The sequence below is a fragment of the Enoplosus armatus genome, chromosome 6 (assembly GCF_043641665.1).
Source record: "Enoplosus armatus isolate fEnoArm2 chromosome 6, fEnoArm2.hap1, whole genome shotgun sequence".
Lineage (NCBI taxonomy): Eukaryota > Metazoa > Chordata > Actinopteri > Centrarchiformes > Enoplosidae > Enoplosus > Enoplosus armatus.
In genome coordinates, this window is record NC_092185.1 from 24,957,244 (window position 1) to 25,208,428 (window position 251,185).

The following is a 251,185-nucleotide window of genomic DNA, read 5'->3' on the forward strand; positions in this document are numbered from 1 at the left end:
GAGACAGGTAACTACACGGGCTGGACAAACACAAAGGGCCTTTGTTTGTTTTAAAAGCAGCACTGTTAAGGCGCTTTGCACGCTTTGTGAATCGCGTGGGCCCATTTTGGAGATCCGTTTTTGCATTTTTTGGGGGGGGGGGGGGGGGGTTCCGATATTTCTTGCGCGTACCGGAGAGCCCATGTGAATTCACTCCGTTTGAATCCGCATCGCTTTGAGCCGAACTTACACATCGTGCCAGTGTCCCCCGAAGGCCTGATCCGGTCCCGCCAGGAGACTGTTGGATCAACGATGACGCTTCCGACACAGGGGGAGGAGAGGCCTGTTGTGTGTCACTGAGGCAGGGTGTTTGTTAATGTTATGGATCTACAATGGGGGGGGGGGGGTTCTTAGCCAGAAAACTGCAAAGGTTCGCTTCTAGCTTGGTGTACTTAAATCAGCCACACTTGACTGGCTAACTGTAAATCTGCTTCCTGCAGTACCCCCATTTCTTTGTTTGTTTACAGCCCCCCCCCCCCCCCCCCCCCCCCATACACTCAATGACTAGTGTTTTGACTGGAGTCGGTTTGACAATGAATAAGAATCAAAGCATTTAGTCCGAAGTGGAATGTTAATTCATGTTGATTTACGTCTTCAGAGCCGGATGGACTCCTGTTAGCAGTTAGTATTCAGATTTCTGTTGTTGATATTGATCCGTCCTCCACATCTACTACTCCCCCCCCCCCCCCCCCCGAGGTGCGTTGTACGACACCACGTTGTTGAGGTGTACTCTTTACAGGTTTTTCAAACTTTCAAATTGAGAAACTGCACTAATCGTTATTTTTACATTAGCAACGGATCGAATGGCTTTGCGTACGTGAAAGGGCTCGCGCGTAGAGACAAAGCCCCCCCCCCCCCCCCCGATAATAAGGCCGGCCCCCTCACTTTACACAGAGGGCTTTAGCGTCTTTCAAGAACTGAGCGTTTAAAGGACTTCCACGGCTCGAAGACAACAGCTCACCGCAGAATGCTACAATGTCCAACGTTGCCGCCTGACATTTTGAAGTCTTTGTGACCCCGTCGTGACGTCATATTTTGAGGGGGCTTGCTGTGCTCCGAGTGTCTGCCTGAGACATGTGGAACAGAGTGTTCACTGAGTACACGGTGTTCTCTCAGTGTGTGTGCGCAGAAATGTTTATGTGTTTTCCCCGCAGACAGAGTGTTTTATTGCGTTAATCAATATCTGTTCAGCCCTGTAGTGTTGAAAAAGGAGAGTTAAATGGAACACTGCCCTCCTCTAACAGCGTGCAACAGCAGTGTCATGGGCATTCTGAGAATAGAACAGTTTTTAGAACAGAACCCTTTTCTTCCTTAACTCTCTCTGTTGCCCATGTTGACATCAGCAGCAATGAAACGGGGGGGGGGGGGGGGGGGTAATATGAATCACCACTCCAAATCCGCATTGCCACATAAGGTTGTCTGGTGTTGTTTGTAGATAACCAGCACTCGACCTTTGTCAGCTCAGTGCCCGTGGTAAAATGACAAAATGAAAACACACTGGATTGGTTTCAGGGCTGCAGATAGCTTTTCACGTCACTTCCTTTTAGGGGTGTTTTTGTCCCATTTACCGCAAATCTCAAGCAACAAGTGTTTCCCATTCATTTCAGCGTCGGAGAACATCGTGACTGTTCCTCGAGGTTCCATTGCGCAGCGCAGACCCTTCAAATCCGCCCGCTCTTTCCTGCTGCATCACCTACGCGACAGGAATGCGGCGTGATAATATCGTATATATCGTGTAACATTCTGTGTTATGCCGCCCAAGCCTGTGCAAGTTCATTTTGATACTGATCTGAAGCGAATGGAGAGCAGTGGCCGCCCAGAAGGGGACAAAACACATTCATTGAAAAGAAAAAAAAATGGAATGCTTTGATTTGAAAGATGATTGATGAACTGTAATGATTAACAGTAATGATTAACAGTAATGATTAACTGTAATGTTAAGTCTATGACTTTTAGTGTTCCAAAGCAGTTGTTCCCAACCCTAGGGTTCAGGGGTCATGAGATAATTAATGGACTTTATTAATGAGCTTTAAGTCTTAAGACTTAAGTCTTAAAACTTAGCGGGCAATATTATTGAATTATTATTTTGGTTGAAATAACTCATTTTGACCATTGCATGCCACTAACAATATCTAATTGAAGGGCTCCTTTAAGGAAATGTGTGTCCGTGAGCACCGGCCCCCTTTATGTTTAGTCTTAGACCAGGCCTGAATCAAACAGCCAATCAGGGTTAGCTAGCACATAACTGGCCAATCACATCGACTCCACCTTCTGGATTGGAGTGTGAAACAAGAACAATTGGAAACGAGGGATCGGAACACAGAACCACTGATTACCCTGATTGGTTGTTTGATTCAGACCTGGTCCCGGTTTTTAAAAGACTAAATACAAAGGGGGGCGGGTGCTCAGGAGCCCTTCAATTAGATTAGTGACATGCAATGGTCAAAATTAGTCACTTCAACCGAAATTATAATTCAGTAATATTGCCTACTGTAGCATTAAATCTGTCTTTTGGGGGGGTGGGGGGGGTGGGGGGGTTTGGACTTTCTTCTAAACTTTACTGTTTTGTAAAATGTTGATTCGTTTTACCTCCTCTGAAACAACCTTTGGTGGAACTATTCACATCTCACAGACATTATGCAACCTGTGACAAGGGGCTGCAAGTAGAGACTGAATCGTTTTAAGGGGGGGGGTGGTGGGGGGCGTCACAGGCCAAGCACGCACGAACATCAATATGGTCATTTTTTTGCACTGATTCTGGTACTGAAGAGTGACAAAATAACTTCCACCAACGATTGTAGTTCCTGCGCTGTGATGCTTCAGCCGCGGCGGGACAGATTTCCAGGACAAACAGTCCAAGCTGAGAGGAACACACCGAGAGAGAACAACATAATGTGTTTTTTGTTTTCTTTGTTGTTTTTTTCCCATGTGGAATTAATCAAATGTTTTGGAAAACACTGATTTCATGAAGTGCCTGAACAGTTAACATGCGTCCCTATGCAATGTGAAAGATATGAAACACTTAACTGCAGTGTTTAACCACATGTGCTTTTTTTTAAAAAATGTTGTAGTTTGTGTGAGAGCCAGTCGACAATGTCGGTGCCTTACAGAGGGTTCAGCTGGCAGACTCTGCCAGTTTGTCTTCTCAAGATGATTAATGAAGCAGAAACTATATGGTACTAATGACTGCAATAAATATCTACCGGTAACCTCTGGCTGTTTTTACTCTGTCGCTTTCAACTGAACACTGGTTATAAACCGGGCTTCACGATGCTTGCGAGAAAAGATGAACACTGAGGATTTCCTCAGCAGTACATTCTTTGTGTTTGGGCGCCATCTGTTGGCCGAGTCTAGTAAATTGGAATATTTATTGTACGTCTGCTCTGAACAGAAAGAGAAATGTACATTAAAATGGCGTTTTTTACTTGCCACACTGTTTGCACAGTGTCATCTGAGGTTTCTCTGAATGTCCCTCTTCACGGAAATCAACTTTTTTCAAACTTAATTTAAGTAGATTTACATATTTATGGCCATTATCCTAAAAGAGTGCTTACATATGTTATACTGCCTATTATTAGTCAATGTATGTTCTTCCATATACTATACTACATAGACCATCTTTTCTACATACATACAGATTTATGAAGGCACACCTCCATCTTTTAGACATGTAACTGAGGGTAATATAGTATAAGGGAGGGATATTTATAATCTCATAAATATCTAAAAAATACTTACTGTATATAAATAAATACGCACAAGCGATTGTGGAATACAAAAGTACTGTACTGAAGTACAATTTTGAGGTACATGCGTCTTCAGTATTTCTATGGGATGCTACTTTATACTTCTACTTCACCACATTCCAAAAAGTGATAGTAGTGACTTTACTCAGCCACTCAGATTAAGATCTAAAGTCATAAAAATGCCCAAAACAACAATTATGAGTTGGCCTATGTACTGTTTTATACTACAGTTGTGTGATTAGTATGCATTTACTGCAGATGTGAAACTCTTGACAGTGTCATGAAAGCATGACTCCATACACTGACACAACTTTTTTTTAATACTTCTGTAAGATTCAAGGGTTTATGTGTCACATACTCATATTTCTCAATATGTGCAGTGAAATGCCAGGGTGGCAAGTTACTGTGTAATACAGTATACAATACATCTCCCCCAACCAATCACAATCCAGCATTTTCGGTGGCCATGGTATAATATATGATATGATGATGAATATATGATGACCAAAATATCTGATGTTTCTGTAATGGTTAATCCACCAGTATGTGCAAGCCAAGCTCTTTAATCAAAATGATCTCTTTAATGCTGAAATATAATAATTGTTGTTATCCATGAATTCTCAAATTTAAATTTGCACATTACAATTTTTTGATTGAGATGCCAGATTACAGTTATTTACTCGCATTCCTGAACAGAAACATTTGTTTTAGTGGTTGCAAGAAGGACTATTTAGTTGTTCCAGTTTGTTATTTGCCTAATAAATAACAACACAATTTTTAGTTTGAAACAAGTTTTTGACAGATTTCTAAAATATTTGTGTTTTCTCATTTTTATGACAGGTGGTCTAATACATTTGTTAAGCGCTGTATATATATATATATATAACTACAACTGATGCACCTGTTGATAATGAGACTGAGGAGCTGATGGTATAATAACAGAACTAAAAGGGCTTTATAAGACAACAGGAGTGGTAGCTGTCTCCATTTGTAAGAATGTGGCCATGAAAGGTTTATGTTTGTTTTTACAGGTGTAGAATAAAGTTACAGAAAATGTAATGAGAGCAAATTTTTCCGGAAAGTGATGCATGTGTAATGTGACATTTGACAAACTGAATAATATCAGCAATTCTCATGTTGGGATGCATACACATACAATTGCAAGTGGACATTTCTTCATGTTGTCACGCATGTCTGCGTATTGATTTAGTAATTGTTGGACGGCGTATGTGATGAAGAGAAAAATGATTTTAAAAAAAAAAAGTAATAATTTAGATTTCAATATATGTGCAGTAGTTTCTCACTGTAGCAGGTGCCTTTTGGCGTGGTGCTGCAGAAAACTGCAACCGCTGCAACAAGAGAAGTCAAACAGGAAACCGGGCTATATTGCCTTCAAAATAAAAGCCAGGTTTGACAGGTCCTTGAAGGATTAAAGACACATTCCATGAGATGTCTTAGACTTTTGACTTAGAGAGACATGAGATGTACAAAGCAGTGTGAAACATTCAACGTGAAAAATTCAGTCGATCACAGCGTTAATGCTGAGCCATAGCTTCATATGCGAACGTAATGCATGCACAGGGAATGAAGGGGAGAGCAACTGTGACTAATGGTTAATATGGCAATTCACGTGTATGAACAGAGTGGCCTTTTTTTTCTTTTTAACCTCCTAAGACCCAAGCTCTATCTTAATTTCTCTTTGCTATTTGGGCTTATTGGGACCTGATAAGTATAAAAACTAAGCATCATCAGTTGACATGATGTAGTTCCACATACGGGGACAATTTTGAATTTCCATAGAAGCAGAATTAAGTATTATGGTATAACCCAAAATGTGATGTCCACGCATGTGGATGCCAGGTCTTAGGAGGTTAAGTTAAGGTGCGTCACTCGTGTGCTGTATGTTATCTCATTGAGCTCACCCTTCTGATGTAATTGGTTTAAAAAAAAAAACCCCAAACCAATTGATCCCAGGTGAAAGACCAAAGCTGGACAAATATAGTCATAATACAGTGTGCATTTAGATCCCCCCACCACTTTCCAAATCAATCCTACACTCTTGGATGTGGCATCTGTGATGGCGTAACATTTGTGAAGCTTAGATTTGGGTTCATAGCTCGTCGCCATCTTGGCTGTTGGGGTTAGGGGAGAAAGCCTTGATGGAGTTGGGGTGCGACAAGTAAACAACCTGCCAGTTGGCATTAGATGTTGCTAGGAGATTTGGGATGTCGGTTGTGCTGCAAAAATAACTTTTTAAAGGACTACGGCGCTCATTAAATTGCATTCTTTATGTAATTTGCCAACCGCTTCCCAAAGCATATACCATAAGCTTCCAGCAGTGAAGATCAATTTTCAGAGACTTAAACCTCGCTTGACATAAGTAATCTATCATAGTTTGCCCACATTTCCTTTGTAGGGATCACTTTGAAAAATTGCCTGGGCGGTGCATTCAAGGACACCCCAACATCCAGGATTGGACATTTCATATACCCGAAAAAAATACGCCATGAAGAGAAACAATTTTTATATCACTAAGACCCTTGCTGACAGCTTGAAATCTCAGAGTGTCGTTCAATTCACAGACAATACAATTAAGGAGGTGGGCAATCAATCTAAGATCTTGCGGTATACTTTGAAAAATGGTCAACAGTAATGTAAAACAAATGTGAAGTCAATGAGCTAAAATATGCAAAACCACTGACTTAGTTGGTCGCTTAAAATGTCTATAATATGGCATAAAGCAACTTATACCAGTGTTTTTATTATTATTATTATAATTATTATTATTATTATTATACATAGAGAGCAAATATCAAGTCCAAAATCACCAGTAATGTGTTGGGAAACATGATGTGAAATGTTGCCTTCAAGGTGCACACTTGTGGTGACCAAAGTATAACTGATCCGGAAATATGAACTGTTTATATGAATTATTCGGTAAGTATGGCGGGACATGATGTCAGCTGTTTGAAATGTACTGTTCAAACACACTTTATTTTGAAATGCGCTCGGAAGTTCCACTTTCCTGTGTGTAATTGACACTGCGAGGAGAGAAGAGAGAAGCGGGATGCCTGCAGTCAAACACTCATCTCCCACTTCCCAGGTTCCTGTAATACACTGAGAATACAATATGTCATCACATAGTTAGGAGCGATTCGTAAAGTTAAACATTTCCAACAACCCCCCCCCCCCCCCCCCCCCACCCGGATAATGCGACAGCCAGGAGAACTGTTTCTTCCTCTGCCTCCTCTTGATTGACAGCTTCCCGCAGGTCTCTCTTTTGCCGATACGGCAACAAGCTAAGTCAAGTCAACAGGAGTTAGCCAGAGCCCGATCGGAAGCGCAGTGACTCTACTTTCGAAATAAAAGCGCGACGAGGTCAACTGAAACCTGTCTCCTGAGGTGTGGAGATGCGAGACCACTGAAACAGCAATTAAATGCGCCTCGTGTAAGAATCATAAATATGACTAGCGTGGCTACCAGTGACATTGCTACCTAAACAGTCTTCTGATGTTGGGCTCAAGTAGTTGGGAGTTCAATGCCTTGCTCAAGAGCACGTAAATAGTAGCTGGAGGGAAAACATTCACGATCTGCGCCATGTGCTAAATAAAACAGTAACTTTCTATATATCCCAAACCAAAACCGAACAAACACATTTCCACTTTTTGCTCAACATGTTGATCACAATGGTTTTATTTTTGAAAACGCGGACCGGAAGTGCTTCGTTCAGTGTGGCCACTTTGACGGTGTCGCGGTAACGAGGTGCAGCTGCGGTAGTTGAGGAGCGGTGGACGTCAAGCAGAGGACAGGAGACCGGGCCGAACAAGAGACAGCGGACAGCATAAATGGCCTCGGTGCCAACGGAGTGAAGGATGGGCTCCACGGTATCGCAGCCATGGCCAGATCCACCAACAGAAGCGCCGAGGACGGGGACTCGCGGGTAACCGCCCCCACGGACCGCGGAGAGGCGCGGGACCTGGCCGAGCCCCGGGAACTGTCTCTGGAGGAGGTGCTGAAGTCCTACGAGCAGCCCATCAACGAGGAGCAGGCATGGGCGGTGTGCTACCAGTGCTGCAGCGGGGTGAGGGTGCCCCGCCCGCCGGCCGGGAGAGTCAGCCGGGTGAAGGACCCGTCCTCCATCCTCCTGCACAGGGACGGAACCGTGTCGTTACAGCAGGAGCCCCAACACAACGGTAGGACAGCTGCTCCCGTTGATGCCCCAACTTCCCCCCCTGCCCTGTCGCTTGTTTGCAATAGCCCCGACACGAAACTCCCATGTGAAAGAGTACATTCTAACAGTGTGTCCACGCTGTGCAAAGTAAGTTAGCGCTTACAGTTTGACATAGCATTGTGTTTTGAATATTAGCAGCCACTCTTCAATTCGGCGTAAACTTTCGTCCACTTATCAGCACTCTGTTTCGGTAAAATTTCGACTTTTCCAGCTGCTCCGACTGATTCCCGCTGTCTTCTCCCAGTGAACGACTCCGCGGCTGGAGGCAACTAAACAGTGCGAACCTTCTTTTTTTTTATCAATGTTAGACATTTTACTGAACTATATCGTGCTTGGCTGACCGTATCGGCGCGGAATTTAAGAGTGTCTACCAGAGGTTCATAAAAACATATTGAATCGTGTTGTATTTAGCAGGACCCCTGAACTAAACACAATGCCACCTGAAATTACCCGATTTTCATACGGAGTTTGGTACGCCGGAACATCCTGTTCAGAAACGACGTAAAAACAACATAATATTCCTGCTTAGTCGACCTTCCACTAGATTATTTGATGATTATGCAGAGCATTGGACTGCCCTCACACAAATGCACACTGTATTTTGATTCGGGCTACAAAGTAGGTATTTTGTCGCACTCGGGATGCCAACAAGGATGACTTGTATTATGCCGGTAAATGATTAATTATTCATAGAGCGCAGCTTCACCCGAGCATCCCCTCTTGCAAAGACTGTTTTGGAGACTTCAAAGGGTGGATGGAAGCCTAAAGGATTTTGCGCAGCCTTCTAGTTGTCCCCCCCCCACAGATTTTAGCCTGCACCTGCATAATATCCTACTGCGTGTGAAGTGTTTATGTCCTCACTGCGTTCAGGTCCCGAGAAACCTGTTCCAGGAGTCTGACTACTTCAGGCCAAACTTAATGTAAAAAAAGAAGGTTTTATTTGAGAGCCACTTTACAGGAAATCAAATAAACCTCACAGCACTTGTTTTTAAATAAAGTCTCAACTTCTACCCGCAGTCTTGGGCAGTGACTGCCACATTACTTCCAGAAACTGATGTTTTATTCAAGTGCTGCTTTGTAGCGTATTGCACTGAATATACTGAAAGTCTCACAAAGCCTCTCAAAGGTCTGAAGTCATATTCTGTACTGCTTGCGTGCCACCTTTTGCCCTAAAGCAACATGCAGCCAGACCCCTGCCAAAGAGGCCAGATAAGGCCTAATAAATGTTAATATCCCACATGAGTTTAGTTGATTTTAATACTCCGACACACACTGTCTGCAAGGTGAAGAGGCCAAAGGTGGCGACCCGGCTCTCAGCTCTCACTGAGGAGACGTTTAGCTCTCACTAACAGAGTTGTTGATCCTCCCTGGCCCGTGTTGGTTTGCGCTCTGCTGATCCATAAGTAAACACAGTCCATTATGGAAGCAGTGGTGTAAATCCCTTAACCGGCGTGAAGCGAGCCTACTATAGTCAGTCTCTCCTCATTATTAATGCAGCTAGTCAGCTAGAGGGCCATTTGTATACTTTAAGTGGCCCAAAAGCCGTCCGAAAACACAGAGGTCCAAGCTTCGTTATTAATGTAGACTATTTTTATTGATTTCTTTTTTATTGACCACTTGAATTGATATTTGTGCAAAGTTAGGGTCACCGTATACCTACCACTGGGCCTAATTTCCCATAGATTAAAGTATAGCTTACAACTACTACACCTTCAAATGTCAATGGCAAACACAAAGTTTATTATGCAACATCAAAATTGTGTCTCAACATAAACTCATAAAAGTAGATCCGTTAGATCTAGTTTTTCTACAGGCGATATTGAGAACTGCCCTTTGGGGGCCACCATGTTGACTCAGCAATGCTGTTGAAATATTGCTCATATTTTTCCTGGTTTCTTTTTAAAAAAAACAACAACCCAAAACGTCTATATACAGAAATGCAGCTCATGATTAAGAGGCATACCATGTACGGTGATACTGATCGGGGGACCTTTGTTGCATGTCACCTCTCTACTGTTCATCTCCAAATAAAGGCTTAAAAAGCCCCCCCAAAAAAACACGCAGGTCACAACTACCGAACCGCTGCACCCTCGGACATAAAAGTAGATTAAAAAGGTAAAAAATAAATAAAATAAAACTCTGCCAAAATAACAACAACAAAAAAGTAAACGTCACCGCATGCTGAGATATATTGCATCACCATTTAGACGTTTACATAACGGCCGTAGGGGCTAAAATTGAATGTTGCTCAGTCCAATTAAACAGGCACACTCAGCGGGGCACTGAAATCAACATGCAGTCAGTGAAGGCAAACTTGTGCATGTTTGTGTGTGTGTGTGTGGGGGGGGGGGGGGGGCACTTCTTGACCTTGGACCCAATAGTTGAGAAAAGAACCACACACACATTTAGCAGCTGTTCAGGAGCTTTCAATCACGCCACTTAACCTTCATGACCAGATGGTCAAACTTTGATTGTTAGTAAACGCTACCTACATTTACAGTAGTTAACCAGTCGATTCACCTGACCCGTGAGCCAATCAAAAGCTGGTAAAATATTGCAAGGAAGCACCTGGAGTTGGTATATATATATATTTTTAAAATTTCTGTCAATCCCACGAGAAACAAGTGAGCTGCGGAGGTTCATCTCTAAACTCTCTAAAATTTTCTCAGGATATCCTGAGAAGATGTGCGTCGTTTCCTTGGAGAAACGCCTTCATGGACTCGGCATCACTGCATTACAGTTTCCCAACGTTTTTCTCCAGATATTCTTATAATCATTCATACATTAAAATACATAAAAAGAAAAAGAAAAAGAAAAGCTAATATAATATACCACAGAGCCTCGATTCTTTCTCTCAAAGCTGGTGACAAGAAAATGATTCCAGGACATATTGGTAATGGTAACTAGGCCTGGGGTCTTGTTCAAATGTGTTTTTAAATTTATCATAATACCCAAGATTCAGTCCCGATGCCTTTTTACTGCTTTTCAGTCATAGAAGAACCCCAAGTTGTCAAATATGAATGGGTATCCAAACAAAAGCAGCTGTGATAGAACTCTGCCTGAATAAAATAGTTCAAATTCGGAACCAAGGAACTATCTGATCAGTGGAATATTACACATCTGTCGAGACATTCAGTCAGCTTGAGCTTCGCAGCCAGCACCGGATGGAAACGCAATACTGTCTTTGACGTTTTGTCCCGCCTCATCGCAAGTGCCGCACTGTCCTCATGTGATTAATAAATGTATGACTAAGTGGGTCTAATGGAAGATTTTGTGTCTTAAATCTGATCGTGCTCGCTGCAGCTGCAGTGCCCCACATTTCGGCGTGCCCTAGGTCTGACTGCGTTGACACGGTGCGAGGTGCTGAAAAGCTCCCGATTTGTCATCTGTTCAACTTTGGATATTCCCCCCCCCCCCCCCCCCCCCCCGCTGGGCTGCGTCACACATCTGCAAACAAGCCTCCGGTTCGAGACGCAGCTCCTTACGGGTTTCACTTTGAATTGTGAAGGCTGAGGTACAACAGCGATTGACCGAGTGCAGGCGAGGCCAGCAGGAAGTCAAAGTCCAGACACACGTCGCCCCTGTCAGATAAACACCTTGCATCACCCAAATGTCCACTGCTTCTTTTTTTGTTTTTTTTTCCCTGAGACGAAAGACAAAAAGCAGTTTTTCAGCTCGCTGACCGCGCATCGATGAAATACGAGACTCCTGAAAATTAGATTTGCAAGCTTTCCCCCCGTCACAGCATCACTCTGCTCTTCAGGAGATCATGCCAAACCACCTCCAAATATATAAATACAGACTATATTTATTGTTTTAGTGACTTATGTTACCCCTTGATTATTGCACTCCTGCTATAAATGCACTCATTTAAAAAAAGGTGCAAAGGTCAAGTGTTACACCCTGCTATACCTGACATGAGCACTTGAGCGATAAAGGTCACTTCAGGTGACAACTGTAAATGAAAATGCTCTGTCTCTGCTTTTCCATTTCTTCTTATTTCTTTCCCAAATCTTTTCCAAAATGTTTTGATTTGTCCAACACCAAATGCCTCCGTGACGAATGGCATTCCCATCAGCCTCGGCTGTGCTCGTGCTTCATCACCGAGAAGCACAGCAGCAGGCGTCATTTCTGTTTTCGTACCTATCAAATGTAACGCGGTGCATTGTGGAGTTGTTCGTCAGCATTTCAGCCTCACATAGTCGCAAGCATGGCTGTGGACCCGTTGTCCTGTTGTCCCCTTGTTTGTAATGTAGCCACTGGGACCAGCCTTCCCATTCTCCGAACCGGGTTATTGTGTTTTCTGAAAAATCTAAGCTCGAGGGCTCTTGGAGGTGTTCTTCGATGCAGGTGCCTCTCCTCCTCTTTTGTGTCTCCTGATCCCTAACTGTGGGAAACTGGCGCAGGTATCGCTACGCATTATTTGAACCCGCCTGACAGGTTTGCGGGGGGGGGGGGGGGGGTTCATGTTATCGTCTCGCTCCTGTGGGGAGGGCATCATAATGGAGAGTTTTCCTCGCCCCTCCCTCCGTGTCACTCTCTCGCTGCCTTTTGGTTGCACACTGAAGCAGCGTCTGCGTTCACACGGGGGAACAGAGTGACATGTCCCGCTCTCAGCACTTTGTTGTTGACAGGGGAGGATGCTGTGGCAGGCTGACCCCCCCCCCACTTACCCCCCCCCCCCCCCCCCACTTCCACACCTACACTCCCCATTTCTCATCTCTCTCTCTTGCTTTATCTCTCACTCCTTTCATCTCTCCCTCCCTCTCTCTCCCTCTCTCTCTCTCTCTCTCTCCCTCTCTCTCTCTCTCTCTCCCTCCCTCTCCCTCTCTCTGTCTGTCTTTGTCTCTGTCTCCTGCCTCCCTTGTCCGTCCATTCTCCTGTTTCTCTGCAGTGAGAGCTGCTGACCGAGGGGTTTCAGGCCTCTCGGGTGTCATTACTGACATCTGAGCTGGGAGAAAGAGCTTTCTTTACTCTCTCTCACACACACACTCACACACACACACACACACACACACAGGCACGCCAAACATGGCATAATGCGTGGCCAAGTTATGACTGTGGGTATGTGAGTAACACATTTGATTTAATGAGTAGAAGATTGAAAACAGGCTGACTTCGTTTTTTTTAAAATTATTGCTATGAAGTTCACGGCAGGACTGTCAGCGGCACGAATACTGTGTGTTTCTTCTCGGAAGCATCCCTGATTTATGTCCAAAGTGATTAATCCGATTCAACACGAAACACAAATCTCTCTTCTTTTTTTTTTAAGAACCGCAGAGAGTGCCAGCTGTGAGTTAAAAGCTTTCTTTTGGAAAGACAATCATGAAAATCAGAGAAGCCGAAACCATGAAGTACTTCCCGCGTTGTCTCTTCTCTGCCATTGCGATTTCCCCCCCCCCAAACGCTCACATTCATATGAAACTGATAAATCAGTGCCTCAAGAACTTACAGCGAAAGATGCAATTAAAATAAGGATTAAAGTTTTAAAGGCGTCGTGAAAATATGTGAGCAAATTCTATCATATGGCAGCAAAACCTGGGGCTCACCAATTAAAGACGAAAAATGGGACACTAACCCCACTGCCTAGTAAAAATGACAAATAGTACAATTACATTTTAAAACCATTGGTCAAGGCTCACACCATTACTCCGCATTCATAGCATGAGAAAATCAACTTCTACTGGCACAAAAAAAACCCCACTGAAACCATTTATGCGAGACCTGTTCAATATCCCACCGCAGAAGAATTTTGGTTGGACAAAGAAGAATTCTGCGCCCAGTTAAACAGGAGTGAAGACAGACGTTCATTTTCTTACTGAACTCCCAAAATATCAAAAATACAGTGAGAAAAATAATAATAATGTAAAAAATCATGTGGCAGAACAGCGAAGGGAATCTTTTTTTTTTTACATTTTATATATATATATATATACTGTAATACATAGGCATTTCCTTCTCGGAGTATTTCACATTTAAGCTATTAGGAACATGTTTTCAATCTTCATAATATGTATTATTGACTTTTTAGATCAAAATGTCATGCCAAAAAAAAAGCTGAATCTTTTCAGAGGGTTCAAGTTCTATAACCTAATATTCACAATTTTTGAAGTCCTCAGAGGTGTTTTTCTGTGCTGCTTGGAACGTCTCAGGCCCTAACTGGTCGTGTGTCTCCTCTCTGTCTCTCTCTCTCTTCAGATGACACTGACGGACCTCCTCTTCCGCCTGCTACAGAGCGTCAGGTGAGAAAGAAAGAAGAGAGGCACGAACAACTTCGCGGTTGTGAATAATTAAAGGGGAAAAACAATGCATTTCATTGTAGAGCTGACTTAAGGTGTCAGGTATTACAAGACCTTTATTTGCCACAATGAGTTTTCCAGGTGACATAAACTACATTTTGCACGTTATAAATTTCAATGAACCCTTATTTTCCAACGTGGAACAGTGTTATGGAATAAAATCTTTGAATAATGTAAATGTCATGCTAATTTAAAAGATATTTTTTCTTAGTTATCTCTCATGTAATGCTTACTGTTGAGGGTGAGAGGTGGCGTCGCATAAATGTCTTCAACACCAATCACACAAACTTATTATGGGAAATGTTAGTGGTAAAGGTCAACCTATTTACTCCTCATCCATCCCTCCAGCTGGTCCACTCGCTGGGCGTGGCCATCTACCGAGCTCTGGACTGGGGGCTGGACGAGAGCGAGGAGCGGGAGCTCAGCCCGCAGCTGGAGCGCCTCATCGAGCGCATGGCCGGGGGGGACCAGGGCCGGGAGGGCGACAGCACCGCCGGGAACGGCGCAACGGATGAGGGCTACAGTGGCCAGGAAGAGGAGGAGGAGGAGGAGGAGGAGGAGGAGGAAGGAGCGATAAAGCCGGTGTGCACGTTCCGCCAGGTGATGGCGTTGTGCGCGTCCAGGCTGGCCAACCCGAGCCTTGTTCCAGAGCACTACCAGGCCGTCTGCAGGGCTCTGTTTGTAGAGACTCTGGAGCTGCAGACCTTCCTCATCAAGATCAGAGATGCTAAGGAGGTAGGTTGAGTCCGGTTGTCGTGTCGACGTTAACACTCCTGTTTGCATGCCTTCCAGTGCTCAAACTCAGACCACTCAGTTGTGTCACTGCAGTCGCTTCCCCCTTTTTGGACTGTTCATGTAAAACACAGACGGTAGGCACCGTGTCATGTGGCGGAGGGATATCCAGGTGTGGCACAGAAAGTCCAGTAGAGAGTCATAGTTTGAGTAAAATGCATGCTGTTCAGGGAAGTGTCCTTCAACAATGCACCTAAGGTTTGAATGCTCCACAGTAATTCGGTTATTTGTTCCGTTATCACTTGGGTTAAACTGACAACAAACATGTTAGGCCCGAAACCGATCATTTGACTTTGACTATTTTGAATTCTGCATTGTTTACATGCTTGTTTACAGACTGTCTGATCATCTGTCTGCTCCTGGTTGGGCGCCTATTGTTATTTTTTTTTTTTAGCAACGTCGCCGCATCCCAAGATCTCAGAAAGCCACAGTTTGCAGTTAAAACAAACCCACACGTTAGCCAAAACTTACTCGGAAGAGAAACCCAAGTAAAATGACTAAATGTATTAATTTATTTAAGAGTATTAACAGTAAAATTACTCAAACTGTAAACATCCATCGCAGTTCCTGCTTCAAATTTGACCCACTCTACTTGCCGTAGGCGTGTGTGTGTACATGGTTTTCCACATGGATTATAGTTGACATTTCGGGTCTGACTAGTTTTTTTTAAATTCAATTTAAAAAAAAGACATATTTTGGGGGGCGGGGCATTTTTTTGCCTTTATTGGATAGTGACAGCGATGAATGACATGCAGCAAAGGGCCCAGGACGGAATGGAAGCCGGGCCCTTTGCTGCAAGGACTCAGCCCGGAGAGCTACCAGGGCACCAGGTCAAAACCACTACGTGCAGAATTCTGACTTTGGTGCCCCCAGGTCGTAGTAGCAATGCGCGGTCGGGCGTAACGTCTTTGAAGCAGTTGTTTTTGCTGTGCAGATGCTGAAGAAGATCACGACGGAGGAAGCCGTGGAAGACCGGTCTACGGCTGAGCTGGACGCACTGAAACACAGAGACTGGGTGAGACACGGGCGAGGGCGCAGCGTGACAGGGAGGACAATACAACAGTGTATTCAGTTTGAGTGCTGTCGTGTTGACGCGCACAGATGTGTGTGTGTGTGTGTGTGTGTGTGTGTGTGTGTGTGTGTTGTTGTTGTCGTTTCCATCCCAGGCACGTCTGTGGGTGCAGCTGATGAAAGAGCTCAGGCAGGGAGTGAAGCTGAAGAAGGTGCAGGAGCAGCCGTTCAACCTGCTGCCCACCGAGTTCAGCCTGACCCCCTTCGAGATGCTGATGCAGGACATACGAGCTCGCAAGTTCCAGCTGCGCAAAGTCATGGTGAGACACGAGACTGAGTTTAAAAAAAAAAAATAAAAATCTGATAATGACGATGTGAAAGCAGTTGAAATGTCAAAGTCCATGCCGGGAAAGGAGTTGGCAGGTGATTTGTTACACTGCCGGGTGAAGAGGAAGAGATGAAAGCAGCTGACGTGTCGGTTGAACTATGAGCAGCGAAAGCAATTCATATTACATTTCACAGGAAAAACGGGGGATAGTGAACGTGTGTGAGCTGTGAGGTGTCAGTTGAGGTAGTTTTAACATTCGGTTGAAGTGTTAGTTGACTTGTTGAAATGTCAGTAGAGCTACACCCAACCCATCCCAGATCTTTCTTCTCTGAAAACATAATCTTAGGTTTTCATCATCACTTGTTCAAATGGGGCAGGAGGACTCGGAGGGCAGACAGGAGTGAGGCTGTGACTCCTGTTTGTCACTTAAAGACCTTTTTCCAGGCAGTCCGCTGCACCATATACTGTAAGAACAATGTAACGTAGCACACACGGGGGCAGTCACCTTGAGGCCTTCCCCGCGGGCTGATATGTAATTCAGCCTCCGAACACAAATATTAATGAAGGCTGCTCTCTCAGCCTTCTGTTGTTCTGGCTGCACTGGAACCCCCCCCCCCCCCCCAGCTCTGCAGCTCCCCTCAGCTCTGGGGAGCACTTTAGCGTATTTCAGCTCTTTGTTTTGGTTGGCAACCCGGCTGGTGAACGTGGTGAAGTGGTGGAATCTCAATAATGCAGCTGCAACGTTCTGACTACGTACCTGTTCCTCACTGTTGACCCAGTGCTACAGTCGGTGCGGTGTTTCTTGTCTTACCCAGGTGGGTGGTGACATCCCTACCAGAGTGAAGAGAAACGCCCACGAGTTGATCCTGGACTTCATCAGATCAAGACCTCCGCTTAAACCAGTGAGTGGGTTTTGCCCCGTAATTCGAGTTCACCGCCGCAGTGTCAAGTGTGCAATCATTTCTCGCCGTTTACAGTAAACCTGAGCACTGTGTGTCCTACAGAAGCCGCAGAGGATGCTGTGTGCAATAAAAGTGAACGTTTTGCCCGTAAATGTAGCTTAATGAGGTTAATGTGACGGTCGGCCGCCTTGGTCTTGAGCCCACTTGTCCCCCCTAACTAAACTCCAGTGTAACATGAACTGTAGCGTCAGCCTGGGCCATTGTTAGCCAGCTAGCTAACTAACCAGGTCAGCTAACAGCTAGCCAGAAACTATAAATGCAACTACGGTATGAGCCCCTAACAATAGCTTCTACTTGATACTATAATTCATTGATTGATACATTATTGTGCTAACTTACATTTATATATATCTAGCTTAGACTGATACGTTGCTAACATTAGCTTCTCCCTGATATGTGTATCCATTGCTAATAGAGCTACGTTACTGATGCCAGCATGTTCTATTATTACATACATCAACTCCAGCCTCTAGCTGATAACTGCATGCATTACTAATACTCCCAGCCTTGATACATGTATTAGCTTCTAATGCATATTATAACACATATACTGTATAAAAAAATACACACTTAGAGATTTGTTTTAAATCAATTTGTTCACTCAGAATAACCTCTGTTATATATCTACTATGTATGTACGCACACATTTTGGCCTTGACTGCACCGAGGGAAGCAAAATTCAAATTCCCCCCCCCCCCCTCTTAGTTATCCCCGTTTGGTTTCTCAGAAGCACGGTTCTAAGTTCTAACTACTTGTCCACATCAGGTTTCAGAGCGCAGCCTCCCCCCTCCTCCCCCGCAGCAGCAGTCCCTCCATGACCGGGTCCTGGCTGAGATCAAGCAGGAGAGAAAGCTCAAGCCTGTGGTCCCGTCCAGCTCCAGACGTAAGGGGACAGTTTTTAAATTGTTTTTTTTATTTACCCCACCATAACAAAATGAACACTAAACACAAAGCATCATGCATATACTACTTTATATTAATACTAATAATACATGGACGGCATCATACTTTAAGCGCCTTCGTGTTTGTAGGTAAAGTCATTCCTGTGACTCCTGCGCTCCCGCTGTGCTGTCCAGATAGTAAATGTTCTGACACTCTGTGCGGGCCGTACAGTGCGTAGCGAGAGAATCTTTCCATATAGAGCTACAGTACATGTGGAGGTGGCATTGCATTTCATAAATATTGACCGGCTATTTACAGATGAAGGTCATTCAGTGTGTGTGTGTGTGTGTGTGTGTGGAGGGGGGTGGGGGGGGGGCTGAGCAGAGATACACATCATCTAAACAACACCGAACACGCGACACACTGTAATAACTGTAATTTGAGGAATCCGATGTCTGGAAACGAATAATTTTGCAATATTGTGATTGCATAGTGAATTCAGTTATTTGCACTTTTAAGATACTTTTCATGGGAACGTACAGTGTGCTGCATCCTTGTCAGTAGTGAGAGTTTGGAATTAATACCAAAAACAAATGAAGCTGTCGGTTGAATTCATTGTTAGAATCAATTCCAGGGCTGGTTATGACCCCCCCCCCGGCGTCATTTACTAGAATGATAAAAGATGCATTTATTGACCTGGAAAATGTATCTGTCTCTCTTGCTACCAAATGCAATGTTCGCTAGCTTTGCCTGTTGGATGTTTTGGTGACGTTGTGGGCCCTAAAACCGAAACAGTAAGCTGAATAGACGGCAAAATAATTAGGTAGAGCTGAGTGTAACTGCCCATTTTCTCTGGGTTTGTCACTATGACCACGACCAATTGCTGAGAAGATACGCAACTCGAGCCATTGTCAACATAAAAATATCAACGAGCGCAGCTTTAAGTTCTGTCTGTACCGGAAGAAGAGCTGCCTCCTTCTGCTTTTGTGCTGTAAAGCAATACAGCAAATGTTTCTCCAAATATGACTCATTGGCTCACACTGACATTACATGCAGTGGAAAAGCTCGGTGTTGCTTTGGAAACGCGGTCCACCATTGTTGGTTTACCGTAATTACACACGTCTCAAAATGATTGTAGTATTGAGTTATTGACGCTAAAACGTCACATGTCAGAATCGCAGCCCTCTGACCTCTCAGCGCTCCTGACTTGACTCGTTCCCTGACTCGTGCCTCCGGTTTCTCTTCCCCCAGCGTTTGGCTCTCTGCCCTGCCTGGCTCAGACCTGTCCTTGTGACGTCAAATCCACGTCGTGCATCGACCTGTCCGTGTCGGAGCCCGGGCCCAGGCCGCCGTCCCGCCCTCGCATCCTCCTGAAGGCTCCGACTCTGGCCGAGATGGAGGAGATGAACATATCCGAGGTGAGGCCAGGCAGGAGCTCATGCACGGAGATATTCGGAGGGGGGACTGGAATCACTGGGCTGAGATCGCATGAAACAGAATAGAAACAAGGATTGGACTTGTTTTGATACGTCAACTATGAAAACCTGACAATGTGTTTCTCCCTCAGACTTCCAGCGTTTTAAAAAAAATATCCACACCGGCCCAAAGGGGGAGCTAGCTGTAGGTCAAACTTATCTTCTGCAGCATCCAGAGGGAAAGACATGTTTGCTGTTTCCTTTTCAGTGCCTTCTGTTCTCTTATTTTTAACCTCAGATTCACATTCATATTCTTTTTCTCAGTTTTATGCACTGTAAGTAAGCCAGATTTAGGCTATAAAAAGAGGAAGGAATTAAGCCTGTGGTCTACGGAGCACTAGGAAGCCTCTGTCCAGCAGCGCAGGCAGTTAATACATGCGATAATATCCCGCCTGCCACTGCAAAATGAACCACTTTAAAGCAGATTAGAGTTTAAGTTCCTCAAACATTTCTCTTGAGGAGGAGCGGCTGCAGCTCAATTTGCGGCGCACAATCGAACTGATGCGCGCTTACAATCTGAGCCGACGTCCTTTTCAGTACCGTGTTCCAGTCAGCATGTGTGTGTTTTTGAATTCACTGCAATTAAAAATAAAGCCAACAGCGACGTCTCCTCAGAGCGAGGAACGTTTCGTCTCGTTTGTTCTCTCAAAACAGGCACCCAGAAATCAATCTGAAGGTATTTAAGCGATATTTTCATGGTTTAGCGACTGAATTTTAGAAGATGCCAATTATTGTATTTTATTACTACAAACAAATTACTTTCCTGGGGTCCTTTGATACTTACTTAAGTTATTTAATGTCATTTTACAGATTGTACACTGATTTCCAGTACTTGCTGTCTTGCTTTTTCAATAGCAGTGGTTTTGTGCGTTTTTGTTTCATTATTTTATTCCGCATATATGTTTCAAATGTGCTACTTTACTTTATTGTGAATTGATGTGATCTGTGCTTGATGTCCTGAGCAAGCAGTTCCTTAACCAGACTTGACTTAGTTGGCTCTATAAAACTGGTTTAGTTTGAAACAGGCTTTTCACAGACTAACAGACTAACCTTTCCAAGCTCAGCCTAACCACAGTGTATGTGGTGTGTTCTCATTCTGTGTCGCCTTCTGTCCTTCGCCTTTTCTTTATTTTCCCCTCCTTCATGTTGCCCCCTCACTTCCCTTTTTCTCTTCCTCCCTCTCCTACTCCTACCCCTCCCCGCAAGGAGGAGGAGTCCCCAGACAACGGTGAGCTGAGGAGGGCAGAGAGCTCCCCCACACCCCTGAAAAGAGACCGCTCCTTCTCGGAGCACGACCTGGCCTTGCTCCGCGGCGAGATCTTTCCTTCCCTCTCCGAGTCGGCCCAGCTGGGCGGAGCGGTCAGGCTGAGGGGGGAGAGGCCTCGGTCCAGGACGCTGACTGGCGCGGGGCCGCTTCCTAATCACAGAGGTCAGTATGCAAACGTACACACGAAGATTACCTCTATCTCTATCATAGCTGCTCATGGAATTTCTGAAATTTCACAGAATTTAGAGATTTCCAGCATGCCAAATAGGGAATATCAACACTATTGATAATGGAGTCTATTTGCTTCACACATTCATTTGATAGTGGTCTTTGACTCCTCTACCAAGGCTCCAAATTCATTCAAATGAGTTATTCTAGAAAATGTTAGAAGTCTGGATAAAGACAAAAAAAATGACAATCAAGCTGATTTTTGGAGAACTTTATACCTACGTTGTGGGAATATTATGGCTTAGAATAAATAAGTTAGTCAGTTTTATTTTGTAAGGATTGAGAGAAGCATCATCTCATTTTCAAGGGGGGGGGCCCCACTAATGATCACTGAGCGAGTCACCCTAATTTACCACTAGTAGAGTTATGGCCATTTATAAGTATTGTGTTGCCATAGCAACGCTTGTAGGCGACTACTCACTGGCTCACGGTGAAATTCACAATGGAATATGACAGTTGTACACCAAACAGGCCTCGCGTAAAGCATTTGGCTGTGAAAATGCGGGGGAGAGTAGGGAAAATTTGCAGAAGGAGTGCTGCTGAACATCTGTTCAGGCGCAAACAGGCTTGGCCTATATACAGACTGAAGTACTGTTTGTGTTGGCCCAAGGTAGTGGTTCCCAAACTGGGGGGGGCATCATAATTAGACTCACCAAAATGTCTGCTGTGAAGACGACCCATGAATGATTCATTTGGGAACAATAAAGAAACATGAGTGCTCTGATTCAGCGAGACTAGATTCAGGTATGCATGATATTGTTCAAAAAGCAAAACATGTTTAGTGCATGTGGACGGTATACAAAATAAAAACTGGTGATGCTCAACAGGCAAACATGTCAATCAGCGTACCCCGCCACTTGCCTAGCGTCAACAGCCTCCCATGACCCTCTAATGACAAGCGGTTATAGATAGTGGATGGATAGATGTTCTGTTATTAATGTTACTAGTTCCCCAATATTGTTGACAGAAATGCTATCACTTCATGCATTGAGGAGGGGGCATACAGGTTTTTCAACTTCTTAAGGGAGGGGGGCATGATAGAAAGGTTTTAGAACTTTTTTTTTTGAGTCAGTTATATTACAGCTCAATGCAGTTGATGAATCCCAACCAAACACTGCCGCAGCTCATTTCATTGGTTAGATGCTCCTGTTTGGCTGAAGGGAAGATAATTAATGAGCTGCTGTAAGTGTTTGCTTCCAGACTCTCGGCCCTCTGTGGCGGCGCTTGCTGCAGTTTTAATTCTCCTCCCACAGAAGGAGACACAGCACCAGTCTTACCACAGTGCAGTCTGTGGTTCCCACAGTCTGTATAGTTATCCTTATTTATAGATTAATGAACTGGAGATTTTTTTTTTTACATATAATTTAGCCATAAACTGACATCAAGCCCCCCACAAACGGTTAAACTGTGAGCACTTAGATCATCGATGCAGCGGCCACCAGTCTAAACACCCTGTTTAAAGTTTCCAGCTCCTCTGCCTTGAGGCCTGGAAGGAAAGCAGTTGTGCATGAACTAGAAAGTCATGGCAAAAAACCCAACAACCACTTACTAAAAAAAAAACAAAAAAACGTATCTTCAATGCTAAAAATGAAACACAAGCCCCTTCCAGACCCCTCGTAACTATAGAATTAAATTGAAATTAAAATGTGTTTTTTTTTTTTTAAGGGTTTTATTTCAACCTTCACGGCAATGAATTATTCACTTCTTTTGGAGACATTATGTCCCCGCTGCTCCCAATCCATCCTCAGTCATGCCTCAAGCGCCAGCCTCACTGAAATAAGAGCTGAACGACGGGTCAGTCCGCCGTGGCGAAGTCCTCACAGCCCCCGCTGACAGGGAGTTGACCGGGATGACGTCTGAGTGTAGTGTTGTGATGGATTCCAATCAAATGTGATGTGCTGATGAAGGAGGGCAGCAGCTAATGGGTTTGAGATGCCTGTTGCACGTAAGCTACAGGGAGGATGACATCCGCTCGATGGCCGTGTGTTTGCACGCCACGAGCCTTAGACCAGGCCGAACACTAGCCAGATGGAGATGTATTTGTTGATGTAGTACGTGACTCTGCCAACAGGGGACTCTCCAGCCTTAACTGTGTGAATGTGAGGATGTAAGCCTGTAAGCCCCGGCTGTCATCGGGCAGCTGATCCAAATTATATGTACTGATGATGTTTTCCCGGGCCTGTTCCAGCCCTTCCTCTCCGCATGTTTACTCTCCTTTTAGAGCCAAATTGACACCTTCCATTTGCAGAATCGAAGGAGGCAACCAGTGTGTGGTTTCGTTGTTTTTTTTTACCACCCTTCCCACCATCGGTTAACTCAGCCCCTTCTGAGCTCCTCTTTTAGACCAGCCGCTGAGCAGACCCCTCACTGTGATCTAAGTTACAGGATGTAGCAGCACGGGCTGAATCGCTCCGCTGAAATCAGATTAATAATACACGAGAGTCGATCGACAAACACTCTGAAGGGCTGAGATCTGAGACGGGCTGAATGAAAGAAGCTGATGTGTAATTCATGGACTTCTTAGACTGGGATTTGTGGCTGTCCTCATTTGATTCGGCCGTTTTTGTTTCCCCTGATAAACTGTACTGTGCTGTCACTTTTCATCCATTTCCCCCGCCCCAGCTTCCTTCCCAGTTCACGGCTGGGTGCTGCCCTCTCCGGCCCGCCTGTCCCTGAGTTCAGTCGACGAGACCACCGAGGGATCAGAAACGACGTCCGGCTCCGGCTCCAGAGGGGCGGACGAGCACCAGTGGATGGTGAGTTGGAATCGCGGTCGGCATCAGAATTGGAGCTCTGCTTCATGTGAATTCTCCAGTGGTCCCACTGGCAATGAAAATGCTCTGCAAAGTATCCATCCTATCGAGTCCGCTTTATCCATTATTGAGTCCTTGAAATGGAATTTTCTTGAAACAAATCTGCCCATAAAAATGATCTGGAAATGAGCGCCAGTATCTTTTCAGAAGAATATGACGGAAAGTTTTTGAAAGAAGTCGAGAGTCGATATCTCCCCACAAGGTCCATTTGGTAGCTGTTTGTTCATCTTACATGATCTTTATCAGCAGTCCAGTTGTCATGGAACTGTCCATTCTATTTTTCTGAGCCCCTTTAGGGACTTCTCGTCCATGTTGGTTCAAAGTTCATTTTTGATCCTGCAATTCCAACTGGGCAAACTACATCTGCTGACGGAGATCATGTGATCTGATCAAAAGCTCCGCAACAGCTTAACTAAATGGTGAAAATGTGTCAACCTGATCTCAAATAGTCACCCTCCTTTTTAGCTGTGTTTTGGTCTCCACCGACTCCTGGGGGAGATATCTGGCCATTAAGCTGCTAAAGGTTCGGGCAGATAGCGTAAAGTGGCTAATTTTTTGCTGAAAACAGCTGCCTGGTACAGCTGGAGACGCTGATGAGAGCAGTGAGAACCAAAACAACAAGATGAAAGACGCTAAAATGCTCAGTAGAGCCGATGGGACCTGCAGCATCCAACACCGTTCATAGTACACTTTGATTTGATCAGTCGTTAATATGAAAACATTCATTGGCGCAGCTTTATTGGTAATTATCGTCAGTTCTAACTCAAAGGCTCCTAAAGCGAATTGTAGCCTCAGTCTCCCGTCCTTAGCTGACAGGAGTGGCACCCGGTGTGGTCTTCTGCTGCTGCAGCCCACCTGCTTCAAGGTTCGGTACCTTGGTTGCAACGAGTGGTTATTTGAGTCACTGCTGCCTTTCTGTCATCTCGAACCAGTCTGGCCGTTCTCCTCTGACCTCCGGCATGACCGCGCCACTTTCAAAGTCACTTAAATCACCTTTCTTCCCCGTTCTGATGCTCGGTTTGAACTTCAGCGGGTCGTCTTGACCGTGTCTACATGCCTGAAGGCACTGAGTTGCTGCCGCGTGATTGGCTGATTAGATATTTGCGTTAACGAGCAGATGAACAGGTGTACCTAAGGAAGCGGCCGGTGAGTGTAGACTACACATAATGCAACAGAGTGGACTGTTGAGCGTTCTTCATGTAAGAAATGAGCGGCCTCCTCTCCTCTGCTGTCGGTTGTTTTCAGGAGGAGTTCAGCCACCCCGTGGAGAGTCTGGCCTTAACAGTGGATGAGGTCATCAACGTGCGCCGAGTGCTGGTCAAAGCAGAGATGGAGAAGTATCTTCAGAGCAAAGAGCTCTACAATAACCTGAAGAGAGGCAAGGTAATGGAGTGGAGCCCCCCCCCCCCCCCCCCCCCCGTTGCTGTTTACTCTGCAGTGAATGGACTCAGTGACTGTGTGTGTGTGTGTGTGTGTGTTGCTCTCAGGTTTGCTGCTGCTGCAAAGTGAAATTCCCTCTCTTCTCGTGGCCGTCCACCTGCTTACTGTGTAAAAGGTATCAAAGACAACTTTAATCTCACGCGCCGCATTTATCTTTAAATGCTGTTTGATGTTTGTTCCAGGGGCCGCAGCCAAGATTCTAGGCAACACTGAGGTCTCCCCAAAGCAACCCCCCCCCCACACACACACACACACACACACACACACCATCACCACCACCACCATTCATATTTTATTTCATTTGTATATTTTCTGGTAAATGTGATTTCACCACATGAGGGTCTACAGTACATGTGCCTCTGTACTGCCAAAACAATGCATTCGCTGCCTTTAAAAGTAGTCAAATTGAAATATAATATTGAAATATTTCTTCTATTCTTCTTTTTTTTTTTTTTTTAAATATATATCTAAACTCCTTTAAACAGTCGTCATGAATTCATACATATTCACTAAAGGGACATTACAGGTTAATTACAGTTTATTGCAACGTGTGTGTTTGTTTCTCTTACAGATCTGTCTGCGGCTCCTGCAGCGCAAAGGTAGGTTCACAGTCAGCATAGTATGTGTTAAGTAATGGCTTATTTGGCTATGTGTTGCTTTGTAAAACAATACCAAGGGTTGATTGAGACGGCACATTGTGCCACTTGCTGACATATTATTTCAGTTTGTGGCTGACGCTTCTGTTGATGTCAATTGTCCTGTTGTTCTCTTGCTGGTTTGGATTTGTTGCCTCAGCCCCAGGCCGTGTTGGATGTGTGGTTCTGTGCTCTGTAGGTTTGAGATTTTGTGTGTGTGTGTTTGTTTTTTTTGTGATTCTAAATGATGTGTGTAGTGCTGTTGTTTGTTTGTTTGTTTGTTGGGGTGCTGTGACTCATTATTGTGGTTTGCCTCTATTGATCCGTCATTGTTTCGGTTCATTCGTGACTATGTGATCGGTGTGTGAGCGTAGAGTCCTGTCGTGTTTTTGTGTTTGACTCTATCGGTTGTGCTTGGAGACCGCATAAATACTTAAGCACTCAAAGTATTTTGCCTTCATGTCTGCCGTGTCCCCTCACGGGGACACTTCTCTGTCTCTTCGCCTCTCTCCGTCTCACTGTTTTCCTCTTCCTGTGCTCCAGATGAAGATTCCCTCGAAGAAGATGGCCCATATTCCTGTGTACACCGTGGGCTTCCACAGCACCCCAAAGAGCCATGGACACAAAAGCCAAGTCTACAAGTGAGTCTGCGTTTGTCTGCAGAGCCACCGGAGAGACCGCCAGAGTCTGTCTTTGATTTATAGTTTAGACAATGATAAAAGCTGACTGAAAATGAGACATGCCCCTTGAGCCCAAAACGCATCTGTGACACCAGGTGAAAGATTATCAGTATAAATATAACTAATTCATGTGTGCCGAAGTTCACTCAAGGTAAAGGTGACTTGACATTTGGATGGACTCCTAGCTTGTGACACGGCCACAGTCCTTTCAGCCAGTCACTATGCTTGTTCAACCCAAGGACAAATGCGCACAACGGGTTAAGAACACAGGTTAAATCTATTTAAGTCTGCCCCTCCCTCAAGCCACTGATTGCTAACCTTCTCCAACCTAAGCAGAAACTGCCTCCGTGCTTACTTCAACCAATCGCAGATTGCCTGCTCAATCCAATCACCAGCGTCTGACCCCCCCCACCCCATGCCTTTGTTATATAATCAGTGCAGTGCCTCTTCCGAGGCCTCTAAGCAGCCATTATGTAATAATTACCCAGCTGTCATTAATATCCTCACTCCTTATGCCTGTGTGAAGACAGACGTGGAAGTGAGAGTAGAGACATTCAGGACGAGGGACGGGGCGAGAGAGAGAGAGAGAGAGAACAGGCATGGCGTTGTGCTGATCTGCTGTCATCACCTGTCATCACTACCCGACCGTGCAGCTAAGGACAGGAATAGTAGGTTTTATAACAGCAAATGTTAGTGTTATTTTAATCAGAAAAGATGACCTTAATCTTTCCGTTAATGGCTGCGATGGTCCCACCCCAACTGCAAGCATGCCTATTTTTAAATTACACATTTTTTTTGTTGTTGTTGTTACATAAAATAAGCTTAGAAAGGCAAACAAGATCACGTCCAGCTTCATTTTTCCTCAGTGAACAAGAGAACAGAAGAATAAGACGCGAGGAAGGAATCACACGCTGGCTGTTGTTGACATCATTTTATTCATGATATTGTTTTTTTTTGTTTAATGTTTTATATATAACAAGGGTAAAAACCTTTTCGATCCTCCTCCTGTCCCTCTGCAGGTCCCTGCGCAGCTTATCCCGCCGCTCGGTGGAGGAGGAGTTCCCCCACCTGTACGCTCACGGCTGCACACTGCGCGACATCTGCGCCGAATGCACCAAATTCGTCGCCGATGTCATCTCCTCCAGCCGCCGGAGCCTGGACATCCTCAACAACACTCCCAAGAGGGAGGCCAAAGCTGCTGCTGCTGCTGCTGCTGCTGCTCAGAGACCGCTGCTGCAACGTCAACCCCACCTCGAGACTTGCCCTCAACCCCAGCCCGAGTGTCACCCTGCACCTTACCCGCAGCCACAGCGTCACCCCCAGCTCCCTCCCCAGTCCCACCATCAACAGCAGTGGCTTCATGCGTCATCGCCGTCCCCTTCGCCGCAGCTCCACACCAAGACCATCAACAGTTTGAACCTATGAGTAGATTGACTTGACACTGTGTCCCTTTCTGCCTACACACACACACACACACGCTCCTAATGAGTTGTGCTCCTGCACGATACTGTGCGCGCACACACACACACACACACACACATGCACAGAAAAAGTAGAGTTCTTAAAGGGTTCTCGGGGTTACAGGCACATGAGTAGTGACTCAAAGAGCCATCTGATTGGTTCAAATAATGAATAATGAGTGAGAATACATAACTCAGTGGCTGGGTTGGATCGTTAAATGTGTTATTTAATAGTTACGCTATGATGCCACCACCTTCATCATCCAGTTCCCCACTACATTATCTTCCATATATCACCATCTCACCCAGCACATGTGCTCTCACACACACACACACACATGCACAGAGCCCCTTCACTACTTTATAAGGTCTGAGTAAGAAGCAGTTCTGCCTTATCTGCAGCTCCATGACTTCACTCCCTGATGCTCACAGCTGCTGGAAGGCAAGCATATGGGAGGAGAAGGGCAGACGAGGAAGGTACTGGTGGTTTGGAGGGGGGGGGGGGGGGGGGGGTGTACACTGTGAGGCAGAAGGTAGAAGTAGAGGTGGGTGGTGGTAGTTTGAGGAGGATTAAAACTGCGCAGTACAGAGTCAACATGCATCCCTAGCATTTTTGGCTCTCTGCGGTTGCCTTGTTTTTTTTGTCATGAATGTAACTTAGAGACACAGAAAACAGAATAGCGGAAATTATAAGCTCGTACACAGCATAATAACATTTATTTTTAATCATCCAAAAAAAGGGATTTGTAACGAGTGGCTGCTGCGTAACCAGGCCTCTTTTGCATTTCAGGCGTGCTTGTAAAAGTCCCAGGTACAGCTGGAGAGGAGGTGCGACGGCGGCGACACTGTGAATGTAATGGGGTGAAGCTGCAGACCTGCACCTTTTTAACTGACGCAGCGCAGTGACGCTGACGCGAAGAGAGCAGATGAAACTCCCGCCTCTCTCACTCCCCATGGACGCTTGCAATCTGCTCTGGTTTTGTAAACACTCAAGTAAACCTCAACTGCAATAAAAAAAATCGAATGACAAACACCAACCAGCGCTGCGTCTGTGGGTTTTACTCTTCACTTCTGCATGCTGCGTTCAGCTGCTCCGAGCAGCTTCAGTGGTCGCTGAGCTGCACTTCATAAATAAATGGCAACATAATATTGTATATTTCAGTTTTTTTGTGGGGGGGGAGAAAAATCCCATTTGTAAATATTGAATTAAGCAAAAGTAAAAGTAACTGAGCCTACTTATGAAGGTTGATTTAAAAGAGAAGTATTTTGTTGGTACACATAAAACCCTTTTTAATCAAATCCCTGAACAAAACTTGACCCAAAAAAATCTGCGTCCAATAACTAGAAAGTAAGCAGGCAAACTGGTAACAAACAGAGTTAACAGCTGGCTACTTTGACAGGATGGCCTTAATGTGACGCTGCACGGCTGCAGACTCTTTACATCCGTCCGTATTCCTCTCTGGTTTTCAGCGGAGAACCTGGAGATGAATATCTAATTCCACTGACACTTCCTCTCAGGGGCAAGCCTAGAAAATCCAGGCGCCGGTGGGGCCTCTTAACGCTGACAATCTCTAATATCTCTTTCCAGCTCCAGGCCCCCCCCTGAATCAATCAGATCCAGGGCTTTACAGTGCACCGGTACGCATTGCTGTGTTCTTCTTCGCAATGATTCACCCGGTCAGGTCGGCCAATTTTGTTGGTCATTTGGATCAGGCGTGGACACCGAGCTCGGATAGGTCAACTGTTTTTCTAAGCGGGGGGATGAGGGGATCAAGATGTGTAACTCACTAGATTTGCTTTTAATAAACTTCACACAAGATAGGGTTCTCTTCTTATTGTTGCACTGTAACAAGGGAAAAAAAAAGTCACGTTCTGCTAAATGCACTCAGTCATAACTTTATTAGGCCCACCCAGCTAGAACGAATGCAGCGTAATGTAGCAGTAAAGCAACAGAGAGTAAAGCAACTCTGCCACAACCCTGCTGGTGGTGAAAAGCATAGGCACGTGACGCGAGAGAGCCTGTGCTGTGGCTCCGCTGGGGGGCAGAAGTATGTATCTCTGCGTTGCAGCTTGGTGTTACTGCACGGAAGATGTGTTTTCTTATTATTGTAGCCATGTGATCTACCGACATGAGGCTGCAGCAAGAAAATCCGGGTAGAGGAATTGTATTAAATGCAAGAAACAAAACACCTGAAGTGATAACACGCGGCTGGCCTGAGGGAACGTTTCGGCCTGATATCGAAAGGCCAGAGCTCTCGACGCGTTGTGGTGGAAGTGGTTTGTCATCTCAACGTAAATTTGGGCACCAGGTTTGGTTTGGATTAGAGGTAATACAGCAGACTTAGAGGAGCTCTATTAAAAATAACAGTGCCAAATCATCATGGCTGTGTGCACAGAGCTGCTACTGGCTTCAGGGACAGTGGACACAGCGAAGAGTCTGCCTTCACCAGAGCAGTTCTACTGGCTTGCTGCTGGTGGGAGTGGCGCTGCAACCTCCAGAATATGAAAACAAAAGGTTAGAGTAGGGAGCAGTGTCCATTAATAGAGCCAACACAGTGAGTGAACTTAAGAAGGCTTTGTCCCCAGTCAGTGGATCTATAATGCGCCCCGCCTCCATCATCATGAATAAATAATCTACAGGTCGACGTGTCTATTGGCTGTCTCTGCCTGTCATCCGGCTCTGAGTTCACTCTTGAGACCCGACCAGCTGCGGCAAGACGGAAAGAATCACAGGGAAGGAAACGGGAAGTTGGGCGATCACACTTTCAAAATAAATGCGCGACACGCGTCGGACTCTTACGCACAATTGATCTATTCAGGCGAAAAACGTTGTAGAATGTGTCTAGCTGGTTTTGTTTTCTTTTATAATTGTGTAATTGATTGTAATTGATTCGTCTTCGTTTTGAGCTGCCTGTAGCGCATGGGTTTGTTTGGGTTTCTTGAAAAAAAAAAAAAAAAAAGGCGGGGGAAGAGTTCGTCTTACATTTAACGACCGATTGTCTCAAGGAAACCCGCTTTCCATACATGTGGACAACCGGGGTCTACCCAGAACCTACCGACCGACCGGCCAGCCAGCCGGTTTACATCATGCAATGCAAGTGAAGAGGGAAAAATGTGCAAAACCGATTTCGCGGTCTTTTATGTCGAAAGAAACGACCGGAAGCTGTGCTGCTCTGTTCTAGCTAACTTTCCGGTGGAAGTGGGGGCGGCTTTAGAGCCTGAACTCAACAACAAGCCCTCTCAGGCTGGCCCATCACAGCCAGTTGTTCTTTTCTTTTTCTCTCTCCCTCTTTTTTTTTTTTTTTTTTTTTTTTTTTTTAGGGAGTCCTCCTGTTTTTTGTTTTTTTTTCTTCTCGCCCTCCGCCAGCAGCCACGGTGTGAGTGGGTGTGTCGACGCGGGCCATGTAGCCTGGTCGCAGCTTGTGCGCACTCTGAAAAAGAGGAAAAAAAAAAAAAAAAAGTTGGTGATGAGTTTAGTGTGAAAGCCGCCCGCCTCGGAGCAGGCTAACCGTCCGGGAATGGCAGTTTGGACCCGAGCGGACAAAAACGGTCAACTGGACCTCCTTCTCCGCGACCGCTGGATCCGAGTGGCCGCCGAACTCACCCGAGAAACGCTGACTTTAACGGCCGAAGCGGAGGTAACCGGACAGGGGGGCAGCCACTGGGACTACAGCAACTCTTCGGCGGGCCTGCGCAATGGCATGTCGAACGGAAACGACCCGGGAACGAGTCCGGGGAACGCTGGCCGCGGTCCGTCCTCGGGTCAAGACCAACTCCAGAACCAGAACCACGGGGGTCGGGGGCGCAGCGGCAGCCCGGGGCGCGGGGGTGTCAGTCGGGGTCAGTACGACGGCAACTACGGTCTGAATAGCCCCGGGAAGTACCCAAATAACGGCACAAACTCTGACTTTGGAAGTCCCGGCTCCAGCTACGGCAGCCCCGGGTCCAGCTTCGGGTCGAGACAAGGCGACTTTCCGGTCAGCCTGGACGGCTCCTCGGAAGCTGTGCGGAAAGTCCGAGTTGTCAAACAGGAGTCTGGCGGGCTGGGGATCAGTATCAAGGGGGGGCGCGAGAACCGGATGCCCATCCTCATCTCCAAGATCTTCCCGGGGCTCGCCGCCGACCAGAGCCGGGCTCTCCGGGTGGGCGACGCGATCCTGTCGGTGAACGGGAACGACCTCCGGGAGGCAACGCACGACCTGGCGGTGCAGGCGCTCAAGAAGGCAGGGAAAGAAGTGACGCTGGAGGGTAAGTTGGCCAACGCGAGAGCGGGGATTTGCAGAGGCCGAGATTAGACACCTCTTTCCGCCACTGCTTATTCAGAAGTTTCCAGTCATTGGCACGGGCCTCAGTGGGGTCTGGCAGTTTATTTTTTTTTCTTTTAATAATCATTAACACATATCCGTGTGAGTCTAAACTGAACTTGCAGTGCGTTATCAGACAGAAACTTAAAAACATGAAATGTGTTAAAGCAATGAGAAAAGTCCCCAGATGTGTGGGCGGGGAGTATTCTAAAAGTGTGTATTCTAAGTGAAGTGATGCTCCTGTCATACTAACAAGTGACACACACAAACAGGCCCACAGTCACAGTTGATCTGTGATCAGGAGGAGGAGGAGGAGGAGGATGGTGGTGGTGATGATGATGAGGAAGAGGAGGAGCAGGCACTTAAATAATATCCACAACAGAAAGCCTTTGATTAGTGTAAACAGGAAAGTAACCACAGTTGTGGTCACAGTCAGAGTTGGATACACTGCATTTGAATGGCCATTGGGTTTTTTTGCCGGAGATAAGAGGTCACTGTAAACACAAGCAGATGGGATTTGTCTCCTGTGTGACACCGATGCTGCCCGGGAGAGAGACAGAGCGAGAGAAAACCATGGAATATCAGGGCGATTTACATCTCACGAGAAAGTGTAAGGCGGTGTTGTGTGTTGAACTGTTGAACAACAACAACAACAACAACAGCAACCACCGTGAAACTGATCAATGAAAGGAACTCGCCATATAATATTTGCAATGTGTCCACATGGTCCTAAAATGTGTACTCGCTGCATTTAGAGGATGAAATGTGTCATATGAGACTCGTATACACACATTTTATTCGTTTTGGCAAGAGGTAAAATCTGTGTTTAAGTCCCGTACAATTTTTACTGCAGATTTGAGGCAGACTGTGGAATTAGCATTGTTTTTTTTTATATTCTGTCTTCATTTTTATGTGTTGTTTTTCTTAGTTTGTTGTCTTAATACAACTAGGGGGGGGGGGGGGGGGGGGGGCATAGAAGGAAACTATTGTGGCCTTTTTTTGTGAAATAAACCATTCAATAACCTGAAACTGATGGTGTTTTAAAACTGCATGAATCAATGATGAATGCACTTATCTCACCAACCCCTGCAAGTATTGCATTAACCCGCAGTGGGCCACCTGCAACTGTCCAGCACTAAATGGCTGACAGGAAAAGAAGAAAGTCGAACATCTAGCGGCTAAAGAGCCGGATGTTTTTTTGTTTTTTTCCTCAGGAGTTGGTTGAGACCAAAATAGAGCTAAAAGCTAAATTTGTCATGGCGCCCAAAACACAACTTCAAATGAATGTTGCTCTGTGGCTGCAGCATGTAAAATCAAGCAAATATTTGCTAACCCGTTAGCCATAACTTTGTAAGCTGGTGACGGTATGGTGGGCTGTGTATCTGTCAGCTAGTTCTGATGTTTTTCTGCCCCCTCGCCATAGTGGCCAAAAAATGGATTAATGCAGTTCAATAAACTGCATTTATATGCTTAACAAACAATTTTTTTGTATCATTTGATATGGGAGGTACATTATTCGTAAGGGTTTGTCTACAAGAGTGCTTATCAGTGGATCCCACGTGCTCAGCACGCACATGAGCGGCTCCACAGAGGGTCATACAGGGTCTGCTGAAAGTGTGCAGACTTGAAAACAAAACTATGCACATATAAGCCTAAAAGCCTTATACACACATAGGTGGAGGCAGCCTGTTGAATGTAGAAAAATGTGTTAGTTAGGAGTAGGGCTGCAATTAACGCTTATTTTCATTGGTGATTTATCCAAAGTGATGCCTTCAGATTGCTTCTCTTGTCCAACCAACAGTCCAAAACCCAAAGACTCTTCTTTTGCTGTCCCAAACGACAAAGAAAAGCGGCAAACCCTCACGTTGAAGAAGCTGGAACCAGCAAACGTTTGACATTTTTGCTTGAAAAAGTGACTGAGACGATAGTTGGCAACTCATTTTCTTTCAAACGACCAAATCGACGGATCGAGTAATCGTTGCAGCTCTAGTTAGTGGAGACACACTGGCTCATTATGGGGCTGTAAAGAGCTCCATGGAGATGAGTTCGGTACCTAAACTGTGCTAATGCACAACTGCTCAATCTTTAGTAAAGTGGAAAAAAAAAGAAAAGAAAAAAGAGTGAATTGGAGGGAGAGAGGCCACAGAGCCCCTGGGGTTCGGAAACTTCAGGCCGGGAACAGCTAAATGCGGTGTTTAATGGTTTGGAATGAACGCCGGGCGAATACTGACGAGCACGAATTGTAGGAACTAATCAATGTTTGACACATTTGCACTCAAGTCAAAATGAGGCCTGTTCTGTGCCTCCCAAAATAAACCAAGGTAGACTCATTAAGCCATCCTGATTAAACGAAAACCTGAGACTCCTGCACAAAACAGTCAGTTGCTGTTGGTTTCTGGAGATCTCTCGATGGGCAAATGACACATGCAATTGTTGCCCAGAATGCAACGCAGTAGAAGTTCTTTCGCCAAACAGGGAAATAAGTATCACTTTAAAAAAAAAAAAAAAACAGCTGGTGGAATTTGGCCTATTGCAACTGACATCGGTATAAGAAAAAAAAAAACATTTCCCGCAAACCCTCTGGCACAGCCGGGAGGACGTGCTGCCTCCTGCCGGGGCCTCCGTCCAGACATGGGCTCTCTGTTTGGAAGAATGTGTCAGCTGTCTGTCACTGTTTGTCAGTTTGACAGGCATGTGAGCTGTGTTTGTGGGGCTTGTTTGCGGCTCTTCCTTCCAGCCGCACCAACCACCCCCACCCCCCCATTTTCTCCACCACTCCGAGAAAGAAACGGCAGTCAGACAGAACGAGACGCGAGTCTGCAGACCGCCGTGCCGTGCAAACAATACAGAAACCCCCAGATACTCTCACAATTAGCTTTGGTGCCCCGCATTCCTGACCTCTGCTTTGCACGGCGCGTATTTAGGGCAAAGGTCAACACATGCCGGCTCCGGCTCGGACGATTCGTGCCGCTCCACACTCCGCACTACACTTTCGCTCATTTTTTTATTTATTTATTTTTTTTGCTGGTGCTGCATGAGGGAAGAAAGAGTAGAGAAACACATCTGTGAAGGTGATGCAGCAGAGGATAGAGTTGTTTTTTTTAACAAGGCTTGTGACCCAAGCCAGCATTGGCGCTTCAATGAAACATCTGCCTGAGATCACTGTCTTTTTTTTTTTTTTTTTTTAATTTAACACTGCAAATCAATTGGTCTCAATGGTGCCTTGTTTTTCTCAATCACTATTAAAGCCACGTGGCACAAAGGTCGGTTCTTGAGAGTCATTGTCTCATTCAGGGTGATTCAATCGTACGCGTCTTCATCCGAGATACCGTAGATGATCTTGTCAAGCACCATTAGACTTCAAGATGTCCTGCCGGTACGCCCAAAGTTAGAGAAGTGTGTTTTGCGTGGTTGTCACACTACTATCTGAAACATCTGTAAAGAGAAAGCTGCTTGTCTTTTGCTTCGTTCAAGAGTCAGGCCGATTTTAAAGCTGCACTATCAAGTGTTTTTGTTACCCCCAATAGCTAATTTCTTAAGCTTACAATATATTGGGGTTTTTTTTGGCGGGGGGAGGGTTCAGCCTTGGTTTAACAAACAAGTAAAACTGCAAAAGGGAACAAACGTCTCTTCCCCGTTTCGTTTTAGTCTGCAGAAATCTCCATATTATCCCGTGTTTTTTGTTTTTTTTCTCAAGTATATCACTGAGACCGAGTTCAAATCTTATTTCCTCAAACTCAAATCTGCTGAACGAGCTGCGATCACCTGTTTTCAATATGAACTTGTTTCAAAAGTTGTTTTTTGTCCCCCCCCGGAAATGTGAAGAAAGAGTCGAGTGCAGAGTGCGCTGCCTCGTTCTGTTTTCTCTTGAGCCTGGGTACTGACACAATTGCTCAAACACCGGACACACTGGGAACCGATGAAGTGGTCTCGCTCGGCTCATTCTTAATCAAAGAAAATCAATCGTTGTGATGATAGGTGAACTTGGGTTTGTAGGTCATCTTGGTGCCCCCGGTCACGGTTATGGTTTGTTGCTTTATCTCTCCGTTTTTTTGTGTTGCAGCACTAACGCATGACATACATATTGCAGACATGACACGGCCGCTGGTTAATCCCCCCCCCCCCCCCCCCCCCCGCTCCTCTTGTCAGCTGACTGATAGACATAATATCCCATATGTCCGAATGATTAGTCGAGGCTCGCTGCAGCAGCCCCTTGTGTCTTGCTGGGCTGGCCTGCCGGTCGGTGGACGGAGACGCAGGATGGGCCCTTTGTGTGGGTAATTGGAGGGATAAAAACAGCACATACCAGACACAGGGGCTATTGATGAAACGGGGACAGCCCTGACGAGGAACAGCTCTTTTTTCTTTTCTCTTTTGTTCTGAGGCCAAAACTAGCCAACCGTCCGCTCGCTGTGTCGTACCGCTGTCCTCGCAGGGCGAGATCTGCCACGGAGCATGAGTCTGCACAGCCTGAAATAGGCCACGGCACTTTGTCGACTCTCTGTCTCAGTATGAACTCCGCTGCCTTTGATGTCCATCTGCAGATACGTCTCTGGTATCCGGCTGTCAGGAGAGTTTTAAATGACCCTCTGGAATGTGACAGAAACGGAAATTTGAATTACATGTGTGAGACAATAAGCTTTTGAAATATTAGTACCAATTGCATTCATAGATTCATAGATTCTACTACTAATGTTTAATGCTGTCCGTAGATGGAAACAAAAATAGACATTTATTTGTCAAATTAAGGAATGTCATTGACTTAAAAGGGTCAGTTTACCCAATTTACATAAACACATGCTAGTATACTAGTATGTAGTATTTGACTACCAAGCCCCAGTGGTAGAGATTGTGTGGTGCTTGAACTATGGAAAAATGTCTTCAGTAAAAAGTTAGTTTCAGTGAAAACAGTGCGGTCAGAGAAGCATCCTGAGAAACCAGGTCATTGTAGCTGTGAAGAAACGATTCTGTCGACCTCAGATGGCTTTTTCGTTGCTTTTAGGAGCACAAATGAAATTCCTTCAACCTCAGCCGTGCAGGGGTTGGTGGGAGAAGCAGATATCGGAAGATCTAAACCTGAAACCGAAAACATATCTTGCTGGATGCCACTTTGGATAATGTATATTAATTCATTTGCAATTTGAATGAACTGACCCTTTTTTAAAGCTGCGCTAATCTTATTTTGACATAAACAACGGCTCAAATGACTGTGCCATTTGAAAGAAGTCATTCGTAGTCGTCTACCTTTTACGTAGCATTTTAGCGTCTTTCAGCTCCTTAATGTGGTTTTATGGCCTGCAACTTAACTGTTTTAAACTTTTTTTTTTTTTTAAACTGCACCAAACGGTTGGCAGACGGACTGACGGCCAGCGGGTGAGAAAAGCTGAACACGTAGCAGCTAAAGAGCCAGATGTATTTTTCTCAGGCGGAGAGACCAAATTGGAGCTAAAGTGTGAGATTTTTGTTGCCCTGAGCTCCAAGTGAATGCTAATGTTGCACTGCATCTGCATTATTGTGTAACGTCTGCTAACACGTTAGCGATGACTTTAAAAGGCGATGCTGTGTCAAACAAGCGTGTAATTAGTTAGTGTTTGTTTTTCATTTTTAGCATTTAGTATTTAGTAGTTATTCGTCATGCTCTGTGAGCAGCTCTGACCAGCCGTCCTGTCGTTATCGGGCCGCGCCAAAGTCCAGTATCAGCAAACTGGAAAGGGATGTTGCCCCTTTGCATTATTGAACCTAAATGCTCCGACCATTTGAAGCAATTAGTTGTATAATGTAGGAACCTACAGGAACGCTGTTAAGTACAGAAGCTTAGCTAAGACCGAATAAATGCATAAGCTTAGCGTAAGAACATTATTTAGACTTACATTTTGCGTACGATGTAGATGAAAAAAAAAACAAACAGGACAAAAAAGAGTGATACATTATGAGTCAGTGTAATCGTTGAATCCGGTCGGGACATTGGTGACAACGCCCCCCTCTGTAACGCAAGATTTAACTGCATTTTAATAATACTATCATAAATGTGTTTGCACTAGTGATTAGATGAACTTGAACAATTAATCATTAATGGAAATAACAGTTAGTTGCAGGCCTAATTTGCACCGGAGCTCCACCACAGCGGAGAGCATCCAGCTGTCCCCCCCCCCCCCCCCTGCCGGGACCTACTGCGGATAAAGCAGCATTAAACTGTGCACTCCCCGCCAGCACGATGGGTAGACATTTGTAATCTTTAACAGGCACTACAGTAGAGAATGATGAATGTGATTATTTTTTTGCCCGTAATCTGCTTTTGTCCTTTGTAGAAAGTTGGCACACATATTTCAGGATACGCTTTCAGGCTATACGCTGAGTACATGATATAATACTTAGGTGTTTTCATAAATGTTACAGGATGGTGTTGCAGATAAACACACTTGTGTGTTTACACCTCAACAGCATGATTTCCCAAAGGTTTTTTTTTGTTTTTCCTCTGATCCAGGTCAGAGGACAATAAAGAGGATGGGTGGGGGGGGGGCAGGTGTGACTGTGTTTGAGGGATCAAGGGAGAACTTTTTTCTTGTTATGGGTGTGTGTGTGTGTGTGTGTGTGTGTGTGTGTGTGTGTGTGTGTGAGAGAGAGAGGTAGCGAGCGTTTGTCCATAATGGTGTGTGATTATCCGGCCATGCAGCCTGTGTAGTGTTTTATATTTGCACAGGGTACGGCAGGTCATTTTGCCATTTAAGCCTTAAAATAGTCCCCCGTGACTTTTGACATTTTGAGAGCTCCAGATCAAGGTTGTTGCTCCAATTCTTATCTGAATCAATTGATATTGAGGATTTTCACAAAACAGAATCCCAATTTGAAGTTTAGATTTGGTCTAAAGTAGTAATAATAATAATAATAATAATAAGTCACATTTATATAGCGCCTTTCAGGGGACCCAAGGAGGCTTTACATTTAGAGGCAAGGGTATTTGTACTGACATGCAACACCCTAATGAAGCCAGAGATATTGGAGGTTTGAGATATTATGTTTTTAAGTGACTCTGCTCGCTAACACTTGCTGTCAGTGGGAATGTCATTAAATGGAAGCTGCTGTTTACTCACTCACAATGCAGTATTGGAACGTTAAGAGCCGGCGTCCAAGGCTTGGTCAGATCTGTGACTTGTCTTGTTTCCTTTTTATATCATCCGATACTTCCTGAGGACGCTTTTCTAAATTGAATCTGTATTTTATTGAGACAAAGTTAGTTACTTAACCCTGATACATTGAGTAGTTTGGCAAAATTAGATACATGAATGAAAAGGGGTAAAGGCCCTGCACACCCATGGCGTTAGTTTGGCTGATTCTCAGGACTCTACGGCTTAAGTGCACCTGTTACGACGGTATATAGTATAGTTTCATCATTCATATGCCAGTGACCTCCCAAAATAGCTCTGCACGCCCTCAACCTGAGCAGTGGCCTAAAAAGCCAAAATAAAACAAAACAAAAAACACCTGTGGGGTGTGCAGGGCCTTTAAAACATGTTTATATTGCCAAAATTAAGGTAGCAAAAGAGTACTGAGCAAAATGAAGTAAAATGACTGAGGCTGAATTCCATTTAGCGGCTTCAGTTTGCTTGGTTTTGCTCGGTATGCTCGGTCAGAACGAGTTCTTATGATGTGCTGTCTCCAACCACGTAGGAAATCAAAAGTGTTTATATTGTATGTTATATGTTACAAGCCAACGGGGTCTGCTGGGAAAGAAATGCTCAAAAATGCTATTGTGAATGTATCTGCACATGTGTGTACTAGAGGAGTACATGTTTCCATCACTCCAGAGAACATTACCTTGACTAACATACATTCCCTGGAGACTTACCGTAACCCTAACCGAAACCACTACTTGCTTAAACCTAACCCTTACCCTAACCTTAACCTAAACTTAAACCTAACCATACCCTAAGCTTAAACCAAGTCTTCACCCTAAAATGTAATGATTTACTTTATGGGGACTTGTCCCCAAAAGGAAGGCGAGTCCCCACAATGTGGCTGTGTAAACACATTTATGTCCCCACAACATGAGTAATACACACACACATGCTCTCTCTGTTGGGGCTGCATTGTAGCACATTGTTCTCATTAGGTTTCTGGCAGAAACAGACTTCGGGGGGCGGAGGGGGCGGACAAGATTAAGGAGGAATAGAAGGAGTTAAGAGAGGTAGGACTTTCTGCCGAGAGGTGTGGGAACAGAGGGAAGAGAGGGATGAAGAAGGGGAGGGAGAGGTGAGAGACGGGGGACTGCAGATAGAGAAGGAGGGACGGAAGAGGAGAGCGAGAAGGACGATAGAGAGAGAGAGAGAGAGAGGAAAGGAGGGAGGAGAGTAAGAGAGGAATGAGAGGGAAGCGAGTGAGGAGAGAGTTGCAGGCCAAACCACAGGGGAATTTCTGGGCAGTTTTTGGGGGGAAAATACAGAGGCTGGGGTCTGACTGCCTGACTCGCCGCTCTGTAAGCTATTATTTCGTTATTTGGGCCATACCATAAGACGATTACTTTTGTGTGTGTGTGGTGAGAAAGAAGAGAAGCAGGCGGTTTGAAGGCGCGGGTAGTTGTACGGGTAGCTTTCCGCCACAACTAACGCCACAATCAAATATGTGTCGAGTCAGACTCTTCTGCCTTTTGCACTCCTCCTCTTCTGCGTGTTAGCTTTTTTCTTTTTTTTTCTCTTCTCCTTCTGCCCATCCTCTTCCCTGTTTTCCTCTTTTCCTCTGTTGCTGCAGGCAGCGAGGTATGAAGGGAGGCAGATGAGCCGGCCTCATGGGATGTCGGTCGGCATCTCTGGGGAATCTCCCCTGCACACATTAATGTAGATGCGCGCGCACACACAGAGGCAAAATGTGTGAGCACAGTACATGCACACACACACACACACACACACACACACACACACACACACACACGATGAGCTGGTAGTCCTCTGTGTACAGGCCTAATTAGAAGCCGAAGTGGAGCTGAGTGACAGGCCTGACAGAACTAATGAGTTCATTTAACAAGCACCAAAGGAGAGACGGCTGGACAGACAAACAGACCATGCCATGCAAGCAGAAAGCACTAAATCTGTCTGTAATGATGGAAAGGGAAAAAAAAGCTTCTTCTTTTCTTTTTTTTCTAAGAAAGACTGTGAAGAGGAAGAGTTATTAGTTCTGGCAGGAATTACTGGGGAAATCGGTAACATGGAAAACTGGGAAAAGCCCTAACGCCACTGTCATTGTGTGTATCAAAAACTTATTTTAATGATAATTTTAATAAAGTAATCTTTTGCGTGGCTTTATGGAAATCGAGACTTGACAGAAGTGGTGTGGCCCTCAGGATGGCAGTTACGCTTGGTTGGTCCAGACTGTAATATCTCAACTATTGAAAGGATTACCGTGACATTTTGTACACATATTCATGGTGCCCAGAGGATATATCTTACCGACTTTGGTGATCCCCTTACTTTTCCTTAAGCATCACCAATTTTTGGCTTTTAGTGACATGTCTGCAACGCCATGAAATATAGTCCAGGCATTCACGTTCCCCTCAGGATGAATTGTAATCACTTTGGTGATCATCCAGATTCATATTTGAATCTGTCCTTTGTGACCAAATACCTGCAAAGCTCCTGACATTACCACCAGCCTCATCATTACTTCTTTCTGTTTAGTGCTAGTTAGCAAATATTAGCAACATTGAGAAGGTATAACATGGTAGGCCTAGCAGCACCAGTATCACAAACATTTAAAATGATGAGTATGACACACGAGTCGCCGTATTGTTGACAAGAGCAACAACGGGGTAACAATGTCTCAGGTAGAAACGGCACGATAGACTGGCTGCGGCGTTTGTAGTATCTCAGGTGTTAAAAGAGGCCACATCCCACGACGATATGGGTTTGATTTCTGTGGCTACATCAAAGACTGCAACTGCCCCCGAGCCCGAACAACAAAAGAAAAAGAATAGAAGCAGATGCACAGGGGTCCACGCTGCCAACAAATTACACAACACAGCATTCATAAGCTTTCACTGCAGCAGAGGTTTTTCACCACCGAGATTCAAGAAACTTTTGGTTGTGAAGTTATCCGACGGCAAGACCCGAAAGATAAGACAAGAATCTCATTACACACAGTAAAAACAAGAGACTTGGAGAATAGTGTTTGTCCTAAAATATGTTTTCGGGTTGCTACTCCGTTGTCATCCATTCTTCTCCCTCTTTTTGTAGTATCGGAATACGAAAGATCTGCTTGTCAGATCTTTGTTAACTATCTCGAGCGTAGTTCTACCAGTATGACAGCGTTCTGTCTACACCAAAAAAAAAAAAAAAAAAGAATTCCACCGAAAAGTAGCCAACCTCTACCAGGGTGCAGACTGCTTATCATTGACCAGTCGGACACAAGAAAAAGCAGTCAAGTGACCTGTCCTCAGCCCAACATAGTTCCAAAGCAATCTCTTGACAGTGCAGTGATGCAATCCTCAATCCTCACTAGATGTGGGATGCTAGTAGAATAGGCCTTTTGAGTTTTTACAGGGCTACAGTTTATAGGGTTTAAAAAAAATCAGTCCCTCAGTTAACATTGCCATCGCATAATCACTCATCATTCTGAGATCTAAAATATTCGTGCAGGCCTGTCTCACGTTGTTTGTCACTGCTTTTTTTTTTTTTTTTTTCATAATGATAACCTGCTTCTAAATCAGTGCTTTAACTTCCCCCTTCACAGAGAACAACCATCATTGTGAAACTCCCTGCCAGTGCCAGGAAATGAATTGTTCTCACGTCCTCTTTTCCTGTCCCACTGAAACCTGTAAACCATGGACACATATGCACATCCAGCATTGAGTCCTACAGTACTGTATTTTTTGATATCCTACCCACTATGGGGGGCTATGTAGAGAGTTCATTTTACTGCACTGGGGTCCCTCAAGGCTCCACTCTGGGTCCTTTACCTTTTTCTCTATCCACTAGATTCTTGCTGTATCATCACTTTTATTCTGCTGAATTCTAAATTCAAATTCCAAAACGTAACCCCCCCACACACACACACACAATTCTAACTTTTATATAATTTGCTATCATTGATTATCTCTTCATTGCCTGTATACAGCCCAGTTTTTTTTAAATAGTCCGGTCATAGTCATGAAAGTAGTTATAGTATTATTATTATTATTATTAGCTTTGTTATTAGCAGTATTAGTACTTCTAGAATTGCAGATGACTTGAATGCTGATGACCACAGCGCAGTGATGATGCTCAGTGAGCTGTTCATCTAGTATTTGAAGATATAAACATGTACGACCACAGAGAGCCCTGGATCAGAGTGCGGAAAATACCTCTGAGCCGAGCATCTCTGCACCAGATCTGATTATTAGGCCGAAAGTAGGGCTTTGCAGTAGAGACATCCTCTTCCATATGACCCTCAGACATAAACATGGGCATTCAGAAAGGCTCTCACACTCACTTACTTACTCCAAACCACTTACGTTTGCAGAAATGATCCCAGACCTTGTCGGTATGGGCGGTGTGGTTAGGAGGGCCAGTGAAATGAGGCTTCATTACTTGGCTCGTTGCCTCAGCATTACTACCGGCCCCGCCCTTCATTCTTGAGTCATACATAGTGTAATGTACACACAAGCATGCAGGCACTCATGCACTGTGCATCCCTCTCTGCATATATGACTCAGTCAGTATCAGTATCTCTTTCTGAGCTCATTCTAGGCTAATAAACAAGCACATTGCTGTCGACTTTATCTGATATTTCTCTAGCTCTCATGTACACACACACACACACTTTCACAAACCTAATATCCCAGTCTACGTTCAAGAATGACCTCACCTCTTGAGAGCCCTGTCTCAGGTTTCATACAGAGCAGACCGACCGAACGATCCAACAAACACACACACACACACATACATACCCAGACCCCCAGTTTTTGTTCTTTCTTTCATTTCTCATATTCACACTTTACACATTTATTGTGTGCACAAACAGAGAGAGCATGCATTCAAGGAAACACCGAGGCGACAAGGTGGGCACGTACAAGGGAGGATAAAAGAGCGCAAGAGCAAGTGAGGGCACGTGGGCGGGAGGTGTACGAGGCCGCGGGACCAAATTTGGAAAGTGAGTCCATCACATCGGAGCAAAAGCCGACCTGCCAAGCTCACAGCTGTACTGCCAAGTCAACTCTTGTTTTTCTAAGATAATTTCACACAGGGGACCACTATGTCCTTTTAAGACATGCTGGAAGATAGCAGGAACTGTTTACGTCCCACGTTCTTGGCCGGAATATGGTCAGTGATCCATATCTTACGGTACGAATAATTAGGTATGATGAAGCTTTAGGCTGGACCAACACAGGACAGAATCTATTTTCCATCCCACATGCATTTACAAGCCGATTGTTTTGAGATTCAAACCACAGCTTTCTCCAACCATGTTTAAAGAAATCCGACCCTAACTGGGCCCCAAAGTGTATTTAAAAGCAGATTAAATGCTGACTTCTCTCAGAAAACATCCCAGAGTGTTTCCTTATGGCCTGGTTTATGGCTGCCCGCACCATATATCCTGAGTGACTGGGTGTTATTGGGCGGAATCCCACAGATGGTCAAACTATCAACACGCTATTTGCTCGAGATCTGTGGATATTCAACAGCTGTCTCGCTTCAGCTCAGGCTACGGCAACAAACTGCAGCGAAGTGACGTTTTTATTCTATTATGATAAGAAGGAGTATCTGTGGATACTCACATATTTTATAATAGATTTGACTTAATTTGGCCAGTTAAGAGGAGGATTTGTAGCACTTAGGGACATTTTAAGGGAATGATTTTTGGCCCTTGTCGCTTCTGTACGTGAAGACATCAGAATCTGCTTCATTGGCAGAGTCTGTGTACACATACGAGGAATTTGACTCCGGTTTTTCATTACTCTCAACGTACTTGCGCGTAGTTTCCAAGAACAGTTTGATGAGAGCATTTGATGCTACATTTTAAGGAGTCATCGGAGCCATAAGTGATTCGGGTGTCAGTGCTTATTAGAAACCTGCTGGCGTTGAACATTTGGCTGGTTCTAACTCATGATTATTTTCATTAGCAATCAATCATTTGCTCTATAAAGTGGTCTATAAAAGTGGTCTGTAAAAAGTGCAAAATGCCCTTCACAACAGAGTTTTAGGTGACATCTTGATAAATTGATTGTTTTGGTCAAGATATAAAACAGAGAAAAGCAACAAATCTCCACATTTGATAGTATGGGTCCAGAGAATGTTTGGCATTCTTTCCTCTAGAAATATTACACTACACGAGCATAGTTCACCATGTGGGTTTTTTTGGCCAGCCAGAATCTTTCGTTTTAAAGCTGCAGTAATAAATATTTTCACATCAACAATAGATCAAATGACTTGTGTAATGTGAAAGGAGTCACTCGCGGGATCTAACCCTCAGAGAATTATAACCCGACTTCATAGTTCTAGTTTGTACATATATATACAGTTCTTACCAAGTGTATTAGCCCACCACCCAGTGTAAGGTGTTTGCCACCGCTGCCCTAAATGAACAGTATTGCTGATGTTTCTGTAATGGTTAATCCACCAGTATGTGCAAGCCAAGCTCTTTAATCAAAATGATATCTTTAATGCTGAAATATAATTATTGTTGTTATCCATGAATTCTCAAATTTACTGTTTTACAAAAAAAGCAGAAAAAAATAGCAAAGCACATTATTATTTTTTGATTGAGATGCCAGATTACAGTTATTTACTTGCATTCCTGAACAGAAACATTTTGTTTTAGTGGTTGCAAAGAATGCAAGATGTCATCAGGGCCAAAGGAGGTCGTACAGAATATTAAGATTTGTGATTAATATATGTGAATAAGGACTATTTAGTTGTTCCAGTTTGTTATTTGCCTAATAAATAACAACACAATTTTTAGTTTGAAACAAGTTTTTGACAGATTTCTAAAATATTTGTGTTTTCTCATTTTTATGACAGGTGGTCTAATACATTTATTAAGCACTGTATATATATATATCTTTTTTTTATTATTATTATTATTTTTTTTTTTCTCAGGTGGTCAGTTTTATAATTGCTTTCAAATTGAAGTCACCTACATCAAATGTAGTATTATGTGCCAGTATGAAGTGTATTTACTTGAACTACTTGCCAAAAACAAATAAACACATACAAAACATTATTAAATACCCCTGCGATTCTATTTTATGTAAGGTACAAAGCCTGTAAACCGTGGACACTGTCATAGTATGACTATATCAGCCAACCTGCGTGCCACTGAAATCAAACCACCTTGTATTGGCCTAGTACATCGGCATGTATCCTCTTCTGTGTTCCTCCACAGTGAAGTACATCCGCGAGGTTTCGCCGCTCTTCAAGAAGCCGTCCCTGGTGGCCGACCTGCCGTGGGACGGCGTCCGCCCACAGTCGCCCAGCTACAGCGGCAGCGAGGACTCCGGCTCGCCCAAACACAGCAGCTCCTCCTCCTCAAAAGACAGAAAGGTCATAAGCCTGAAGATGTGCTTCATCAGCAGGAACCTCACCATGCCGGATCTGGAGAACAGGTACGATATGAGAGTGTGCGTGTGTGTTTGTGTGTGTGTGTGTGTGTGTGTGTGTGTGTGTGTGTGTGTGTGTGCGTGTGTGCGTGTGTGTGTGTGTGTGTGAGAGAAATAGCTGAGTATGTGGGAGTTTAGGTGTGGTTGGGTGTGTGTGTTTTACCACGGGGTGTGTTTTTTTGTTTTGTTTTGTTTTCTCTCCTGTATTCAACTCCTGTTCATTAGATTGGAATGTTTGCTCTGTAAGGGATAATGATAATGATAATGACAAAAAATGCTCTTTGTGTTTGTGGATATTAAACAGACGGTCATCCCAAATTAAATCAAGGAAAAAATATGAAAAAGCCAGCAAAAGAAACACGAGTGACAAAAATGTCTAATCAGAGCACAGCGAAGTCGCGCGCACACTCCTGGAATCAGCACATCTCACTGTCCAGTGATATGCAGTGTATCTGATGATGAGTTTCCTTTTTTAAAGTAGCAAATTGCCTAGTAATCAACATTATACGCAAAGCAGGAAACAATCACGGTGACAACATTCGTGAAAATTCGTTTTTTTCTAAACCTTTTTATGTAACGGTCACAGAACACGTCCCACACCGCTCACATGCCAAATGATGGCATTTCTGAGGAACCTCTGAACATAGTATCCGGCATGCCCATCCTGTTTTTAGGCCCCAAAATATCCACTAAACTTGTCGAGCTGTCATGTAAATTTGAACGTGCCATACTTGAACAATTCTTATATTTAAGTACAAGAATCAAGAGTGGATACATTTCAGTTGAAAATACATTTTATTCTTTGAAATATACTTGAAACATGCTATTAAATATAGAATTGTTCAATGTTATCTCCTTGGAGCTTCGTTTGTGTCTTTGACCAATGAAATACAATGTCGGCGTATTCAAATCAGTCCCACAGCCTGTTTGTTTGGCAGCCCCAAAGCTTTTGTGATTGGGGTCAGTTCTTCACCACGAGGTGTTTACACTTCTTACATTTCCTTTTCCCTGCATTCAGACTGCTGGAGCTCCATTCCCCAGACGGCCAGCACACGGTGGTGCTGCGCTGCAAAGACGGCCCCTCCGCCAACTCCTGGTTCACTGCCATCCACACCAACATCGCCGCCCTGCTGCCACAGACCCTGGCTCACATCAACGCTTACCTGGGGGCCTCGTCCTCGGCCTCCGCGCACCCCCATCTCAAACACGTCGGCTGGTTGGCTGAACAGGTATTTGCAGCTTTGTTTAGTTTTAGCAGCTGCTAATCGCCGCAATGCCTGATTTGGTCTGAATGCAGCCTTAATCCTTTTCACATTGCTAATCTTGAACTATTAGATTCTATACAGCGTCACAGAGCAGGATAAAGACAAGAAGCAGACAAATGGAGAAGCTTAAAACCCTCAAACATAATAATAATAATAATAATACAGTAAATAACAACATAAATAGAGTGTAAAACTATTTGTTCAAAGACCAAAAACAGAAAAGCAAGGACACTAATTATCTTTCCAGCATGTCTATACACATTTAATCTCTAGGCATCCAGTACAGTAGGGCTAGCTAGGGCTTAGCCTAGCTTAGCACAAACAGTACCCTATCTTATTAGTTGGAAAGGGGGGGGGGGGTGATATTTGAAGACTCCTAAATGAATGATTATTTGTTAGAAACACCAGTGTTGCGAGGGGACAGAGTGGCGAGTCTTCTTTTGTGAAACAATCCATCTTGACGGTAGCCAAACATCGCAGTCCCTGTATGAAGAAACACTTTAGCTCCAACATTCACATTTCTGCACCCGCCCCCAGGAACAAAGACTGAATAATGTCCTTTCACTTTGATGAAGTGTTAGCTCAAGGTCATGCTGAATGTATGGGCGCCTGGCCCTGGTTTATCTTCACCGCTGTTTCAGACAGGAAGCACCGATTGGAAGTTTCCGCTGCATTGCGCTGCTTCCTGTAGAGCCCACCTACTCACCGCAGTTGCGTCTGGTTTGGCGCCATTGCTTTTCACTACAACTCCAGTCTCTCTACCATGACTCAGACAAACACACGCCGCCCTATTTGTCTTTTTTACCACAATGCTATCACAGATTCAGGTCAGTCTGTCAGTGTGAGCTACTTAACTCCTCTGCCGCTGCACACTGTCAAACTACATCATTAAGCCTGTACTCCCTCTTTCTGTTCAGTAATATTTTACACATAAAGTTAATAATGAACTATGGAACTGGAGAACACGTCTTCTTCATTTTCATACACATCAACATACGCCGTTTTTTATAGAGCTGGAAAAAGGCCCCAGTGGTCAGTTGATTTGCGGAACCTGAAACAGTAAATAAAGCCACTGTTAATAAAAATATGGCGCCGACGTCTCCTCCTGACTCTCTTCTTCAGGTCCAGCTGGAAGGCGGACGGCAGCAGTACAAGCCGGTGGTCATGGCGCTGACGGAGAAGGACATCCTGCTGTTTGAATCGGTGCCGTGGAGCAGGGAGTCCTGGTCCATGCCTCTGCTCACACACCCGCTGCTAGCCACAAGGTGAGTCTGCAGGCGGCAGAGTGACTCAGCCGTAAAGCCTCGTGCCACGGGACGCTGCCGTTAGAGTTGTGAAAATTGGATTTGTGATGGTGCAGATGTTTATATGCGTTTGGATGGGAGATTTTTTTTTTTTGCAAGTCCGCTGTTGATTCTCTGCACGGTATCAGTCAATATTCAACAGCACATCAGCTGGCTGTCAAAAGGAACTATTTCAGCGGGCTGTCAGTTCAACATATGTTCAACAAATTGTAAATGATGGTAAGTACCTGGAAGTTAACAGTTGCTCACATTGAAATGAAAGGGAAAAACCACTTGCTAGGTTATGGTAAGGCCAGTGGAAACCTGTTCAGTGTAGGAGGAGAGTGTGAGTTATGTGATTTCTTTTTTTGGCTGTGGGTGGGGGCTTCAGCTGGGAACCCCCACCTGTTTAAAAAAAAAAAAAAAAAAAAAAAAAAAAAAGAGACTCCAGAGACCAGGATCTCTCGCCAACTTTCATAAACAGCTTAAGCAATTTCAATTTTGCAGACTATCTCTGCGAGTTGCCTTTATTTTTAGGATGTGAAATGTGCCTGCAGTTTCACACGCAGTCTCTCCCTCCAGGCTTGTCCACTCCGGCAACGCCCGGGGTTCTCCCGCCCAGGGGTCGGACCTGGTGTTCGCCACTCGGACGGGCACGGGCCGGGGCATCGAGTCCCACATCTTCCGAGTGGAGACCCACTGGGATCTGTCTTCGTGGACGCGAGCCCTTGTGCAGGGGGCGCACGCTGCCGCCGAGCTCATCAAGGAGGTCTCCATTGGTGAGTGTGTGTGTGTGTGTGTGTATGTGTGTGTGTGTGTGTGCAACAGGTGATTGGTCTGGAGTAAGAGTTTGAAGTCGGCACCAAAATTCCCCCGTGAAGGCCCACGTAGTCTTAAGGCTGAAACATGCTTGTACGGGGGTCGTTCAGAGACATTTATACTTTAACTTACATAACATTGTATGACAGCCGGTCAAACCTGCCTCCTTATATACATTTACATCTGTATTTTTGCACAATTTTGAGATACTTGTGCAGTACTTTCCTTGAGTATTTTAAAAAGTATTGCAAAAAAAAAAAAAGGACAGATATTTCCCTCAGGAGTCGGCGGAGAGCAAAGACAGAGAGACTCCGACACAAACAGGGACTTCAAAATGGATGCTAATGTGCGTTGTGCATCTGCGTGTGTGAATGTCTTAATGCATTTGAATAGGGGACTGTTTGCTGGGTTAGGGCTGTCAACTCAAAAACCCGATGTCAGTGTTGTGGTTGCAGCTCGTTTTACCGCTGCCCCCTTGTGGCAAAAAAAGAAAAAATGTATTTCAAGTGTAAGTAAAGAACACTCCTTCCACCACTCATAACGTCTAACCAGAAGTTCCAAGCAACCAGTCGCCCAGCAGCCCAGTATCTTCAACTGGTCGTGGCGTAGAGCCAAAATGAAACTCATGCACTGATGTACAAAAAGATTGTTTCAGTTAAGAGTTAAATCCTTCTTGATATATATTCAAGGTCATCCCTAGTGTTGATGTTCAGTTTTTGTTTTTTTTTGTCCACAGGAAACACTTACATCACACGTTACATTGTATAGTACAACACCGCTGAGTGCGCTCTCACTCGTCTCATCTGTGTGTGTGTGTGTGTGTGTGTGTGTGTGTGTGTGTGTGCGTGTGTGTGTGTGCGTGCGTGCGGTCTGCGCCAGCATGCACAGATTATCAGCAGTGTGGCGGAGCGAGCGAGCACACCTTTAACCAGAGGATGTGGGTTCACCTTGGTGCACGCTCACAAGTGAATGTCAAGTGGAAGTTGAGTTTTCTGGATGAAGTATTTGACTACAAACTAAACGCCATATAATGCTTGAACATGAGGGTTTTTTTTTTTTTTTTTTAGGTAAGCACAGATAAAAATATTTGTATGCACAAACCGCCTGTAATTGACTATTAACAGATAATAGACTTTGACTGCGACAGGAAGCTCTCGACAGCAACTGGCTGCTGCGGCAGCTCAGAAAGAGCAGCTCTGAGTGGGACGAGCAGAAGTGGGAGTCTGCAGAGGGGAATGTTTTCTGCTCTGTGCAGAACAATAGTTGGCTGCCAGAACAGCATTGGAAAGCCTCAGCCCTCTTTCTTTTTTTCTTCTTCTTCTTCTTCTCCCTCCCTGTCCTGCTGCTACACAAACGCACAGTTGTGCAGGGACATTCAAGCCAGTCAAGTTACAGTAATGCACATGGAAATGCTTTCGGATCAAATTACCTCAGAGTTAAGAGCCCGCGAGGGGGTGGGGGAGGGTGGGGGGTTGGTTTGTTTCTAGAAAAGATACACCCATTCAGTTGGATTCGGATGATGCAGATTGACTTTGTCTGTCTCCTAAATAATAACTCACTCAGACAGTGTCGCTGCTGGGACATTATCAGACATAATCGGACATTAAGAGGAAGACATTTAGTCTGCTGTCCACACATGACCTCAGGGTATACATGCAGTACATATATTAACACACACACACACACACACACACACACACACACACACAGACTTGCTCACCCACTGGGACTATTTCTCACCCATATACCTGCCATTCTCAAGCTGTCACCTTTTTGCCTCTCGCCCCCCCCCCAGGCTGCACGTTGAACAGACAGGACGTTCGCCTGACGCTGCACTACGAGAAGGGCTTCACTGTGACGAGGGAGCCGGCAGATCCGGCCGGGGGCGCCGTGCTGTACAGATACCCCTACGAGAAACTGAAAATGTCCGCCGACGATGGAATACGCAACCTTTACCTTGACTTCGGGGGTCCAGAGGGAGAAATGGTAGGTCAAGACTGAAAACCGTAATATTTCATATGCTTGTCACATCACTCTGGAGCGGCTCGGTTTTGTGACACAAAGTCATTATAACTTTTACGCTTCCTGATGAATCGTTTGGTCTTAGAAAAGGTCAGAAAATAGTGGCAATTGTGTGACAGGTGGGGGGGGTGATCAGGTCATCGAATGACTTGCAAAGCAAACATGCAGCAAATTGTCACAATGGAGGAGCTGGGACCAGGTGGTTGGTATTTTAGCTTGATCAGTGGTTTCATTTTCTAATTGAACATCACACGTTTTAATGAGCTCATAGTTTTGTAATAAGTGTAACTGAGAAGCTATGTCAGAGTGGGAGGGGTCAGATACCTCTGTATAGATTATTACAGCCAAGTTTTACCCATATTCTTTATGTTATGTCTCTTTTCTCGTTTCCTCCCTGACCCTTTCCCACCTCCCCCCCCCCCCCCTCCAGGTGTTTGACCTCCACTCCGGTCCGAAGCCGGTGGTGTTTGTCCTCCACTCCTTCCTGTCAGCCAAGCTCACCCGTATGGGCCTGCTGACGTGAAGCAGCCAACAAGCAGCAGCGAGGAGGGGGAAGACGCTGATACTGGGGTGGGGGTGGGGGGGGTTGGGTTTGTATTTTATTTAAAAAAAATTTTTTTTTTTCAAATTTCTCCATTCACAACTGAAGTTAGGCCACTGCGGGGGGGGGGGGACTTAACCCACGGGTCGTGTTTGTTGATTGTCTCAAAAAAAAACGTGCCTTGTCTTCCAACCTCTCCCCCGGGCCGCTCGCGGTAAGGTAGGAGAGGAAGTGGCGCTTTGCTTGAAGTCATGAGGTGTTAGGAGACAGTTACAAAACACACACACACACACACAAAAAAACAAAACCTGTTAACAATCTCATAACATTCCATGTGATAATGTGTGAAATGTCATTATGATTTTCCGATGTGAAATATTGTAAAACAAGCGAAGATGCTGTGACGTGCTTATGAGATTCCAGGGCCAGTGCACTTCAAGCAAAGTGTTAACTGAAATGTATTAAAGGAAAGGAAGGATTTTGTTTGTTTTTTTGTTTGTTTTTGTTTTCGTTTTTTGGACAATTAATACACAGCCAAGCACAGATTGGTCAATGCTCCCTGTTTTTACTCTATGCCTATCATTCCGTGACAGCCTATCTTTTTAATAATAATTTCTTTGTCTTCGTGTCGACGCGTGAGTGAGAGAAGCTGTTCTGGAGTCAGAATGCAGTTAGTGGAGCTGAGATTTTTGTGAATGAGGGTGTGTGTGTGTGTGTGTGTGTGTGTGTGTCTATGCTACACGCTTCTGTTGGCTTGATAGCGTGCCTGCTGTCTGACAGACTCCACCTTTTTTTGAGCACGTTATCCCAAACTACTGTCGTAATCAGGATCGCCAACTGTGCCTTTTTACATGTAGTCAGAGACACTCTTTGTAATGTTTCCTTTTTTTATTTCACACGAGAAGAGAATTTTAAGCTTTGGACATGCCGCAAGCAATAGTATTACTCTTATAGTGTAAACCATGTTAACTTGTTTTTTGTTTTTTTTAAAGTGTATATGATAGCATGACTTCCTGATATTGGACTCTGTATCAGATGATGGTATATGACATGACCGTGCGTTACCTCCCCTTCTTGACCTACACTACCACGTCGTCTCCGTCTCAGTGTTGCTATCGCCGCATTCCACTTCGCTTGAGATTACTCGGCTCTTGTTACCCTTCCTGCAGCAGCAGTTTTCTGGCAGAAGACTGTTTAACAGGCTTGTTTTTTTGGGTTGTTTGTTTTTTTTTTTTTTAAAGGTGGGCCAAACTGTCTCACCTCCTATGAACCCCTGCCGTAGAGATGTCACTGTAGCTTATTAAAGTCTTTTTTACTTCCATTTTAGTCTCAGAGAGCCTATGAAAATAATCTTTACTCAAGGTCCTCTTATTAGCTTTCTATCTGGAGCTTTCAGGCGGCATCTCATGGTCTTTGCTCAGCTGTCATCACGTGACCCAAGTATGGAACTTTACTCTTACTTTACTGCATATTAGGGGAGATGGTCACCCCTCCTTGATGACCTTTGACCCCTTCCCAGTCGATGCTGTGACCGATTCTGGTCCGGGCCTGTATTTATAAAGAAAAAAGAATTACACTTATGGCACATTTATCAGGAGATTTACTCCTCTCTACAGTCAAATGTAGGAGTAACCTTTACGATCAGCGCACATGATTGATCACATACATGCACGGAGCGGGAATAGCCAATCAGAGACAAGGATTCATCTTACATCTGCCGTATTCAGTCTTTCTTAACTCAAAACGTGTCATTTTAATTTAATAATTGAAACTCCATTAGCAATTAACATGAGAAATGAACTATTAACCATTTCAAATATTTATAATATTAAAAAAGAAAAAGGGATGAAATAACTGAAAATCGGCTGAAACGGAAAGAAAAGCAAAGCAAACTTAAGCAGGAATGAGGCGCTGCCGCTGCTACGTTTGCAAGTAGTTTGTCTGTTTCCGGTGTTCATTCAGTCCTTGTGCTGTGATGCAGACCGTGAGATGCAATTAAAAGCTCTGGGGGGGGGAAAAAGCCAGTAAATGGTCCTAGAGTTAAGGGTATTTGTCAAACTACTGTTCCCAAACTCAAGAATGAACTTTCACGCTGCCCAAGAAACTTCATTGGAACTAAAAATCCCACAGCAGATCTTATGATTTCTGTCAATAGGAAAAACCATCAAAACGGCCATTTGTTCAGCTTTTCGGCAACAATGTTCATGAATTAGGTCAATTTTTTTGGCACTAAAATCGAGGTGAGTTAGCTAAACCAATCACAGTCTTCCCTCCGGTTCATCTGTTCAGTCCTGTGCCCGTGTCGAGACTTGACTCGTCAATGAGTTCAACGCGACTGTAATGTTGCATAACCTTCCGTTGGTTCGTGGTACGTTTTGCTGAAATGAACCATCAGTGGAGCCTCTGTGTTCTTTTGGGCCTCAAACAATGTAGCATTGTGTCCACTGACCGTGCAACATAGGGAAACCCCCCCCCCCCCCCCCAAAAAAACCCACACAACCCTTCTGTCCTTGGATAAGAAACTCTGTCAAACACCAGCCTGAATGGCCTCTATTCAAATTTGGACTCTGGCGTCCTTCTGATGGCTTTTTTTTTTGTGAAAGCGAAAATGCGTAACCATATATTCCTACTGCTATATATTGCTCTTTTTCAAGCTATAGTTTAGAGCTTCCCTTTAAAACATTGTGTGTGTGTGTGTGTGTGTGTGTGTGTGTGTGTGTGTGTGTGTGTGTGTGTGTGTGTGTGTGTGTGTGTGTGTGTGTGTAGGAGGTTTGAGTTATATTTGGCCTCACATAAAGTCTGGCCTCTGCAACATTTGAAGCTATAGCGGAGTGTTGCGCTCCATCAGCCACACTTTTCATTTTGTGTTAATCGTGCCCCCCCCAACCCGCTGCACAGATCTGATTGTCTGAAGTTAGTCGACCTTCAACTAAGCCACGGGCCGTCCCTCTTTGAGCTTGATGCACTAACCTATCAAACCCCACCCTTTTTAAAAAAAAAAAAAAAAAAAATCTGTGAATGTACACCTCCTCTCTTCTCTCTTTTTCACCCCCCCCCCTCTCTCTTTATGCTCTGAAATTGTGGCTATCCTGTCTATGCAAAGCAGTGCTTCAAAGAAGGGGTTTTTTGAACCAAAGGTTATATCTGTGGCAGCTTGCGTCCAACACAATCATTGAACTGTCACCAGAGGATAAAGTGCTGCTGCAACAACCTGTCATATGCAAAGTATTTTAGACTTCCAAGATACAGTATACAATGTATGATAGCAATGTAATAATCTCAAATGTAAATACCTACAAATAAAACTGTTACAAATTACAGCGTCCTTGTGTCCTTCTCACATTATGGGTGTACTACTGCTATAGCACCATGTGGCCGCTAGGTGGCGACGCCAGCGGTCCCTTCAAGCATCTGCAACAAGGCGTTATTTTAGCCATACGACCGGAAAATACCGATGAAAAATAAATGGAAATTCCACATAGCGTCCATTTAGATCCTATCCATAAGATATTGTTGATTCGTTCGGTGAATTGTGTGCATTCGGTCACGTTTTAGGGCATACTGCTTGTCATGGGCTGTTATATTTTGAAAGTTTTAACCGGAAGTTATCTTTGTGTCAGCTAGCTTGCGGGGAGACGCAGTGTTGTTGCTGTGGTTTTGTTGGGTCGAGGCAGAGCTGTCATACTTGCTAGCGAACGTATTAGCCACTGTCTTGTCATGTCAAGAGCAGGCTGTCCCCTCGCAACACAGGGCTGTTAACGAATTCATTTCTTCGCGTATCCACCTTTGGGGTCGGGTCAGAGGAAAGAAATCTGGGCGGAGGGCAGAAGAGTAGGATGAAATGACAACGTCAACATTACAGGTAGGCTACCATTAGCTGGCTAGCGTTAGCTTGCTTCAACTGGACCCTAACCCTTGAACGCAAGCTAACTTGCTAGCAGAACAGCTGACGCTAAAGCCCGCTAACGTTGTTAGCAAGCCAGTGTTGTGAAGTGAGCCTGCGTACAGTGCTTCCATGACACTGTCTGGAAAATAACATTAAGCCAGCCTTATCATACATGCCCAACGTTACTGAAACGTTTATAGCTAACTGCATGTGCTAAACCATTCTGGCGTGGGTTATGACTGTGTGTATTGCTAACTAACGTTAACCCTCTGCTGGAGGATGCTTATAACGGTACCAGCCCCTACCTCCCGTTAGCTGGGCTGTGGCCACTGCTCGCAGACGGTTAACGGATGAAAACAAAGATTTACGGCGTGGAACGTGTTAGTCCGGTAAATGCCTTAAGAAGTAGAAACAGGGCTTTTTGTCGTAGGATCAGAGAAAACGAATAGCTCACACGCTAAGCTGTCTAACTTGTGCTTTGTTTTGGTTGAAGCCCCCCCCCCCCCCAATACATCTTAATACATCTATATCTGTCCTCTGGGTGTCTCTCTTTGCATCTGTCGCAGAAAGCGATTGATCTTGTGACCAAAGCCACAGAGGAAGACAAGGCGAAGAATTATGACGAGGCCTTGCGTCTGTATCAGCACGCCGTGGAATATTTCCTACACGCCATCAAATGTGAGTACTGCGGCCCGACTGGCAGGTGAACTACTTTTTTTACACCCTTCTGCTGGTGCAAACAATGGTGGGCTAAACTCACATCGCTCACCTTTCCTTTCAGATGAGGCCCACAGCGACAAGGCAAAGGAGAGCATCCGGGCCAAGTGTATGCAGTACTTGGACCGAGCGGAGAAACTTAAGGACTACCTGAAAAATAAAGACAAGCAGGGCAAAAAGCCCGTCAAGGAGGCGCAGAGCAACGACAAGTATGCTGTCATTCTGTCTACCCTCTGACCTCTCAGAAAACGTGCTTTACTGTATCTGTGTCAACCTCTCTGTGTGTGTGTGTGTGTGTGTGTGTGTGTTCTTGTTGCGTGTCTAGGAGTGATAGTGACAGCGAGGGTGAGAATCCAGAGAAGAAGAAACTGCAGGAGCAACTTATGGGTACGTAAACGTGCGCGGGCGGCAATTAGTCCTCACAGGAGCCAATTGATGTGATGTGTGTGTCTGTGTGATCTCACATGTTCACCCCCACCCGTCTGTCTGCATTTCAAGGGTGGCGTTGTCAGTCTTGAACTCATGCTCTGCCTGTGTGTCCAGGTGCCATTGTAATGGAGAAGCCCAACGTCAGGTGGAACGACGTGGCTGGACTGGAGGGAGCGAAGGAAGCTCTGAAGGAAGCCGTCATCCTGCCCATCAAATTCCCTCACCTCTTTACAGGTACTGTGGGATCCTCCCTCTCGAAAAGTGACTATGCAACACCCCCATAATGGATGTTGCACTGCTACTCTTTTAGTAAAAGATTTCCATCCTTGTTGTTTGACTGTTGGTACAGCGGTAAATGTCATCGTGTGGACAGCACCCTAGTGTGACATCATGTGACCAACAAAACCTCTGGTCTCCGTGTTCTCAGGCAAGCGGACTCCGTGGAGAGGCATCCTGCTGTTCGGCCCTCCCGGGACGGGGAAGTCGTACCTGGCCAAGGCCGTGGCCACCGAGGCCAACAACTCCACCTTCTTCTCTGTGTCCTCCTCAGACCTCATGTCCAAGTGGCTGGGAGAGAGCGAGAAGTACGTCCCTTCCCCAGGGGTGGCCGTTTGTCTGAAGCTGTACTCGGGTCAGGGGAACAGAGGCGTAGCAGAAAGTGTTTTCTAACTTCTTTTGATTGTCAAGTTCATTAGATGACTCCTCATCCCTTTTAAATAAATCCAAATGTTAGGTTATAAAGACATGCCTTTGGAGTACTTTTGTTATTAGGTGAAAGGGAAATATGTATCGGAGACCAAGAGGGCGTATCCTATTTTTGAAACTGCTCAAACACTGTGATGATGGACTCTTAAGATGCCTTCAACTCCCAAGAAAATCCATTTCCAATCTCTGCACCTCTCTCGTCACCAACGCCGAGTGTGCCTCCTTTTTAATATCGCTGCCTCTGTGTGTCCCTCTCGGTCTTAAATTTTCTCCGCCTCTCCCTGCGTCTCCCAGGTTGGTGAAGAACTTGTTCGACCTGGCTCGCCAGCACAAGCCCTCCATCATCTTCATCGACGAGGTGGACTCGCTGTGCGGCTCCAGGAACGAGAACGAGAGCGAGGCGGCCCGCCGCATCAAGACGGAGTTCCTGGTCCAGATGCAGGGTGAGCCAAAAAGAGATGAGAACAATTGGACTGACGCACAGTAAAGGACGTGCATATCAAATCATATATACTGTATGTACCGTCTAAGTGACAACAGGTCTATGGTCTTGTAGGTGTGGGAAACAACAATGACGGTATCTTGGTGCTGGGAGCCACCAACATCCCCTGGGTGCTAGACGCTGCCATCCGCAGAAGGTCAGAGGTCACGTCAATACTCCACGGTTCAATGTGTTTGTCTCGCCCTGAGTTTGTTTTATAGGGATTTTTTTGGGGGGGGGGGGGGGGTCATTTAAATTATTAGGAAAAGTCATCGTGGGTCAGTCAGAGGAGACAAAAATACATTACGAAAAAAGACCAAATGTATTTGTGTCAGACGACCAGACGGTTGTCTCAATATGACCAGAGTCCATGGGCAGTTCTGACTGTTTTAGTAGGAAGTGACAGAAGACGTCTTTACTGGACAAGTCTCAATGTAATTTATTTAAACTGAAAATTCACATGGCGTAGACGGGTATCTGCAGGTCCTTTTAAACATATCAAAACATCTTAAATCATCTAAATGTGGCACCTTGATCTGTTTAAAAAAGAGTAAAAGTAAGCAGATGTTGGTGTCGTTGCGAGCTACATTATGTTCAAACACAAAGGGGCTCTCTTTGTTCTAAAAAATCAGTCGTAAACCTGCGAGCAATGCCGCCTGTGTTTTGAGCAGCCGACTGAATGTGCGACTGAACGGAACTCTGTCCTCTGTCGCGCGTGTCAGGTTCGAGAAGCGCATCTACATCCCTCTGCCGGAGGAGCCAGCCCGGTCTCAGATGTTCCGCCTCCACCTGGGCAACACGCCGCACAGCCTGAGCGAGGCCGACCTGCGGCAGCTCGCCCGCAAGACGGACGGCTACTCCGGCGCCGACATCAGCATCATCGTCCGGGACGCTCTCATGCAGCCCGTTAGGAAGGTCCAGTCCGCCACGCACTTCAAAAAGGTGACGTCGTTGGAAAAAAAAAAAAGAAGAAAAACCGTGTTCGACGTCAGTCCAGTCCCTATTGTGGTTAATCTTTTCTTACTCCTGCAGGTTCGCGGTCCATCCCGGGGCAACAACCAGGTGATGGTGGACGACCTCTTGACTCCTTGTTCCCCCGGCGACCCCGCTGCCGTAGAGATGACCTGGATGGATGTGCCTAGTGATAAGCTACTGGAGCCCATAGTCTGCATGGTGAGATACACACATATTAATGATATTGAGCTTTTTTTTAATGAAACAGCCCCGTCCGTTAAATAATATGGAATCCGTGTAATAAGAGAAATATGCCACCATACCTGATTTAATTGCTACTGCAATCATAAAATCAGGTACTACGGTACGGAGTATTTGCTGAAAGATATTCATGAGATAAAATGAAAAAGAAGGATCTGCATGTGGAAATTAGGCAAGGCAAAATCTGAAAGATCGCACACACACACACACACACACACACAGCCACACTGATTCAAACAATCAGAAATGTTATTAAAACTTAGTAAACACACACAGCTAGAAGGGAATAAGGAGTTATAACCGTTATTACAGGCCTGCAGCACATGTATGAATAAAATAGCTTCAAGGGAACAAATGAACCGTTGAGAAGGTCCGTCTGGCAGAAATGTGATGTGTATATTTTTTTTAAATTTTGTATAACATTTTTTAATATATGAAATTTAAAATCGAATCTCACTTAATGTAAAGGGAAATTCTAGACGCAGAAAGACGCATCTTTTTTTTCACCTGATCCGCCGGGACGGAGTACGAGCAGAAGCATGTTTCTGTTATAATGTGTATAAATCGGGCAGGAAGGAGAAACCCAGAGTGACTTGTGCCTCTCCCTCCTCTGCAGTCGGACATGCTGCGCTCTCTGTCCACCACCCGTCCCACCGTCAACACTGAAGACCTGCTGAAGGTCAAGAAGTTCACAGAGGACTTTGGGATGGAGGGCTGAGAGACAGATTTACCCACCCCGCCCTTGCCCCACCTCTCCCGAGTCCACCGGAAGGGTCAAACTGCTGCCCCCCCCCCACCCCCCACCCCCCTACCCCACCTGCAAACTGCTGTACCATCCTGTAGGCTTTTCATCCCTCAGCTGAGCGCTTGGTTCACTGCCTCTCGTGGATTTCAAAATACGTGACTGGTCTGTTCGAATAAAGAAAGAGATCTCGTATTTCTTTCTTCTAATCATCCAGGCCAGTATATATATATATATATATATTTATATATATATATATATATTTATATATATATATATATATATATATATATATATATATATTATTTTTTTGAATCCTTGCCAGGAAGTTTACCAAATGCTCCAATAGAACATCTTGGTGTGATTTGGTAGTTGGGACAATAGAGCCCATGTCTTTCCCCAGTTTCAGACAACTTACTACAAAGCCGCCGCTACAGCGCGTTCACCACAAGAACTCTTCATCTACATCTAACCTGCGTTGGCGCGAGGAGAGCCGCGTTGGTTCGTCCCTCTCCGAGCCCGACGCCATCTGACTGAAGGACTGTACACTTTGCTGCCATCGTGCACTTTGGCTTCGGATCGCGACGAAGGACAAGTGACGTCGGAAGAAGAGGAGAAAGAGGAAGAGGGCTCTCCCGCCGGGCATGCGAGCGTGTGAATGCATCTAAGTGTTTTTATCAAACGTTTGTGTTGTCTTACTGTATACGTCTTATGCGTTGAGACTCCCTGTTATTTTGTTATTTAATGAAGACTTTAAATGAATTGGTCATCGCCGGCCTCAGCGTCCCTCCGCAGCGTCTGCCTGTACCTCTGCTAGCAGCAGCCGTGAGCGAGGCGAGCCACGTTCAGTACCGCAAGAGATGTGCTTGGTTTGCGAGCCGGACGTCCCTTTTCCTTAAACCCAAATCCTCTAAGTTGCTCCACAAGGTTCATTTAGTATCACGTGATCTTCCTCAGCAGATGGAGTTTGCCCACTTGTTGTTCTCTCACAAGGACTCGTCTCTATGTTGGCTTAAAAGCTGCCGTTTAGTAGCTGTTCTGAAACGTTTCATTGTGTCACGTGATCTTCATCACCGCAGCTATTTTTTGTTTTTTGTAAGTCCATGAAATGGACTGGGCAAACTCTCTGTCATATGAAAGAATGCACTTTGAGCCTCCGCTTTAAATGAGTTTCTGCACTGCATTTCCCAGGATACACTTGTCTTGAGCGTGAGCCGAGTGCGAGCTGCGACGTCTTCCCTGTTGGATTGTCTTTGATTGATGTTTTGCGTTACTACTGTGCAGTGTTTTTTTTTTTTTTTTGTTCCTCCGGTTAAAAAGAGAATCGATCAAGCACATCTCTTTAAATCTGAACATTTAGTTTGGTTTTCCCTGGCTTACGTCGTTCAACGGTGTTCAGCTATTATTTATACAACTTGTTTGATCACGCCTGACATGTGACTTGACTGACCAGAATGGCGATACTGTGCGTTTTTACACTTGAAGTATTTCGTTTGTTGTTGTTTCACATGGAGCTCCAGTGAAAGTACTTTTCTGTTGGGAGGCCCCCGTTGGCCACGAAGAAGCAGGGTCACACAGTTAGCCAATTTGAAATCATCTTTTAATTCAAACTGCTATTGGATGTGCGTTCTGTCCCAACTCTCCGACCTCCCGCCGTCACGTCAGGGCTTGTCTGGCTGACTCGGTGAAGGGACTTTTCCTGTGATAGCTCAGTGCTGTGTGTTGTGGAGGTACATACTGGTTCGGTGGAGGGCAGTTGCTAAACGTCCCCGCTGTAAGGAGACTTACCCTGCCGCTGGCCATGTAACCATTACTACTAATTTAACCTGCATTAATAAAAACTGACATTTCAAATGAAAAAAAAAAAGAAAAGAAAAAAAAAAAAGGCACAGTTGCTGGTTTGACATTTTTATTATGTTCAATTGCTGATGGTTTAAACATATTTACAGGCTCTACAGTGACTTTTTTAGCATCGATCCCAGTCAAGTTTTCTATTTATTGATCAAACACAAAATACCAGTTAACACTACTTCTCTGGGATTTTTTATTTTTTTTTACTAGTGAGGCTACTCTTCATTTACAGTACATGTTGGGCATTCAAACTGAGGCTCCTGAAGGAATGGTTTGACATTTTGGGAAACGCGCTTAATCGCTTTCTTGGAGAGAAATATGTCAAACGACTCCTTCAGCCAGCAATAATGCGTGCAGATTCAGGGAGTTCAGCATTTTTGCCTCAAGGACACTTTGACGGGACGCACGGCTGGTCATCCACACACGCGTCGTGAGGATCAAACCTGAGATCTTAACATCAATTTTCACCAGTACGGTTTAAACTCCTAAGTCCTAAGAAAGGTCCTCACGCGGACTCGGAGTAACTGTGGGCAGAGCTGGCAAGCAAGCTGGTTCAGTTCCTACTTGTCATGCCTTTTCACAGTTTATTTTTAATCGTTTTTGATGTTGGGATCAAAACTGATCTCGGAACGGCAGTGCAGTCACAACAGCTAAAACATCTAAAATGTGACGAATGCTCAAGACAAAAGACAGAATGCCTCAGCATGTTTGTCAAGGCAACTTTGTCCTCATTACATTCACTTTATTTAGTAACCATGGCAGCAATACAAATATTAAGAAATAAGAGACCGCACAGAAGAGATTTCTACTGAGCCTAAACGAGCAGGCCATCACATGGTCTCTGCAGCATTACACTGCAAGCAATGTGTTGATCCGTGCCAGAGTCTGTTGACCTAAGCTGTGTTGGAAACTGATGCTAATTGAACTCAAAATTCCACAGTGAGACGACCTCATGAGCAGATCCACGTTCCACGCACGTGTGAACGGAAACCAGCGTCCATCCTTTGGGGCGCACAGTCCCGGGAATGTCGAGCGTCGAGCCGAGCGCCTCACCGTCTCTCGTCACACCTTGCTCCGCTTCGAGTGGCTCTCTGACGGAGGAGCAGCCCGCTTGTTGCGGTGGTGGGGGAAGGTGGGCATCAGCTCCGGCTCGCAGGCTGCACAGAGGAGCAGACGGACAAGATGAATGACTTACGGGACATCGGAGGGCGAGGATTACGGGCCCGCACTCGTCCAAAATCTTGTCACTCACGTAGAGGTTTCTCCTTGAAGTAGGAGCTCTCCAGACAATCTTTGGCAGTAGCTCTGGACCAGGGAAACAGGCAGGAATCAGTCATTGATAGCACTTAACAATTCAACATATCTAACAGAGAATTGTTCAGGCCCTCTAGACCAACAGTTGTGAAAAATTAAAGCAGCATTGTATTTGAACTAAGAAATGCTTATCAATTGATAATATAATACATAATTGCAACAAGGTCAATGGTATAATAAGTGCATGTGCCTGTGTGTATCACAGGAATCATCTTCATTACACCCAGAAACAAAAGATTATGTAATCACGTTAGCCTGACTATATGGCTGGAAATAAAAAGAGTGACAGTCCAAGGTAAGGTCTTCACCACTACACTATCACAGGCATTTGGCAGGCTTTGTGAAAACGTTTTCTCCTGAATTAAACTGCACGTTGAATGAATCCATGTTACTGAGCGGGTGGTGAACCGCCAACTTCCTGACGTGAAGACTAAAACTTCCCCGGAGCCACACCGGTAATTTGGGAAAGAGCTACAGAAAGGAGGAGAATGTGTTTCTCACTGTATATAAACCCCTATTTCAATGTCACATGACGTGGTGGATAGTAACGGAGTACATTTACTCAAGTACTGAACTTAAGTACAGTACACTTCACTTGAGTGTCTCTTTTTGTATGCTACTTTAATTCAGCCACCCCACCCCCCCATAGTGTGTGAGCGGTTATTACTAATGTAGTGAGGACATAAATCTGTCACAATGTGGGGACAAAAATACAAGTCCCCATAATGTAAATCATAACATTTTAGGACTTGGTTTAAGGCTAGGGTAAGGTTAGGTTTAGGCAAGTAGTGGTTAGGGTGAGGGTAAGTCTCCAGGGAATGAATGTAAGTCAATGTAATGTCCCCGAAAGTGATGGAAACATGACTGTGTGTGTGTGTGTGTGTGTGTGTGTGTGTGGCTGTACCTGCGCTGTGGGTTGTACATAAAAAGCAGGTTGAGCAGCCTGTGTCCAGCATCAGACAGCCAGGTGAATTTATTCTTCAGGTTGTTGTACGGCTGCTTCCTCAGACTGTACTGACCGATGAGGGGCAGCTGAGAGAAACCCTGGGACACACACACACACACACACTTTAACACCATCGGATATCAAAAGACATACAGTTAGGCTTGCGCTGGAGACATATCAAGAGCTGACGTCTCACCGGCCAGATGTTTTCGTTGGGTGTTCCCAGCAGCTGAACTATCAGGTCCACCTGCTGGATCTCAGAGGTTCCAGGCAGCAGGGGTTTGTGAGCCAGCAGCTCGGCCAGGATGCAGCCTACGGCCCTGCAGAGGTAAACATCGCGGCGAGTTCAGTGTTATCAACGGTTCATGTCCATTCCCCATTGTGAGGGGAAGTCTGGAAAATGTCTGCGTGTGATAAAGGATAAGAAAAATAGTGGATTAAGTGTGGTAAAATGCAGATAATCAAATCAGAATTGTCCCCTTAGAAGCACTGTCCTTCCTAAGTGGAGATCCCCTATGTTCATCAAGTGGACTTGAATGTGTGGATGGTATGTGTATTATCTCATAACGCCAGAGGTCGGAGCCTCACCACATGTCCAGAGCTGTAGTCTGGGTTTTGGACCCTAGGAGGAGCTCTGGAGCTCTGTACCTGCAGACAGATGAAGGGAGGGGGGTGGGGGTTGCACAATGTCAAGACAGAGACCCAGCCAGCCTGAGGTAATGGAGTTAATAAAAGGAGGATTACTGGGAGAGATTAAAAAGACGAGTTTCCACTGAGGCTGCACAAGCACAACGTGAGCCACACAAGGGTTATCTGCAGTGTGCAACACACTCACTCACACACACACACACACGTACAGAAGGCTAAAAGGGCGTTCACGGCAATCACTCACCACAGTGTGACCACTCTAGGGGTCATGGGCTGCTGGGGGATTCCGTACATCCTGGCCAACCCAAAATCAGCTGTATACAACAGAAACCAGAGCTGTAGAAATACCACCACCGCTAATAATGTATCTGTGCACTCGGGCTGCGACTAACAATCATTTTCATTATCAAGTCATCTGTTGTTCATCTTTTCAATTAAATCCATTGATCATAATTGATCAAATGTCAGGACACAGTGCCAGGTGACATATTAGAATAGCTTGTTTTGACTCAAACTCATACGATATAGAGAAATATTTGGCACCTGAAAAAGTCTAAAAGAAGAGGGCACGTAAAATATATGAAACTAGAAGGTATTACAATATATGACAAAAAAATAAACAGGGTAAAATACAAATAACTGTAAGAGATGCTATTAATACACGTTTACAGAAATACACTTGAAGAGTGGATTTAAAATAAGATGCTGGTTTTGCCAGCCTAAGCTCTTCAGGCGTTCCTCGGTCCAAAACACGCTTCAGGTTTAAGAGGAGCTGCTGGACTTAAATATACAGAACATCTCTTATTTTTCTGAGCTCCATTCGTGTCCAAAAACTTCAAACACACACACAGGGCAGCATGTTTCTTCATTACCATGAAAACACACACACATACACAAACACAGTAGTGTATTTTGACTCAATCCCACACACACCGTGCTGCTGCTGTAAATGCTAGAGCACCTAATGTGTATCAGTCCGCGGCTGAAAGTAGTACCCAATAAATGCACTATTTCCTCCTGTTTGAGTGACATTTACTAAAAACTACAGCGACCAGTTTCTGTTTTGTTTTTTTTAAATGAAACATTTACATGTTATTATAATATTTATGGGCTGTTGGGGCTGAGTGTCCAGACAGGGTAGGGATAAAAAGTAAGTTTTTTGTTTTTCCTTATTGGAAGGAGAGAGGGTGTTGTATGTTGTAAGTTTCGGTCATTCTAAATTAGGGTATATATATATATATACACACATGTATATAAACCTATTTTACATAAAGGGAAAAGCAGTCAGTGATCAACATCAGGCCGGAAGACAATAAACAATCTAAGGCATTGTCAGAGAAAGAGAAAGGTCAAAGGTCAGTGCTGGCAGAGCCTGGGATGTGTGTCAGTACAGGAATAATGTGATTATGTGACTCACCGATCTTAACGCAGCCTTTGTCTGTCATCAGCAGATTAGACACCTTCAGGTCCCTGATAACGAGATCGGAGAGGATAATGAGCCAGCTGCCCCCCCCCACATACACACACACAGTCGACAATTAAACCTTGTCAGTTATTGCTTTAACTCTTTCTGCATCTTTTGTCTTGGCAGATTTGTTCAAGCTCAGTCAAGTTGGATTTAACTTACTTTACCTGATTTGATTTTCACCCTATTTATGTTCTTTCCTACTATAATAAATATTCTACACTTTCGGGATATCTTGGTTTGTAATTGCTTCCTGTCATGAAGTGGTGGCCTTGTCCCGAATGAGTGAGAGCAGACCTGGACCTCTCTCTCCCTGAACTCTAAAATCATCTGTTAATTGCCTTGGCATCCCAGCATTAGATGCCACCGTAGCTTTGAAAACCAGATCAGTCCACTTCGCTAATCCGACCGCCTGTCTTAATGACGTGGAGCAGGACGAAGAAGGCGAAGAGGAGATGTACTGAGGAGGGTCATAAAGTGATGGAGTGTGTGATTTGTTAACTTCTTCTTCAGCGTTTCCCCACAATAACTTTCAGCAGCAACCTCGAGAAAAGAGGCCTCGTAGTATCTCTGCCCGTTTTATACTGGACTTGTCCTTCTTGGGACTACTGCCCCCCCCCTTGACATAATGTCCAGACGTTTATGACTTTCCAGTAATCCAGAGGAATACGAAAAATACACCAGAGAAACAAAGAGCGGACCCAAAGATATACCTAAAAAATTTGTCAACTGGGTATGTATTTCAAAAAAATAAATAAATAAATAATATTTCCAGTGCTTAACAAATGTATTAGACCACCTGTCATAAAAATGTGAAAACACAAATATTTTAGAAATCTGTCAAAAACTTGTTTCAAACTAAAAATTGTGTTATTATTTATTAGGCAAATAACAAACTGGAACAACTAAATAGTCCTTATTCACATATATTAACCACAAATCTTAATATTTGTGGCCCTGATGACAGCTTGCATTCTTGCAACCACAAAACAAATGTTTCTGTTCAGGAATGCAAGTAAATAATAATAAATGTGCTTTACTATTTTTCTTCTGCTTTTTTGTGAAACAGCAAATTTGAGAATTCATGGATAACAACAATAATTATATTTTAGCATTAAAGAGATCATTTTGATTAAAGAGCTTGGCTTGCACATACTGGTGGATTAACCATTACAGAAACATCAAATATTTTGGTCATCAGCAATACTGTTCATTTAGGGCAGCGGTGGCAAACACCTTACACTGGGTGGGGGGGTCTAATACATTTGTTAAGCACTGTATATATATATGCAGATATGTACATATGCACTTATGTAATGAGTATGTTTTTAGAGGTAGCTTTTGGGTTAATGTTATGTATAAACATGTGTGTGTACATATTGACTTGGAGAGACTTTTTGTGGGTCTGTCATATTATTGTTACACTTTACTGACCAGTCCTTACACGGTGTTTTGTTTTATGGCTTTTACTCACTGCTGTATTGCTGATTGTATTTCTTTGGTTCAAATCATAATAAAAAAAATGTGATTACAAAAGTAAAAGAAATAAAAAAGCGGGCGTCACCGCTTTTGATGAGTACAGGAAAAAAAAAACTGAAGAGTGAGTTGTTGGGGCTCTACTAAATGTCTGGGACGTACTGACCTGTGTATGATGAAGTTGTGGTGGAGATACTCCAAGCCTCTGAGCAACTGCAGGACAATGCACTTCACCTGAAAGCATGTAGAAGGAAAGAAGATGTTATAATGCAGACAACGCAAACTGACCCAGACATTAAGGAGTCATGCAGACCAAGAGGGTGTATATTTATAACCGGGCATCCTTACGGGGGTTTTAAGGGGCCCTCATAAAAAAGCAAGATGTTTCTCTGTAATTGAATTCGCTTTGAGATTCATCCAAACTACCTGAGCCTCAGAGAACGGGGTCTGCATGTTTTCCAGCAGACTGGCCAGGTCCTGTTCACAGTAACTCATCACCAGAAACAGACTGGACGGGAAACACAGAGAGAGAGATTACAGACAAATAGACGATCGAGTGTCGAGGTAGCAGACAATGGTAAAACAGTTTGTGTTAGTCCAGATTCTGAACAGTTACATTGCACCCACCCAGATGTGCAGCTTTAACTGTTGCTGTAGAAAAATGATCTTTTATTGCTTATGATTCCACTGATGTGTATGTACCCTAACACCATTATGGTTGTGTGTGTGTGTGTGTGTGTGTGTGTGTACTACCTCTCCAGTTGGCTGCCAACAACCACTTCTTTCAGCTCCACTATGTTGGGATGTCTCAGCCTCAGCAGCAGTGTGATCTCTCTGAGGCTACTGATGGGGATCCCTGACAGACAAAGAGCAGGGTCACAGGTCACTGTAACAATTGTTACAACCAAAATTACAGAAGCAATACACTGTTCAGGGGATTTTGGACACCATGGGACAATTCCTGTAAATAAAAGTTGGATTCAATGTATGTAAAAGGTGCCATGTTCTGCTCATTTCAGCTCTACATTTTTATTCTGAGATTCCACTAGAGCAGCTTTGCATGATTCATAGTTCAAAAAAAGTCCTTATTGATCTTTTACTGGCCCTTCATGCAGTCAGTTCCCTCTCTGTCTGAAACGAGCTGTTTTAGACAAACTGAACAACCTCCAAAAACAAAAAGAGTAGTCCTGAGCAGAGCGGCCAAATAACTTAGACAGACTGAGCGGGTGGATGAGCGAGTCCCTGTACTTCGTGGGCGTGCTGTGCCTGGATCAGATGACCTGCTGGGGGCCGTGGCCAAGTGCGGTGACTGTGTAGTTGTGACATCACAACCTTACGGAGGTCCTGGCTTGTTTAAAGGCACAGTTTCTGAATATGGGCTGTGGACTGAGCGTTTTGATCCTTTCACAGTATTTATACAGCACCTAGAGCTACTTTGTAAGCAAACAAGACATGGAAATCTCACTTTCTACAATATGAGACCTTTAATTCATTGCCAATATTGTTGCAATGTTAAAGGTGGAACAGAAGGACAACAATACATGTTAGCTGTTATGCCCAACAGTGCGTTCCAGAGCAAGATATATCTCCATAACTACTAGCTCAAGTCATCTAGCGCCACCATCAGACAAACATTTCCACATGTATACAAGAGACATCAAAACCTTAAGTCTAAGACCAATGATGCTCCCCCTACATCCCCCAAATTGGTAATTCTATGCAAACATGCCACGCACAAAGACAAACACACATCCAGTACATACAAAAAAATACACGATAAAACACATACACACACAAAAGTACGACTCGGCATTGGAGCAGTGCTCTTACCATCTTTCTCTTTGTCCATCCGGACCTTCTTCAACGCTACAATCTCGTATGACTTGGTGTCGCGGGCTCGGTCTACATTGAGAACAGGAAACAGTTCGTGGGTTTACTCAGCAGTTAAAATGATCTGCCATTTTGATTTCCTAACTGAACCAATATACAGTGTCCAACATTAATGACTCACACACAATGCCGTAGGTTCCTTCTCCTATGCGGTTGAGTTTCTCAAACTCTCTGACACTTCTGCAGCTCCCAAACTGGAAAAAAAAAAACAGATAAACAGTGAACAGATAAAAGAGATGGCAAATAGGCTCTCGTCACTTCAGTGAACTCCATGCACCCTGCTCGTCTCCAGCAGTAGTAGTTACATTAGCTGCAGGGTAAAGAATAAATGTGGGTAATGGACAGACACTGGGAAGTTTTTCTGGATAGCTCCACTGAATGTATTCAGAAGTCCTTAAGTGAGCATTTAGCGAAGACGAAATGAAACGATGAACAGGGAAATCAATAGAAGGGATCTAACGGTGATTATCAAAACCAAACAGTCGCCTTGAGCCACTAAGAAGAATTGGCTCTGAGGGGAATTTGCCATTACCTAAACGGAAAAGAAATTTAGGGCCAAGGCACATTAGACAACCAATCTGGGACAGCCAGCGTCACAGTAGTGATTACTCCTAAAAAAGGTATCCAGAAGGTAAGGAGGACAGGGCAAGGATTCACCATGGATTCCCTAAATGACGTGGATGGTGAGGTGCTTTAACGTGCAGGCTTACGTGTTGGTGGTTGAAGCCAGTAATGAGATTGGCTGCTGCTGCTGGAGAGACAATGACTGAAGTACTGAAGTGTACAGACCTTAACTTTAGCTTGAAAGTTAAGTTAATCACACAGCAAAGGCGCCTCACTAACTTATTCCTTTTCCACAATATGCATTTTAAACAGCTCTCTTAGATGGAGAGAACGCCAAACCCCATTAAAAAAAAAAAATCAGCTATTTTAATAACTACCTTGCTCATCAGTGAATACTTAACAAAAAAAAGATCACCCCCATCGTTGATAGCTTTTAAAATGCGTATCGACTGAATGTTAACTTGCTTGCTATTAGCATTACACAGCTTTGTATGAGGATTGTGACTGTGTTGAGCGATAGACAGCCACACAGCGATATTTTCCTATTATCAAGTTGTCAAACATATGCCGAATTTCTGACTAGGCCATCTGGATTTGTGATAAGTGTTAACGTGTGTTCTATGTGCGATGTATCGTCGTGTATAAGTCGGATATCAATAAACGGCCAGAGTCCTGTACGGTTCGGCGTCACTTTCTCTACACGCGAAGCTAATTCTCTTACCCTGTCATTTTGAGGCACTGTGAATGTCTTATTGTTTTTGACGGACTTGAGCTTTATAGGGTCCGGCTCGTCCTCTCCCACGGTGTCCATTCTTCTGTTAAGCTCGTTTTCAGCCTCGGAAGGCGAGAGTATCGTTCGTTATGGCTTTAACTCGACGAGCGGCAGCTCGCTCCGGTGGGCGCCGCCATAATGTTTTGTTTTGGGCCACCGGCAGGACAACAAAGTGCTTTCCCGGAGTTTTAACAGGCAGGGACAATGTACGCGAACACAATGCTTCTGCGGTTCTGCAAGAAGAAGAAGAAGAAGAAGAAGAAGAAGAAGACTGTTATAAAATAAATGAGGGTTTTCATTTTTATATTATTACATAGTATGACACAGATTTTTTTTTAAAAACTTGAAGCAGCAGGAGCCGAAATATAACTGGGGTTTTAGTCCCTAGCATGGATCAAGATTCTTCCTAATCCTTAAAGCAACCAATGATAACATCTTTTCATTAGACCCCCCCCTCCACCCACCATCCCTCAATGTTGATGACATCGCCAGGGTTAGGATAAAACTTACTCCTGAGCCGCAGCAGACATTGTACACCTGCTTTTACAGACTGAGTTGTATATATTCACCGTGACAAGTAAACAGATCTTTATGCGTGAAATCAGTAAAGTTCCCCTTTGAGGTACCTTTAAAAAACACGATGCGTTGTGTATTACACACGAGTACATACAGTAATATAAACGCCAACAAGGTCCCAGTTTTACCTTCTGTGGCAGGACATGCTGAGTTACTGCCTGGTCACCAGTTTCTTCCCCACTACGAAGGGCGTGGAAGAAGGCCTCCGCTCTTTGATGGCATCGGCTATGGTCATGGTGGACGGTGAGGCATGGAGGTCTTCCTGTGATGGAGCTGTGATGAGGATGGCAGGTGGACTTGGAGAGGAGTTCGCTGAGTCTGAGTCAGTGTTGGACTGCGATGGGGGGGGGCTCTCTGTAACTGAGAGGGAGAACAATGACTGACATCAGAGGTGGAAGACACACACGGACTAGTAGTCAGAGATACACATCCTTCTTTGTATCCTTAACTTTGTTTTAGGGTGAAAGGTCACGAACCCAACAAACTTATGGAAGGTGTCCTTACCTGCACCCCATCTTCCCCAGCCTCTGTTGTAATCCATGTCTACTAAATTTAGTCTTCACAGATATAAATAAGTCAACACTGGACTGCAGGTCAGATAAGGTAAACCTGCTGACAAAAGGATTTCCCGCAGTGTGTGTGTGTGTGTGTGTGTGGCTCACAGTGTTTCTGTTTGGTCTGAAGAGCAACAGCACCTTTTAAATTGGATTGTGCTAATTTCTTAAGAGTGTTAGTGGCTGTGTCTGCCTCATCTTGGTACCATGTGGAGGAACAATGATTATTGTTAACGATGGATGCACCGATAACTGTGCAGCTGCTCTGGTGCTCATCAGCATTCATTCTGCAACAATAACCACAAGTGGTCATCTGCACCTTCATATCGGAGGACACGTCCCAACTAAAATCTGTACTGATGACATGACATTTACTCTGTGGCTGATAGCAAAAAGAAATTCAATCTTACTCCCATCTGCAGCTCGTGTACATGTATACCCCCGCTGCACTTTAGGACAAGAATCTCGGTAAAATTCAACAGTATTCCTACAGCAGCAATCCTTAAATCCTATCTGCTGAAACTCGGCTTACCGATTAGTTGATCATGTCATTGGTGTCTTTCATTTTGCTGTCTATTTTCCCAGAGTTTTCCACTTATTTCATTCCACTAATTTCATCCCTACCTGAATCTTCCTTCTGGCTTGCTCCAGACCCCATTAGGCTTCGGTCAGCTGTCGTACAGTCCTTACATGTACCACACACATGGCGCTCACATTTTGGTCAGTCCATGCTACAGCACATTCACAGCCTGTGCTACGTCTGAGGCTACTGTCTTCCCTCTCCCCGTCTCTGCCACTCCCTCCCCGTTGTCCCGTCTCCTCGCCCTGTCTGGGTGCAACGCGCTAATCCTGTGCAGTTGCTCACAGCAGTAGTAAGAGATACTGGATTTAAAGGGCAAATAGGGATGACCAGTACAAACTGCAGTTCTATTGTGAAAAAACAAATCACCGTACAGTATGTGTTGCTGCCAGAGGGCAGCCACATGGTTACGTCTGAACTGAAATGCAAGGACGCACAATATGCCAGGGGATTTGCAATTACAGATGTTCCAAAATGTAGCAAGTACTGACTGAAAAAAAAGAATCTAATTCATTTTAGTGATTGGGGAAGTCAACACAAGCTCACTAGTTCAGTTCAAAATGATCACTTAATTGTGGGCAACCTCCACAACATCGACTTGTGATTGGTTATGCGGCCAAGCAGAGATCTGCACAGGCTACAGGATTGTAAACTGGTAACTCCTGGACTTGATTGGTACAAATTCTTGTTTGATGTGGTTTCATAATTTTACACATAATCTGGATGAATAAAACATGGAAAACCAAACATACAACCTTGTTACGTGCCGGTATTTTCGATGACGTTTGTGACTAAAAGAAAAATCATATTAGTTTTACCCATGTGTGTAATTTCCTTAAATATGCTAACACAGTTGTCACCCTGTGTTATCATATTCAAAGAAGTCACACGCACACAATCACCCACCGTCACATTTCTTGAAGATTTGACTTGCATTTAAGTTGATGACTGGATTAACAGTCGAGGAGATGTTAGCAAAAGTAACCTTTCCCAAAGACTCATTTCAGGAGGACAGGCTATCAACTGGAACTAAAGATGAACTATAGTGTCTCAGTCTGACTGAGCCTACAGATTGCAGGTCGTATAATAACCATTGTCCAAGAAACAGTGTGCCAAATCTGAATATGATCAATCAAACGATATCAGCAACATAATTGTAAATTGTAAGGATTTGGGATTTACTATTTGGAGAGGTCCTAGCGGTCAAATGCTACGGAGTACGAACACCTTTTGCTTGGAGCCTGAATTTGAAATGCTCCCGTCGTGGATTGACCATTCAAATCTCATGTCTACAAATCATTGTCTCCTGCTGGATGCCGTTATTAAGGTGTTATATTAATGTTTATTTTTTTGTAACACTCAACAATTGGAAACAAAACTCTTATAAGAAGGACCCTGACAGCCAACGGGATGAAGGCCAAAAACTGTGTTTCACTTAAGAGAACATCTCAGCTACAGCAAAGACCATATATATAAAACAACACCTTTGTAGTAATACACCAAAATGTTATAATAGTACTGTATAAGAGTCCATAATACTTTATTACAATATAAATTCTGTTGTTTCTGCAATACCCTGTGCAGCGCTTTCACTGACATTCTCTTTTCCATTGACACTTTGCTGGAGACAGTTAAATGTCCACACAAATATAAAACACTAACGTGTCATTTCTGTGTTTTTATTCCACCCTGCACTTTCCTTTTTTACTTGTGAAATGCCAGCGTGTTGCAGCTGATGGTGTGTTTATGAGGGTTGGTTCGCCCAGCGCCGAAGATACTCTAAATCGTCCTCAACCTCTTCTTCCTCCGTCTTGGCTTTTGGAGAGGAAAAAAAAACAAAAAACTGTGAGCAATTTTTAGCTGTGATCGTCAGCTTTCCAATTCCCTTTTAGAGCCGCTAAGATGTGAAGTTGCCCACTGCAGCATCAGCGCCACCAACTGCTACAACGGGCTTCGTGTTAACTTGAACCAGGATCTATGGTGTGACAAGTCCTCCACTTTACCAACTAAGCCTTTATTTTGTACCAGATGGTTCTTACCGTGATGGGAAGGTGATGCAGTGGACGACACTTTGGAACAGGGGAGTCTCTCCTCCGTTCTGTCCTTCTCAAAGAGACTCTCATCCAGATTCTTTTCCAGCCTCTGCAGCTCTGCCAGCAGCTCATCCTTAGGGAAACGCACACAAAAATACTTCAAGTCTCTTGACTAGGAATTATTGCTGTAACACTAGATCATCCTAAAACGGTCACATGGCCGATATTGTTGATATAGCTGATATCGACATATATCATGATATAGCAAATGATTATTGATCACAAATAGAAGTGAAGTCTATGACTGAAATCACAAAAGTCACACTGAAATAAAATCCCTGGAAGAGTTACTGCCATCGTACCTCATCAAATTCCACTCCAAAGCTCAGAGATGTGTAGAGGGAGTCTGACATGTCTTGAGTCACATCCTGCTCCTCTGCAATTTCCTGGAGCAGGTCATTCACCTTGTTGACAATATCTCTGAAACAGCCAGCACAACGCTCCTGTCTCAGTTCAACTTTTCTTTAAAACTACATTACTAAATATCAGAAGGCAACATTATAACCTGTATCCAAAGTGTATTATCTATAATATTTGCTGACATTTTGTGTGAGTTTTCTTGCTCCATTTCTATCAGATATTCAAATGACCGCCTTTGCTGACATCGCTCCCCTTACATGTGTTCATGAGCGGACCTCATGGCCTTAACAGCACAGTCAATGTTCTTGAGATGTTTCTCGCACCACTTCTTCCTTCTCAGCGCCTGCAGAGCCACTGGGAGGACAGCAGGGTGAGACACAGTACATGAGAAGGAGAGTACTTAACTCGACAAAGTGCAGAATCACGCTGTTGAACACTTTTATCTTAACGACAGCTATATTTGTTACTGTGTATAACTGGCGTGTGACAGGTACCTAAACACAGACACACCCACTGCTGTCACTGCAGTGCAATACACTATTACGATGCAGTATCTCCCATTAGCAGACTTTTGACTCTTGACCCTTTTTCACAACAGGAAAAGCACAGATGTAACTAATAACCTTAATGATGGCTCAGTTCCTTTGAGAGTCCCAGTAAGCCATTCTTGTGACCCATAGTATGCACAATACCAGGGCCCTGGAACTGGTGCATTTGCATGGGATGCAGCTGTTATTAATGTTTAGGGTTGGGTTATATGGCGATGCACATATACAGTGAGATGATTTAAGTTTGTCAGCCATTTGGCCATACAATCAACACTGTGGTATTGCTCCCTTTAAATATCTCTGGATGTAGCAGACTATTTTACACAATGATGTGAATTGTGATAACTAATTTCTGGCAAATGTATCTTGATATCGAAGATTCAAATGTTTATTGACACGTCGCTTCTGCAGGGAAAAAGGTCTACTGGCATACAGACTAACTTTACATCTTTACCACACTCAATTATTATGGTAATTTTAAGTCAGCTCTCTTAACTTTTCTGTATTAATGTCAGGCTACAATGAAAGGCAATTATAAATGTGTTTCACAGCTGTGACCAATACATGCCAATTTACTTCTTATGTCGCTGCTAATAAAATGATGGGGGTTGCATAATGCTAGGTCAATTAGCGTTAGTTAGCTGAGGTGCTAGCTAACGAGCTAGCTAGCTAACACCGACATTACCTCATCTAGCTACTTGTAACTATGCTTTAATGTTAATTAAAGAATTATACAAAGCATATATCAACTTCCATTAAAATATCTCACCTCTTCTGTTTTTTCTGCTGTTTTTCCTGGCAAGCAGAAGCTCCTGGTCAATCTTTTTCTTCAGAAATTCTTTCTTCTTCATCAGCAGCTCCTCTCCCTCTGGCAGCTTCTCACTCTCCTCTTGCCGGCTGGGCTTCTTTCTCACCTTTTCTCCTCCGCTAAATATCTTGACAAACAAGGACATGCCTGCGATGCTGGCTAAAACACAAAATGGCAGCTCAGTTGACAGCGTCCAGGCCCTGGCCTTGCACTGAAGAATTGTGCGGTTATCCCTCCCAGATGACAGCCGCCTGTAACCTGGAGACCACTTTCAAAAGGAAATACGCGCTTCTCTGTGCGGTGCTTAAGCACATAATGGACCTGGAATACTTTCATTCCAAACCAATTTTGCAATATCTTGTAAAAAAAATAAATTAAAAAAAATAAGAAATACATACATTTGTTGTTTTGTTGTTTTTTCCCGCCTCTGGTCGACGAAAGCCGCACGTGACACGGCATGGCTGTCTCAGGGAAGTGTGTTTGGGTGAACTAGGCTTACTTGAACATTTACAGCAACAGTGTTATTAATTCTACGAATTCATTGAACGTATATTACTATATAAAATTAATATAAATATCACGAACTTTCAAACCTGGTCAAAACAATATACCGGTGTTGAAAGGGACACTACTTAAATAACATACATAAACATAATTTAATACCTCATGTCAATAAATTAAAGACTTAAAGTAATATCTGACAGTAGATGGCGCCATTGGACTAGAAGCGGGATGCAACAAACGAAGAAAGAGGCAAGGAAGAAGAAGCTTTATGTTTAGAATATGAAATGAGAAAAACACAAATAAATAGGGAGAGTGAAGCTTTCCTTTTTATATAGATAATGTCTATGACATGATGTGGAAGGAGAGATTATTCGTTAAGATCGGTAAATTAGGGGGTTAAAGGACGTCTGTTATATTCTATTATGATAAATTATATATTTAGCAATATGGAGAATGGGATGGGAGTTTCTCTTTTCGCAGACAGTAAGGCAATTTGGAAAAGAGGAAGACATTTGGGCTTTATTGAAAAGAAATTACCTGAATGGAAAAGTTCAGGAGTGGCCCTTTAGATTTTCAGTGGACAAAACAAAAACAATGTTCTTTCTTGTAAAGTAGTCATTTAAAACTAAAATTAGATGATCAAGGATTGTAGAGTGACCTGAACCTGTTTGTTGTGGTTCTATGAAAGATTTACATGGGCTGTACACATCCAAGACAGTGTAAAGAAAGTGTTAAATGTAATGAGATGTCTGTTTGGAAGTAGAAAGAATTGCATTTAGGACCATTTATACCTGATAAATTAGATCAGTATTAGATTAGGGGTGTGTGGTGTTTGGATCTGCAGCAAATACATCTCTCAAAAAGATAGATCGCATTCAGTGTCAGGCTTTGAGATTATGTTCAGGTGCTTTTAGAACAACTCCAACATCAGCATTACAACTTGAAATAGGAGAAATGCCGTTGGAAGGATACAGCTTTCACTTAACTACTGAGTTCACTGGGTCAAGATATTCCAACACCAGATATGTTTACAGCCTTGCTGGGAAAAGGAGAGGAGGGAAACAAAAGGTTTTGGACAAAGGAAGGAACAGAACTAGAAATATCTCAAATAAACATTAGCTCAATAGTATTACAACCATGGATACTTGATATACCTGATCCTACCTTAGATTTTGCATTAATCTAAAAGAAGAGCAAAGATGAGGAGTTTATTTTGAGTTCACGAACTACAGCGGCCTATGCATTAATTGTTTGTTGAATTAGCAGATACATTTGCAAAAGAAGCCACAAAAAAAGAACCCCATTGATATAACTGTTATTTAGAGCGACAGAAATGAAGAGTGTAATGAAGCACTGACTGAAGAAAAGGTGGTTGAAGCAGTGTGAAGGAGAGAAAATGGGATGGTGGTTTTACAGAATTCAAAAATAAAAGTCGGAGAAATGAGGAGAACAGAAAGATGCAGGAGAGAGGAGACAGTAATATCCAGATTAAGATTTGGTCGCACTGGACTAATCTAAACATTATTTAAAAATGTTAAAATTATATTAAAAAGAATCACCTGAAGAAGAATCACCTGAATCATTATCAATATTTATTTTATTTTTTATTATTAAATGTACAGTCCCGATCCACACTCCAGACCAAATGGTGGCGGTGATGCACCATTTCTTTGTTTGCCAACTGCAAAAAAAAAGAAACGAAGAAGAAGAAAGGAACGTGAGAAAAAAAGAAGAAAATTCTGATCACGTGATTACCCTTGAACCAGGAAGTACGGTGTGGTGGATATACGGTCAGATCAAAACAATTCAAGACTAGCCTGTTGGGGAGCTGGACATAATTTTTTTCCTGTGATCACCTGGAGTCATATTCGTCCGGACATGGATGGTACGTCGTGTTTTAACAGCGGGACGGCCCGCCTTGAGAGACGTCGCCTCTCCTTATTTTGGCGATGATGACATGACAGACAGCTAACGTTAGCTTGTTAGCTTGGGTGGGTGGTTAGCCAGGTTAGCTGTCAGACCTGTTTTGGTCATCAGTTCATTCTTTTATCATATCTAACTGCCCAGACCCACTATTAATTTTGGTTTGATTGATTGTGTTGTCTTAACGCCGCCTGCCATTGAATCCTTTCTCAGTGAACGACTGTTTTTATTAGGAATGTCACACACACACATTCAGAATGTGATTAGTGTAGCTTCGACAAGCGCAGACACTTCCTTGTAACTAACAGATACAGTAACTTATTCCTAGGGACATTTGAATTGAATTATATAAAAAATAACTTCGCAGTGAATAGTGTTTTATCCATTACTGGTTAACTGTAACTGTTGATGTATTGTTTTGGTTTTTTTTCTGTTGACAAAGAGCACCAGTCAAGTTGACAAGAGACAATAGTCCCATTCACACATGTTGGACAAGGAATGCAATACATATGGTATTGTTAAGGCCTTAGCCATGCATTTCCAAGAAGGAACTGGGTTGGTGAATTATTTAGGTAATGTTATAACTTTTTCAGCCACTTTTGGAAACAACCATAAGGTATGGAGTTGTTCAGAAGTAAGGGCTGGGTGGCTAAATACATCTCCTTACTTTTCCACTCTGTTGTTTAATATGACAGCTGCACTTTTTCCAAGCGAAAGTGTGCTTACCTTCAAGCAAAGAAAAGACCGATTGGGGGGAAAAAAGTCCTTGTTTTAGCATATAATATCACCAGATAATGTCTGTATAATGTACCGTTTGCATGATATTTACACTCCATGCTCCTAACTCTGCCTCTCACCGTCCCTCCACAGAAACGCTCTTCCAGCTAAAGGTATGTATCTGTTAAAAGACTGACTCCCTATCAGCCTGATATAACTGTAAGTGGATTGTTTATTTATTTATTTATTTATTTATTTATTTATTTTCTGCGCATCTGTCTCTTTGGTTCACAGTTCACCACCAAGCAGCTCGAGAGACTGGCCAAGAAGGCAGAGAAGGACTCTGAAAAGGAGCAGGCCAAGGTCAAGAAGGTGAGCAAACCTTCTTCTTCTTCTTCGTGACATTAAGTGACAGCTGAATGGTTTAAGACGCATACTGTGTACTGTGATCTCAATCTCCCACAATGTTCCACTCCGTCTAGAGGGACCTTTGTCATAATGTTCAGTCTACATCTCTACTGTGATCTCTCTAATAGGGGCAAAATGCTCAAACATAATTGTTAGCAGCATGGATTGGTTTTTAAGGTCGTACATAAAGTAGTCTATCCAGCAGTACTTTTGTGGTTCACTAACCGCTCTATGTTTAGTACAAGTGTAAAAATGTAAAGCATCCAGACTGATAATATCATCTACTGTACATACAGAACATCTCCCTGCCATCTTTCTTCTTTTTTTCCTTGAACAGTAGTATGATGTGATCTTTGCAGTTGGCCAGTAGAGTTGATGATAATATCTGGGTGTGGCTCCAGGCTTATGAAGTCATTGTGTATGCAGCCCGCAAAACTGGCAAATGGCAGTGAGTTTACAGTGATGATTTAAATGCAGTGTAAAAACAAATGCAGTGTAAAGCTTCTCATTTTTCCTTTTACCCTCCAGTCAGTGGGTAAACAAAAAAAAAAAAGACAATAGCCTTTATTTATTTATTTCCTTTACCTCCCATGAGTTGATCAAACGAGTCAATATGTTATGCTTGACATTTTGTAGACGTTTTTCTCTCCTAATGCCAAATAAACGTAACTGAAAACGCCTAATTATCGTTAGCTAGCCAGCTTTGTTGAGTTAGCTTGCCGATTAAAACGATTGAACTATCGAGAGTCTTGGAAATAGAAGAGTGACGACAGTTAGCTTCGGCTAGTTAGCTAGCTAGGATAGTGGTCAGTGAGTTCAGCTAGCAGCGTTTTCAGTTAAGCTAGCTAGCCACACTGCCTTCTTGCTCCGTTGCTGTTAAACACACACAAAACTGTAAAGATATGCATATACACTCCATTTTAAATATTTAACGGTAATACTTATTGACATATTCAGCTATATTTTCCAACCTCTCTGGTGACCTTTCACTGCCTTTTTGTACAGTTCTGGGGCTCCGTGATTGGAATATTGCTTTTGTAATCGGTACATTTTTTTCAAATGACACCGGTGGAGTGGCACACATCAGTCAGCAGGGGGCAGCACAGCTTCAGCACTGAACAAGTTCCCCTGGTTGTTCTGTGGACTCGGTGTGTCACTATTTCACCGAGTTGAAGAGTTCTGCCACCTCTGTTCCCGTTTTAAACGTGTGTTTGGTACGGGGATGGAATATGCAGATGACTCCTCTCCCGGAACAATGCAGCTATCCCTTATTATCTCACTGGCCGGAGATATGTCCCTGTTGAGTCATGATAGTCTCTCCTCTCACATCCTGCCTAACAGCTCACATGCATTTGAAATGCTGCTGCTGCTGCTGCTGCTGCTGTTTTTATTTCCGTCGAAAGGATCATGACTGTTGTTGTTGTTGTTATTATTACTGACTTCATGTGAGCGACACTTTTCACATGTGTCGTGCTGTCCGCTCCAGAAAAATAAACAAAAAGATATACTGGACATGCTTTAAAACAATCATGAAATGATAAGTTCGCAAGCAGTATTATTTCAGAAGTCATTTAAAAAGATGACCTGGCCTGTTCTGGCTTTTTATTGTTTTGCATTTTAAAACAAAATGCATTTCGGCCTGCTGCAGTACATTCTACAGTCAAACCAGTGATGCATCCTCCCCAGTACAGTGTCCCCTTCCAATGTTTGCTCACAGCTTGTGCAGGGGAGCGGAACACAAATCAATGCCGGCAGACACGTGGTTTACATGCAGTACATGCCAACTGAGAGTGGGGGGGGGGTGGAAAAAATACAAAAATTATTTAAAGGAAGGGCTAATTGTTTATGTTCTAATGCACATTTGTAAAGACTTGAGACTACTCCTTTAGCGGATTGTTGTTGTTGTCGTTGTCGTTGTTGTTGTTGCTTAGCAGGATGTTAGTAATGGCATGAAAGGCTGAGCTGCACCCTCCTAACCCTCCATTAGTATGTAGTGCAGTGTGGCCAAAAAGGCCTTATACGTCATACCTTCACGAGTAGGATACTGTTCTTTGGATTTGTTCCGTCTGAATGAACCTTTAGTATCTGGTAATATATAATACATTAGATGAATGAATTATAATAATGCATTATAATAATATATAAAAAGACATATAAGCTTATGTACAATGTTGACGCTAAAGATTACACCACGGCGTTTCTGTGTGTGTGTGTGTGTGTCAGTCCTAGGGCGTTTACATATGTGTACATATGTGTACAAAAAAAAGTTTGAGCGCTAACAGTGTCTTTGTCTCCTCGCCAGGCTTTGCAGCAGAAAAATGTGGACTGTGCCAGAGTTTATGCAGAGAACGCGATCCGGAAAAAAAATGAAGGTCTTAATTGGCTGCGCATGGCGTCCCGGGTCGACGCGGTGGCCTCTAAAGTCCAGACCGCTGTCACCATGAAGGGAGTAAGTTACTGTGCTCAGATTATATACGGTTTTACTGTATGTTCAAAATGTGGGGGTTATAAAGCAACTATTTTCATATCACCACATCCCATCGTTCCCTCTATTTTGATAAGCTTGGGAGAGGAGAACGTGAGATTTTTTATTTTTTTTTGTCTTTCCAGAACAAGACAAATACATTATACATGCGTTTGTTTGTTTGTTTGTTTGTTTTTTCCCCAATCAGGTGTCCAAAACCATGGGCCAGGTGACCAAGTCCCTGGACAAAGCTCTGAACTCCATGGATCTCCAAAAGGTCTCTGCGATCATGGATAAGTTTGAAAGCCAAGTCCAGAACCTCGACGTCCACACCTCAGTGAGTGGCCGCCGACTGTGTGCATTTGTTCTTGTATATTGTGTGTCTTTTCATGCGGCGTTTTAGTCAAGCGTGCTTTAGAAAACTCCAGTTATGCACTTTCCCTCTCTTCCCTCTTCCCCACACCAGGTGATGGAGGACTCCATGGGCTCGGCAATGACGCTGACCACGCCTCAGGAGCAGGTGGATGACCTGATCCACCAGATAGCGGAGGAGAGCGGCCTGGAGGTGATGGACCAGCTCAGCCAGCTACCCGCAGGAGCCACCTCAGTGGGTGCGGAGAGCTCACGGAGCCAGGACAAGGAGGACCAGCTGTCTCGACGGTAAGGACCAGTGTCTGCCCAACAGCACGAGACAATGTGTGCCATCCCGGAACTACTGGGTGACGACTTAGACTCTAAACCTCCGTCCCTTCGCTGGAACCAGGCTAACAAGTAGCACATGAACGGGCAATTTAGCAGTTAGAACAGAGCATGAGATCACACCTCACACACCGAACTCTACTGTTGTAGTGCTGCGAAGTCATGAGTGAACTAAGTTTAAATGGAGAAGCTCAAAGACAGAGGCGATGTGAGAAAGCTTGTCAGAATAGTCCAATCAACTGTGGTTTGTCATATTTTGACCCAAAAACAAAATGTACAGTAAAAGACTTAAAACTTAAAGCTGCCAAGTACAAAATCAAGGTTTTCGGTTGACTAAGAATATCTACAGATGGACAAAAAAATACGAATAAAATTCGAATTTGACAGATTCTTCAGTTAAATGAACCAAACAGTTAGTTGAATGAATACTTTCATAGTTACTTTTGATTGTTTTTTATCGCTTGATATATTTAGTTGCCTCTTCTCTCTGTTTCACAGGGATGTAAATGTCCTTAGATTTTATATACCAAGCGATTCATTTAAAAAAAATCAAAATCAAAAATCAACAGATGAAATTGTTTTAGGAAGTTGTTATTCTTTTCAGCTCTATTTTTTCACTCTTATCTCCCACCCCCCCCCCCCCTCCCCCCCGGGGGAAGAGGTGCTTAAAATAATCGTACTGATGTTGATTTGAGTGAAGTGCTTCGCTGCCTGCTGCGTCTATTGTGGTGGTCTTCTCTATCTAATCACAAGCTATTTCTAGAAAGCGTAATTGGGACACGACACATGCCAGCCTGTCAGTGGCTCATTAAGCAGGTGTTGCTGTGATCATCTCATCGTCGGCGGGCTCTCTGTCGCCAGGTTGAAAGGCTCCGTTCCTCACGCTGAAGTATACTACGATTTGTCGGAAAAATAAGACCATCCGGCGTGCACGGCTCTCTGTCACAGTGTGCAAAAAAAAAAAAAAATGGTGCAAAAAATGTGGTAAATTACATCAATTAAATCTGATAATGATCATACGATAAACAAATATTCTTCTTCAACTTCAAATGTCCGCTTACTGGCTCGTTATTTCGTGATCAAAGTCACATAACTGAGCTTGCTCCACAACCGTCACCAAGTGGTTAAAATCTCTGGGGGGGGAGGGGGGGGGCTTTAAGTAGACCTTGAGTTCATATTATCTGGCTAATACAGTGACTGAAGTATCTGACAAATCAAGGCACTTCATCACATTGACGCAAGAATATCGTCTCACAGCGTGTATAATCGTATGTGTAAACTATCCCGCTTTCTCCCCACGCTCCAGGTTGGCTGCTCTGCGGAACTGAGGGCTCCTCCTCCAGGAGAGGTGTCGGGGGGGCTCGCGGCTGTGTGGAAGCAGACGAGCTTAATGGCGGCGACAGGAGCTGTGTGTGTGTGTGTGTGTGTGTGTGTCTCTATTGAACTGTTGCGACCGGGAGGACTTAATGAGCCTATCGATTACCACCCCCCCCCACCCCCCCACCCCCGCTCTATAAATACACACACACACACACACACACACAGGCTAGAAATACCACCTGAGAGGGCATGAATCTCTCTCTGGTTCACCTTCTCATTTCGATCCATCTATTCCCGTTTCCATCTTCCCCCGCTAACTCCCCATTGGATCTCATTTTACCTTTTTCTCCCTCTTTTCTCCCTCCTCCTCCTCCTCCTCCTCTTCCTCCTGTGGCTACACTTCTCAAATCACACACTTTTGGATGTAAGCTTTTAAAAAAAAAAAACAACAAAAAAAAAAAAGAAGAAGAAACCCATTTTACAAACTGTATAATGTACAGGGGTGAAAAAAAGATGTATCTACATGTTGTTTTTAAGTTTTATTTCTGTTCTGGGCTCTGTCAGCTCAGAAATGATTGAAATCGAGGTTTCTTTCGGGAGGAAGGAAGGAAATATCCGTTTTTGCGCTTTGGTGTAAAGTGTAAAACAGATAGGGACGCTTTGGCTGGTCTCCCTCCCTCATCGGGCCCACCCAAGTAACAGCAGCTCCGTGACATCGTTATAACACTACACAGCAAAGGACAAGCCTGTTGTTTCTCATTGTCAGAATCAATGATTTCTGTGTTGTGCGTTTGATCGGATTATTATTGTTATTGTTATTATTATTATTATTATTTCTCATGCCTGTATTCGGACCTTTTGCTTTGAGCGCCTTATTTGGGATGCAGGCGCTTGCGTATAGGTGCTTCCCTCCCCAGTGCCTGAAGGACAGTAGTTTTAGAGAGAGCGAAACCCGGCCGACATTGGTCAGAACAGCAATCCCCCGTGGGCCGAGGCGTTTCCTTCAAGCCGGCTTCACTTCAGCGCTGACTGTGACGAGTGTGAGCCTAACCCTCTTCTTGGCTTTTGGGGGGGTGTGTGTGTGTTGTTTTTTTTTTTTTTTTTTTTTAAAGGTGTTGAAGCTCTCGCCCCCACGCAACACTGAAACCTCACTCAGATATTTTTGGAAGCTTCTCTGTCTCAAAATAAAGTAATCATACACCCACCTGTCTCAGGAGGAGAGCAGGGATGTACATGCTGGATCTTTTTGTTTGTTTGTTTTTTTTTTAATTTGACAATATCTACTCCTGATTTGCCTTGCGAGCCACCTATTTTGCTCGAAACGTTGATTTGTGAAAAGTTTCAGGTCAATGCGGGGGCTGTGTTGAAAGACGGTTTGCATCAATGATATTGAAAGAAAGAATAAAATGTACAATGGCAACGGCGTGAGTTAACAGAAGCCTGGTTCCCCTTTTTACTCTTGTCTCTTTCTTTTTTTCGGGGCTCTGCATTGAGTTTTCTAACGCTCCCTTCTTTGAGGTCCGGACCTCCACCTACGACGAGAGCAGCTACACCCTCTGACAATGTCTTCAGTTTTGTCGATTTTGTACTCCACAAAGTTCAGCAGACCTTGCAGCACTTCTTTGTTTTTGTATATTTATCTTGTGAAAATAAAGTCTCTCCCTCTGACCTACGGCCTTTCATTCGACTTCAGCGGTTCGCGTGTTTGAAACCACCTTGTTTCAAGCGGTTACGTTGTTCGTCCGTGTTAGACACTCTGTGACCAGGGGCAGGAGATCGGTGTTGTTTCTGGGAACACGGAGGCATTTAGTGACAAACACTAATGACACAGTGTGGGGGTCCGTAGGCTGATTAGACTTCACTCTCTGTGACCAATATCTTTAGGGAGGGCAATGTCGGTCGGTCCAGACTGAGAGATCTCGACAGCTGCTGGATGTGGATTGTCGTGAAAGTTTGGACAGACATTCGTGTTCCCCAGGGGGTGAATCTCAGCGACTTGTGCGTGATCCCCTGACTTTTTTTTTTTTTTTGCCTATAGCGCCACCGTGAGGTTGACGTTTGAGTGGAATGCCTCAACAACTGACGCATGAAGTTTGCTGTTACACTTTGGAACTTAACAGCAGCTTTAATTTGAACAACTTCGTATTTCTTTTTATGTGTGGAGTGCGGAAGAAGGCCTTTCGTGTGGCAAGACTTACAAAAAGCATAACTGAACAGTCAAATGAATGAATGGAATTAGGGGGGAAAAAATTACACATTGTGAAGATTTCATAGGCTTTTTTTTTTTTTTTGCCTTAAAGAGGACCTTTTCCTTATTTTCTGTCATATACACAGTGCTGAACAAATGCATTAGACCACCTGTCATAAAAATGAGACAAATATTTTAGAAATCTGTCAAAAACTTGTTTCAAACTAAAAATTGTGTTATTATTTATTAGGCAAATAACAACTAAATAGTCCTTATTCACATATATTAACCAAAAATCTTAATATTCTGTACGACCTCCTTTGGCCCTGATAACAGCTTGCATTCTTTGCAACCACTAAAACAAATGTTTCTGTTCAGGAATGCAAGTAAATAACTGTAAATGTGCTTTACTATTTTCTTCTGTTTTTTGAGAATAGATAAATAAATAAATTTGAGAATTCTTGGATAACAACAATAATTATATTTCAGCATTAAAGAGATCATTTTGATTAAAGAGCTTGGCTTGCACATACTGGTGGATTAACCATTACAGAGACATCAGCAATACTGTTCATTTAGGGCAGCGGTGGCAAACACCTTACACTGGGTGGGGGGGGTCTAATACATTTGTTAAGCACTGTATATATAATGTTACAATGTCGGCTATTCATACTAAACGTTGCCAAAGTTGCCAAATAATGAGGTACACGTATGTAAAAGTAATATCTGAGCCAAAAGCTCAGGCTGCAGACTGCTCAGAACGCTCCGTTTCCATTTTTTTTTTTTTTTGCAACTGCCGTGTCTATCTGATGTCACATAGACACGGATGTCCTTATATGGCGTCTCTGCTCCGGGCGCAGTAACGTCAGGTTTGCAGTTTGAACTCGCCGAGAACTCCGGTTCTTTCTTTTATCCTTAATGTCTTCGCCCCAAGTTGAAACATTTCCATCCGGCGCTGATGTTTTCGCCTCAACTTGTCCCGCCCAGAGCAAATTCACGTGGGCCTACATCCACGTCCTTTTGGCTTCTCATGTAGGCTACCCGCACTGTGCTGAACTCACCTTTTTTTTTAGGCGGGGTGCTGTTTCACTGGGAGACTCTTTTGACACCTGTCCTCAGTATTTACAAAACCACTGACATTCATTTGTGACAACTTCAGACAGCAGACACAGCTGCGCGGACACTACAGAGGACGGGAGGGTGAAGGTGTGTCCTTCCGTCAGATCCGCGTTCATGTGCCTGTTTGACATGCGTGATGGAGGTTATTGCTCTCATGTAATGTGGAATCTCTTTCCAGATTTGTGAGGAGAAAAAAAAAAGAAAAAAAAAAAGGGGATGTCACGACACGCTGTTGCCAAGCCTTCTAGCCGAGGACAACCTCGCGTGGCCTGGTGCTAGAAATTGGCATTTCGGGACAATGCTTTTGGATTAGTCATCGCGGCTGCTCGTGATCTCATTTGCAACACAAGGCAGATCATAACCGCCGCTCGGAGTTGGTTCATGAATATTCACGCAGATGCAGTGTGTGTTTAGGCGAAGGCAGATGCAGGCCGCTGTATTCTCTGGGTAAACAGTCGAAACTGCGGCGCGAAAACAGAAAATAGTCCTGTAATTTCTCACCCGAAGCCATAACGGGGGGGAAGTGTCAAGGAAGGTGCCTTCGCTCTTTCTCTGTCCCCCCCTCTTCCTGCTGCCTCTTTCCCTTTCTGTTTGCGTAATAAGTCAGGAGGTAAATTATCATAGCACGGGTAAATAATTAGACAGCCCGGGGAGGGGAGCAGCACAAATGCCAGGCAGGAAATGTGCGTGCCTGGCAGCCCCATAACAACTGGCTGTCGCTCCACGAAATGTCAAAGAAGAGGCCAGAGCGATCACCCCAGCAGGTTGTCTTGGCGTGCGCTGAGTGTTTCCACTGTGGACTCCCCCGCCTTTTCTTTTTCTGGAAGCCCTGACTTAGCCACGGTGACAGAAGGAGGACGCGCCACTCATGAAAACACAATAGATGATGCACAGGATGTCCCGGGACTGCTGACTTTAACGCAGCGAGCCGTGGCAGGTGATATCCAGGATGAGCCCGGTGACCTGGCTTGAACCCTCCCGGGGGAAGAAAACTGGAGGTTATGAATTGAAAATGGCTTTTTAAATATGTAAGCGACTGCCAGCGGGAGCCAGTTACTATAAAAAGGGATGCTCGCAGGGTTGTGCTGACAGAATGGAGTTCCCCTTTAGTGCCACGTTCCCCAGATGGGGCGGCAGTGTCAGGTTTCCCGGGTTTGTGTCTGCCGTTTGTGTACGACAAATAAGCAATAGCCCACTTGGCAGCGGGTGTTTGTAACTGGAAACCGCTCATCGAGCGTCGTGAGTGCCGATCCTCCTCCGTGAGCGTAACGGATCGGTGTCGCGAGACACTACAGGGATCAAAGGTCAGGAAAGGGGAGCTGACAGTGAAAGTCAGGAGTTAGCTGGGCAGCAGAGAGGAGCAACACAATGTCCATGTGTGCGTAAGACAATAAGAAAGTGGGCGTGAGCAGGAAGCGGCCTCATCATGACAGCCAGCAGCCCCTGTGGTGTGCACGACTTCCACAAGCTGGATCATGTTGTTACGTCTTCAGTTTCTTGCAATTCCGCCATTTTACTTTGGTCAGGAAATTAAATGCATGTCACCCTGAGTCTGTGTGTGATGGGTAATCCCCGGCTGCAAACCCCCCCCCCCCCCTCCCATCCTCCCCCCCCCCCCCCCCCCCATCCAGTGGATAGAAATCGCGGTGTTCCCTCTCCCATGTGACCGCCCCTGTTTATTGGCTGAGGAACGGGGAGAGTTGACGCTTTGGACCGCTGCGATTGGATTAATGAAGGATTACGTCAAGGTGCCCGGAGAGAGACAGGAAGTAGTGGGGTTTCTCCTTAAAAATAAAACGCACGACGATTTGTCATGGCAAAGTATGTGAGCGTGCTAGATCAATAATACCGGACTGTAGTAGACAAAGCATTAATGATCCCAGCGTGTATTAGCGTTATGTCCGGATAGACCTTATAGGCGGCCACCCCTGCTCAAAATTGAAACAATGAAAGTCTTTCGAATGTATTTTAACACACGCTGCACAACAGGGCCTCAAATTCAGGTAATAATCTTGCAAATAGTAGTGTTTTTTCCCCCCCCTTTCTTTTCCTCATGTACAGTGGGACCTGCCACTTGACAAACCAGTTTACACACCAGCATACTCTCAATAAGAGTGTAATACAAATTGAAGCAACTATTTATTTGAATTTTACTCAAGGCCATATAAGGAAATATTCCACAGTTGGATTAACCTGCTCATGTGCACACATACAAGGAATTTGACTGTTTTTTTGACTGAATAGACAGGACTATTGTGTACACAAGTATGGGGGGAAAATAGGTGTACATATAAATATATATAAAAGGTTGGAGGGGTCTGGGGAAAAAAATGTGCTGTTGGGCCCCTAATGCCCCCCCCCCCACTGCACTGGAATAACACTTCATTTGGATGAATTTGTGGTAAGCTTTTAAAGCCCGCTTTGTCCACCAATGTGCTCCTCAATAAAGCAAAAGGGGTTTTATTTTGGCATTTCACGACCGGAAGTGCGAGCGTTGCTGGAGCTAGCTTTACCGACGTCGCTCTGAGCAGCAAAGCAAACGGCATCCGAGCTACGATGCCCTCAGCTTTCATCAGCCGCGGAGACGACACTAACGGGAGGCGAGGCGAGGCTTTGGTCCGCCGACACCGACATCTTAGCGTCGAGTAGACAAAAGCGGGAAAGCGTGAGAGGACCTGTGTGAGTGTTGTGTGTTTCCTGTGTGCCGGGGGCGGGGGGTGGGGGGGGGCCGTGGAGCTGGGCTCGGACAGGACAGGGCGGGGTGATGTTTAGGTTCCGGTATAAAGGCAGCGAGAAAATGGGAACCAGACGAGATGTAGAGCCGGCCGCCGACGCTGTCGTTTTATACCGGAGAGCAGAATGAGAAGTTTACCGTCCTGGTGAAACAGGGCGGCGGTGTAACCGTCTTGGGGAGGCCGCTGGCGCTGGGAGAAGCGTGTCTCTGCGGCGCCCCTCCGCCCACTGTCAGTCAATAAGATGAGGACGCTATTTACATTCTGTTGTCTCTTCCTTATTACCGGCGGAGCGGACCGGGCGTGGGCCACCGGAAACCTAACTGTCGACAGCAGCGACGACGCCAACCTGACGGCCGACAGCAGCAGCAGGTATATCAGAATCGGGGACGGGTCGTCGCAGGAATTTGAGTTTCCTGAAAACACCAACGGCGTGATTGTAATCTCCAGCCAGTACCGGAGCGCCGCGGCCAGCAGGAAGGGCCGCGAGAGCTGGAAGCAGACGGTGAGAGTCCGCTCCCTGGACCCGGAGGTCCTCTCCATCCTTAACGTGACGGACAGCGGCCACGCAGGAGCGGCCAAGAGCTACATCATCAGCATCCGCTCCGGGTTCCCAGGCAGGGCTCAGCTGGAGATCCAGCTGCTGGACCTGGACCAGGATTCGGTGCCGGTTCTGGTCGAGAAGAGGACGGATTACTCCATCAGAGTGGCGCCCGGGAACGATGACCCGGCCACCCGGCTCATCCAGTCGGGTGGCCTGTCCCATTTCTCTGAGAACCCCGTGCTGTTTGCCTTGCTGCCCCTCATCTTCGTCAACAAGTGTGCCTTCGGGTGCAAGGTGGAGGTGGAGGTGCTGCGGGGTCTGCTGAGGAGCCCCGTGCCGCTGCTCCTAGGGGTGCTGGGTCAGTTCCTGGTGATGCCATTGTACGCCTACTGTGTGTCCCGGCTGGCCTCACTGCCCAAAGCGCTCTCCCTGGGCCTGGTCATCACCTGCTCCGCCCCGGGTGGCGGGGGCGGCTACCTGTACAGCCTGCTGCTCGGAGGGGACGTCACCCTGGCGATCTCCATGACCCTGGTCTCCACGGTGGTGGCGGCGGCGGCCATGCCTTTGTCGTCGGCTCTGTACGGCCGGCTGCTGGGTGTGCACGCCGCCCTGCACGTGCCGTTCGTGAAGATCCTCGGCACCCTCCTCTTCATCGCCATCCCCATCTCGCTTGGCATGCTGGTCAAGCTGCGCCTTCCCGCCCTCACGCGCGTCCTGCTGGCGCTCATACGACCCTTCAGCTTCGTGCTCATCGTGGGGGGCATCTTCATGGCCTATCAAATGGGCGCGTCCATCCTGGCCAACGTCCGGCCCCAGATCGTGGCAGCCGGGGTGACGGTGCCTTTGCTGGGGCTGGTGGTCGGGGCCATCCTGGCCAAGCTGGCGGGCCTGGCCCCGCCGCAGAGGAAGACGGTCAGCATCGAGGTGGGCGTCCAGAACAGCCTGCTGGCTCTCGCCGTCATGCAGCTGTCCTTCCGCCGGGCGGAGGCCGACTTCGCGTCCCAGGCCCCCTTCATCGTGGCCCTCAGCAGCACCTCGGAGATGCTGCTCATTGTCCTGGGGTACTTTGCCCAGCGGAGGTTGTGCGGTTCTGCCGTCCCCAGGAGTGACGCCTGATTGTAGCCGCAGTTGTTTCTGTTCCGAACTTTTTGAAGAATGAACCCTTTCGAACCTGTGGAGATGTGGTGGCCCCGCAGTCTTTGGCTACAAGACCCCCAACAATCACCAGTCCAGTCACCACCTTTGAGGTGCACAGGACCGTGAATGGACTTTCTTTTTTTGTTGTGTTTTGTCGTTGTTTTTCGTATTTTTCATGAAAACCAAAGGCCTTTTACCCCTCTGAGACCTTTTTTTGGTGTTTATTTTGCAGTATGTACTTTTTAAAAATCAGATTATACTGTGAGGTACTTAATGTAAATATTCCTAACAAGAGAAATACCTATGAAAGAAAAAAAAAGATATTTTTGTACCAGATGACTTTTTTTTGTAATCCAAGAGCAAAGATTGATTTGCATCATGTTTACAAGAGGTCCATGTGTCTTAGCCTGGGGGAGAATTTATTTGGGGTGGGGGTGGTTTTGAGCGGAATCATTTGAGAATCAAATGGGAACATGATGATGTTTTGAAAGTATTTGCTACTGATTGTGTTTCCTGGATCTGCGAATCCATGTACTTGAATATTAGAGAGGGGGACATTTAAGAAAAAGTGAATAAAAAAAAAAAAACACCCAACCAAATGTTAAAGCAAGTTTGTCTAGAGTGTGTGTGTGTGTGTGTGTGCCAAGAAACATGTCTAACAGGCTGTTTGTTGTAGCAAAACAGCTTCACGGCACTCGCTGAAATTCCCACGTGGGACCTTTTTTTTTTTTTTTTTTTTTTGCCGTATCAAATTTCTGATTATCTTTGGATTAAAAGCTACTGTTTTCCTCTCACATTTAACATGCTTTTTTTTTATTTTTTAAATGTCACGACATCATGCCCCACAAGAGCAGGACGTCACTGAAACGCTCACGAGAAGCTAAAACTCTCCTCTGAAAGCCGAACCAAACACAAACGCACACACACAACCTTCAGTCTACCTTCACATGGGTCTTATCTGTGTGACATGCCTTCGGTTTAGTGACTAAACTGTTGTGCCCAAAGGACAAAGTCCACTTTTTAATCAGCTAACTCCCAACTACTGACCGCAGGTTCAGAATTCAGATTGTGCACCCTGCACTGTTCACAACCAAACGCAGCCACCTTCCGTTTCCTGTCTTTGAGAAAACGCCTCGGTGAACTGGGGAGGGGGTTTTACGCGCAGGTACTTTTATGTGCAAGGCATGCGTTTCCTGTCTCCGCGTCAAGAGCAGCCAGCCTCGCAGTGGGAAACGGGGGGAGGGGGGAGGGGGGGGGAGTCCAGACCTGCTGCTGTTTCGACCCCAGCAGATTTCACAGAGCTCTCAGGAATGCAGCACAGGGAGCCGTGAAGCCTCCGGGCCGAGCTGACTCTCGGTCTGTGCTGGGGCCTTTCAACTCCTCCGGCGGTGGAGGGGCAAACTAAGCACATTTACTCAAGTGCTGCACTTGAGTACAGTTTTGAGGTACTTGTTCTTTCCTTGAGTATTTCCGCACTGCTGTTTTCCACTTCACTACAATTAACAGGCAAATGTTGTACTTTTTACTCCAGATTCAGATTAACAACGCAAAACATGATTAACAAACACATCATGGTGTGATATTGTAGATTAAGACAAAACTTGACACAAGGTACCCGGCAGTATATAAAGAATTCCAAATTGGCCCCACCTTTAAAGCGCATTTTGAGGCTGACGCTGTTGTACTTTTATTTAAGTAGATTTTTTTTTTTTTTGAACTTTTACTTGTGTACTTTTGAGTATTTCTACACTGTGGTGTTGCCTCACAGAAGAGGGGAAGCCCGGTCCTCTGTGTTTCTCTCACAGGAGAACGACGACTACAAGCCCCCCCCCCCCCCCCCCCCCCCCCGCTGCTAGCCAAGAGCATCCCTAGATCTTACCTCCCATCTAGCTTGCACATCTTCAACACGTCCCCGTTCTTACATTTTTACACAAGCTTCTAAATCGATTTTTAACATGATTTAAATTCAAGATTATGCAAATAGCTTCTTTTTTTCCTCTTTTTTTTGGGGGGAAATTCTCTTTTCATTTGAGTAGAAAGTCCACGTGTACGAAACGTCTTACATTATACACACATCGTACACTACGTTATTCGATTTTTGAAACCAAAATAAAACAAAACAAGACAAACCGAAAAGCCAAAGAGTCCGCGTGCAGCAGAGAACCAGGGAGGTCACACATCAATTTGCCAAAATCCAAATCAAAAAGTCTGATCTATATGGGTTGACAAATTCAGTCCGTCCTTTCCAACATGTCTCAAATATGTCTGTCTTGAGTCTCAGAGCAAAATGTTCATTTTTCCATTACAAAAATGTCATGCATTACATGAAACCAGTCTAAACAAATCTAAAAATGCGAGTGATGGTCCATGTGGAGCCCAAATATACTAAATTCATCATCTAAGTCTTTTTTTTTTTTTTTTACTTTATGTCTCTGTTCTGATGTTATTGCTCACTTTAAATCACAAAATAGGTTTGCTGAACATTGACTGAATAATTTCTTTATTCAGTTTTGTAATTTCGAGGTGCAGGAAATGTGATATTTCTTTTATGGTGCCACAGTACAAAATGACCAGAGTACAATTTTAATTCGAATTTTAACACGATTTAGGTTCAAGATTGTTGTCTACTTGATCTGTCTGAATCTGAATCTTTACTTTTAATCTAAAACAGCAGGAAATGTGATAAATGTATGAATACAGTCATTTATTAATACATCGTAAATAAGTCAGTAACTGCTTCAGGGGTAGCTGGAAATTCTGGCTTTCAGAAGCTGTGTTGTGTTTTCATGCAATCACAGTGACACCATGTTGACATCATGCCTTCCCTCCTTCTCAGACTTCATTACGCGCGCACACACACACACACACACACACACACACACACACACACACAGGAAATCCTGCTGAGGTCCAGATCCAGTCAGTCCTCAATCAAAACCTTTCCCTCCAGTGACAGTGGCTCACTTCTGATTCAGACAAGAGCTGCCACCGTAACTGAATGTGTGTGTGTGTGTGTGTGTGTGTCCTCAGGTGTCACTGTGTGTCACTCTTCATGGGGCTGACAGGTTGATGAACTGGCTGGTAGATATTTGCACTCAGCCCTGCACATCAGCACTCCTGTTTATATTACTATCCCGCACATTAGTGGCACAATAGGACGAGAAGGCTCTTCAAAAATTCATGAGGACACATTGCATTAACTTTTCATGAGTTCCTTTCACCGGCTCCCATGGGGCGGGTTTTTCCCCGCTGCTTGCCGCGAATAATGCTGGGAAGTCCAGAAAACACATGGGCGGCTTGAGGGGAGAGGAGCCCACTGTGCGCTGTGAGGAAGGATCTTCGCTCAGACACACCAAAGGGCAAGACGGAGCCTGCTGCCGCACAGCCATGGTCACTGAGTGTGACGTGGCGAGGTGCGGCACTCGCTATGCGTCAAACGCCTTATTTGTATACCTGAGGATAGATGGATCCTCCAGGCCTTCAAAAACCAGGCCAGACTTCTATCATGAAAAGGGGGAAGCTTACAGTGCAGTCACACCTGTCTTTACACGCCATTCTGATTGCATGCTCAGACTCTTCACCACCTTGAAGCCTCAAAGTCGGTTGTTCTTCTTAAAGGCTCACAACTGGATTGGAAAGTGGTTCGTTCACAATGTACTGTCACCTTTGATCAAGAAAAGCATCCGCATACTTCTCCCACCACTGAGTATTAGTATGTAATGTGCAACTGGAACACAGTTATGAACCCACGCAAACTTTCTGTCATGTTTCATTCACTCGACTATGTAGACTTTCTGCTTCCTGTGTGGATCTGTCGAAACGTCAAAAGTCAGATGGTGTAAAAAAAGGAATCATGTCTCTTTTAAAGGCCCACATGATTGCTCCATTGCTTACGTGTTTAACCCTAATTAGAGGTCACGTTTGATTTATGTAAGCTTTTGAAATACACATGCAGAGTTCAGCTGAGCTTACATGCTCTTTTTAGGGCAAAGTCCTGTTAAGATTTACGCTGAATAATAAACGAGAGAAAGGACTCGGGACGGGACAATAACATTGTATATACAATGCAGGGCGCGGTAAACTGATGCTCCTATTCTCTTCGGCTGCGTGTGTTTCAAAGGAGGGGAAGTAGGCTACGCAACAAAAAGTTCGGGTTGAGTTTCGAAACTGGTTCCCTCTCAATTGTTTGCTGTTCTCAGAGAGCACACAAAGTCTTGTTCAGCAAGTTCACGTGGCGCTCACTGTGCCAGAGCCACAGGAGAATAGCCTACTTTTTCAGTCGCCACCTTTCAAAGTGGAATTCATTTAACATAAAGAACTATTTGACTATTGACTACTGAGTTAAATACAATAGAGAGGGTAAATACTTTCCGTACTGGAACCATTTCAGCCCTATGGTATCTCTAAAGCTCAGGAAACTGATTGAATGTACAAAATCCCTTCATGCGATCTGACCCACAGGGGAATGGTACACAGCACGAGAATGTATATTTTATAGTGGTTGTTGTGGGAGGTTTTAACAGCACACTGGATCTCTAATGAACGGCTGCATACCTCCAGTCAGTCAGTGATGGTAAACAGGCCACCTGAGGCTATAAAAAAAGCCTGTTGGCTTTCTGTGTCATTCATTGATCTGTTTGTCTCTTGTCGTGTCTGGTGATATTGGATCTGTTTTAATACAGTTGTCCAGAGTGAGAAGCGTATCATCCGAGGGTAAACTTTTAAAACAAACATCTACAAAAAACAACAACAACAAAACAGACAAGGCCTTTAAAACTCCGGGTTATTTCCTGTTTGTACCACAGCAGAATAGAGTTGTTGCAGGGGTGACGTGTTTTTGTAGGACAACCCGGAAGTTAGCGTCGCCCTGGTTACCTCGACAAAAAGCCAATGGGATTTGCCTATGGGATGTTGGATTATTGCAGAAAATAAACCCTGTGGCAAACAAAAGTTTATGATACGTACGTGTTTTGTTAAGCAAGACAATCTTAAAATTAACACCGCTTTTATGATTTTTGAAGCGTAAATGGAATCGCCAGAAGTAAAACGCTAATGTTAGGCTATAAACGAACTACACCACGGTCGCATTACTTCGACGTCACCACCATTAAGCTTAACTTTTACGAGAATATAGATAGATATAGATATATAGACAGATAGATATAGAGTATAAACACAACGAGGCTGTAAAGGCGGACTAGTGAGTAGATGGCTTTCCGTGTTCGGTATGAAGACGTTAATGTCAACGACAACCACCGTAGTCTCATTTAGCCACTTGTTAGCAACCGCCTTTTTTAAGACACGTAAAAGCTTCAAAATTCACAAGTGGGGTATCTACTGACATATTTTATGTCGTAGAACAAATCGCTGAAATCTCTTGAGCTTGCGTTAACCACAGACCTTATTTCAGGCATCTAACAAAAACCCATTCAAAAAACCCATTGACTCCAAGACGAGGGAATTGGAAGTATAAAAATGTTAACTAATTTCCGGGTTTTAGGACTCATTCCTGCAGCACTCTATACTCTATCCTGATTGGCTCTAGCACGGACCAATGAGAGAGAAGAGCGCGAGAGGAAACATGGAGGAGAAGGTGAACCAAAACAGTGTCGCAGCAGCTTGAAAAAAGCAAAGCGGGGAATGAAGGCAGCCATTTAGCGCACTTCATTTTCAAAAAACACTGTCAGTGTGCTGTTCATTTCAAAAGACTAGTCGGTTAAAAAGTCGACTTTCTCTCGACACGCTTCTAAACATTCAGCCAAAGTAAAATGTCACTGAGTGCATCGTGTGACTCGGTCTCTCAGAAAAGGACTCTGTCGAGCCTCCTTGGTGAGTTGGACCGCCGGACCTAGTTATTATTTATGGAGCATCAGCTTAAGCAATACATGAATACAGTCTGAAATGAAAATACACACTCAAAATGTAGTCAGACTAACGTTAATCCTTGCCAATTCTCTCCGTTTATGTCATGATTATGTCTGTGCTGTCTTGATAAATACTGTCCGACGTTGGTAACGTTACTGATTGATTATGGCGTTAAATTAACCACTTCCGGCTATTAGCATGGGAATATTAAATTGACAGCTTTTTTAAATGGAGTTTGGCGTGGTCCTTAATGGGGAACAATCCCTATTTACATTTATTTTCAACCAAATAGCCTACTAAAGGTACATGTACAGACAGTGTGTCTAGATTACGTTATGCCATATCTGTCTATATGAACTTTCTGAATCTAAACATCATGTGTTGTATTCATAGCTGGTCGTGTGGTGAAGAGGCCGAAGCAGGGAGATGGTCAGCATCTGCAGGAGGCGACGATCCAGCTGTTGGAGCAGCAGCAGAACCTCTGCAGTCTGCTCAGGGAGGTCGGGGTGAGTGAGGGGCCATTGAACAGACTTTAAACCGTCATAATAATGACATTTTATACTAATTTGTGGACTGAGAAAGAGGTGTGTAAGAGCTGACATTGTCGTGACTTTCAAATAATATAACTTCCAGAATGTGCAAGGTAATTGTAATGTTACTTCAGACCGTATGGGAAAAAAATGTGCAGCTTCTACTGCCCATTATACTGCATTTGCCCTATGTGCCACTTGATTGGCTTTGGTGGAAAATATTCTGCATTACAGTGTGGCTCAAAGGAAGGTTGCTTTATAGCATGAAACCACCCCAAAAATATATTTTATTGGACTAAGTGCAGCAATGTTTACACACTTACCACACATGACATATTGCACACATCAAAATTGGCTACAACAGTTTAGCTTCACTCTCATATTTCCTCAGGAGTAGACCTGTGCTACTTGTGCTAGGAACTAGTCAGAGGAGGGAACTGAAGTGATATGTTCAAATTCAATAGCTGCTGACCTTTCACTAATGCGTTGTTAATGTATCGTCGCTGTATTCGTCGCAATTTTTTTGTAGAATCCAGATCCATGCAACCTTTTCTGCACTCAGAATGGAGGGCCGAAACAGTCTGAAGGCATCTCATCTGCCATCACAGGTTCACTGCTGGGTGAGTGTTTGATACAAGGTACAAACAGCTCTTAAACAATGAAGAAAAAAAAGTATGGTGCTGCAGTTGTGAGCAAAGACGTCTGACATTCTGAAATTGTTGTGTGTTAGGACTCTCGAACGTCAAACATTTGAGTCAGCTGCTGAACGGCAGACGTGAACAAAATCACATGACCCTTTCGTGACGTCCATCTTTTGTCTCCTGAACATCTATCAGTGACCAGACGTTGTTTGCTTGCCCTCACACACCACATGATGACAACCCAGCATTGACACAGAGTTATTGCTTTGAGCCACAGGACTTGTCGTACTGTTTGTATTGACAGTGTGCGGGCTGAGGCGCCAGGCCTCACAGCTGGGCGTCCCGGTGGCGGCGTTGTCTGTGAAGATGGTGCTCGAGAGACTGACGGAGATCACTGGAACTGAGGAAGTGAAGGAGGAAGAGGAGGACAAGAGGAGAGAGCTGCTCACTTCCTCTCAGCGAGTGAGTACCTGATGGCATATTTCTTTGTTGCATAATCCAAGGCGAGCATTCAACCAGTACCCTCATGCAAACGTAAAAAAAAGTTTAATCTAAAGGACCATCTGAGCTTTTACCAGCCACCTCATCAACACGGCGGCGGTTGAGTGAGTCAGTGCAGGCGTCACTGTGAAGAAGGTTGCTCGTGTCGCAACACGTGACGCCGTCCCTGGGCTCTTCACCTAAGGCACTACATTTCATTAAAAAAATATTTATTTTGGTTTGCCTCCTGACGTTCCCAAGAAAACCAACAAAAGCAAAAACATAGTCTCCTTTAGCTGTCACCATCTGAGGTTACACAGTAGGTTATAATAATAATTCTGTCTGACTAAAGCTGCCTCTGTGCATCACATCCCCTCTCATTCCAAAGTCACAGTTAGATTGATACACAATGTATTGTATCATTTCCCATTTAGTGTAAAAGTAAAAGTATGCTAAAACAGTACATTGTGACGATTAGTGCATAATGTATATAATTAGGGTGTAGTATGATTAGATACATGTTATTTATATAATATGTAGTTTTGCTGAAAGATGCCATGCACTCTTGTTGTTCACTCTGTTTATTTTACTCAGATAGTGTCTGTTGTGTCATATGCAGTGACTTCGTGTTTTCTGGTAAACTTCCCTGGCGCCACGACTTGAATTTTTATACCAGTTCTGCATATTGAAATCACACACACACACACACACACACACACACACGCACACACACACACACACACCACACATGTGCTGCAGATCTGTTGGCAGATTGTTGCTTCTTCTGTGTTTTATCATTGTTCAGCTGCAGTGGCGGCCGCAGGAGTCTCCACCCTGAGTTTTTGTCTTTCATTACTGCAGGATTCTTGCTCAGAGTACAGAAAGCATGTCAAAAATGAAGTCCCGGTTACCATTAGTCCCATTCCTGTCCTCTCTAGGTCCAGCTGTGTGTTCTGCTGGAGTCCAGCAAAGAACTGCTGTCACAGGGAGCCCTCTGCCCTAAACTGCTGTGGCAGGAGTACAGAAGAGATCAGGTGTGTGTGTGTGTGTGTGTGTGTGTGTGTGTGTGTGTGTGTGTGTGTGTGTGTGTGTGTGTGTGTGTGTGTTAGAGTTCATACACTGTATGAGGCCTAAAAGAGGCATTTACTTCTCATGAGGTTTTGCTCAGTTTATAATTCCATTAAGTTACTTGAAGATGCATTTGTTTAGGGATATCCAATTTGGAAGTTTAAAGGAGGCAAAAAAAAAAACAGAAACTAAGTTTTCACTCCTATTACAATTTGTCTAAACTGCCGAATTAGGAAAAACTCAGCTTGGCTTTCTTACATAATGGAATGGATGTAGTGAATTTAATATTTAATGTGGTGTTTTTATAGAGGCTGCCCAAACTGGAGGTGGTGTATCATCTTCACTTTTACAACATCCTCACTCTGAAGTACATTTTAGAGAGGTAAGAAATGTATTATTATGATTTCTTTTCTTTATTCTTTTAGATTTTGGGCAAATAATGTTTTTTGGTTGTGCCGTCTTGTTGGCCGTTAGTCAGCTGCTGTGGAGCTAGTCTGGAGTGTACAAGCGGACGCAGCTCCAAGGAGTGGATGGCTCGCAGCATTGGCTCTGGTACCCCATACTCCCCCAGTGCCCCCCCCCCCCCCCCCCCCCCCCCAGAGTACACAGTCGTAAGCCTTCTCCAAGTCCACAAAACACATGGATGAAGGGGCTGAGCAGTGTAATACCCTGGTTATTGGAGGTCTGGCGGGGTTAAATTCAGACAACAGAATTTATAATGACAAATTCCAATTTGAACATCCAGTCTCCCATGGATCAACCAGGCCTCTGTCCTATCAGGTTATATTCTCAGTCACATTATCCAAGAAAGACAAGTTCTATCTGAACGTGTGAATGCTCAAAAAGAGCTTCTAGTAATATTAGAGATCAAACTGTATAGATTCATAAATAAGACTTTTAAAGTAATATCAATCATTACTACAAATTCTAAGCTTTTCTGAACTCACAACAAAAGACACTTTTCACAGACACATTTTGTTGTTACAGCGCCCCTCTGTGGATGTAGTAAGAGCCATCTTTAAATTGCACACAGAGTTCAGTTCACAGAAGGACTCAAATGTAAGCTCGAGTTGGAGGATAGTGAAAGTTGCAAGCATGGCTGACACCTACATCTTTCTGCAGGAAATGGTCTTAAACCCCTCACTCAGTTCTGTCCTCTTGTTGCTCCCCCCCCCCCCCCCCCTCCATTCAGCGATGAAGGAGTGAGGCTATGGTTGGTGTCTCAGTTGACGGCTCTGTGCGGCTGGACACCTCCGCGGGGAGAAGAGGAGACCAAGCGAGTTCAACGGAAAGTGTTGTCAAGTAAGGACACGGATTCCTCTCACTCGCCTGGCCGTAGTTGGGCTTCAAGCTCAACCGCTCATCATCAAACGGCTCAGTACAATACTAGTGCTAGTGTATCACCTGGACCCTACACACAAAATCCGCTCTAGTTCGGGGACGATTGATCCCGATGAGCTTGTCGGGACACCGTGAATTTAGTTTTCACCTCGGAAACCAGTTACATTACAAAATACAATCGGAGTGATTTAAGGTTCCCTCTCAAATTGAGCCATACCAGGAAAAAGGCTGATCTCGGTTCTGTAGCTTTTCCTCTTATTGCTCTTCAATAGAAAGTACCACCAGTTCAGTTCAGTTCAGACCTTTGTTATTCCACTAAAGTAACTTTTTTTTTTTTTTTTTGCAGCTGGGCAACAGAAAAATATAAAAACCAGCACCATGAAAACACCATAAGACAATTATACAATACAGAATACAGCAAGAGGGATAAGAGAAAGTGCTAAACTGTGCAAAGAGGCATTTTTTGGGGCGTATTAAGAGTGTTTTTTTTTTTTTACACATGGTATGAATGAAAAGTGAAACCTGCTGTGTGTAATGTGCCTATGTATTTGTATTGCTGTATCTCTAACCAGATGGGAGGACGTCAGAATGGCTGGATGGATTTAGCTTTCTGTATTATTTTCCGGTTCCGGTTTATGCTAAGCTAGGCTAACCGACTATAGCCTAATACGTGCCATCGATTGTCTCATCTAACTCTCTGCAAGAAAGCGGATAAGCGTACTTCCCAAGTCCTGTCCTGACTACACCTTAAAAATGATTTAACCTCTTTCTCACATGTCGCCTTAAGAAACTGCGCTGCTTATTGGTCACCTAAACATTTGCAAAACATTTTAGAAAAGAAAAGATGACGTTTAAACTTTACTAACCGTGTTTTTTTTTTTTGCGATTGGGCGATAGGTGTGCGTCTTTTCCTTGGTTACTCGCCAGGGTTAGGTGTTTCAACTGCGACCACCCAAGCCACAAAAAAGTCAATCAAGTACACTCGACAACATATTCGCCAGATGACATATGCCGCTGCGAAGGGTAATGCTAACAAAACATCTCCTGTATTTTAGCTGTGGTTGGAGTCTTGGCGGGAACCGGCTTTGAGCTGAGACACGAACCAGCAGCTACAGACAGGAGGATGTCCCTGCTCTGCTGCTCAGTGCTGGATGACATGCTCTCCTGTGAGTCCACGCGTCCCCCGTCTCACTTACCCTGCCCTGCGTTGATGAAATATTTAGCAAAGCACTTTGATTCACACCTCCTTACCCCGAAAGCTATTTTCTACTTCTTTAACTGCGGAGACGTCTCAAGTATCATTTTAGTTACTTTCCCTTTTTTTTTTTTTTTTTTCGTCTTGCTTTTTAACTAATTTCATTGTCTTCCTCAGGGCTTCTAGACAACGTGGACAAGAGTCCGACACTGCGGTCTGCTGGAGCTGGAGCAGGAGCCGAGCTATGGTTCTTTGTCCTTTTTTTTTTTATTTGTCTTATAATCAGATAGTCTTGTTGAGATTGAGGTCTCTGTCTGAAGAAAGAGACCTGAGTCCCCCACCCCCCTCAAGCTTTCCTGTGTGGACTTGTTGCCTGTCTGGTAGCTTCACCGCATTCTTTCTGAACACTTGATTCCAGCAGTACGGCAGCTGCCTGGATGATTTTTTTTTTTTTCTCTTTTCTGTTCTGCACTGTTCTCTCAGTAAACTCTTGACACTGGAGTGTGAAAAATCCCCGACGCTTAGTCTGGTCCTGAAATGCTGAAGCAGAGCACCTGGCAGCTGTGATCAGACTGCGTTTGCTTAGATCAGTGTACTGAGTCACAGCCACTTCACTCTGTCTGCATCAGCTGGCTGTTTATTTAAATAATGGAGGCATTCTAAATGTAAAACACTGACGTGGAGACAAGACACTGTGGCCAATAGCATGAAAGCTAACTGCGCTGTTTCTGCACAAAAATACATTTTTATCCCCACAGGATTAAATGAAGGATGCATTGTGGATGCATGGTCGTAGATGTCTCTGTTTCTTACTCCTCTGCCCTGTGTTTTGTGCAGGATTCAGATATTTGACGCCTCACTGTGTGGCGTTTCAGCGTCAGCGGGTGCCCTTCAGCGTTTCCTCACACACTCCCTCACGCAGATTCTCACTTACAAGCCTCGACTAACGGGTAAAAGACGGCTCGATGCTGCTTTTGCCTGCTAATTCTACTGATAGTTAAATGACTTTGTATGACTCTGTATCCTGATGTACATTTGTGTAACAACTAAATCATGTGCCCCTAGTGTCGGATGCCATCACTCTGCAGAACGAGTGGACCTTTGCAAAAGCCAGTCGGTTGTTGACCTCTCTCTTCTGTCAGGTAAATGTAAGCCCACCACGTCACTGGGCTTGTAAACCTTCACGCAAGCTTGCCGAGATTAAAAGAGACCACCCGTGTATTAAACTGCTTTCCAGCTTCTCACGTTCTCAAGTGAGTCACTCTTGCCTTTGGTTTTCACAGCCGTCTGTGGATTTGAGAGACACCGGCTGAAAAATGTCAGCTGGTGTCTCTGCAAGCGGCTGACTTTTTATATCGGCGTTGTTGTTGTTGTGCTGTGTTTGAATATGACGTTGTAAGTAAGTGAAACGGCACATCACTTCAGCAGCAGCAGGCCTCACTCCTCTGCTGCGCACACAGTCAGTATAACTGTAGACGGATGCAACGGCAGTCAAATCACCCCGGGCTTCAGGTGTACGGCCTTCAGCCCAGGGGAACACAACACTGAGAGTATTGATTCATATATTACGACGTTCTTCGCAGCAACATCCTGGTTTCTTTAGATTAGCACTTTGCTATTCGTCTTCACGGAGCTAAACGTTGCTTTTTGTGTCTTCAGATCTGTGATCAGAACAGTGACTTGCCTTTTTTGTTGTTTCTGTGAAAGCTGGCTGTGGTCTTCAGTGTGGAGCAACTGCTGCGTCACCTGCAGCAGGTTTTGGAAACCCACGAGGTCAGCTGGAAGCACGTCCTGTGCTTCCTCTCCACTCTTCTGGTTTACAACCCCTGCACCCAGACCAGCCTGAGAGGTAAACATGAGGGAGCAGCCGGGTTTTTATAATGCATTAAAACTAAATGAGAAAAAAAAATATTGAAACGCATCATACACTATTATATTATTCTTGACCGTCATAAACCGTGAAGGATTTGGCAATTTGCATTTTTTAAAAGATATCTTTGGGTCATTTTTTGCCTTTTTAATGGATAGTTACAGGAACCCGGGCCGCTGCGGTAAGGACTCATCCTATATGGTGCGCGCTTTACCAGCAATTTGCATTTTTTTTAACAAAACTCTAGTGAACTGATATATCAGACTAGTATATAAACAAATGAATAGACGTCAGACAGTTGACTCCAGTGTCTGTTCTGTTTCTCTGCCTCTATCAGAGCTTCTGTCCAGGCTGCTGAGCTCCGCATTTGAAGGCTATGACCTGGAGAACATGATAACTGCCTTCCTATTGGCTCGACAGGGTGCGCTGGAGGGACCTGGCGTCTTCCCCTCGTACAGCGACTGGTTCAAGGTTTCTTATTGGCTTTTTCAGCACCTTTTTGAGGGTTTATTGATTTGTTTGGATGAGTGCTGCTGATATGAAGCATCTTTTAAATGTTCTCAGTTGAATTAACTAACCTCTTAATGCACCTTTTAAGTCTAAAGAAAGTTTTTAGGTTTACTTTCACTAGTAGCATTATTCTCTTCAGATGTCGTTCGGTGGAGGCAGTGGCTACCATGCGACCAGTAAGAAATCTCTGGTGTTTCTGCTGAAGTTCCTGTCTGACTTGGTGCCCTTTGAACCCCCACAGTACCTCAAGGTGACATTCTGCACTTATGAAACGTTATTGAGGACCGAATTTCACGAAACACAAGATGTATAGTGTGTTTTCTATCAGATGGGCGAATTGGATACTTGGAACAGCGGATAGTAAATCCTGTTACTATCTGCTGCAGAACAAGACATTAAAATGGAGATGAAAGGAAAAACAAGTTTATACTGTATGTAGGGTATGATAGAATTTGACTTCATGCCCATTTTACAGTCTTCAACAGTGGGGCAAAGTAACAAAGCACATTTACTATGTTCAAAGTACTGAACTTTTGACTTTTTAAGTCAAGAATTTTAAGGTACAGTACTTGTACTTTACTTGAGTATATCAATTTTATGCTACTTTATACTTATACTACTACTTTTCAGGGGGGAAATATTGTACTTTTTACTGTACTACATTTATCTGACAGCTATAGTACCCATTACTTTTCAGATTAATAAAAAAAAAAAGCATATGATAACCTTATAAAATACAAAAAAAATCTAAAAAAATCAAACCAGTGGTTCCCAACCTGTTTGGCCCCATATCAAAACACTTGCCCCATGTCACGTTTCCCATATCTGTAAGTTGATAGCATTACCCCCTCTAAACTTACTTAGTTCTTAGTCAGTTAATTAATCATTTCATGATTTATGTTGTGACCCTTTGGAGGGGCTCTGACCCCTAGATTGGAAACCACTGGACTAAACTACCTGTTTACAGTATTACAATCTAATACTTTAATAATATAACATTATTACTGGGTAATGAGTACTTTTACTTTGACTCAGCTGCTAATACATCTGTATTTTTAGTTAATTAAGCTTTTGAATGCAGGACTTTTACTTGTGTTTTTAGTACTTTGTATTGGCACTTCACCTTAAATATTGTAAATGTGTATATTATATTTTCTATTTCTTATTTTTATATTTTGTACATACTTTTATTTCTAAATTTATGCTGCTAAATTTATGCTGCTTTAAGTACTTCTTCCACCACTGGTCTATGGACTCAAAACTGGCACCAAAGCAGTAGCTGAAAGATACACTTCCAGCGTGAGCTATATAAGAAAACACTAGAAACACAGAGAAATGAGCCAGCTGCCGTCTTTAACATCTTCCTGTCATTTTCACATGGTAGGTTCACATCCTGCACCCTCCATATGTACCCGTGAAACACCGCAGCCTCCTGATGGAGTACGTCTCCCTGGCCAAGACCAGACTGGCTGACCTCAAGGTAAGAGCAGGGAAATGAAAGGTCCTCAATTCGTCAGTACGGCGTTATTTTGACATTTTTCATATGGAAACAGTGTAACAATAACATAACATAATGATCATATTATTATGGTTAGTGTCCCTGAGAGTAGATATCTTAAAATCCAATAGAATCTGTGCTAGACACAGTCCTCCTAAATGTTTTGTGATGTCTACTTTTATCTGTGTGTGTGTGTGTGTGTGTGAACATGCAGGAGTCAATGGAGGACATGGGTTTATATGAGGATGTATCTGGTGCAGGTGGAGCATCGGTGCAGGTAACAGTGACACCCAGTGGTTTGTTCGTGTAATGACACCCGTGTGATGAATTGTCGGTGCTTCTGCATTCTGGCCGATGAGAGATGTTAAGGACCTCATTTTAATAAGGTCATTAACTTACTGAGCTGAGGGAAATAGTGGCATGGTGAGTCGAAACAAACATTTCATTGATGCAGCGAATTATATTAATCAACCGTCATTTGGTGCTGTAAAAATCGTACATATATTTCAGTGTTTAAAACGTTTCGATTCTGGTTCTGATACCATTCCTAGGTTTTGGTTGCAATACCAAAAACAATCAACACTTAAATGAATATCAGCATGTTTTCTACAAAGCTATGTGTTTTATTAAACAAAAGAAGCCAAAGTTCTTTCATTTTAAATGTTGTCTAATTACAAGAAGCTGTACAAGAACAATAAAATTGCCTAAAATTTGGTGCCAACTTTGAGCACTGAACAGTTTAACTAGATGCTACAGACGCTGTTTCATATCTAGCCCTAGTTACAAAATGTGATTTATTCACTGGAAGTAGAGTTTTAATATGTATCAAAATGTATTTTAAGCTATGTTTGTTAATGTCTTAACTGTATGCCAGTATAATGTTTGTGTTTTCTGCTGCAGCCCCAGTGCCAGGCTGTCCAGGATGTGGAGAGGGCAGTGTCTCTGTTCGAGAGCACAGGGAGAATCTCTGCCACGGTCATGGAGGCCAGGTATTGAGTCACATTAGTAAAAAAAAAAAAAGAAAATCTGCGTTTCATGTAGATGTAAATATGGAATTACACAGAGACGTGGACGCGTCAATGACACCTCTGTCCTCTCTCTCTCGCAGTATTTTCCGGAGGCCGTACTTCCTGACACGATTCCTCCCCGCCCTGCTGACACAGAGGGTGGTGAGCACCTTCACCCCTCACTGCTAGTCTTTGTTTGATCCACACGATTTTCACGCGTGAATTCAAGTTTACCTGTCTTTCAATTACAGCTTCCGGTGAAAGCTGATGCCCGGATGAGTTTCATAGAAGCTCTGAAAAAGTGAGTTACTGCCGGAAGCCTGTACAACGTGCATTATAGCTCCCCCAGTTCAGTGTTAACTGCCATCACGTCCCTCTACACCAACTTGGCGGACTTGAGTTTATATAATTCTATCCTGTCATGTATTTATTGCCTCCCAAAGTGTATTCTTTTAACACATTTAAATTTAGCAGTGTTTAGTTAGTGTTTGTAGGCCACCACATTGTCAATGTTATACTTAATGTGTGATTGTGTGTGATTCTTTCGTGTGTGTTCACTGTTGTGACAGCTGTTTGTTTCTGTATCCAGAGCAGATAAGATCCCTGCTGCACAGTATTCGTCTTATGTGGAGTCCTGCCAGAAACAGAGGCAGCAGGATAGTGGGTATTCTTCATAGTAATACACAGACGGACATATTTGACAATGAGGGAGTGTTTCCTCAGGCTGACAAAGAGAGACGCGATGTTGTACCACAATCACACAACTGACCGCTGCGTCGACACCGCGTTGTGTTTTGACATGGTGTGTTTTTTCCAGGGAGTACAGCGTGTTCGGACGCTAATGATGATCCCCTGGAGGTCCTGAAGATTCAGCTGCAGGAGTTCACGCAGCTGCTTGTTGAGGGAAATGATGGAGGTAGGCAGGTACCCAGCTGGTCGAGGACAGCAATCGGATCTTTTAAGACGCAACACACAGTGAATGTGTCGATTCAGTCATGCAAGCACATCCCCAACCTCAGAAAGACTTGCTAACACTCTTTTCCGTACCCGTCACGTTGCCCATGTGTCCTCAGAGATGTCTGCCCAGCTGTCCAGGATCTCGCACACTCTGAGTGTCATCTTTCCCGGCCGTCCGAATGAGCTGACGGGACAGACAGTCATCCAACTTCACACAAACACTCCTCTGTCCCCTGAGCTCCACGTCAAAGTATGCACCGACGAAATTCCTTCGTCTCCAACGTCTTTTTATATTGCCAGTTCTTTTAACGGAGTCTCTCCCTCGTATCCTCAGGCCGTCAACATGATCCTGAGAAACTTCTGCCAGTGCTTGCTAGACGCTTCCCGAGCTAACCCTCCTAATAAGTGAGTAGTACAACTTGGCACCAGCGCGGGTAAAATCCAGATTTCAGTGCACAGGTGTAGAAATAAACAGATTCAGCCAACATTTAGTTTTTTTGTCTCTCCAGACAAAGCCTGTGGGCCTCCAGGTTTGTCGCTGTGCTGCTTGGCAACACACAGCTCCTCTCCAGCCTCATGCACAGACTCTGGGACCTGTTTCATAACCAGGTACAGAAATCAACACTCCGATACACCTCTTCCCCCGTCTTTCACTGTTAACTCTGTCGGTTTCGCATCTTTGCCAATCACTGCATTCACTCGTCAGCCTTACAACCCCCCCCCCCCCCCCCCCCCCCCCCCCTCTGTCAAAAAGGGGTCGTCGCTGAGTCCCGCACACTTACTCGGCCTGGCAGCATTTGCGGTCCACCTCCACGCCTCCATGTCACACGGTCCTCTGGTCCAGCTGGTCCCGCCCGTTCGGCCTAAGCCAGTGCGTGTTGGAGAGGCTCTTGGAGAGGCGCTGGTCTGCAGCACACGCACTGACATGCTCTTCTGTGTCAGGTGAGGTTACAAACTTTAGCTGACTCACTACAGACTTACTGTGGAAAACGTCTCCCATGGGACTATTGTGAGCATCTGGCCTGGCTGCCTCCTCGACTCACGGTCTTCCGGTTGCTGTCCAGGTTGTGCGTGGCGACCCTGTGTTACGGGATCTGCAGAGGGGACTCACTGCCTCAGCAGCAACAGCAGGACTACATTGTCACCAGCCTCTATAAGAAGGTATCTTCTTCTGTTTCTTGCCGTCGTGCCATTGGGTCTGCATGCGTTCTATACAAAATGACACAAGACTCATGTCGGGCATGTTGTGAAAGAGCTACAGGGAAATCTTTTCACCATTTACTTGCACAAAAAGCTAGTAGAAAATACTGATGTGCTCGGTTTAAAGAAAGCAACATCGTCTCTGATCACATCTGTTAATTCCGGCCTATTTTGTTCGTTGTCGCCCTAACAATTGCATTTGTCTATATCGTTGTTCTATAAAATGTCAGAAAATAGTGACACATATCCATCAAAATTCCCCAGAGTCAGAGGTGACGTCTACAAGTGTTATGTTTTGTCCAAGTAACCCATTTGCGGTGATGATAATAAAACAGAATAAAGCAGCCAATTCTCACATTTGAGGAGCTGGAATCAGCTCTGAAGCTACTTTCCCCGGCACATACTGCAAAGTAACAGTAGTCAGTAGTAAAAAGGCAAAGAAGAAGACAAAAAGCCAGAAATGTAAATAGATTCACTCGGAAATCAAAATGATGCACTGTGAGGGAGCAGAGGGACAGTAAGGTGTGTTTAATTTAATCTCAAGTTTAAAAAAAAGGCAGCTCCTGCCTCATAAGCATCAGCACGTGTGTTTGCAACCTCAATGCCTTCTAGACCTTTTTCTGTTTATAATACTGTTGAATTAGTTAAACTCTACATGTAACGTGTGTGTGTGTGTGTGTGTGTTTTTTAGCTTCTGTACCTCATCCCAAGACTGCTGCCTGAAGCCAGAAGAGCTGCTGGTGGTCCAGTTAGCGAATACCAGGAGGAGAACCTGCCTGGCCTGTGGAGCAGTGCCACAGACACCAGCAGCACCTGGAGGACGACTGCTTGGCATCTGTGGAGGCACCCCGCTTTCCATCAGCTAGAGCACGCACCACAACATGAGGTAAAGTGGGTCCACTGGGTCATTTCTTTCCCTGGGTTTGAATGCAGCTTTGTTTCTTTCATTTGCATGTTAAATGAAATCAGATGATGTATTGACCTCATTGTTATCTTTGTCAAGCTGTTGTTCTCAGAATGGCTGGCTAATGAGCTCAGAGTACAGAGAGGGGAAGACGCCCTGTCAGACCCGGAGCGGTAAGGCAGGAAAGACACACACACATACAGAAGAAATATATAATCAATACACCTAGTAACTGTGTGTGTGTGTGTGTGTGTGTAGTCAGGAGTACCAGCAGTGGGCCTGCTTGGAGCTCTACCTGCCTCGTCCCGTGGAGCAGGGGGGCTGCGGAGGAGACGTGAAGAACCTCTGCTCGCATCTGCTCGATGCCATCATGGACATGGGCCAGCAGTCAAGGCGGGTGTAATTGAAGAAGCTGTTTTTGGATGGAAGTATGTGTGTCCGATCATTTTGATGCTACAGAGGTGCAGCGTGAATGACACCTGAAGCGCGTGCGAGGTTGAACTTCACAGTGGTTTTGAAAAGTCTTTACCCATTAGGTATTAAATTTTTTTTTTTTTTAAATCTGCTCATGTGCAAAGTGCTGTCACTTTCTCACGGAGTGTGTTCAAGTATATCGCCACAGTCTACAGCGTTAAGAAGGTTAGAGCGGGTCGTCCGTTGATCACAGGGTCGGTGGTTCGATCCCTGACCGCGGTGCTTCTCAAGCAGCCTAATTACAACATAAATACAAACGCGCCGAGGAAGGCAAAGCCTATTAGATTTAATACAAAGACAACAAGGAGAGCCTGTTCCTGCCTTTCTTTAACCTAATGATAAACTTAAAAAAAAAAAAACACATGTAATAAAAGTAAATGTACATTATTATTATTATTACTCTTCTATGTAATTTATGTCAACAGCGGCCAGAGCCTGGAAAAGCTGGATCACAGAGAAACAGGGACCTGTCTGCCAGACTTGCTGTCCAGATTACAGGTGTGTGCACTGTATATGTACTGTGTGTGTGTGTGTGTGTGTGTGTGTGTGTGTGTGTGTGTGTGTGTGTGTGTGTGTGTGTGTGTGTGACTTCAGATCAGCTGACACAAGTGAAAACAGTGTATTAGGGTGACATTATGGTCTTAAAAACATTCCTAGTGAGAAAGCAAAAAAAAAACTCTATTCAGAATCTGAAGAAACATTCACTGTGTGTGTGTGTGTGTAGGAGTGTGTCTACGAGATGGAAGTGACCGACCTCTCTGGCAGCCGTGGAAGCAGAGCTGACGTGTGTGACTTCCTGTTTGAGTCCGTGTCTGAGAAGTGCTCCTCCGCGGCGACCTCAGCCTCGCCGAGCATCAGCGCCGAGCTCAGCCTGCAACACACGCTCAACGCGTGGAACAGGTACACACACACACACACACACACACACACAGATATATCGTGCAAATCATCTCTATCAGTTATATCTGCATAGCCACTGAAAACCGTGTGTGTGTGTGTGTGTGTCACAGAGTACTGCTGGCCCTCCCAGCAGTGTTATTCATTAAAGTAACGACTGAAGGAGGGAGGACGACTCTGGACTGTAACAAGCTGATAGAACACGTCAACCAGCATCAGGTGAGCTCCCGAATCTTAGCAGCTGTTTGGAAGATTGCAGTGATGTGTGTGTGTGAGAAATAGGGTTACTTATTAGGTCACTTTTTTTGTTGTTGTGAAATTGCTCCCATCGTTCTTAGTCTGCTTTCCCCTCCTTCTGTTCATGTGACAGAGGAAGGTGTGTTCTCCAGCCGGCTTGCTGTCCTTCCACCTAACGGCACACCTCCTGAGGGTGAGAATCACTTTAAAGAGAAACAGTCGTAGATACAATTCCCCACTGGATGTCCACGAGCAATTCTGCTGTCTGTGTTCCCTCTCCAGGGCGTGTTATGCGCCGGCGTACGTTGTGGACGCTCGGGGGAAGGAGTCAACAAAGCCTGGTCTCAGATCAGTCTGCGCTGCCCTCTGCTCCTGGTCTCCGCAGTGGTAACTGTGGTTTGTTCTCCATACAGCTAATGAACTTAATTAACACAGACTTTGACTCCTAAACATTTGGCTTCAACCTGTATACTTAGGAGGGTCAAATACAGTTTTGTTCTATGTTGTTTCAAGATAAATGAATGATAGAAAAATGAAACTAAAGCGGCAACACATGGAATTATTTCACCCCACCAGCAGAGTTTCACATTTTTAGATGAAAAATGTAAATCTTGAAGGTTGAATATACGACTAAATGTACTGACTTGGCAAAAGTCTTGCATTTAGCATCAGTACACCCTCACTGCATTATTTTGACAATAACGTGTGTGTGTGTGTGTGTGTTTAGCACTGGTGGGAGCGTCTATCTCCAGTGCTGCTGTCACTGTGGCGTCGTCTATGTGATGGAGAGCCTCTACCAGAGCAGCTGCAGCTCCTCACCGACTGTCAGGACTGGGCCTGCAGGTAAAACCTGAACCTCTGATCCACCTAGTGTGGGATAAAAAGGACTGGCAAAGTGCCGTCCCCTCGGGGTCCTTTGGCTTCCACGTGCCCTCGGCCTCCATTTCAGAGCCAGTTTTGTCTCTCTGGCGGCTTGTGTGTCGTTTTGGTTCCCTCGGCTCACGTTAAGGCGATTTTTAATTCTGTCTGGTGGTTCAGTTTAGAGAAGGGCCCGTCGTCGTCGCCAGCGCCTGCAGCTGCGGCTCTGCTGCTGGCTGCCAGCCTGCATCGTGCCTGGCGAGGCCGGGGATGCGATAACCAGGACTTCAGTGCTACCCTGATACATATGCTGCGCCCGGAGAGGGGCACACAGTGCCGCCAGGTGAGAGTGAAGAACTTTCTCATATTCATTCCTTTTTCCACCCCAAGTGAGTCAGAACCAACCAGTGTGTTTGTGTATTTGTATACATTTCAAAGTCTTCATGTGCAGTAAGTTACAGTTGGTATAATGCTACCAAGATGAACAATGTTGACCTCAAAGCCAGAGGTCGCGGCCCGTTTTGGTGTGTTTACCTGCTGCTGTCTCGTTTCCGTCCCCCAGATGCTAGTCTTTCTGCTTTTCCTGTGTGTAAACGACTACCTGTCAGCGCTCCTGTATCCTCAGGTAATTCACAATGCACCTGTCCCGAACAGCGTCCACCAACAGGTTGTGCTCGGTGTTGAGGTTAAGACGTGGAGAGACAGGTCTGTCTTTGATTGAGGCCTAGCTCAGGTTGATAAGCCTGAGAGGAAAAACATGTCTCTCTGACTCATTTGTTCATCTAGTTCCTCTTAAAAACACACGAGCCCTGTAGAGAACCATACTTGTTTTGAAATACAAACCTTTTACGCAAAGTTCATGATGAAAATAGGAACTGTACTCTGCTCTCGTATGTCTCTCCTAATAGCAGTGTCAGGCAAATGGCTACATTGTTAAAGGAACAGCGTGACATTTGACTCATGTCTGTTTGTTAAATATAAAGCTATAGCCAGGAGACAGTTACCACGTGTAAATCTGTGAACTTTCGAGGTGCTGGTAGGCGGACACAGCCAGGTTAGCCGTTCCCCTCTGTTCCGAGTCTTTATGCTAAGCTAACCGGCTTCATAGTTAGTGTACAGACACGAGGGTGGTGTCAATCTTCTCATCTTACTCTCGGCAAGAAAGCAAAGAAGCGCGTTTGCCAAAATGTTGAACTACCATTTTGAGATCATGCAAAAGCTTCACACACTCATTTAAGCCATACGTACTCCCTCGGGCCAAAGTTTCAAGCAAAGCACCAAAAATGACACAAATAAACCCAAGACGTGCTTTTGGCAAGTATACAAGTAATCGTGTACAGTATGATGTGCAAGCAAAACAATGAGCAGTTGAGTCTTTGAGCAAAGACCATAATAATAAAAACGTGTAATGTTTCTTTTTCTTTTTTTTTCTGGGGCTTCTCCTCTGTGTAATGTTCTGCCTGCGACTGGTTCTGTAGGAGAAGAGCCATCAGAAAGCCAGGACTTCATGCAAAGACCTTCTGCCCGCGTTGGTGGACTCTGCTGACTGGCTGCTCATCTTTAAATCCAACGGTATATCTTCTAAACTCACTCGGAGCAGCCAGTTTAGCCTTGGTAGTCATTATTTGGCAGATGAAATCTAATGTTAGCTACGACATTAAATCATTTTGTCTCGTGTATATTTGTGCATTGTTAAATTAGTGGGCTGCATCTCCCCCCCCCCCCCCCTCCCCCACCTCTAGAACAAGGTGTTTACCAGTCCGTTTCCATGGTGACATCAGATGAACATACTCGACTGATGCCTTGGGCCTTCTACAGGTTAGTTTTTCAAGTCTGTGTTTTTTTTAAAATCCTATTTAAATCATATTTCCACCTTTACAGTCACTGTAGACACTACTTGTAGTTACCCTCATAAGGCCATCAATCAATCAGCCAATAGATTTAAACTTCCCATGACCAAAACATAACTGGACAATAGGAGAGCAAACTGAATGGTTTTAAACTCATTCTTCGTGTTTGCAAAAATCCAAAACCATTAGTTGACGTGCATCAGGTGAAAGTGTTTTATAACTAGAGCTCTTGTAAGTAACAGAAAGTCTGCTCACCCTATGTATGTATTTATAATCCTGCGTATGTGTGTGTGTGTGTGTGTGTGTTTAGCCTGCTGCTCCAGCAGAGCGCGGAGCTGCTACAGAGAGCTACGAGTTGTCCAGGGTTCCTCCACACTGCCGTCCTCTGCTACATCAGTCTGCTGCAGCTTTTCCTGGAAGGAAACGCACCTACGCCGGCAAACCAGGTGACGGTTTATATCAGGGTAAATGACACTTTGACACACTCAAACCTGTGACACTGCTCTGAGGTCCAACCTATGAATTGTATCGTCAGACGGAGCCTTTCCAGATTCTGAGCCAGGCCAAGCAGTTTCTGCTCAGAGCCATCTCACGGTCGTCTCCAGCTGCTCTGTCCCCCAGCCAACTCAGACAGGTAACCAACAAACGCATCTGTGTTACGCCTCTTGGTAAGATCTTCTATTGACAACATCCACTCATCTCTCTCATCTCCATCACTCCTTCCCGTCTGGGCTCTCTTGCTGGTGGGTTTCCCCGATCCAGCTGGAGTCCCAGTGTGCAGACCTGGACCCAGAGGTGGCAGCAGCTCTCTCCGTGCACCTCAACCCTCGCATCCTCAGCCCAGAGATGGACTTCCTCTGAAGAGCTGTGGACTGATGCTCAGGATGCTTAAGTGAACCATGACACCCACTTTATGTCAAAATCCTCTCCACTCCCTCTTCCCGCTTTGGAAGTGTCTCATTGAGAGTAATGGTAACTGACTATACAGCAGGTGCTTTATTTGTACATTATTTATATATCAAACAGGTTCCTCTTGTAATATTTATCAACTGCACTTCACTGTCTAAAAGACTGTTAAACTGACACTTAGCTTTTGTAAAAAAAAAAAAGTCTACATTTTATTTACATGTCTTTTTGTACACAATGCACACAGAACTGTATTATACATGTGCATTTGAAGCCCTTTTCACTGTTTACAACACAGAGTACTTAGCATTGTAATAACTTAATAAAAAACAGTAACCCAATAAATCTGAAGTGAATGTTCTTGGAAATCATTCTGCACAACTATTTGCACTGTGAGGAGGTTACACAGCACGTACAAGTGCTTTACATATAAAATGTAACAGGAATATTGCATTATAGGACTTACGACTGCCACTGTGTACTTCAGCTATTGAATAAAAGAAGCGGTTGTTGTTTTTTTTTACAGTTAAAATCCACAAGATTTTCATGAAATCAAACCAGTTTTATATATTGTTTTTATCGTCAGTGGCGGAGTCCGCCATTCCCGTGCCGGATTCAAATTGCCTGCCTACCTATGAATGTGGGATTGACGGGAAACTATGCAGCATGTGATCCAGCATTACTGTCTGTAACTGTATTAAATTACTGCTAATGCAAAGCCAACGTTTCCTACTGCTGCTGCTTCACATTAAAAGCATTCAACTAGCGAAATGGGGCGGGCTTTTATTGACGCCATGCATTTGCCACCGAGGTAAGCACTGACGATGAGTCAGCAAGACGACAATTTGGGGCATTTTTTTTGGACGGTAATTTAAAAATTACAGGGAGTACTGGTACAAGAAGGAGCGGCCAAAGTGAGCTGCTGGATGAAAAGAGAGGCTGCACAACTTTCTGCCCTGCTGTTACACGGAGAACGACAACCAGGTTGTGGTTGTAATCATCATTATAGACGGACCTCTTTATTAAAACAACGCGACTTTGTTTGGCTGCACTGTAAACAGACGCACCAGCTGCTTGACGAGCGTTTGCTGTCGTATGAAACAAAGTTTTGTTGTTGCAACAAAACCACGGGTGTCGCCAAGTCACAACTGAAATCTTAAGGATTAAAACTTTCTTTTATAACTTTTTTAAAAATCTATTTAGCCTCAGGTATTTCACCCTCACAAACTGTAGGAAATATACCAGTGGTTCTTTTTGTGAAGTCCCTCTTCAGTTCATACAGTGAGGGAACAAAACATCCCACCCGTTGACCCAGAAACTTGGATCCAAAGATTCTTAATGCCTTTGTCAGTGTAACATATGAAGGAACGCCTGATACTTCGCCAAAAACAAACTAAAACCTAAACTTGTGGTATACTCGGACGGAAGATGGCTTTCTATAAGAGAGTTATTATCAGCAGATTGACCAACATCCGCTAAAATGTTAATTTATGTTGAAGACAACAGTTTGACTTTGTTGTTATGACACAAAAGCTGAGCTAAAATTCCTACTCCTAGATAAATATATCTGTTTTGTGTTGGCCAGTGGAGCCAGTAGACGCACAGCAGGTTCCATCCCAGTCCGTGACCTGAATATGAAACAATGGAAACCTCAGAACTGGTCCCCGTCCCACAGTTTATGTACCCATGCAGCAGATCTGGGCTCCCTGCCGTCATCTGTCCTGGTCTTGCTGAACCACCTCCCCAGTCAGAGTGATGGTGTGCAGGTCGGAGTACAGCGGCTGCTGCTGCTGGCTGCTGCCTCTGTGGCCTTCGGCCTGAGTCAGCGGGTGGACCATCGACATGTGGACGTTCAGGTTGTGGGCCTTCTCGAAACGTTTCCCGCACATCAGGCACGCGAACTCCAGGTCGGCCTCCGCCTTGTGTTTGGTCATGTGGTATTTCAGTGACGCTCGCTGGCGACACTGGAAGCCACACACCTCACATCTAAGAAGGAAAAAAAACAAAACAACTCAAGAGCATTTATATAGCATGTCTCCTGTCTTTGCTTCTGATTTTCAAACTGGAAAACAACATTTTTATTCCAAATTATCCAGCAAAAAATGCTGAAATGACAGCATCAGTACTTACTGCAGTGGCTTGGCCCCTGAATGTCTCATCTGGTGAACTGACAGGTGTTTCCTCTGTTTGAAGGTTTGGCCGCACTGGTCACAAATGTAATTCCTCTCCTCTGGAAACACACAGATGGCAAACTTAAGCCAAAATGCACATTAACGCCTAAAATGAATGCCCTTTTGATTTGACTGGTAGTGCAGTCCGTTTAATGTGGACAAAGACAAATTTAAGACAAAGTTTAGGCTCCGATGATTTAAACTGATATTGGCTTTATATTAAAAATTGTGGCTAGGAACCGCACATATAGAACACTGTCTGAAAACAAACTTAAGTCTTTCTGTTGACCTCACCCGTGTGGATGAGCTTAACGTGTCGCTGCAGGTAGCGGTCGATCATGAAAACCTTGTTGCAGCCAGGATGAGGGCAGGGTCGCTCTCGCATCTCCTCATGATGCTCCTTGATGTGCTTCTAAAGACCCAATAAGAAAAAACAGTCATTTAAACAGCCAAAGGCAGAGCGCACTGAAGCTTCACGCAGGTGTCAAATACGGACTGTCGTGTGTCATCCAATACATTTCACTTGCAACACAGTTACAAGATGGCTTCCGCTGATGTGGAACATTCTGAATCCACTGTCAGTATTACAGGAACTGGACGGTAGATCACGTTATGTACAAATGTTAAGTGTTGGCTTCTAAATCATGTCATGCCAAGCCGTGTATTATGTTGAACTAGAAGCCATATGAACTGGATGTTGGAACCAGCTACCTAGCCTAGCAGCCTACCGCTACGTCACACGTTTGGTTGCTCTGATTGGTTGTAGCGTCCAGAGGCATTTTGGTCTGTATCACATTTATCACTTAAAAAAAAAAAAAACAGTGAAAAGGTGTCAGAGTCTGTGAATTCTGACCTTCAAACCGTCGGGGGCTCTGTACACAGCCGTACAGCCCTGATACGGACACTTGTAAATGTTGGGCAGCTCCTCTCTGAAAATAAAAAACACCATAGAAGTTTGTTAATGCACACGTAAGCTAAACGTAGTTCTACTGAGATAAACTACACATTTAAATATTACATTCAACTTGTGCTGAATGGAGGTTGTGTATTAAAGGAAATGTAGGACTCAAGCTGGGTCAGATATGCCATGAATACCCCTTAGGTTTCAACTTGTTCTTCCAGCCGGGTTTGGGTCCAGGTTTCTTTTTGATTTTGGGCTCCTCCAGGGCCTTCGGGCTTCGCCTTCTTTTGTTGGGGGCGGTCACCCTGCGAGCCCTGGCAAGGGGAGAGAAAGGTGCACTGAAGACAGTATCATTTTCAGTCCATCTCTGCTTTTTTTTTTGAAGGAAAAACAGCCTTTGCTGAAGAACATCTGTACCCACCTCTTGTCTGAGTACGGCTCAAACAACTCATCGTCTGATAACCCTCCTTTTCGACTCTCCTCAAAGTCGTCCTCGGAGATGGCCCTGAACACACACACACACAGTTACAGTTCTTGTGGATGTTGTGGCCTTTTATCAATCTCAATCGAATCACTTGAAAGTCAGAGCAACGGCCCCAAAAAAAACCACAGGTTTCCTCCAACAAATTGGGGGACAGTTTGACTAACCTGTCAGACAGATCGCTGTCAGCGGCCCTGTCCTCCAGCTGGGCCGGAGCAGGAGACAGCGCCCCCTCGTGACCTGTGAAGTCTAGTGGAGGAGAGACCGCCGCCACGTGAGTCAAGGATACATACTGACACGCCACAAGCCAGACGAACATTCAGGACCCATGGTGATGACTTCTTAACATCTGCGGTACAGTTCACAGGCTGTGTAGCTTAATTACTGAACTTAACAAGGTTCTCCAGCCATAGCCGACATTAGAGTAACCGCCGAGTAACAAACAGGAAATGAGAGACTTATTTAACACAAACACAAACTATCTCCTTAACACCAATGTGCATGTGTATCCTAGTGCGTGAATTCTCTTTGTGATATTTGGCGAATAACACATTTCCTATGATATCCTGATGGCTTACAAATGAGATGATCACCTTCTGGACATGTGACATGTGAATACCAGTGACCAACACAAAGAAGCCACTGTCATTGTAGGGTCAGCTTATAAGGATCTTATCAAGGAAAAGTTATTATGGAGTAATCTAAAAACATCAAACAAAACATCACAGGGACTTGAGAAAAGACTTCGTTGTGTGCCCTTAAAACATCCATCCATCCATTATCTATAATCGGTCATCCTTAGAGGGTCGCTAGGGTCTGGAGCTGACCCCAGCTGACATTGGGGCGAGAGGCGGGGTACACCCTGGAGAGGCCGCCAGTCAATCACAGGGCTGACACATAGAGACAGACAACCATTCACGCTCACAGTCACACCTTTGGGCAAATTAGGCCGCCAATTAACCTATATGTCTTTGGACTGTGGGAGGAAGCCGCAGGATATGCACAGGAACAGGGAGAACATGCACTGCTACACGTATACACAGCTGATGCTGCCTCAGACAAGAGCTATAAAACAGTCTCACCTTCAGTGTTGCTGGTCCAGTCAGCCAGCGCTGAGCTCTGAATCTGTGCTGTGACTGCAAGTGGACTGTGTTGAGCCAAAGTGCTTATACTTCCCACTGGAGTCCTTCCATTCTGGCTGGGCTGCTGCTCTTCTTCATCTTCCTCCTCCTCCTCCTGTTCCTGTTCCTGTTCCTGTTCCTCCACCTCCGACATCACTCCATCACCATTGCTGCTCCCAAATGCTCCACTGTTAAAATTCATCGTGAACCCTGGGTTTGTAGCAGTGGTGCACTGAGTGTCCATGATGTATCTGTGACCATCAATGCATCCCCAAACGGCCTTCACGGAGCCCCAGCACTGGCCCTCCAGCACCTCCTTCAGGTCGGGGCAGGAGCGGCAGGCCTCCCCATGGTGGTGAGCCCAAGACACCAGGCTGTGGAGGCACTTAGGGTCTGAGGTAAAAGACGGTGGTGCTGGGAAAAAAAACAGCATAATGTCTCAACAGAGTAATGCAATGAGTTAACTTGTGTTTTATGTAATTTCTGTAAGCGAACGAAAAGAAGAAATGTTCTTTACTTGCTGAACCATAGTTTACTGAGGACTCTGGACACTTTGCATTCTTCCTGAAAAAGAAACAAACAGTTGCTGATATTTGTAGGTTTTCTGCCTGAACAATCTAAAGTGCTACAATAAATACACACTTTTAAAAGTAACACTAGGGTAGGTTCTTTTCTTAGGACTCACCGGCTTTTGAGATTCACTGTCCCGAGTGGCGGGAGGTTGACTCTCTGTAGAAACCTGATCAGGATGCTGTGGCACTTGTAGAACTTGGCGTGGCATTTCTTGCAGATAAACTCCGATAACCGGGGGTCGCGGTCCAGCTGAACCCCGACCAGTCGCTGGAAATCTGTGTGGAATAAAAGGGGTGACTGGGCCGCGGCGTCCGACTCATCGTCAACAACATCAACGGAATCCTGAGGCCGCTTGTTGAAGGCGTGCCGCAGGCTGCGTGGAGAGAACTTTCCATGGCAGAGCCGACAGACTGCAGTTGACAGTCTACCTGCTGGGAGAAATAACAGATCAGTGTTTTTCTAAACTGTCAGTCATAACCCAAAGTCTGCAAATGGACACAATTTCTGATGGGTCTCCAAAGGAAAATGAGTCAAGTAGGGGACCTTGAGTTCAAATAGGTTATCTTTACTTAAATGAAAAGGAACGTCATACCAAACTCATTAAAAAATCTGCTTTGTTTATGTCAAATGTGTGCATACAGAACATGGCTTAAGACCTTTAGCATACCTCTGATCCAATAAGCCACCTGGCACCACCTACCACCTACAGAATTTTGATGGCAGCAGAACATTACAAGGTGGCTCTGAAGACATCAAGAAGAAGCCAATGATAAAGAAAATGTTCCAAACATTTGCTGATAAGCAAAGCAACTACAAACAGCCAGTTTTTTAAATGGGGTTTGGTGTGACTTTTTATCTTTACAGGCAAGAGACAACACAGTAGGGCTGGTACTGAGCCACTCACCTGACGATCTGGACCTGCTCTCTGGAAGTTTTTGCGTGTCATCAGCTGCTGTCCCACTGAAGTCCAAGTTAGCAGTCTTGTCCTTTTCAGTGTTGCCATGGTAGAAACTGTCTGTGGTCACAGGGACAGTCTTCCGAGGTCTCCCTCTGTTTCCCGGCTGCCTCTTCTCCTCAGCGACGCTCACTGTCGTCGGTGTCCTGCTGGTCTGTCGCGAAGTCTCCGATGACCTTGGACGCCTGCTTTTCTTCTTCATAGTTTTTCCTCCACGCTTCGACTCTCAGCAGCTGATCTCAACGATGGAGCCCTGCTGCCTGTGCCATTGTAAAGGTTTGCAACATAAGCCAAGGTCCAATGAGCTTTATCTATTTTTATAAAACAAACAACTATTGAAACAATTTATTATCTCAAAATGACTGTCTCATCAATGTGTCATCAGTTATACTGTTCAGCTCCTATTTTCCAAACCTTCTGTGCACCAATATGTTTTTGCCATTTTAAATATTTATACATTGCTACCAAGATAACTTCATGAAGCAATTACAAGTTGCATTTATTCATATGAAATGAATTATAAAATATTATTCATATAAAACACATTTTGGTCTGCCTCTACTCAATTTCCTTTTCTGAACCACTAAGCTATTTGCAACATGTCGTACAATTGTATAAAAAACATAAAGTGGTTGGAGTTTAATAAATATTGTACACATAAATATATTATGTATTGCAGTCACGCCTCGTTTCCATGTCCACGTATTTCCGGTAAAAACTAACACACAACAACGCCTGGGATAATCTAACTTTTACGTTACGACACATCTCTGTTCACTAGCTAGCTCAGTGTTCATTTCAACAAGCTGGTTAGCTAGTTAGCCTGAGCAGCCTGCCGCGTTCGCTAGGCAGTGTGTCAAAATGTTGGCGTTAACGTTACAACCAATGCAGTCCTGTGGCGGCATAGCCTACCGTCAGAGTATACAAATCCTAGCACTTGAAGTACATGTTGTTTTTAATATAAAAGGTGGTCTCCATGAACCAGGAAAACAGCTCTGTGGTTTCAACGCTGCTCCCAGTTGTAAACATTAGAACCCGGAAGTGCTACTGCGCTAACATCCAGGAAAAAATATAATACAGCGACCCCTGCCGTCCATGGAAAAAAAATATTTTACCAAATATCTTTGATGCAACTACCACAATAAGTTATATACGAAATAAGTGTAAGGCTAAAGACATGCATGGAGATAGTGTGTTGTCTTCGTGGCAATATTAGCTACAAAAAAAAAGAAGCTAATAATGACTTAACACTTTTGCTAGGATGTGATATTAACTGGCAAGAATTAGGGCTTTTTCTTTTTAGCTGCTTATTTATTGTTCTGAATACATTAATATTATTAATAAAAGTAAAAAATAGCTGAAGCATTAATTAAATGTAAGCCTAAATGAATGCATGAAAATAGCACGTTGTCTTCATGGTAATATTAGCCACAGTAATGACTCAACATGGGGAGTGTTTGGTTTTGATATATATATATATATATATATATATATATATATATATATATATATATATATATATATGCCCTAGTGAACACTATACATTTTATAGCAGGAAAAACACAGGTGCAGATGACACATGTTTGACATATATGCCCTTATAAAGCTAACAGTTGCCTATTTACACATTCAGAAGACACGAGCATTCACTTGGAGTTGCGTTTGTGTCCACCTGACGAGTGTAAGACCAATATTCCATTATTCTTATTTTGGTTTTCTCCACTTTCTGAGCTATATCTCTGTCTCCAAATGCTCCACTATGTTCACCATCTAGCCCACAAATTCTGCCTGTTGGCTGTTTGTTGCCGGGCGGGCAGCTTACAGTCGGTATATCAGAGCTATTTTCCATTGAAAACAGCTGTCTGCTCCTTGAAAAGTGGTGAGACTGAACTAAAACAGTAGTTGTGAGCCATAAGACCGAAACAGTGAGCGGAACGACGCTAAAATGCTACATAGGGAAATGACAGGTGTGCTGACAGTTCTCTGTGGGTTTTGTCACCATGACGAGCGGCATCTTGATCCATTTGTGATCTAAAATTTGGATTAGTGCAACTTTATGTTTAAGTTCATTTTATCATCACAGTCGGATAAGTCAAAAGTTATACCTGCATTATGGGCCCTCTTAAGAAAGAAAAACGAGAGCAGCGCAAGCAAAGTCTCAGACTCCTCTCACGCTCTTCTCTTTACTATAACCAAGACATGAATGAGACGAGAGGGCAAACAATGATGAGACGCCTTAGGAGAAGTAACTCAGACACAAATGATCACAGAATGATTCAAGAATGAGACGCCCCATTTAGTCTCAAGATGATGAGAATGAACAGCAGATATGCAGACTTTTTTTTTTTTATTATTATTCTAACAAATCACAGAGGATATTGCCTCTCGAATGCATCTTTGAATTTAGAACAGCCACGTGTGTGATCTGTGTTTCACCTGGCTGCAAGACGGGCCCATTGACAGACATATGCAAGTCAGTAACAGATGGTGATCATGAGGAAAAGTGATGGGGTTGCAAATGCGTGCACAGAAGTGATCTAAATAGGTCACAGATGCGTTGCTGAACCTGGGTTTGTGTGCACATCTGGAAACAGACGCGATAAGATCTTGTGAACATCGCGCTATCTCCATCACATCAGCTTGCATGAAGGGGGAACTGACTCACGATAAACCAGTGATGTAGTTTACCCTGGAGGTGGATGGTATTTTGTGTTTTTATTTATAATCCCACAGTCATCTGACGTGCGAGACATTTGTACTAATGAAACTCTTCATTTAAGCATCATTTTGAACTTATTTATAGTTAGTCAATTTGCTCTGTGTGTGTGTGTGTGTGTGTGTGTGTGTGTGTATATGTTTGTGTGAATGTGTTTTCTGTACGCACACTGTGTCAGACAGAGAGCTCCTTGACACAACCTGCAACTTTAATACAAAAATATACGAAACTTTTCCACCACAAACAACTGGACCAACTGGAAAGTTAGCTATTCTAAAGTGATGAATGTCACCTGGACAGCCGCTCCTATTAATCTACAGACATACATACCGTATATTATGGTCATTTTGTCCTGTAGGACGGTATCTTACTTACTGCATTTTAAACCATGACTAACCCTCCAAACATAAAAATTAGAGGTTGACTGAATCATCATATATGAAATCACAAAAATACTAAGAGAAAGGTTCTTTAGGTGTTAGACTAAACATAATTTATAATAAACTATTGCTTTAATTTAGTGGTTTTATGTCCTTTTGGATTCTGATTCAAGGAAGAAGACTCTTCTGTTTTCTGTGGTGCAGGGGCTGATTTTAATCTTTACCAAAAAAAAACTGTGGCCTGTCCCTTTTCTGTGACTAGACAACCAGACAACAGCAGTGTTTCGGCGGAAAGCCGAGGAGGTGTGGGGGAATTCTGCCCTGATGTCTCATGGCAGGATTAGTTTTGGATGGAAAAGCTGACGTTATACGCGTTTTCAGTTCCACAAAGGACAGGATTTATATCGGACGTGGCGCTAAGAGTCGATCACTGCAAGGAGAGAAGAAGAACACCATCATCACCTTTGTACCGACAGCATCATGAAGACTCTCTGCTTCACTCTGGGGCTGCTGCTGCTCGCCGCCCGCTGCTGCGACGCCATGCGTGAGTGAATCTCCGTTTGTGTTCCTTTAAAGGTTTCTCACTGACATGTTTTATAGTGACTTTTTTTTCCCATTTTACCTTCCTCACAGCCAAAGCCCTGCAGTTCAACATGGCACCTGGAAACTGCTGCTTCAACTTATACACTCGCAGTTTACCATCAAAGCTTGTGTCTGACATAACCAAGACCCACAGCTCCTGTCGAAAGCAGGCGTTCATGTGAGTTTCATGCTTCACTCTGCTACTAGCTTTGTCTCGTAACTGGTGATGAAGTGATGAACAGAAAGACGGAGGGCCTGTGGCCCCCAGACAGGCTTCATCACGAGGCCACGGCGTCCATGATAATTCATTACACTTCCATTAAAAACACGAACAAAAGGTGGATTAACTGAGTTATCTCTTCTGTATGTTTTGCAGAGTCCGGACCATCAGGGGAAGACAGATCTGCTACAGTCGTACTTTCCAGTGGGCTCAGGATGTCTACAATCAGCTCCACAACACTAAGGGCAGTGGACAGCAGCACTGAAGATGTGTATTATCGTATAATACTGTGATAAATCAATGCCTGGTTTTTGCAGGCTCAGACTTGTTCTTCGTGTTTGAATAAAAATGGAATTGTTGTAATGAGCTATATTGCTGGTCATGCGTATTTTCTGAGTAGAGTGTGTGTTGATTAGCGCCAGACAACACAATCTCACGTTTCCAAGGCCTTTCGTGAATGATCAGATAACAGCAGGTCAATAGTTGACATCAACGAAAAGAAATGCAATCTGGATAACATTGGAGATGAATTTGTTAAATTTTGTTTCCCTACTTGATTAGCTGTCGACACGGCCTTATACATCCCTACCATACTGAACAGACATTCTTTATTCGTGCTGACCATAATCCAATAGATTTGACCTTATGAATGTAATTCCATGAATTATCTTTTTTAAATGTGTTTTGATCTTTGGGTTCATCAGCACAAGCAACCCCTTTCACATCAAACCTGGTCATTTGAGTCAAAGTTCCTCTAAAGTATACTCACTAATGCAACTTGAATCCTTCATCGCCATCATCAGCACAGGCTGCCACTATGCATATGTACAAGATGTATAACTGTACATCGTAATTGTACTGATTAACCACAGAAATACATCAGAGTATGGCAACTACAAGAACTACTAGGATGGTTGAGATGTGACAACTGAAACTCTTGGTCATGTTTTTTTTTAAAAAGCCATTAACCGTTTGTGAGAGAATGGGACAGATCCTTAATGTGCATAACAGCTTTAAAGCTAGCTGAGTAAAACTCCCCAGATAATGTCTTTGATAAATAGTTGCTTGCTAAAGTGAAGAAATGGATGAAAGACGCACAATTACACCACGAGCTGTTTTCTAGTTCCGATCAGTGAGGGTTTCAAAGCAACACGAGTTGCAAACCTATCACAGGACATATCAGTTCATTTGTGAAAGCGCTGTTGATCTCACACAGTCTATTCTCTCGGCATCTGCGTGACCACACCCGATAGCATCAGGACAGGCTGCTCGTCTGTGGTGTGATGTGCAACGTTATCTTCATGTCTCAGCAGCGATATATGGCCCTTCATTTACTGTAGGCAGCGAGGCAACAACACCTAACCTGTTACTGAAAAAGGTGTCATGTTATGAGCTTGTCAATAATATGTCAACTATCATTACATTTTGTGATTACATTATAGTTACTTGGTCCAGGAACCTAGCATGCAGAACATGCGTTTGTCTTTCTATACATGTGGGGACTAGTAATCAGGATAGACTTTGCCTAGCCGTATCTGGCAATGTTGTTTAAATTTGGTATTATCTGCTGCTTAGATATTCACCTCTGAGATGTCTGATGCCAGCCCAGATGAAATTTCATTTTAGGTGTTCCAAGCATCCAAGCAATATAAAGTAACGTGTCTTCCCAGAAAGAAAATGTCCTGAATAATCCACAGACCTTACTGTCAACAGTACAGAGCTTCTTCATACCTAAGGAGCAAGTGCCATAAAAAAAAAAAACTGCCATTAATGTGTTCTGTAGATCATTTCGGATGATTGGAACAAAATTCAATCACCTCGATATTGGGACAGACGCTTCACAAGCGGATATCTCTAAACCTCAGCTGATGGAACTGAAACTATCTGCTAGATGGATGCTAGATACCAGTATGAATAAATGGAACTGGGCTGAACTGGCCCTTTAATGCATTTCTGTTTAAAAAAGAAAATATTGTGTTAGAAATTGAACGGCTTGGGTTCCTATCTGTAGTTGTCTGTTGTATGGGTTGCATATGTATGCAGTTATGGAAAGTCCACTGTATCGGTTATCATGCATTATTATAGCATTATGCTTGAATTCTTATTCAAAAGCTATATTATGAGACGTAAAATACGAGAAAACATTCTCGGTATCTTCATTTGCTGATAAATTATACATTCATACGTCATACAAATGTGGAACACGTATTTTTGATAGTGAGAAGTTCTCTTTGTGCATTCTCTCTGGCAAATGCTTGTATCAGACAGGTGTTCTAGCACTTTTCACATGTCACGTTTCCCAAAGGCAGAAGGTGTTCCTCAGTTAAAGTGAGAATATGTACCTTTTGAAAGACAAGCACATTCTTCCTCCTACAAATTAAAAGCCGCATTCATGAGGAAAAAAACTACACTCTTGCTCAGTCTAACACACGCGGGGGTTTTGCCGCTACAGCCTTGGATTCAGCTAACGTTAGCAGACCTTAGATGAATATGACCGTGTAACTCATATTATTATGACTCTTCTCTACTTCTGCTACTGTTACACTGTCTATACTACGGCTCACATGGCATTTATGGTCTTGGGGGGTCAGCAACTAGCGTACCTCGTTAGCTGGTTAGCTCGAGTTTAAAAGGTTAAAAAGGTTAGCAGGGCTAACGGTCAACAGGCTTGAACGTTTAGCTAGCTCGTCGTACCGGGTGAACGTGGTTATCATACGTGTTAGAAATGGGCACATTCAAAGACAGGGTGAAAAGCCTGCCACCATAGAGAGGTGGGGGAGGCCATTAATCATAACAAGTGGCAAAAAAAATTAAATAAATAAAATGATACCATAAAACGTTCATGGTGTTGGTGCAGCGGCGGAAGCGATTGTGCGTAGAATGAAAAACTTGAGAAGAGAGAAGTGCAAATTGTGTATACTTTCTGACCTCCACATAAATCACAAATACTGCTTGGATTGACGGTGCCACCCCCGCCTCACCCACCCCCACTTGAGAAAGGTGTGGGGGCACTTCGTCTGAGGCACACTGATGCCTTTAGAATGACAAGATGGCTCCGCGGACCTTCGCAATAATAGCTCCCTTAACTCTTGTCTTTTTTCAATGGAATTCTGTTATTTGTAAGTTAGAGGTGAATTCTCAGCGCAAGCAAATAAATGCGTATCCTTATTGTTCTCTGTCCCTGGGTGCATTTTATATCTTTTATCAACAGATCAAAAACATGCAGTGCAGAGCAGGTCGGTGCTTCATTTATAATCTTGCTGTCAAAGTGCTGCGGTATATGACTTCCTGTCACCAAAAATTTGTGGCAACACTCGCCCTTGACAGTTTTCTTAGAATTGCTATGTACACCAACACGAGAAGGTATAAGCAGCGATGAGACGCGCAGTGATCAGAGCAGATCACTTCAGACAGCAAAGACAGAAGAGCATCATCAGCTCCACACCGAAGGCAGCATGAAGACTCTCAGCTTCACAGCGGGACTCCTGCTGCTGCTGCTGCTCACTGTTTACTACTGCACTGCCATCCGTAAGTCTCACCGTCGACTTTCTGGACCAGGATGGAGAGAAATGCCATCATTATTTCATTATTCAATTGTATTACCACATGCAAAGGGTTTACATGAAGGGTCAGTGGTAAATCTCAAATTACATCTGATTGTAAAAAAGTTTTTAACTCTAGCTCGTTTAAAGCCTTTAATGTATCAGGTGATGAAACTATTGGGACCTTTGATTCTGAGCATTAAGCATTACTATAATATTGTGGTTTTTAAAAAACTTTTGGGATTTTTTACATTTATGCACTTAACTGTTCACTTAATTCATATATATATATATATATATATATATATATATATATATATATATATATATATTCTGTTGGCCCAAATGTAGTAAAATGTAGTGTGTAGAATACTAGAATCAGCATATAAAAGTTTTTATATGTAGAATAATGACTCAAAGGTAAAAAAAAAAAAAATATGGAGCATGAGATGACCTGATTAAATAAAGCTTGTATGTGCATTCACTGAATCAAACAAGTTGCACTAATATTGAACAAGTAGGTAAAACTAGGATGCTTAACAACACTATTAACTGTGTTATTAAGCTCCCTAGTTTCTAGTAAAATCTGTATATTGCCATCGCTGTTTCAGCACTACGATGACTTATAAAGGACACTTTGATTAGACTTAGTTCACTGAAATTCCAGAGGTAACTAAAGCTAAGGTCAAAGCAAATAACCCTAATGATAATAATCTAGAGGGTGATTAAATTTAAAAATGAGTCACTTTGCTGATTTGAATTATTTCATTGAGTTCAGTTCAAAAAATCGTGACTATATGAATCTATAGCTAATTTGCTTTTTTAAAGGTAAGTAACTGCATCATCGGTCAAAGATACATCAGTCTGCGTATCAGTGAGTGATCACCTTGCAGCACTGTTTCTGTCTGTCTTCGGTCTTCATTCTTGGATCGAACTGTCAGTTGAATTGTCTGTTAATTGTACCGTACTGTTGGTTCAGTTCAGTACAAACGTAGGACTGTATAAACCCTGTTTTAGCGCAGCCAAACTCCAATTTGCAACAGCATTATTGTATCATGATTGTTGGTGTGACTTGCAGAAAGCTTCTGATTCAGCACTTCAGTTTGAGGATTTAGTGTAAAGATTGATTGAAGAACGCCTCTGTTTAGATTTACATGACGTTGCCAGCATGCAGCAACACATGCTGACTTGCTGTGTATTGAGGTCAGTGAATGTGCGTAGTGCTAAATGATCCTTGATTTTGTTTTTTCAGCTCGTGGAGTGAATGAAGTAACACCTGGACCGTGCTGCTTTAAGTTCTTTACCGGAAGGATACCGCAGCAGAGAATCATCAACATCGTCAAGACTCACAGCAAATGTCATGAAAAGGGATTTGTGTACGTCTGTGCTTTACTTATGTCACTAGAATGATCCGCCACAGAGCAATGACCGCGTGTTTGGTCCTAACTCTGTGTTTGCGCATTTTTCTGCAGGGTCAGTACTGACAGAGGGAATGAGGTCTGCGTCAGCCAGAATCTGAACTGGGCACAGCGGGCTTTCGAGCAACAGCAAGCCGTCAGGGACTAGTGATGATCTTCAGCTTCAATGATCAAACACCTCCAAATACTCCAGCCTCCAGCCTTGCTAAAGCTCTGTCTGATGTAAACAACCTGTGCTTGATAGCATCGTTTTATAATAGTGAAAACATCTTTTACCAAGAGGCTTCGCACTGTGAACTTTCTTGCAGCGATTAACTTGTTTGATGATTGATTAAAAAAAAAAAACTTGTTTTCCTTCATTCTTCATAATAAAATGTGTGCATAATTATGTGTTTTATATACCTTAATCTAGCGGAGAACTGTCACAGATTTGTGACGTACTTAACATCCTACAGTGGGTCCTGGAAGTGTGCTGTTTTTAACTTCTCACATCTTACAAAGAAGGAGAAGACCTGCACACTGTCTGGCGTCAAATGGGACTTTTTAATTCACTGTGATTCAATCCTGCAATTATCTTTCTCATGCCTAAACATTAATGCCAGACATGTCATTATTTAGAAGAGGTCACAAAACACCCAGTCACTCAATTAGGGCCTAGTGGGTGCATAAATTGGTCACAATAAAACAAGGTACGCTACTACTTTACTTCATAATATAATCAACGGTACAAGAGCGTACACAGCGCAATCAAATGTCCATAACTACCCAGTTTACAAACACATTATAGAAACTAACCCCGCCATGTCATTGTCAAAAACTATATAAACCCTGTATCAGTCACAATATCCACAGCAGTCCAGACGTGTCAAAACAGAGCATCGCGCAAACAGTTTTAATGTGCTTGGAGACAGACAGTGACCCTTTCCGATGGCAGGTGCTGCTCTGCCCGTTTTAGTTAGAATGTTGTCTATATAACTAGGTCAAGAAATTCTCTTATCAAGGGTAATCTTGAGAAACAATGTATGTTTCTTCATATATGCGTGTTTTGAACTGAAAAATACCACTTCCACTGCCACTGACCACTGCTCTTACAAAATTCCATCTCCATGTCACAGTAGGTCAAAGCACAGGCGTAAATTATACAATAATGATGGCTGAATTCCATGTAGCTGCTTGTTAATGTCATTAGTGGCTCCTGATTATGAGACCAAAGACCAAAATGATGTACATAACATATTTGGGTGACCCTGAAAAGGGTTTCTCATTTGTTTTTGATACCCCATACAATACAGTAACAGGTTGCCAAATTCTTGGCTAGGCTTTTTTTTCTAGGCTTATTTTACATAAATTGCCATATTTGTGTAACCCGTATTGCAGGAAAAAAGTGTGTGCATTTTAAATCAGAACAAAGCAGGTCATAAGCAGGGGCATAACTTGCTTGTTTCGCTAAAGGACCTTACTTGACATATTAATTGACACACCTCCTATACAACCAAACCGAGTATTCGCCAAACTCTGTGGAATGCACCAACCAATGATCCTGTGCCTATTTGCCTAGAATGGGGCTTCCTGATGGACATACATTGCTCTCTAAAGGATACCAAGGATACAAAGGATATAAAAAAAGTAAACCTGACTTTAACATTACATCAACATACAGTCGTGCAGTTAGGGACAGAGACAGTGACAAAGCAGAGAAGAAAAGCAGAAAATAGAGGAAAGAACAATTTTAGTCATTTTATGTCCACCTCAGCACTGACCACGCGCACCGAAACGGACAATCCACTCTCATGCAATATTTCTGAATGTATAACAAATGGTGTTTTTTTTGTTCTGTGAATTTGTAAATTTGTAAATTAGTTGTTTAGTTTTAGTAGTTTTTTTTAATAACGGTCTTTATCATTTTTATTTATCATATCTTGATTTTTCTTACTTATGTCTCTGCTTTTGCACTCTCCTGTATGCTGCTATAACAATGCAAATGTCCCCGCTGAGGGATTGATAAAGGATTATCTTATTTTATCTTATCTTGTGGAAAGGGTGAGTTGTAGAGTATTTTCTAAAAAACCTTTGAACCACAGAATTTTGTTAACGGCTACTGAGTGCAGCTGATGCATGAAGTGACCCAGAGATAATGCAGTATCTGCTTTTCAAACCTGTTTTTAATTCGTTCATTAATATCAGTGTTCAGATGGATTAGTGCCTTGACTCTGCCAGTCCCGTACAGTAGGGGGCAGTATACGCCTTTAAAATGTGTTTACAATCTGCCATGACTGAATCCAAAGAAGAAGAAGGAGACAGGGAAACGTAGAGGAGGTCCTGGACTCACCATGGCTGACAGTGGGGTGAAGCCCCTTCAAAATGCCATGAAAATGGCCAAAACAGCAATACAGCTGGACGGAGGGAACAAACATAAGGTAGTGGGCTACGTCGCTTGACTGCAGCGATAACACGAAGGTTTAAACCCCACAGGAAACCATCTGTAGTGACGTATGTTTAGCAGATAAGGGGTAGGGGGCGGGGGCTGTCTGCGGGTTAGCTAGCTAACCTGTCACTAAGTTGTTGTTGTGTTGAACGTAAACACACCTGCCGGGACTCAGTGCTGCGGACCACCAAGAGCCATTCAACGTCGGAACGCTTTTAATGTATATTCTGTGAATTTCACCTGTCATTAAATGAAAAACCACTCACTTTTCCTGTAGTTCCTGTTCTTGTAGTTAATATCACTAATGTGATTTTAGACGTAACGTTAGCAGTTAGCTAATAAGTAGCTAGCTAGCTTGTTATTCCAAAAGCACGAGCGCTTACTCACTTCAAATGCTGTACTAATGAACCAATATTAATAAAACGTGACAATACGCACTATGCTTTTATTTTCGACTATCATGATAATGTTAGACTGCTATTGAATTCGATTTGTACAGCTAGAAAAATAAAGAAAAAGTAAATATGAACTCTCCTAAATTGCGTCAGATATCAATAAGCTATCTGAAACATTATACAGGCGTATCACAAGTGTAGTATAATGGCAGCATTACTCTGCACATGGATATCATAGTCCTGATAATTATTAGTATATCAAGTCAATTAAGACACTTGACAAAGTTTGCCCTACTGCTGTCCCCTGCCCCTCCCATATTGTATTATAAGTTTTTAAAAATGTTTGATGTGTTGAATTGACTTGTAAAACGTAGGAAACAAATGTTGAACTGGCCAGCCAATTCTAATAATTTGTCACACTCCAGGGTTACTATTTCCATGTCTCATTCTTGCAGTAATTATTATTATATTTACTGTACGCCATAAAAACATAATAATAACAATAAGATACTACATGCTTGTGGTCTTTCTGCAGGAAGCCTACTGTGAATACCTCCGGACGATCAACTACATATCAAATGCACTTTTGGAAGAAGCTGGTTCCCAAAGTAAGATCTGAGCAGTGACATACGGTGTATGACTGACGATTAAGATGTGTGCTGAGATGCTTTATGATCTATCCTTGTGATTTTTTTTCTCTATTGCTACTACGGAGTCGTCCAACGGGCCTTCAGTCAGCTTTTGAGAAAATGAAACTAGCATCTAGGGATCTGTATGCATTTCCTCCTACTACTCTAGGAGTTTTACAACTGCTAGCAAAGTTGCTGCATGAAAGGCCCTTAAACATTTCACTGTGGTCACATTGTTGACTGTGATATATGTAACAGTTGAACCTGCCTCATTATCAGGTTGTACTTCAAGCACTATTGCAACAGTAGAGAGTGTGAAGTTGTGTGTGACTTTTATTTGTTGCTCATAGATAGAAGTTATAGCTTACATGGGCCCTTTCATTGGATAATTAGCTTTGTGTGAGCTCTCCGAAGCAAATTCCCTTTTCATTATTATTATTATTATTTTTTTAAATTTAATAATAAAAAAATATTTAAACAGGTAATCTCATTGAGACACAGGGTCTCATTCTCAAATGAGTTAAATTAAATCTTTTACATGTAATGTGGTCAGACCAGACACTGTATGCATCTGATATCATCAGCAATGCTGTGGATCCTATACTGTATATCCTATAGACTTTTTGGGCCTATTGCCCTTTTTCCTTTGGTGATTTTTGTTTTACTTGCGTGGGCACATATTCACATTTCATTCAATTAGAATGCTGTTGCAAAGAGGCTATCCATATTAGTAGCATAAAAGCTGCATCAAGAATTCTCAGCCTTCTTCCAGCCTCTAGTGCCAGCCAATAGGAACTGCAGTATACAGTACCGGTGCTCCCATTCAAGAGTAGAAAGTAGCATAAATTTTGAAATAAAGTATGAAGTATGTGTAGAAGCAAGTCCAGAAGGTCAAATGATCATCTGGTATATTCCAGTTTCACATGCTGTATTTTGGGGTATCTTTAATTGACCTGCAAGTTGTGGTACTCAAACATTATTGCACAGTCAGTTCTCTTCTGGACCATGTTGGCAATCTCAGATGAGGCTGATTTATAAACCAATAGAAAATCCTCTGAGGTTGTGGCAGTCAATAGAGTGCCGGTCAGGGCCAAACCAGAGTTGCCTCATGGGAACAAGCGGAACACACGCAGCACCCCTTGCTAACGTAGTTAATCATTCTAACCAGACTTGAACTAATCAGCTTGAATACAGTGCTTGATTGTCAGCACGCAGTTGAATCAGATCTCAAATGCCGTGTGATGACCTTTTTAAATAGTAGACCTGCATTAGATTAGTCATCCAGGAGTAGCTTCTCTTAACAGATCACTACTCTACTATGACTTTCTCTGTGTTTCTCTGTCTCTTTCTTTCTCTCCCAGCCTCAGAGGAGAGGGAGATGGTGGCGGTGGAGGTGGAGCGGATGTTAAGGCTGGCTGAGCAGTGTCTGGAGAGAGCCAAGTCATTTATAGGGAAGAGCGCTGACCCCCCTGACCTCTCTGCCTCCGTCTCCACTCCCTATTCACCTGGCCAATCAGAGCCCCATCAGACTGCTGTCCTCCCAGCCGCTGTTGCAGCAAACACTGGTGAATAGATCCCCTCCAATCAGAAGCATGCCTTTTACTAACATACCATTCAATCATTGCTAACTTGGAACCTTCCCCTGGGGTCACACATCAAAACAAGCCAATGTATAGCCACAGGATTTTGTCCATTAAGCCAGTCACAACTTTTTGTCTCTTTGTTTCACCTCTGCTGTCACAGTCCCTCCATCTGATACTCCTGTTGACGGAGAGCATAAAGCAACCAACCCAACAAAGGCCGGTCACCGCAGGGTGTTGTCAGACGGTGGCGGAGAGCTCTCCCCTTTTCTGCCTCCCGAAATCTTCCAGAGACTACAAACAGTGGTGTCACAGGACACAAGCAAAAAGTAAGGGCCGGGTTTTTATCAAGGAGGGCAAATATTGCTCCATTCAATAACAGATACCCTCGGAAGTGTACAACACAGCAGGGATAACAGAGATTTCCAAAAACTAGTCACTTCTAGTTTCCATTCAGAGCACAGTATTTTAAACTGACCGACAAACAGGTCAAAACATCAAACAGATTCTTACACTCTTAAATGTCTTGAATTCAGTTATCTATATTTTAGACCTGTGGTTGGAAATACAATTAAAATGATTGAGTCTTTTATACAGTTTCCAAGGTTTTAAAGATACGTTAGGCTATAAAGGAACTACACCACGGTCGCATTACTTCAACGTCACCACCACTAAGCTTCACTTTTGAGAGAATGTCTAGCCATCTAACCAAAAACCCATTCAAAAAACCCACTGAGTTCGAGACGAGGGAACCGGAAGTGTAAAAATGCTGACTCATTTCTGGGTTTTTAAATATTAGATGTAACTTGCAGAATCTTGTTGTCACCATATGTGAGTGTTGTGCTTGTGTGAGCTTTCTATCGAGAATGTCAGCCATGTTGATTAGAAATATTCAGTAGCCTTTACTGTCAGTGTAAACTGCTAATCATAACACTGTCATGCTGACAGGTGAGAGATTGTTTTATTTGCCTGTGACCCACCCCTTAAGTAAGTATATTGCTTGTATGTATTTTGTGTGTGTGTGTGTGTGTGTGTGTGTGTGTGTGTGTGTGTGTGTGTGTGTGTGTGTGTGTGTGTGTGTGCTGCAGGGAGCTGACACCCATTGAAGAAGCATCCCGTTTGAACCAGAAGTTGAAAGCCAATTATGAAGCTCGTCTGGCAAGGCTCACACCTGGTCAGGCCTATAAGAAAACGTCTATGGTATGTGTGTGTGTGTGTGTGTGTGCACACGCGTGTGTGAGTGTGAGAAACAGGGGGAGAGAGAGAGACCTCGTGGCTCAGGTTTCAGTCCCTGACCAGACATTTTGTTGACTTCAGCTTAAGGCCCACTAGATGTTGTTTTGTAGGAGTATGTGTCCTATTTGTTGACCATATTATCCTCCAAACTGGAACATGAGTTAATTACATTATGTTTTATGGTATATAAAGTTGCAGTTTGTTTGGGGGTTACACAAAAATGATTTAGGTTTTTACTTCAGGCATGACCTACTCCAATTTCTTTCCCTGTCTGATACACAAATAAGCTGTGTGCCATTTGCGGGGGCCTGTGCCGTGCACGATTCTTCCAAAACACAGCAGGTCTATATGTCAGTCATTCAGTCCAAGTAGCTGTAAAATAAGAAATGTTATGAGAACGAGTTTAAAAATGTGAGGACCTTTTCTAAAATGATTTCCCGACTAAATGTGAGAAAGAAAGCACAATTACTCTTTTTATTTATTTGTTTTTTACTGATAGAAAAACGGACTACTTTTAACTTTGGATAAATAAGGACTTTTTATTTTGCATATGGATTGGAATACACTATACATGGTGTAGATGAATAGAAATTAAATAAATAGAAATCAAATTACAGTGTAGATAAATAGAAGATGCTTAAGTTTTTGAACCGCAAAAAAACTTCCCAGGTGTTTCTCAAATGTCACACGTGCAAGTAAGCATGCCCATTTACTACCTAATCAATATTAGGGATGAGAAAAGTCTAGTAGCTGATAAAAGTCGAGTACTCAGAAATCATGTACCATAACATATTTCTGACTAGGGCGGGGTTTGTTCCAGACACGGTTACAGGCCTGTCAACAGTGGCCACCGGGCCGTCTCACAGTGGGGAGATGCTGTGTAGTCTGGACCTCAACAGGAACTAGTTCCATCTAAATGGGGGTGCATGTCTGTGATCAAAATAGACATATATATATATATATATATATATACACACACACAAGTATAGAATCCGCATCAATAACATCACTGTGTCCATTCTGACATGGTTCAGAGGGCCAGACAGTAGTCATTGAAGTTAAATGTGCAGTTTAACAAAGTCACTAATATGATAACACACTACTAAGTGCACAGAGTGCGCTGTTCACAATAGACACAGTAATGTACAGTGAATGTATTTTAGATTTTAAAGTTCCTATAGGTAAAGCTACAAATGATTGCTTGGTGTGTGTTGATCCGCTTCCCTAATGGCCAGCAGTAGCCTCAGAGCCCTGCATCTGGGATAAACAGTACCTGTGTCCTGATTAAGGACCTGCATCCCTCAGAGACTACATTTTAAGACTGAATAATGCATCATAAAAGGGCTAACAAGTCCCGTTTCAGAGGCTCCTTCAAGTGTAGCCAAAATAGTCAGCCTTCTTTTAAATTTTGATGACATAATCAGTGTATCCATCGCAGGCCAATCAGTGTTCAGGCAATCCTCCTCAACCTGTTGAGGCAGGAAACGTCATGCAACTATGATGTAGGTATGTCAGTTAAAATGTATTAATGAAGAATCCAATGTAAGGTGTAAATGATGGAAGCCGGGCCTTAACTCCACTGTTTGTTCTTGTTAGCAGACGCGCATGTTGAAAATCACAGGACGTTGCAGATAAGTGGATGTTATTTGATTAGATTCACTATTGACCTGTTAACTTTTATCACATGTTGAAGTGAAACACTGGATCGTGTACTTTAAACACGTGGTTCATAGAACTTACCATTGAGACTGACCACTTTGTCATCGGCTTGAGGGCAACCGTTGGTGTTCTCTATTGATGGCAATGTCACACTCTTGATTGGTCGGAATTTGGACACAGCGAGCGTGTGCTTGCACAGCAGGCTGCACAGTGTTCGTCCATTTGGACTGATTGCTCGTTTTAATAACACTTTTAAATTAATGAGCTGGAATGAGTTCAAGTCTTAAATTGGACTGTGTGTTTTTGTTGTGATCCCACACACTTCTAAACACAAAGAAAGTGTTCACACCAGCCACTGTCACTTTAAAACAACTTGGCTGCTCTCCAACATGGCTAAATCAGCCAATTTACAACATACTCCCAAACTCACTAACTTTTTTTCTTCTTCCTTCATTGTTGTCCAAGGGCATGATGCTCTACGATTAATTAGTTTGTTCAGCTGTATGTTTCTTCATCAGATATAAAGAAAAGCAGCCAATTCCAATGCCTTGACGTAGGCTACAAATGAGTGTGGGAACCCCGCGTTTTCCCTAAACTTTTGTCAACATTAGGAAGTGCTCCACTCAACGGAATGGTCTCAACGTCCATCGTGTGTGCGCTTTTATTTTGAATTTCTTGTTGTACGTCCGGTCAGGTATTTGTTAGCTTGCCGCGTCTGATGAATGAATACCCACCTGAGTGAAGGGGGAGTGGGGTTGTGTAAAGATTTCTTTACGCGCACAGATTATGTAAGGCTAGAAAACGTCGTGACTAAAAAGCAGAACTTTTTCCACCGTATCCATCTCTTGGGTGAAAACTATCGCCGGGCAGGAAAAAAAATGATGGTAAGCGAGAGACTTAGCTAGCTAACATTTCATTTGTAACGCCAGACTATGTTCTTAATTGCAACGGCTAACCTATTTTATTCCGATATCAATTCTGTTGTTCTGTTGGAGATTTTTTTTTTTTTAAATTCTTGCTGACTTATTATTCAGATACGGAAAATGTTTCGCCGTCAAGTGGAGCTTCGTCCTTACTGGAGAAAACTAAAGGCGTTTGTAAAGGTAAAGTCATATCAGCTAGCTAACTGATTAACGCCACGTAGGAAACGTCGCACCGAGTTCCTTCAAACATTATGGCATTTAAATTGTCAGTTCAGAGGGCGCACACCAATGTTCGTAAAACCTCACGAGCTGCTACACAACATTTATTGCATGTTTTCATAAGCAATATTATATTTACAGACTGCAGCGTAGTTTTTTTGATACAGTTTTGTGGCCCCACAGTCACCAAGGAGTGAACGGTCCTAACGTCTTTGTGTTGCGCCAGTATAACTATATGACAGCGTTCACACTAACTTTTAAACTACTCTGGCAGATATTACTATAGACTTAATGCAGTCTTTAGGTCGTTGTTATAGTGGTTGATAGTAGTGGACTTTGGGTCTGTGTGACCAAAATCCCTGTTGCAGTGCAGGTTGTATCATGTTGGTGGTTCCTTTTCAGTGAGTTATGTTAAAGCTTCTGTTACTGACTTTGTTAATAGATTTTAGATTGAAATTGGGACATGACATAGTGGTTTCACATTTCTAACATAATTGTTTTACTTCAGTACATTGGCGGCAGTTGCCTGTCTTATTATTTCCCCTGGTAATACTAAGAAATTGGCCATAAGTTCATTTCCACCTTTGTGTTTGTGCTGCGATAAATTGGATTTTTCTCTACAGAATTCACATATTAATACAACTTTACATAATATTTTTCCTTGGTCATATTTCATTTAATTGCATGAATGTGTGTATTTGAAATAATTTCCTCTCCTCTTTTTCAATGCAGACGCTCTCTCTGCAGCGGCAGATGATGGAGAACCTCATCATAGCCAAGGCCAGGCAGGATGCCGTATCCTTCTGCTGTCAGCTTGTGACCTGTTTTCACTGTGTTGCTTGATTGGTGAAGGCTAGCTTTACTAATATCATTAAGTCTTCACTAAGGCATTGTGTGATGCTTTATTCTCATGTCTTACGTGACTTGATTTGTCTTAATTGATAACATTTCCCCTGCTTTCCAAATCCCTCAAGTGTGAGTGGTGAACTGTGTGCAGGAATGGACAGATGGCAGACATTAGTCTCTCATGAAACATGTTGAAAAGTTAAAGAGACTGTTTTATTTACTCAGGTATTTGAGGTATTTATCAACTACTAAGTTTTATCCCCCAGATCGCTAGAAATGACAAGTGACATTTTATGTGGAAAAACCAAGGCCTTAGTTCTCATTATAATGTTCAGTTAGCCATGAAATACATGGCGCATTTGGAAACAACCCAGGAGAAGAGGAAGGCTTGTGAGCTGAAAAACTACATTTAACTGTATGGTAATGATCATAGTAGGGCTGGGTGATTTATAGCTTAAAATGTTATCACAATCAAATATTTCATTTTAGTCTTAATTATTCATCATTTTTAATTACCTATTTTTAATAAAGACCAGGAGAAAAAAGGTTGAATTTAACCACTTTATTTAAAATGTAACCACCTTACTTTGAATTTGCCATACTCGCAAGCTTTTCCTCACAGTCTGCACTAAATTTCTCATTCCACGCTGTTTCTGTTGTTGAGTCGCACATCGATGGTGCAACCGAACAACACACCTGTTAAACGATTGACTGTTTGCGTGTCACTCGTAGCGACGCTCTGTTATCAAGGGATACGATAGGCTGTTGATTAGCCAGGGCGTATTCGTCATGTGCTTTCATGGTGGTTTGCATTTAAGTGAAAACTATTGAACTTTCTACAGACCCAGTTTTCTTATTATTGCTATTGATTAATGTTGAGCTAGTGACCAGTTTGAAATTTGATATTTACATAATGGAATGTTTGTGTTTGATTGGTTTTTTTCATGTCCATCAAAAGTTGTCACTTATAGCTGACCCATGTAATGATAATAATGTTTAGAAGTTTCCTTAATGTTTGTTGTAACATCAGCTCCAGCGCAAGATGGAGGAGAGAAGACTAAGGTTACAGGAAGAGGCCAACAGGTACACAATGGTTCTCTGCAAACACACTGAATTAGGTTAAAACTTCATTCTGGTTTTAGCTCCTGCCTTCTTTCTTTAACCACCTAAAATGTAATTTGAGTATCATGCATGCCTCTTTACAAGCATGCGTGATACTCAAATACATAAGGAGCTCCCTTTGAAAAGGAACCAGCACGTACATTGCTACTACCACAACAATTGCAGCCATGTGACTGACTTGAAATTGATGTGTTAGTGCCCCACTGTGCATTTGAAAGGCTCCCTAAAGAGCCTGTGGTATTATCTGTTTGTGTTGGTATCTAAGCACTCAGTAAATTCTTGGAAAGGGTTTGTCGGTTTTGGAAATCATATTTAGAGGCACACAGTTTTGAAGATGGTTTACAGTCACTATTTCACCAAAAATACAATACAGAGGGCAAACTGAGTTAAATTGAGTTAGATAAGAAGTGAGATGTGACGGTATAGTACATATACTGGCATTTAAGTTTGCATCAACGCAGATAGTGTGTGAAATAGATCAGCATGTCCTTCCGCTGTCATTTGTGTGTTTTAGTTTATTGGTCATGGCAGCAAACATACGATATATACTGTATAACCTATCGACCTATTTGTAAAGAAAATAATAATCAAATAATAATAGCCTGTGTAGTGATAGCAAGTTGGTTAATATTTGTGAATAAATCGGCTTTCAACACTAAATCAGTCCACAAAGATGCAGGTTTCATACTGTGGTTGCGCAATGAGGACAAAAAACTCATCAGGGACTCTTGATATTCATGCACTCACAAGGGTGATACTTCCAAGGTTGGCAAGTACTGTGTGCCTGCAAGAATGGATGTAAGTAAATATTGTCTTGTATTGTGTGTTGGTCATTATAGGAGATTTGCAGCATCTGGCGCAATGACTGCAGAGGAGCAAGAGCAGCGTATTCTCTATACCAATGTCCTGGAATATGAGCAAGACCACGTAAGTTAGCGAGTAATCACTATAAATCTAATCAACGTTGTTTTCTAAAATTGTAGATGTGGATGCCATTAAGTCATTTATACTTTTTTTTTTTTTTTTTTAGGATTGGCCCAAACTGTGGAAAGCCAACATGAGGAAGAATCCTGATGATGTCACATTAGTATCAGGTCTAGTCTCCTACCTGCTCAGGTAACTGACTGCAACATGAGCATTTTAAATGTTAAAGTTTGAGGTAACATTTGTGTGTAAATGGAGCTTCTGTGTTTTTGTCCCTGTGTGATCCCGTTTTAAGAGACAGTTGAGGTTATTCCAGATATAAGATCAGGGAGTTAACAGGATATGCTGAAACTGAAATTCAGGGAGAATTTCGCCCGGCCCTGAAAGTCCTAGTTCACACAAACATTGCAGAATGTCTTTGTCACAACTTTAGCCCGAAAACTTATGTTATATAACAAGTTAACTTGGTCTGAACCCCTGGTCCTGTACCATTTTTGAGGCTTTAACTGGTGTTAAACTGGCTTGAACCTGCATTCACCCCACTCACTCAGGAATACTACACATGCATATACAATCATCATATTTACACATTCAGCAGTGTTTATACTTTGACACTAACCTGAATGATAGCCATCACACCACCACACAACACATTTTTTGGTCTGTTCAAAAGGTCAACTCAGTTTTGCTTTGTTGTATTGCATCATCCCTGTCAATACGTGATGGTTCAGAAGTGTGCTTCCCTTTTGTTATCTTTAGATATGGCTCCAGTTATTGTTACGATACACACTCAAGTCAAATAATTGTATTACGAATATACCTACAGGTTTCCTCCATAGTGTTAGTTTTCTAAAGCCATATACTGTAGATGCCAGTAGACTTTTCCACTACTATATCCCTAACTGCCTAATTGTTGTCTCTTACTATAGATCTATGTGGAATTTGTCATCACACTACTTCAGAATCAGAATCAGAAATACTTTATTGATCCCCGGGGGGAAATTGTACAGTACCGGTGCTCCCATTCAAGAGTAAAGTAGCATAATTTAGAACTAAAAATATGTACAAAATATAAAAATAAGAAATAGAAAATAAAAAATATACACATTTACAGTATTTAAGTGAACAATGAGGTAAAAAATATATACAATAACAATGTATATGTATGTATGTGTTGCACTGAAGTGTATGACTATATATCTATTGCACTTAAACATTGAAGAATAAATAGTGAGGTAGTATATGAATATGATATGTATATGAATAGGTGAAGTACTTGTAACAAGACATTCAATATTTTCAGGCCAAATGGACTAACATTTGCACTGTTTCCTCAGCCGGTCTGACCACCCAGTAGTGAAGCTGCTGAGGAAACACCAGTACAGGGTTTACAACAGGCTGTACCCCATCGTCAGTAAAGGCCTCCCTCAGAGTCCTGCCCTGCCGCTGAGGCCTTCTCGCAGCACTCACAACCTGCTTCATCCAGGTAGGACCAGGGCCAGGGCCAGGTGTTTGTGAGGTGGGTTGATTAGGACAAGATGGGGTTCACATGTATCTTGTTCATTTTATCAGCTTCTGTCAGCTGGTTTGGTAATATAAAGTACTTTTTTGTAAAATTGCAAATTGGGTGCATCAAAGCAATTAGGATTTATACCATACATCATCCACTATAGTGATCGATTCGCTAAAACCAGTTCACTATCAATCCAAACTGCCCGATCACCCCAGAAACAAACATGGTCTCTTGTGTGTTTACGTTGCAAAATGCTAAATATGTATTAGATTTTTGGATGAGCTTGAAGGCCCTGGCTCAACAACACTGGGTGGTTGCCTCAACCACTGTATGCAAAGGGACTCAGTGGATCATCTCCCATCTCCACCTTAATCATTGGTGATTCCATCATTCCCATCACTCCCAACAACCCAAATGCCATTTCTGTTTGACATCTCTCTCTCCAATCGTAACTACTAAGAAGGATTCCCGCCTTCTATTTCTATTATTCTTAAACAGACTAACCGGTGTGTTCTCGTTTCTGCAACATTGGCCTGAAATTTAATTAAAATGGTGGCATTAAAAGTCTTAGTCTTAAAATGTACTTGCTGATACATGTAGACACACTGATTTAACGTTTATGTGAAATTGACCACACAGAGACCCAGAGGAAGCCAACCAGGACTGTGGGCAGTAGCATTGGTGGCCAGAGCTTCAGCACCGGCTGTTCCCCCTCGCTCTCTCACGACCTCTATGCCAACTATGACGACGAGGAAGGGGAGGAGCCTCACACACAGGTGACGGTGGATCGGGAGAATTCGTTTGAAGATCTGGAGCAGTTTATGACCCAGTTGGACTGGGCCCCGCCCCACGGCAGCATAGACGACACCGGCTCAGATTTAGAGTTGACCTGTGATCCCTCGATGCAGTCGGAGCAGGACGAGGGAAACATCCAGGACCTGGAGATGAGAGCGCTGACAGAGCACCTGAAAGCCGTTGTCAAAGACATTCACATTGCAATTGGTGAGCACGATGATGGAGGGTGGTGTGTGTTTGTGTTTGCATGCATAGTAAGTGTTTTACCATGTTGATTTTCAACAGTAACAGTTCCTTTGCTGTTGAAAATGTTGGGCTGAATTTTACATAAACAGTCAATGTAAAGGTTGTTGGATATTGAATGTTAGGGGTGTTTTTTTTTGTGTTTCAGATCAGCTTCTGTCACTGTGTTTGCTGTCCTTTGAGTGTTTAAACACAGCCAGTTCTAAAGACCTGTGCCTCGCCAGCATAGAGGAAGCCTTCTTCATGCCCCTGTGGAGCGCCTTGGTGGCTCTTTTCAGGTAGTGCAGCTTATATCCTTGTGACCTGAAACGTGTACTCATACTTGCATGCAAAGTTTTTCTTTCACTGCGTTTTCAAATCAAATATGCAACGCTTCAGCTAGAACAGTGGTTCTCAAACTGAGGAGGCGTAGAGCCGCTGCAGTCCTGCAATAAACAGGTGTATCTATTTTTGTCTAACCCATTTATATCAATAAAGGTAGGCTAAATTACAGAAACGCCTCTCTGTATAATCCAATACAGTTTAATAGCACCACAACTACATCCTCTCAAATGATCTTGAAGTTTAATCAACCCCTCTCTAAAACAGTTTGAACAAAAGCAGAACATTGTACCGTTTTTATGAAGGTAGGATTTATTACACGGCCGTGTACGTAATGAACTGGGAACTGAGGGTATAATGGTTGTTTTTATATTTATAAAACATGTGTACAGTATATATACTTACTCTCAGAAAACACATTTAGAAACAGCAGTTTACATCACAAAATACAAAACAATGAAAATTGGAACTGACAAATTTTGCCATTTGCTCTCACCCAGCTTTGACCCAGCTGACCACAGTACACAGCGACTACCCATCAAATCACTGCAGACTCTTCCTGTTTCACAGTTTGTGAAAAAGATAACGGGAGCTTTAAAACGTTGCTGTTTGGCAGCAGAATCAGCTCAAACCAGTGGCTACTGGTAGATAATCTTATGATCTATCTTAAAATGTATGGTGTGCTTTGTAAATTGTAATGTAAAAGTATATGTAAACTGTATTTAATTGGCTTGCACATGCAAATACACAGAGGCATATAGGGATGAGAACTGTTAAGATTGTATTGATACCAGTGCCGTCACAGATTCTGCTTATCAGTCCGATTCTTTATTGATTCTCTTATTGATTCATGATCAATTTTCTGTGTGGAAAAAAAAAAAAAGAAGTAGGCGTTCACAGGTTTTCAGTGTCAACACGGCTGTTTTATTGTCTGTCATCATCTAAAATGGATTAAATGAGAGAATATTTGTACAGCGTTCGTTTTCATTTAGGTTTTCTTAGTCAAAGAGGACATCTGCTAAGCCTGCCTGTGTGGCGCTAATGTTATTATAACATAGGATATTCACCCTCAGTGATGGACGTGCTGCTCTGTTGGGAAGCAGTGGCACTCGAGCTCAAATTCCAGGAATTCCATGTATTTGAAACTCTTCGCACATGTTATTATATAGAAAGATATTTTAGGATATTGCTGGCGTTCACACTCTCATTGTAAATGATCCTTTGACACACATTACACACATTACAACTGTTATCTGCGCACTGTTATCTTTCATGAAATGAAGCCACGCTTTGGACGTTTCCTCCCTTTTATTTCCTGCAGTGCAAGCGCATGAGTTTGATGTCATTGTTTAGCAATTCTCAGAAAAACATAATTGCATAGAAATTGAGAAGGTCAGGAAGCATACGTTTCCGATGGCTCGGAGAATTTGAAACCGGCTCTCAACTGGAACCGGTTCTCGATTCCCGTCCCGAGCGGCATACAGCAAAGGAAATAACTCAAAATCTTGCTGTCTGACATACAACTGAACCAATTCATAAATGCAAAAAACTCAGGCGGGTTGTGTTCAAATAAAGTCAAATTAATTGTGTTTCTATTCATGCAAATGTTTTCATAAAATGACGGCACTAACTTGTTTGCAATAGATTTTGAGGAGGTCAGGGGGTTCAGGCATTTAGTATTGTTGATGTTTATTATTATACTGCATTTAAAGGAAATATTAAGGTTAGGCATGAATTGTTTCTTAGAAATACAGTGTGGGTCAGGGTCTCTGAATGACCAGCATGTGGCAGTGCTGCTCTAGTCAGCCTCTTCCCAGCTTCTATTTCTGGTTTGATTCTCTGAAATGTGATTACACTCACATAGTGTCTTTAGAATTATCAGTTGTGTTGACGACTTAATAGTTTGACACGACTTCTACTAATATACATTATCCCATTATTACGGGACATATTGTAATACTATTTGCAAATGTGTCTTGCTTTGTTCTGTATTTCTTGGTTTGAAAGAGAGTTAAGACAAGAATACAGATTTAAATAACTAAAAGGTGATTGGACTTGTTGTGGTGGGTTTGCTCTGTCACAGTGGTCATCCTAACAGAGTGGTTAGGGAAAGCACAGGTAACTAATAATAACGACGGCTCGGTTGCAATTATTGTAATGCAATTTAGCAATTAGTATTACTGAGTTATTCTGACTCAAAATCTCTGCTGTGAAAAAGGTCAGCTATTCGACCTCATTTTCACTCCACAGTTTTCCCCCTGGTCATATGTGCCCCCCTGCAATGTCTCTGCAGCCCCCAATTTGAGAACCTCTGAAGTGGGAGGCTCACACTATCCCCCACTCCCAGTTTCATCCCCTGCCCTGAGGGGCCCTGACCAGCCAGTAGGAGTCGCTTGCGGAGCCACAAGGATGAGAACCCTTGCAGGGTTCCCATCCGTGAACAAAGCCAATTGTTATGTTGGGACAAATACCCAAGCCACTCAAAATTAGACCACCAGTCCTGTGATCAAATTTCTGTTGATGTTATATATTCTATATAACGTTTGGAATGCCTGGCTCATCTGCACCCATGAACTTTGTCAAATTTAAATAGTGACAGCAACTTTATTGCATATACCATTCTTTTTCCAAAATGCCTGGTAGTGTAATGTTTTCCCTGCCTGGATTCTCAGACTGGTAACCTTTTTTTTTTCTCAGAAAGGTCCACAGGGAAAGGGAGCAGGCCTATGAGACAAGTATGAAGCTGTACCTGGATGCTTCACCTGGAGATGTTGGTGTTCCCTTGAAACTGTTCCCCCAAGACCCTAGCACATTGCAAGGTTCCTACCCCTATGAGTCTGCTGTTCAGGAGCTTAAGCTTCTCATTACAGACTGCTGTCCACAGAGGAAGTTGGAATGTATTGGTGAGTCAGTTTTTATTCTTTCTTGCACAAAGGCTGGATTTCAGGACACATACCTTCTCTTAGAGAATATTCATTCAACCCGAATGAGGCAATCTACCCTTTTCTGGCAGAGTACCATGACCTCTACTCAGGGTATCTGCAGGTCTTAAAGTCTTAAAGAGCATTGAATTTAGTTTTCTCAACAAAAAAAAGGCCCATGTATTAATAAGCATTAAATTAGTTTCACATTCAGCAGTTTGTTTTTGTATCCGATTGCAAGCTATCAGGGGAAGTTATACATCTATGAACTGAAAGTGGGATTGTTTTGTCAGTGGAGGCTGTTCAATCCTGTTTTGTGGAGTTTTAGTCAGAACCAGCAAACACTGTCGCTACTGCTAGCTACAGAAGCTAGGAAGCTCATTGTCTCGTAATGGACAAGTGTCAATATATAAAAACTTCAATTATTAATTGATTTTTCATTGGTTAATCAAGAAATGTGGGACTTTAGAAGATGACAAAGACTTCCTAAACTCATAAGCTTTGGTGTCTGTGGGGCTGGACTATCTCATTTAGGGCAGAAGACCATGTTCTCATAACAAACCACAGTCCTTTGAAAGCTACACCTTTTTTTTTTAAGTCTGTATCCTACAAAGAATGTGTTCCTTAAATTGGGATGCAGCTAGTGTTTCCAGTACTGAGATGTCTTTTCCCTTGGGTTGTTGATAAAGTCTGAGCTTCTGTAGGTGGTGCTCTTGTCTTCGTGGTGGGTGTAGCTGCTTTGTGTACAACATTTTTAAAAATGTTCAGTGCATGCGAACCATGAATCCATTAATTTGCTGTTTATTGACAAAAATGGCACATTGGTTGGTGTGGGCAGAGTGCAAATCATTCATAATGGCCCAAAGATACTTGATTGGACTTAAGTAGCTCTAACAATCCTTTCTGTTTCCTCTGTTGTCTGGGACCAGTTACTAGTTGGTGTTTATTGCGGCATTGCTTAGTTTTAGACCATCAGTGTGTTGTAAATGTTTTAACATAGTTTACATTTATTGCTACTGCTTTTTTTTACTGTTTTGTTACAGTTAGGACATTACGGCTGATCTGTGTGTGCGCTGAGGATTACAGGTGTCTTCATGAGGTGGACTCTACGCCCAAAACAGCCGCCATGTGAGTAAATCCTCATCTGCAACAAGTGCCAGCTCTTTGGAGTTTTGATGTTAATCACTGCCGAAAATATAAATTCACTCACTGAAAAAATGTAAATGTCAAAATGGTTAAACAAGACACCTCATTACATATAAACTGATAGATTACACTGAACAGTTTGATGATTAAAGTGTATGAACGTTGAGCAGAACAGTGGAGGAATTCAACTACAAGAACCACAACAGTCCTACAAAGTACACCTCATTAAACTTCAAATTAAGAGCCCTTTCTCCATTGACTCCATGCTTATGATGGGGAGGGAAAGACTGCCCAAAAGTCCAGTGGAAGTACCCAAACATCATTTAAGGGCTCTCTGCCTTGGAAACTGCCCTGTCAGGTCTCATCAGTGCTCAGCTAAGCCTGGCACAGCAGGGGCTCTCCTAGGTCTATTACCCCCTATAGAGTGCCTCTTCCTGGCCAGTCCTCAAAGTGGGTCGCCCTGTCTGGGTTTGGAACAGACCCACGACCCAACAAGGCGCCCGGAGAAGAAAAGAAAAGAGATGGAGGTCTGTGCAATCCATGATGATGCACCGTCAGACAAAGGCTCAGTGGGTTGTAGCACCCATAATGGAGAACATACAGTGCACTGTGGCATCAATTAAAATTGTTCTGTGTTGACAAATCTGACTAAAACACTGACAAATAAATCGATGCAATGGAAACTGCTTTTAATGTGCATCTTCTCATTGTGGCTTCACATTATCCCCTGAACCGCATCCAAGAGAGGAAGCAGTGATGCGTTTATAATCAGCCTCATCACTCCTCTAGTTAGTGGACTGATATTCTCTTCTTCTAGTGAGAGACTTCTAGTGAACACACTAGTAAACAAACTGAGAGCCAATATTTTTTTCCGCTAGGGTTGTTTGCTGGCTTGTTTGGAGAGCCAGTCTTAATTTAAGGTTAAACTCTTTTTAATTGGCATAAAGCAGTTGACACACGAAACCTGTGGGATATGACACCAAAACTGTGTGGTTTTCTTAATCATTAATGTTTGTAAAAATCCTCTGTTTAGTGTGGAGTGGAACCCACAAACATCCAGTATTGGGGGTGGGGGGGGGGCCTGCAAAAAAATCATGTTCCTTCTCCAAAGAGTTATCTGATATCTTGTCTTTTTTACCTTGTCCGTTTTTTTCTTCTGTTGGATCCTCTAATGTTTTTTGAGAATGGCTGAGGCTATGTCTGCTGCTCCATATCTGTCTCATTGTGTTGGAGTGTACGTGGTGTGATCAGAGACGGCGGAGTAGAAGAGTTGACCGGGCACAGCACTTCTCAAAGCTTTTTATCCAAAAAAGTTGTGACACTGAAGGGTGTTTGTGTGTACTGTCAGTACGCACAATGTACAACTTGGTAACAAAATATAGTCCCAAGAAATGAAATCATCACTCTCTGTGGAATTTTGTTTTGTCACCTGGGAACATGGCCAAACCACGGAAGGATCTGAATCGATGATTTATTTTTTCTTGTTTATATTTTAGAAACCAAGAATGCAATCATGCCTTCGGTGAAAATCGTTGCAGCTTGGCCGGATTTAAAATGTGAATCAAAACCAGCATTTCAAAGGGACGACTGTTTTTCAAAGGGTTAGGCACTACCAGCTCATCACAGAGCACAGCATTTTATTTTGCTATCTAGCCAGTGGCCACTGGCAGCTCTAATTCAATAAAACTTTCATTCAGAAATAAACTTTAAAAGTTTGCCCCTAAATTTGATTCTAAGCTATTCTAAGAGGGTTCATTTGAACTGTTTACTTCCCTGCCTCAAATCTGCCAGTGTTCGCATTTTTTCTGTCCTGATTGTGGCTCAGCACAGGCCCATATGTGACTTTTCTTAGTCCATCTAAATGCAGGTTGCCTTTTTGCATGTTACTATGACTCACAGAAGGTGTTTTTAACCGAGGTCTGGCTCAGATAGAATTTGGAAGTGGATTTACTACTAATCACGATGTTCTGCTGACAGACGAGCTCATCAGATTTCAGCAGGAATTAGTGCATTTCATATTTACATTGCATATTTAGCTGTCATTGTTTCTGCTTATTTGTCGCACCCTACACTTCAAGTTTCTAATTCACAATCTCATACACAAACACACTTTATTGTACTCGATGTCCTCTTTTATTCATTGAGCAGCATTTCCATTTTCGTCAGTTCTTTGTCCTCGACCAACTGGGAGCTCATTTGTTCTCTTGTATGCTTTTGTCCAGACCCCTTTCTTTTCTCTCTCCTATTGTGCTGCTAAATTGGTCACCACTTTTCCTCTGTATCCTGTTAATTAAGAATTTTTCCCCTCTACCCATTTGTTTTTTTTTTTAAACTTGTTTTATCCTCCAAAAAATTGGAATGCATTACAATCCCATAATGGAGCCTAATCTTCTCACTGAAATCTGTATTTATGCATGTGGGAAGAGTGCTTTGTATCCTTGGAATGCGGAGACACCAGTTTTCATGTGAGATGATCGATGCGTGTGTGTTTACAGTAGTGAACTCGGAAGATTATAATTCAGGGCTTGCGATTTTGTGTATGTGAGGTCCAGCTCTCAGTGGTTACATGAGCCTGTCCACACCTTCCAGAACCTGCAGAAGGAGAGTATCCAATTGCACGCGGCCAGGTCAGTCGAGGGCCAGCAACCTACCTTCTCACGCAAACTAGCAAGCAAGCAGCTAGCCCTGCGTGTGAGTCCTGATAAACAAATGGTCACTGTCTGCACACAGGGAGAACGATATCAGGCTGTCATCATCTCCCAGGCTGCAATTTGTCCTCCCAACAGATCTCAGTGAGAGAGAAAAAAGCTTTATCATTTCCATCCCTGAACACGCACCCCATTAGGAGCTACATTTGATTTAGTTTCCGTTCAATCCCCCGGGGAGCACATGCCATCATACTCTGTAAATGTCACTTACTGTTTTTTTCCCTTCTGCTCTATTTATTTACTTGTGTTTTCCCTCTTCTACTTGATCTTGCCGCCTCCTTCCTTCCTTCCTTCGCCTGACAGCGGCGCAGACGACCTGTTGCCCATCCTGTCCTTCGTGGCTCTGCGGTGCCAGTGTCCTCAGCTGGTGTCTGAATGCGCTGCTTTGGAGGAGTTCATTCATGAAGGGTGAGTCGTCATGATGGAAAAAGATGGTGGATGACCTTCTCCTTTTTTTGCACCGAATACACAATAAAATCCAAAAGGTCAAAGACGTTTGCAAATGGCCTTGTACTTGGAGGGAAGCTGATAGAAGTCTAATTTGAATGTTGCTCTGTCTTCTGTATATGAAAATAGGCAATTGTTTTCCAACACCTTCCCCATTACAATTTTTAAATTGGATTGCATAAGACTTCACAGGCCTTCTATATACCACCAGTATAGAACTGATTCAACTTTACATATTTTCATCACAATTCTTTAATAACCAAATTTAAGGGATCCTTATGGAAAATGTGTTTTTAATGTCGAAAAATATATACTGTAATAAGATTATTTTAAAGTCTCTATAGGTATCTCTATCCACCTCAAATATTCAGTATTGGTCAGGCTTAAGTATTCATGTACATAGCTGACAGCGCAATATCCCATTTTTAATCCATAACCATCTTACTCTTTTCTTACAGGTGCACACTGTCTTAAAATAGTGTTGTAAGCATAATCCACGACTGCCACACTAAGTTTAGATACATCATAGCAAAAACCAAGATAAGCAGTCCAGTAGGACACTTGGGGGAGGGCTGGTGGGCTTGAGTCGAGATACTACATCATACTGAGTGTCATTGCGTGTGAGTTCAGACCACACCCAAGAGGTCTGCTCACGGCCATAAAAACAGTGAGTTATAAAAGCCAGCTGGTTAGCTTGGATTTGGCTTTTCTTCTCTATAAAAATACAAATAAAGCCCCACTTGATGTTTATGTAGTTCAGTGGGTTGGAAAGGTTCAAGTGATGGCAGAGGTGGAACAACCACAAGGCTATGAGAGAGGGCTGGCATGCCCTTGTTCTCTCAAGGCTGTGAAAGAGGTAGCCAAAAGTCTTATAAATGATTGGCTGAGTCCAAGTATATAAGGCTATGACTGCAGTTCACACACAAACCAGTCAAGGGAGCCTCAAAAAAGTACATTAAGAAGGTAAGCTAGGACAATATATATGTATATATACACTCACCGATGTCTGTGTTTCGCTTTAGACAGCTAAAATGTTGCTAAACGCTGATTGTGCTCTCCTCACTGGTTCGAAGCGGGTGATGTTGCGTACTTTCATTCACCAAAGGAAACCCCCCCCCCCCCACAAATACAGAAATCTCTTTAAGTGCAATAACCAAAACCGCTCTGACTTTGGCAGAAAATAGTAATAGGTTCTGTTAGCTTGATAATGAATTTGGCCCATAAATCTTTTTTTTATTTTTGACATGACATTACTGAAATGCAAGATGCTACAGCTAAATCAAGAGCTATTTATTGGCGGCAGAGGATACTTTTAAACCAGTCAGGAGCATACAGTGTATGACTCTGCAGATGCATGCGGGTTGATGCGAGACTTAGCATTAGCTTAGCATTAAAAAGAATGGCTCATGTATCCATTCTTCTGTCTTTTCACATTAATATGTTTTCTAATTATAATGCATTTTGTCATACTTTCTTGTTTGTCTTTATTAAGTTTCCGCCGTGTTTTCTTGGTGGGGGGGAAAGGTTTTCAAAGATTGAGATTGTGTCAAATGTAATGCTTGGTGGTTGCTTGTTTAGGTTTGTTGTAGCATTTTTATATATTACACTTTTCAACTCTCACTCTCTCCGTCCACTCACCTTTTGTGTCCATCCGTGCAGTGCAGCGTCCTGGCTACAGTCAGTCTCGTGTCTTGCTCTCGTTACTTAAAGGTCAGCCAGGGTTGACTTGCTTTCCAGCCCCCCCCTTCTGTCTCTTGTCTAACAAACGTTCACCCTCATCACTTGTTCTCCTCGCACATCAGCCCTCCATCCATCAGTCCCCTCTTTCCTCCTGCTGCCAGCCCTTTGGATGAATGTTTCTCAGCTCTAAAAGTGGCAAAAAGGCAGATGTCTTTCACTAACTAATGTGGTCAAGGCTGAGCAGAGACCTTTGGTCCTTTACTCACCATGGGAAAATGCTGACGTGGCGATTACAGTAAAATGAATAAATTGGGGCTTTATTCTGTGCTCAGAGGGTTGGGATTTTTGTGGTCATGCCTCATTGTGAATGAAGTTTTCTGTTTGTGTCCCCGTTTTCTCTGGCCTCCAAAAAGGTAGAATAAATGGGGAGAGAAAAAAAACCAGATTTATCACTTTTACCCACTGATGTCGTGCTATCAGCTAATGCTCGCTTCTCTTTTTTCAGGTATTTGATAGGAGAGGAAGGCTACTGTCTGACCTCCATGCAGAGTGCCTTGGCCTACGTTGAATCATTGCACACAGCAGGAGCTAACCTTCCTGCAGACAAGCCCGTTTGAAAAAAGGTAAAGAGTCCATACTTTATGCTCTGATAAAGATTCTGTTGACCTTTTGCGTTAAGTAACCTTAAAGGGTATGTAATGGGCTTTTCATGAAAACAAAGAAAATACAGTATATAGTATCCTGCAATGTTTTTGCATATATATATATATATATACATATATATATAGTTCAAATGAATGTCATGTCAATATTTCTGAGCTGTAAATATTTCGGGAGAACACTGAGACGGGGGCCACAGATGCAATGTCCTCCATGTTTCGTTTTCTTACAAATTACAGTGTAGACTCAACTGGCGTGGAGGTTAGTAAATTAATACAGTTTTGTTTTAGACTGAGTCAGTTTCTGTTACTGACCTGATCTTAGAACAGACTGAACTGTGAAGTACAGCTCACACTTGGAGCAGTTTTGCCAGCAGTTATGAGGAGAGGTTGAAGCTGAAGGGATGGATGAAGTGAGACTGATGCACTACACTGAGGGGTGAGTGTGTCGCTGAATGGCCTGTCTGGCGCCCAAGGTGATGTTTCCACACTGCTACTCCGAGGGACGGGGTGTGATGACACTGCATGTTATAAAATGTGACATCCTCAACTGGCGTCCCCTAAAACTCCCAGTGACACAATGATTCCTCTATTTAACTTTGCAGACCGCTGGATTAAGAAGGGGGAGCATTCTGAGTATTTCGTACTGGAGGAACGGGTTTAGTTTTAATTGACTTTACATGTCTTCTCTCTTCGCAGAATAGATTTTGACCCCTTTCATGACAAAAACATGCCATAATTAGATTCCTATTTCCTGAATACTGTTTTTGTGTTGCTGATTTTCAGGATTGAAAGCATTTGTGAAATGTTTGTGATTTAGTCATCAGAATGATTCATAAGATGCTACAAGCTTTTTTGTTTGTAGAAAAGTACAATCTGTATGCTGCTTTTCACCAATTAATCTGAGTGCCCCTGGGTCAGTGGGAGGGAGGAGGGCAGTTGTGTGCAAAGCTATTGATCCTGCGAAGAAGCCATTATGCAGCCTGTGTAAACAGGCGTATTAGTTAAAATGGAAGAGTAGAGGGATTTGAGTTGATGCTTTCGTGGAAATATTTCATGTTTCTCATTTACAAGAGAAAACGACTTGGGAATGAGGAATCATCTTATTCTTGGGCTACTGGTAACTTGGTAAAACGTTCTTATGTGTTCTTATCTTCAAAAAGTCTTCTTCCAAAAACAGGTGTTTTATAAAAAGGTGGGAGTAGTCCTATAAGCAGGGTCATCTTACATTTGGGCAAATATGGAATGAAAAACGCATCGATGACACACATCGTTGCACTGAGCGACAATTCCACACCTACACCGTCCTGCGCCAAATGTGGATTAATCTGTGGTTGATAATAGTAGGAGAGGCTTTGGGCTGAGCGCCACAGGCTGAATGCGTGTTGAGAGGCGGACTAACCCATTATTGGTGTTGGTCTTTTCGTGAGATCAGAAAAGGCCGCAAGAAAAATGTAGAATGCTCCTAGCCTTTATGAACGAAAGGACAAAATCATCCCACCCTAATCCTGAATAGTGACAGGCGAGACAGACAGGAAAAGTGGGAGATAGAGAGGGGGCTGACACGCTGCGGTAAGGACTCAGCGTTTGTACATGGGATGCCCACTCTACCAGGTGAGCTACAGGGGCGCCCCATGCAGCATTTTTTAAACGTATTGCCAACGCAGGAAATAATATATTCCATTTTGCGTTGTAGGCTGCTGCAGTCACAAGAGACCCTCCCGACTGCCTATCCCACATTCCCCGCTGCGCTACAGTCAACGGCTGGACCTGCTGCTCCCTGCAAGTTGTGTGGGCGCCTGTTATCTTGTACGCACGCGGACAAACTGTATATTCGACAGAAGGACTTCTTTTTGCTCTGTTTCCAACAGAGGACTAAACCAGTGCCTATCAGTTTGTTCCTAACCAAATCAGACCCTTGCATGTGGCCAAACGGGGGTTTCTTCCGGGTCCTCTAAGGTGCTGCATTAACTAACACTGGATAGTTAAAGGGACTGTGGTTGGTTTACTAATGAGAGAATATATTTTTAAACCATATTGTAAGAGTTTTTCCCCTTACTGCATTGCACATTTTAATCCATGTACCCTGTGGCTTTTTTTTTTTTTTTTTTTTTTTTTTTTCTTATAACAAACATGCAAACTCATAAATTAGACCGTGTGTGCATGTGTTGGTTCATCTATTTTAAGACTGGTGGCATCCACAGACTATGAATTAAAAATATAAATGTACGCACTTTGGGTGTTAAAGTGTTCAGGGGTGAGGTCACACCGGATGATGGTTTGGAGTTCAGACAGTAGATCTATTTGCAGACAGACTCGCCTGCGGGACAGAGGCGGCGCTTGTCAGAGATGCCATGTAACGGGGACAATGTGAGACACTGGAAGAGAGCACAAGACTTACTGCTGTGGGCTGAAAAGCCCAGTTTGGAGCATCTGTTGACAGTCACTGTGTACAGGAATATGGTTAGGTAGTACTTACTGTGCGTAGTAATACTGTTGCATGTTGTTAGTTGGTCCTGTGTGTGTGTGTGTGTGTGAGTGTGTGTGTGTGTGTGTGTGTGTGTGTGTGTGTGTGTGTGTGTGCGCGCAAGCCACGCCACGCCAAGCCAAGCCAAGCCACGCCAAGCCACGCCAAGCCACGCCAAGCCACAGGGACTGCATGTACACGTGACATACCTTTTTTTTTTTTTAAACTTTCATTCTTTTAACACTAAGGTTCAAGATCAACAAACTCTCCAAGGGAAGGAAGATGAACTTATTTTCACAGCCTATTTTATACTTTTCCCCCATTTCCCAATACTATCCCATATATTTGGAAATGCATTACCCAGCAGTAGATCCTGAGGAGATTCCGTCATGTTGAATTGACTGATATTTGACATTTGAAATACATGCAGACACCAGAGTGGCTCTTTACCTGAAAGGGTCGGGGGCGGCGCATTCGAGTATCTTCATGGCATGTCTCTCTCTTAAATTATACTGTGTTTATAAATGGGCTAAAATGAGCAAAAATATTGTTTGTTTGAACTTGCCTCCAGTGTCACTTACAGACTGAAAAACTGCAGTTTTGCAATTTGTCATTTTATTATGTTTGGTTTCTTTGCTTGCTTGAATTTACTATTTAATATATAATATATATTTTTTTTGTATGGGTCCAAAAGATGTGAAAAGATGATTTAAGGACTGTTTTGGATTTGTTACTACTACATTGACAGTGACATTAACACCAAAAACAGATTTGTGTAATAAATGTCTATGTAATTATATTAAAAATGGCAAGATGCTGTGATATTTTTTGCAGAGTGGATTAAGCCACTACCTTCATGTAAATGATTTCTTGTACATTTTGCATTGCTTTTGAAAACCGAATGTGGATGTGTTATTTCATTATTAAACTTGTTTTACTGTGAAAGGTCGGGAACGTTAGAACGAGAATGATGAATGTGTGTTTGAGAGATGGGTCAATAAAGAGAAGACATGTTGAAAACATTTCACATGTGTGTTGTTGTCTGACTGGACGTCTTGACTTCTGCCTGGGGCCTGTATCACAAAGCAAGATCAACATACCTCTCTTTGAGGTACCTGGCCTTACGAAACCTAAACACTGATGATCCTGGATCACTGGTCTCACAAATCCGGGACCCGTTCTTTGTGTGTGGATAATAGTTATCCAGATTGGAACGTTGACGATTTGACATGAGTCTGGACTTTTTGGTTCCTCGAAGCGGTCTTGTAATTCATCAGGAACTGTTGTCATAGCAACAATCCTTAAGCTCAAACCCGCAAATGTGCAGGCTTATCGGCAGCCGCATCGCATTTTAGGGTAAACGCCATACGTGGAGTCATTTTCAGACGCAAAGGAACTGCTTGTTTGGATGCATAGTGAAAGAGTGTTGGTATGATTCTGATTTTTAGATGTAAAACATGCAGGTCACTGAGAGATCAATATGATCTCTTGGTGTGATTCCAATTGCATTTTCATCATAAAACGCTTGCATAATAAAATATTCAACAAAATAAACAAATTTGTACACTGAAAAAGGAACCAGGCCAAATGTAGTTTGAGATACTGTGAGCAAATAGACATTAACTCAAACGTTCTGACTATTAAAAGGCCAGTGGTTTCAAAACCTGTAGCATTTCATTTGACATTAAAATTGGAATTTGTCATTTGATCTCTTGCATGTATCCCATAATTAACTGCAGAACTCACTCTGCTGCATAGCACAGGTTGTAATGAGAATGCTCCCTGGCTGGCAATGCTTTAATGACACACTATAATGGAATGGGACCATCGTTGATGTTATTAGATGCATCTGTGCTTTTCCTGCTGCGACAAATCAATATGTCTTCCGTGAAAAAGGCGTACGGGTGTGTTTTGAATAATAGTGAATCTTCCTCACTGAGATTTGTACATGCAAACAAAGACAATAACTTCAGACACCCTCAGTAGGAACAAACCGTTTATCATTTTTTACAGAAATCATGTACGCTGCTCTTTACGGAGAGGAACAAATCAATGTTGAACTCTTAAAAAAAAGTCCTTTCATTTTCAAAAAGTAGGGGAGGGAAAAAAAAAAAAACAGTCCCTGCCTCTTGACACCCAATACTAACAGGAAGTGATGTGACATGTTCGTCTTTGTTTTGTTTTTTTATGCGGCTGTCAGTTGTTGGGATGTCTGTGTGAGGATGATGCTTGGATGATGCAGGAGGCTGAACAGCAGCAGAGGAAAAAACAACATGCCACTCTGAATCAGTCAGAACACCACCAGAAGCCGCGGCACCACCCGGTATGCCATCCTCCTCTTGCTCACGCTGCCTTGCTCTTTCTCTCCGTTAATGTTTCTGTCTCGCTGTGTGTTCTTTTTGTGCCTTTCTGCTTCACTTACCTTGTCACCCCCGCCCTGCCGCCCCCCCCCCCTACAACCAACCCAAGTTCCTTTGGTCCATTCTAGGTCAGCGGGGTCACCGCCTCCTGCTTTAGGTTTGAACCACCAGCATACAGTGCAGTGCAGTTTCACTTATATTAGCTGTATATATGTAGTAACAGCTCACTTAAACATCATGGTTTAAACCTGAACATGACCTAATCTTAATTTTAGTCCTGAAAAAAGAACTTTTCATACTTCTTTTAGCAGTCTGTTAAAGTTCTACATAGTTCTAGCATTATGGGAAATGTGTTAATTTGCTTTCCTGCTAAGAGTAAGGTCGATACCACTCTTAGGTCTGTACGCCCCCCCCCCCCCCCCCCCACATATCTTAGTTTAGCATAGATACTGAAAGCAGGGAGCAGGTGAAAATATTTGCCTGCCAACTTCTCCCTAACTAACATATCATAACTTGTTTTTCTGCCTTTCACAAGTGGAGTCTTGTCATCACTGTTTGGTTTTTTGTACGAATTAAAAAAAAAAAAAAAAGAGAGAGAGAGATATTATTTATTAATTAGAGAGTGCCAATGTGTTGGTAGCCACATTTTGCCTTTTTTTTATATTTTATATATATATATATTATATTTTTATTTCTTTGGACAGAGCCAGGGTAGGTGTTTCCACCCAGTCTCCAGTCTTTATGCTAAGCTAAGCTAATCACCTGCTGGCTCAAGCCTCGTATCGAGTGCACTGACGCCGGTGCCGATCTTCTCGTCTAACTCTCAAAAAGTCAAACTTTTTTTTTTTTTTTTTTGCAGAGTTGCCTCCACGCCCAATTCGACAGGAAGTTGGGTGTTTAAATTCATTACACAAGATCATCGCAATGTGGGACTCCGAGAGGATACGTCTACTGTACTGAAGGTTCTGCACCTAACATGGGGGACTTTTACCGAGTGGCAAACACAAAAAGGTGTACTCCCAGAAGGGGGACAAGGTCATGGCGAAGCACTCCTCCAAACATGGCAGCCCGTGGTAAATTGTTTTCTAACCCACATGTTGAACCAGCTGATTCCAAATTGAGTTACTCTGTGCGACATGCTGGCGTACGTCCGAGTTGTGTTTTACTGCAGAGTCAGTGTCCCGTGTCCTGTTAGGACACACCCTGGCGTGACTCGAGGGCTCTTGACTCTTGTGCTTCCCCGACCTCGGAGCTGGCTGCTGATACATGACACGAGCCTCTGGGGTGTTTGAGCCTATATCAATCATTTCCAAAGCAACAAGCCTGCAGGCATTATTGAATAGATACAGCACTTATGGGCTGATCGTCCCTCCGTACCCTTTTTCAACAATGCTGTGACTCCTAGTGACTCACCAGGCTGGGGAAAGATGATATCTCACTAGGGAGCACACACACACACACACACACACACTTACACAATCTCCCGCCTTCATAGCTGCCCTGCCTCTCTAGCTAAATTACCGTTTGTCAGTCAGCCCGTCTGAGCGCGTCTTGTGGTGTCGCCTGGCGAGTCAACATGTGGTGTGTCGGTTTCCCAGAAACTGAAAGCTTCAACGCTGCTTTGGTGCTGCTCTCTCACGAAAAAGCGCCACGCTGCCAAGATCGCAGCTTGTTTTTCCATCTGGTTAAAAAAGCAAAAGCAAAATGTTAATCCCTCTCGTCTCGGCCGCTCCAGTTTTTAATCAAAAGCAGAGGGGGCAGTTTAACACCCACCTCGCGACTGTCAAACCGCTCTTCCTCCCTCGTCGCCATCGCCTGTGTCTTCTAACAATGATCTGCTGTATCGTCAGGTGAAAGGGGCAGGGCTGAGCCAGACCGCGTCTCTTATTCTGCTTATAATAGAACATGGGATCCATCCAAAATGAATTGCAGGTTCCTGGCGGGTTCACCACAAGGCTCGAGTGTCAGCTCCGCTTTTTCTTTGGTCCTAGATTGGCAGACTGAACTTCACGTTGCACCACTCCCAGCTTAAACAAAACATAAGAGTCTACATGCTAGCAAGGCTGTGATGGGATTCGCCATTAGTTTCACGGGCATTTAGTCATAAACCAAAGTATCGGAGAGCGTAATATGTTGGCGCTAGATAAAAAGCCAGAAGACCACCAAAGCGATCGCAATTCATCCCGAGGGCAACGTGAACGTCTGCACCGATCCGTCAAAGGGCTGTCGAGACATTTCACGCAAAGACGAAAATCTGTGGCGCTGGAAGTCGGAGGACCGCTGAACGTTTCCCTGATACCTTTGATACTTGAGACTCTGAGATTTGAGGTGTTTCCTGGGAGATTTTCCCCCATTCTAACGAGTGGACTGGATGTTCGGAACATAAAACTCATCATTTCAGCTCGAAACTCCTGTCAAACTTTGAAATGGTGGTGGTGGTGGTGGTGGTGGTGGGGGGGGGGTATTCAACTTTGTTTGAAGTTATGAGAAACTACGACTACGACTAACTTTACCTCAAAGAAACCCAAAATGGAAATAAAGCAGCGCCAGTAAGTCAGTAATCAAAAACTGTGCCTGGCCCAGTCTCCAGGCAGTTAACCTCGACCCGAATTCACAAAAGCCCGAGCGAGGATTTATCATCTGTTTGGCCGAAACAATAACAAGAGGCGCAGTGGCAAACCCCAGCCGCCCCTTAAAATGTTCCACATCTTTCATACATTACGGGCATTGTTCAACTTTTCAATCCCATTCACACTAGTTAGACCCTTCCCCACTCCCCCACCCCCCCACCCCACCCCTTCATAACCCTTCAGCTACAAAGTTAAGCCAGAAAATGCAGTTTAGTGTCGGCTCTTCAACATCTAGCGCGCGGCACCGCACCGCAATTCCTTCCTTCACAAACCGGTGTTCCCTAGTTCTTCGCCGCTCTGCCGTTCCCACATCAAAGCCGGCGTTTCACCCCGTTTCCCCCTCATTTCATTCAGTCTGTTCACTCACTTGTCCTTTCTGGCTGATCCCTCAGCCTGTTGGGTCTCGCTTAGGAGACCGTGGCCCCTCGTTCCGCCTTAAACAAAAGCCAGTTTACTTTTCCTGTTAGAATGAGATGATGATTTGGCCTAATTGAGCTGTCAGCCGACGAGTTCAAAATAAAAACTGTGACGGACACTTCCCTCCCCCCCCCCCCCCCCCACACACACACACACTACTATTACTCTCACTTTCCCCACTTTCTTGTCCAATCCTTGTCTTGTTATCCTTGTCCCCAGGGACAGAACGTAGCCCCGATCTTCAGTCCAGGCTGTGGCATCTTCTTGTTGTGGGAACATGAGCGCGTTAACCGGACAGTATGCGAGGCAAACAATGCCCCCTCTGATACTGCGGTCTGCCGTGGCCTCTAAACTTCTGTTCAGTTTATCTTAGGGACATGCTGCCCCAAATAACGGGTGGAAGATAAAGGGGCCTATAGGGGGTCGGTGCCGGTGCTTGTGAAAGGGACAGAGAGTCACGCTAGGGGGATGTACATGTATCAAACCCACCCCGCCCCAAAGCACAGCCTGCTTGCTCTGTTGTTTCGGTGCTGCCCGAGTCCTTAACAATGCTTAAAAAAAAAAAGAGGCAAAAACTGCAATAAACACACAGAATGAACAATGTAGAACATGCAGTATGTTGTTTATTGGCATTTGAATGCAAAACGCTGCACATTTAAGCTTTCGTTTTGACCTAATCAAAGCTCTACGTGGAGGCGTAAATGGTTCCGAGCCACGCCGCGTAACCTCTGTGTCCATAATCAGCCAGGCTCCGTGCCAGTAACTCGACGTATCCCGAGCCACGGCCTCCGACCCGTAAGGGGTCCTCCTTACGCTTCAAACTAGGAGCTGCCCCCCACACCTGTCTGACATCAGAACGCAGTGATTGGCCAGGTGTGCAGAGGTGAGAGAGAGAGAGTAGCTCTTCTTCTTTTCAGGTATACCGCAACATCCCTCAAGAGTCTCAAGACTTCTCAAGTTTACAACATCTCAGGATCCGGAGGTGTCAAATCCTCAACATATATGTTTCCCTACCGGGCCATTGGTCGAGTGGAAGAGCTGTATTGCCTCCGCTCTTTAGCCTTAGACTTAAAAACCTGCATTATTGCATGTGCCAAGCTTGCCAAGCTTGCATGTGCGTCCTCTTGTGCGACCCAATATAGAACAAAATGGACACCCGCTCCTCAAGATCATCATCATCATCATTACTCAATAGGGGTACTTTTAAATCCAGATTCGTAGGTACATGCGATCGGATAATCTACAACCTCTTCTTGTCTTTTTAGCTTAGTTGTTAAAATGCCAATGGGGAACTTGGCTAACTATAGCTAGTCCCCCCTCCTCGTGCCATCAGTCTTCACCTGCTCTGTCCAACGGTTTCGGCCTTAAGAGGTCTAGTTTTACGCGTATATTTGGCAGATCTGTGGAGAAATTGCAGTGTCGATGAGGACTGAGTGAGCGATTACAAAATCCTGTGCGTTCTTTTTACAGACATGTCACACAACAGCACATGCAGAGAAAACAGCTGCTAACAATCGGAGGACAGGCAGCAGAATATACAGTATTAGTTCAATCAAAAGACGAGTCACAAAGTTGTGCACGGACAGGGGGGGTTCGGAGTTGCGGGAGAACACAACTAATGAACCACTGTGTTTCTGGAGAGTTCAGTAAGAGTAGGGACGGAAGGCGTGTAGATATGTATCCCTGTGACAACAAGGTGGGGCTAGAGGGAGGGCTTCCAGGGCCTAAAGGTTCCTCTCCAGAAAGACAGTTTTTAGGTCTGCAGGGCAGCTGAGGGTGAAGACGGTGTGGGAGGTGTTTCGTCTTTCCACAAGGGCGGCAACAGCCTCGCCCAGGTCCAGGTGGCTCAGGTAACCGGGTGCCAGGCGCTCTGGAGTGGCTACACCCGTGTTGATCGTCACCTGCCGGGAGCAGGAGAGAAAATCGGTTCTTCATCAGTTCATCTGCTTCATCTGACCGTCACCATGTAAGTTAAGTGTGACCTGATCTTGCTTTACCTTAAAAGGGTTCAGGTTTATCGCACCTTGAGTCTTACTTTTGCCATCTTGGCCATCGCTTACAAGAACAGCAAAAGCAATTGCGGGGATCTGGGGACACGGTGTAACATCGGTAAAACAGGTTTTCCTACAGGGCGCGAGCAGTCAGACCACCAGACAGGTTGTAAACAAGCTAACCCTTTATCCAGACTATCTGGAGGCCAAAGTCGAAGTGAGCACGCCTGAAATCTAGTCAACAATCCCTCATCGCGCCCAAAACTGTGATGAGCACAGAAGGCGATCATTTTCAAATCTGTGTAAGAGTCTATTCATGTTTCGGTCTGTGTTTCTTGCCCTGTGAAACTTCTTTTTAGAGATGTTGCCATGCCCCAAGACACATGTAATTAACTTGGTGAGTAAAACTGCTCTAGGTGTGGGAGCAAGACTCAAACTGAAGGATTTCTTTTATAATCTCGAGGCCAGCCTAAATGAGGACTAAAAGAACAGGTCCGAGGCCGTGAGTCCGAGGCCGGGCGGAAATTGCGTTAATTGAAGTCTCGCCGTGTAATCCCATTAAAGCCCCACCTGGTTGAGTTTGCAGGGCACCTCGGGGTACTCCTCCCGTAGCACCTGGCAGAAGGCCAGGGTGCTGGCGGCTCCTACTGTCAGGAAGCCCGTGCCGGGCATCAGCAACTTCTCGCCTGCTCCACCTGTGGCACGGAGAAGCAGAGGGCATACAGCTACATCAACACACACTAGCAGTCCCGACGGACCAAGTGACTTAACGTGAAAGGAGTCACTCGCGGTGTTGAACCCACTGAGAATCAACACTCGACTTTGGCACCTTTCGGCTAACTGTTATGGTTTTTTTTCCTGCCCTCATCTTTACTATTCTGCTGGATGTGTAAATATAAAACAGTCTGACATGTTGCTGTTTGACATATAACGACTTTATAAGTTACATCCAAAATAATATGATTGTTTTGCTGACCTCAAAAAAGAAAAAAAAAATATACGGCTTCAACAATTCTTGCTTCCTGCTTGTTATCGGTATTCTCACTTTGCCTGAGCCTTCGTGTATTTGGCTTCTGCATGTAGAAAAAAAACGTGCACAGATGATCTATCTGAGCGGACGGAGGCCGCGCTGTCGGTAGAAATAAATGGCTGAAAGGAGTCACCTGTTATCAGGGTGTAGGTGCAGCTGGAGTCGTCCCTCACCAAGGGGAAGAAGGCCTTCCATGACACGAATGTGCTGAAGAGCAATGTCTCAATTACCTGGAGAGGTGATGAAATATGAAATAACGTGAAGTTGCTTACCACAACTACCACTCAGACTACTCTTACAACTCTAGTACAACCATCACAAATGTACACATGCTTACATGAATGCAGAGAGTATTTAATGGAAACCACCGGCAGTCTCGTTTATTGGTCTAGCCGATATCTGGTGTGTGTGTGTGTGTGTGTGTGTGTGTGTGTGTGTGTGTGCTCACCCAGTGCAGGTCTTTGAGAGACTGGGTGTGTGGGGGTCCTCCCTGCCACCAGCTGAAGCCCAGAGAGGAGACAATGTCCGTCACCTTACCCACCGCCTTCAGCAGGGCCTGCTTCGCCTGCTCTGCTCCCTCCTCTGACCCTGGAACGGAGAGAAGGATTCAGGAGGGAATGGTTCCTAGAAAATGAATCCTACTGACTTTGGTGAGCTCCTGACTTCCCACCTAGCCGCCATCAGCGGGTCAAAGTTGTCATTTCTCCTCTGAAATATCTCCACATCTACGAGACAACTTTCCACGACATTTTGTGTGGAAGTCAGTGATTCCTAAAAAATGAATCCTACTGGAGGCAGCCATCTAGATGAATGGAAGGACGTGCAACCCAACTTACCCACATTCCCCACTATAGTGGTAAGTTTATCCTTCGTGCTGGGAGAGACGAACGATTGGAGCCTCTCCAGCCGGCTGCTGTCCCTGGAGATCACTGCCACTTTGAAACCTTCACACACACACACACACACACACACACACACGATACTACATTAATCTACAGTGCAGACGGACAAAACCAGCACTTTTAACGCATACAGTGGCACTAATCCCTCTCACGTGAAAATGAACATTCACTAACAGGCCTACAATTGTCCCAGTCTGTTTATCAGGGTCAACAGAGGGATGAACGTGACAGAGAAAGCAGATGGTAACTTTCTGCTCAGTTCAAACAGAGAAAGCTATGGACGTGCAACGTAAATCCAAAACCAGTCTCATTCACTGGTTCATGAGGTTCAGTCTTTGGGACGTGAAGCAGCCTCTAAACAGGGATTACACTCAACTACCTCCCACCGTAAAATATCGTTTTATAAAAAAAAAGATGATGATGGGAAATACCGTAGCATGAAAAAAAACAAAAAAAAACCCAAATATGATCAAACCAAAAAGCACAAGTTATCACAAACTCTCTCTCACACACTTAAAAGATACAGATATTAACATTTTGTAAAGGTTAGTGTCTTGCTGTATAATAAGATGCTACTGTGTTATCAGTGTAAATCATTTTGGAAATGAGATCAATCATGTTGTCCACACTGTATGAAAATGTAATACTTCATGCTCACATTGACATGCATTGAATCGAATCCAAGAAGCATTTTCTTTTATGACTGCACACACATTATGTCAAAATAGCACGTTCCGTGGTTCTGAAGCCTGAAATGATTCATGATCTGGACTAGAGGTTGAATCAAATCCGTATGGGTCCGAACAACCTTTGCCCCCTCAAAATATCTGTCATATCACAGTACTTTCTCAGCGGCGACTGTTGATTGTGTGAGTACTAAACATTTGGCGGAGGATTTTACGCATTTTACGCGCAGCCGAAAACCAATTCTTGAACGTTTTCTGGCACATTACGCACCAGTTTTCTGGCACATTACGCACCAGAACGCACAGCACAGTGGCGCACAACGACTTCACCTGAGTTTTTTTTTTTTTTTTGGATATGTCAGCACAGCGCTTGGAGATAAACCCGGATTTTTATTTTTTATTTTTTTTTTACAAATTTACGCACGCAGACGCGCCATCAACATCGGATTAATAGCCAGTCATTTAACAATTCAAAGCCAGAAAATGCTCATGAAGTACTAAAAAGAGACACAAAAATGTAACCCTAACCCTAATTAATTTGGAGGTCAGAGTTCACATAGTAATAACTGAGAATATTTCTTTGAAGTGTCCCCTGAGCAGAGTGGAAGGGTTTTCTTTCAGTCTCCGGGTGGCCCCTGGGCAGCTTACCTTTGTCCAGCAGTCCTTTAACTATCCCGGAGCCCACTGTCCCCGCTCCTCCCAGAACTAACACAACTCTGTCTGAGTTTGACATGCTTGGCTGCAGTTGCACAGGATGGAGGACGGCGCTCTTGATGTCCCCTGGAAGTGAAGCTGCAGAGTTGTGCGAAGCGTCGCGTCCAACCCGGGATGCTTTTAACTACATTCAGGGGCCACAGTTCCGCCCTTCTGCCTGTGTCACTCAAGCCACGCCCGCAGGTCAGCAAAACAGGCTCACCGCTGTTTTCACCTCACGACTGTGTTTATGTGTGTGTGTGTGTGTGTGTGTGTGTGTGTGTGTGTGTGTATGTGTGTGTGTGCGTTTATTCGCTGATTAAAACCGATGACAATTACAGGCAATCAGTTCACGTAGAAGCTGACGAAGGAGGGCGCTTAAAAGATCAAATGCTGCCATCTAGCGGATGTGACGCTTGCGACAACATGGGTAGGCTGGGTATAAACTCAACACGCTTGCCTGTGTTCATTAGTCATTTTTTTTTCGATAATTTTCCTAACATTTCTAGTTTCCGTCTCCCCCCCCCCCCCCCCCCCCCCCTTTATTTAGTTGTCAATGTAGTTTTGATGCAGCATTTTGAGTTGAAATCGTCCACCCACTGAAAGACCCCGCTCCCCCGGTCCGCCCCGGTTCCCGCTACCATGCGCACCCGCCTGAAAGCTGGGAAAACCCGTGCCACGTGACAATGTTTACTTTACCCCGGACAGTCTATCAGCCATCAGCTGCACGGCGGAGACTGTGCGGCCGGAAATGTTTTACACGATTTACTGATAAACATCGGAGTAAGCGTCAGGCACAGGTGGGTTTGGGTGCCGCCAGTGGGCCAACCAAATCTTACATTTTGATCAAACTTTCAGCCGTTAGGTGCGAGGCGACGTTAGCTTAGCTCCCACACTCGGGGCTGAGGTTGTCATTCATAATTCTAGAAATGGAATTTAACGTTGCCTTGCGTACCGGCAAAAGATTACACCTGCTAAAACCCTAACCACAACGTTTTCTCAGTCAGCTAGAGTCGCTCTTTAATTCGGCGTGTGTCCTAAACAACGTGAAGCTACTCTTCGTGTGAAATTTGCTGTCACTTCCTGGGTCTTTCCCCGCCACAGATTTTAAACAGGTTGGTCGGCGGTGGAGTGCGACCTGGCCCAGTTCTAAAAGTTCACTTGTCGTTTCGTAGATTGTACGTTAACCGAATTGAAGAACGGCTCTTACATTTCTGTACACCCTGTGAGTGGTATTTTATAACACACAAAAAAAGCAAGAGAGTTCTATATCGGTACATATTTACAAGAGATTTGGTGTGAAGCTCTCGCCGTTAAAACCAAGTAACCTAGCAAAACTAGCTAGCCTGCGTGGAAACAGGTTAAGGGAAAGCTAACGCCAAACTGAGTTGCGGACGACTATTGACATTTCGTGGACTGCCAGTTTATAACTGTTAGTAAAACGTAATGTTATAAGTGCGCTGGCCCACACGTTAGTTTGCTCAGGGACCTTTTACGTTCCCTTTTTTCTTTCACTTTCACAAGTTTCACTTTCAGTCACAAGTGTGTTTACGCTCGACACGAAGTTTAGCCAACGTCGTTGAATACTCTGTGCCGTTAGAGGTACAGCAAATCGCTGTGGTTTGCTGAAAACCACCATGTGTATTTATTTATTTTTTTTGTCATTGAAGTTTATTGAAATTTAGGTCTAGGTGTACTTTGCTCTGAACTCCTGTGTTCAAAATATCAGAATCAGAAGGTTGAGGAACAGAGAAATTGTGAGAGAATTGAGTAGATTGAAATATAAATATATATAAATATTCATTCTGAACAAGTGCCGTAGTTTCACCCTTCATTCCGGTGTCCTACTTCTCTCCATCTCAGCTGAAGGAAAGAGATGAGCATCTCGAGGCAGAGAGCCAGAGATCTTGTGACCGCCTACGATCACAGCTTGGAGCGGCAAATTGTGGGACGGGGCTCCAACCTGGCGTGTAGAGACGAGGAGCTGTGGAGGCAGGTGGAGGGGCCGCTAGGGGACGGAGATGCTCAGGGGACCCACTGCCTTGGTCTGGATCCGCTGAGGGTGATGGAGGAGTCGCTCAAAGCAGCAGCAGCAGCAGCCAGCGCTGGGCGAGTCCAGGCCAGAGGAGGGCTCCAAGGCCTGGCTAAAGCTTTTGAGGTCCTGGAGCAAGTGGCCCTGAACCTCTACCTCGGCCGCTGGAGGGGGGAGTACAAAGTAGTCAAGGTGGGCTGCCAAAACGAGCTGAAATAATGGGAGTCATTCTGTCACTGTTCATCATGAAGTTTTTCCTTTCTTCTCTTTTCAGATGTACTCCGGCGTGTTCACCCACTATATCAAACCGGTGCTGTCGATGCCGCAGATCGAGAATCTGTTCGGCCTGCTCGGGTACCAGCCCAGCCCGCCTCGGCAGGAGCAGCTTCGCCTCCAGCCGCCCAGGGTCGGCCCCGCCTCTCTGGACGACCTCCTCCGCTTGTCGTGCGCCTTCTTCCTGGCCCGCTGCGAGTGTCGCCTCCTTCTGACGACTCTGGGGAAGCACTCTGGCGAGGCCCAGTGGGAGCTGAATCTGGTGAGGGAGAGGCAGCGAGGGCACAGCCTACAGGTAAGCCTGCCTGGTTTGATTTTGGCAAATCAGTCGGTCCACCGTGGGGTGAAGTCTGTTTCAAAAATGCAGAGTCTATGCTGAGTCCACTTTTGCAGGCCCCCTTTGTGATGAGCCTATTCAACCCAACTAGTGAGTCGGTCAACTCATGCTGTGCTGCCAGACATTATTCAGACACATTTTGTCATTCCAGTGGAGATTGTAAAGTCTCCAAAGATACAAAGAACAGGGTCCCGTGGATGTTGAATGCTTGCTTTTCCAGCATAATCATGTAAACCAAAAAAATCGTTTAATATTTGAAGCGAAACAATCCCGTCGTCATGTTTGTTGGCCTCAGCAGGTGTTAAATAATCATGATCAAAACATACAATCAAAGTTAAATACATACTGTTTGCTATTTTTCCACAATTGCATTTATAGTAACAAATTAGATGTGATAGTAAAGGCTTTGAGCGTCTGGAAATGTAGGTACCTTGAGAGTGCTTGAATTTTACTTTTAGACATTAGTGCAAACATTACTGCAAGTAATTCAGGCTGATTTCAGGAAATGTGCGTAAATAAATGCTCCAGACATGTAAAATGTCTCCGTCTGATGGAACGGCGCTGCCATAGACATCCAGAAAGAGGATTTAGCTTTGATACTCAGCCCTACACCACCCCAAATAACACCCCGCCTAGACCGGCTGAACGCTGCATCAACAAGATAGAATCCTAGTGGACAGGACATGCATCTAAACCGTTGAGGATTCATTGTCCATGCGTCTTCAACAGGTCGCCCTGGACAACACCAAGAAGACGCTGGAAGTCAACCAGCCTCTGATGGAGCCCTTTGGAGAAGAAGCGGAGGTGGATCTGTACACGGACGACCAGGTTAACGGGCGGCACGGGCGCGCGGCTGTCGCTGACGACGAGAGCCCCCGCTCTTTGACCTGGGCGACTCAAAGACGCGTGTCGCCCCCTGCCGTCAGAACGCACGGCAACGGAGCGACGTCCCTGTCCGCCGCGTCCACCGGAGAGGACGTCTGCATCTCCACGCTCAACTGCCGCCTGACCCAGGCGTCGCCGCTGGAATCGGACACGACCAGAAGCTCCTTGGCAGGCACGAGGCAAGACGGACGTCCCGAGGAGGCGAGGTTCGACGAAGCGGAGTCCCGCAGTCTGCAGGTGGAAGCAAAGGGGCTTTGCGAGAGCGCGGCTGAAGCCGACCACTTTTGCGGTTGTCTCCAGTCGACTCGTCTTCTTCTTAAACTCTGTGTTCAATGCAACGCCTTTCACGATGTCACCTGTGCCTTGCTGCAGCATTGCCTCACAGCAAGCCACCATGTGGTATCCCCCGACATTACCACAGAAGAGATGGAAGCACAGGGAGCAAGCCTCAGAGCGAGCGGTATGAGCGCATCGCCAACCCTCAGCAGCAGCAGCAGCGGCGCAGCGATGTCCTCCTTAGCTCTGTGCAACGACCCTAAATCAATAATTCCGCCTCGTCATCCGATCGCCTACCATGACTGCTGCGACCTCGCCCAGCTCGACCCTCAGGTCCTGTGTTTCAGCTGCGGCGTCTTCCACTCTGGCTCCTGCAGAGAGATAGTCTTCTGCCAAAAGCACCACACGACCAGGCAACTGGGAGTGTGCTCCTGTGGGAGGGCGTGCTCCAGAAAGCCTCTGGTTCTGTGCAGATATTGTGGAAGTGAGTTTTGCAGGGGTTGTTGGTACAGAAATCCTGTCGAATGCCCCTGCGGCCAAACGTTTGACCAGTCGTCCACTGTGTGATCCGCGTTTGAAAAGTATTGCATTAACGAGGCACTAGCGACGAGCAAAATCACAGTGCCTTAAATTTTTTTTTTTTAAGTACAAGTACAATACGTGAGACGCTCAAATGTTGCCTTGAGACAGAACTGAAGTGCATGACTAAGTGCTCCAGTATTTCTACTTTGGTCCTCTTCCTGAGGCTCATTACTCTGTCGTCCAGTTATTCTGTAAGTGGCCATATTTACCATTAAAGTCTGGTGTACTGTTGAAATTGTGGTTACGGTTTGTGCTTGGGTCACTTAAGTGTAACTTAGTGTGAAAGCACAGGTGAGTGTGTTTTCATCTGTATCTGTTTACCTGCACACAGGCTGGAGAAAAAACAAAAAAAATCAGTTATCACATTTAATATATTATCGAATCATGATTACCGCTAATGAAGCCCTTCAGAACTAAAGTTTTCATGCAATCATGTTTGGCCTTTTTGCAGTTATTTGCTGTGAAAACTAACTAGGGCTGCAACTAATGATCATTGTCGTTCTCTGTTAATCTGCCGATTTTATTTTCTTGATTAAGCGTTTGTTTAATACAAATGTCAGAAAACAAAGGCTATCACAGTTTCTTCGAAGCCAAGTTGCCGCGTTTTAGATTGCTTGCTTTACTCAGCCAAGTCTAAAACCCCAAAAGTATTCGTTTTTTTTTGTCACGGAGGATTATTGAAGGACTATTTTTGACGAGGTTTCCGTCCACGTCGCTAAAAGTGCTTTTAAAACGCAACAGGCACGGAGTGGCAACGCAACGATGTATGCATCAGTGGTTTAATGCCTTTTGAAGCTTGTTGAGATCATAGCAGGTTCATTTCATTTGATGTATTGAATCAAAAATCTAACCAGTTGCTGTTTAGGGACCAACTTGTACGCAAAATTTCACTTCGCGTCGGACGTTCTGTGGTTTGAAAATACCTCGCAGACAAAACTGCAAAATAAATAGTATGATTGGTACGAACAAATGTTGAGACTGACATGCCGGAACGTGAGGATGTCAGGACACTGTGTGATTTTTTTGAGGCGTCATCCTCCCTTTACTTGCTCTCGCAATATAATGCAGATTTTTCAACTCGCACTTGACACAGAAACTGCTTAAATGTCCTACATCTAAAAAAAAAAAAAGTATCTTTCCCCCCTGGGTCATGCCTGCACGTGTCCCAGACATGTCCCGAGACCCCTGTCCAGACTTCATTAAGGTTGTGTAGATTCATCCATTTTCATGTAAAACAAGTGTCTGCTAGGTTGAGCACTTTGAAAGATGTTTTACGTGTATTAAATGTCTTTACAAGAGAGAAGCATCACCCCCCCCGATTTGCTAAACAGTACCACAGCTTGAACATATCAGCCTCTTCCTTCATCAAACCTGGCTTGCACTTTAAAGTGACATACTGTTGTTAAGATCACCGCTTTGGGGTTTCTGCCCCTGCAGCTTCTAGCGATCTCGAAAACAGTTGAGGCAGTCCGCGGCGATCCTGACGCCGAGCTCTTTATTCCAACCAGGACCGGAAAACCAAAAGGTATCGCTTTCTGCAAGCCGGCAGACTTTTCACGCCAAAGATGCGAAGACGCAAGCGCTTTCATCGACACGAGGTAGGCTCGGTCGGAGATGGTGCGGAGCGATACTTAAAACCAAAACCGCTTGTTTGTGGCCTGTCCTGAGGATCTTCTATTCATTGTGTGCCTGCCAGTTGATGTTGACGAAGGTCTTGCTGTCCATGCGGTCGATGTAGAGGACCCCATCCAGGTGATCCATCTCGTGCTGGAGGATACGAGCTGGCCAGCCGCTGGCCTGCCACGTGACAGCTTCACCCTTCTCATTCAGACCTGCAGGGGGTGGGGAGGGGGGGGGGTCATGCAGAGGGATGAGAAAAATCCACCGACACGCATTAGCAATTGGCCTTTAATGTGTCTACTGATAAGACACGGATATATTCATTTCCCATGAGCAACTCGGTGTAGCATCAGCACCCTCATTAAGACCTTTCAAAACTACTCCATTTTGAAATTTCTTGTTTTGGGTAAATCACAAAGCCAATTTTTATTCCATGTGTTTTTGTTTTGTTTGGTTTAGCCTGAACAGAACCTCGTTTCTTGGCACAAAACGGCAAAAAATTGAAAGGCACTGTTGTAGGAAATGTAGGATTAAGCTGTAAACGTACGCACCGGACACCTCCACAGACAGGTAGCGGGAAACCGTGGCGGAGAAGCCTGAGATGCTCTCACAGGCCTCCTGAAAGAGCGCCGTCCGTCCGTCCAGGACCCTCAGCTGGGGGTTGACAAAGATCCTCAGGGGCTGGACGGAAAGGCCACGGGCCTCCCTTGATGCAGGCGAACTCTCTTCCAGCATCTTCTCAGGATATTCCAGGGCCAGGATGCGGAGTGGCACCCCAATCTGGGGCGCGCTCAGTCCCACACACTCGAGCTTCCGCATCACTTTCACCATAGTGTGGATGACCTGGTGGATCTCGGGGCTCGTCACAGCTGCAGGGTCAACGGCAGCCGCGTGCGAACGCAGCACTGGGTCCCCTACCTGGCACACGTGACTGTACGGAGGACAGGGAGGGGATATGATCTTGCGTTTCATGTACTTAAGATACGAGCGCATCTTGACGTCGCTGGAGTAACAGCGACTACAGAGCGCAGACGAGCCGGGTGGGACACGTGGAAGACAAGTGGAAGTCAGCGTTGTTGCACTCAAGGCCCCGGTACTGCGGCACGGGGCTTTGGATGCGTGAAGTCTGAGCCCCATCCTGGAGACTCGGAGTAGAGACGCACATGGTTTTGTGTTCATGGTGGAGCTGCAGCTGGGATGATGTGACACGTGTCGGTGGGGGGTGGGGGGTGGGGGGGTGATGCACTGTGGGAAAATCAAACAAAAGGACATTAAGTTCATGTAAGTTCTTAACCATCGCTTCACACATTATATGTCCAAAAGTATGTGGTCAGACACACAATACACCTGTATGTGAATGCCATGGGCTTCAATCTGCTGCCATGACATATATATATATATATATATATATATATAAACGCTTAAAAGCTTAATGTCATGCCATCAGAATAATAACTAATATAATATAATAATAACTAATAACTACCAGTTTTTGTCATATATAAAAAAAACAGACAAATCCAGTACCACGGTGCCTACTACCAGTTACCACTAGGGGCACCATTGTCGAAACATGTTACATTTGAGACGTCATTAGAACATTTAATTATAGTCATCACATGTATATCTTTGACGGTTTTACACGAGAGCGTACAGTACGTGGTCGGTTTGGCGTGGCGCTCCCTCCGTTCAACAGAAAACTCAGCTTAGCAGTTACGGCAAACACCGCCGACGGGGTAGGCAGGTGCGGCGAAACACGCGCACCGAGTCAACAGCTACCACAAGCTACAAAGCTAAGTCGTTCGGCATTTGGTGTAGATATATTCAAAACACGTGACTTATACAACTAACTAAGCGCGACATTAGCACATTTAAAGACGCTGCACATCTCCGCTACCTTACACTAATGCGTACGCGTCCATGCTAACTGAAAAGGAGCACATATTCCGGACGGAAGGTGAAACCGGGGCAAAGAGAAATTCCGGGCTCCGTCAAACTAGTTCCAGGTCAAGAGAGCGTAAACTTCACAATAAAAGCCTGCAAGCCTTATTTGCATTGTTATCTCACGGGCACAGTTCCGCTCAAAACCTTTATTTCGACAAGGACCCTTTTGAGTTTGACGAGGAAGTAATTAGCGTCGCTTCACACCCTGAACTTGCCGGTACATGTCCAGCTCGGTGGGTGACCACATCCCATTCATGAATAAAAAGGGTCCAGCGGGCCGATACCCGGCGCCGCTGTCCCCCTTCACGAACCCCGCGGAGCTGAGGGTCGGAGTACCACCGAGCACCGGATGGACGGACTAGAGCTGCAGCCTGCCGGTAAATGTTTACGGAGCTTGTGGATCATAGAGTACATCTGGGCTCACAAGATGACGGATGTACAGGGAGGTTGGTTTTCAATTCCGATTTTCTATATTTTCCCCGAGTACTTTTACTTCTGAAACTTAAAAGTAGGTGACGTTGATTGTATTGCTGTTACTGTTAAGTAAAGAATGGGAGTACTTCCTCAACCACCTCAGTTATTTTTAGGGGCATTATACTCAGCTACATACATACATCAGTACATGTACACCTCTACTGTGATGTGTTGTACTTTTTACCCCACTGCATTTGTTTTGACAGTTATAGTTAGAATAGAATAGTTAGTATAGAATTTTTTTTTACTTCACACATTAAGAACTGACATACAAATCATATGATGAGTTCATAAATTGTGATCCACTGTTGTACATTAAACTACCCAGCAGTATAAATACATATACGCTATGTTACACATGTAAAAATCCAATGAGATAAAATACATGTTATACTTTTGATTTTGACATTTTGCTGCTGATACTGCGATACTTTTACTTAAGTGAAATGCTGCATGCAGGACTTTTACTTACATCGTAGTATTTTTTTCCCCACTATGGTACTTTTACTGAAGTAAGATCTGAATACTTCCTCCACCACTGGTGAAGTACTCATTACAAAACCCGAACCCACCTGCACTTAAGCGCGTTTCAGGTTAAATAACGAACGTAGCAGATCGCTCAATTGACAGTTGCAATCTTCACAGCTGTGGACCCTTCCTCTTGGCCCGAAGTGGACTCCCAGCCTCTGAGCCTTGAAGATCCATGGAGGCTGCGCGTCGCCTCTGCCCAGGTATATTCCATCGTGAAGAACAGGGACATGGCGCGCTATGAGAGAGCGGTGGGCTTTCTGGAAGCCACTTACAGACTACTACCCGCACTGGTGGCTCCAATCAAACACATGAAGATTCTGTTTGGCCTCAAGACCGTGGTATGGGTGGTGGTAGCATTCATTCATTCGACAAGCACGTCAAAGTGTTGTTACTTGCATCTTCCAGCTGCATGTTTATGCTTTTATATTCAGTTTCCCTCTCTCGGCTGTTGTCTCTCCTTCCAGGTCACCATGTGGATGCTCAAGGAGGGTCGAGGAATGGTTGATACTGTGTTTAAAATCAGCCAGTTCTTCCCAAGTAAACTACCCCAATACCAAGATCGATGTGTAAGTGTCCAACTTTGGAACTACCATTCCTATTTCTGTAGGGGCAGCAACCACTGCCAGACCTATAAAATGACTTGGTGACGTCAAAGGGGGTCTCTTGTAGCGACAAACCCACAAAGAAATATCACCCGACTCTGCAGTTCCCCTCAACTCTACAGAGCATTTTAGCGTCTTTTAGCTCACTGTTTTGGTTGTACTATCCGCAACCTTTTGTGGCTCGTTTTCAGCACTCTTATCAACCCTGTTTCCAGGGTTCCAGTGACAAAATGGGACCTAAACAGATGGGACCTAAACAGCGAGCTAAAAGGAGAGGGAATGTTGCGCTACTATTCATCAGGTGGACACAAACGTGACTGCACATGAATGATGGTGTTTGCCTCACGTCTGCTGGATGTGAACATGGGCAGCTGTTTGCTAACGTTAGCCGTATCAACTTTTATGAGGTGGTCATTTATTAGTGTTGTGAGTTTAGTGATGCCTGCCAGGATATTGTTATTTATTTAGGTAGTATTTTTAAAGTTCAACTCACATCATTTTTTATAAACTTGGTAATCGTGTCGAATTTGTTGCCAATGTTTCGTGTCCTTTATTCTTGCACAGAGCCATCATGAAATGTTCCTAATGAGGAAGAACCATCTGGATTTCAAGGCTCTGGCACAAGCGCTTGCTATGGACAAGGACAAACTTGAAGATTACATTAAGGTTAGTTTACTTCACCACGCTGTCTTGTAACAGCAGGAGTAACAGCCGGAAGAAAGGTTTAAAGACACTTGTGTCCATGTAAGACATTTAATGTGCCCATGAACTTTTCCCTCAGGACATGATGACGTATAGTATCATACAGTGAGGTTAGAGGAACGATAAGTAACATAAGTCATACATAACGGTGGGTAATAATATGACAGATGTCTCAATTGCGTAAAATAAATCAATGAATTGAGTATTTATTATTGTGTCATGCTGCATGCACATTTACGAACAATACTACAAAAATAAAGGAAACCAATTTGAACAATTTTCAAGAGACAACACAAGTACTAATTAAATAGTCCATCTAGCCGCTTTTTCCCGGCTTTTGAGACAAAGTTAGCAAACTTAAACTCATCAGAATTAAACAACCACTCCAATTTCTGATCACCTGTTCACCAGTTCATCGTCGAGCCATTTCATGGAAAATTCCATATCCTTAAATCGCCATAGTATGTGCAGTACAAAAGAAAATGGGACTCGCTCTCCACTTCTCCCAAATCACACAGCTCACACATTCTGTTTTCCTCTTGAATATTTTGGAATCTGCCAACCTCAAAGTCCAGAGGAAGATGTTACACGCTTTGTTTGAAATGCACATGTTTCCGTAATTGTGGCTTTGACAAGATGTTTCGATACCATTTTCTTAAAACCGGAATAAAACTTAAATAAGTCCAAATTCTCTGTATAATAATGTTTGTTTACGCACACATTTATAGTGTCTATCCTGCATGCATGTGGTCAGTGTGTTGTCAGCACTGTGAGTCCTTTTCTATCCAGTAGGGAGCACTACAGATCTCCATTTGAAAAAAACACATCCTTATCCGTACAAAGACTGTCCATGTAGTCAGAACATCCACAAAGTGATGTAATTCGGACTAATAAATGCTTTGCATTGTTGTTTCTTATTGTGGCCAACCATATCTATTAAACTCTGAACTGTGGGGAAACATGCTAAAAAAAATCTTTGTAGACTGTTTAGAGGGTGCTGGAGTGGAATTTGGCAAAAACAGTTTCCTAGAAACTTCTGGAAGGTATTAAAGTTCACTGGGCAAAACAGTAAACAAATGGAGAGCAACATTGTGGACAAAAAAACAAAAACAAATTCATGGATACCCATGCAATGACTTGTCTTGTGCAGCAAATTAAACAAGCTTCACACAAAATTGTGTGCAACTCAGGTTAAGTTTCTTAATGCTATTGAGACCTTTACTCAAAGTACGTGTCTGAACTGTATACAAATTACAGCAAGTCTGATTCAGGGTTGTTTCCGGGTGACATGTTAAGTGCTTGCTGTCTTTCAGAATCAGATGGAGGAGCAGTATGGTGAACATTATGCCCAGAAAGTAGAGGACAGGCTGCTGCACTATCTGCACCAGTTGGAGACTGTGTTGCCAGGAGATACCTACATTGATAAGGTGTGTGTGTGTGTGTGTGTGTGTTTTATGGTAGTGTGCGCTTTAATTTGCGTTTGCAGTTTGGTGTCCCCCTTTTGAAATAGTTGCCCAAAGCATTATTTTGGTAGATGAGATGCGCAGGGGTATTTTAAAAAGCTTGATGACACATTTTGCGCTCAGTTGTATCAAAACCTGTTGCTGTGTTGAGGCTTATCTTGTAAAAACGACAAGACTTGAATTGCCTTTGATATCAATATAGGAATTTTCCCATTGATTTTTTTCATTTTTGCCATATGTGAATGTGTGAACTAGATACTGAAGAAAGAAAGTCCTGTGACTGAAGAGGAGAAGCTGTTGTTGGAAGTAATCGCCTCCGACTCCACGACCATAGCCTCAACTCTAAGGAAACTGCTGCACTGTGGTAAGAAACACCTTCCGACACACAACGCAAATAATATGCAAGTGTCAAGTTCCTACATGTAATTCCATGAACTGCCATTCAATGTCAGCTCATTTCATTCAGCCAGACAATGTGTTCATGTTTGCTGTTGCATGTTGCTACTTACCATGGGAGGCCATCATCAATCAATCACTCAATCAATCAATTAAACTTTATTTGTATGGCACCTTTCGTACAGGTTAGTGCAATTCAAAGTTCTTTACAGATACCCGACAAGCTCATAAGAAGACAGTGTGTATGCAAAACAATTTGAGACCAATGTACATGAAAAATAGAAAGGATAAAAGCAATAAAAGCAATAAAATGGGTCAAATACAAGACAAAATAAAATGGATTAAAAGCCAATGCAAACACTTAAAGACAAAAATACAGTAAGATAAAGAATTATGTCTTGATTAATGGCCGTAAAACAAGCCATGAGCACTTTCCCCTATATTGATGTGCAATATATAATGACATATAACATAGTAATAATAGTAATATATAACATAATATGTTACACTCTGTCTTTACACCAATGGCAAAAATTTGTGATTGTGTTAACATTTAGCCAATAATGCTTTTCTTCTTTTGATGATGATTACACATTTGTGAATCACAATGCACTGCCTTTTCGTTCCTTTAGATGTTGCTTCCTGTCGTCCGGGCAGGGTTTCTCGGTCAAAGAATGGAATAGAAAACCCTCAACTCTCTAAGTCTGATTTGTATGGCAGCTCCTCAAAGGCTCCCCTCAAGTCAGTGGAAGCCAAAACCCCCCTAGAGTTTCAGCCAGAGGTTTTCAGGGGACGAGAGGAGGCTGACCGTGATGTGACCGAGAACTACCCTCTTTTTTTGGTGAATGACAACGATTCAGATGTTAGGAGGCATCAACAAACAGGGGAGGGTGGTGAGGTAGTCAAGAGGGTGGAGGAAGAGAGCAGTGACGAGGAAAAGGAGGAAATCGGTCAGAGAAGCGGTGAATGTGTTCAGAAGGCCACCTCCTCTCCTCAGTTCTGCTCCAAACACCAGCGATGGGTGAGGAGCATCCTGCAGGGGTGTCCCGACGAGTGCTCCGAAGAGTTGCTGCTTCAAGCCAATGTTTCTACATCTCCCCCACTGTTCCAGTCATCCTCATCCACCTCTTCATCACAGGACCTTACACCCTCTGACCTCATCCCACGCCCCGCCGACCAGCAACATCCGCCTTCACAGACCTCCACACATCTTCAGACAGCCGCCCAGGCATCTGAACAAACAAGCCCCGAAGATAAGCTGAGCTCTAGATCACCTAGATCAGCAAGCAATACCTCCCAAACGGAACCTCTGCCTCGGCCCTCTTCGTCCAGAGACACTCCCCTGCCCGCCTTTTTGTCGCCGGTGGTCCGATTGATAGACATTGCCAGCATCAGAGGCATCTACCCTACCTTTAAAACCCGTCAAGCATCTCCGAATCACTTCACCATGTCTAGTAACAAACGGACCACTTCCAGTCCTCAGACACAAACCTCTCCTTACCACGATACCGCAGGGAATGACGCCATACCTCAGGGAACAACAAAAGACTCTACGTTGAATCAACCAGAAACTGTGGCCCCAACAAATCCCCCGAACACAACGCACAAAGTACAAACAGCTCCTGTATCTCATGATGCATCTACTTCTACCAGCTGTCAAACACCAACTCGACAGTCTTTTTCCAGACTTTCAAGGAAGTTCAGACGTGCTTGTACTACCATCAGACATTCACAGGCTTTGGACGGATTCAGTCAAAACCCTTTATCTGAGCAGTTCGAAAAGGTCCCAGCTACCTTTTTGACGCGTTGTCCACCCTTGCCCGATAACTTCAATGTCTTTGGGCCTCCCACACAAGATGCTTCTATTTCTACTTCTAAATCAGGGACTCTATCCACAGTCTGTACCACTAACAAAATCCCTTTATCTACTGAATCATCTCAACAAGTTGTCCTTCAGGACTCCATCAAACCTCCATCCAATCCTCAGACCCGCAACATCAGTCCTTTTCAATCAAAGACCCTACCACCGTTCACTGTCGCCTCCTCTGCCTCAAACTCTAATTGCCTGGCTGTCAGGTCTGAGACCAGCAGAGTCCAAAGTGCCCAGCTGAAGTTATCGCCGCGTAGTCAAGCTGTGCTTCTGCAGTCCAAGCTGCTACAGCCCTACGTGAGTCTTACCAGGCTGAGTGCTCGCGAGTGTTACCGAGTGACCAAGGGGAGATCCTCAACCCGGTATGTAGAGCCTGTGGTACAAGGCAGCAATGATAACAATGATGAGGACAGGGGGAAGGAGGAGGAGGAAGAAATTGCAGGTTATTTTTTTGATGTGAACATTCTTTACTCCAGCAATTCTTCAGTCAGTGACAGTGAGGACTCTCTTGATTGCGACCCTGACTACAAACCTTGCATTAAAAAGAAAAGACTTCTCTTAGAGTATGAAAGTGCAAGGAGCCTGAATCATATATGAAAACATTTGAACATATGGTCTATAGCCTGACCAATACTGGGTTTTTGAGACAATACTGATATCGCTATTTGGGAGTTTAGAAATCTGGTGCTAAGACTACTACTATGTCTACCTGGCCAACTTATCCCTCTAGTTCTAATACAGATGTATTTAGTGTTGCTAGATTCACGTGTTTTGTATTGCATATTGTAAATAAATTATAAAGCTGTTAAAAATCTTTGGTAAACAGTACTTTGTGATATAGAGCTAGAATTCCACCATGTTGCCTCACTTCTCAATTATGATCATAGCATTTCCTGTAGCAGTTGTCTCTTGAATGTTTGAGTGTTTTGTAACCACTGAAAAAATGGTTTGTGTAGATTTGTTGATCATTGACAAATCAGAATAAATACCCCAGTTTGGTTCTCAACAGAGCCTTGTGGTGTGTTTTTTTGTTGGTCTGCCGGGCTGTCGGTCCAACGCTTTGGTCCAGCCTGAAATACCTCTACAAATGGATTGCCATGTAATTTCATGGTCCCCAGAGGACGAATCATAATGATATTCCTAGCGCCATCATCTACTTGATGGATTGGCATTACAACATTACGACATTTTGTACAGCCAGTCATGATTCCACGGTGATATATCCTCATGAATGTGGTTATCCCCTGACTTTTCCTCTAGCACCACCATGAGGTTGATATTTGTGGTTTTGAGTACAATGTCTCAACAACTATTAGATGGACTGCATGAACTTTGGCTACATTCAGACCGGCTTGAGCTCTGCGTGGAAAAAAAAAAAACTATTTTGTAACATGAACACTGTATTTCTACTGTTTACCTTGTGATCATCATGACCAAACATAAAATAACTGCCCCTGTGATGACTTTCCAGAGTTTTTAAAATGAGTATCTGAGTGTTTTTTGCATCTTTAAATGCTTTGATCTGTTACTCCAACTGGACCCCTGGATCTCTTGGACTCTTGGATCCCTGTTTCATTGTCTCACTGATACCTTTACAGTGTGCCCTCACCCTGTGTTTTAGCTCATGGCTGATTTTGGTTTGAATTCCCGCTCAGGGTGAATTGTAATAACTTTGGTGATCCCTTCACTTTTCATCCAGCACCGTCATTAGGTCAAAATTTTTAATTTGTCCAATTCTTTGGTTTGTGACCAAATACCTGCAAGACTAATGACATTCCCATCATACACAGCTGTAGTACGTTTGTGCTCAGTTCTAATGAGCAAATTTAGCATGCAAGCTAGTATGGCTGTGCTGTAGGCTCATAAATTTGTCCTTAAAGAGATAAATATATATTTTTTTTAAGTAAAAGTCTTTTTTGGCACAAAGTACTTCACCTTTACAAAAAAAAATTTAATTTTCAAAAGTCTTACAATAGTTGTGTCAGTTGATGTTCGGCAGACATGGACCTGCACCCTGTGGTCCACCCAGTGGGAGTCATGTCTCCTTGTCTTTAGCCAGTTAAGTGCCTGTCTCCTGAGTCAACCAATCGACTTAGTGGAAGTCAGTTCTGTTCGGTGGGGGTTTCCAGGGCATGGCATGGCACCAACAGTCTGCAGTGATGGTCAAACGTGTGAACAAGACTGTTAAAAAAAAAAAAACTGGTATAGACGAGAGCGGCACATCACCAAGGGACAGCACTGAGATCAACAGTAACCCTCTCTGTTTGCATACGTGTGTTTACACAGTGCTGTTGGGGGGAATAGTAGATAGGGCCATCCTCTGTGGTGGAGGTAAAATGAGGACACTGGTTACTGGCTTTTGACCTGAGGTTTGATTAGTAACTGTGCCTTTGAATGATACATCCTGGGCAGAAAGTTCAACCCAGAACAGGAATGGGAAATGTGTTGCTTTGCCAGTTACAAGTGTTATAACAGACTTCATCTGGACCTGAAACTTTTCATGTGGCCAGTCATCGACATATATTCTTTACACTTTATAATGGTTTTCTTATTGGACAAGTGAAGGTCTGGGGAGTGATTAAGCTTACGCATTTCACCAAGACTCTGCAATCTGAAGTTGAACTTCATGAAGTTAGTTGTGGATAATCTCGCATTATCTTAGCCTAAATTGTGCTACTTCTAATAGTACAGTCGCTCTGCGTGACAGATGATATTTTCACGTCATTTTATATTTGGTGGTGAATTAGAAAATCTGAGAATATTATCAACACTGACCTGGTGTGCAAAAGAACTGCTCAGCACTACACTGGTGTTCTATGGCAAGACTGTAACCCGAATGGATTCATCTAATTCATCAGTTATCAGATTTTATTCTACATAAGTTCTGCACAGACCTAAAACTGAGACCCACACCCAGCCTGTGCCCACGTCTGTCAGACTTAACCCAACTAGTATTGCCAAATTTGAGACCTGAACCACTTGAAAACAAGTCCCAAAACTGTATTTTTGCTTTATTTCAACCATTACTGTGGAAGAAAGTTGCTGAAATGTATATGTAATTTGCTGAATCACTGTTCAATCATCTGTTCAATAACCCAGAAGGGCCACAGCTATCTTTTAACACGAGAAAAGGTTCAGACTGTCCAGTCATAAAGATTAGAAGACCTTGGGGTGTCTCAATTTCTTGAGATATGCTTGTGGGAAGCTGCTTCTGGTTGTTTTTTTTGGTTGTTTTTTTTACAAGAAAGCTACGAAGAGCTGTAAGCACCCCTCTTCATGGCCTTGTTCTCATTACAGCTTTGGGGGGGGTATCTAGGCCAGTGTCGGGGAGGGTTGGCAAGTTGACGCCATACTGTGTTTTGTGTATGGAGTCCACTTCCTGGCACAAGAACGTAATAAAATACATTCATATAAGTTCAAAGGAAACCTGTGTTTTTTTTTATTCATAGGTGTTGGAAGGATCCCAAAACAGCCGGGTAAGCTGTCGTGTGTATTCTGCCTTGGTGGTGCTTTATTCTGCTGTTGAAGTGGCAGGTTACTTACTCGTACTTGTCTGTAGCCTAATATTGCAGCAACCACCGCATAATTAGTTGTACACACAGGCTGCGTGTCCCATAGGAAAGGAATTTATTGTCGGTTTGGACATCAGGGCAGGGTATACGTTGACATGTTATTGCACTTTATTTCGTAGACTAAAGGTGTTCATATAACGCTGTCATCATCAATTGCTGTTGCCCTTTTAAAAATGTAATGCAGTTACGTTTTACTCAGAGTTTTAACTGACCTACTTCTTACCGGTATCTAAGTACATTTTTGCATAATTAATGCAATTATGTGTTTATGTGAGGAAGATGTCTCTAAAGTAACAGTACTTCTACTTCAGTAAAGTATTCTAGTACTCTTTCCATCCCTGAGCAAATAAGTGCCAATGTTAGCGCTTAAACTCCTCCTATGCTTGGAAATGCCCTGCAGATTAAAACATCCAAAACAGCGAAAACAACTGTCAAGGCCAGATTGAAAAGCAAGCCTCTGCTATGTTACATTCTGCTGATTCACACCCCAGCACAGCAAAATGAATGCAACAATGTAAAGAATTCTCCATAACAAATAAAGGTCCTGAATTCAAAATGCTACTTGAGTAGAAATACAAAAGTACTATCAGCAAAATGTACCTGAATTATCAAAGTAAAAGTAGGCTGTGTACTGGCGGACGGTTCAGTTTGATCATTTGTCTTCCTTGTTGAGGCTGCAAAATGTTCAAACTTTGGCTAAATCAGTTCCAGCCTTAGGAACATGGCAGTGAAGCCGCTCTATGTCTTGCAATGCACAGCTAGCTGTAACTTAGCAACGCGGCATGGATCGGGTGTTGGTCGCTCCGTAACGTTAGCTGATAATAAGTCATTTGTAGACGGCAAGCTAGTTCAGCATCATGGACCCAATGGTCCATATAAAATGGCCACTGGCCAAGACTTTCTGAAATCTCCATGTAGAACCTTTAATAGTGAAAAAGGCACCAGGATACGTATAAAGAATGTATGAATGAGAATGAAAAGGAAAAGCGAACGAAAACTCTACAATGGCCAGATGCTCTGCCTTTGCTATATGCCATCAGAAGAACACCTTCTCAGAGCTACACTAATGTGGACAGAGGAATCCAGGATTGACTATGACCTAGCCCCAACCAACATTCGGAGAAAATGTCACTTACAGGTTTCCGCTGGCCTGCTCGAGCCTGGAGAAGAGGCCATCCATCCTTTTAAGGTCCTCCCTAAGATTTTAAGGAGATTTTTGTGTTTGTAAAATCACTCGATAAAGTGTCTCCGTCTCCTTGGTGGAAAGGACGAAGAACCAAGTGCTGCTGACTACCGCCCTGAAGGTGAAAGGGAAACCACACCGGATCCGTGCCACAAGGTGCCGAATAGATCCGATGAAGAGAAACGAGGGCGTGTCTCGTCTCTAACCTCCGTAAATGTAACCTTGCTCATCTCTGTAGGGAAAGCGAAAAGCTAGAGATTGTTCAACACCCTTTCCAGTACTAGATGTTCATGAACTATTGCTAGTTCCCATCTGTTTCTACATTCTGGCCAGGTCTGGCTGAACCTGTTTTTCATTCTGGTATAGGGTATAAGGTTCTGGTTTTTGGCGGTGCTAGGGTTAGGGTTAGGGATGCAGCGACGGTGCCCTTTCAAAGCGGTAACATGGAAGGGCAATGAAAAGGGGAGGAGAGTGGGACGCTTATCCCAACAGCCTACATCCTGTGAATTTAACAAAACCCAAACACGCTATGTTTTTGCTTTATTTAATCCGTTACCGACCGATTAGCTTGTCAGGCTAATGCAAAACATTAGCTTCTATTAACTACACATGGCATGACATACATGCACATGTACACGTCACACGATGTCCATCAACCCACCAGTGGTGGAATGTAACTAAGCGCGTGTGCTCAGTACTGTTCTTAAGTACACATTTGAGGTACTTGTCCTTAAAGTATTTCTGTTTTATGCACCTTTATTCTTCTACTCTACTACATCTCAGAGGCAAATATGGTGCTTTTTAATCCACTACAGTTGTCTGAGAGTTATACTTACTAGATACTTTTCAGAATACAGTTTTTCCATACCTTTCCTGTCCAGTGAAAAACCATGTATCTCCGAATTTGGTGATTTTTTTTCTGATAAACTGAAGATGGGTTGAGAAAATGTTCCCACTTCTTGAGCCAAATAAACGATTTAAAAACCTCCCTCGCCAAGCTGAAAACATGGCTTTGTTTTTCTGGCTGACTTGTTACAGATACGTGGTTGACATTACAAGCGTATGATGAGCTATGTGACGCGTTGCTGTCGATTAAGCTACCCGGCAGTAGGTGAAGTCGATAGAATTAGTTGCAACCTTGAACAAGTCAAGCGGTGAAATGCAACATACACATTAATGCGCCGGTAATATTAATCTAAAAACATCATTCTGCATCATGGGTACTTTTACTGTTCTTTTACTGCTGGTCACGTCCCATGTGTTTTGTTTTGTGGACTGATGCCAGTGCTAGTTGAATGGTGGGGTGCAAAGTTCAAAGGGGTATGCTGTGTGTGTGTGTGTGTGTGTGAAGTCATTATATAAGTCCCCATTAACGGGACAATCCACCTTAAAACAGAATTTATACGGTGATATTTCTCAGTATTTTAGATAATAAAGCCTTGCTTGAATTGATGACGCCATCATATTATTAGTGACCTGCTCTGATGGGCACACCGAATTTCTGTTTCAGCCATCACATCCGACAGTCCGACAATTTTATTGGAATTCATCAGAAAATGCTTCTGATTAAAAAAAAAAAAGAAAAGAAAAGAAAAGAAAACAATGAATGATTCTAGTTTAGGGTGGATTTTTCTGCTGAATGCTCGTATCAGCGTTGCATCAGACACATGTGGATGTTGCATGTTCCCATCTGATGAAGTAACACTGCATGTTTTCTATTTTTTGTTTTTTTTAAAGCCACTGTGTGGATTTCATTATGTAATTTCAGCAGGTTTTTTTTTTTTTTCCTTCCATAGAAAAAATGAAACAGTGTGTTGTCACTCCTGAGTTTGGGCTCAAGGGGTGGGTCTGTTATATTGAATAAGATAAGCAAGTCTGCTTTTTTTTTTTTATGTACTTTTATGCACAGTAATTACACAGATTTCCTCTGAAGCATGACTAAAGATTCTTTTCGTCGTTTTGGAACCTGAGTGAAGTTTTCTTCAACAAAACGTGAAACATCCCAGACAATGAAACTCTTGGTTCTGAGCGAAATGTGTCGACAACTAATTAGACTTTGGTCTAATTGTGTTAATTAGCAAATGTTCGAATGCTAACGCACGCTAAGTGAAGATGTTGAACATATTAAACGTTACCCTGTAAACATCAGCATCGTAGCATTGTCATTGTGAGCACGCTAGCATTTAGCATGGCGAGATTTTGCCCCAACAAGGAAATAACATTATTGGTTTTTTTTTTGTCATTTGCAGCCACTTGGGGGCTTCACATGTATTGAATATTATTCTTCCTCGGTGACTCATGGTGGGAACTGCTGGGTCTCTGTAAATAATATATTATAAAGAGTACGGACTAGATCTGCTCTATGAAAATGTGCCCTGAGGTGACCTCTGTCATGATTTGGAGCTGTATAAATAGAATGGAACTGAATTGAAATTGAGTTCCTCTGTCCTGCTTCCCATTCTGACACTGGGAGCTGTCCTGTTGGTCACTGGGCAACTCCACAGGTGTGGCTGGTGGGACAGTGTCTCGCTCTATGTCATGTTTAAGGTAATATTCCTGGACAGAGTCACTCATCCCATTTGCTCACCCACATTTAATGGAGACTTTCTAGTCACAAGATCATCTCAGTAAACCTCCAAATTGCTGCCAATCGAATGAGAATTGCATTCATTACACATTCATTGTGACCTAAAGCATGTAAGTGATCCCTTTAGCACTGCAAGAAATGCCAAAGCTGTGGCTGCTTTGTGCTGAATGCATGCTGACTGACATCCAGACAGTGACTTTGCAGTTTTGGATGAGAGCTGAGGTCAACGTACAGCCAGAACATCCTCTCACAACTGCTTACAAAACCAGTCCTTTGCTTTATGTTTTGTCTTTGTTGTGGAGGTATAAAGGACAACAAAAGGGTCCATAAACATCCCCTGGTCACAAGAATGGGTTTATGGTAGAGGATGAGGCTAGTGGTATTTTTAAAATCTTTTTATTATTAACATTTTTGAATCCCATTAAGAAGAAAACCAGTAATTCACCCTTCTAAAAGGCATTTTCTGTGTAGCGTAAGCCTGATGTAAGTCATGTTATTGTGCCATAGAACTGTATCGTAGGATAAATTCATGGCTGGTTTTGGATCTTTTGGGATTTGTCAATATTAATAAAAAAAGTAAAAGAACTACTTTTTAGTGGTTTTTCTACCCCTCCGTTTTTTTGAAACCACTGTATTTCGCTCTCGGAGGACTTCGCTGGCGTTATGTGATTGAAGAGGGGCCGACGCTGAGCACAGAAACCCGACAGTTGTGAGAAAAAAAAAAAAAAAAACACACTACATGACTGAATGGCTGTTATGTAAAGGGGTAGGAGTAGTTTTCCACACATGTTGAAGTCTACTTTCCCCCTCGCTGCCGGTCAGGCCGCTCACTGTAGTTGAGTCGGCAGTTCACTGAACACGACTGGAGGAAAAAACCTTTGAAAGATGACCCAAATGCTTCCAGTGGTTTTGTCTAAACTGCTGTTTGTTCGTCTTCGACATACTGATTCGACGCGGCGTGACCTGACCTTCTTAAAACGCTCGCATCCGGCAAACGCGGCTACACCTGAAATCACAACGTGTTTTGTTGACTCGGGCATTTAGCATGTCATAAGCATCATGAATAAGTAACTTCTTGCTTGGGAGCGGGGAGTTTTCATTCAGACTTTTCGTGACGCGGTGTCGCTTGTTGTTTGGATGAGAGTAAAGTCTAGTTTTATCAGACATGTTAATGTCGTTCAGGGGCCTTTTTTTTTCTCCACTTCCTTCACTTCACTTCCCCTCAACTCCAGGGAGGCTTTGTTGCAGCTTGAGATGCAGCGCTGCAGTGTCGCAGTGTTGCAGCCTGATCTGTAAGACTGCGTCATCTCGTATCTGTTAAGGTCGTCACTTGAAATTGTGAATTCTAAAGTAAATGTTGTGAAGGATTGCTATAAAGGAATGTAAAGTCATTTTATTTCTTTTGAAGAAAGACCCTCAACTTGTGTATGTGTGTGTGTGTGTGTGTGTGTGTGTGTGTGTGTGGGGGGGTCCTAATCAATATATTTCCAAACATAAACAGCACAGCAAAGCAAAGGGTACATTATTTAGGTACATGTACTTTTTTTGATGCCAACGTGTGTGTGTGTGTGTGTGACGCACTGCAGACGCCACTGAGGTGTCCCCCACGCCCCCCCCCCCGCCCCCGCCCCCCCTTCCTTCTCCTCCGGCCGACGATAATTGGTGCCGTTAACGGTTTGAGGTAGTATGGTTCTGGTTAGTGATGTAAGAGGGGTGTAATGGCACATCCCTCAGCCTCGACCAATGGAAATATGGGCTCGACATGGCTCGACACCCACCCAGTTTTTGTTTTTTTTCGGGGGAACGTTCTATAAAACCAGCTGAAAACCTCCAATTCAGCCCAGTTTATGTGAAAGCAATTAACCTGCGCCGCTGCTTTTCCTTTTGAGGCTTTCTGCTGCATATTTAATTAAGGTAAGTACAGATCTGATTAAGAGGCTTCATCATTTCAATTAACGGGCCGATATTAAATTGTGAATGCATGATAATGAAAAAAAATTTTTTGGTAGGGGGGGGGGGTGGTGTACATTGATCTTCCAAAGCTTACTTTGGCGCAAAGATGATTTATTAAGAGACTGATTATTTATATAAGACTGGAGAATAATGGTCTTTTTTTTTTTTTTTTTTTTTTTAAGCACCTTTTTATTTGGAAAAAATAAAATGACATTTTTAGAAGTCAGCAGAATGAAGAAAGAAAGTCTTGTCTGATGTGTCACTCGATGATGATGACTGAACAAGTTTCCAAATATATAAGAATATTTGAATTAGTCTTTATTCTTAGTTTTTTTTTTGTTTTTTGCAGCTGTGCATCAGCATTGCCAAAGAGAAAATAAATTCCACTCTTGGAAGAAGTATCAGATCCTCTACTTAAGATACCCCACTGTAAAAAAAAAAAAAATATATATATATATATATATTTTATAGGCTGTTACTTGATTATTATGCAAGGAGTTGTTCAAATTGTAGCTGTTTGAAGAGGAGGTAACTTAATCTGTAACAGCTGTGTTTTATAAGTCGATCACACATGGTTGTGAGTCAGATCTTCATGTGTGGAGTCACTAGTTACTATATCTGTCAGATAAAGGTAAAAAGTAGAACATTTCCCTCTGAATTGAAGTGGAGTAAAAGTATACAGTATTGAGTAAATGTACTTTCCATCATCTGGACCGTGACCCTATATTCTGCGGCTCTGACACTCTTTGCCCGTCGTTGTCATCAGTTCCAGGATGGATAACAAGTCTTACTTGGTTCAGATGAACGGGAACGGAGTCCACGGCAAAAGCGCCGTCAACGCCAAAAGCCTGAACGGGACCAACGGGGTCAACGGGAAGGGGGTGCACGGGAACGGCATCCACCACGTCAGCGTGAATGGCAGCTTGTATCCGGCCAAAGCCAAGAGCCGCAGGCAGAGATGGGAGGTGAGGGCCTCAGAGATGGCCAACAACACGCTCAATCCCATCCGGGCCATTGTGGACGGGATGAAGCTCACCCCGAACCCGGAGAAACCCATGATCGCGCTTTCCATAGGTGAGAGGGTTTCTCCTGTGTGACCGAAATCACTGATTCCAAAAAACCCTCTGGAGGTGCCACTATGCTTCCAGGCCCTATTTGTAATGATGAACTCGTGAATCAAACGCTCTTCGGACGAATCCAATAAATGTGTGACTATAATCAATATAGAATAACAAAACAGACCAATACGTTGCCTTTATGATATGATCCTACTAATATAAGAGCTTGGCTGATTGTCAATACATGTGCAATGGCATACTGTCCATTCTCTGCCATCCGCTGATGTATTTATTTGTGTTTTACCACAATTCTACTAGCTTTTTTTAATCTTAGACATATATATCTATTCTCTCACTCTGACTATCTGCTCCTCAGGGGACCCCACTGTGTTTGGAAACCTGCCCACAGACGATGCCGTGCTTCAGGCCATGAAAGACGCCATAGACGCCCAGAAATACAACGGCTACGCCCCTTCCATTGGTGAGTCGCACCGGCGATGTCCCGCTCCAAAGGGGAATGTGAATATGTTTTGATTTCCCATCTCTCTGTGAGTCACTTGTGTCTCTGTCTGCCTGCACTTTACATTGCCTCCGTGTCCACCGGCAGGTTATCTGAAGAGCCGGCAGGCGGTGGCCAACTTTTACAGCTGTCCCGAGGCTCCGCTAGAGGCAGAGGTGCTTGCTCCTAACACACACTTGTTGCAGTGACTTCAATCAAGTAGAAGTGTATAGGAAACTGTAGGGCTGGTTTAAACTAACGTGCGTCCTCACCCCCTGTCCAGGATGTGATTTTGACCAGCGGCTGCAGTCAGGCCATTGACCTGGCTATCAGTGTCCTGTGTAACCCAGGGGACAACATCCTGGTCCCATGCCCAGGCTTCTCCTTATATAAGACTCTGGCTGTGTCCATGGGCATCGAGGTCAAACTCTACAACCTGCTGGTAAGTAGGAGGGGGGGTCACATCCCTACCCTCACCATACCTTTTGTTCTGAACATAGACACTTAATGTACCCACCTTTCAATTAAACAACATTTTGGGAAATTTATGCTCTTTGCCATCACTGTAAAATTCATCTGTGTGTCCGGTACAGAGAATAACTTGCAATCCTGCAGAATAACACATTTGAGATATGTTTCTGTACGCTCAAAATCTTGATAAAAAAAAAAAAAAAAAAGTCTCAATAACTAGCTTACTACTCGCCGAGTAGTTACCGAGTAGTTACCGAGTAGTTACCGAACCACTAACCGCGGTTAGCACTGTCGCACGGGAGGTAAAGCTGGTCGGAGCAGGTTGGGGGTTCGATCCCCGGCTGCCCCCGTCATGTGGAAGGTTGAAAAGCGCTATATAAGTGAGATCATTTACCATTATACGCTGTTGAACTGCAAGTCAGTTATCACTCTTTGTATTGTGAATTTGAATCCGTGGAGATGATACATTTGCTAAAGCTCATTTATTGGCTATTTGAGTTCTCTTCCAGGACTTTCTTGTGTGGCCCCCACCACGTGTGTCCTTTTCCTTGTCCATAGACTTTACATTGAGATGCCGCCACGCACATAATAACAAGTGGCTTTTCATGGCTTCTTGGGAAGGTTTTCGCAAATGTCAAATCTTCACGGTTTTGACGTTCAGAAAACAAACTGTAAATCGCGTGGAATGTTGCGACACTGCAGTTAGCCACTGAGAAGAACTGGCATTACCGAGTCAGGTGGCGGGTTCGCAAACTGAACTCTGCTATTGGCAAAACCCAGTTGTTTCTTGAGTGGATTGCTAACTAGCAAGTTTCTGTCATTAGCAAGGCGAAACATGTCATGGATCTCCTTGTCTTGTCTCTGTCTGACTCTGGGTTTGATGGCAAACGAGCGGCTTGGTGCTCCTTTAAGGTGGCCGATGAATATACATTTTGTATAATCAGAAATTGCACGTTGTCATAGTCACATATCTTATAAAAGATTTAGATGAATCCTTTGTCTCAAGTCATCCCCCCCCCCTTTCTTTGTCTCCCTTCTCCTCGTGTCGTGCAATTTTCCCATCTTGGAATAAAATGTGCGGTTTAAAATGTCATGAAAGCTGCTGGAGTCAAGCTGTGCACAGTTAGTGGTTCAGGATGAGCTTTACAGCTCCACATATTGGAACTGGCCATCAAACACGTTAAAATCTCGTCAATCAATGCATGTGGCGCAGTGACTTGAATATCTCTCGCCCGAACAAAGACATATTTCACATATTCAACTGACCACAGGCTGATATGAATCATCTTGCTGAGAGGCCCACGCCTTCAGAAGTTAGTTACACCGAATGAGCGGTGACATTCAAGGACTCGGTCAATGGCAGTTGAGAAAGATTACACTGTAGCCTTACACACTGGCTGCTGAGGACATGATACCTTTCACCCTCCCGTACACTCTCCAACACCTGAACCTCACTGTAACAGGCTGCTACCTCATGTTTGCAATAGTAGCTATGTCGAAACAGATCTATCAGACACGCGTTATCATGCACGGCAAGTACGTTTCTGCCCTCATCCCGATACATCCTTTGATTTGCAGCCAGAGAAGTCGTGGGAGGTTGACCTGCAGCACATGGAGAGCCTGATCGACGAGAGGACGTCCTGTCTGATCGTCACCAATCCGTCCAACCCTTGTGGCTCCGTCTTCAGCAAGGAACACCTACAGAAGATCCTCAAAGGTATAAAAACAGTAGTTCAAACCCCTCAGAAGCTTTGATGTGTTGGCCTCAAAAGTCTGTCTCCAAAGGTCTCGCTCATGGTGGGAACCGTCGGGTCTCTGTAATAACATTATAAAGAGTCGGTCTGAGACCTGCTCTATTTGCAAAGTGTCATGAGGTGACTTTTGTTGTGATTTGGCGCTACATAAATAAAACTGAACTGAGCTGAGGTCCAAGGCGAACATTTGGACTGTCGCATAAACACGGCATGTGAAACAATGACACGATTCTTGTTTTTCCCTCAGTGGCCTCCAGACACTGTGTTCCCATTCTGGCTGATGAAATCTACAGCGATATGGTGAGTACAACAACACGCCAACACACAAGTCACATAGCACGGGCTGGCAGGTAGGCTCGGCCCTCTGTAAACACCAGTGAGGCAGGTGTTTGCCCCGGCCGTGGATGGTGGCTGGACATCTAGTTTTAATAAAATGTGTGTAAGTTCCTGGGGGGGAAAACAGCATACGTTACCTCAAATGGTATTTTATTTCATTTTTCATAATACCATGACTTTTATTTTGTAATATTCTGACTTCGTTCTCAAAATATTACAACTTTATTTTGGAAATGCACGTTGTTTTCTCATAACATTACAACTCTTTTTTTTTTTTTTTTCAAAATATCTTGACTTTATTCTGTACATTTTTAAGATTAAGATACCCCCCCCCCCCGTCCGCAGTCCCACAGTGATCCCTCATGTTACTTTTAATGAAAATGATCCCAATGAGAAATTCAAATATGGAGAAAGAGAGAAAATTGGTTTTTGGTCTCCATTCACTCAGCCCAAACAGCTAATGCCCCGACTGCACAGACATCAGTTGTAACCAGCGCTGAATTAATAATTTCATCTTAATGACCCCAGACTCCTCCACTTTCTCTTCGTCTCTGTACACGTATGTCCTCCCAGTACCTTCAGTTCAAGCAGCCGTCAGCTAATTCCTATCTGTTCCCGCGCACTCACATCTTTCTTTTTGTGCAGTTGCGCTGCCTTTTCGTCGTTTGCTTTTTCTGCAGTCTGAACACATCTTAACTCTTTACTGTATGATTCACGGCGCTCGCCAAAAGCTGTTTTCTCCAGAACTACTTTTTTTACCAAAGAAAACGTCCCCAGAATAATTGTGTTATTGTGTAATTTCCCTTTTTTTTGTGTGTGTGTGTGTGTGTGTGTGTGTAAAATGCTGTGAGCGCCATAGATGTCCACTGTCTTGCGACAGGAGGCAGAGATCAAAAGAGACAGGTAGCGGGCGAGCCACCCCTTCAAACATGAAAATGACCTTGAATCTGAATCTTGTTGACCACCAGAGAACTGCACTGTCAGCACGTTCAGTCTAAAGCGTTGGCATCAATGTTGGCCTTGATGAAAAGTCTTGTACCGGTCAAACTTTTGTTTTGAGGGTCATGCAAACATGGACACAGATGCGCGCACTTAGAATCCTGTACACACAGAGACGGGGACAGGCAGGAACGCACGCACACACACACACACACACACACACACACACACACACACACACACAGGCAGGCTGAATGTTGTTTGCCAGCTCGATAAAAAGTGGAGATAAGGTAAGAGCTGAATTGTCTAGTTGCAGTAGTTTTCCACTTCGGTAACATTCTGATAAGGTGATAGATACAAATCATGGGCGATGTCCAAAGCATCTTTCACTGACTTTTACAAGTCAGTGTCACATAGCGTATAGCATTAAATCTCTGCCTTGGATAGCCGCTGTTGAAGAAATCATTCGCAGTGTGATGTTGAAAATAGGCAAACAAATCTCTTTGTTAAGAGAGGAGCTTGGAGACGGAGCATGAGGTCCTGGGCGAAGATAACAGAAAGGTCACAGAAGTAGCTGAAGAGCGTTCAGTGGAATTCCGGGAATGAAACTTTGTCTCACGGCTGCAGCAAAACATTACAAATGCGCCTTTTCCGTCAGTTGCACAGATTTATTTCAAAGGCTCGCTTTTGTGCTTTTCAAATTGTTTCGTAGGAGTTGGTGCGAGTGGAAAAGTTTAGAGTCTGGGTTATTGGGTGCACCCCCCCCCCCCCCCTCCACCACCACCACCACCACCACCGCTATCTGACCAATACGCATTAAACACAAGCAGACCAGAGTGACTCTGCACTTTTTCCCCCGCCATGCATGTGTTTGCAATTAATGCAGATGTTGGGTTTTTTTTGGCGCAGCAGAAACAGGGGAGGAATCGGGGGCGTGTGGTGGGTGGAGAGCTGGGTTGGGGGGGGTGGTAGTGAGGCATTTTTTTAAATGTTTTTATGAGTGTTTGGAGGCTCAGGGGCTCAGTCAGTGGGGCATTAGCCCCGTGTCCCTCTCCTCCATGAGACCCTCAGCAGTGAATTATGTTCACAAGGCATGTCTGCACAGTCTGGGTACGCTCTGTGCAGATGTGTGACACTGAATATGAGTTGTAAAGCCAGTCATTTTTACTATAAACTTGCAGAATTGAAGTGTTTTCTGTCTTTTTTTTTTTTCTTTCCGACTTTGAACTCATTTGTATTGAACTGGTGGCTGGAGCCGGAATAGCTGGTAATTGCTCCATGTTTTGCTACACTTGGCGTTTACGTCCAGCTTCTTTGCTGCGCACCCAAGCGGGACCCCTCTCTGTGCTGATCACGACGTTTTTGTGTAATCCTGCTCTTGCTTAAATCGCACTCGGTTTCAGAGAGGGAAGGGGGCGGGCGGAGTCTCCGCATGTCAAGTGAGTTCAGGCACATTTCGAATGCACATTGCTGTTATGTCATTCAGAGCAGTCTGGCCAATGGGACGCGGGGCGTTCCCCACTCAGCGTCGAAGACACTGAGTGGCTTTAATGAGAACCAGCTTTCTGTGGGCCCACTGTGGTTACTGTACACTATCTGCTCTTACTCTTTCTTTGGGTTCTCCCTCACCTCCAGAATAGATATTATATGATTCCCTTTGCTCAAGTATTGGTCAGGTCATTTGTAGCGTCAAAGCTGCACCAGTCAATAGTTATATATTAACACAGCCTCACTCTGCAGCTCCCCTCAGTTTTACGCAGCGCTGTAGCATCTTTCAGTTCACTGTGTTGCTCCACGTTATAAGAAAAAAAAAGTAAATCAATGGTGCTTTAGCCTCTTAAAGTTGTCTGATATTTATGTTATATGTAGAATGTAAATTATTTGAAATGACAGTAGGGCACAAATACAATATATATATTGTATTTATATATATACATATATATACAACATAGTTTGCACCAAAGAACTACCGCGGAGCCTTTTGGCTGCTAAAGTGCACTGGTGCCTTCAAGCGGGCTCGTGTTGACCGACCACGGGGTCAATAGTCAGAGTTAGAATGACGCACTCGGCTGATGTTGACTGCTTAACGTATGGGAATGTTTTTAAAGGTGTCGGATGCCAGAGGAATAACTTTTTTTTCTTTTGTCGTCTACTCCTGACTTAATCCACTCGGATGCCAAACACACTGTGTGCTGTACTTGACTTTGACTTGTGTTGAAAATATTGCCTCCATCACTCTACGTAATGGTGACCCATGACCCCGGATGATGACCATCTAAACGTGTTATCACTGTGTCCCTGCTCCTCCTGTCCTCAGGTTTTCCCAGGTTGCAGCTGTCCTTCCATGGCGTCGCTCAGCAGCGATGTTCCCATCCTCTCCTGCGGCGGCCTGGCTAAACGCTGGCTGGTCCCCGGTTGGAGGATGGGATGGATTCTCATCCATGACAGGAACAATTTATTCGGATCCGAGGTACATAGGCGTTTGTGCATTCTTTTTAACAGAGGAAAGAATTAGGAAGACTGCAATAAGATGACCGTTGACATGTCACACAATCCGCACGTCTCCTTCGCAGATTCGACAGGGTCTGGTGAAACTGAGCCAGCGTATTCTGGGAGCCTGCAGCATCGTGCAGGGCGCCCTGGAGAGCATCCTCAACAACACGCCTCAAAGCTTTTACAACAAGACCATCAGCTTTCTCAAGGTAAACACACAAGAGACCTTCTTACCTCTGTACGTTACTGGCACTATGATCAAAATAACTCAGCAGCAGCTCCTCCATGTTGCTATATGTAATATGGTGTTTTTAATGGCATTTTAATGACATGGTTAAAATATGCAAATGTGTATATATAATATTTAAAAAGAAAAACTAATGTATGTATTTTATGAGCTGCTGTGGAGCAATAAACAAACCTTATTCATAATCCCTTTCAATGTACGTGACCAAGCTATTGTGTCTTCACTTCTCTTCTATGCTTTTAAATGTGTATTATTTATTATTTATTACTTGCTGTGATATTCATCACACGAGGCTGATTGGATGGTTCGTCTCTTTCTTCCTCAGTCCAACTCGGAGATTTGTTTCAACGAGCTGTCCACCGTCCCGGGCCTGAACCCCATTATGCCTTCAGGGGCGATGTACCTCATGGTCAGTACTAGAACACACACACACACACACACACACACACACACACATGCAAATCAGTTCTTTTTTTGTGTCATGATGACTTTGTAGTTAAAGGGGCGCTCCACAGGTTTGACTTGCACTTTTTTAAAATGAAAAACCTGCGTTACAAACTGGCGGGGGGGCAATTGTGAATTGTGTGTGTTTTTGTACGTTTGTCCAGGTGGGGATTGACATGGATCACTTTCCAGATTTTAAGAACGACGTGGACTTTACTGAACGGCTGGTGACCGAGCAGTCCGTCTTCTGTCTACCTGCCTCAGTAAGACACCGTCCCTTTGTTCTGTCGCTGCTCAACAATAAATAAAATTGAAAAACATGTGCGGTCACTTCAGTGCCTAAGAGTGCCCATGCTCCGTGCTCTCCCCAGGCGTTCGAGTATCCCAACTTCTTTCGCATTGTGGTGACGGTGCCGGAGGAGATGATGGTGGAGGCTTGCGGTCGGATCAGGGAGTTTTGCCAGCGCCACTATCGGCCCTGCAGCCGCGACAGCAATGATCTGGACCAGTGATGCAGCAGAGGCACACGGACCTCGTGAAGGCCAAAGCATAGCTAGAGGGTGGCAGAACTGTCCTCTAGTCACATATACTGAGCTGGAATCAGCTTTGTTGTTTTTTATTCCACCATGTTAAGAAGTTAGAGATGTAGAAATCTGATGTCCAAACTGTGTTAATATTGTCATCACTGTGGCGACCAAAAGCTTGGAAGCAACATACCTGCTGGTCCGTTGGTGTAATTTTTTTATGTAAACCTTATGAAATGAGCAGACCTAATATTTATATTTTATACAGGCAACTTATATTAACCTCTACTTGTTTTGTGTATTTATATAATTTGTGTAACAACTGCATACTGTACACACCAGCTGGCTTCTTTGCTGTCACAATTGGGAGAAGTGAATATATATATATTTCAATATAAACGTTATGTTTTGATAATCGTCTGCATGCTTGTGCTAGTGAAGGACTCTCAGTGCAGTGTTAGACTGCATTGGCATGCTCTTTATCATTCTCTGTATATTGTTTGTATGTTAATTCTGTGTCATATATATATATATATTTACAGACAAAAAATTTATTTAGTAGTTTTGTTAATAGTTACCTAATAAAAACTTCCTATATGACGTGGCTACATAGATGTACAGTGCACATGTGGTTCCTTCCACTGCAACCTGTTGATTGGGACTCTTACTGGCCCGGAACTCACAGAGCATTTCTCCAGTAACGCTTAGATATACGTTATAACAGTCGACAAACAAAGTCAGCAACTAGCCGGTAAACATAGTGGAACATTAAAGAGCCGGATGTTTCCCTCCGGAGTTGGTGGAGACCAAAACGGAGCTAACGCGGGAGTCAGTATCGGATTTGCATTCGCCAAGGGGTCAGAAACACGACTCGTGAAGCTAATGTTGCTCCATATCTGTTGGAGATAAGCAACTGTTTGGTGCCTGCAAGTGGGCTTGTGTTACCATGCAATGTTAGAAAAGAAAATTAAAGTGTTGCACAACAACTATAGGATGCATTGCCGTGAAACTTTGTACAGACGTGGTCCCTAGAGGGTGAACCCAAATGACTTTGGTGAGTCTCAGACTTTTCCTCTAGCGCCGCCATGAGGTTGACAATCTGCAAAACTGATGACATTCCCATTAACCTCAGCTGTGCTTCGTGTTTAGTGTCAGCACGCAAACATGCCAAGCTAAGACAGCGAGCAAAGTAAACATTGCGCCTGTTAATAATGCAAGACCCGTCTTAAGGCCCCCTTATCATTCCAGTTCCATGATTAGTAGTCCACATTCCCAAAACATATTCTCAATAATCAGTTTACCGCAAACCACACAATGGGCAGTTGCCTGCTTTGTCTGTTGGTAATCCAGTCTTCAATATTTCCACATCAACAAAATGGAGAGCAAAATAAATGTCAGCGATTTGTTTCCTTCGAAATAAAAGCATCCAAATGGCCAGTTTTGAGAATAAACATTATAACTAATACTTACTCGTGTTGTAAAATTGTTATGAAAATGATCTCAATGCTACCGCACAACCTCCTTTAAAGTCCTCCAAGGCCACCATACTTTAGGCAGGTAGACTTTAATTGACAAAGATTGATTCAAATGGCAGAATAAATCAATCAACTGATGCACATCCATCTAAATAATGAAATACGGACCAACGCCTTACAAAGTCTGCACGTGTCATGCACAACCATTCACTTGTTGAATGAATGTAACTTGTTAGTTAATGGCTGAGAGGTAAATTACATTTTTTGACATGAAGATTACTATTCATTTATCAGTATTTATTACATCATATTATATTATATCTAAAGATTGTGAGGCTTGTATCACTGGATATGCTAAATTGAACAATAAAATCTACAGCATTTGTACGGTAACTGCACAGCGCAGTGATACAATATCGCCATCTAAAGTGGAGCTAGAAGTACTGCGGCAGACCTTTCCGTGCGGCGTGACCCAGCCTGTGTTTGTGTGAATGTGTGCACGCACTGCTGCCCCTATGGGAAGAGTGACCTTTGCAACATGCTCCTCCTCACTTACTGAGTGTACACATAAATACTTCATGTGTGTTGTCCAATAATTAACTACTGGACTGATAAGGCAGGAAGAGGAGAAAGAGAAAGAAATAGTGAGAGTGGAAGAAAAAGGAGAGAGAGAGAGAGAGAGAGAGAGAGAAGGACAGAAGCACATGAGACAGAGTTAAGTTAAATCAGAAAAAAAAAAAGAGGAAGGACGTTGACTCAGCAGTTGCAGTTTGAGAGGAAGTGTGTGTGTGTGTGTGTGTGTGTGCGGAGGTTCTCGTTTTGTTTTTCTCTTGCAGTGGTTAAATGTACTCCACTGAGGACACACAGGTGGCCAGGACCATAGAGCTGAATGATGGCACACGAATGCCAGTTTTGGGTCTGGGGACATGGAAGGTAGCCTCAACACTCATTCCTATATCTGCTTTTTACTGTAAAGAGTCCAGTTCTTATCACTGTGTTGTCTTGCATACTGTTAAAGAGAAATGTTCTTAATTAATGCATTTCAAATACATGCATTTAAGGTAAAAAAAAAAAAAAAGAAGAGTATTTTCTGATTTGCGTCTGTCTAGGAAGGCAATTGAAAATAATGGATTCTGATTGGCGGATTATCCGTCCTCGTCCAGTTCAAATAGCAAGGAAGTTACTCGCAGGCTGCATACTGATCTTGTCTCCTTTACCAAAAGAATAGTTCGGCATTTAGGAAATAAGATTTTGCTTTTTTTGCCGAGAGTTAGATGTCTGTGCATTAACTATGGAGCTGGAACCATGAGTTGATTAGCTTAGCTTAGCACAATGACTGGAAGCACGGGTAAACAGCTAACTTAGCTCTGTCCAAAGTTCAAAAGTCCTACAAGCACTAATTCACATGTTGTAGCTTGTTTGTTTAATCCCTGCAATAAAACTCAGTGTGACTTTCTGGAGTTTCCCTAGTTAATTGGCAACTTACACCGACGAAGACTCCAGGAAGTTTAGTTCTCGCGTGTAACTTGCCGTGAAACTACAACTTTTAGGTTTAGGCGCTTTAGGCGTGCTTGCAGGCGTATTTTTCAACTTTGGACAACTTTGCTTTCAGTCTTTAGCTAAGCTAATTGACTCCCGGTTCTAGCGCCATAGTTAATGCACAAGCATGTGAGTGGTATTGATCTTATTTGACTCTTGACTAGATTGCAAATAAGTGTATTTCCCGAAATGTAAGAACTATTCCTTTAAGGTTGATCATGACAAAACCTCTTGGCCCTAAGCCTTACCTCAATCTTTTATAACAGACAGCATTTAAAAATTGTTAGAGATTGTCGGGGGTAGGAAATGCTGCCTCGGAGGCACTCGAGGAAACGAAGTCCTTTGAGAAATGTACTCAAAACCCTGACTGCTATATTGTGTCCCCAATAGTCTTTAAGTTAAAATGCCGTATAGTTCGGCATTTTGGGAAATACACTGCTTCCTTTCGTGGAGTTCGACATGAGAGTGGTACCGATTTTGTCATAAAATATGAAGCTACAGCTAGCAGCCAAGTTAGCTTAGTTTAGCATAAATACTGGAAACATGGAGAAACGGCTTTTCTGGCTCTGTGCCAAGGTACCAGAATCCGCCAATCAGCACCTCTATAGCTGGTGGTGGGTTTTTTTTTGGTGTGGTTTTACAGGGGGGTTATGTACCTCATGGCGATGACAAGATTGCAGTACCTCCATTTGTTCAGTCTTTATGCTAAGCTAAGGTAACCAGCTGCAGGTTCATGCACGAGTGTGGTATCGATCTTCTCGCCTAACTCTCAGGAAGAAAATGAATAACCGTTTTTTAAACCACACTAAAATAAGTTTGAGACATCAGCGTAAGTGCTGATATAATTGCCATAAGGTATATATGAACCTCTAGGTCAGACTGGAGAGATATTTCCTGGATGAAAGTTCACAAAGAGAAGTGAAGCTTTTCATGGTTTCGATGGCGGTTGAGATGAAAGAGAGTGACGTTTTACTCGTTGCAGTCCTCCCATCTTCCTCGCACCTCAGTCCAGGGTGCAGTGGAGGCTGCCATTGCTGCTGGCTACCGTCACATAGACACGGCTTACAGCTACGGCAACGAGGTTGACATCGGGAAGGCTCTGCGCTCCAAGATGCAGCAGGGCATCATCAGGCGCCAGGACATGTTCATCGTCAGTAAGGTGGGTGCTGAGGAGAACGGGTGTTACGGCAGGACTAGGGTGACATGGGGGATTATAAGGGGTAATTATATCATGTTTGTTTACACAACTGATATATTTTGTCCTATTGAATTGCAATGAAGGGTAGGTAAAAAAAAAACCCACCTGTCTCACCCATGCCATGCTTGAAAGTAGACAAACCCTTACATACAGATTCAGGGGGGGTTCGTTTTCTGATAAGAAAAAAAGTAAAACATTTTAGAAATATATTCACTACTAAGTGCTTAGATTTTTGAAGTACTTTCATACTTAATATGTTGCCTTACAGCCGTGGGCAAAAGTTTTGAGAAGGACACAAATATTAATTTTCACAAAGTCTGCTGAATCAGTTTTTATGATGCCAATTTGCATATACTCCAGAATGGTATGGAGAGCGATCGAATGAATTGCAATTAATTGCAAAGTCCCTCTTTGCCATGACAATGAACTTAATCCCACAAAAAAAACATTTCCACTGCATTTCAGCCCCGCCACAAAAGGACCAGCTGACATCATGTCAGTGATTCTCTCGTTAACACAGGTGAGAGTGTTGACGGGGACGAGGCTGGAAATCACTCTGTCATGCTGACGGAGTTAGGATAACAGACTGAAAGCTTTAAAAAGGAGGGTGGTGCTTGAAATCATTGTTCTTCCTCATTGCTTTGCTCAAAAAGGGGCTTCACAGACGAGGATATTGCTGCTAGTGAGATTGCACCTAAATCAACCATTTATCGGATCATCAAGAACTTCAAGGAGAGAGGTTGAATTGTTGTGAAGAAGGCTTCAGGGCGCCCAGGAAAGTCCAGCAAGCGCCAGGACCGTCTCCTAAATTTGAGTCAGCTGCGGGATCGGGGCACCACCACCAGTGCAGAGCTTGCTCAGGAATGGCAGCAGGCAGGTGTGAGTGCAAGACTTTTGGAGGACGGCCTGGTGTCAAGAAGGGCAGCAAAGACGCCACTTCTCTCCAGGAAAAACATCAGGAACAGACTGATATTCTGCAGAAGGTCCAGGGATTGGACTGCTGAGGACTGGGGTAAAGTCATTTTCTGTGATGAATCCCCTTTCCGATTGTATGGGGGCATCCGGGAAAAAAAAAGCTTGTCCGGAGAAGAAAAGGTGAGCGCTACCATCAGTCCTGCGTCATGCCAACAGTAAAGCATCCTGAGACCATCCATGTGTGGGGTTGCTTCTCAGCCAAGGGAGTGGGCTCACTCACAATTTAGCCTAATAACACAGCCATGAATAAAGAATGGTACCAAAACATCCTCCGAGAGCAACTTCTCCCAACCATCCAAGAACAGTTTGGTGACGATCAATTCCTTTTCCAGCGTGATGGAGCACCTTGGGTCCACGGCCAGGAAACTCCCCAGACCTTAATCCCATTGAGAACTTGTGGTCAATCCTCGAGAGGCGGAGGTGGACAAACAAAAACCTACAAATTCTGACAAACTCCAAACATTGATAATGCAAGAATGGGCTGCCATCAGTCAGGATGTGGCCCAGAAGGCCTTCGACACTTATGAAACGCTTGTAATTATACTACAGTATACCATAGTAACATCTGACAAAAAGATCTAAAAACACTGAAGCAGCAAACTTTGTGAAAACCAATACTTGTGTCATTCTCAAGACTTTTGGCCACGGCTGTATATATTGTATATGATATTGTGTTTTGCTGTTAACCCTCTTTTGTTTTAATAGCTGTGGTGTACCCATCATGCTCCAGAGGACATCCCTGTGTGCCTGAATAAGTCCCTGAAGGATCTCCAGCTGGACTACCTGGATCTTTACCTTGTGCATTTCCCTGTTGGCCTAAAGGTTAGCGTATTTGACTGTAGCCGGTATGAATTTAGTTTGGCTTTACAGCCCATAATGCGCGGCACAATACATGTGTTAGTGCTGCATTGAGTGATTCTTGACCATCAGGGAGCAGAAACCCTCCAAACCAAACTCAGGGAATAGCTCCACTAATCACATTGCTATGGCTGACATGTAGGTGACAAAGAGCAGCACGGCCATCCCATTGCAGTTGTGTTTCTATCCACCCAACAAATATAATACCTCAATATTAACTCTGTTGCGGTCTCCGCCAACTACTACAAAAAGGTATACAAACGTATGGAAAAAGATCTGGGTCTTAACTTGCTAGATGTTCAACTTAGTGTAAGGGTGTCAACCATAGTCTATGTGCAGGCCAGAGAACCAAAATGATGAGCTAACGGCGGCTAAAAGAAGCATATAGGGGTGGGTTATGTCACTACGAGCATCCTGTTCAAACTACATGTTATTTTATTCATTGCCAATATCAAGAATATCCCTTCACGCGGGTTAGAAGTCATTTCTAAACCCTATAAAATGAACAAAAGAAGCATTTGTTTGACTGTTGACGTTTGAATTTCCTCCTAGAAAATGGGTGATGAGCTTTTCCCGAAGAAGGATGGAAAGATGCTGACCTCTGACATGGACTACATAGACGTATGGAGGGTAAGAACACCTGTACTCACCACAGCTGAGCTGCCCTGCCAGTTTCTAATGTTAAAATGAAAAAACAAATAATAATAACAAAATATTATTTTTATTAATAGCAATGGAAAAAATGTAACGGAAATGACGCAAATATATGCAGCTCAACGCGTTCATCGACAACATCTTGTACTTATAATCATTTCAGTTTCTTATGCCAGTTACAGAAAAACATATATATATATAATATATATATGGTTTCCTAAACTCAGTAGTTTTCTCCCTCAACGTTAACTTCTTTTGCTATAATTTAAATTGTGTGTTATTGTGTTTGCAGGGGATGGAAGCCCTGCAAGCCTCAGGGAAGGTGAAGAGCATCGGTGTGTCCAACTTCAACATCCTGCAGCTGGAGAGACTTCTTGCTCTGTGCAGGGTGCCCCCTGCTGTCAATCAGGTGACAGTTCAGTTTAAGTTCAAGGGCTACTGCCTATTTAACAAGATCTGGTTAATATGAGGAAATCTGAAGGAATGTACTACATGGAAATGTACGCTTTGCACGAACAAAGTTCATAAGGAAACCAGTCGGAAGGTCCACGAGGTTAGTCAAAAAAGGTCCTCCTTATAGAGCCACCGTTATCCAACCGAAATGTTCAAAAAACAGAAATGCAACATGTACGCTCCCTTCAAAATATATACATCAGGAACAGCAATGCATTGCAAATAAGAAGTGAGTGGTCCGAGATCAGTTGGGTTGTCCTGATTGACTGGTGGCCTGCCTTATAGAGCTCACATTAAGATTTTTTTTTTCTTCTTGCCTTTGTTTGGCAACAGAATGTGGGGGGGGGGGGGGAAGACAGGTAAAAATGGGGAAAAAACAGTAGACACTCTGGGTGTGAAGTTGGATCTAGAATCTGTCCCTGTGTGGGGCCGAAATGAATAAAAGCAGAATAGATGACGTCATATGACCTCGTTTGACATTACGCGAACCACATCCTGACATGATTTAAACACTATCTTTCATGAATTACCTCTTTTATCTGGTCATGTGACGCCATACACAACATAGCGCCATCGTGCGGCGGTGTTGGTGCATGACGTGTTCATGTAACGTAGAACTAAACCCGCTTGACCCGCATCCGCATGTGCTCACCTTTTTTGTGTGGTGTTCTCTTATCCACAGGTGGAGCTTCATCCCTACCTGATGCAGGCAGAGATGATAGAGTTCTGCAAATCCAAGAGCATCGCCCTGACTGCCTACAGCCCCTTCGGCTCGCCTGCGAGACCCTCAGAGCTGTAAGGCGCACAGCATCACACTCGCACACTCCACTGACTCAGACTGGTGATTTACAAATGACTCAAGCCACCTGGATGCTCCGGTCGATACCGCAAACCTAGGTGCGATCATGCTCGGAGGTCATTTTCTGATCCACAGTGGACACATTTATTTCGGTTCCTACAACCAAATCGCGGCACAGAAACAAATCAGAGTTCATAGTGTTATCTGTCGTCCTATAGCTGAACTTTTGTCATCTTCCCACCAGAGAGTTTCCATCTGCTCTTTAATTTCATTTATTCACAATTGGGACATATCTTGGTCACATGGTACGGAAGACTTAAAACGCCTAAATTAATACAAAGAAAGTTAGATGCATTTTCCTTTCATATATGCATTGACTGTCATAATCAAATGGAAAAACCATGTTAATGTTTTTTAATGTAATGTAAAGTAGCACCGCCTGCTCTTCAAGATCAGTACACCCAAACAAACCTTCTCCCTGCAGAGACACTGATTTTACTTTTGAAGACTTAGCCCAAACTTCGAACTGATCAAAGTATAATGCCAGACGTGGATCCTGAGAAGAGCTCTGATGGACCTCCATACGTCCCAAAGAGAACTTTGGGAGTCGAGGAGGATCTTACTGTTGTAATCTGGCTCGCAACACCTGCCCTCTTTGTTATGCGTGTACGGGTTTTTATCATCTTCATAAGCCTCCAACCCAAGCGGGGGTTCTTTTTGATGTTTCTGAAGCAGACTGAAAGTAGGATGCAGAGTCTAGTGAAGTGTAGAGTAATGAGTGCGTTTAGAAATGTACTGTAACTACCCATCGAGCGCATAGTCTTTTTTTTCTATCTTAGGTTCAGAGGAGACACTGATCCGCATAAGCTCCTGGAGGACCCAGTCGTGGCAGACATAGCCAAGAAGCACAGACACAGCCCTGCACAGGTCAGTGCGAGTACTGTACATGTATATGTGTGTGTGTATTCCTTTGTCAGTAACCGTGGTGTTCTCCCAGGTACTGCTGAGGTACCATGTGCAGCAGGGTGTTGCAGTAATCCCCAAGAGTGACAAGCCTCATCACATCCTTGAAAACACAAAGGTAACGCTTCTCCTCCCTCCTTTGCATTCATCCGCTTCCTGTTGTGAGTTCACGACACTGACATGTCACCGGCTTCTGAAGTTGATATGGGCATGTGGAAGCAAGGAAAAAAAAAAACAATGAGCTGAAAGATGCAAACGAGCTCCTGTAGAGCCGAAGGGAACTGCACAGTCAGATAATAATTGCCACTTATGGTGACCCCTTTCACGTTGCACGTAGTCACTGAATCCACTGCTAATACATGAATATTGATTTATATGAATTTTGATCAACAAAAAATAATACATGAAACCAAACGACGCGAGCGTCACATACTGTATTCTCAGCCGCTTAAAAAAAAAAGAAAAAAAAAAAGCAGATATTTAAGTCCTGTGGTTAAACGTGAGTGTTCGATTGGCTTATACAAAAAAGAACTGTCGCTGGGCTCCAGTGGTCTGTGCCAACAGTTTAGCATACAGGAGCACTTTTTCATAAGCTGGATATTGAGTGAAAAAAAATCTAAAAAGCAAGAAATCTTATGTAAGACTTGGATCCAAACGTTTCATTGGACTGACTTTGCCGTCACCTGTCGCTAGCGTGGCGGAAAAAAAGAAATCCCTACAACCTTTTGAATGCTTAAAAAGTCCCTCTTCTCAGGTTGGCTCACACCAGCTGTACTATCGCCACAACGTGTGCATAAGTGATATCACAGAGTACGCAATGTATGTATTTTGAGTGTCTGTTTTCACCACTTTAAGAAGCCAAGTTGCCCAAATGAGTCATCAATGTAGCGGTCTGTAAGACTCTGTTTCAATGCCGGTGCAGATCTTTGACTTCAGTCTGCCTGAAGAAGACGTGGGCGCGCTGAGAGGGCTGAACCGAGGGTGGAGGGCCTGCGTCCTCGACGAGTAAGTGCGGACGCGCAGCCGTTGTGAGCAGTGGCCGTCGGTGGGGTGCAGCTATTTTCACAGTGATGGTTGTTTTTTTTTTTACCGTTTCTCAGGATCAAGTCTCATCCGTACTACCCCTTTGTGTGAGGAGCTGAGAGAGAAGACAGAAAACTGGATCTCAAGACGTCAACCGGACCAGCTGCAAATCACTTGTTTACCTAAATAATGACTGATGATGAGTGTGAAGACAAATCGGATGACTGTGAGTAAGAGTCGGCCTCCAGATGTGAATGTAATGAATGTGACCGGCTATTATCACTTTTCTATTTTGCTGAAAACTGAGACGATTCCTTTTCTAATGTTTTCCTATTATGAATAAAATATTGCATGTTTGTGTTCACACAGTCGCTAGATTATCTTGAAAGTTACGATTTACAAATGCACAGTCCGACAAAATCATTCTGAAACATTTTATTTTATTACAATGTACATTATGATTTCGTTACGTACGCTCTCGGTGTTATTTGCATTGCTGGATGATAAAGCAAAGTGTAACATAGGAGTACAGACGAGGCTTGTCAGTCTGTATACTTATAAAATAACACATAAATAATCAAAGACCAGGATATATTTGTTGGATTATGTCAATTCTATCGCTTTTAGTCCTGCGATCCGCACTTACCTTGGAGTTGGAATTCTGAGGGATTTTTTTGGTTTCATATATGATGATGTCCAAAAAGTCAGGAGGTTAAAGCGGCCCGTCGCAGGCAAAACGCCAGCGTCTTCACCGTACGGTCCACGCAGGACACATGGAAATAAAGCGACACAGGAGAAATGTCTCTTGAAATTTGAAACGCCTATTATGTGTGTATTATTTTATGGTAATTGGCTCCCGGTTTGATAAAACAAGGGCTGACCTAAGGGTAATGTTTCACATTTTAAAACAAATCCAAAGCTGTCTGCTAGTAAACTGTGGTAACGGAGGTGTTGCTCCATGCAATGCAATTTCGAAACCGAGACACTGCACTGAACTTCTTTCTTTTAACGCCTCCGACATCCAATTTGAAGTCGACCTTCCTGGGTGGCTTTCGTGTGTGTGTGTGTGTGTGTGTGTGTGTGTGTGTGTGTGTGTGTGTGTGTGTGTGTGTGTGTGTGTGTGTGTGTGTGTGTGTGTGTGTGTGTGTGTGTGTGTGTGTGTGTGTGTGTGTGTGTGTGTGTGTGTGTGTGTGTGTGTGTGTGTGTGTGTGTGTGTGTGTGTGTGTGTGGTGTAGGTTAGCGCAGACTGGAGTGCAGTACAACTCCCACCCACGTCTTGAACGCTTAATATTAACCCACAATCCAGCCTTTGACTTTCTAAAAACTCATTTCCGGACTTTAAAAAGACAGAGGCGCCTGAATGTACCAAGGACACAAAAATGATTACTCCGATTTACTCTGAACGCAGCAGAAAGACTGTCCATCATATGATCATTTATCAGGTGTTCTTTACCAAAGAGAAACTCTGGTTAAATCAGTGTTAAGCATGAACGCTCCTCCTCCTCCTCCTCCCCCTTGTTGTGATGCTGCAGTGCCTCTGGGCTTGTGAGAAACTGATTCTGGTGCTCTGTCTTCTATTCAAGATTTGGTATCAGCAGTACGTATCGGGCTGTGACGGCCAAAAGTCAGATCTTGTATTGTCAAAAAGAAAGTCCTTCATCGCTGCTGTTACCTGGGGTGTGATATTCCTTTCACCCCTTGACCCATCTTCTTCTCCGGAGAAGGTGACGACGGTAAGGGCTTCACAGTACACACGCATGCGGAGGCCCCTGCGATGCGTTTGGGGAAGTCTGGCCCTCTGGTCCATGAGCCCTTGTCAGGGTTGTACACCTGAGTGGCTCTGGAAAATGCCATGCTCTCCCAGCTGTAGCCCCCAAGCACGTAGATCCTCCCTGCCCAGACTGCCAGCCCCGCCTCGCTGTTGGGCAGCAGAAGCGGTGCCACCTGGGTCCACTGGCCGCTGCGTGGGTCGTAGGACTCCACCTGCAGGATGTCGAAGCGCTCGGTGGTGTCTTCGTGGTCATCGCTGCCCCCGATGGCGTAGATGAGGTGGTTGAGGGAGGCCATGCAGTGCCAGCCCCGGGCCAGAGACATGGCCTGCCGTTCCACCCACACATCGCTGTCCCGTGACGGGTCGTAACTCAGGACATCTCGGCGATATGGGCCGATCTGATAGTCGTGACCACCTGAGATGTAGACTATGCCGCGGTGGACCGTCCCTGCGTGGCCATAAGTAAACCTAGAAGAGACAGAATTCAAAAATTCAAATGTTTAACTTGTGGTGCCAGAGAAAAGGACGTATCATTTCCTAAATCATAAGGGGTTCGTCATCTGTACGGTGGCCATTTTAGAACACCTCGTCAGACTTGGCCCAAATTCTTGTATAAGCTGTAGTTTGTCAGGCTTGGGCCAACTTCCATCACCTTCAACTGCACATTGTAAGCCAAAGCTAAATTACGAAAAACACCTTCATCAATTTGACACACACACATGCGCGGCATTTAGAAAACGCGCTGCAAGTAACGCAGGAGACGACGCAAACTGTTTCCAGAGGACACTTAAAGGTGATGAACATGGCTGGGACGCACTTGTTGTTGCCATGGTTTGTGTCTCACGAGGTCATTGAAGTTGGGTCTGCGTATCCTACGTTCACTCAAGTATTTCATTCAATTCAATATTTTGTAACTAAACTGAATGTCACTAATTTACAAAACACACACAAAGGCAACATACAAGTAAACAAACTTCCCCCTCAGAGAATGTGTAATGTGTTAGCGCTGAGGTTACCTCATTATAACGATAATACACTTTATTTAATGGCGTCTTTCGTGGCGGTCAGCGTCATCTTACATCACATAAGAGCAGCGATAAAGCACCAGTAATAAAACGGTAAGACATGCAATAATCAACAAAGCATATGAGCTAAGAGTTAGCAATGAGTTAAAAATCGATATTGCAGTGTAAAATAAGATGCAGTTGATGTGTCCCCAAATGTCCCCATCAAACAGCAGACCCAGTAGTAACATGTGTTCCCTACCTGGGCAGTCCTGCTACGTAGGACCAGCAGTCCTCAGCGGGACAGTAAACCTCCACAGAGGACAAAGCTCCGGTGTCATTCCTTCCACCCACGGCGATCAGGCACTCTCCCACTGCCCCCAGGTAAAAATCCACTCGCCGCTGGTTCATTGGAGAACCCTGGAGAAACATCACACTGTCACTGTGTCTGGGCTACTGCTAGAAGACACGAATAATAAACAGGACGCAAGAAATAATACAAGCATAACTAATGGCAGCTGAAAGTTCCGGCGCACATTTATGTAAACTGTAAAAAGTACTTGATGAGGAGAATGGAACTGGCTCTTTGGTACAGTACCCTGGTCCACTGGTTGTGGCGGGGGTCATATCTGTACAGCAGATTACAGGCAGCGTCTCCACCGTTGTCCCTGGACGAGCTGCCGCCAGCAGCGAAGATGAAGCCCCCCAGTACCGCCAGGCAGTGGTGGCTCCGCTGGGCCGGCAGCTCAGTTTCTACCTCCCAGCTTCCCGTTTCACCGTCGAGCCGGCAGACGTTGGCGCTCAGCTCCTCCCCGCGTTCCGACACCTCGGGAGGTAAAGAGAGGAGGTTACGGGAATCCAGTGAGCTTCTGTTCCAGCTGGGTTTAAAGAGTTTACTGTCACTTTCAGGTCAGCATCCAAATCAAAGTCAAGTCTCAAGTCTTATTATAGCAAGTCACAGTCAAGTCTCAAATATTTAAAGAGGAGGTATTATGCTCATTTCCAGCTCTGTATCTTTATTCTGGGACACTACTAGAGCAGCTTTGCATGATCCACAGATCAAATAAGTCCTTCTTCATCTTATTGTGGCCCTTCATGCGGCCCCTCAGTTCACCCTCTGTCTGACACAAGCCGTTGGAGCTCCTTCAAGGCCCGCCTCCCTAAAAGCCCACTTTCTTCTGGTTGGCCAGCTCCCTGCGGCCCGCAGCAACAGTAACTTAGCTTGGAAAATAAGAGATATGGGGCACTGAATTTGAGGAACTTACTGTTTATAAGACCGCAAATGGGACAAGAAGTAGGTTGGAAAAAAACGATAGATGCTGCTGTAGCTGAGTGTTTCTGGGGACTGGGCCTCACTGATGACTGTACAAAAACACACAACTTTATTCACTGATTTTGGTGAAACTCCATCATTTTACGGAGAAAATGTTTTCTCTCTGTGATTTACGGAGTTTCCTGATGGACAGAAAGCTTTATAAAGTAACTGCTAACTGTAGCTGCCGTTAGCTCAGTTCACTCTGAGCACCAGGGGAGTGTTGGTGTTTACACGGCCAGCACAGGAGCTTTGGACCGCCGGGAGGAGGAGGTTTTCAGTCCAGGGCTCTGAGAGTAAGGTGGTTCGAGTCAGCTAACTAAGAGCATAGATATAGATATATATCTATATCCAACACTGTAACACTATGTATGTGACAGAAAATAAGGAAAAGCATAATGGGGCCTCTTTAAGGACAAGTCACAAGTCTTATAATGGCAATTCTCAAATCTTTATGGACAAGTCCAAGTCAAGCCACATGTGTTAGAACCGCGAGTCACAAGTCTTACAATACCAAGTCTCAAATCTTTATGGACAAGTCACAAGTCTTATAATGGCAATTCTCAAATCTTTATGGACAAGTCCAAGTCAAGCCACATGTGTTAGAACCGCAAGTCACAAGTCTTACAATACCAAGTCTCAAGTCAAGTCTCAAGTCTTATAATGGCAATTCTCAAATCTTTATGGACAAGTCCAAGTCAAGCCACATGTGTTAGAACCGCGAGTCACAAGTCTTACAATACCAAGTCTCAAATCTTTATGGACAAGTCACAAGTCTTATAATGGCAATTCTCAAATCTTTATGGACAAGTCCAAGTCAACCAACATGTGTTAGAACCGCGAGTCACAAGTCTTACAATACCAAGTCTCAAGTCGAGTCTCAAGTCTTTATGGACAAGTCCAAGTCAAGCCATATGTGTTACAACAGCACGTCACAAAGTCTCAAGTCAAGTCACAATTCTTACAATAGCAAGTCTCAAGTCAAGTCACAATTCTTACAATAGCAAGTCTCAAGTCAAGTCTCAAGTCTTTAAGGACAAGTCACAAGTCTTATAATGGCAATTCTCAAATCTTTATGGACAAGTCCAAGTCAAACCACATGTGTTTCAACAGCACGTCACACTTCTTAAGACTTAATAACCTCAAGTCAAGTCTCAAGTACTTAGGGACAAGTCAAGTTACAAGTCTTCATAAGCAAAGATGTGTGGCTGCGCAAGGCCTACCTGTTGCCGTCTTATTTTTTATGGTTATGAGATATTACCAAGTAAAGACTTGAGACAAATACTTTTTGCCTCATGTCAAGCCAAGTCTTTAGGGAATCAATTCTCAATTAAGTCAAGTCTCTTATCAGTCAAGCCCACATCAAGTCTTGAGTCTTCATTTTTGCGACTGAAGTCTGACTCATGTCTCCTCAAGTCTACAGCTCTACCAGCAAATCTAACTTGCTTGTGTATTCAGCCCATTTTTCACTAAGGCTGTAATATTTAAAAAATGCTGTGAGAGAAAAGATTGCTTTCTACAGGATTGAGAGCAAATATTCTATATGAACTTATGGATGACACTTATGGATGGACTAATAACAGATTAAAGAGTGTACAAATACTGTAAAGTCGTCACCAGAGTGATCCATCACCCGTCTGTACCTCTCCTCCAATCAGCAGCAGCTGCTCTACTCCTTCCCTCAGTGTGGTGCGTCCTGTTTGCAAGAGCGGCTGGGCACTGGGTCTGGCGTGGTACCCCAGAGCTTCCTCCACCAGGGCCTCGCAGCCGGACTCTTCCGGCAGCAGGGCCCGCATCGCCGGCACCACCCGGCCCACCAGGTCCCCCACCGGCATCAGGGGAAAGCGGATGTGGGAGAGGAGCTGTCTGGCGTGGGCGGTCCGCTCGGGAGTTTCGCTGAGCCACTGCAGGGTGGCCTGGAGAAGTGCCTCCTCACCGTCATGCTGAACCTGATGATGAAGAGAGGAGCTCAGATATTATTTAATGTGGTTTCTCCTGGTCTTACCCCCCCCCAAACATGATGTGGACACCATGTGGTGTCGTGGTGAGAGTATTTACCTGGCTACTGGAGAGGTAGGAGGAGAGTTTGTGTACAGGAATGTCACGGATGAAATCGGGAGTGAAAGAGAGCGTAGCGAAGCGCGTGAGGATGAAGTGGTCGATGAAGGTGTCCAGACGCTCCAGACTGTAGAGCTGAGCCAGCTCCTGCAGGTACAGGTAGTTCTCCTCACTCACCTCCCTCTCCAGGTACTGGCAGCAAAAATCCACCACTTGCCACACCTGAACAACAGAAAGTTTTCACATTAAACACGTTTTTTTTCTTTTTTCTTTTTATAATGAAACGCTTGTTTCCATCATATTGGATTATACCGTTTTAGTTTTTTGGTGTTTTTATTTCTTAACAATTTAAAGGGTAACATTTTGTTTAAATCTCATATTAAGCAGTTATAAGCAACATATAAACAATGCTTTACAACATACTGTGTGTAGATATAAACAAGTGTTTATTAGGAAGCATTCATAAGTGGTGTACAAACAGCATATACATATAGTAGTTGTAATCAATATATAAATCATATGTTTAAGTAGTTCAAAATACATCTATATGCACTTTTAAACCTGCTGTGCATGTGTACAAACAGTGCTTTATAAACGCTTTATAACACACCAGTAAATTTGCTATTGAGATAAATACAAATCTTACAACTGTTTATTCATTACAAACTACTTTAAACACTAACCCTAACCTACAAACGATTTGGACGTGTGCATGAATAAATACTTTAAATAATACAATTTAAAGAATAAGACTCACAAAGTCTCCCTCTGGAATGAATGGTCATCATTAACTGGTTCAATTTTGTTAAAGCGACGCATTCTCACCACTGATTATCGGCCTACAGCTGAGCTTCCACATACAGCGTAGTATGACGCACCTCCTGTATATTTAACACCATGTGTTGAACAGGAAGCGCCAAGTTTCTTACCTGAAGAAGGTGGGCAGCTTCCAGCACATAGTCAATGTTTCCTCCATCCAGTGGCAGCTCTCCGCTGTACAAGAAGTCCACTACAGCGCTCAGACCGATGTAGGACATCCCAACCAGCTCCACCTGCCGACAGGAAGAGGACAACAGAGGTCAATGAGGAGTCGATGTATGATAGTGTTTGTGTACACCATCCAACTACACCTTTTTTTCGACATGTAAACTGAGACGGACACAGCGAGAGGAATGCATTTATTAGAAAAATACCTCCTCCTGGCGTTCCTCCCTCATGCCCAAGGTAAACATGGCATGGAAGTATGGGCTGGAGACGGCCAGCAGGGCTCGGTGAGCAGGGACCCGCTGGTCGTCAGCCACCAGCACCACATCACAGAATTGGCTGTGCTGCCGCTGCTCGTTGAGGCCCTGCAACACCTCCGCAGCCTGGTCCACCCAGCGGAACACCTGCCAACACCACACCACACCACACCACACTCTGACAACAAGTTTGCTGAAGTCCTATTTTTCACTTTTACAGTTTCAGATTGATGAATTCACTACAATACCACCCACTGTCCAACTGCCGAAATTCAGATAGGCGTAAGTTTCAAGTTGAACAAAATGTTAAAAATGCTGAGTCACCTTTGGATGTCACACAGCATTTAGGCTTTTTGAAAACTTTTTTTTTTTTAAGCCCTGGATTTTACCTCTCAGGGTACATACGAGCTGCTTTGCCGTCTTGGTGGAGGTTGTTGTGGCAGGATGCAGCCTGTGAGGTAGACTGCATACACTATTCCTCCTACAAATAAAACTTTATTGGCATTAGGGATATAACTATTATCATTATAAAGAACCCATTTCTACGGCTAACATTATTATTGAAAGCATGATGACAAATTTAATCAGAATTTTAATCTGATTGCTCTCTCTGCATAGAAACCTAACCACATACTGGGAGAGTCTCACATAGAAGAGCCACTAGTGGCTGGCCGACTCAGGCTTTCTCTTAGTAAATGTATCTTTCTTATTATGGGAGGAACAGACAGAAGTAAAGCTGATCTGACCTCTGGGTTTGTGGTTCGTTGACGGGACAGGAGTTGGAAGAGTGTGCAGATTTTTGCTTTACATACTCCACTCCTTTACTTACTAGTACGTACCCTAAGTTTGCCCCTGCGATGTAGTCAGGTAGCTAATGCTAACATTAGCTAGCCAGCTGTCTACACACTGGGTCCCCGCATTGATTATATCTTGTACTACACTAGCATACGCACAAAGATGTACACATTTGCACCCATGTGTGTGTGGGTGATGCAATCCACATTCCTGTTGACGGTTTCACGCTATTCCACTGACTGACAGTGCCAAGAGGCGTGCGGCCATGCGCCGGCAAAGACAGAGAAGAAGAAATATGATCAACGTAAACAATGCATGTTTATAAAAAAAAGTTTTTAAAAATCTGCTTTGCAAATGTTTTATCACTGAATGTAAATATAACTGTTTAAAGAAAACTTCACAGGGTTCCTCTAAGTATATGTGCTGCTCACTAGAAATAATGTAATATAATAAAGGTCAATAAGGCTGTGTTCTAATATTCTCAAATGTGCACAGTCTCTTGAAGCGTGGAGGCTCCTCTAGACAGACTGTGGCTCAGAAGAAACGAATGCTATTCTGCGGATTTGACATAGCAGCTGGCAAAGCAGTTCTAAACTGTACAACCCAATCAGAAAGTGACACGTAGAAAGAATATGAGGATCACTCAATTCCTTGTCATTCTAAGGTCATGTTCGTGGTGACCTCTTGAAATGAAACGCTGTCAGCTTCCTTCATGTTTGTATTTATATGTGTTATATGTGTGTGTGTGTGTGTGTCGGCGTCTGACTGTGTGGCTCAGCTCTGTGACCAGCCCTCTCACTGAAACACACAGCAGGCACACAAACACTGACCTTGGACGATTCACTGATGCGTTGGGGCCGGCACACACGGCTCAGTTTGCCATTGTCCATTATGTCCCCTCAGGCGAGCATCGTCGTCATCTATCGGACACACAAACACACACACACTGGAATTCATTGACAGTACTTTAAAAAGGAACTCACATAATTGTACCCCATTCATAGCACTACATGAATCCCTCACAGAGTTAAGAACCAGGAGAGAGCTATGAATATGTGTAAGTTAGTTTGTACTTGGACATGTAGACCACCTACTGTCCTCATCTTTCTATGCTTGTGAAGACACATGGTCCCCACACTGTTTGCTAGAAAAGCAATAATACGCACACACACACACACACACACACACACAGTCAATGACAACGTCACGTTCTCTTCGTCACTCTCTGACTGAAAGCCTAGAAAATGTTATACATGGACTGGTGCTTACATTAGTGGAGGTGTGGTGGGGAAGAAGGCACCTAGTTGCACAGTGACACAGTTAACAGCATCTCTCGTTGCCACACTTTAGCGCAAGAAGGAGAAGCAGCGGCACTTTTTTTTGAAGGACAGACGCTTCTTTCAACGACGACGACGACACAACACTGAACCGCTTCTTGGGGCGCTCTCTTTCACCTTACGGAGACGTGTCCCTCTAAATACAAAGGTTTCTTAAACCCACAGACAGGGCTGCACAATGTAGCAGGTCGCCAGCTAAGCTAGCCGGGAATCATCGGACGGACTTCCGGTTTACGGTTTTCAAAATAAACTCCAAAAAACACAGCACACCAAAACATCCAGGGGGTGATAATGACAATATGTAACAACCATCATTATTTGTCACATATAATCACACAAAGGCACAATCGCACTGAAATGTCATCCTGCCGGTTCCTTCAGTTTGTGCATTAAAAAGAGTTTCAATGATGATTGGGGGGGGGGGGGGGGGGGGGGGCAGTGACCTCATTTAGGCCCTGTGCTGGGCTGTTTCGATGGTGCGGGAGTAGAAATTCCTCACTATACCTGGAATTTGCTCAAGCGCCTGAGGTCTCTGCCTTGCTTTTCTCACCGATGAGTGTGCAGCGCCTGGGTCAGGCTCTTGATGATGTGGACACCGAGGTACTTGAAGCTGTCCACGGGACAGATGAGGCCCACCACAGCTGTGTCGTCAGCAAACTTGATGATGGTGTTGGAGTTGAAAGCGGCTACACAGTCCTATGGAGGTAGGGTGGAGTGGAGGATGTGTGGGAAGGTAGGCAAAGTGTAGTGTAGTCCAGTTTTCTTGATCACAGGAATGATGGTGGACTTTCCCGAAGCATGTGGGTATGACAGACTGAGCCAGGAACTTTAGAAGACCCTCCTGACGTCGTGCACAGAAAGGGTGATAGGTGTGCAAAAGGTGCACCCACCCATCCATTAACCTACGCTTCAGCTGTTTTTGCTTCTCGGATGTGATGGCCTCAAAGTGAGCATAAAAGTCATAGCAGGCAACAGGGTGTCTTTTGGCGAATGTAAAGAAAGTACACACCACAAACAGGAACCAGTGAGTCACTCAAAATGTAACAGTTTGTCATTTCATCCCCACCCCATTTTATTTTGAAGCCAAAGCCTTTCAACCAGATGTTGTGCTGGACACTAACTAACGCTGGCTTGACTGAGCTGGCTTTAAAAACAAAAGACATCCAGGAAATAATACGCAGCTGATGGACCAATCACAACCAGCTCCATGTGAGTACATTCAAGACCGGCAATGTCACCGAAGGTTTTGAAGATGTTTATTCTGTGTATTCTGTAAAACTATATTAATTACCCCCAAAATAATGCATGTAGAGCAGAATTTGGTATATTCCCCCCTACATTACAATCACAACGCTGTTATCCAAAGCAACTTGGAATCCATGTATTCCACCACAAGCCACGTGGACACAACCCAAGAATTGCGAGAATCATGCAAATACATAAACTTCCAATATGCTGCACTACTTCAAGCGCTACATTTAGAAACAATAAGACATAGAGAAAGTTTTCTGATGTCGATGGGGAGCTCGCTCCCCCATTGTGGAGCCAGGACAGGAAAGAGTCATGCCCTACATACCCAAATTCTAAAAAAAACAAAAGAGTGGTTAAATTATGACTTTATGTAGCAGAACCTAACTCCATTGCATACAAGGCTCCCCTGAGAAATCTGTGCTGTATGTAAAATCTTGGAAACCATACAGGAACATATCTGTAACTATCACAGAGAAACATTTTCTCTGTATGTGTCCAAAATATTAAAATAAAATACACTGGAGATAAATATCATGAATGTTTGGAAAAAGATTTTTCCAGGCTTTATGACCCTGCCTGATAATGAAAAATGTGTTTTTCTGGGGGACGAGAGGAAAATCACAAGACTGTCGTGGCGGGAAGTGCAGACAGCAGGGGAAGGACCCAAACGCACACAGAACCGGGAGACTGGTGCAGTTCAGTGATTTATTGTAATTTAACGAGCTCGCAGTCAGGTAGGTAGGTGAGTCCAGGTCCGGGTGATAGAAGCTCAGAGGAACAAACCAAAAATACGGGCTGGTATATGTGGTGAGTGGCTGATGGGGGAAGTGAGAAGAGGTGAGCAGACGAACGAGGAGGCCTGGTGGAAAAGTCTGAGGGCATCTGGTGGATGGCTCGAGGATGGGGAGTACATATATTGTGTGTAATGTATAAAATATGTGACTTGACTGTATAACTACACTGTATATTTTACATCAACATAACACATAGAGGTGGCTACATCAAGACAGTGATTTCCTGTAATGTTCACTGTTGATCATTCTTTCATTCCATACCAAATGAGCAGTTTGCGCCATAAACACCAGTCGTGGACTATTTAGCTGTGAACAGTCGGGGTGTGATGGGCTGTTTTGGGACCAGCAGGTGGCGGGGGTGATGCAGCAACAGACAACCCTGAGCTACGGAGCTCAGGCCGGGTAGGTGGTCGCCCTCTGGATCGGGCCTCATCGGTGTCGGTCATCAGAGAGCCGGTGGAGCTGGTGGACTCCCAGCAGGAGTGAAACGACCTTTGACCTCTGTGCTGTCTGTACTGACTACACTGATACTTCATCACTGAACTTCATGTGGGCTAGTCTGCATACACATGCAACCTCCCCTGCCGCTGGCTGTATTGTGTAGTTATATATAGTCTAGTATTTAAGTGTTTAGTAGCCACACTCATTTTGTGATGTACCCACATTAAGAATGTTGCAATAAACAGCATGTTACATGTAGGACAACAGCCTTCTGTACAGTTTTGTGCTGCAGGCCTACAGTCTAGTGTATCCGGATGCTTCTATTAAAAGTCCTTAATAGGCCCTTGAGGACAAATCTTATAATTTGAAATGAATAGAAATGAAACCACTAAAAAAAAAAAAAAAACAGTTGGTGGATTTTAACGCCTCTTCAATGGGCTGTATCACTTACACAATTTAGCAGAAGTAAAACCGGAAGTTGATTGTTTTGCCTTCAGAATAAAGGGTGACTCGACCCTTTAGAATACAGCAAAGTGTTCTGCATTTTCGGCTCACGGGATGTCACAGATGGTGGCAGTTATTCATCATGTTGATTAAAGATTGCGTTTTGAGATATTGTCCCACTCCTGCTCATCATTTCCTTTTTTTTTTTTTACTTTTCTCTCATTTCCACCTTCCTCTTCTCTTGGTTCTTGAAAACAGAACTGACATCTCAACCTCTCCATCTTTCCCCCATTTGTCCTGCTTTTTCTCTGTATCATCTCCAATGTTGATCAATGAATCCAACGACATGAATGACAAAATGAAGTACGTCTGTTTGATGCTGTTTGAATGGGCTAATTTGGATTTTCATGGCTGAAATCAGATGACTGTAGGATGTATATTCATGTAAAAAAATTGCTGACATCGCCACCGCCACTTTCCTTTCCCTAAATATATAATATATATTAGCTCAATTAAAAACTAATAAATGGCTCATAAAGCCAATAGACTGTCATTTTAAGGAGCAAAGTTTTAAAATTTCATATAATTCCATCTTATTCATTTGTCCAGCATGTTACTTCTAGTGTTCTCACCAGGTCAGCCAGAAGTGATGATTCTATGGGCCCACAGCTTGAGAACACCACATAAATTCCAGTCTATCCATTTCAACAGAAAGGCTAAATCTATTGCCATTTATATACTTCTTTTGTGAATAAATATAATATCATAGTATTTTTCGCTGCCTTTTTACTTTATTTTGAAAGTCCTTACCGGAACGTACAGTCGCGCGTTACGGCAGCCTTGACAGCGGCCCTAATACCATTGACCACCATTCACAATCAGAAGGTGATTCCAGCGTCTGGGGGACCTCTCTGTCTGTCTGCTGGCAACCTGCTCGACTAACATCACCAACGCCCATAAAGCGGCAATATACAGGAAATAAACCGCTGCCAGAAGAAGAGCCGTCTTTTCCCCGTTAAGTCCGACTGGCTCAATTGTTCCGGTGCGGTGGTCGTGATTTTGGAGTGGAGCTTAATTGTGTAACGTTATCAGTTATTAGTTCTCTGATGTATAACGTCAAGTGTATAACTTAAGTTAGCTGCTTTATTACTGCGTAGCTAGCTCTCCCTTCTTTGGACCGACACCGACATTGACTTCGACCGCTCGATTCCTCGTCCACCCGAAAAATGGCAACCCAAATCGATAAAGAGGCTTGCAGAGAGGCTTACAACGAAGTCAGAGACGATAACACGGACACCAAGTGGTGAGTGTGCGGACGCGGTTGCTCGTCCATACTCCGTTCAAGAATGTGACCATTGTAACGTTATATTGCCCCGCACATTTGCGACAGCGAACGTGTCTCGCATGTAACCCGGGACTCCGTCTGAATATTAAAAACTCACTAGCCGTTGTTCACTTCGGCAACCATATAACACACCAATCAATCCGATTTTCGATCTCATCTCAGTTGCATTTGTAAGTCGCGTAGCCGGTCTCCGTGCCAAAGTAAGAGGCGGACCGATTTTTGAAAGTTTACATTTCATTGAAATGAGCTCAGTTTGGTTAACTGGATGCGTGCCGAATGGAAGATAGATTCCTAAAGACATTAGAAATGTAACGAACCGTATTTTTATGCCACACGTACCTTTGCATTTAGCCATGGTACCTTTTGAATTGCTCGATATTTAAAAGTAGTTCGGCCTTGCTTACTCTGAACGCGCGCTAGAATGGCACATTGGTGGGTCGGTGGGTGGGGTGTGTTTGCCCGCAACTGAGACACCCTCGTGAAATGTTTCACTGTGGATACGTGAATCCCCGATTCCAGTGCTTGCACTTCCAACAATATTGGCTAAATATACACGCAGCTCTCAGTAGCCTGCCCTAGCTGATCTGCAGTCTGGCTATTTAGCGGCACGGCACAGTTATCAGGCCCAGCGGGGGCAGACGTAATTTCCTTTGTCCTGTATTCACAGAGGATAACGGTGTAGTACAGCTGCCACCTTGCACGGGCGTCTTAGACATTTCATGCATCGCCCCCAGCTTGCTAAATGGGGTTATTTATTTATTTTTCTGGGGGGGGGGTATGTGCACACAACGCCATCGCTGTGAAATCGAATCAGATCACGGGGCTGGATAATGCACGGGGTGATAACGCACGCTGTTGTTCTGCATCCTCCAGGGCTGTGTTTAAATACGAGGGCTCTATGATCGTGCCTGCGGGACAAGGGACCGACTATGATGACTTCAAGAGGATGTGCACAGGTAAAGAGTAGATTTCTTTTTTTCTTTCTTTTTTATTAATTTATTTGAAAGAATGCCACCATGATTGCTTCACCACGCCTTTGCCAGTGTGATGTGATGTGATGTGATGTATGGGTGAAACTTCAAATCCCATCTGCACAGTCTTGATTTCTGTTGTTGTGTGACTTTGGCATGCACGGGTTCCAGTCTCTGGATGGGTTAAACAGCTTGACTTGGCAGGGCGCTAATCTTTTAAGACTCTGTGCTCTGTCACCCATTGGCCTTGAGCCCTGTAACTACACTGTCAAAGCACTTAACACTGTATCCATTGCATAATCTCTTCTACAATATCGTGTGGTGTTTTTTTTTTTCCCACAAGGTGAAACATTTAAGGTCAACCTTTTTGTATGTCAGTGTTTCCTGAACTGCAATGGCAAGGTGTTGAAGTCCACTTTAAACTGTAGTCCCGACTCTCCTTCAGGTTTCATTTTCTTTCACTTGTCACTGCCTCTGAATTCAAAAACCTTCTCCTACCGAAAGGACACAATAAGTACATGAGTAGAAGCATGTTTTCCTCTTGTCTGACTGCATTTGTCTTCTTTGAATGAAGGATCAGGTCTGCAAGCGTATTCACTGTACAGCACGGTGATTAGCGGTATATATCTGTCTGCTTGGAGCTCATTGTTTTGTTCCTCACAGAAAGAGGGGAAAAAATAGCAACAACAACAACAACAAAAAAAAAAGTCAAGTATGGATTTTCAGATAATGATTCCCAGTGAGAAAAGATCACTAATGTGTGCTGGCTGATCTCACACTCTGATGTAAGTTCCCTTCTTTCTGTGTCCCCCTAGAGTAAAGCATCTACTCAGATGTTGGGTGTGGCTGTTTCTGATGCTTGCTCTTGTTGTCTTTTTAAAGCTTGCTGCCTCAGGGCGGTGCTCCTTTTTTTTTTTTTTGTTGTTATCATTATTATTATTATTATTATTATTTTTTTTTTTTACTTCCTGATATTTCAGAGCTCACATTCCTATGTTGAAATAACTCATTTATCACGGTGTGCTTCACAAAAGTTTGGGGCTGGTAAAAGTTTGCCATCGGTTCCTGTTCAGAGGTGATGATGACACACATCGTCAGACGTCTTTCTGCCCCGTGGCCTTGTTTTCCTTATTTAGCTGCAAAGTTGTAACTCTTGAGCATAGGAGGAGGAGCTGATTTCAGACTTGAAGAGGAGGGCTCCTCTAGAATAGTGATAGATGAATTCTGGTGTGCACAACCTGGATCAGTCCTCCTAAATCCTTACGTCTAATTTGATTACACCATCAGGACTTTTAAAACCAATTTCTGCTGGCAAAATGTAGCGGCAACCAATAACTTATTTAGTCAGTGTCCTAAATAATTCATTGCACTTCACCAAACTATCAGTTAAAGGGGAAATTGAGTCCTGAATGTCCCCTGATGGAAAGGTGTTTCTCAGGTTTCAGCTCTTCAAAATTGATTTCTAGTGGGTGTTTTTTTTTTTTTTTAGCTATGATAGCGACATGGCTTGAGGCATGGCAATGTTGGTTGGTCTGTGCACCACGTTCTGTTCAGACAGAAATTACTTGAACAATATTGGATGGATTGCCATGATCGATGATATACAGTTTATATGTATACATATATATGTGAAAGTATATATATATATATATATATATATATATATATATATATATATATATATATATGTGTGTGTGTGTGTAAAGCGCTGGATAGGAACCTTTGTCATGAGAATTGTTTGGGAGACGAGTACCATATTTTGCAAGCATAATTAATGATAGAGAAAGTTATTTGCCAAATACTTTCATACTTTATCTATGTTCAAACTCATTTTGTTATTACAGTCACATAGTTATTTGTAAACTAGGTGGCATTTGTTGTATTTCAGCCATGCCGCCGCGTGATATAGTTTTGTTGTTATCGTATAGGCTGTTCTGTTTGTGCTTCATATCACGTGATCATGGTCCTGAGTCACATAAATAAATAAATGAATAAATGAAATAAATGAATGAATTTGATAAAGACATTCATTGTCCTCAGAGGATGAATCCTACTGAATTTGATGATGCGCTGACTTTTCCTCTAGCGGACGGACCCGGATCGGCACAAAACTGGTTTCCAGACATTCTTGGTTCCCAGACTATGCATCTTAATGTCTTCAGTGATTCCCTGACTTTTCTCATAGCGCCACCGTGAGGTTGAGCCAGACCTTTCTCCTTTTTGTCTGGCTATGCGAGACTATATTACACCCAACAATTCAATACATCCAACAGGTTTTAAGTGGAGCAAAACATACATGCTTTGTTGTGACAGGGCAGTGCCAGAGGAAAGGGTTTACCCCCTAGGAAGTTGAGAGGTTCTTGTAGGTGACATCTGGCATGCAAAGTTGACATTTTGTCGTGAGGGTGGCATAAGAGGAAAGCTCATGGAGTGTCCAAAATACAAAACCTTCCATCCTCTGGGGGAGCATGGATAGGCTCAGCAAATGTCATGGCAATCTGTTCGTTAGGTTTTTATATTTGTTGTGTACAAGTGGAAATCTTGGCCTGACGACGGCACTAAAGGAAAGATCAGACAGGTCATAGCCGACTGCAGAGACATTTAGCGTTAAGATATTTTCGTCATGCGACAAGTGATTCATCCTTCGAGGATCCACACCAAACTAAATGGCCGACGTGACATCACCACCGTTAGCAGAGATATAAACAAGACCACATTTGGTCTCAGTTAACATGTTGGTCACACCACTCCTCACCAAACCCACACACGACACCGTTCGCAGGAGACGGCTCCGGTTGCTGGGCTGCGTCGCAGAGGGAGTGAGCGTGGGCTGAGGAAGCGTACACAGCAGGAAGTTACCACGTCACCCGCCAACCTTTGGTTGTGCTAAAACGGAGACAATTTATGCAGCGCAACGTCTCTCCCAACAAGTCTTTTTTTTTTGCTGTCTCATCATTGTTGTAGTCTCAGTGTTATCTGCGGCGGGGAGGGGGGCTGCAGAGTCAGCATGGTTTTAAAGGGAAGACAAACCAGGAAGAGTCTCGCAGAGGGAGGAAGTGTGTGTGTGTGTGTGGGGGGGGGGGGGGGGGGTGTTGGCGAGCTCCAGGTTTGGGGTGGGGGTATGTGTTTGTACTAGTTCCTCTCTGGCATCTCAAACAGTGACAAACACAGAAAAGACATAAGGGGCGGGGCGGGGGGGATTCACCTTGAGTGCCACAGACTTGACTGCATCAGGTGACTGTGTGTGCCTTTGTGTGTGCATTACTCCAGGCAAGGTGTTGAAACTAGCGACGCCCTTTGTGGCCGGCACCGATAACACTCTTTTTACGGTGGCGGCTCCTGTTAATGCGCGGCTGGTCTGATCTGAGGACAGTGCTGCTGAAGCTCTGCCAGGAAAAGTCTTTATCAGCTCCTTCAAGATATACAGGTCACACTGTCAAAACTCTGTATGCAATTTAGTAAAATCAACTGACCTTTTCAAATGAGTTTGTTACCACCTTCAGAATTTATCACATCAATGTGTGTGCGTCCTAATTTAATAATTATTAAAGTGATTCCTGTGCGTTTAAGTTTGTTTAGAAAAAATGTTCCCGGCATGAACTGCACTCGCGTTAGCTTAGATCAAGGCTGCAACTGAGTAAAAGCTCCGCTCAGCCGGTGAAAAGGGTTGCATGATGGGAAGTGTAGGATCCAGTGTTCCCAGTCAGGTGGGGATGGGATGCTCCTCACTGTTACTGCTCCAAATGCTGCCTGGTGGAGCTTTAAAACTGATAGTGAACTACTTTGGCTGGCTTTCTGTCAGTCAGTGGCGCACTGCAGTGGTGTTAGCGCTAGTGGAAACATAATGAGTGTCAGGGACCTTTCTGCCGGTAGTTAGACTGCTCTATTGAAGACACAGGGACGTTATGCCCCCGCAGCTCAGAGTATATAGAGGCAGGAACATCTAGAAGACAATAATGCAGCGATCTGTTCATGTTATTTTTACACTGTACCAACTGAAGACAGCAGACGAGGCGGCCTGAGTATATTTGTTAAACAAAGCGGGGAGGAAAGTAGGTGTGAAATGGCGTAATCACACTCGGAGTTCTGTGCACGTGAGGGAACCAGGGCGATGCTAACTTCTGGGTTAGCCTACAAAAACACGTCACCCCTGCAACAGCTCTATAACCAAGCTCTGTGTACAAGACGTTGCACATGTCTGTGAGCAGTTCAAGAGTGATGTTCCCTGCTCACACTGTTTGATCTGAATGGGATTTGAGAGGCCTGGAGCGACACAAATCAGACATTATTCACAGACAGTCGGTTCTGCAGTGGACCACCGTGAGAGTTGACCGGCGTGGTCACTGGGAGGTCTGTGACAAAACTGCAGGGCTCACAAAAGATTTGACTCATTCAGTCTACTGACCTGAATATTTCCTCGTTGCACACACACCCATGTCTCGGCAAAGTTTTGTGGAACTTACAAAAAGCAGAACCTGGTGTTCATCTGCACTGCAACACTGAAACTCTCTTTTTTTTCTTTTTTTTTTCTCACTCTCTTTCACACACACACACACTGACACATACGTACGCACAATTTCGTTTTGAAACACTTGCCGCTGCGCTTCTGTCTTGTAACATTGATCAATAGTGCACTCATTGTGTATGGGAACCTGGTGATTGTACTGTTTTTCGATTTGATGCTTTCATAAGCGTCATCTGTTGTGATCCACTCTTCCTTATTAGTCAAAGGAATTTAATTGAAAGGTGCAATCTGTGGCTTTTTTTCTGTCAGCATATGGGAAAATAGCACGACCTTACATGACATGACAGGGGGTTAATTAGTGCCTGACGACTGAGACGATTTACATCTGTGTGTGTGTGTGTGTGGGTGTGTGTCAGCCTCTGATAGGACAAGAGAATTCTGTGTCTAACATTCTAAAGTGTCAGACTGTACATTCGGCCTCACGTAGTCTCTTCCATCTCTCCCCTCATCAGATGACGCCCGTCTGTTTGCCTTTGTCCGGATCACGACGGGGGACGCCATGAGCAAGCGGGCCAAGTTCACTCTCATCACCTGGATCGGCGAGAACATCAGCGGGCTGCAGCGGGCCAAGATCAGCACCGACAAGGCGATGGTCAAAGATATCGTGCAGGTCAGAGACTGTGCGGTGTCGCATGTGGAGGGAGTTAGCAATTAAAGTAATGGTTGTCATCATGGGAGTGAAATAGAATGAAGCTGTAATGGTCCCTTTGGGGAAACTGGGTGGTTACAGGATTTTTAAAAAACAACAAACCGGTTGACCTCTAGATGATATGAAGAGGAAATAAGCAACAGAAAATACATAGTCACAAATCCTCAACGAAGGAAACAGAAGTAGAAAGCATTGTGAGCATAGATGCATTATGAAACAAGTATACAACTTTTGAAATATAGTATTTAAGAGAAATGGAGAATACGAGAATTTGAGTAAATGTACCGTAAACATGTTCTTCATATTCACATATGTGAAAGCTGCATTAATCAACATTTTATACTTACAATGGAGAAAATGTAGACGTGTAATGTGAAAGGGGTTGCCCATAGTGACATGGTGATCCCTGCTTCCCAGCAGGAGACCAGTACAGAGCCAGAGGGGGGAGGGGGGGGGGGGTATATTTATTCAGTGGAACTGTGATTCCAAATGAACGCTGTTGCCATGTGTCTGCTGGATGTGTAAAAAAAAAACATAAAACCTTATTTACTGATAAAAGGCGAGGGTCAATTTTGTTCCATTGCCGCAAAGTGGCCAAAAACATCAATTAAACCCGCAGTGTGTATCGTTGAGGCCTTACAGACATGTCGAATGCATTTCCTTTTGTGTGTCATCATGCGAATGCTAGTAGAGCACGAGATAGAAATATAATGGGGCCCTGCTCATCAAAATATTGCTCCATAGTGCTACTAGTGGTCAAAAACGTCAGGCGGTAACCCTTTTTTATTGCTAGCTAAACACGCAGAAGTGCTGTTGTAACCTTCCCCGCCACCTGGCGGGATGGCCCATATTAGATAAACGTGTTTGTGATTGGCCAGACCGGGGCCAGGTCGGCTGGAAATCTGTCTGAAAGATTCCAGAGCAAACAAAACATGAGCTCGCAGATTTGTATGTAATATTTTTTTACTCCCATTATGCAACAGCTGAAAAGTAACTTTGGGTTTTTCTGAAGTGTTGTTTATCACAAATGTGCGTGTTGTTTCTCTGACATCATTAGTTGTCTACTAAACATTACTACTAAAGTCCCCGTTGCTTTACTTAATGCCCAGCAGTTGATGTAAACTGGTGTTGCATTTTTTTTTTTTTGCCACAAGGTATGTGTATCCTCTGGTGGTGCTGTTCTTCACTTTAGCATAATGTTTTGTTTCCGCAGAACTTTGCCAAGGAGTTCACATTCAGTGACCCGAGGGAACTGGACGAGGACAACATCCGCACAGAGCTGAAGAAGGCGGGCGGGGCCAATTATGACGCTCAGGCAGAGTAGAGAAGTGCCACGGTCCACTGGAAGGGTTGGGGTTGGAGGGGTTTAGGTCTTGTCGGGGTGGGGTGGGGTGGAATAAGTCGGGGTGGGGAGTGTTGGGGCTGCTACCTCTTGGGGAAGATGGGCGAGGCGGGATGGAGAGGGCGCTTGACGAAAGGGAAAATGCATGCACCAAACACACACACACATTTTACTTTCAAAGTGAGGTCCGGCAAAGAGACGTCATTGTGAACAATTTGTTCCTCTGCAAGAACACAGGTACACACAAACAAAGCAGAGGTGCACCAGGAGCAAGTTAAAATACTAACCATAGACTGTTTATGCTGCTTAACAATGGCTTATTATAAAACACCCCCCCCCCCCCCCCATTAATTTAACAGCTTATTAATGTACTCTCTACAACAGCTTCACAATAAGTTAACAGATAGAAACAGATCCGAGTTACTGTAGTCACTGGCACTGATCCTGACAGCACAGGTGCCGTTGGTGCACCTCTAAAACGATAACATCCGCTTATATGCTCGATTTTAACAAAAGCCAACGTGCGAGCTGCATCGTTCGCGCACTTTTTCTTGCATCTGTTCGTGCGTCTTTAAGGCAGTTTCTGCTTTTTGTTTTTTCCCAGTTAGACGGGAAGCTCGAGACCGCTTTTTAGCATCCAGTCACAGCCGGAGCCGGCAGCTGACTAGCATAGCTTAACGCAAAGAAACAGGGGAAGCGGCTCGCCTGGCTCTGTCGAGAGGTAACAAAAACCTCGCCTGCACCTGGAATGAGCATTTTCATGTCTCGTGTGTTTCAAAACGATACGATAGCAGTTGCAGATGGCGAATTTGCCGTTATTACACTTTGGTTTTTGGGCCAATTAAACAAATGAAATATAATGTATTGATTTATGAGCTTTAGAGGCGTTGGTAGGTATATTCTTTTTTTTTTTTTAGCTTTTGTCAGAGCCAGGCTAGCTGTTTTCCCTTATGTTCTTCTTCATGCTAAACTGAGTTAACCGGCCGCTGGCTGCAGCTTCACGTGGAACAGACAGACAGATGAGAGACACTGGGTGGCGTATCCACGCTGACAAACGGCGATCTCCGAGGATTTAGTCACTCACACTCTGAAGGAGCGTAGATTGCGTCATTTAAAAGCGAGTGTATAAATGCTCTTGCAGATCACAGGCTGCCTTCTCTCCTCCCCTGCCCTCGGCCCTCTCCCCAGTCAGCTCACGGTTGGTTATTTGCTGTGCTGTGTGCATCGTCATCTCACGACCGTCCTCATCTCAGCTCGGCGGTGGCATCGAGGCTTCAGCACTGTTCGCTTGGAATGATTTCATGTAATGAGGATGTAAAATAAACAAACAAAAAAGAAGAACTGAAGGGTTTCACTTCAAAAACGCCAATATTGTGATCATGGACCGTGTTTTTAAGAGGGAGTTAATTGGCTAGAGGGTAGACGTCTCTTTTTGAAATGAAATTCTTTACTTGCAGGCATGTGTTTTGACGCCAGAGCATGCTCGTAGTCATGATACACTGTACCTCCAGGAGGGAAAGATCTCCTTTTCTGAACAATATCCTTGGTGATTGTTGGCAGCTTGCTTTGAGTAAGCTTGAGTCATAGTGCTAAGTACATATTTAGCCACCTCTTCATCTCGAGCCAGACAGCTGTGTTTGGATTACAGCCTCAAAGTCAACCATTACATCTTGCCCTGGGACGGACTGTAATTCGTCCTCCTGTCTTCATGCTTCGTGCTTTGTGCTGCGGATCCCTTTTTTTTTATCTCTAGTCACTATCACGAGTGTGAACATTTTTGGACCTTATTTCAAAGTGCTTTTTACTTTCTCCCCCCAGTTTCTGTTGGACATAAGTAATGTTAGCAGTTTACGTGGCAGAGAACGAGACTCTCGGTCTTACAGGAGTGCCTGTAGATGTGATATCATATCATACAGAGCACTGAACACTGATATAATGATCCCTCAGCAGCACTTGTAGTTAAGTATGGAATGTTCCCCCAAAAACCCAAAGGATTTTGAGAACGGAGATCTTTTCTTCTGGTGTTTCATCTCAAGATATACCACTTAAAGGTATCCATGCATACTGTAACCTACTGTGTTTGACTGCCTTAGTCTCCCAGGGATAGAGGGGCATTATGGGAGCTTGTGGACACTACACTGTGATTGGCTATCCTCCTTACATGGGGGCGGGACTTTGATCGGCACGTGGCTCATCATGTCATGGGCCCATGCCATCATCCCAAACCAGGAGGAGCCATTTCTCGGTTGTAGCATCTCTGTTTCTTTGGTTTCAACCCTCCCTTCCCCCTCCCCCGCGCAAAAAAAAATAAAATAGGATTTTTCTTCTTTTTTTTTTTTTTGAGATTAATTTTATTTTCTCTGAAGAGTTTTGATTTTATTTTTAAGCACATTGTTATCTTGGACATTGGCGGGAGAGATTTTCAAAAAAAAATATTGCAAAAAAAAAAAAGAAAAAGAAAGAAAACTGAGTGGGCACAAGATCAATCATTTCAAAATAAAAATTGATGTTTTTTTTCCAAAAACCTGCTTCTCAAAGTGTCTTTTGTGTGTCTCCGAAGCTTAAAATAACGTGAATAACTTTTTTCTTTTGGTAAGGACTCACCAAACTACAAAAATAAGTGTCCATGCTGTTTTTTTATTTTTTTATTTTTCAGTTGGCTTTGCCACTGAAAAAGAGGGTTCTTCAACATGAAGGGTTTAGACACTGTAGAGCTGTGAGGTGTCAAAGATCCCTCTGATTTGTTAAAATAAAATGCGGCTGTACAGTCATTTTTTTAAACTTGTGTTATATTGCAGCCATTGGCATGCATTCATTTCCGTACAGTATGAAATTCTATTAGAAGACTGTACTGTCAACTAATAATAAAAAATAAAAAAAAACATCTAACATTTTTTTTTTTTTAGATCTCCTTTTATTACCAGTGTAGGATGAGGTAATGGGAGCATTTTGGCCCTTGTAGCAACCGTCTCTGGAAGCTTAGAGGACTCCCAAGAGTTACCATGGTCACCGCCGTAACCGCCTTGCTTAGCCAGTCAGCAAGGAAGAGAAAATGTTCTACGGTGCTCTATCAGTACAGTCTCGAGTAGCCGAACCCTCCTCCCCAGATCTCAACTGTCATTTTATTAGACCTCAATAAATTCATACGTCACTAATTCAATGTCAGCCCTTTCAAAAGCAATGTTACTGGGTTACTTATTAATAGTCGGGGAGCTGCAGTGCTGTTCAGTGCTGTGCTTCTGCTACGCTAACGTCCTGTCTTTCCATCCTAAATCAAATTGCACGCGTTATTCTCCGTGCTGCAACTCACCGGGATGGGTAAATGCATTACTAGATTCACATTTCAATACAACTTTCTTTATATAGCTAGAAGTTATCTCAGGGCACTTTCCACATACAGCAGGTCTAGATTGAGCTCTTGTTGAACACATTTTCCTAATGACTGAATCCACAGTCAGCAAGCCCCTTTTTCCACTTTGCATCGCTTTGTGAGTTAAGCGTGTAGGCTACACAGGGACCGGGGATCGGTGAGTGAAATAATCAAAGGCTTGGTATAATGATTTCCTGTAAGGAGGCCCAATTTGCATATTCTCCAGTGACTTTCGATGCTGGGTTCTAGTTCGCGCTGGCTCTCCGTATCGGGTCAGTTGATGGCCCCCGGCTATTCAAACCTACACACCATCGTGCATGTGATTACCGGGTTTTGTCGGCATGACTCAGCCGCTGATCAAACACGACTCCTGCTGACTGTGTGTACATGTGTCTGACGGGGCTGGCTGAGTGGTTCGAAGTGATCTATGAGGACTAATAGCAGGTTGCATAATGACAGAGCTCTGGTGTCGCTCGCTGTGGCTTTAAGTAAGCTGTGAGGAATTGAGTAGTGGAGGATGTAGTTTAAGCTCGTGTTACACTGTGTGTGTGTGTGTGGGAGCTGAGGCTAGTTGAGACAGGGTTGATGTGTTTTGAGGGGCCATGAGGTTAATGCCTTTACATAGGTTAGATTGTCATTTTCTGGAGTTCAGTTTGGGGCACATATATATATATATATATATATATATATATAAATTGAGTGTGAGCATCATTCCTTCTTTAATCTTGTTGTGCTCAGGTTCCAAAGAGTACTATAATAATAATATTTTTTCATTCCTGAGTTCAATTTTCATTGTTCTCACCAATGCTAAATCAGAATCAGAATCAGAATCAGAAATACTTTATTGATCCCCGGGGGGAAATTGTACAGTACCGGTGCTCCCATTCCAGAGTAGAAAAATAGCATAATTTAGAACTAAAGGTATGTACAAAATGTAAAAATAAGAAATAGAAAATAAAAAATATACACATTTACAGTATTTAAGTGAAGTGAGGTAAAAAATATATATATATACAGTAACAATGTATATATATGTATGTATGGATGTGTTGCACTGTAGTGTATAACTATATATGTATTGCACTATACATGTATTGCACAAAATGCTTTCATCAGAATGCTGCCTATGCTCACGCTCCCAATTAAAATTCTAGCATGTCGGATGTTTAGCAAGCATAATGTTTTCCAGTGTTCACCATCTTATCGGCTTTTCACACTATATATTCATTTTGGCACCTGACCGTTCAGTCGATTCTCAGGGGATAACCCCGCAAACTCCGGGCTAACCCTGCTCTGGAGCAGGGCCAGCAAGCCTGAGGATAAAGTTGCGGTTAGCCCACTTGGAATGTTCCAGGATGGTGCCAGTGTGAAAGCTTTCTTAGCCCGGGGCTAACAGCTCCCTTAGCCTAGTGCTAAGTGCAGTGGGAAAAGCCTATTGGTTTAGCGTGTTAGCATGCTAACATTAGCCAATTAGCACTAAACACACAGTACAGCTAAGGCTGATGGGAATGTCATTCGTTTTGCAGGTCATAAACCACAGCGTTGGATAAACAGAAAGATTCGATGCCACTGGATGAAAGTTCAGCCATAAAAAAAAAGGGCTGATGGTAGGGTAAGGATCACAGTGCACAGGAAACCTGCTCACACAGACCTGTATCTCAAGTTTGGCTCCAAACCACTACTTACAACATAAAGCATCAGTGGTGAGAGAGAGGTTTGGTGGAAGAAGGCTCTGTTTTTTTTTTGAAGGATCTCTTCAAAGAATCACATCAGCAGCAATCAAATTCTGCTGGGAGAACCCCTTATAAAACTCTGTACTGTAACTGTAATGCTGTAACATTAAATCAACAATACCAACATCTTAACACATAAAGAGGACTTGTTTGCAGAGCAATAGTGAGGAGTGTCAGGTTTGTAATGATTGTGTGCCCGCATGAGTATGATTGGACGTTGCCAGTCGGTCAGTGGTCAAACAGCTGGCGAATGAGCCAGTGAATGTGAAGCATGAATTAAACAGCTGACGCAAACTCCATCCACTGATGAAGACCAAGACGTGCAGTTGAAAGGTGCGGAAAGCTAGAGTTCTTAATGTTCTGTATATTTTCTTGTTCATTTTGATGCGACATTAAAAAAAAAAATAGCACACAGTATAGGCACAAACCACTGACTTCATCTAATTTCATCAAAATGTGTGATCGGGATTCGCCGTATTGTTGTTTAATTTTCATATATATATATATATATCATTGTGAGTCCATTTGATCACAATACGTTTGATCTACATTCATATAAAATATTATTTTTGAAGAATCCTTTCACTTTCACACCAAGGAGCATCATAAAATAGTGCAACTTTCTGGGAGTTCAACTAAATCGAGTCTCTGGGCCCAGAAGGCTTTTAATGGATATTAGATATACAGTGAACACCCTGATTCTATCATAGTCCCTATCAATATGGGCCTTGAGTTCCCTGCTGGGCGCTATGAAAGCATGTGTGAGCATCATCGTTGATAATGTGTGCACACATTCGATTGAGACAACCACTAATCTTTTCTACACAGTTATTCACTTGAATAACAGATATTTAGCCACGTTAGCAGCTTTAGGCTCTAGGGATGTCAATGTCCACCAGACTGAAATATCTCATCTACTACCAGATGGATGGACATGAATTTATTTACAGACATTCGTGCTCGCCAGAGGAGAAAGACTTTGGCGATCCCCTGACTTTTCTTGTAACGCCGCCACGCGGTTGACATTTTCGGCTTTTAGTGAAATGTCTCGACAACTGTTGGATGGACTGTCGCGAAACGTTCTCCGCAGGATGAACTGTACTGACTTCGGTGGTCCTTTTCATCTAGCGGCGTCACCGGGGTAAACATTTTAATTTGTGCGATAATTTGGTTACTGTACCTGCGAAACGAATGGCCTTCCCACGAGCCTCAGCTTTACTTTGTCTTTATGTCTCAATACTGTGCACGAATGCAGCCTGTGTGGACACTGATGGAGGACTGAAGCTGCCCTTGTTCCTTTCACTTCTCAGCATGGACAAAGGTAAAATGCAGGCAGCAGCATTAGTGTTAGCGTGGCCTTTCCCCAAATCGTGTTTGTGTGTGATGGTGTGTGCTGGAGAGAGAGAGAGAGAGAGAGAGAGAGAGATGTTAGCATACAGGACCTGTAGGAGTGTCCAAACAAGGACCGTCAGATCAGTTCCTGCAGAGCGATACCACTCAGATCCTTCCTGCATTCCTCAGACCTCCTCAACACAGCAGCATATTTTACAGCCCACAGCATGTCATGTGCTCTGTCCAAGCATGTGTGTGTGTGTGTGTGTGTGTGTGTGTGTGTGTTTGTGTGTGTTTGTGTGTGTGTGTGTGTGTGAGAGAGAGAGAGAGAAAGGCAAGAATTGTTTTTTGGCCACCCAATTTCTCCAGATATTTGTGTGATGACGATTTCGTGTTTTTAAGAATCAAAGCCATCACAGAGACAGGATGAGGACTTGGTTTTAGGTTTAGGATTGGGATTCATTTTGAATGGGTGAATGTAGCCACGTACTGTAGTTGGTAGGATAAAAAAAAGAAAAGAAAAACAACCAAGAAAACGAAACCAAGCGCTCCTTTAAATGTGTGAATGTGCATGTGTGTGTGTGTGTCCGGTTTTGACATCTCTATCTCGCCCGTGGTGTGTGCGTTAGCCTCTGTAAACGCTGAGAGGCCATTTGGTCTTGAGAGTTTGAAATAAAAGCCTTTCAAACTTTGGTCAGCTGGTTCCTTTCACTTCCAGTCCGTGTCTCCGTCACCGCTGTTTGACCGATTCAACGTTTGGTTAGTCACAGCTCAGCGGGGCCCTAAATCCCAAACGAGTCCGCCTGCGAGGCGAGCGAAATGATGTTGAAACAACGCCTCGCTCGGGGGAATGAGCTCATAACGTCTCCAAAAGGGTGCATGGGTGTATGAGCTGTGTGTTTGTTTTAGAAGGAGGGGGTCTCCTCCCGCTTAATGAATTCATCTTCATTCATGAAGGATATCCCTTGTGTCCTCTGCCACAGGAATGTTTTGTCTTTTCCACAGTTTCAAATATGCTTTTGCACCAAGTCGTCACTGTTGCACCTTGCCTGTCGTAAAATGAATCATTAACGAGGGTAGTGATTGCTTTTATTGCAGATTCTAGATAACGCTACCACTTGTATTAACCTGCGTAATCCATCCCCTCTCATTAGGTGTTTGCTCAAAATCCTGTTCACTCTTAGCGGCCAACCCGCAGAGAATTTTCCTCGGCTCTTTGGAGCCTTTCAGCATCTTTGTTTTGTTTTTTTTTGCAGCCTGCAACTTTACTGCTTTAATTCACTCTCACCCCACAACCAGGTTGATGGTCCCCAGCAGCAGGCAGCTGTTTTTATAAACTGTGCTGATAAACTGATAAACTGTACACACATCTAGCGAGTCGCTGGTGAACACAGTGGAGCATTTAGAATTTCTAAAGAGCTGGATATTTAGCTCGGGGGTCCGTGGAGACCAGAACAGAACTGGGAGAAGAGTGAAAACCGGACTAAAAACACGACTCCGTGTGATTGCTAATGTTGCTCCACGTCTGCCAAAATGTGCAAAAAAGCAGCTGTTCGCTAACAAGTTAGCATCAACTTAAAAGGCGAAACTATATCAATGTTGTGTTTACAGCTTGTTTCTGTTTATACATTTTTAAGTCCATCATTTATTATTTGTCTGACAACATATTGACTCGCACATGGTCCCCATATAGTCACAGGGATTGTATGAGGGTACCATGACCCTGGCCTCCGAACTTTTATTTTGGTTGCTTGTGATTTTATTGTGATCCAGGAAACGGCGCTACTCATTTATTTCCCTGCGGCAGTCAGTCTAGATAAAAGTGTAAATTGGGAAGGTGCTGGAAGCCTGACTGAGACTTGTGAGTAACGTTTTTTTTTGAGGGGGGGGACCCCAATTGGGTGAAGAGGGAGAGAGACACAGAGAGAGAGAGAGAGAGAGAGAGCTAATGGTTGGTAGGAGGACGAAAGGGGTTGGGGGGGGGGGGGGGGGCTTGGAAATTGAAATTTGCGCGACTGAGCAAAGCAAGTTGGGGGTGGGAGGTGGGGCGGGCCTCTTTTCAGATTCTTCCAGGCCATGTGAATAGGAGAAGACAGAGCGACAGAGGGGAATGTGAGCGTGAATGGGTCAGTTCTCAGAGCTCCTGTGTGCCAGCGCTGCACAGTGTTGGCACAGAGATGCCATTGTCAGAGACTAACGAGCTGAGGGCCACTTCATTCTCCCACCCCCCAAATGAGCATCTGTTTACAGAGTTTACTGAGTGCGTTCATACTCCGAATACGAGCTGACAGTGGGGGGGGGGGGGGGGGTGCCTGTTCGCTGCGGTGTCAGTGTGTTTCTTGGTTTTTGACGCTATTGACGATCAGCCCTTTCGAAGCTGTTCGCCTCTCGTGCGAAAGATAACGACGCATCTGACATATCTGTTATGGTACGATTTATTGCAAAGTTAGGCTGGTGTCATTTCATATTTTGTCTTGAAATCAACGGGTCTCGTGAACATGCCAAAGGCCTTAATTTTGTAAATACAGAGCGGGGCAAGTTCGAACTTGTGTTGTTGGGAGTTCAAACTCGGCAAGATGAATGGACGTGGGAATGGGAGTATGTGGTATGCTCAGTTTACATTTAACAGCTAAGCTAGGCTCAGGCGATTGTCATGTCACGTCATGTCAACACAAACGTATAAACTTGTTATCCTCATTGTAATGTATACATGAAAACAAAACAAAAAAAATCAATATATTACACCACACTGCCTCTGTTCATTTTCATTTATACATATTCAAAGTATATGTTACGTAATATACTTTGAACTGTTCTGGGCTAAACTTCCATTTGGTACTTGGCCTGTTTCTGAATACTTTCTGTCTGCCCTACCCTGTTCAAGCCCATTTGTTCCTTCTGAAGACTTAACTCTTTAACAAGCCACAAGTTAAGTTTTATTTTTTACAATAGAGCGCTGCAGAATTTAGTCCTAAAACCCGGAAATGAGTCAGCAGTTTTACACTTCCGGCTCCCTCATCTGGAAGTCAGTGGGTTTTTGGTTAGATGCCTGAAATAAGGTCTGTGGTTAACGCAAGCTTAAGAGATTTTCATGTTTTGTTCTACGACATAAAATACGTCAGTAGATACACTGTATTGCCAAAAGTATTGGCTCACCTGCCTTGACTCGCATATGAGCTTAAGTGACATCCCATTCTTAATCCATAGGGTTTAATATGATGTCGGTCCACCCTTTGCAGCTGTAACAGCTTCAACCCTTCTGGGAAGGCTTTCCACAAGGTTTAGGAGTGTGTTTATGGGAATTTTTGACCATTCTTCCAGAAGCACATTTGTGAGGTCACACACTGATGTTGGACGAGAAGGCCTGGCTCTCAGTCTCCGCTCTAATTCATCCCAAAGGTGTTCTATCGGGTTGAGGTCAGGACTCTGTTCAGACCAGTCAAGTTCATCCACACCAAACTCTCTCATCCATGTCTTTATGGACCTTGCTTTGTGCACTGGTGCACAGTCATGTTGGAACAGGAAGGAGCTATCCCCAAACTGTTCCCACAAAGTTGGGAGCATGGAATTGTCCAAAATCTCTTGGTATGCTGAAGCATTCAGAGTTTCTTTCACTGGAACTAAGGGGCCAAGCCCAGCTCCTGAAAAACAACCCCACACCATAATCCCCCCTCCACCAAACTTTACACTTGGCACAATGCAGTCAGACAAGTACCGTTCTCCTGGCAACCGCCAAACCCAGACTCGTCCATCAGATCGCCAGATGGTGAAGCAAGATTCGTCACTCCAGAGAACGCGTCTCCACTGCTCTAGAGTCCAGTGGCGGCGTGCTTTACACCACTGCATCCGACGCTTTGCATTGCACTTGGTGATGTATGGCTTGGATGCAGCTGCTCGGCCATGGAAACCCATTCCATGAAGCTCTCTACGCACTGTTCTTGAGCTAATCTGAAGGCTACATGAAGTTTGGAGGTCTGTAGCGATTGACTCTGCAGAAAGTTGGCGACCTCTGTGCAGTATGCGCCTCAGCATCCGCTGACCCCACGTTTTACGTGGCCTACCACTTCGTGGCTGAGTTGCTGTCGTTCCCAATCGCTTCCACTTTGTTATAATACCACTGACAGTTGACTGTGGAATATTTAGGAGCGAGGAAATTTCACGACTGGACTTGTTGCACAGGTGGCATCCTATCACAGTACCACGCTGGAATTCACTGAGCTCCTGAGAGCGACCCATTCTTTCACAAATGTTTGTAGAAACAGTCTGCATGCCTTGGTGCATGATTTTATACACCTGTGGCCATGGAAGTGATTGGAACACCTGATTTCAATTATTTGGATGGGTGAGTGAATACTTTTGGCAATATAGTGTATCTTACTTGTGAATTTTGAAGCTTTTACGTGTCTTAAAAAAGGCGGTTGCTAACAAGCGGCTAAATGAGACTACAGAGGTTGTCGCTGACATTAACGTCTTCATGCCGAACACGGAAAGTCATCTACCCACTGCTATATCTGTCTATATATCTATCTCTTAAAAGTTAAGCTTAGTGGTGGCGACGTTGGACCCCGGTGTAGTTCACTCATAGCCTAACGTTGGCTTTATACTTCTGGCGATTCCATTTGTGCTTCAAAAATCATAAACGCGGCGTCCAAAATCCCATTGGCTTTTTGTGGAGGGAACCAGGGCGATGCTAACTTCCGGGTTGGCCTACGAAAACACGTCACCCCTGCAACGACTCTGTAGGCTCTGTAATTTCCTAAAGCAGCTGGACATTGTAGTTTTCAGCACACATTAGTCAAACAGGATAAAATATTGCATTTGCTGGAGGCTATTTTCAGCAGCAGATTACTGTAATCCACATTCTCAAGTGAGTATTTCTGGCAGCAGGATGGTGTATGTGGGATTGAGTAATAAAATTACAGTGTGTGTGTGTGTGAACATGCCACCCAGTGCAACATTGTGGCTCACTGATCTACAGTGGATCTCTGTGGCACTGATGTGCAACCCTCTACTGCATACAGCGCACTGCATGTTTTGGATCTTTTTGGCCTTTTCGATTAAATATGATGTATTTCTTATCGCAATGATTTCCATCACTTTATATATCTATAATTCTGCAGTAAATCTAAAGAATTTCATTCTGTTTCTATGTCATTATTCAAGGATGTCAGTGTCGTTAAGTTTGGCTCACAATCAGCCCTTGTATGAAAGGTTTGCCAAGCTGGAATGTGACTATACTGACTCACCAGGAAATACGTTGAAGAAAACTAAATAAATGCTATTTTGCACGTTACCTCATTTCTAGAATGCCTCTGTTAGTGGTTGACTTTGGAGCTAAGCGTAATTAAACTGTCAGGAAATTGAAATGTGCCGCTCACTTCCTGTTCCAAAGGTTTTTTTCAACTGACCAATCTAGACTGAGCAAAGGAAGCAATGTCAGGAGGAGAAAAGTCCATTTTATCCTCTGGGACTGTATTCGTTCATAATTCACAAATATAGTCCCTTGAAAGAAACACACTTTGTGAAATATTTCGCCTTCTCTCCCATTACAGAATTACTGTAAATGAATGTGTCTGTGTCGACCATTTTCTTTTATTCTTTGCGAACTCCTGCGTGTTGAAACTAACAATCAAGGATTCTTATCTTGTGTTTTGCCTTGTACGGTACCATACTGTATCATATCACGATGTGTTCATATTGCACTGTATGTAGTGTATCCACAATCATATCGTCCTGTGACATATAGGATCTTTATGCATTCGTAAAACATTGTTTTGCATTATATATTGTGTTTAGGGAAGCTTCTATCGATACCAATACCACTGTCGATTCTGCTTATTGGCCCGATTCTTTATTGATTCCCTTATTGATCCATGACACATTTTCTGTGAGTGGGGGAAAAAAACAGGTTTTATGTTCTGTTTTATTATCTCTGAGTCTGAAGAGAATAAAAACGCCTGAGACCAAGCGGTAGCAACAGTCCAAAATGGATGCAATGAGAGAGTCTTTGCAATATGTTTCCTTTGTCAAAGAAAGAAATCTGCTCAGCCTGACCTTGTGGCGCTAATGTTCTTCTAACATAGGATGTTCACCCTCAGGAATGGACTTGTGAAGCAGTGGCAAGCACATGGCTTTCCTGGAATTTGAGCCCATGTTGCGTAGAAAGATGTTTCGGCGTATTGCTGGCGTTTCCACTTTCACTTGAAATGATCATTTTGCGGAATTGCTGTCGTCTTCCCTCGCGAACTGAAGCCGCGCTTTGGACTGCTCCTTCCTCTGCGCCGTGACTGCTTCCTGTTGCACGTTTCCTGCAGCGCACGAGTTTGACGTCGTTGTTTTGCAACGCGCAGCTGTGAGCATTGATGAAAGGAAGTGATAGGCTCATAGGTTCTCGGCTGGAACTGGTTCTTGATTCCCATCGCCTATTGTGTCACATCATGCTGGGCTCTGTCAAGCTGTATCACATTGCATGGTATCTTGTATATGTGTCTATCTCCAATTGTCTCTTTGAATTGTGTTGGGTTGTAATGTGTGTTATGTCATGAATTATATAATAACAAATATCACATCATAGTATCATCATGTATCATCACATATATATCACGGTGGAGTGGATCATTTTATAACAGATCTTAATGCACCACAATGTTATTGTATAATTGTACATTGTTTTCTATTGGCTTGTATTGTATTGTATTGTGTTGTATAATGTCTAAGAGCATATTAAAATGTGTCATATTTATGATAGTCGTGATATTGTATTGGTGTTTTCCTGTTACATAATATTGTTTGAATCATATTGAATCATTTCGTATCTCATTGTATTGTATTGCATCCGATCCGTAGACCACTGTGACGTCACCCATTGGTTTATGGACTACCCTTTTGAAGCTTCCAGTTTGGGATTTTGCCGGTCGCCATCTTGTTTTTTTGGAGCCAGAAATCACCAAATTTGGAACCGGCAACCTGACTGCAGCCGGCTCCTTGCTGCGCCGTGCGAACGAAGCTGCAAACAAAGTTAACTTGTAAATGTACATACCCGAAAAAAGGCAGGTCGCTGCGGTAGCAACTTGTCGATCGCGCGGTAGCCACGCCCTAAAGCATACCCTGCTTTATCGTCTATTTTACTCTAAATGGGACCGTCATTTACTACATTTACATCACGGTGCATAGCAGAAGACAGCGATTGAGACCGTGAACTCATTAGGAAAATGTTTACTGGGGTGATACACCAAGCGAGAAGTAGGGTTATTTTCTCATAGACTTCTATACAATTTGACTTCTTTGTGCAACCAGTCAGGCAGTTTACGGTATTGTGCAAACCTATCATATTTGCAGTGCATCTGATCCCATTGCATTGTACTGCGTTGCTTTTCATCGCATTCCTACTGCCACGCTCATCACTTGACTTGTAGCAGTATACTGCGCCTGTGTTTTATTATATGCAGCATGTAATGCTATTGAACATGACACAATGTCAGCAACAAACAGAGTGCCACATGTCTGCATCACTCTCCCATCAGCCTACGCAACGGCTCCACTCGTCCTCGTCTTAGTGTTACACCTTGAGGCAACACATATTTCCTCCTCCTCCTCCTCCTCCTCCTCCCTTCTACATTTCTCCTGTTTGTCTGCCGTCTTTAGACCCCAGCCATACCTTACATAATCCTGCTTTCTGACCCCCTTTTTGCTGTCTCCAACAGCTATCGTCCTATTTCTTTCGGCCTTTTTTCTTCCCATTCAACTTTGCCCTCTCACTCGAATTGCTAATCCCTGGCGCGAACATCTGTTTCCTGTCAAAGAATCTACTCTGGTTTTAATTAAACTATAACTCTCTGCTCTGCATGAGTGACGTCCATTAAATGGTTAGTCATTTATAGGAACCTGCCCTATTGGCGCATTGTGCTGCCTCTGTAGCCATGAGGTTTCAGCGAAAGGCCAACTGCCTCTGTGCGCGGACCTTTCATAATAAGAGCGAGAGTGGCCGCGCATTTTAATGGCGCTCTGAATGACTCCAAGACCAGTTCTTGTAATATCGCTGTAAATCGAGGCATGGGTCAACTGGGGAGCCGTCTGGGGAATCAGGCACTGATCTGTAAGCTATGGCTGCATCCCTTTCATTCTTGACGCCGGGCCCGAAACTCAAACTGGATACACATTTCAATCCAAATGTGCAGTTACTTTCAGCAACTTTATGCTCATATACCAGTAGTTCAGCACGTGCTGTAAAATGTCAAAGCAGATGAGCCAGTGAGCCTTTCTTACAGCAGACATTTTGAGTCAAGGAGCGGTCTCCATTGCCCCAGACTCAGCCATAAGAGAGGATGCGATATGACAATTCTGGCGTAGTACAATAAACCGGCGCTAGAAAAAATATTGAGATCTTTTAGCAAAAGTGGTAATACCTAAATGTGGTGCATCGTTATTTACTACCATTTTTTTTTGCATTTTCAGGCACTACACCTATTTGTACGTTTGTTCAAATCCACCCCTGTACCTCATGCGTGCGGTGGGCCTGCTTTCTGGAACAGGTCTTGTTTTACAAGGTTGCACTTTACAGTCAAACCGGCAAGCAGAAGTCCCAACACCCACATGAAAGATGTGACGACACCCTTCATTATTTCAACAAATGAATCAGCTGCCGTCACAGATGCCCGAATGAGGAAGCTGTCGCTTTCACTGCAGCTGACAGAAAAGAGATATGATTTTTGATAAACGTGTGCGTGTGTTTGCGTACTTGTTTCAGGTTAGCTGTGTGGTTGGTCGCTCTCGTGCAAGGTATTTCTGTTTTTTTTTTTCACAAGGAACGATTCACTAAAAGGTTAAGTTCCATGCGGCCAATAATTCTCCAGTCATCAGAAGCCAGAACACATGAAGCAAACTGTAACCTCGGAGGAAAATGTATTTCATTTGATTGTCATCTACCAAGAAACCACATGACAATAAGTGGAATTTTTGTTACAGCGTTTCAAAAAATGAAGCTCAGCTGCAGCCTGAGGTGGTGCAGTGTGGTGCGTGCACACGCGCAAGTAGTCAGGCTTTCTGTAAAAAACAAACAAAAAAAAACTCAGACTCAGAGGCATTTCTGCCTCGGTGAAATCCTTCAGTATACACATGCAAAGCATTCTGGCACAGGAGGCGATTGTGTACAGGAATTCATGGGTTTTGCTGTTTTACCGTGAGACACAGTGGAACACACAGTTCTTCCTTGTGACAGGCCTCATGCGCCATTTATGTCAAAACCTCAACAGAATGATGCTTCGGGTTTGGGATTGCTTTCATTGTATGTCATTGTGTCTCTCTTTGCAGAAAGAAAAACTGAATGAAACTTTCATGATCTTTGCCTCCACGGACTGAGACTACAGACAAAACTACCCAGAAAGTACAAGTCACTGCAATTACATGTTGCAAGCAAGCGCAGAATAGCTTCAAGAGCGCTTTGAAGTTGGGCGACAATTTCAGTCCATCAAAGTGTATGTGTGGCGTGTGGCTGTTTTTTTTTTCTGAACTTGGTATACAGATGATAGATTTCCTGTGCAGTCACTCAACAGTCAGACTTTTACCATATAGGGATGCGACTGAGAGGAGGGTTAGTGGGCAAAGGGAAGAGGAAAGAAGAACTAACAAGAGTCACTCCTCAAGTCTCGACTTGTTGACAGCTGAATCAGTGTAGAGGAGGCAACACAGTTCAGCTCACAGCTCGTCGCGATCAAGCCAAGTCTCTCTCTTTTTTTTTTATTGCATATACACAGTCATATATCAGTGAGCCATGTGTATTGCCTGTACCGGCTTGAAACACCCACGAGGCAAAAGAAACAGCGAGAGAGAGAGAGAATGAAAACCAAGGAGATAAAAAAAGAGACTAAATTGTAAACAGATCTGATTACACCTGTTACAACCACACATTCTTGAAACTCCCCGCTATTTTGTCCAGATCTAAGCTTCTCCATCACGCATGCTATGCCAACAAATATTCCCATACGCCTTCCGATGAGCCTCTCCTTATTGAGTTGCGACAAAAGACAAAAGGATCTCCAGTGTAACGCCTTGGTCGTAAAGAAGTTGTAAAGCTCTGCCTCATGGTGTTGTAAACTGCGGCGCAGTGACTGCACTGATAAGCGGCCAAATTTATGGATTCAATTTATGGCCACTATTCAGCAAAAAAGTAACGCGGTGTCACTTTGAGCCACTTCCTCCTATAGTGACCCAGTTAGCTATTATCATTCCTGCATTTTGTCCGTGAGCCGTTTAAGGTTGACATGAGTTTATAAAGAGTGAACTGGGAACTAGAAGCCACAGCAGCCGAACTGTGAAATGTGTGTTCGGTTCTTTCACTTTTGCGAGGACTCTACTGCCGGCAGGCCTGTGTGCTCAAACCTCACCAAAAATGCACCGCTCTCGCACATCTTGCATTCATGTTGAACTGTTTCGATCCAGATCCTTTTACTTAAGTAAAAGTACTAATACCACACTGTGAAAATACTCCATTACCAGTAAAACTCCTGCATTCAAAACCTTACAAAACCATAACGTGTATATTGAATTTTACTGCTGTGGATGTTTATGGTTTATATGCTGTTGGGTTGTTTCATATACAGCAAATGCATCTGCATATTCTACGGAATCATCGTGTTTGTTTCCAGATAATCCAACAAAAAAAAAAGAAAGAAAAAAAAAGAGAAAGTTTATTGATCTTAAGACGTAGGAAGAAGGAAACACTCGATCCAATCAGAAACATTCACATTCAAAATGACCAAATTTGGAGGTACACTGGGCAGGAAGGGCATGAAAACTAGTAACTAAAGCCTGTCAAGACAAATGAAGTAAGTAAGTAAGCAGCCTGCAGTACTCGAGGAAGCGTACTTAGTTCCATTCATCTGTCAGCTTGTCCCAAAAGGGGCTTGGGGATAACTTAGCCAACTCAGAATTATGACCCAGTTATCAACTCTGGAGTGAATGCACTCCTCCTCCATCCTCTGATCCACACACTGGTCTCCTGTGTACACCGACACCGACCCACCAGACTGTTCACGGGCGTGGGCAGATGGACAGCATGTCACCTCCACGCTCAGCTGTGCCGACGTGGGAGCATCCACCTCTCCCCCCCCCCC

The 251,185-nt window shown here is 43.8% G+C and overlaps 18 protein-coding genes across 20 annotated transcripts; 12 read left to right on the forward strand and 6 right to left on the reverse strand.

Moving 5' to 3' along the window:
• Positions 1 to 7,641: 7,641 nt before the first annotated feature.
• Positions 7,642 to 28,253, forward strand: spire2 (spire-type actin nucleation factor 2). The gene is made up of 15 exons (XM_070907093.1): positions 7,642 to 7,978; positions 14,215 to 14,258; positions 14,664 to 15,050; positions 16,042 to 16,122; positions 16,274 to 16,438; positions 17,262 to 17,348; positions 18,174 to 18,291; positions 19,542 to 19,708; positions 20,972 to 21,194; positions 23,883 to 24,016; positions 25,319 to 25,456; positions 25,561 to 25,628; positions 26,085 to 26,112; positions 26,692 to 26,789; positions 27,848 to 28,253. Exons 1-15 carry the CDS (start codon positions 7,681 to 7,683, stop codon positions 28,251 to 28,253), a joined length of 2,442 nt encoding a protein of 813 aa, XP_070763194.1. The 5' UTR covers positions 7,642 to 7,680.
• A 3,553-nt stretch (positions 28,254 to 31,806) lies between these two features.
• sntb2 (syntrophin, beta 2) lies at positions 31,807 to 53,113 on the forward strand. Its single transcript, XM_070907637.1, has 7 exons — positions 31,807 to 32,536; positions 46,942 to 47,161; positions 48,174 to 48,384; positions 49,543 to 49,685; positions 50,286 to 50,482; positions 52,318 to 52,508; positions 52,975 to 53,113. Exons 1-7 carry the CDS (start codon positions 31,807 to 31,809, stop codon positions 53,065 to 53,067), a joined length of 1,785 nt encoding a protein of 594 aa, XP_070763738.1. The 3' UTR covers positions 53,068 to 53,113.
• A 3,719-nt stretch (positions 53,114 to 56,832) lies between these two features.
• On the forward strand, positions 56,833 to 61,268 carry vps4a (vacuolar protein sorting 4 homolog A). Its single transcript, XM_070907433.1, has 11 exons — positions 56,833 to 56,947; positions 57,538 to 57,649; positions 57,753 to 57,897; positions 58,014 to 58,075; positions 58,232 to 58,351; positions 58,545 to 58,701; positions 59,117 to 59,265; positions 59,379 to 59,460; positions 60,026 to 60,245; positions 60,336 to 60,476; positions 61,135 to 61,268. Exons 1-11 carry the CDS (start codon positions 56,927 to 56,929, stop codon positions 61,234 to 61,236), a joined length of 1,311 nt encoding a protein of 436 aa, XP_070763534.1. The 5' UTR covers positions 56,833 to 56,926; the 3' UTR covers positions 61,237 to 61,268.
• Positions 61,269 to 63,161: 1,893 nt separating this feature from the next.
• cdk10 (cyclin dependent kinase 10) lies at positions 63,162 to 72,305 on the reverse strand. Its single transcript, XM_070907240.1, has 13 exons — positions 72,136 to 72,305; positions 70,972 to 71,044; positions 70,791 to 70,862; positions 69,714 to 69,816; positions 69,387 to 69,468; positions 69,127 to 69,194; positions 67,437 to 67,489; positions 66,264 to 66,333; positions 65,960 to 66,019; positions 65,568 to 65,691; positions 65,330 to 65,469; positions 64,364 to 64,416; positions 63,162 to 64,268 (listed from the first exon to the last, which is right to left on the reverse strand). Exons 1-13 carry the CDS (start codon positions 72,223 to 72,225, stop codon positions 64,174 to 64,176), a joined length of 1,083 nt encoding a protein of 360 aa, XP_070763341.1. The 5' UTR covers positions 72,226 to 72,305; the 3' UTR covers positions 63,162 to 64,173.
• A 608-nt stretch (positions 72,306 to 72,913) lies between these two features.
• LOC139287173 (charged multivesicular body protein 4b-like) lies at positions 72,914 to 77,850 on the reverse strand. Its single transcript, XM_070908170.1, has 5 exons — positions 77,667 to 77,850; positions 76,607 to 76,703; positions 76,292 to 76,409; positions 75,936 to 76,062; positions 72,914 to 73,122 (listed from the first exon to the last, which is right to left on the reverse strand). Exons 1-5 carry the CDS (start codon positions 77,848 to 77,850, stop codon positions 72,914 to 72,916), a joined length of 735 nt encoding a protein of 244 aa, XP_070764271.1.
• A 2,149-nt stretch (positions 77,851 to 79,999) lies between these two features.
• On the forward strand, positions 80,000 to 94,201 carry slc10a3 (solute carrier family 10 member 3). Its single transcript, XM_070907263.1, is given in 7 exon segments — positions 80,000 to 80,094; positions 81,003 to 81,022; positions 81,144 to 81,221; positions 83,560 to 83,706; positions 83,930 to 84,058; positions 84,188 to 84,393; positions 92,149 to 94,201. Coding segments are annotated over 7 exon segments (1,878 nt in total). The 5' UTR covers positions 80,000 to 80,087; the 3' UTR covers positions 93,440 to 94,201.
• Positions 94,202 to 99,227: 5,026 nt separating this feature from the next.
• Positions 99,228 to 118,509, forward strand: LOC139286523 (Fanconi anemia group A protein-like). Its single transcript, XM_070907343.1, has 42 exons — positions 99,228 to 99,289; positions 99,719 to 99,831; positions 100,385 to 100,475; positions 100,801 to 100,958; positions 101,915 to 102,010; positions 102,353 to 102,426; positions 103,237 to 103,346; positions 104,441 to 104,551; positions 104,758 to 104,827; positions 105,418 to 105,530; positions 105,646 to 105,722; positions 106,288 to 106,429; positions 106,788 to 106,921; positions 107,100 to 107,210; positions 108,345 to 108,440; positions 108,673 to 108,735; positions 109,359 to 109,447; positions 109,567 to 109,627; positions 109,717 to 109,766; positions 110,055 to 110,125; positions 110,283 to 110,381; positions 110,539 to 110,672; positions 110,757 to 110,827; positions 110,932 to 111,031; positions 111,177 to 111,364; positions 111,487 to 111,583; positions 112,314 to 112,508; positions 112,626 to 112,699; positions 112,785 to 112,913; positions 113,426 to 113,498; positions 113,725 to 113,900; positions 114,011 to 114,116; positions 114,268 to 114,327; positions 114,417 to 114,521; positions 114,862 to 114,977; positions 115,173 to 115,335; positions 115,555 to 115,617; positions 116,471 to 116,564; positions 116,735 to 116,810; positions 117,153 to 117,288; positions 117,378 to 117,476; positions 117,605 to 118,509. Exons 1-42 carry the CDS (start codon positions 99,229 to 99,231, stop codon positions 117,701 to 117,703), a joined length of 4,344 nt encoding a protein of 1,447 aa, XP_070763444.1. The 5' UTR covers position 99,228; the 3' UTR covers positions 117,704 to 118,509.
• Positions 118,510 to 118,892: 383 nt separating this feature from the next.
• Positions 118,893 to 124,152, reverse strand: znf276 (zinc finger protein 276). Its single transcript, XM_070907909.1, has 11 exons — positions 123,900 to 124,152; positions 123,108 to 123,426; positions 122,940 to 122,986; positions 122,384 to 122,836; positions 121,469 to 121,550; positions 121,242 to 121,325; positions 121,015 to 121,134; positions 120,773 to 120,848; positions 120,214 to 120,331; positions 119,879 to 119,978; positions 118,893 to 119,734 (listed from the first exon to the last, which is right to left on the reverse strand). Exons 1-11 carry the CDS (start codon positions 124,150 to 124,152, stop codon positions 119,461 to 119,463), a joined length of 1,926 nt encoding a protein of 641 aa, XP_070764010.1. The 3' UTR covers positions 118,893 to 119,460.
• A 3,341-nt stretch (positions 124,153 to 127,493) lies between these two features.
• Positions 127,494 to 128,113, forward strand: LOC139287176 (C-C motif chemokine 4-like). Its single transcript, XM_070908175.1, has 3 exons — positions 127,494 to 127,590; positions 127,680 to 127,806; positions 128,005 to 128,113. Exons 1-3 carry the CDS (start codon positions 127,527 to 127,529, stop codon positions 128,111 to 128,113), a joined length of 300 nt encoding a protein of 99 aa, XP_070764276.1. The 5' UTR covers positions 127,494 to 127,526.
• Positions 128,114 to 131,248: 3,135 nt separating this feature from the next.
• Positions 131,249 to 133,193, forward strand: LOC139287020 (C-C motif chemokine 3-like). Its single transcript, XM_070907979.1, has 3 exons — positions 131,249 to 131,376; positions 132,643 to 132,766; positions 132,863 to 133,193. Exons 1-3 carry the CDS (start codon positions 131,304 to 131,306, stop codon positions 132,954 to 132,956), a joined length of 291 nt encoding a protein of 96 aa, XP_070764080.1. The 5' UTR covers positions 131,249 to 131,303; the 3' UTR covers positions 132,957 to 133,193.
• Positions 133,194 to 135,109: 1,916 nt separating this feature from the next.
• Positions 135,110 to 158,976, forward strand: vps9d1 (VPS9 domain containing 1). The gene is made up of 17 exons (XM_070907834.1): positions 135,110 to 135,225; positions 136,164 to 136,236; positions 137,619 to 137,822; positions 138,001 to 138,166; positions 138,926 to 139,037; positions 142,607 to 142,669; positions 143,751 to 143,803; positions 144,682 to 144,769; positions 144,873 to 144,958; positions 146,104 to 146,252; positions 146,919 to 147,281; positions 147,466 to 147,595; positions 150,336 to 150,541; positions 151,603 to 151,687; positions 154,717 to 154,821; positions 157,046 to 157,163; positions 158,896 to 158,976. Exons 1-16 carry the CDS (start codon positions 135,139 to 135,141, stop codon positions 157,155 to 157,157), a joined length of 2,082 nt encoding a protein of 693 aa, XP_070763935.1. The 5' UTR covers positions 135,110 to 135,138; the 3' UTR covers positions 157,158 to 157,163; positions 158,896 to 158,976.
• A 6,700-nt stretch (positions 158,977 to 165,676) lies between these two features.
• Positions 165,677 to 170,479, reverse strand: LOC139286620 (peroxisomal trans-2-enoyl-CoA reductase). Its single transcript, XM_070907491.1, has 6 exons — positions 170,331 to 170,479; positions 168,931 to 169,038; positions 168,543 to 168,682; positions 168,228 to 168,324; positions 167,635 to 167,759; positions 165,677 to 166,974 (listed from the first exon to the last, which is right to left on the reverse strand). Exons 1-6 carry the CDS (start codon positions 170,413 to 170,415, stop codon positions 166,798 to 166,800), a joined length of 732 nt encoding a protein of 243 aa, XP_070763592.1. The 5' UTR covers positions 170,416 to 170,479; the 3' UTR covers positions 165,677 to 166,797.
• A 602-nt stretch (positions 170,480 to 171,081) lies between these two features.
• On the forward strand, positions 171,082 to 174,977 carry spata2l (spermatogenesis associated 2-like). Of its 2 annotated transcripts, none has more exons than XM_070907832.1 (4): positions 171,082 to 171,175; positions 172,239 to 172,599; positions 172,682 to 172,975; positions 173,747 to 174,977. In XM_070907832.1, exons 2-4 carry the CDS (start codon positions 172,252 to 172,254, stop codon positions 174,743 to 174,745), a joined length of 1,641 nt encoding a protein of 546 aa, XP_070763933.1. In that variant the 5' UTR covers positions 171,082 to 171,175; positions 172,239 to 172,251; the 3' UTR covers positions 174,746 to 174,977. The 2 variants fall into 2 exon arrangements, with proteins under 2 accessions (XP_070763933.1, XP_070763934.1); XM_070907833.1 differs by having other exon boundaries at positions 171,091 to 171,175; positions 172,245 to 172,599.
• A 1,098-nt stretch (positions 174,978 to 176,075) lies between these two features.
• pdf (peptide deformylase, mitochondrial) lies at positions 176,076 to 177,559 on the reverse strand. Its single transcript, XM_070908025.1, has 2 exons — positions 176,932 to 177,559; positions 176,076 to 176,592 (listed from the first exon to the last, which is right to left on the reverse strand). The coding sequence occupies exons 1-2, from the start codon at positions 177,557 to 177,559 to the stop codon at positions 176,435 to 176,437; spliced, it is 786 nt and encodes a 261-aa protein (XP_070764126.1). The 3' UTR covers positions 176,076 to 176,434.
• A 16,865-nt stretch (positions 177,560 to 194,424) lies between these two features.
• Positions 194,425 to 202,410, forward strand: tat (tyrosine aminotransferase). The gene is made up of 11 exons (XM_070907972.1): positions 194,425 to 194,731; positions 195,092 to 195,196; positions 195,323 to 195,390; positions 195,498 to 195,656; positions 197,264 to 197,402; positions 197,687 to 197,739; positions 201,032 to 201,184; positions 201,288 to 201,416; positions 201,780 to 201,863; positions 202,063 to 202,161; positions 202,270 to 202,410. Exons 1-11 carry the CDS (start codon positions 194,431 to 194,433, stop codon positions 202,408 to 202,410), a joined length of 1,431 nt encoding a protein of 476 aa, XP_070764073.1. The 5' UTR covers positions 194,425 to 194,430.
• Positions 202,411 to 204,740: 2,330 nt separating this feature from the next.
• LOC139286531 (aldo-keto reductase family 1 member B1) lies at positions 204,741 to 212,696 on the forward strand. The gene is made up of 10 exons (XM_070907355.1): positions 204,741 to 204,830; positions 206,419 to 206,595; positions 208,315 to 208,431; positions 209,020 to 209,097; positions 209,414 to 209,530; positions 210,257 to 210,369; positions 211,213 to 211,300; positions 211,371 to 211,454; positions 212,259 to 212,341; positions 212,437 to 212,696. Exons 1-10 carry the CDS (start codon positions 204,741 to 204,743, stop codon positions 212,468 to 212,470), a joined length of 981 nt encoding a protein of 326 aa, XP_070763456.1. The 3' UTR covers positions 212,471 to 212,696.
• A 1,029-nt stretch (positions 212,697 to 213,725) lies between these two features.
• On the reverse strand, positions 213,726 to 221,463 carry klhl36 (kelch-like family member 36). Of its 2 annotated transcripts, XM_070907755.1 has the most exons (8): positions 221,371 to 221,463; positions 219,698 to 219,892; positions 219,434 to 219,556; positions 218,505 to 218,726; positions 218,090 to 218,395; positions 215,733 to 215,960; positions 215,397 to 215,554; positions 213,726 to 214,598 (listed from the first exon to the last, which is right to left on the reverse strand). In XM_070907755.1, exons 1-8 carry the CDS (start codon positions 221,428 to 221,430, stop codon positions 214,028 to 214,030), a joined length of 1,863 nt encoding a protein of 620 aa, XP_070763856.1. In that variant the 5' UTR covers positions 221,431 to 221,463; the 3' UTR covers positions 213,726 to 214,027. The 2 variants fall into 2 exon arrangements, with proteins under 2 accessions (XP_070763856.1, XP_070763855.1); XM_070907754.1 differs by lacking the exon at positions 215,397 to 215,554 and having other exon boundaries at positions 215,743 to 215,960; positions 221,371 to 221,460.
• A 4,242-nt stretch (positions 221,464 to 225,705) lies between these two features.
• cotl1 (coactosin-like F-actin binding protein 1) lies at positions 225,706 to 233,640 on the forward strand. Its single transcript, XM_070907924.1, has 4 exons — positions 225,706 to 226,110; positions 227,026 to 227,108; positions 232,101 to 232,258; positions 233,511 to 233,640. Exons 1-4 carry the CDS (start codon positions 226,034 to 226,036, stop codon positions 233,619 to 233,621), a joined length of 429 nt encoding a protein of 142 aa, XP_070764025.1. The 5' UTR covers positions 225,706 to 226,033; the 3' UTR covers positions 233,622 to 233,640.
• Positions 233,641 to 251,185: the final 17,545 nt, after the last annotated feature.

What these genes read in the sequence shown, in the direction of transcription:
- spire2 (XM_070907093.1), top strand. Translation starts at nt 7,681, where the DNA reads ATGGCCAGATCCACCAACAGAAGCGCCGAGGACGGGGACTCGCGGGTA. An exon ending in CGCCTGCTACAGAGCGTCAG is followed by an intron (nt 14,259 to 14,663) that starts GTGAGAAAGAAA and finishes CCATCCCTCCAG; the next exon opens with CTGGTCCACTCGCTGGGCGT. An exon ending in AGATCAGAGATGCTAAGGAG is followed by an intron (nt 15,051 to 16,041) that starts GTAGGTTGAGTC and finishes TTTGCTGTGCAG; the next exon opens with ATGCTGAAGAAGATCACGAC.
- sntb2 (XM_070907637.1), top strand. Translation starts at nt 31,807, where the DNA reads ATGGCAGTTTGGACCCGAGCGGACAAAAACGGTCAACTGGACCTCCTT. An exon ending in CATCAAGGAGGTCTCCATTG is followed by an intron (nt 50,483 to 52,317) that starts GTGAGTGTGTGT and finishes CCCCCCCCCCAG; the next exon opens with GCTGCACGTTGAACAGACAG. An exon ending in GGGGTCCAGAGGGAGAAATG is followed by an intron (nt 52,509 to 52,974) that starts GTAGGTCAAGAC and finishes CCCCCCCTCCAG; the next exon opens with GTGTTTGACCTCCACTCCGG.
- vps4a (XM_070907433.1), top strand. Translation starts at nt 56,927, where the DNA reads ATGACAACGTCAACATTACAG. An exon ending in GACGCTGCCATCCGCAGAAG is followed by an intron (nt 59,461 to 60,025) that starts GTCAGAGGTCAC and finishes CGCGCGTGTCAG; the next exon opens with GTTCGAGAAGCGCATCTACA. An exon ending in CCGCCACGCACTTCAAAAAG is followed by an intron (nt 60,246 to 60,335) that starts GTGACGTCGTTG and finishes TTACTCCTGCAG; the next exon opens with GTTCGCGGTCCATCCCGGGG.
- cdk10 (XM_070907240.1), bottom strand. Translation starts at nt 72,225, where the DNA reads ATGGACACCGTGGGAGAGGACGAGCCGGACCCTATAAAGCTCAAGTCC. An exon ending in CAGTGCCTCAAAATGACAGG is followed by an intron (nt 71,045 to 72,135) that starts GTAAGAGAATTA and finishes TTTTTTTTCCAG; the next exon opens with TTTGGGAGCTGCAGAAGTGT. An exon ending in CCTAGAGTGGTCACACTGTG is followed by an intron (nt 66,020 to 66,263) that starts GTGAGTGATTGC and finishes ATCTGTCTGCAG; the next exon opens with GTACAGAGCTCCAGAGCTCC.
- LOC139287173 (XM_070908170.1), bottom strand. Translation starts at nt 77,850, where the DNA reads ATGTCCTTGTTTGTCAAGATATTTAGCGGAGGAGAAAAGGTGAGAAAG. An exon ending in AGGTCCGCTCATGAACACAT is followed by an intron (nt 76,410 to 76,606) that starts GTAAGGGGAGCG and finishes TGGCTGTTTCAG; the next exon opens with AGATATTGTCAACAAGGTGA. An exon ending in TGCATCACCTTCCCATCACG is followed by an intron (nt 73,123 to 75,935) that starts GTAAGAACCATC and finishes TCTCCCTCTCAG; the next exon opens with TTACAGAGAGCCCCCCCCCA.
- LOC139286523 (XM_070907343.1), top strand. Translation starts at nt 99,229, where the DNA reads ATGTCACTGAGTGCATCGTGTGACTCGGTCTCTCAGAAAAGGACTCTG. An exon ending in TCAACGGAAAGTGTTGTCAA is followed by an intron (nt 103,347 to 104,440) that starts GTAAGGACACGG and finishes CCTGTATTTTAG; the next exon opens with CTGTGGTTGGAGTCTTGGCG. An exon ending in ATCATGGACATGGGCCAGCA is followed by an intron (nt 112,914 to 113,425) that starts GTCAAGGCGGGT and finishes TTATGTCAACAG; the next exon opens with CGGCCAGAGCCTGGAAAAGC.
- znf276 (XM_070907909.1), bottom strand. Translation starts at nt 124,152, where the DNA reads ATGAAGAAGAAAAGCAGGCGTCCAAGGTCATCGGAGACTTCGCGACAG. An exon ending in CTGGACCAGCAACACTGAAG is followed by an intron (nt 121,551 to 122,383) that starts GTGAGACTGTTT and finishes CTCCTCCACTAG; the next exon opens with ACTTCACAGGTCACGAGGGG. An exon ending in GACAGCGATCTGTCTGACAG is followed by an intron (nt 121,326 to 121,468) that starts GTTAGTCAAACT and finishes GTGTGTGTTCAG; the next exon opens with GGCCATCTCCGAGGACGACT.
- LOC139287176 (XM_070908175.1), top strand. Translation starts at nt 127,527, where the DNA reads ATGAAGACTCTCTGCTTCACTCTGGGGCTGCTGCTGCTCGCCGCCCGC. An exon ending in CCGCTGCTGCGACGCCATGC is followed by an intron (nt 127,591 to 127,679) that starts GTGAGTGAATCT and finishes CCTTCCTCACAG; the next exon opens with CCAAAGCCCTGCAGTTCAAC. An exon ending in TGTCGAAAGCAGGCGTTCAT is followed by an intron (nt 127,807 to 128,004) that starts GTGAGTTTCATG and finishes TATGTTTTGCAG; the next exon opens with AGTCCGGACCATCAGGGGAA.
- LOC139287020 (XM_070907979.1), top strand. Translation starts at nt 131,304, where the DNA reads ATGAAGACTCTCAGCTTCACAGCGGGACTCCTGCTGCTGCTGCTGCTC. An exon ending in TTACTACTGCACTGCCATCC is followed by an intron (nt 131,377 to 132,642) that starts GTAAGTCTCACC and finishes TTGTTTTTTCAG; the next exon opens with CTCGTGGAGTGAATGAAGTA. An exon ending in TGTCATGAAAAGGGATTTGT is followed by an intron (nt 132,767 to 132,862) that starts GTACGTCTGTGC and finishes ATTTTTCTGCAG; the next exon opens with GGTCAGTACTGACAGAGGGA.
- vps9d1 (XM_070907834.1), top strand. Translation starts at nt 135,139, where the DNA reads ATGGCTGACAGTGGGGTGAAGCCCCTTCAAAATGCCATGAAAATGGCC. An exon ending in CGCTGTTGCAGCAAACACTG is followed by an intron (nt 137,823 to 138,000) that starts GTGAATAGATCC and finishes CTGCTGTCACAG; the next exon opens with TCCCTCCATCTGATACTCCT. An exon ending in GAGGAAGTTGGAATGTATTG is followed by an intron (nt 150,542 to 151,602) that starts GTGAGTCAGTTT and finishes GTTTTGTTACAG; the next exon opens with TTAGGACATTACGGCTGATC.
- LOC139286620 (XM_070907491.1), bottom strand. Translation starts at nt 170,415, where the DNA reads ATGTCAAACTCAGACAGAGTTGTGTTAGTTCTGGGAGGAGCGGGGACA. An exon ending in TAAAGGACTGCTGGACAAAG is followed by an intron (nt 169,039 to 170,330) that starts GTAAGCTGCCCA and finishes GTGTGTGTGAAG; the next exon opens with GTTTCAAAGTGGCAGTGATC. An exon ending in CACCTACACCCTGATAACAG is followed by an intron (nt 167,760 to 168,227) that starts GTGACTCCTTTC and finishes TCCGTGCCACAG; the next exon opens with GTGGAGCAGGCGAGAAGTTG.
- spata2l (XM_070907832.1), top strand. Translation starts at nt 172,252, where the DNA reads ATGAGCATCTCGAGGCAGAGAGCCAGAGATCTTGTGACCGCCTACGAT. An exon ending in GGGAGTACAAAGTAGTCAAG is followed by an intron (nt 172,600 to 172,681) that starts GTGGGCTGCCAA and finishes TTCTCTTTTCAG; the next exon opens with ATGTACTCCGGCGTGTTCAC. An exon ending in AGCGAGGGCACAGCCTACAG is followed by an intron (nt 172,976 to 173,746) that starts GTAAGCCTGCCT and finishes CGTCTTCAACAG; the next exon opens with GTCGCCCTGGACAACACCAA.
- pdf (XM_070908025.1), bottom strand. Translation starts at nt 177,559, where the DNA reads ATGAACACAAAACCATGTGCGTCTCTACTCCGAGTCTCCAGGATGGGG. An exon ending in CCTGTCTGTGGAGGTGTCCG is followed by an intron (nt 176,593 to 176,931) that starts GTGCGTACGTTT and finishes CACCCCCTGCAG; the next exon opens with GTCTGAATGAGAAGGGTGAA.
- tat (XM_070907972.1), top strand. Translation starts at nt 194,431, where the DNA reads ATGGATAACAAGTCTTACTTGGTTCAGATGAACGGGAACGGAGTCCAC. An exon ending in CATGATCGCGCTTTCCATAG is followed by an intron (nt 194,732 to 195,091) that starts GTGAGAGGGTTT and finishes TCTGCTCCTCAG; the next exon opens with GGGACCCCACTGTGTTTGGA. An exon ending in ATGAAATCTACAGCGATATG is followed by an intron (nt 197,740 to 201,031) that starts GTGAGTACAACA and finishes TCCTGTCCTCAG; the next exon opens with GTTTTCCCAGGTTGCAGCTG.
- LOC139286531 (XM_070907355.1), top strand. Translation starts at nt 204,741, where the DNA reads ATGTACTCCACTGAGGACACACAGGTGGCCAGGACCATAGAGCTGAAT. An exon ending in ACAGACACAGCCCTGCACAG is followed by an intron (nt 211,301 to 211,370) that starts GTCAGTGCGAGT and finishes GTGTTCTCCCAG; the next exon opens with GTACTGCTGAGGTACCATGT. An exon ending in AGGGCCTGCGTCCTCGACGA is followed by an intron (nt 212,342 to 212,436) that starts GTAAGTGCGGAC and finishes ACCGTTTCTCAG; the next exon opens with GATCAAGTCTCATCCGTACT.
- klhl36 (XM_070907755.1), bottom strand. Translation starts at nt 221,430, where the DNA reads ATGGACAATGGCAAACTGAGCCGTGTGTGCCGGCCCCAACGCATCAGT. An exon ending in GGGAGGAACGCCAGGAGGAG is followed by an intron (nt 219,557 to 219,697) that starts GTATTTTTCTAA and finishes TCCTGTCGGCAG; the next exon opens with GTGGAGCTGGTTGGGATGTC. An exon ending in TACGTAGCAGGACTGCCCAG is followed by an intron (nt 214,599 to 215,396) that starts GTAGGGAACACA and finishes TGTCTCTTCTAG; the next exon opens with GTTTACTTATGGCCACGCAG.
- cotl1 (XM_070907924.1), top strand. Translation starts at nt 226,034, where the DNA reads ATGGCAACCCAAATCGATAAAGAGGCTTGCAGAGAGGCTTACAACGAA. An exon ending in CTTCAAGAGGATGTGCACAG is followed by an intron (nt 227,109 to 232,100) that starts GTAAAGAGTAGA and finishes TCCCCTCATCAG; the next exon opens with ATGACGCCCGTCTGTTTGCC. An exon ending in TGGTCAAAGATATCGTGCAG is followed by an intron (nt 232,259 to 233,510) that starts GTCAGAGACTGT and finishes TTGTTTCCGCAG; the next exon opens with AACTTTGCCAAGGAGTTCAC.